The sequence below is a fragment of the Poecile atricapillus genome, chromosome 21, assembly GCF_030490865.1.
Source record: "Poecile atricapillus isolate bPoeAtr1 chromosome 21, bPoeAtr1.hap1, whole genome shotgun sequence".
Taxonomy (NCBI): Eukaryota; Metazoa; Chordata; class Aves; order Passeriformes; family Paridae; genus Poecile; species Poecile atricapillus.
In genome coordinates, this window is record NC_081269.1 from 6634531 (window position 1) to 6862437 (window position 227907).

General features: G+C 48.6%; 10 protein-coding genes, 1 long non-coding RNA gene and 1 other non-coding gene across 28 annotated transcripts; 6 read left to right on the top strand and 6 right to left on the bottom strand.

Annotated features, from left to right (window-relative positions):
• The first annotated feature begins 17556 nt into the window (after nucleotides 1-17556).
• On the top strand, nucleotides 17557-31882 carry LIG3 (DNA ligase 3). 3 transcript variants are annotated; one of them, XM_058854284.1, is made up of 20 exons: nucleotides 17557-17712; nucleotides 17999-18552; nucleotides 19027-19143; nucleotides 20003-20200; nucleotides 20575-20726; nucleotides 21606-21772; nucleotides 22401-22478; nucleotides 22582-22750; nucleotides 23965-24120; nucleotides 24550-24681; nucleotides 25444-25523; nucleotides 25935-26022; nucleotides 26860-26937; nucleotides 27177-27300; nucleotides 27627-27769; nucleotides 28534-28608; nucleotides 29174-29320; nucleotides 30331-30505; nucleotides 31143-31234; nucleotides 31350-31882. In XM_058854284.1, exons 2-20 carry the CDS (start codon nucleotides 18018-18020, stop codon nucleotides 31584-31586), a joined length of 2943 nt encoding a protein of 980 aa, XP_058710267.1. In that variant the 5' UTR covers nucleotides 17557-17712; nucleotides 17999-18017; the 3' UTR covers nucleotides 31587-31882. The 3 variants fall into 3 exon arrangements, with proteins under 3 accessions (XP_058710267.1, XP_058710268.1, XP_058710269.1); XM_058854285.1 differs by having other exon boundaries at nucleotides 31353-31882; XM_058854286.1 differs by having other exon boundaries at nucleotides 17564-17712; nucleotides 18099-18552.
• A 223-nt stretch (nucleotides 31883-32105) lies between these two features.
• On the bottom strand, nucleotides 32106-61178 carry RFFL (ring finger and FYVE like domain containing E3 ubiquitin protein ligase). Of its 3 annotated transcripts, XM_058854287.1 has the most exons (8): nucleotides 60990-61178; nucleotides 57559-57636; nucleotides 42861-43045; nucleotides 38374-38778; nucleotides 36811-36897; nucleotides 36260-36467; nucleotides 35094-35117; nucleotides 32106-34552 (listed from the first exon to the last, which is right to left on the bottom strand). In XM_058854287.1, exons 3-8 carry the CDS (start codon nucleotides 43038-43040, stop codon nucleotides 34371-34373), a joined length of 1086 nt encoding a protein of 361 aa, XP_058710270.1. In that variant the 5' UTR covers nucleotides 43041-43045; nucleotides 57559-57636; nucleotides 60990-61178; the 3' UTR covers nucleotides 32106-34370. The 3 variants fall into 3 exon arrangements, with proteins under 3 accessions (XP_058710270.1, XP_058710272.1, XP_058710271.1); XM_058854289.1 differs by lacking the exon at nucleotides 57559-57636; XM_058854288.1 differs by lacking the exons at nucleotides 57559-57636; nucleotides 60990-61178 and adding an exon at nucleotides 48519-49059.
• A 1752-nt stretch (nucleotides 61179-62930) lies between these two features.
• On the bottom strand, nucleotides 62931-69225 carry RAD51D (RAD51 paralog D). Of its 2 annotated transcripts, XM_058854665.1 has the most exons (11): nucleotides 69111-69175; nucleotides 68752-68861; nucleotides 68133-68194; nucleotides 67875-67993; nucleotides 67572-67653; nucleotides 67323-67457; nucleotides 66804-66899; nucleotides 66539-66629; nucleotides 65751-65821; nucleotides 64727-64894; nucleotides 62931-64057 (listed from the first exon to the last, which is right to left on the bottom strand). In XM_058854665.1, exons 2-11 carry the CDS (start codon nucleotides 68831-68833, stop codon nucleotides 63974-63976), a joined length of 990 nt encoding a protein of 329 aa, XP_058710648.1. In that variant the 5' UTR covers nucleotides 68834-68861; nucleotides 69111-69175; the 3' UTR covers nucleotides 62931-63973. The 2 variants fall into 2 exon arrangements, with proteins under 2 accessions (XP_058710648.1, XP_058710649.1); XM_058854666.1 differs by lacking the exon at nucleotides 68133-68194 and having other exon boundaries at nucleotides 68752-69225.
• A 1892-nt stretch (nucleotides 69226-71117) lies between these two features.
• Nucleotides 71118-81389, top strand: UNC45B (unc-45 myosin chaperone B). Its single transcript, XM_058854494.1, has 21 exons — nucleotides 71118-71233; nucleotides 71399-71482; nucleotides 71607-71776; nucleotides 72048-72084; nucleotides 72369-72544; nucleotides 73103-73192; nucleotides 73620-73787; nucleotides 74017-74185; nucleotides 74452-74622; nucleotides 75447-75618; nucleotides 75834-76134; nucleotides 76304-76398; nucleotides 77044-77185; nucleotides 77611-77751; nucleotides 77940-78067; nucleotides 78488-78554; nucleotides 78880-78993; nucleotides 79069-79184; nucleotides 79516-79633; nucleotides 79726-79881; nucleotides 80592-81389. The coding sequence occupies exons 3-21, from the start codon at nucleotides 71615-71617 to the stop codon at nucleotides 80856-80858; spliced, it is 2790 nt and encodes a 929-aa protein (XP_058710477.1). The 5' UTR covers nucleotides 71118-71233; nucleotides 71399-71482; nucleotides 71607-71614; the 3' UTR covers nucleotides 80859-81389.
• Nucleotides 81390-82623: 1234 nt separating this feature from the next.
• Nucleotides 82624-84988, top strand: LOC131587111 (uncharacterized). The gene is made up of 3 exons (XR_009279304.1): nucleotides 82624-82668; nucleotides 83514-83608; nucleotides 83817-84988. It is a non-coding gene; the product is annotated as an uncharacterized LOC131587111 (long non-coding RNA).
• Nucleotides 83262-83359, top strand: LOC131587202 (Z30 small nucleolar RNA). The gene has a single exon (XR_009279314.1). It is a non-coding gene; the product is annotated as a Z30 small nucleolar RNA (small nucleolar RNA).
• Nucleotides 84989-85073: 85 nt separating the features above from the next.
• PEX12 (peroxisomal biogenesis factor 12) lies at nucleotides 85074-88639 on the bottom strand. The gene is made up of 3 exons (XM_058854629.1): nucleotides 88477-88639; nucleotides 87550-88094; nucleotides 85074-86881 (listed from the first exon to the last, which is right to left on the bottom strand). The coding sequence occupies exons 1-3, from the start codon at nucleotides 88600-88602 to the stop codon at nucleotides 86482-86484; spliced, it is 1071 nt and encodes a 356-aa protein (XP_058710612.1). The 5' UTR covers nucleotides 88603-88639; the 3' UTR covers nucleotides 85074-86481.
• A 53-nt stretch (nucleotides 88640-88692) lies between these two features.
• On the top strand, nucleotides 88693-165603 carry AP2B1 (adaptor related protein complex 2 subunit beta 1). 3 transcript variants are annotated; one of them, XM_058854358.1, is made up of 22 exons: nucleotides 88693-88823; nucleotides 92986-93043; nucleotides 95006-95111; nucleotides 97046-97181; nucleotides 98713-98958; nucleotides 110806-110996; nucleotides 112953-113174; nucleotides 114173-114293; nucleotides 116379-116474; nucleotides 120813-120928; nucleotides 121979-122144; nucleotides 122627-122725; nucleotides 125525-125784; nucleotides 129687-129879; nucleotides 138942-138983; nucleotides 140716-140862; nucleotides 142099-142244; nucleotides 144745-144874; nucleotides 153000-153084; nucleotides 153805-153891; nucleotides 162190-162344; nucleotides 163371-165603. In XM_058854358.1, exons 2-22 carry the CDS (start codon nucleotides 93007-93009, stop codon nucleotides 163443-163445), a joined length of 2856 nt encoding a protein of 951 aa, XP_058710341.1. In that variant the 5' UTR covers nucleotides 88693-88823; nucleotides 92986-93006; the 3' UTR covers nucleotides 163446-165603. The 3 variants fall into 3 exon arrangements, with proteins under 3 accessions (XP_058710341.1, XP_058710343.1, XP_058710342.1); XM_058854359.1 differs by having other exon boundaries at nucleotides 88719-88832; XM_058854360.1 differs by lacking the exon at nucleotides 138942-138983.
• A 1652-nt stretch (nucleotides 165604-167255) lies between these two features.
• RASL10B (RAS like family 10 member B) lies at nucleotides 167256-176869 on the top strand. 7 transcript variants are annotated; one of them, XR_009279299.1, is made up of 5 exons: nucleotides 167256-167854; nucleotides 170655-170987; nucleotides 173517-173561; nucleotides 173932-174362; nucleotides 174396-176869. XR_009279299.1 is itself a non-coding variant. In XM_058854601.1 (4 exons), the coding sequence occupies exons 2-4, from the start codon at nucleotides 170772-170774 to the stop codon at nucleotides 174283-174285; spliced, it is 615 nt and encodes a 204-aa protein (XP_058710584.1). In that variant the 5' UTR covers nucleotides 167257-167854; nucleotides 170655-170771; the 3' UTR covers nucleotides 174286-176869. The 7 variants fall into 7 exon arrangements, 3 of the variants coding, with proteins under 3 accessions (XP_058710584.1, XP_058710586.1, XP_058710585.1); XR_009279298.1 differs by having other exon boundaries at nucleotides 173932-174342; nucleotides 174384-176869; XR_009279300.1 differs by having other exon boundaries at nucleotides 173932-174342.
• Nucleotides 176237-182339, bottom strand: GAS2L2 (growth arrest specific 2 like 2). 2 transcript variants are annotated; one of them, XM_058854599.1, is made up of 8 exons: nucleotides 182244-182339; nucleotides 181778-181952; nucleotides 181307-181676; nucleotides 180477-180715; nucleotides 180190-180297; nucleotides 179597-179693; nucleotides 179006-179270; nucleotides 176237-178854 (listed from the first exon to the last, which is right to left on the bottom strand). In XM_058854599.1, exons 3-8 carry the CDS (start codon nucleotides 181662-181664, stop codon nucleotides 177633-177635), a joined length of 2289 nt encoding a protein of 762 aa, XP_058710582.1. In that variant the 5' UTR covers nucleotides 181665-181676; nucleotides 181778-181952; nucleotides 182244-182339; the 3' UTR covers nucleotides 176237-177632. The 2 variants fall into 2 exon arrangements, with proteins under 2 accessions (XP_058710582.1, XP_058710583.1); XM_058854600.1 differs by lacking the exons at nucleotides 181778-181952; nucleotides 182244-182339 and having other exon boundaries at nucleotides 181307-181384; nucleotides 181539-181659.
• A 2756-nt stretch (nucleotides 182340-185095) lies between these two features.
• On the bottom strand, nucleotides 185096-200054 carry MMP28 (matrix metallopeptidase 28). Of its 2 annotated transcripts, none has more exons than XM_058854706.1 (8): nucleotides 199914-200054; nucleotides 192260-192336; nucleotides 190189-190334; nucleotides 188685-188906; nucleotides 188129-188374; nucleotides 187592-187741; nucleotides 186972-187139; nucleotides 185096-185707 (listed from the first exon to the last, which is right to left on the bottom strand). In XM_058854706.1, the coding sequence occupies exons 1-8, from the start codon at nucleotides 200004-200006 to the stop codon at nucleotides 185313-185315; spliced, it is 1497 nt and encodes a 498-aa protein (XP_058710689.1). In that variant the 5' UTR covers nucleotides 200007-200054; the 3' UTR covers nucleotides 185096-185312. The 2 variants fall into 2 exon arrangements, with proteins under 2 accessions (XP_058710689.1, XP_058710688.1); XM_058854705.1 differs by having other exon boundaries at nucleotides 188129-188458.
• A 5644-nt stretch (nucleotides 200055-205698) lies between these two features.
• On the bottom strand, nucleotides 205699-226194 carry TAF15 (TATA-box binding protein associated factor 15). 2 transcript variants are annotated; one of them, XM_058854396.1, is made up of 16 exons: nucleotides 226052-226194; nucleotides 222499-222535; nucleotides 221636-221684; nucleotides 221361-221451; nucleotides 221165-221282; nucleotides 218361-218644; nucleotides 217418-217532; nucleotides 211115-211149; nucleotides 210482-210514; nucleotides 209850-209959; nucleotides 209186-209315; nucleotides 207821-207910; nucleotides 206717-206801; nucleotides 206547-206632; nucleotides 206348-206450; nucleotides 205699-206062 (listed from the first exon to the last, which is right to left on the bottom strand). In XM_058854396.1, exons 1-16 carry the CDS (start codon nucleotides 226059-226061, stop codon nucleotides 206023-206025), a joined length of 1416 nt encoding a protein of 471 aa, XP_058710379.1. In that variant the 5' UTR covers nucleotides 226062-226194; the 3' UTR covers nucleotides 205699-206022. The 2 variants fall into 2 exon arrangements, with proteins under 2 accessions (XP_058710379.1, XP_058710380.1); XM_058854397.1 differs by lacking the exons at nucleotides 211115-211149; nucleotides 222499-222535; nucleotides 226052-226194 and having other exon boundaries at nucleotides 221165-221451; nucleotides 221636-221686.
• Nucleotides 226195-227907: the final 1713 nt, after the last annotated feature.

Sequence of the window (227907 nt, forward strand, 5' to 3'; positions counted from 1 at the left end):
CTGAGCTAACATCACTGGGATTGATGAGTGAGGACAGTTGCACACAAATTACACCTCACAGCCAGATAAGACCTATCTTCAGGAGACTGGAAGAAAGACAAGCAGCTCAGGGTAGCTGTTCACCTGTCCAAAGTGAAGAGGTTCTGAGTGCAGAACAATGGCTTTAGGAATTAAACACATTTCCCAAACAGACTCTTCAAGGATGAATGCTCATAAATTGAAGGGGAGGTTTGTCTACTGTTATTTTAAACATTCCAGTACTTGGCAAAAATTTGTCCAGACATGGGAGTTGGGGCCAACAAATGTCACTTATACCCAACTCAGTTTTCCCTGACATGTGAGGATGCCTGTGCTAAAGCCTTTGTGCCCAAATGTCCCAGAACCGTCCCAGCACAAGCATGTTCTCAGTTTTGTCCTGAAGCAGCAGTAGGGTCAGCCCCAGCCCAGCACTCTGACCCAAAACAGATGTAGCTTGGCCCTGGAACAGGAGAAATCTCTACAGGAAATTGGACAAAATCAGCACAGAAGGGAAGCCTCAGAGGCAGCAGACACATGGGCTGAGAGAGCAAGGAATGTACACTGGGTATGGCACAAAGTGGAGCCAGGGCTTTTGGAGGGAATGTGTCAAACTGGTGCAGAAAGAAGGGAAGAAAAGTCAGAGGCAAACCTATGGAAAGGGGAGGTTCTTCAATGAACACACACAACCAAAATCCCAGCTTCTCAGGTTAATAGGTGGGGTCTGATCCATCCACATCTGGACTGACTGGATTAAGGCTGTTCTGAATTCACTGTCACCACGTCTGTGAGATACCTTCAGTGAATACCCCCTCCCTGGCTGGCTGAAGGCCAGGGCTGGAGTTTGGGTTGCATGTCCCTCTTAGGATCCACCCTTTCCACTCACAGAGGCTCTCTGGGAGTTGTACAAGCTCTCAGAAGACACAGCAGGATCAGCACTTCACGTGACATCAGCCTCATCCCCCTGCACTCAGCACCCACAGCCCACACACAGCACATCCAGCAGGGCACCACAGGAACCTGTGAGGAGGGATTAGTCCCACGTGCCTCCCTCGGCATTAGCACAAACTGCAGCATGGAAAGCCCAGCAATTCCCAGGAACATTTTATTTATTGCAATCCAGGGTAAGAACAGCTCATCTGGAGCCAGGCTCCAGCCCAACTCTGATTGCCAACTATGGGGAGACAGCTGAAATTACAGTAATGCAATTTCAATATCCTCACGGAGGTAAATGCACTCAGTTGCCTTAAGGCCTCTGTAAACATTAATTATTAACTCAATGTCTGGCTTCCCCGAGGTATCCATTATCCTGTGTATTAATGGCCCTTCCAATAAGGCAAGGAGCAAACAGCTTGCAGATTACCTGATAGTATTAGTGAAAGTTTGCAAATTGATTTGGTTGCATTGGAAAGTGCTTGGCAGTTAACCAATCACAGAATTTGGAGAAAGAGCAGAGCACAATAAAAGATGTTTTCTTTCCTCACAGCTTTATCTGCTCAGAAAAGAAGAGGAGCCAAGCATGGCAGTGCTGGCTGTTCTTTTGGATGCTTCTTTCCTGTCTCCCATCCAAAGTGTAATGAAGGAAAGCCTCAGGCAGAGAACTCACTTGTAGCAAGAGGTAACACTAATGCTGGTCTAAATGCCTCTTTGCAAAAGGCAATCTTATTCCTAACACCTAGCTCTTCCATATTTCACTGTAAGGGGATTTTTCACACCTGTATGGGTCAGACTGACAAAAGGATTTCAGTGAAGAACCTCCAGTCCAACACTGGGATCCTCAGAGCTGTCTAATCCTGGAGGTACCCCCAGATCCACACACACGAGCGAGGTAAGGGCGACAGGCTGAGCATGCAGACATGTACCATTTGCACTTCCTTCTTTCATAAACCACTGCTCAGCTCATTTTCTCCTCCCAGAAAGCCGCTTTTACAACCCTCTGAAACACCTCATTTAACCGGAGAAGTATTTGTTCATTAGCGCTCCTTGCAGCAGGAAGCACATGTCAGCGTGGGAGTTCAATCCCCCAGGATATGGCAGGAGAATTCATTCCACAGCACAGGGATTCTGGAGATGCTCCTGTTCTGAGGCTGCAGCTCAGCTCTCATCCCACTTCCACCCTGCTCAAAGCATCACAGGCAATCCACAAGCAGGACAACCACACCCACGGATGATGCTGCTCAAGATAAAACCGACCATTATTAAAAGCCAGCATCTTCCCCTTGGAAAGATAAAGCAAACCTGGCAGATTCTCATCTCGAGTTTTCATCCAGAATGCCTCATTCTTTGAACAGGCACACGCAAAACAAGCGGCAGTCACGTTTCCAATGTGCCGTGTGCTTTGCTGGGCCCCTTGTGCTTGGAGAGAAATCTGTATTCTCTGATTCTATCTGGATGTCAGGGAATGATTTAAAGGGAGACCAAGTAACAGTCCTTGATAGATTTTTGGTTATGTTGCAGTTTGCTGTTTAGTCAGGTAACATCTGTTCCTCAGCAGAGAAACACAATACTGCTCTCTCATGTAAATTTATGGAAGAAGTTATGATTTTATCCTATATCCTAATAAGGATTCAGACTTAGCTTTTAAAAGGAGAACCTTGTTTGTGCTGGAGTTTTGTGCCTGTTATTTTATCATAATTTAAAATCAAACTAGTCAGACACTGAATTATTTCCTGCTGAGAAATGTGCAAAAACTCCCTTTATTCCTATATCCTCTTTACCGCTGGCATCTTGTATTTATAGAGTGTAGATGGAGAACTTAACATCCATGTTTTCTCCTTTTAAAGTCTCTCCTTTGATCTAGTTATCCATCCAGGAGATTGCTTTGATCCTTGCAGTTTTGCTAATTCCAAATACTCAATTATGCTTATCTAGTCCTGGAGGATCTGAGTATTTCAAGCTGTCCCTCATCCACCGCTGGTTTACCAACACATCCCAGCTTTAATCAAAAGGAACTTGTTCTTGCCCAGAGCACTGCGGGCTACAGAGTCATCTGTCAGCCTCAAAAACCCAGGAGAGCCTGTTTTTCCTTCCTGGCCACATCCCAGGGAAGCAGGAGAGAGAACAGGCTGTGAGAGAAGGGCATGTCGTGTGCTGAGGCTGGGGAGCAAGTGCAAGAGTCCAGGAAGGAATGGTCTCCCAGAGGAACCGAGCTCAGGGCTCTCACACAGCTCCTCGGGCTGGGAGCCTGGCAGGTCACCCAACCATGCTCTCTCCTCTCTCTTCCTCCACATTTCAGTCACTCAGAAGCCAGGGACCAAGGGGATGGGACAAACTGGATATCACAGGCATTGAGGGAGCTGAACTGAGTAGGGCAAGCTGCAGAAATGGGGAGCAGCTCTCCAAAAACAGAACCATCTTCCCCACCCATCAACCACAAGGAGAGAGAGCTGAGTCTGATCCCAGGCCTGTCTGCTGCTTGTTTTAAAAATCTTCTCCCTTACAATATCATTATGCCACGTGAATGAAGGTTATCTAAATCCTGCATGATCTCTCCCCCAGGGAGTAGGGAGGGAGGCAGAAGAGGAGAATGCCATTATTTCATGATGGGATCTGAAGTAGTAGGGGATTTCCTTTCAGCTTCCAGAGGATTGAAACAAATTGAGATGCATCATCCTAATGCTTCACTGCTCGGTATTTTGACACCACATTACTGCTTAGCACCTGAAACTCATCTGATGGAAGACGTGACCACAGCCCTGCTTTCCTCCCTGCTACCAACTCCTTCTGTGCCACCCCTCATTCTCAGACTAAGAAAGAAATTCAAATCTTCTCTAACACACTAAAGAGCGATAGGGAAAAATTACAAAAGGAAGAAGATAAAATCTGAAGAGGCAGCAAGCGGCCACTACTGAAATTTTTATCTTGTTATAAGAGCCCAGGCAAGGCTGCTGGAGGGGCAAATTTCTCACATCAGAAGGTGAGTGTAGGTTCGCTTCCCTCCTCATATAAAAGTTTTTATAAATCTTATATAAAAGTATTTCTGTTCTTGCAAATTGAAGGCTCAAGTGGCAGTTTCTTGCAAAAGCTTCTCCTGCCACCAGCACAAGGAAGAAATAATGTCTGAGAATAATGGTTTAGCACCACTCTGGCACTTCCAGCAGCTTTCCAAGAGGCAGGTTACACATGGAAAGCAGGAGACGAGCTGCTGAACTGTCCTTTTCTATCCTGCAGCCCCCCCAGCAGCAAGGCAAAGAACAATTTTTCATGTTTTGCTTCAAACAAGATTGACACCAGGGCAGCCAAACAACACGATAAACCAGCTGAGAGAGGATTTTATTTTGCCAGTCTGCCCTAAGGAGAACTTTGCAGGGGCTCTCAGTAGTTCAGACAGGTGGGTGACTGAGGTTCAGTGTCTGCCCTCACAGGGTGAGCCAGGATGCCAAAATGGGCTGCAAAAAAAACCCTGCAGTGGGAAAAGAGCCCTGTTAGTGCTGCTGTGTGCACAACCCTGTCACACTGCTCCCCTGGAAACCCTGCCAGGAAAGTTGTGGCTGTGGAAAGGGAGAGTAGGTGGCAGGTGGAGGAACTTTTCTGAAGCTGGCATTTCTTGCCACACTGCAAAGCTCTCGCAGGCAGAGTTTGCTCCCTGCAGAACTTCAGTGGCCACCAATAGGTGAAGTTTCAGGCAGGGTCACTGAAATCTGCCAGCAGAGCAGTGTTTGGCACACTGACTCACTGCTTCAAAGCTACAGCCTTCTGAACCAGCTTTTCCAAGCTGAATTACTCACCTGACATTTGAAAATTTAAATCTCAGTGAACTCCTGTTTGGTGTAAGGGAGATCCTGTAAAATCTTTGTATTACAGAAATTCCCACTGAGCTCTCCTCTGGAAAAGCTGAGCACTGTGTTTATGCTGCAAGAGGGCACCTTCCTGCCCTGACAGATTTTAGACCATCTCAGACTAAATCTGAGATCTGCCTGTTGCATGCTCCTCAGCTTTACCTATCAGTTTTTGCCTGAAAGAGATTAATCAAAAGATTGCTTGTAAACTCAGCATGGCACGAGTTTAAGCTCCCAATATCATTAAGCCTTTAGAAAAGGGTTTTTTGTAACATTTTAAATAATGGGCCAGACAACAAAGTAACATTTTTTGTCACTTTCATGACTGACTGGCAGTCACTGAACCGCTCCCACTATTATCTTAGCACTTCTGTTTCCAAAATCTGTTACTGTAACACCTGGCCCTGCTAGGCGAGCCAGATACATTCCAGATTGTTCACTAAAAGTTCATTTGACTCTGAGGAAAGACATCTCTGTAAGTGGTTCTCAGACAATGCACTGAATTCTATTTAAAATTGTGAATTACAGTACCTCACTGTTCTGTCCTTGAAACATTTGTCTGCACAGCTGGTGCACCTTTGGTGGAATGGGGTGAAAACAGAGGGAAAATGGAAGTGTATAGAGGTCATGCATCTTGGAAAGAAAAGAGGGAGGAAGAGAGGGAATTGGAAAGGTACCATGGAAATACAAATGGTTCAAATCTCATTTCTTAGCATACAATATAAGCATCGGACAGGTAACATATGTGGTCTGAAGCAAATGCAGACACCCAACATGCTCCATCTGCACAAGCAAACAATCCAAGCATATTTGGGATGATAGATGCAGGACTGGCAGGTATTTATCACATAACTGTCTGGAGATTTGACTAGCAGCTAAACAGGAACTCTGCTAAAAAGCACCTGCCTCACAGCACGGAAATTTAAAAGCTCATACTCAGGAAGCTGCCCAGATTTCAAAAGCTGCTTCATTTGATTTTCACGCCTGTTTTAGCATTACTTAAAAGACAGCCAGTTCCAAGCCACTTGACATTTGCTCTGAGAAGCCTGAGCAAACAGCCAAGGCTGGATGGGGGCATCTCAGTGGTGTGAGCTAACAAAGAAATGGACAAACACGTCAAGCCAAAAGCCAGAAGCTCTGGGAAGTGTGCTGGGAGAGGCTGCAGCTCTTCATAGGCACAGGGAGAGAGGCTGTGAGAGTTTCACGTGAAGCACAGCCCTGGCTGAGGGCTCCTCATGGTCCCAGCTGCTTGGGCTGTTGTTTAAGGCACCTCCCATGTGCGAAGGATGGCTCTGCAGGAAAAGGACATGGCAACAGGGGAAAATTGGAAATTTGGCTGCCCAAAGCATCTACCACTGCTATGAAGATGTGATGTGCACAGCTGCTAGGTGCACACTTAGCCTCCTCCCAAAGCAGCAGCTTCCCAGCTGGATTAGGCTGTGGAGATGGAGAGTGTGGGGTTTATATTCCAGAGCAGAGACTCCTCATAGCTCTGTTAGAAATGCAGCCTGACCTCTGTTCTAAAGCACTTTAGGGAATCTTTGTCCCAGAGCTTGAGGAAAAGGTAGAGCTATAAATTAAAATTGCATTAGTAGTTTCTTTGGTGGTCTGCAGAGCAGGCAGGAGAGGAGCTGGGAAATTTTATTCACATTTATAAGGAGTTGTATCCTCAAATTATATGCAGTGCTTTAGCATGGAAACACAAATCCACTAAAAAAATAAAAAATAATGTTTAAACACTGTATTGCTCAACAGAGAGGAAATGGCATTACTGAAAGACCTGGTGCATTAATTGCTGTTTCTAGCACTCTTGGAATCCTCTGTGTCTTTGATATCTACATAAAAGCATAAACCCCTCCTTCTTTCTGAAATAATTCTTTCAATGAAGTTTCAGATACATGAAATGCACAAAATTTGGGCACTTCTCCTTGTAGCTGCACTATTTCCAGGTGATTTCTTGTTCATGCTTAGAGAGCTTTGATCTACTTTTAGCTTAAAATCAAATTATATTCCACACATTGGTTTTATACTGAGTGGGTAGTAGGAATTAATCCACAGACACACTATTTTACTGCTTTTGCACTGTATTTCCAGTTTTAATGCTAGATTGTTTTGATGGAAGGTAGTGATCATTTAAACATTAAGAACAGTCATCTTGGGGACACAGTTGTCAGATTTAAGGATCAGAAATTATATAGGCAGCTGTAAAAGGATAGGAAGCGAATAGATCAATATTACGAGGTCCAGTAATTCTTTGAAGCATTAAAGTGAAATGGGGGAACAGTTTGCAAGAACAACTTGATGATTTAAGTTATGCAGCAGCTCCAGGGGCAGGTGAGAAGCAGGTAGCAACCTCTGTAGGGTCCTGAAAGGGTTAAGGACACCTTGAACAGAGAGGTTTTTGCCCTGAAGCAAGGACAGGCTGAGGAGGATTTGCAGAAGGATCCCATCCAGGGCTGGAAAATAGAACAGCCCTGGCAGCCACTCCATCAGCAGGAGAGTCACTGGGGGAGCAATTTGTAGGGAAAGATCCCTGATATTGCAGAACCCTTTGGAGGGTCCTGGCAGCACCCTCCACGTCTCTATTTACATGCAGGGAGTGAGCAATCCATCAGTGAATTAATCCTCCATTTCCATCACGCAGTTCAGCACGTTTATGAGCAAAGGCCTGAGCACACAGTGACATTCTGCTTGACACCAGTCCTGAGAGAATCTGACACTGTTTGGAAGCATTTGGTCAATGGCTTTTTGGAGCTTGTTCTGCATGCAGAGGAGGAAGGAGCATCCCAACACAGTCACTACAACACAGCCTCCTCGTTAGGGTGTGGATATCTGAAAGCAAGCCCAGGATGCTGCAACTCCACCAGTCCGGAGATCTACTGGGAGTTCAAATTAATTCAGAAGGAAGACAGCTCACAGAGAAATGCAGAGAGTCAGAGCAGACCAAAGCTCAGCTAAAAAACTTTCCTTTCTTCCTTTTCCAAAGTTTCCTATTCCTTTTTGAATTCCAAGCAGAGACACAAGAGTGTCATTTGTTGTGTGGGAAGACTGATCCAATCACGTCATTATTCATCCCAGCCAGCTCTAAACTCGCAGTACAGGTGAGTTAAATTCTTAATCTAAGCTGACTTTATGAATTTCACTGAGATTTCAAAATCCAGCCTGTAGACCTCAGCATTCCAAATGAGTCCAAAAAAAAGTTACTTGGTTTAGTGATTTTTCTAGTTTGCAGCATAAAAGTTTAAAACCTTTAATAATTTGAACACGACAAAGCAGCTCCCCCTTACTGTGAAAGTCCAAACCAGCAATCCAGATTTCTCTCCCAGTCCCACTTGAGGATAAACTTGGCTAGACACACTTTTTATCAGCCTTTGGAAAGTAACTTCTTATCAGCAAAAAAAAATCTAGTAAGCTTATTTAATGAATTAATAGAACAATTGCTTTTGGTTGATTTTCTTGGTTCTGTTATTTCCCATCCAAATCTTTGTGGACAGCTCATAGCAGGGTCTGTTAAAGCCCTGGATCCTGAACCCAAACAAAGTTTCAGTTCTGAACACTCCTAAAGGAGGTGGGGATGTCCCAGCCTGGTTGAATTATAGCAGGTAATGGAGAGGACACTGGGAGGTGGAGATCACTTGAAGGAACACGCTCCTAAGGAAACAGCCATGCTGCTTTATCCCAGAGCAGTACAAAGGCAGGATCATTCACCTCACGTGTTTAAGCACTGCATTCGGGTACTCCAGAGCCTTGGGCACATCTGAAATTCAAATGGGAAGCCTCCAATTTGAAAGGTTTGTCAAAGCCTTGGTCTGGTTCTCAGCAGTGCCTTAGTCCCGACCAGATTTAAGGTTGTATTTGCAATTCAAAACCTCTCAAGGCAACAGACATAATCCTCAGAGGGAGTGAAAACCTTCCTTTCCTACATTTCCTAGCAGAAAATGGTATCCTAAATCAGTAAAACCAAGACAAAGTGTGGAAGGTCCCCGTGGGAAAGAGGTTACCCCTCTTGTTTCAGATTTCAGCTGAGAGGTTTCAACACCAGGTAACCTCAGCTCTTGTACTTTCTGTCGAGTGAACACAGCAGCTCCACCTGAGCTGCTTCCAGCGATAACTCTCCTCACTTGGCATAATGAGGTCCCATCTATAGCCCCAGAAGTTGTTTAACCCCCAACAGTGACTTATTCCAGGCTACCAGCCAAGTGAATGCTTAAGTGGAATATATGTACAATGATCATCGCAGGCTGGCATTCATCTTGTCTCAGAAATTGTTTAGGGCAGAGAGGTTAAAAAGAATAGAGTGCAGGCTTAAAAAAGATTTGTTTCTCAGAGACATTTCACTAGATTCATCCAATTTAGTGAAGAAACTGAGGTTAGGGGAGTGCCTTTTAGGAACCATTGTTTCATGGTAATTTAACACATAGGTTCTCAAAAGAGGACAGCAGTTAAGCAAAGCTGCAGTTCAGTCAGATGAGAAACTCTCATTAGTATGGAATAGATCTAAGCACCTCAGAACAGCTGTCAGCCCCTTCACAAGGCAGATCCATCCCCCCTCCCTTCAGACTCTCCAAGCCAAGAGCTTTTCAGGGGTCCTGGCACAGCACTGATTTACCAACTAGTCTAAAAATACCCCTGGAAGAGAGGAGGGAAAGGGCCTGATCTATACACGGCAATTAGAGCTGGTTTAGAGAGAACTCGCGGATCAGACAGGTGTGGTTCTACAACAGCTCTAGCCTGCATTCCCCTCCTAAGGAACAGAACCCCCAGTTCTGACAGAGCACAGCCACACCCTCTCTGCCCAGGCAAAGAACCAGCAGAGCTGCTCACGGTGTTTGGAACAGCAGGAGGCCCTTAATTGGGTTAATTGGGTTTCACCTGCAGCAGGTGGGTGTTTGTGAGCACCTGCTCACACAGGAAATGTGACCCTGTGTGTGGAGGGGATGGGAGGAGTGGCTTTCCCCAAAACACCAACAGCAGGTGCTAAGCGAGGCACAAAAGCTCTTTAAAAAGGTGTTTTAAATGTATTTGTTTTAACGTGCTGCTCTTTTCATTCATGTGCATTTCAGTGAGATTCCAGGTTTGGATTAACGAAGGGGGACAGCTGGGAGGCAGGAAGGAAAGGAAAAGGAAAAGAAGCCTGGGCTTTGCAGTGGGGCCTCAATTCCCTGTAAAAAGGTGCCAGCAGGAACCTCCTGAGTTCAGCAAAGCCCCTCTACTTGGAACAGCTAATTTTGTCCATGCACTCCATGGACAGGAACGGGCTGGGCCCTGATTTTTCCCCCTGCAGGGAAGGACCTGGTGGTCCTGACAGCAACAGAGTGAATGTGGAGTTATTTGGCTGGAGACACACAGAAGCTGAGTGGCAGCTCCTCAATTCATGCACAAAACCCTTCAGAAAGAAAAAGGAGCTCCATTTCACTGGAAGGACAGGGATAAGATATCCCAGGCAGCAATAAACCGGCCTCCCCCAACGTACTCTGAGGAATTACAGAAACAAATAGCCCCAGAAGAAACATTTGCAGATAGGTCAGAGGTTCTGCATTCGCTTTGGCTTTGTTTATATCCCATTTCCCATGGCCCGGGGCGACAGGAGTGAGCCAGAGGCATTGTGACAGCCCCTGCACCCTCCAGAGAGGGAAAGGCAGCACTTTGCCATCATTAGGACTCGCTCCTGCTGCTCCCGCAGGAGCCCAAACCCCTGGATCCAGCACTGACATCTCGGTGCGGGGTCTTTGAGCAGAAGCAACAGCAAATCGCCCATCCCAGGGGAGCTATTCCCTGCATAAATAGCTGCATAAACAGCTCTGCAGTGGCACTCGAAGTCTGGCTCTGGAGACTTTTATGTCTCCACTTTCTAATGAGGACCGGTTTAATTTTTTTTTTAACATCCCATCTCCCCAATAAAAGTCATCTCCAATGTGGAATTGGCTCGGAGAATTGCAGTTCCTTGATCATAAGTGCTTTCAAGTGATGTGGCAGGGTGATCAACGTGAAGGTTGGATTAAGGTTTAGACTGCAGCTTTTGGGAGTCATACAAGTCACTAATTAAACATCCAGCCCTCAGCGCAGCAAAGGGGAACATCACAGAACTACTTCAGGGAAGATTCAAAGAGAAATAACACAGTTTAGCACTAAAGTAAGAAAGGTCCTGTGCATTACAAATCAGAACTTCCCTCCAAGCAGTTTGTCTGTGCCTCCTGAGCTCTGTTAAAACCCAGAGATGACAACTGAATGTGCTGAGGAGCCCGGGCCAAGAGCTGGGATCTGCAGAAGTCACCTTGTAGCTGAATTTCCATTCCCCTTCCAAAAAATGGTCTTGGGCTGTGGAAAGCCCAAGAAGTGCTAATATTTAATTTAGCTAATATTTAATTTAGCTAAAGAGATCCCTCAGCTTCCCTGGGCAGGAGCAAATGGAGCAGTGTCATTATTGCTCCTCAGGTATCAGGGTGAGATTAGATCTGCAATCAGACACAGCTCAGCCCCACACCGCAGGCAGCAGGGCACAACCGATATCAGATTTGTTGAGGAGCTTCTTTCATTTCACTTTGGATGTGTGACACCAGGCCAGAGCAGCTGTGGAGTGCAGATATGACAGATGTGGCTTGAAAGAACCCGGGGAAAGTGCACAGCAACCTGGGAGTGCTTTGTACTGAAGAACAGAGATTCTCTGGGACACAAAGAGAAGTTAAAGCTGATCAGCCCTGTCTGTTCTCCGGTCGTACCCAGCTGCCACTTAGAACAAGGAACAAACAGAGAAGAGAAATTGGGAATTTGAAGTCTGCAGGATTCCTGGCTGTTAAGAGAATAAACAATGATTTGCACCCCAAAACCAGCCCAGATCAGAGGAGACAATGCAAGGTAGGCACCAGTTAATTGCACCATTTTCTTCCCGGTCACTAGTGTTGCTTTGCAGGACTGAAAGTATTTTAATAAAATGCTGTTTGCATTCAAAAATAGCCTTTTAATCAGTAGCCTTGAATGCTTTCCAAAACTCAAAAAAACCCCCAAAACCTTTTATAGTCTGTCTTGAAAACGTTGACAATTTCCTGAAATTATTTTGGATGTCTCAAAGAATGGTATCACAATGATCTCTGGTTTTAGCAACAGTCATTGCCTGACAAGGTCAATTAAAAAAAAATCACCTGTGGTTTCAATTTCACTCTAAAGTATTCACAGCTAAAATTTTCAATTGAAATTTTGAAAAAGAGTCTTCTCCCAGCAAGCAGAAATGACAAATTAATTTGGGAAATTAATTGAAACAAACTCCCCCCAAAAAATACCTGCCAGGCTTTTATTTTAGATTTCCTTTGTTTTCCGATATTAGGTGTCATCTTTCAATCAGCACCACCCCAGAGGATGAGATTTGTGTTCACTACCCTGGCATGTGTAATGATGCCAGCATAATTCGCAGCAGATGTACATTTGGGGAGAAATTATTTTCCTCAGACTCTATTTGTGTGGGAGGATGAAGTGTGGGTATAATGAAGGTGCTGTGGGAGCTGATGACTTTGCATCTCAAGTACAGGTGCACTTGGGTGTAACTTAAACATAGTTTGCAATCTCTCTAAATGGAGCATTTATAGCCAATTACACTTGTCATTCACCTTGCAAATACCTCTATCTAATTTAACAGCATATGCAGCAAGCAGAAAAATAAAGGATATTCTCTTAGATGCTTAGAATAGAGGTGGAGGTACCAGCTCTGTGTCTGACACACGTTTGGCAGATTTCTGAACTGAAATAGAATGGATTCAGAGCGTGGCCTCCAATGCCCTTCTTCTCTCTGCATCAGAAGCCTCCTGTCAAATATAATTTTCTCCAGGAAGACATGTATCTAGCTGAGATATTCCAAAACCTGTCCAAGTGATTTGGACACTCACTTCTCATTAGTATTAATAGCAAATGAGCATGAGCATCTCCTCAGTGCCTTTGGAAATCTCTGACACATTTTTATTTTGGTGGCTGTTAAATGACTCTTTGGGCAATCTGCACTAGAAATGACAAATTTCCCATTTGTTTTCCTGCACTTCAATATTCCTAATGTCCACGTACCAAATGTCAAATTTTTCCCTCAAAAAGACAGCTGAGATGTGGTGAGAGGGAGTGCAGAGACAGACTTTTGCTGTGTTTGGATTAAAGGACAAAGTTCACATTCCAAAACTGTCTCCTCCACAGAGGGCTGCATAGAGCAATTTTAGGATAATACCACATTCATTGTCATCTTTTTGTCACTGCCCTAGGCAGGGATGTCACTGCAATGGGAGCAGGGATGCAGTGGGATGCAGAGTTCCGTGGCTCTGTGTCACAGGCGCTGAATCACAGGCAGTGCCCTGGAGAACGGAACAGGAGAGAAGGAAAGGTGAAGAACCTCTTTGGGAACACCTGGTCCATGCCCTGCAGCAGGGAACAGCTGCTCCTCTGAGATTTTCCTCAAATTTTCCCTGTTACACCTTAGATCACATCCAGTCCCTCTTACTGTTCCAGGAAACACTAAGAAGAAAACGGGAACTGAAGAACAGCAAATTACTTTTTAAACTGACAACAGATTATAATCTCCCCTTTCCCCACCAAACTGAGGGAGCAGAAAGAGGCTTTTAAGAGATTTTATTCCTGTTATACCCAGCTTCCACTTTTCATCCCCACACAAGGCAGAAGAAAGCCTTGCAAGCCATTTCTCCAACAAGAACACTGCAAATCCCTTCAGACTGGACCATGGAGCTTTTCCTTTCCAAGCCCTCCCTAAAGCCAGACTTACCAACAAACATAAATGCAAATATGAGTTCTACAAATCCATTTTAAGTGGCTTCATCATCTGTTATTTAACTGACATGCCTTCACTTTTTTGCCAAATGTATTTCATGTATATATGTCTGTTTCCTATAATCTTTTCCATTTCTCTTATCACTTGTATTTTAATAAACTACATGTACAGATTCAGTATCTTCTCTGGCAGCCAGAGAGGGAGATATAGTTGTTCATTGGGGTTATTAAAATTCTAAATATCTCCCTCCTTTTATTTGATTTTAGTGAGATTCCAGACATTTTCTCAATACCAAGAAGATTGGATTCATTGGAATATAACTCTGACAGAAGTCTTGCAAGGAAACTTATTTTAGTTCAAACTCCATTAATTTAAGATATCCCTAGAAGATGAGGACAAGGTGAACCCTTTTTTATGAACTATTTTCAACCCTAGTTTAAGATTAACCTATTTTTTTTTCTTAACACTGAGGAAAAAACTCTAAAAGCAAAACTTGAGACTATTATTTTACTTTCACATATATCTTAACTCCTGACAGAACTCCTGATGGCCATTTGGCTTAAGCAAGGACAGACTTAAACATTTAAATCTGACTTTTTGGGCATTATCTTCCTGGTATTAGTGGAATAAACTACTTAAGACAGAGTTCTGCTTTCCTGGGGGGCTCTCTACTGCCCTGTCACTGCTGCCTTTTACATAGAGAGCACATTATGTAAAGAGGCTCTGCTCAGAAATTCCAGTATTTGCTGCCAAGGGAGACTCCAGCAGCAATTTCTCCCTGATCCTTCACAAATCAGCAGGGATTTGTCTCCTGGTTTTCCCTCAGTGAACTCAGTGTCCTGTGGTTTTGTGGATATATTCACTGGATATACTGCTCTACTCACAGCTGTTTGAAGGTACATTCGGCCAAAGGGGGAGCTGGAGGAGTTTATTGCAATAAGATTCTAAAACCCAGAGTAATTTTAATTATTCCCCTTGCACACAAACCTTCCCACTCACAATAAGAACAGTGGATGCACATTGCAGTTTCAGGGGATGAAAGTGCTTGCAGGGAAATTTTAGGAGCAGTGACCAAACTCAGGGCCTGATGGGCCACTTGAAACTTTATCACTTCTTAATTCCATCTCAGAGCTGTTAGCCACAAAAAAGATGACAAGTTGAAACTGAAAGAGGGTAGATTTACATTAGATATTGGGAAGAAATTGTTCACTGTGAAGGTGAGGCCCTGGCACAGGGTGCCAGAGCAGCTGTGGCTGCCCCATCTCTGGAAGATTCCAGGCTGGGTTGGACAGGACTTGGAGCAACCTGGATAGTGGAAGGTGTCTCTGCCCATGGAGGGGGTGGAACTGGATGAGCTTTAAGGTCCTTTCCAACCCAAGCCATTCTGTGATTCTATGAAGAAGCAAGTTTCAACTTTCCACCAATTCCTTTGGAGCCACAGTAGAAAATCAGTAAAATTAATGCTCCAGGCTGAAAAGTCATCCACTGCTCAAGAGGAGGAGAGCTGGCATTAAGAGTGCACCAGCTTTGCTGCTGTTGTTCCCAGGCCTCTCCAAAACAACCAAGCAGCAGTTGTGTGTGTTTCTCAGAGAGGAAATTTATCTAAAATTCCCAGTTTCTCGTGGCAGCCTTCTGCCACCTGCCTGTGCTCGCTGCATCTCTCACTGCTGGGTCATCAATCTCCAGTCCCTGCACCACTCTGCAGTGTTTCCTACTCCCCTCACTCGTCCCTGCTGCCATCCAAACCCCCTCCAGGCTGAAAAGAGCCAGGAGCAATTCATCTCACCCTCACTGAGGCCTCTGAAACGTTTCTCTACTGACTGAAGACTTTGCCTAGTTTAGCTCATTAAGCTGACTGCTAGACAGAGTTAGGGAAGCAGATCCCACCACTTCCAGGTTACTCAGCTGCCTTATCTAAACCTGATAATGATGTGCTGCAGTGTCAGCCTTTGCCTTTCCATCTCTTTTAGCAGGCTCACAGTGAATGGAAGATCTCACCGTGGGGCCATGAACTCTGTGCTCTCAGCAAGCGCTCTGTGAACTCCGCACATCTTCACATCACAGCATCTGAACCATCTTTACCTGGATTTTGTTTCCTTCCTCTCTAAAATCCCAGTGTTCATACAAACTGTTGCACCCAGTCACTGCTGGTTCTGTAAATCATTCTTCAAAGCAATCTGAAAATCTAATATCAATACTATATACTAATATCAATACTAATTTTATACTAAAAATCAAATCACATTAAACTCACACATCAAGATTCTAACCGAAGTCTGCCAAAGGCATGGTCTTGGAGCTGAACGAACTCAGGCAAAACTCTGGAGCGTGGTGGTGGTGGTCTGGGTGCCTTCCACATAAAGTCTGTAGCAGAAAAGACCTCTCTGAATCCTTCTCCAATTCCTCTTCTGTGACTCAAAGCTCCCAGTTGGATTCGGTTGGGGGAGCTTGTTTGTCACTTTGATTTTGGGGTTTCCTCCACTTCTAGGCCATGAGGGATGGGAAGGTGCATTTCCATCCTGCATGAGATCGTGGATTAAATGCATTGTCTGAGAGTAAATATTGCAATGTAAAATATTGCAACTGTCTGTTCAGAGCCAGATCCCAGTGATCAGAAATGCCTGTGTCAGACTTCATCCCGGTTTTGTGACTGGGCACAGTTGTTACACTCACTCCCAGCTCTGAACAGTGGTTTGTTTGATGTGCTGGGAAGAGGAAGACTGCCTGCAGCTTGCTTTGCAACCAGCTGGAGGCCAGCAAAAAGACAGATATGTGGCTGGGGAAGCAAATTCTGTACTTTATGTCTCATGCCTTGCCTTAGAGGTACAGCAAAGCAGGTCAGAGGCTTGGCCATGTCAACCCACACAGCATTCTTTCCATGGATGAAGGCAGGAATCCAGCAGAGCTGTGTACTGCATCCATTCCAGCCTCCTCAGCAGCCTCCTGGCACAGCACAACAGCACTTCCATCAGAGGAACAGGGGTGGCTGGACTGCAGGTGTGTGTTCACCTGTACTGGGATGAAGGGCTGTTCTCTGGGGTGATACAGCAGCACCTCAGACCCACACAAACACAGCGTGAGGGACAATTTCAGAAGGTTATAAGGCAGCACTTCAGGCCTGTGCAGGTACTGAGGGCCCAGGTGACATGGCAGCATCTCAAACCTGCACCAACATGGCACAGCACTCCTGAAGGGACAACTTCATGAGGCTGGGGATAAGGCGGTGGCTCAGGGCACAAACACGGTGTTAGAATTCTTGGAGGGACCATTTCTGTGGCCAGCTGATCCAGCAGCACCTCGAAGCTGTGTTCAGCAGCACAGCACTCTTGGTGAGCGTAGGGCTCTGGAAAAGCCAGCTTTCTGAGGCCGGGAATACATCATCACCTCAGGGATGGACACACAGGGCACAGTGCTGCAGCGGTCACCCGTGTGGTGGGGACCAACACCCTCAGGGCACGGACCTGGTACCACCTGAGGGAAAAGACCTTCCATTGCCTCATGGCACAGACCAGGTGCAACCGCAGGGCACAAACCCTCCATGGCCGCGGGCGTGGTCCCGGTGCCGCCCTAGGGCACAGTCCCTCCGTCGCCTCATGGAGAGGGACGGGGACTCTCCCTCACCCAGGCGCGGTCCCAGTGCCGCCCTAGGCACGGATCCAGTGCCGCCTCAAGGCTCGGTCCCTCCCTGGCCCCGGGCGCGGTCCCGGTGCCGCCTCAAGGCTCGGTCCCTCCCTGGCCCCGGGCGCGGTCCCGGTGTCCCCTCAAGGCTCGGTCCCTCCCTGGCCCCGGGCGCGGTCCCGGTGTCCCCTCAAGGCTCGGTCCCTCCCTGGCCCCGGGCGCGGTCCCGGTGTCGCCTCAAGGCTCGGTCCCGGTGCCGCCCCAGCTGTGCCCGAGGCGGGAAAACGCTCCCGGCGCGTGCTGGGGGCGGGGCGAGCGGGGCCGAAGGGGCGTGGCCTGCGCGCGCCGGCCCCGTGGCCGCCGTTCGGGCCGAAAGGGGCGGGGCCCCGTGCGGCGCGCGCGCGCGCGGCTCTACGGAAGCCGGGCAGGGCCGCTCGTGTCCCGGCGGCGGCTGTAAGCGGCGGCCCCGGCCTGGGGGGCTAGGGGGGGTCCCGGGGGTCCGGACGGAGCGGGCGGCGAGATGGCGGCACCGTGAGGAGCTCGGTAAGCGGCGGAGGGGCGGCCTGGGGCCTGCGGCGGCGGCGGGAGCCGGTGGTTGGGCCGGGGCGGGCAGGGCGGGAAAGCGGCCTCGGGGCGAAGCTGGGGCGGGAGAGGGCCTGGGAGCGAGGAGGGGCTGTGAGGGGGCTGTGAGGGGTCGGGGTGTGGGGCAGCGGAGCGGGGGCGATGGAGGCCGCCGCGGAGCGGGTACCGGGCCGGGGGGTGAGGGCCGGGGCTGATGAGCGGGTCCCGGCGGGCAGAGGGTGCTCAGTGTCCCGTGTGTCGCTCGCAGCACCCTCAGCACGGACTGGATGCCCACGGGCGGCAGGACGCTGTCACACGCTGCCCGCGCTCTCGGCAGGGGCACAGCGCTGTTCTGCCTTCGCCCACAGCTCCCCTTGCCCCGACCGTTCTCCTCCTGTGGCGGAGTCAGCCCCGGTTGTCGGTGCCCGCTGCTGTTCCCCGGTGTCTCCGGGCCATCCCCGAAGCAGCGGCGCGCTTTTCCCCTCTCCCTGCTCTTGGGCAGCTGGCTGCGCTCGGCCTGCGCGGCTGCGGGGGACATGGCAGAGCAGCGCTACTGTGTGGACTATGCCAAGCGGGGCACCGCGGGCTGCAAGAAGTGCAAGGAGAAGATCGTGAAGGGGATGGTGCGCATTGGGAAGATCGTTCCCAATCCTTTCACCGAGTCCGGAGGGGACATGAAGGAGTGGTACCATGTCAAGTGCATCTTTGAGAAGCTGGACAAGGCCCGGGCCACCACCAAGAAAATCGAGGACATCACAGACTTGGAGGGGTGGGAAGAGCTACAGGATGAGGAGAAGGAAACAATCAACAAGTACATCTCAGGTGAGGCACGAGGCAGTGCCAGGGTCACTTCTTTCTTTCAAGTTATGCCAGGGGTTGTCACCCAGCTTTGCCTTTGCCATGAAATCCTCATGGATTTGTGTGGCTTAGGAACAAAGTGTGTGGTGCTGCTCCAATCCCTGTCTCAGCCCTGTGGGAAAGGAAAGAAATGGTCCCTTCTACAGTGACACTCCTTGATTCATTTGTCACAAGTGATTGTGGACAAGGCCTAGGTGATTTAATTCATGGGCAAATAAAACCCATGAGGAAGCATCCATTATTTTCCATTTCCACCTTTTTCTGTGATCTTTAATAAATTACATGTGTTTCTAACTTTTGTTATCTGAAAAACATCTGGGTTTTTTTCTTCTCCGGTTCCTATTTCTTTTAAGGCTTTTTGCTTTGTAAGCTGCATTATATGGTGAGGGATGTATGAGATTATTCCTGATTGCCTTTTTGAACCTTTCTGCTTTCCAGAAGCCAATTCCAAGACTGGAGGTACCCCGAAGAAAAAGGTGATAGTGCAGGCAAAACTCACTGCCACAGGACAGCTGACCACAAAAGATCCACCAAAGAAATTCTCTGGATTCACTGGTAAGAATTAAGAAACTGATTCTGGGAAATCAGTTTCTTTTAATCTCAACATCAAGAGGTGTTTCAGCTTGGTTCAGATCAGGAGGTTTTTATCTATAGATGATTTAGGGGGTTTTAATTCTGGTTTGTCAAAAACTGTCCGTGCTTTCTTAGGCTGTCAGTCTTGAAAGAACATCTTGAAAGATGTTTGAATTTCCAGTTTTCCCAAGGAAACAAAGGTTCTGCCGTGACCCACATTGTCAGGCTGACTCCATCTCCCTGCATCCACTGGCTCATTCCAGTCAAATTCCAGTTATCCCATGTGGAGCTCAAAATCTGGAGGAAACTACTGAGGAATTCTCAGTTGTGTTCATGGAAAGGAAAACCTGTCCTGAGGAGCAGCTGCCAGAATGACAGCCAGCCCATCTGTGAGCTCTGACTGACCTGACACCCAGCTGGAGCTCCAGACTGCCCAGAGCCACAGCACAGCCAAAGACATCACCTCCTCTAGGGGATTGGTGTTGGGAGACAAAAGGGGATGGGGACATAATCCCCCATTTTTGATTTTACCTTAGGGAAGCATCTTGCTCTGAAGGGCAAAAGCTTGTAAAGTAGAAAAAAAAAAAAATTAATAGAGGCATCTGGAAAGAGAAATTCATTTTCACCATGGTTGGGATCACTATCATATTTTTCTGATAGAATTAAGATCTAGGAAGTTCTGGTGTAATTTGAATAGTAAAAATAGTTTGAAGGTTTTTATAAAAGTCATAAATTTTAGCGCTGAAGCTTTTCCAGCACACTGGGATTGTTCCCAGGCATTGGTAACTTCAACATTTGCTCCATGTTGTTAAAAAAGCAACTTGTGATGTATTTGCTGCAGCCAAGCCAAAGAATTCAGAAGATGCCCCTGCAAACTCTGCCCACAAACCCAGCCTGTCTGCAGCCAGGTGTGATCCCAAGCACAAGGATTGCCTGCTGCGGGAATTCCGCAAGCTCTGTGCCATGGTGGCTGAGAAGCCAAGCTACAACGTGAAAACACAGATCATCCAGGACTTCCTCAGGAAGGGATCTGCAGGAGGTATGGCTCCACCTTGGAATTCTCAGCCCTTTCAGAATCAGCTTCAAAAAAGATCTGATCTCAAAAGGAAAGGTGAAATGAAATCTGACTGTTGTGTGGTCCCAGCCTTGTGCTGTGGTGATTTCGGAACTGTGGAGGTAATCTTTGAAAAGTGAACTCTTTAAATAGAAAATTCAGACAAAAATGTCTCACTCAGGTGTTGAAGGTGCCAAATTCAGTGCTGAGATCAGATTTAGAGGCAAATTATGGCTATTTCCCCTAAGAATTCCAAGCCCCAACTGTGGGTTTAATCCCCAGGGTTATGCAAATGGACACAATCAACCAAAGCCTGGACATGAAAATGAATCCTCATAGTTATAATTTTTTTTTTCCAGATGGTTTTCATGGTGATGTATACCTGACCATTAAGATGCTGTTACCAGGTGTCATTAAAATAGTTTACAACTTGAATGATAAGCAGATTGTAAAGCTGTTCAGCAGGATTTTTAACTGCAACCAGGAAGAAATGGTCCGGGACCTGGAGCAGGTGAGTACAGACAGCAGCTCTCTTAATTTCTGCTGTTCAGCCCTTTGCTTATGGAAATTCTGTAATGGTTTAGGTTTTTTACTCCTTAGCTTGACTGTTAGAATGGGAGCTAGTGATTTATTTTGGTTTTCCTTGGCTTTAGCAGTTTTTATAGCATTTTCTGCCATCTGGAACCTGTAGAAAATCATGTTTGAGCAGAAAGCAGGATAAGAATTCACCTGGCAAAGCTTTAGAAAGCAAGACTAAAATTATCTAGGCGAGGTGGGCTGCATCTGTTTGTCTAAACTCCTTTGTCTGGCACATTCCTACAGAACTGATTTATATTACTCTTTTTGTACCATCACATATCAAAACTTGGGATTCAATTAACAGACCTGTCACTGGCAGCTGCAGTTGGTTGATACAATTAAGCTGCTACAATTGCAAGTGCTCAGTTGTGCACTGAGTGCCTGTGCACCCTCTGATTCACTGCCAGGTGCAGAAAAGGGGTGAATTAGATAATAAAGGTGATTCTTTCACATCTGTTCGTTGCCTTGCTGTGTACTGCCTTCTAGTGACATCACTAGCCTGTCCCACATCCTTGGATTTACAAGTGGATTCATCCTGAGGAAATAAAGGGTCTGTGCTGCTGCAGCAGTGAAAAATAGAGCCATGAGATGATGCTGGTACTCTTAATTACCTTTCTTGGCAAATTAAACAGCTGAGCAGCTTTATGTGTCGTGGCAGCTTCCTTAAGTGTTTGATTCCATGCAATTCTTCATGCAATCCCAGAATCACTCCTGTCCTTTTTCCTCACTGGAACCATGCAGAATCCCCAGTGGCACCCCTGTTCTCTGGCCATGCCTCTCATCCACACTCTGGTTTTGTTTTTGGAGACAGGGAGATGTTTCCGAGACCATACGGATCTTCTTCGAGCAGAGCAAGACCTGTCCTCCAGCAGCCAAGAGCCTCCTGACCATCCAGGAGGTCGATGAATTCCTCATCCAACTGTCCAAGCTCACCAAGGAGGATGACCAGCAGAGTGTCCTGCAGCAGATCAGCCGTAGGTGAGGGAAGGAATCAGCCTCTGAAGGTTTGCCCAAACACTGGAGTGGTTCTCTACAAGCTGGAGTAGATGAAAAATTAATCATGAGCCACCATTTGAACTTTATTAGCATCTGTAAGCTGCTGTTAGTGGTGTGATTGAGACACCTTGACAGCAATGGAGAACATTTATGGCTCTTGTTCATACCAGAGAGTTTCATCCCTGCCTGTCAGGACACTTCAGTCAAACAAGTGATTTGCAATAATACCCTAATGGTGTTTAGCTGTTGATGAAGTTGCTGTTCTTAAGTATGTTGGGAAAAGCCTTCAAGTAATTTAGACAAAGATTCTTGGTCTGGCTCAGTGTGTGTTGTCCTGAGGCTGAGGATTTTCTGATCAGTTACTTTTGATTAATTAAGTAAATTTTGGAAGGTCCATCAACACTGAGGCAGAGTTAATGTTGGCATAAATATGCTGGAAAGCCTTTTGGCTATTCCCTTGTGTCTCTGAGGGGTCATTGTTAACGTGTCCTCAGTTTTGTTTAAACCCTCTGCAAAGGGAGGGCCTTTTTTAAAGAGACCTGGCTGAGTTTCTTCTTTCCAGCTGCACAGCTTTTCAGTTCACACCTTTGCTGAATCTTCTCTTCTTCAGGTGTACGGGCAATGACCTGAAGTGCATCATCAGGCTAATTAAACATGACTTGAAAATGAATGCTGGAGCAAAGCACGTGTAAGTGACACGAACCCAGAAATGCTCATTCCATTTCCTGAGGCAGCAGAAGCAGCAGCAGCCCTGAGGCTGATCAGTGTCCCCCTGTCTCCGTGTGTTGCAGGTTGGACGCTCTGGATCCCAACGCCTACGAGGCGTTCAAGGCCTCACGGAACCTGCAGGACGTGGTGGAACGGGTGCTGCAGAACCAGCAGGAGTCTGAGAAGGTGCCAGGGCTGAAGAGGACCCTGAGCGTGCAGGCCTCACTCATGACCCCAGTGCAGCCCATGCTGGTAGGTTGGGTCCCTTCCTGGCAGCCAGGCATGGAGCAGAGACCCCCAGCTGGGGGGTCAGGAGCCAGGGCAGTACCTGTGCAGGGCTCAGGGCAGTTTAACCCCCAGCTGGAAGGGTCAGGAGCCAGGGCAGTGCCTGTGCAGGGCTCAGGGCAGTTTAACCCCCAGCTGGGGGGGTCAGGAGCCAGGGCAGTGCCTGTGCAGGGCTCAGGGCAGTTTAACCCCCAGCTGGGGGGGTCAGGAGCCAGGGCAGTGCCTGTGCAGGGCTCAGGGCAGTTTAACCCCCAGCTGGGGGGGTCAGGAGCCAGGGCAGTGCCTGTGCAGGGCTCAGGGCAGTTTAACCCCCAGCTGGAAGGGACAGGAGCCAGGGCAGTGGCTGTGCAGGGCTCAGGGCAGTTTAACCCCCAGCTGGAAGGGTCAGGAGCCAGGGCAGTGGCTGTGCAGGGCTCAGGGCAGTTTAACCCCCAGCTGGAAGGGTCAGGAGCCAGGGCAGTGCCTGTGCAGGGCTCAGGGCAGTTTAACCCCCAGCTGGGGGGTCAGGAGCCAGGGCAGTGCCTGTGCAGGAGCCAGGGCAGTTTAACCCCCAGCTGGGGGGGTCAGGAGCCAGGGCAGTGGCTGTGCAGGGCTCAGGGCAGTTTAACCCCCAGCTGGAAGGGTCAGGAGCCATGGTGTGCAGTGTGGGCTGGCTGTCCAGGGCTCAGTGTTGTTTAATGCCAGTTTAGAAAGCATCTCCCTCCACCAGGTCAAGTGTTCAATACACTCAGTACCTGCACCTTGAGTGCCACTGCCAAGCTAAAACCTTGCCTTGTTCTTAGTCTTGCTCTCAGTCTTTTGTATTTGTTTGCTGTCATTGCAGAAGTTGATTCTTTGTCTGGAAATAGTGTAAGCTTTCCAGTGGATTAGAGATTCAAATAAGCCTGGCTTTTTGTGTGAACAAAGCAGAGTTAAATATTTACTTCTGGGCTGAGAACACTCTTACAGAAGGCACAGTGCACATTTTAAAGCATTTGGAGGGGATAAGCACTGAAAAGCTGTAATTATCTGGGCATATGCAGATGATTCTAAGTGAATAATTAAGAAAAACGTGGACTTGCTAACAGAGGTTCTGGACAAAAATCTCTACAGGGGAATTCAGTGTAGCTCATTCATGAACTTAGGTAAGAGTAGCTTTATTTTCCACGTGTCTCCTGAGCGTTTGCCCCTGTCTCCCCCAGGCTGAGGCCTGCAAGTCCATCGAGTACGCCATGAAGAAGTGTCCCAACGGGATGTACGCCGAGATCAAGTACGACGGCGAGCGCGTGCAGGTGCACAAGAACGGGGATCACTTCAGCTACTTCAGCAGGAGCCTCAAACCTGTGCTCCCCCACAAAGTAAGCACCTGAGCACTGCCCCTTGTGCCAGCTCCTCCACTGCATTCCCAATAGTTTCCTTCTACAGGCAAGGAGGAATCCTTCTCTTGCAGACTTATTCATAATTTATAGAGACGTGTAGAATGTGGAAAAGCAACACTTAAAGCTGTAATCATTTAATTCTGGTGCACATTAAGAGCTTGAAATTAAGTTTCATCTGTTGGCTGTAAAATCCTCTCTATGCACTGCATTTTGGGAACCTTGGTTGAGTGACTTGGTTCTGTTTCTTAAAGCCTCATTTTTCTGTTTGTAGACTGCTGTGGGTACCATAGAAGTGCAGATGTGCCACATGTGCCTCATATACTTGTGGAGAAAACACCTGCTTTGGAGTGAATCCCACTCTTCAGTTATTTTTCTTTTTTTCTTCTCTTTTTTTTTCCTTTTCCCAAGGTAGCCCATTTTAAGGATTTCATCCCCCAGGCTTTCCCTGGTGGGCAAAGTATGATCCTGGATTCAGAAGTTCTCCTGATTGACAATAAAACTGGCAAGCCACTTCCTTTTGGGACTCTTGGTGTGCACAAGGTAAAAAAATAAATAAAACTGTTTTTTCATGTTTGGTGGCTGTTAGTCTGCTGACTTAAACAATCTATTATCACAGGATAATTTCAGAGCCCTGGTGCTTGTTAGAGCATCTGGGGAAAAAAAAATAAGATTATTGAGAAGCTGATATGGAAAAGCTACTGCTCTAATACATTAGATTTGATATTAGCTTGATCACTGGCAGAACTCACCTCCAAGATATTAATATTAAAATACTACTTTTAAATTAATATTACAATAATATTTAAAAAATCTTTGGAAAATCTTGCAATTGTGTCGTTGTTTCTCATGGCTTGAGCAATGTATGGCAGCCTGGGAGAGCACAGGGATGCAGTGATTATTCCATGTAAGTGTTATGTAGTGCCTGTGTCTAGACTGAATGGGGGTGAGGAAGAGGACAGGAAAATGAAAATTAAACTATAAGTGCTTAAGTTAAAAAGTAGCCATTAATCTGCTGTCTGTAGAAATGTGGTGGGATTTTTGCAGCAGTAGTGACAGATGTTGCATTGCCCTGAGCCATTAATATTTTTAACATTATTTCCCATTCCTAGGAAATGAACATTTTTTATCTTCTTAGCTTGTGCTTGGACACATTCAGTGTAAATCTTAATTCTCAGAATGCTTCTTTTAGAAGAGGCATAAGCTTATCATAACTAAAATATTACAGAGATAAAAAACCCTTCCTTTTATTGCTTTGCTAAAACTGTTTGCTGTGACTGCAGAATTCTATTAATTGTATTTCAGAAAGCTGCTTTCCAGGATGCCAACGTTTGTCTGTTTGTGTTTGACTGCATCTACTTCAATGACATCAGCCTGATGGACAGGTGTGTGTGCCAGGGCAGAGTGGCTGGGCTGGTTTCCCAGGATGAACTGGCTGGAAAACCCCACTGATGCAGACAGACCAGTTCACCTGGGCTCTCAGACTGGTCACTCACTGGGAAACCAGGGCAGCATGGGAGGGACCTTGCTGTGTCAAGGAGTTTCCCTCTGGAGCTCCTCTTGCTCTCCAAAATACTGGGATTCAGGATTACTGGGGAATCTCAGCTGCTCATCTTATGTCTTCTAAACACACTGTTAACATTGGAATTTCCATTTTATCACTTTCTGGAGGAGCATAAGAACTAGTTGTCCTCTCTGGAACTCTCTAGGATGAATAATTTAATGACTTTAACAGCTGTTTTCAATGTTCCTGTTGGGATTGCTGCTTTTCCCTCATTCTCCATGTCCTGCTCTAGGCCCCTGTGTGAACGGCGCAAGTTCCTGCACGACAACATGGTGGAGATCCCCAACAGGATCCTGTTCTCAGAGATGAAACACGTCACAGTGAGTCCAGTGTGCCCTTACAGCCCCAACCCTGCTCCTCCAGCACTTGGCTTTACGATTACCTCTGCAAATTCACCCTGGCAAAATGGTTCTCCTTCTGCTCTGTGTGCAGGGCTTCTTGAGCCAACATTGTATTCCCATCTTTTCCTGGCCCCAACCCCTTCAGTGTAATCTTAACTTGCACACCTCAGGTCTTCTGGCTTGTTAATGATTTTGTAGCCATTGTCACTGTGATCCTGCTGGGAGGAGTTAAATGCTGTTGTCAGTCTGTGCTGAGCAGTGCTGAGCTGTGACTGCAGTGTGGTTGAAGGCAGCCAGACTGTGCCACTTCCCAAACTGGCAGCCCTGAGACATCCTGGCTGCTAAAGCCTGCACTTAGGCAGCAGAATGCTGGGGTTTTGATTATGCACAAGCCTGATGTCCCCTTATTTTCCCCATTGCTGCTGATTTCTGTGGCTCCTTGGCTTTGGTGGAGAATGCTTGGACATTTTGGGCAGAAGGAGGTTCAAGAGGTCCCAAGGCAGTTGGCTGGAGCAGGAGGCAGGCACTGCAGACTGAGCAAATCTGATATGGGACATACTGGGACACAGCCACATCTCTGTACTTTTTAACCAGACAGACCTTCTCTTCTGGGGACATAATCCCTGCTTGGTCACTGGATGTGCAGCAAGGAGAAAATGTACAGGATTCTCCTTGGAAAAGTATTATGAAATATTAAGAAAAAGTATTCCCTCTGCAGGTGCTTTGGGTTTAGTGCACCACTGCTCCAAACAAAAAGCCTCAAGACCTCAGGCCTTTTTCCAGTCCTGAGCTAACCACGATCTGTCTCCTTTGCAGAAAGCTTCAGATCTGGCAGACATGATCACCCGAGTCATCCGGGAGGGGCTGGAAGGGCTGGTGCTGAAGGATTTAAAGGCAAGTTCCCATTCACTCTGTGCTGGTGTAAGCTGGGAATTGGGGAATGGCAACGGACAGGGTCAGCTCTGAGACAGAATCACACACTGAACCTTCTAGAAACATCTCTGGATTCCTCTCAATGCTGACATCCAGTCCAAGCTGCTCCTCCTGCTGTGCTGGGTAAAGGCCAGGGCTGTGTGAGGAGCTGCTGCCCACCAGGAGATGTCTCTGAGGGGGCTCTGCCTTCCTTTGCACAGGGAAATTACGAACCAGGGAAACGCCACTGGCTGAAGGTGAAGAAGGATTATCTCAACGAGGGGGCAATGGCTGACACAGCTGACCTGGTGGTGCTGGGGGCTTTCTATGGACAGGGCAGTAAAGGTAGGAGTTGGCTTGAGTCTGAGATCTGTCTGTTCAAGGAGCTCCCAAGGTTTTCCTGTTTCTGGGCTCCAGAATGAGAGTGGCTGGAGCAGTGATGCTGCAGCCCATCACGTCCTTGCTGTGGGTTTGCTGTGGGTTGGTTGGCACAGAGCTGGAGGTGTTGGCTGAGCTGTTGCACAGTGCAGGGGCTCTGTTCAGCTCTGTGAGTGGCCCTGCAACCATCACAAGCCCAGGCCCCTTTGACTCCCAGAGATGGAAAAGGGTTTTGGCTCAGAAAAGCTGTGGCTTGTGCTGTGGAAGGTGTGAGCCCTGCTGTCCCTGTGCAGGTGGGATGATGTCCATCTTCCTCATGGGCTGCTACGACCCCAAGAGTGAGAAGTGGTGCACGGTGACCAAGTGCTCTGGTGGCCACGATGACGCCACGCTGGCCCGTCTGCAGACAGAGCTGGACATGGTGAAGATCAGCAAGGTGAGAGGGGGGAGCCAAGGGGTGCTCAGCAAAGGGTTCAGCTGCCCTTGAGGTGCTGCTTCACTGCAGGGTGGAGGTGTCCTGCCAGCAATGAGTCAGAGTTAAAGCACATCGACCACTTGGCACAAGAGAGGTGTCAGAGCAGGCAGCTCCTGGAGGAGGCACTGCCTGGGCTCTGTACCCAGACACTGAGTGGGAAGCCAGGCACCATCTGTTTCCTGCTAGGACAAGGTTTTGTTGGGAAGATACCAAATTTTTATCTGGATTTTTGGGCACGTTGTGATTGGCAGAGGCAGTCACTAGATGGGGCTGTGAAGTGCTCGGTCAGACTCTGGCCTGTGGCTCCATAACCTGGGGTTGGAGTTAAGATTTCTGTGAGTGATTTATCTTGCTTTTCAGGACTCTTTATTTCTCCAGAGAGCTGAATTTTAATATTACCATGACATCCTGAAGGTCATTTGCATCAAGGTTGTAGAATCTTTAAAAAACAATGGGTAGTTTTACATGAATCACAATTGGAGCAACTGTTCCTGTTTCACACACAGAATGACAGGAATTGAGGGCTGTGTTTCAGGCAATATTTGCGATTTTTTAGATGAGAGAAATGGCTGCAGATCAGTGCAAGCTTCATCCAGGCAAAGGCAATGTAAATCCTTCCATGCTGATCTACTTCTAGGTTGTGTTTCAGCAGCTTCTGTTATAGAATTAAGTGAATTATGATAAGTGTCACACAGTGATTTTAATTTTGTGCTTTTAATTAATAGGATCCTAGTAAAATTCCAAGGTGGCTAAAAATTAACAAAATCTACTACCCAGACTTCATTGTCCCAGATCCAAAGGTAAGTGCTCTCATAATCATTTAACATTTCCCAGCCCTTGTTCTGCAATCTTCTATAAATCCTTTAGAAGGGCAACTTAGAAGTTGTCTCTGTTACAAAATGAATCTTCATACTTGGAATGGGAAATTAAGCACAAGTTTTTATCTCTCAATCTTGCAGGTGCATTTGAGGCTAAGAGCTTCATGAAGAAATCACACCTGCAGCAGTTTTGGGAAATATTCTTGTGCATTAAATCCCTTCCAGAAGTGAGCTTACTTTAAATTTGAGCTATGAGAAGTTTTAAAGGGTTGAAACACAACTGCAACCCAAAAGTTGCTGTTGTTGCAGGGAATGTGTCAGTATGCTCTGTATGCCTGAAGGAGAAGGTGTTACTTAGAAATTGGCATTTTGTGTCAGAGAAGGATTTCTGGCTCAGTAAAAAGTAGCTTTTTGTAATGAAGGCGAGCAGGAAGGTCAGTCTGTGTCTATGGAACTGAGCTGGGGTGGAGATGAGTGGGGGTGAGACACTTGGAGCTGGCTCCTGAGAGAACACAGGGGTGTGATGTGGCTTTCTCGCTGTGTTTAGAAAGCCCCAGTGTGGGAGATCACCGGGGCCGAGTTCTCCAAGGCTGAGGCCCACACTGCGGACGGGATCTCCATCCGCTTCCCGCGCTGCACCCGCATCCGCGACGACAAGGACTGGCAGACAGCCACCAACCTGCAGCAGCTGAAGGTGGGGCAGCGTGGGGGGCAGCTCCTGGCACCAGTCTGTGCTTCACAGACAAATCACAGCGTGCACTGAGGGCTGCCTGTGATGGCACCTCCCGTTCTTCCTTTGTGCCAGGCTCAGGCTGGGTTGTTCTGCTGTGGAGGCTCAAGGTCCCCTGAGCTGTTGTGGCGGTGTGGCTGTCAGAGAATTCTCTGCTGGAATTGGTTCCATCAGCTCTTGTGACAGGCTGAGGAATTGCCTTCCTCAGAGGTGACCCCAGAATCACAGAGTTAGTTCAGTTGGAAAAGACCTTTTGAGATCAAGTCCAGCCTCTGACCTGACACCTCCTCATCAACAGTGCCACGGCACCGAGTGCCACCTCCAGGGACAGTGACTCCCCCAGCTCCTTGGGCAGATCTTTGTTCTCTCCAGGCTCACTCAGCTCCCCCTCGGTTGCTGAGACTGGGAGAGGCATTGGGAAGTGCCTGTGGGTGTCCTGGGGCACAGGGACCCCGTGGCACCGGTCAGGAGCCCAGGCTGCAGCCACCGCTCACCCTCCTGTGCTGAGGGGCAGGAGCCCAGTGCCAGCCCTGGCAGTGGGAGAGCTGGGGCTGCTCTGCTCGGGGGAGTTGCTGCAGTTTGGGGCTGGCAGCAGCTGCCAGGGCTGCTTGTGGAGCAGGAGTGATGCAGCCCCCCAGGGCCTGCCAGTGAGGAGGAGAGGGGAACAAACCCCTCTGCAGATGGGCCCTTCCCACAGTGAGCACTGGGCTCATCCTCAGGCTCTGGTGAATCAGGCTCTGGCTCTGTAGCAGATGATGTGGATGTGGATTTTTCTCCTCCCTGTGTGGCTTCCCTTAATGCCAGGAGAGGGTGGAATGCAGAGAGCTGGGACAGAGTTGAGAGGAAAATGAGTGGAGAGGTGCAGGAGGAAAAAGCTTTTGGGCAAACACTTCAGAGGGGAGAAAACCAGAGCAGTGTCTGCATCCCAGCTCATGTCAGTGTCAGACATGATCAGTGCTGTTTCTGCTGGGCAGGAGCTGTACCAGCTCTCCAAGGAGAAGGCTGATTTCAGTGTTACAACTGGGGAGGAAGACGAGTCCACAGCTGGCAGCAGTGGAGAGAATGATGGGAATTCCAGGTCTTCCACACCTCACAGCAGTATTAAGAGTCCCCCAAGCAAGTCACCTGCAAAAGCCCAGAAGGCAGAAGGTAAGATGATGGGGCTTTCAGGAAGGAGCCTGGGGCTGTGTCCTCTGTGCTTGGGGCAGGCTGGCTCTGGATCCTTGATGATCCCACTTTTCACATGGACCTCAGGGATAATGGGCAAAGCTGATCAGATCCTTGGTTTGGCCCAGTATAAATTGAGTAGCCATGGCTCTGAGGTGTCCTGGGATTGGGAAAGGGTGGATGGAAACAGCTCTAAAGATGCTGTTCAGGTGTTCAGTGCTCCCCTTTCTGCAGGTCACAGCCTTTGGTTAGAGATTGTTGGCCACGAGCCAGCATTTAATTTGATTTGGATGGAATTTGTGTGTATAGAGGGACACGTGGCTGGAGGTGATTTCCAGGTGAATTGAGCTGGAACATGGAGCAGATTGCTGAGCAGTTTCACAGAGGACAGAGTGGTGACAGCATGGAGGGCAGCTGGGAGCAGCAGCCTGGGAATGGGGCAGGAGGCTGCCCCACACCATTTGCAGTAGAAAATGTGTCTCACTAGTGGCAGCAATTCATGGATTTCCAGAAACAGGGGAGGAAACTTCTCTCTTCTGCTCTTTACTCTCCCCCCCAACGTTAACACACAACCAGTATCTCTACAGAGCACATGCACAAGCCAAATTTCTGTTTTTAGAGAGCAAAGGAGTGATTGGATCCCCTCAGAAATGCGAGGAGAAACGAGGGGAGAAGAGAAAAGCATCCGAGATGGAGGACAATGGAAAAAAGGTACAGGGGGGTCCAGGACAGCACCACGGCGGGGCAGGGGAGGCCGAGGCAATGCTCTGTTCACTTCCATTCCAAGGAATGTTTTGCCCAAGCTCTGCTTCTCCTTCCCCCCCAGCAGCCACTGCTGGACATTTTCACGGGGGTGAGGCTCTACCTGGCACCCTCCGTCAAGGACTTCGAGCGAATCCGCCGCTACTTCATCGCCTTCGACGGGGACCTGGTGGAGGAGTTCGACACGGCCTCGGCCACCCACGTGATTGGGGACATTGATGACAACCCCGGGGCACAGCGGGTGACTCCCAGGTGGATCTGGGAGTGCATCAGGAAGCGCAGGCTGGTGGCCCCGTGCTAGCAGAGGGGGCGGTGCTGGTACACAGAGCTGGGCATAGGGACAGGGAGACTCCTCCGTGGGGATGTGGATAGACAGGAACTGCCCTCAGGAGTAGCTACAAGGATCCAGAGCAACCCTATGGAATGAATTAAAAAAGTTCTCTGAAGAAATGTCACTGCTGAATCCCCTTTTCCTGCCTGTACTGTAGACCACTGCCCTCAGCCAGGTGCTGCTTTAGGCTCCTTGGGTTTTTAAAGTTTGGGTATTTTTATAGATAAAGAAATAAAACCGAAGCAGCTTTTCTCCTTTGCTGTCAGAACTCACTTTCCAAAGGTTCTTCTCTTCCTGTTCAGGAAAATGGACCAGCAGCCCATGGGACTCTTGGCTGTGGTGCAAAGGTCATTTGTGTTGTCAGGTAATCCTTTTCCACCTCTTCTGTACCCCCCACTAACAACACTTCAGCATCTGGGATCCCAGTTTCTGGCTGAGGCTCAGCAGTAGTTGTAGGATCTTTGCTTGTAACAGAGTCGGAAACAAAGCTAACTAAATCACATTTCAGCTTTATTATAAAATTATAAACCAAACTTCTGTACCAAAACTAGTAAGTTTAACTGTCATAGTACCAGAGGATTTAATAGTGAATAACATGCCCTTTCAAGTAGAATATTAACTTTTAAAATCTTTAAACAGTGTACATAAAGCACATAAATATTTCCATTTACTTATTAGTTCAGAACATTATATTCCTTTGGATCATTAATCAGTTTCCTCCAGGTTTTGATTTTCCTTTAAAAAACAACTCACTCATATCTATAAGTAGAGAAGCCATTTTTACAAGGGAAACAAGAAGAGTCCTCCCTTCACAAAGCACATTTTGGAGTCACAGGGTGGCTGGATCTTCTCATCCCTAAAATTTCAGGCATTGATCTGCAGCTTGATTTATCTGCTGTAGAAAATAAGCCTACCCTCAACAAGGAAAAGTACATCTATCCATAGGGGAATCATCTTCCTGCTAAATTCCCCCAGCCCTGAGTTTATTGAAAAATAATGACAACATGAATTTTCACAGTGAATTTCCTAAATGAGGCTGTTCAGCACTTTGTGTATTCCTGCAGCTCCTCGAGGTCCCTGTGCTCTCTCCAGAGCAGAGTCACTTCTTACCTGCCCTTTTTTCTGTGATGCACTGACTCGTTCAGTTTGTTCTCGTGCTGGATCTGCTAAACCTTAAGTCAAAGATTAAAGAACAGCCTGACCTTTCACAGAGCAGAACTCAGAATGCTGAGTTCAGGGAGCTGCAGTTTTGTGGAGTTTTGAGACCACCTCAGTGATGAGTCCATGGCTCTCTCCTGCTGCCTCCTGCTCCATGGATTTCTCACCTCAGGGGCTGTTTTGGCTGCAGCTCCCAGAGCCAAGACCCTGCGCTCCCTGCAGCTGAGCTGCTGCTCCTGGAACTGGCTCTGCTCAGAACACACGAGGGCAATGTGCTGCTGCCACCATTCCACTGCACAGGAGCTCTGGTGCTGCCCCTGCAGCTGCACTTCAGTGCCCCAGGAGCAGGGAGGGGACTCCCTGCAGCTCCCCTCTGGCTTTGTCATCCCCTGTGCCCAGAGCAGCCAGGAAAGCTGCCCTGCAGTGAGGGCACAGTGCCCTGCTGATGGACACTGAGGCCAGCAGGATGCTGAAGCTTGGCTGTGGAGCAGCACCAGTTACAGGCAGCTCCTGCAAGAACTGCCAGACTCCTCTAGCGAGTCTCTTCCAGCTGAACACACTGCCCAGGAGAGCTGTCAGGGATCAGGCCACAGCCTCTCTCCCCACTCACCAGCAGAAAGGAGAAAATTGCTTTTGGTAAGCAGTGGAAGGTAACAGAAGTGTAGACCTGGGCCCTGGAGAGGATGGGAGAAGCTGATTGGCAGTGGAGATTGCTCATAGATCCACAGGAGACAAATGATTCCCTTCTAAAAAAAGAAAAAGTCACCTGTACTTAAATATGATTGTGTAGCAGTGGAGTCCTCAGGACTCTGCAGTTCTCTGGTTTCCCCAGTAAACCCTGGGGAATACTCAAACCTTGGATTTGTAACTCCCTCAGCAAGGGCAGCTCAGTTTGAGCCCCATCTCTGGCACATGCTGTGAAGTCAAAGTCGACAAAATCAAACCAGAAACGTCCCTCTGGCACAGAAACAAAAATCCAGCACACAAGGCAAGGCTGAGCCTTCCCAGCCTCCCTCCCCAACAGTTTGCAATAATACAAAGATAACCTTGATATAAAATTACACATTTTTCCACAACTGCACTAGGCTAGAATTAGGGAAAGCAGGGACGGGCTGCCTGTCCTGCAAGCATAACAATTTTACATTAAATTAAAAGTAAAATTAACAAGCACAGTGACATTTTAATCTTTGAAAAATCAAGTTGTTGCTGAGCATAGCCTGAGCAGCAAAACAAAGGACACTTTTTGAGACCCCAGTTCACTTTTATTATTCAGAGGAAAATACAAAGCCTCTGGAGCCGATCTTCCTGGTGGAAAAGCTGGGCATCCTTCTGTCCTCAAATTATCCTAGGATGGAGGTGGTTAATGATTGCTGGCAATGAGCTCCAACGAGTCCAGGCACTGTGGTGTAAAGCACGACGGCGGGATGAGCAGAGTGGGGCATGGCTTGAGCAGAGCAGTTTTCCCCAGGCTTCCTCCTTCCCTCCCTTGCAGCGGGGTCTGTGCTAATCTCCAGGGTAACTATTGGCAGGGATGTTGGCCCTTTCCCTAAGAGCACTGAGGCTTTAAGGCACAGCAGCCCTGAGCCAGAGGCACCTTTAGGTCCTGAAGACGTGCACGGCCCTGATCACGTACTGGCGGCAGATGGGGCACTCGCTCATGCGCTTCCCGCACTTGGTGCACGTCACCATGTGCCCGCACTCCAGCAGCACGCAGTCGGTGGGAGCATCCATGCAGATCCTGCACAGGTTGTCCTCGCTGCTGGGGGGCCCAGCACCACCTGAGGGGACAGGAGAGCACGGGGGGGGGTCAGACAAAGGGAGGTGTGGTGGGTTTGTGCAATCCCAGCTGGCTCTGCTGTAGGGATTCCCTAAGGGACAAGGGCTGCAGAGGAATTCCCCTTGTGGCTGCTCCATCAGCTGGCAAGGAGCACAAGTTTTAGCTTTTACACTTATTATTCCATGTCTATTATTCTATTTCTGTGAGATGGAAACAAATACCACTGAGATTCTCAGTGATGAGGCAAATGAAGCAACATGGGTCTCTCTTCCCAAGTAACAGCACAAGAGGAAATGACCTCAAGTTATGCCAGGGAGGTTTAGGTAGAAATTTTTCCTGATATCCATTTTCAAAAGGGTTGTCAAGCTCTAGAACAGGCTGCTCAGGGCAGTGGTGACATAAACAACCCTGGGGGAGGGTTAAAAGCCATGTGGATGTGGCATTTGGGGACATGGCTTAGGGTTGGCCTTGGCAGTGCTGGTTGGACTGGATCTTGGAAAGCTTTTCCCAAAAAACAACTCCATGATTAAGGATTCACTCACCAGTTTGATCGTCAGTGTCCAAAACTGCAAAAGAAGAAGGGAGGGATTTGGTAAGAATTACCAGGCAGGGGCTGAAAACCTTGAAGGAGTTGTTAAATCAAACATGCTTTTTGCAGATCAGCATGGGAGGCTCAGGCTGGGCTCTGATCAGCGCAGCTTCAACAACTGACAAGAAACTTTCTCCTACACTGAGCTTACAGTTAATTACAGAACAGTTAAAGCTTCCCAGAGATAAGGGATCCAAAGGGATGTCTCAATTTTTAAGACAGCCTTGGAATGTGTGCAGTTTGGTTTCCCCGTGCTGTACCTGCAGCAGCCCCTTGTGCTGCTGTTACACAATCACCAAGTGACTGAACACAGACACACAGTGAATGAAAGAAAAAGACAAATTGCATCAAAAGCACAAGATAATGAAAGACTATAACCCCACAGCTGCTGCCTTAAATCTTGGATCATCCATATCAGGTGATCACCACAAAGCCTAGAGAGACTGGTTTAAGAAAACAACACTACTTTGGACAGCACTGAGAAACAAACGTATGAAATCAAAGTGTTAAAGTTTCTCTTGTAAGTAATTTACAAATACGTGTCTTTTTAAGAAATGCCCTTGTAGTGCAAACTGGCCCCTGGAGAATCAAGCCAGATATATTCTCTATGCACCTGTGTTCCCTCCCAGCCACCTGTGCAGCAGGAACACTCTGGTGGTGAGAGTGAAACCCAGCTACCCCCAGCTGGGCAGCCCTGGAGCCACTGCTCTGAGCACATGGCCCAGTCTCCCAGCTGCTCTTTGTGGCATTTTCCTGCCTGGGCAGGGCATTTCCCTGCTGGCTTTGCCAGGTGCCACGAGCCCAGAGATAAGAGCTCAGCATATCCAGTTGTGTCCAGCCAGCTGCTGTGAGGGTGAGGCAGTGCCCAGTGAGATCCATCAGGGCACACACAACACCAAGGGTGAAGGATGCACAGCCCTTGTGCTGCTGCAGACTCCCAGAACTCTCCCTAAACAAGGAGTGGTGAGCAGAGCTCTGCTCCTTTCACTCTGTACAAAACTCTCTCCTTCTCCTCACTTTGCTGCACCAGAAATGCAAATGTTAAGTACTATTTTCTTCTACAGCTGTCCATAAAACGGCTAAACCTGGAAAACAGGCAACGTTTGCTAAGTTTCTTACCTAGATGTTGAAGGTCCTTCTCTCTGTAGAGGCGAGTGACCCTCTCCAGCAGCTCCCACTTCTCACAGCAGCCTTTGTAGTTGACGAAGTTGCGGGCGAGGATTTCCTTCAGCTGCCGCACAGAGAGCGCGTTGATGTCCCCGATGCTCGTCAGGTCAGACAGGGACGCCTTCCTGCCCAGCACCAGGTTATCCTCGGAGTCACTGGACTGGGAGGGAGCAAAGAGGGAATCATTCTTGCCCCCACCACCTTGAACTATGACTTCAATGCACTTTCAGCATGTGCATTAGCAGGAATTCAGGTTTGGATGTACAGAGAAGTGGCTACTCTGAATTCATCTATCAGAAACACAAATCTTGAGATAGAACTAAATCATTTCTGCTATGGTGTCCAGAGCAGTGACACCATTTCTTTCTGCATGTGGAGGACAAGATGATGCCACACAAGAGGTTGATTTGGTTTGGTCAGTCTCAGTTACTATTCACCCCTGGCAGCAAATCCAGCCCAGGAAAGCTGGTGTTCCCTGCCATCCAATTCCAGGACACACAAACCTGTGTCTCGTCCTCTGCTGCTGCTTCTTCTGCTGCATTCTCAGCTGCTGTTCCACAGGCTGGGCTCGGAGGCACGTGGCCATTGGCCTGGAAGAGGAAATAAAGCTTTCACCAGCTGTGGGTTTCTGAAGGGAAATCAACTCCAGGGCAGTGTCCCTGCAGTCCCTGATCTCTGGAAGGACACGGGCAGGATGAGGCACAAGCCAGGCACACTCACACAAAGTAACATTGCAGAAGCTGAACCTTTAAAGGCCCTGTACAGAACTCCAGGTTGGATCAGGAGGAGACCAAATTTATGCACCAAAATTGTTGGTTGTGTATCTGCAGTCCTTCCCTGAGGGTCACTCTGTGCTGTGGTGTGATGGCAGAGCTCTCAGTGCAAGGCTCTGCAGAACCCTCCTCTAACAGCTCAGATCTGCAGTCACCTGGCAAACACCTCCTCAGCTGGGTCTGGACAGGGCAAACAGGACACACCGAGTGAGGGAGCAGCAGCCACGGAGCTGGAGAAGAAAAGCTGGGCAGTTGCTTTGAACACTCAATCAAATGAGCAGTGTAATTTCAGCTGACTCACCCCCAGCAGCCACTCTTCCCTCTGGTTTCCTACTGACAAAGAGACTGTAATGTTACCATCCCACTTATCCAAGTGGGGACTTGTTAATATTTACAGAGCTCAAGAATAACAATCAGGATCAAAGAGCCTGAACTGCAGCAGGATGTCATGCAAGTTGAGACAAGAAGCTGAAATGTATCACGGGGCAGTGAGGGAAGACAGCAGAGCTGGTAAAAACTGCAAAACCAGGGAATGAAAATGTCTTTTAATGATTTGTAAAAAACATTTTCCCAGGAGAACTCTTCTTTTGAACCAGATATATCTGCTGAGGAAGCAGAAGGCACACACATTTTCACAGCTCTGGCCCACAGGGAACTGAATACACCCATTAACTTTGTAATAGGACAAGGAGCAGATGTCGAACACTGAGTAAACTTTCCTTAGCAGAGAGCAGAAAGACAAACAAAGCAAGGTCAATAAAAAATAATTAAGCTCAAATGCCCCTGCCAAGGTTCATCAGAACTGCAGGTTCATCATAAACCAAGACTTGGCAACAGACTCAGGGTTTGCCTTCTATTGATCTGAGTGCAGGAGACACCAAAAACCTCACCCACCTCTGATCAGCTCCAGCTCCAAAACTGCTTTAGACTGTGCTTGTTATCTGGCACAGGAATTAAAGAACCATATCAACTATTTAATTACACCTACAAACACATGTCAGGAGCCATCAGTAAGTACCAAAGGAAGCAGGCACAGGAGCATAGTGTAACAATGGAAGTGTGGACCAGAGCACCAGAAGAAACACACCCCAGAGCAGTGATAATGTTGTGACAGTGAATGCTCAATATATTCAGCACTGCCCACCAAATTCAATTCCATAACGAAGGGCACATTGAAGTTAGAGACAGCAAGTCACAGCTTTACACAGCAAAACCACATGCAACATCCTAGTGGTAAATCCATAGATGGAGATGAATGAGTTTGCAAAAGATGGGTCTGGCCAGAGACTGTACCTGTTGGTGTTCCTGAGCTTCTGAACTTGAGATGGGATCTGCAGACACTGAGGACTCATCGTGTGAGGTAGGAGAGGCCAGGCTGGTTGGGGGGTGACTCACAAAGTCTTGCTGTCCAGGAGCACTGGTATTAAATGTGTTTGTTCTTATCTGATCTTCCTGGGTAATTGGAGGCTGCTGGCCAAGGATCAGGAATACCAGGTCCTCCTTTTCACGACAGAACTCTGTGGAGATCTCATGGAGTGCCAAGTAATCTCGCAGATCCTTCACCTTCATCTTGATCAGCTCCTCCCGCTGAAAAGCCGTGGCTCGGAAGCGCTGGCAGAGGTGGCAGAGCAGGGGCCCACCCTCGGGCTGGTTTGAGCAGGATGTGCAAAAGTTCTTCTTACAGTCCAAGCAGATGTGCTGGGAAAGAGAGGGGAAGGAATCAGAGCCAGCCCGTGCCCTGTGCCAGCAGCACAGGGCAGCGCTTCCCTCCCGGCCAGAGCCGAAGGAAGCAGCAGCAGCTGCTCTCAAAACACATCAAAACCTTCCAATCCATGCAAAAGTGCCAGGTGTGCTGGTGTGTTCCCATGTTCATGGGATTACCATGTTCTTACAAGAGAAAAAGGAGTCATCTCCGAGCAATCAGCAGGTTTCTCACTTCTCAGAGAAGCCCCATTCCCTCTCCATTTACCCACAATGAAATGGGATATCCTTACAAGATTCCCACACATGACAGGAATTTTCTGCACCTGCTCATGCAGTTTAAGCCAGAGGAAATCAGGAGATTGAAGCAGCAGACTTGTAAGTGAATTCCAGCTAGTTTGGCATATTGTTCTGTGTATTAAGAAGCTCCAGCATTGAAGGGAACTACTTAAAAACATTTTTTCTTTCATAAATACCTGCTACAAATGATGTTCCTCCCTCTTTTTTTTCCCTCCAATTTGCTGCAATCACAGAATGAATCTTTGTTTCACCATAAGAGGGACAGGGAACAGCAAGGTCTCACAGATATCAAAGAATCTGACATTTATTTATACAAAAATAGCTTATTTTGAAAAGAATATGCACACTTTATACCAGATAGTGCTAGACAGAAAGTGTTGGAAGTTTTGGAAATATTATGCCCCAGTGGAAAACATTACAGATTGAATTCCATTGTTAAATGTTTGTTTTTGATACTGTTCTGATATGTCAACTCAGGGCTTGATTTTCAGAAGTTCCAAACACTCACAGTCCTTGTTGACTTCTGCAGAAACTTGACTGTTCAACCCTTTGGAAAGGCAAATTCTACATTTTCCAATAGGAATAGCAGCAGAACAGCCACATTACGTGCCTGTGAAAAAGTCCTGAGGGAAAAAAGAAGTGGTTTCAGTGCTGGTTAAAAATGCTAATTCACAATCTCAGAGAAGCCAAGCACCTCTGTGAAATCCTGACATCCTGACATCAGAGCTGTGCAAGGAAAAACACACAGGTGGAGTTGGAGAAGCAATAAATACAAACTCAAAGGCAAAAAACTGGTTTAGGAACTGCTCTAGTGATTGAAGAACATCTCTAACTTCCCAGCAGGAAGAAAGCAGATGTTGCTTGTGTTTTATAGGGTGTAAATACACCACTTGCTTACCTGAAACCCTCCCTGCTCCCCAGCTAACACCTCCAGGCCTCTCGTTTAGAGCCTGTACTACACTCACAGTGACACTGGAAAGAATCCCAATTTCCTGCTCAAGCAATTTAAGACATGAAAATTTCTACCACAGAGAGAAACTCTTGAAACCTCATCTCAAAACTGCTGTTTGGGGGCCTGCCAAGGAAAAGTGACTTTCACCAATCACAAAGCAAGGCAGGAAGGGCAATTTCCACAGAACATCCAGTTTGGAGGAGATTTCCTTAACTTCATCACCATAAAAAAAAATTAATATGTAATTGACTTTTTGTGACCCTGTGATTGCAGGAGCAATCCTGTTCCTTGGGGAATTTTCAGGGCAGAGACAGGAACTGATGGCTATGTGTGCTTAGAGCAGGGAAACAAAACAAATCCACAAAAGCAGAGAAGTGGAAAACAACCCTGTTGGTAACACTTGGCCTCCTCTGAATCCCCCATCTCTGACATGGGAGCAATCAAAAGAATTGAGATTTAAAAACCCAGATTGCCAAACTGGCTCCAGAGGGAAGCCCTGTATTGCCAAGGACCTTCCACCAGCCAGAAAACCCCTACTTGAGCACTCCCATCGTGAGGTATCACAAAGCAAACACAGCACAAGGGCTGTTCTATCAAACACATTCTTGCAATTAACAGTAATCCTGCCTCAGTTATCAAAGGATACATTTGGGAAGTGAAAGTAAACCCAGGCATGTCTCTGGTTTAGCAACTCATCACTAGGATTTATCTTCAGAGAAAAACAACCTCCTCAGCCTGTGTCTGAGCACCAAGTGTTTAAACGTGGATATTTTGGCTACATCTCAGCATCAAGCAGCTTTTACAGCTTCACTGAACTCTGTCTGAAAGGGCAGGGATTCAAGGCACTGGTCTCTTCAGAAGGATCAGTTTCAAACGTTGTTGTACATTTAAACTTGCTCCTAAAAGGTCAGGCCACGTCTGAGTGCTGCTCCCTGACAGCACAGCATGGTCAGACAGCCCTGAAATGCTTCACATGGGGCTTTTTGTTGGCTTGGTGGGTTTGGGCTTTTTTAAAGCAATCTAGGCTATCTTTATGGTCAGCAGTGTAGAAGGAATTAATTTTTATCCACTGTATTTCAGAATAAACATTAACTGGACACAAGTTCAAAGGTGCTGCCTCTCCCAGGAGAGAATGCAGTTTTCCACACTGTCCTCACAGCACAGTGAGATTTCATACACTTCTCCCTCCTTAGCAACAGCACTGAGGAATTACCATGGCTCACAAACACACCAGTGTGTTCTCAGTGATGTTTTCACTCCCTCAGAGACCTGGTGGATGAGCTGTGGCAGCCCCTCCTGCAGCTGTCCCCGCATCCCCACCTGCAGCACCGGGCTCCAGTCACTCCCTGCGATCACTGCTCAGGAGCTGGGGCAGCAGGAGGGTGAGAGGAGGTCTGGGAACCCCCTTTGGAACACAGAATATAAACCTCAGTCTCAATTTCCCTCACAGCCTGGAGCAGGAACAGCTGGACATGATCACAGGTACAGCCACCAGCTCCCACAGGAAAAGGGGGAAGCTGCTGAGGACAGGAAAGTTCTCAACAGCTTTAGCAGATCCTCTACAATTTGTGCACCAGAGCCTTCCCTCTCCCCAGTCAGAGCTCACCTCTGTACAAGACACTGCTCCAGGGGCAGCTCATACAGAACAGGTATTTAGGAGGTACTGGGGAAATCAGGGCTGTGCTTCTGCTGTTGAGCTCACAACTGCCTGAAATGGTTTCATTTCAGAATTCTCTCCATCCACTATCTGCAACCATGCCCGACAGCAAGCGCTGGCTCCAGGGTAACTCTGCACAAGTGGTTGTGAGGACATGTGGTTTAATGAGGACAATGTCAAAGACAACATTACAGAGTCACGAGCAGGGACGGCCCCACTGCAGCTCAGCCAGCCCCAGGACAAGTCTCAGCATACTCACACACCCCAAAATCTATCACCAGAGTTTGATTCCTGAAGAACTACACTTCTCAGTGCAAAAATGTGTCCAAATCCCTGTTGTCCTGGGAGTAGAAAGCAGCAGCTCTGCCAAGACTCACCATTCCTCAGATGTGTGTCCTCATGCATAAATAAAAAAGTGCAAGGAAAACCAATTTATGAACTTTCCCACATAATCTAAAAAGACTGTCACCAGAATTCACCATTATTTTTAAGTTCTCACATACTTAAGTTCACTAACTAGGGATCTGAGACTTCTTAAGTCAGAGTGTGGACACAGAACAATCTTCCTCACTAGAACATTTTCAAGCAGCATTAAAGGACTCACCATATCCAAACAATGCCCCAGGCACAGTTTGCTGTTGAATTAAGTCTTGTGGTACCAATTATTTTGGCCTTTATATACCCACAAATCAAGTTTACAAGTAAGATAAAATAGATTTGGGTCTGGTCTGGGGCTATTTTTGCTCAGCAGTTCTACACACACCCTCAAAAAACTTCACTGGCTTTTAGTCTGAGCCACAATAGTTTGGAAAACAGGCAAAGCAGACCTTCCTTTACTGAAAGCACAAACATTATCCAATTTCTTGCCACAATATTTATTTTTAAAGGACATTAGTGTTTTTAAATAAGAAATTTAGTAACTCATATTCAAGTTAATGCTCCTTTAACTGATTATCAGCAGCTTGGCTTTCTCATTGAGGAAATCTGCTGAAGGATTTCCAGTCACATTAATGATGCCTGTTAATTGTGACAGAATGACGGAAGACCCAGAGCAAGGGGAGCTGTCCTCTCCCATATGGAATGTCCTCAGATCCAAGGATATGTGTATAAAAGGTGTGTCTGTAATTAAATGAAGGCAGCTGCCCCTGGCAGGGCAGGCTCTGGACTCACCTTGCTGGAGGAGCTGTCGAAGTGCAAGCCACAGGCTTTGCAGCTCTGTTCAGAAGCAGTGGGAGAGGGGAAGGAGCTGTAGCCGGGGTTGGAATAGGCCTGGGCTCGGGCTGCCTGCGGCGGCTGCATCTCCTCAGGGGAGCCATCCACACAGAACCAGTTACAGCAGCTCGCCCACATAGTACCTGCAAAACACGGGGCAGAGGTGCCAGGGACACGGGCTGCCAGCTGAGGTGACAGCAAAGCAGGACATGCAGGCCAACTGCCCAGCCATGGTTCATTTTTAACAGCACATTTGTCATTTTTGATCCTTCCTCTGACAAGTGCATGCAAACCCCACACACCCAGCCCAGCACGATGCAGCTTTGGTGAGAAAAGACAAATAAAGATTAAGAGAACTTCATTACTAAAACTTCATAGAGTTAAGAGACTACAGTGAAGATAAGATAAAATTTATTTTCCACTTGGCTAATATCAGATTCTGAGTTTGCTGTAAAAGGCTGTTTCTATTTCACATAAGCTGTAATACTTATCAGAATGTAATAATGCGTCAGGAAAAGAACACAAAAGCTCAAATTATATGGCACAGAACAGTTAAATAAAATCAGCAGCAGGATCATAGATGGCTATTCCTCAGCTTTATCCTAAATCCCTCTACAGATTTACAGCTACAAATCCAAAAAGATAAAATAAAAGCAAGGACAGCTGAGCCACTGATTTCACACACTGCAGTTCTCAGCTGAATTTACAGCATTACAAGGCTGAATCATCACGCAGTAGGTCAATGTCAGTAATGTAAGAAAATCAAGTACTGGCTTTAGTAACTTGCTTGGGAAAACAGTTGCAGCTGAGACACAAAATAACTTATTTTTTCAAATCAAATTTTATATGTGTACACACATATACACACTTACCAAAAATCATAACACAGTCCAGTGCAAAATGCTCAGTTCCAAAGCCTTCTCAGACTGCCTCTGCTGCAATATTCCAGAAATGCACTGCTACAAACTTGCTTTTGGGAGTTTACAAAGAAATCTGAATTCATCTGGGCATTCAGTTTGTGGAGCACACACCATGTGTCATCACTTATGGGTAAACTGAATACAAATTGCCTCCTCTGCATTTCTGCTCTCACATGGGAGCTCCTGAACTGTTTCTTTTATGTCTTAAAAATCAGCTCCCTCACTGGTAGTGTTCAGCAACTGCTTGATTTTATAAACTTCTGGAAATAAAACATCTTTCAGCTGCACAGCCAATTCACTGCTTTTTACTCAGCAAGTATTGCCACTGTGAAACTCTAGATTCCCAAGGGAGTGGGGCTGGTATGAATCCTAAAGGTTATTTGGTATAATATGTTCTTTTTTGAAGCTAAATCTTTGAGGCTGATGTACTTGAATTGAGAAGATTTTGCACTCTGGTGCTGTTCCAGTATCTGTTGCTTTAGTGGCATCTTTAATCCTTTCAAAACCTGAATTTGGCTGGTCAGAGTCCCTGCTGTCCTGGACAGATGCCTTTCAAACCCCACAGTGTGAGCTCAGCCAGGAGCCCTCCCTGCAGGCTCAGCACATTGCAGTGTTTAAGTGCAAATCTACACATTTGTGCCATGGATTCGTGGTGTAGCTGATGTGCTCATTGCTGCAGTGAAATAACACTTGGGCTGGCAACCAGATCTCAACAAATAGTGTGGATTGCACTTAGGCTGGCTATGAGATCCCAAAAAATACATGGAGGAAAGCACTGCATGAACAGAAATAATCTATCATCCATCTGAATTAGCTTTGCCCTGCAATCAAACACGCACTTTAGATGGCACAGATAAAAGAAATAATTACCCTTTTTCTCCCTGCACGTTAATTTCCAAGCTCTCTGTTGCACTCAGAAGTTAACAGATCCTTTCTTCTGCAAAAATACAGAATTTCTACTTGAAACCATGCTCTTTGGAGGTTTAACTTGTTCCCAGGACTCACAAATCTAAACAGCATGAAAGCTGCAGAGTCCAACAAGCATTCACAGCCTCCACAGCAGTGGAAAACTGTACCCAGAGTTCAGCTCCCTTCCTGTTTCAAGGACCCCTGCAAGCTGAAGGCCACCCACGATAACAGAATACACAAATGCTACTGCCTGCCCCCAAAAATTTTGTTTTCTTAAAAAAGACAGCCTACTAATTCACCCTGGAACATTGCAACATGTCAAAGATTGGGAGGAAAAACACAAGGCAGTGCACAAACTGGGATAAATTAAGACAGAGCTCAGCATTCAGCTGAGGTTGTAGCTCTGTGATTGCCAGGAATTAAAAGGCCAACAAAAAGCTTAGATGTTGCTTTAGAAGAACCTTAATCCTGCTCAACTACAAAAGTATAGAAGGGAAATGCCCACAAACAAACAGCTGAACAACCAGGACTGTCCTCTGGTCTGTTACATTTTTCCAGAGGTATCTCTTCTTGAATAGAAATGAGCACAGATGTAAAACACCTCTGTAGCTGCCCACAGCTGCACTAAGACAGCAGCAAGAAATACAAGCAACATTCAGCAGCTGCTTCAAGAGGGATTTTCCATTGTTCTGGACAGGATCAGCTTTACAGCCAAGGAAATGAGCACTGCCACTGGTAGAGGACACAAAGTTACAAGAAAAATGCCTCAGTGGAATTTCGGGATGACAATTTCCTTGATAACTCTACAATGTTTGCTACAGCAAAATTATTCCCTTATTTATTTTGTAACCCATCTGGAGGTACGAGGTCAGCACAGTCCAGGAGCTGCTCATTTCCCCGAGGGATGGAGGGATGTGGCAGTCTGAGAGTCAACCAGAGTCCTGCCCTGCACAAATCCTGTCAATCCCCTGCAAAGGAGCTGCTGTTCTGCACCCAAGCTGCTCCATAGCTACACCAAAGTGATAAACTAATACCTGACCAAAAAAACACCCAGCCAAAAGAGCTAATTCTGTGTTGTGCTCCGAGTCCAGGAAAATACTTACAGTAACTTGGCTAACAACAGTGTGACAGCTTGGAAAGCTTAATGACAGCATGGATTTCAGGAATGCTCAAGGAACATCTTGAATAAAAGATGTGGACTTACTGGCATAGCCAACATTACAGGCACTACTGATAGCAGCATTACCCTTGGACAAGGTGCCTGTACTGCCTCATGGAGCTACAGAAACAACTGCCTGAGCCACGCAGCTGAGCTGGCTTTGGCAAACTGGAAGCTCCATGGCAGGCAGCCAACAGTGACTGCTGGCAGCCAAAACCCACCTGCCCTAAATCCTAAATGCACCTTGTGCTTGGAGCATCTGCCAGGGCAAAGGGAGAGGGAGTTTCATCAAGGGTGGAGACACAAGATCAAACAGTCTATCCCGGACCTGCAAACACATCCACCCACACGGCAATCAGCACCTTGGGAAGAAGGGGTTTCATCTTCTTTCTTCAGCTGCTTTAAGAAAAGCCAGAAGAAATTCAATAAATGGCAGGGAGGTGCTTGCCATGGACAAAGTGGTGCCAGCACTCCACCATGCTCAGCTGGACTTTTTATTGATTTGACTATTTATTTTTCCAGTATGAAGCTGTGCATGCCATGACTCTCTTCAATGGATTTAACCAGCACAGTGAAATTCATTTCATCACCAGTTCATTAACGCGTTCTACACAACGCCACAAGTTCTGTATTAATTTAATTCTGAAAGAAATACCAGAGATGTCAAAGTTTTCCTCCCACACATAGTTGAAGACAGGATTCATAATACAGGATTGGATTCTTATACTTTCCATCTTCACTTTAAAAAGTGTTTGAACTCAGGTTCTCACTCTATATGCAATATCACTGCCATAACCTGGCAGTTGGAATAGCTGGAGTATCAGGGATCACAGCCTCCACAGAGGATTTATTACACATGCTGTTTGGATTTCATCAAAGGGTAGGCTGAGCCTGCAGAGGGAAACTGTGGTTTATGTTTGAATATAAAACCTGCCTTTATTTTCCTAAGGGTACAAACAACAAGGGACTAGAGCAAGCAAAGGAACATCTCGGAATCAATCAGCTTCCAGCTCTGTATAATAAAGCTCTCGAGGACTGGGTCTGGCTCCTTTTCGTGACTGCTCAGGAATTCAGCAGCTGGAATGCAGCAACACCAAGGAGACACTTGAACCAAGGGATCAAAAGGAACTGAGCTCCCAAAAGCAGCTGATTTTACTCCCACACAAGGAGAAACCACAGCAGCAAGTAGTTCTGCTCCTGAGAGGTCTTTAACCACTGGAACAGCAGGGCTGATGACCCTCGAGGCTACTGCACATGGAGCTGGGTGCCAAAAAGGGAGGGAGATGCAGGAGAGCAGCTTTGCCAGGGCCAGCTTCCCTGCAGTGCTGTTTGCTCATCAGCCCCAACAGCTGCCCTCACATCTCCTCTGGACATCACAACAAGCTGCTTTTCCATCAGCTCCCTGAACCACCCAGCTCCTCTCTGCGCCTCATCCATGGAGAGAAACCCTCCTTACCCCTTCAGGACCCTCTTAGGACCTTCAGAACCTGCAGCAAGCAGCTGCAGATGCTCTAAAACAACACAGGTCTGACCTGGACTCACACACTGTGTGTTCTCCACAACACTCTTAAGACAACTTTCATCACAGCACACCAACACTGCGATAATGCTGATCACAAAATCCTTAGTTCCAGCCACTTCTAGTAGCTTCAAGACCAAGGACATTGTTCAGGAGGCCAGAAAAAGGTAGTGTGGCTTTAAAATACTCATGTATTGATAGCTCACTTTTTAAATTACTGGTTTTGTTATTAATCCATGCTGTAAGCCCCTGCAAAATTAATCAGATCTCACTTTGATGAATGCTGTTTGAAATAGTTGAAGTATTTAATGAGTTAACCACCTTGGTGCCCCATTAATAGTGTTGCACAATTGCTCATTGTTACAATTTACTACTTTTTTTTTTTATTTCAACAAACCTGCACTGATAAGAAATGCCTTGCTAAAATTAGTTTCACTAATGACCTACCACTTACAAACTGAATTCAGAGTTAGGTCAAAAAAATAGTATTTGCTTGATAACACAGCTATAAAATAATCTGCTCGAATGTCACTTATGTACAAAGTATTATTTTTATCAGCCTTTGTCCCAGGCACAGACCTGAATTCTGATAAATGGGAGCAGCCATATGTTGGGACAGCTGGAAAAGTCAGCAAATGAGCCACTTGCAGAAGGGACAAGGGAAGGAAGCAGGTTTCCAGTCTGAGCATGACATTTGCAGACGTGGTGTCTCAACCAGTACAGAGCAGGAGAAAAGGAAGAGACAGGACACAAATCTGTCACAAGGAATGTACATCTAATTTACTGTATAAAATAACAGGACTGAGACTGTCAGATTTTTATGTAGGGATAGGAAAAAATATGTTTATGAGTAAAGGTACTAATTCACCTGTGCCCAAGGTGACAGCATGCACACCTTGAAAAAATGAGTAAATAAATACCAGCACTGGATCACAGCTAGAAACAGGAGTGTTCAGGTGGGGGAGACAAAAGAAATTGTATTAGGGAAGGAAGAAACAATTTTCCATTTTGTTCTGTGCCTTCCAAAAACCTGGAGACATTTCCCATTTCTAATGATCTACATATAAAACAGCAATAATCCTTATAAAGACAAATATTTAATTGCTCACCAGTCTGATCAGCAAGTTTGATGTCAGTTTAAAACTCTTCAGGTGAGACCCTGGTCAGCTACAAAGGCAGAGTGGTCAGGTCAGTCCACAGCGAGTGCTCAGAACGGGGTGTCCAGGATTTCTGTGTCCCCTTGCTTGTGATCCTGTGTATCCAGGAGTGCCTGTACTGCCAGGCACATCAGGGGATGCCCTTGAACAGCACCCACATCCTCAAGTCCTGCGGCTGGCCAGAGCAGGCTGGCACTGGCACCCCATTCCTAACGCTGCCTACACCTTCCCCATGGGATGCACGCGGTCCCTGGCCGGATGCGCAGCTTGCGCCCACCAGCAATAATCCATCTGCAGCCCCTCTTCAACACAGCTGCACCTGTGCTTCTCCACCCTGGAGATGCCTCCAAAAGCCTCTGTGTGTGGGCTCAGGAACCTCAGCAGGCTCAGCAGATCCCAACAATCCAGGCAGGAGCAGATCCCGGAGCGTGGCACACAGCTGGATTCGGCAGCGCTGCTGCTCCGAGCGCGCGAGCCCAAAGGAAGGGAACCTGGCCACACACCAGCATTTTAATGAAGGAAGTGACATCCATTTACCACAGAGCAGAGAGTAAACAGGGCAGCCCGCTGGGGCAGGGTGCGAGGCAGAGCAGGAAAAAGCTGGAATGGGGCCACAGGCATTCAGCACAGCCACACACAGCTCTGCTGAAACGCCAGTGCCTGCAATCGTTGCTGAGCCCAGAGAAGAACCAAAACTCACTTCCCACCTGTGTGGTAGAGAGGAAACCATGGTGCAGACAAAGCCCCCTTTATGCTGCTATAACCTGCTTTACATTGAGCAGACCATTTGCCAGGTAAACCCTTGGAAAATTGGCTTAACTGCAAGGAAAATTACGAGTTCTTATATACATGTCAGAAATCCAGCAGGTATTCCAGGAGCATTTTGCAGCTGCAGCAGTGCTTATCAGTACTCCCAGCAACACTTTATGCTGTTCAGGAGGTTTAGACAGATCTCCACCCAAAATCCCACCAGCACTGTTACAAGCACAAAGGATCTCAGCTTCAAGCACCTTTTTGAAACCAGAGAGCTGCAATTCCTATTTGAAATGGAGAATATAGATTTAGAAAGCTGTGGGATTTATAGAGCATTGCCCAGAAAGCTAATTCCAAAACAGACACCTTCTCAGTTGACTCCAAGCTTTGCACCTGGAATTGCAAACTCAACTCTTGTCCACCTTCCCTCTCCTCTGTAGCACAATGCCAAATTTCCCCTTTAACATGAGAATCTTGGAAATCCTGTTTTGTAAGGAACTGGATACTTGCGGTGATTATTATTTTAATATAAACTGTTTATTTTGACCCAAAGTTGCATTTTATATATAGAAAAACATTTAGACAAAAAGGTCTCAAGACATCTGCCAAGAGGCCTTTTTCCTTTGCAAGTCAGTGACATTCTTCTAGCAAGTTAACAGAAAACAAAACAAAGTGATTAATGAAATATGTGATTTTAGAAAATTATTTTTCTTACCTGTTCTATCTCAATTCCTTAGTCCCATACCTGCTCCCAAGGGACATACTGTGACCTCAGGCTTATCTCCCTGCCACTCTCCTGTTATGCTGAAAAACAATTCAAAAAGCTGCTATGCTCTTTCACACTGGTTTGATATTCATCAGCAAGGCTGAATTAAGTCAGTTGTAATTACAGCATGAACCAAGTCAGGAGGAGAAGAGACTCTGGAGAAGCCAGATTCCATGGTACTGTTTTGTTACCGTTCCCAGCATCCTGCATGGGTGGATGTGTCTCTATCCTTAGTCTCACACCTGAAAGCATCACTCAAAGTGGAAGTTCTCCACCAAAATGTCAGCAGGGAGCAGTCCAGGAATCCTAGACTATCCCCTCCCAAGTCAACCAGTCCTTTTCATTATGGAGAAAAAGATCCATGATGGATTTTTCTCTCCATTCCTTCCTATCCTCACAGGTTTTCTTGGATTCAGGTGCATGGGTCACTGCTAAAACTATAACTTTATATTGTAATTGCAGTAAGTATCAAATTCTCAGTGAAAACCTGAACATTTAAATAACTGTGCAGTTTCCCTTACCAGCCCTGCTCCAGGAAGGGTCCATCCTATCCAGATTTCATCTCAAAACCCACCTTGACCACTCTTCCATGATAGCCACATGGCAACAGCTGGGGGAGGTTTCCTGGATCTGTGTCCACCTGAAAGCCAAAAAGTGGCTCTAAAGACACAGCAAGAACTTTTCAGGGAGTCCTCCTCCTCCTCTCCACACTACAAACACGTCCCTCTCTCAGCAAATTTTACAATGCCCAGAATAGAACCTTGCTGAAAATAAGTTTCTGCTGTGCTGCAAAATACTGCTGTGGACTCAGTGACTTCAGTGTTTGGGTATTGCAAACAAACAGAAGCCAGATCCACAGCTGAACCAGGGAACAGCTTGGAATCCCCTCTGCTGGAAGGTGATTTCATCATGGAAGAAGGTAACCACTGTCAGATGGTTTAATGATACCCTTCTCCTAAATGGGGGAATTCAGGGAGCTGGAGAAAAAAGGGAAGGAGAAAGGATATAAAAATTTGTATTTTCATCACAGCTCAAGTTCCCTACTTCAGGAAAAAAGAGCTCAAGCTATTTCCATTGGAATCCCTGGCCCCAAAGGCCTATGGTTACAATTACATATCTTGTTTCATTATGACAACTAATTACAAACTAACCAATACTTCAGTTTTGGAATGAAAAGCACATGGGGGGAGTTGAAAGGCGAAGAAAGAGGTGCATTATCCCTGATACAGCTCCTCAAAGTCAGGATTGGATAAGACTAGCCAGAATGACATTAAGTTTCCCTGAACCTGGGATTGGAGTTGGCCCTAAAGCTCCACAGACTCCGAGCTATCACTGTGTCTCAGGCACCCAGAATTGAGAGTGTTTGCTGATAAATTACAACACCAGTTGGAAATCCTGGAAATTACTTGTCACGCCAAGCCATGGGTTTATTTTTAACCAGTCAACTTCTAAATTTCACCCCTCCAAAATCAAAATATAGACTCAAAATTCCTCACATGCCAAACCTACTCTTCTCCCCACCTTATTCCAGGAGCTGCTGGCAGAAAATGAACCTGAACCCCGTGGAATTTGTACAAGTGGAAAAGTGTACGTGCAGTGGGACTGGATGCACCGCAGCTCTGTGCAGACTGGCAGGCAACCTCTAACCCATTTAACTGGAGCCTGAAAAAAGATAATTTTTATTTGACTGGACTGAAACAGATCTGGATGTATATAACTGAGGCACATCATAACAAGTACAAGCACTGCAGACTCATTTCATAGCTATGCCTATTCCAAATTAATCTGAATTCAAATCCAAACTAGGTGCTGAAATAGAATAAAATGCAGCTGCAGATCTCCTCCTTTGGCACACATGTACAAAGACCAGCACAGACGTCACATCCAACACGGTGTGGGAAGCTCTGCCCTCCCAGGCTGCAGAAATACTTAGAAATTAGTCAGACATTAAAAAAAGGTCCAGGATGTTGAATACAAACCTGAGGACTGGTTTAGTTCTGAGATAACAAAAGATAGCACAGTAAAAAAGTGAGTTTATTTATGGTTTAGTCACCTTATCTGTGGACAAGGGAAAATACCCTACTCTCATGTGAAGGAAGTTAACACAGGTGGAACTTTGAGAGGGACTTTGAAGTTGTAGTCTCAAAGCATTTCCATAAATATTATTCTTGTGCCAATCTCCACTTAGCACGGAAGCATTTGAAATTCAGAATTGCTTACATGCAGTAACTCTTCCTGGAGAAGAGCCTGAAAACTGAGGGAAAGTTCAAGCCTTAGCACCCAGTGTGTGCCAGCAGGACGGGCATGAACTCTCTCCAGCATGTGTGGGACAACTGTTGTGGAAAAGTCCATTTCCAACCATCTGCAGTGCTTGTTTCTAGGGCTGGAAGGTTCTACGCTTCCTTCACCACCATCCTCGTTTGACTGCTGTGCCTTTCTCCCTCCAGCCTCAATCCCTGCAGATTAAGGACTGAGAAATCCAAAACCAAGCAGCCTGAAATCTGGGCTTTATTCAACCAGAAACATGAACAAACCCAACAGCCATCTGGTCCCATGTTTTTGGTTGCTGAGCTGAAGGGGCACATCCTGAGGAGATTCTGCAAGAGCTCACAGAGGCTGACAAACCATTCAAGTAAATATTTGTCTCTGGGAACTAAAGCCATGATCCAAAAAAAGGTATTTCTCCTTTATTGCCACATCTCTGTACATCAATTATGGCAGAACACTTGAGCTCTTTGTCAAGCCTTTTAATCACCTGGGTGATTAAAAGAGGCAGGACAGGCATCCTTTGATGGCAGAGCTCACCTGAAGCCGCCCAATTCATGGGATCAAACACAAAGTGCTGAACAAGGAGTCCCAGTGGGACCCAACCCAGAGAATGTATTTTTACACAAGACTGAGAGGAGAGGAGACAAGGAAAGCTTCAGCCAAAAGACCTGCATCTCCTGGATTCCCTACCTTTGTCACAGAGGGGAAATTTCCCATATATGGCCCAAGCCAGCAGGGTCACATTTCATCAGTGCAGGCTTCTGGCAAGCCCAGACATTCAGACATCATGAGTCAGTGCTCCAGAAATCACTGGGGTTTAGAAACCAATAAATCTACTTCATTTTGGTTGGGTTTTTTAATTCACCTTCTGCTGGGGATTTTTCCTCTCAACCTTTGCAGTACACAGGCACTGTCACATTTTCATTTTGCTTCTCTGTAATTGGCAGGAGCATTTCTTTCCATTCTGGAGGTTTTTTGCTTTGTAAAATGACAAGATTTTCACACTAGACTAAATCCTGACACTGGAGCATGAAGAATAAAACCAGAATTATCATGGAGGCTGGTAACATGCTAAGCTGTCTTGTATTTTCACACAGCCCTCTAACAACAAAAAATATATATATTTTAAATGAAACCTCAAAATATCTTCACTTCTGTCCTCAAATCCCAAACAAACTACTTATCTGGCATTTCAGCACAACCAGATAGGACTGCTGCCAGTAAGAAGCTCCCTATGACACAATCTTTTCCACCACTGACCTGATAACATCAGCATGACCTTTCTTCTCTTTTGAACTCTACTTTTCTCAGTTCAATAGTTCAGCAGAAACTGACCCATTTTGGATTACACAAACAAAATCAGACACTAGATATTCCTATTAAAAAAAGGTAAAATCCAAATTTCAAAATATATCATTGGGTAATTATTTTCAGATTAGTAATGGGATAATACGGGAAAATTCAGGGTGAGGATTTTTAGTTTCAGTTTCCAGCTCTGGGTCTGGGCCACTTCAGTTCTCTGTGCTTAAGTCTTCCATACATAAAACACAGATAATGCCCCATCAGGGAATGGAATCAATATTTCATTTCCTTAAAGCAGTTCTGTATTCATAATGGAATTAAATACTTTCAGAGAACTGCAGAGCTCAGAGAAGTGAGGCACTTAAGGGAACAAATGCTAAGAGTGAACAACCTCCTTGCAATTCTGCAGATCATCCTAACAATTTTACAACATGTAATATAAAAAAAAAAAACAGGACAAAACGACGATTTTGAGGACAAAGTCATGTTTGATACAAGTGCAAAAGACAATGCACTGTTCACTTTTTGTGGCTTTTTTTTCTAACTCCTTCCCAGTTCACAATGAAAATTAGGGTCAACATGCAGAATAAAATATTGCTCAAGAAGCTTGTTTTTACTTAAGCAGACATTTCAACTTAAAAATAAAAGTGTTACTGACAAATGTGGCCTTGAAAAAAAAACAACAAATCACTACAAAACAAACAAAAAAGACAAACATTCTTGGGACTTGAGGTGTGAAAGAGGCAGCATGCTGTCAAACTGCTGGCTAGGAAGACATCAAGGATTTTAGATTTCAAATCTTTTGTACATGTTGTAAAGAAACCCTTTTCCTTAGAAGTTTAGAAGGTTTGGTTAATACATTTAGACTGTTGCCTCCATAATCAAGGATTAAGGCTGATCAGTCAAGCACACAGTGGACAGTAACAGTTTATACCCTTTTCTTCACGTTTTCTTTCATTAGGGGAGTTTTTAGGAAATACCACCATGTATTAGATTTAATGTCAAGCCTGCATCTCTTATTCCTGCCAGAGCAATGAAAGCTTTAGCTCATCTTATTAACAGCCACATCCAGAAATAAAAAAGCAAGCTCAGGCCTCCAGAACAATGTCTTACCAAGTGAGTTTGGCTTTGGGCAGAGCAGCACTGAGTGAGACAGGCCTCATTCCAAGAACGATCATCTTACTTCCCTCAGACAAAGTAAAGCCTTTCATGACCCAGGCTGGGCTCTGGCCTACATTCTCTTGGATGAAAAGGCTTCATTATATGCAGTTGAACACATTGTTTAAAAACCTGATATGAACAGCCTTTACCGCAGCAAGAACTGAAGAAACTGAAATCATGCAATGTTAAGGGTTCCAAGGGACCAAAATGGCAAAACTGTATTAAATGTGTTGTGTGTTCTCTCTGAAACACACACAGTTTAAACCCTGAAATAGGTTTATCACCCATGGCAGAGTTCAGAGATGGTCTCAGGGTGATCAGATAAGGTTATTTGCAGATTTAAGGTGTCTCTGAAGTCAGATACAAAGAAATGCTGCAAGTGCTTTGCTCCCAAGTGTGTTATTTTGCCATACACAAGCAGTCATTTACGGGTGCTTTGAATTCTCCCTGCACACCCTATAGGCATTCCAAGTTGCTCCTGAAGCCTGGCAGCAAGCTGAACAACATATTTCAATTCTTTCCAGGAATTCCTTCACTCAGAATGACATTCCTGACTTAGGTATTTTCATTGCAAAAATCGGTCTGTGTTTTGTATTCGAGTCAGAGGAGCAAGTAACAAGTAACAGCAATAAAGCAACAGTGATAAATAACAGCAGGAATAGAAGGAAGTAGCTTGCCAAAAAGGAGGCTGATGATTTGGGCTTTATTTTATTGAATTCATGCTTCAACTCTTATTTCTCTTTTGCATAAGAGACTGAATCTTGCTCCTCCTACTCCAGAGCCCTCTGCACAAGAAGATGCACAGTGACAGACCAGGTCTGACTGAGCTGACAAGGAATTCCATGATCTCCTGCAACAACTGATCAGCCTTTCCATCTGAGAGACATAAGGCATGGATCATGCAGTATCAGCCTCTGCCTGACTGGCAGGAACCTGGGCTCTGAGCTCCAAGAGCATGAAACAGCCCCTTCATAAAAACCTGCTTCCATTTCTACTTTTTGGATTATACGGTCAAAGAGGACTTGGAAATCTATGCTTTACTTGGAATCTGAAAAATAAACTGTTTCCAAACTCTCCTGCAATGCTTGTGCAACGGCCTCAGGACAGGCAGGGATCTGGCCAGCTGTGCCACCAGCCACAGAAGCTGCATTTTAGAACTCGCCCTTCTCTGGAACAATTGGAACTTTCTCCAGGCTGAAGTCTGCACACAGAGCTCAGTGTTTCCCTGCAAGCACACAACAGCTCCATTATTGTTTAACTACCAAAAACCAGCTCCAACAATCTATCAAGCCTGACATTCTATCCGTCTCTGCTGCTAGCCCAGACTGCTGGGCATATATATAGGAAGAGGTTCATGGATTCAGTAAGAAAAAAGTTATTTTGTTAATCTAAACAGAGATTTCCCTTCTTTTAACCATTAACTTGCCACTTTAAAAACTGTTCAGGAACCCAGAGGCCTGTCTGTCCTCCAGATTATCAAATTCAAGTGTCTATAAAGAAATCTATTCCAGCAGATGAATAAAAGCTCCTTTTTAAGATACATATAAAACAAATTCAAAGGCAACCCCACAGAGAAGGAATTGCTCACTGCCTCAGAGCTGCAGCTTCCAGCCTGGCCATGATTATTTTAACACCAAACTACAGCAGAGCATGAAGCTGCTGCTTATCACCCTCGGTGTCCAGGGACAGCACTGCTAGGCAGTTTTCCAAGTACTCATGGCCCAGGTAAACTCCTGGGAAGCACCAACACTTCCATGGAAACAAATTTATTAATGCATGGCACAATCTTGTGGAGGATGACCTCAAACACAGGAATTGCTCATCTGAGTGATGCCAGCGAGCCGAGCCTCTGGGTGAAGGCCATCCTCTGGTGCCAGCAGCCATTTTGCTCTGAGCAAGGTATTTTGACATCAACAAAAAGCAACATCACCTCAGTTCCAGCCTGGAATTCTGTGGGATGCAGTTCCTGACTCATCTGGGGAAAGGCCAAAGCAATAAAAATTCAAGTGGTGTGGATTCAGTGATGCCACTTGTGACACTGCAATTTGAAATCATCCATGTGTATATATAGAATATATAATGTCCAAAGGAACCATCCTTCTTACAGCAGAGGTTACCACGCAACAAACTGCTCCCAAAAGAGAGTATTTTACATTTAAATTACATTTAATGAGTTTCAAATCTCACTTAACATCAGCCTAAACTAAAAGATTCAAAGCATATGCTCCTTAAGTATATTCTTATAAGCACATCCCACAACCTTCTGAATATAAATAAAAAGTGGCAGCATTAAAAAAAGCTGATGTTTAATGAATATTTTAGTCTCCACCAAAATAAAATGTGGGAAATCCTATTCCAAGACTATTTAGCAGAGGAACCAGAGGGTATTAGAGAAAGAAGCCTGATTAATATTTTTGAGTAAACTGAAAACCTCAACAGCAATTAATATGAAGAAGTTGTAGATTTTATAGGCACTGAGAAGAATTAACAGCATCTCAGAACAATTCTTTCTTAAGAAAGTCCCTTATGGGAACATAAACTTAGCAAGCCAAAAAGGCCTTTCAGAGGTTTGAATAAGCCATCTCAGTTCTGAGAAAACCAGCTGAGAAAGAAGAAAAAACCTAACACAAAATCTGAATTCTTGGTCTGACAGCTCTTCTCTTGGTTTCTTAATGAAGAGGGTAATTTTTCAACCTTGCAATGTTGTTTGAAGACTAAATAATCAACTTTAGAGGCACCTACCAGCAGGGGGTTAGATACCTTTGCATGCAGGTGAGTCCTGGTCCTGACATCAGCCCAGCAGTGACGGGATTGTCCCACCTGTGAAACAGAGATTCCACTTACTCATCCCTGCAAAGCATTCCCTGCTCCCTGGATGCCAGCTCAGGGAAGTTCACACTCCAAATCCCTGGCTTCTTTAAGGACAGTCCCTGGGCAGGGGGGGAAACAGGCTTGATGGGAGACCACAGAGAGGGATTGTGAAGGATAACGACTGGGATTACTCTGGGGAGCAGGAGCCAGAGTGGGGTTTCACAGCGGGCAATCAGGAGAGGGCTGGGGGAACATTTGCACCAGGTAAATACACGGAAGTGCAGTGCACAAAGCACAGGCAGTCAACAGCAGCAGCAGAGATCTCACCAGGGCTCTGGCTGAGCCACCAGACTGTCAGTAACACCCAGGTAAAGCTGGGTTATGTCTGCAGGCAGAGCTGGGACCAGAGAGAAGAACCAGTTTCTCTTAACTAGCAGGTACCCAGGGGTCCTCTCTCCCTGCTCAGCAGCAGATCACACACAGATGTGTCCAAAAAAGGGCCACGTGCACACACTGTTCTGCAGCTCACATTATCCTGCTGCCCACAGCCTCTTTCATTAAGCACAAGAACTTGCTTCGATGCATTTTGATTTCTTATCTTCAAATCAGGCTCTGTATCCCTCAGGACTGCTCAGAAGGTTTAGAGAAAAAATGGAGGCAGGGGATCTTTAATTAGGTGATCTTTAAGGTCCTTCCAACCCAGTCCACTCTGTGATTCCATATCCTATGAATAAACACTGTAAGGGACAGGAAAGTAGCCTAACCTTAATTAAACACCATTTTTCCAACAGTGAAACCAACACAGCCAACCAATAGGTGAGGAATATTTTACCCAGCCAGACCTGAGGACAGTGCTGGGTCAGCCACAGCCTGCCCAGCTCCACTGCCCCCTCCAAGCTGGACTAGGAGAGCCAGAGGACAGGCAGGCACACAGAGCAGACCATGGAAATCTGCTTCCACCCCTCCAGGCAAAAAACTGGTTCAAAGTCCAAGCTCCAGGTTTAATAACAACATTGGCTGCTCACCTCAGATCATGCTCCAGCCTAATTGAAGAGTTTACAACCTCAGTTGTTATTAACAACAAACCGTGGTGCAAAGTTGCACAAGAAGTGAAAATGACATCATTTAACAAACAAACAAAACAACATAAACCCACACTGAAGTCAACAACAATAAAGAGAAAACTGAAGATGTGAAGAAGGCAGATTTCAGTCATAAACTCAACTAGTGACCACTAACCTCCCAAAAACTCATACATATGATTCCTTTGTACTCTCAGTGCAGGGTATTGCATTCAGCTCCCATTTTAGGAGCCAAATCACACGGTACCTAACAACGAGAAAGTCTGAGTCTCACTGAAAGCCATCCTACTTTTTCTACCCTACAATTAAACACAACACTTAAATGATGACTTCAAAACTATTCCAATTCAGCAAAAACTTGAGCAATTAAGCATTAACCCATGAGCACCACTGTCAAGGCAATCAGCCTTTAATTAAAAGTTCAGTTGCTACAGCTGAGTGGATGTGCAGTCACAGAGTGCTGCAGCTGGATAACTCTGCTCCAGGATCCCCAGCTCCCAATGGGAAACACAGCAGCCAAAGGTGATTGTTTTGATTCATTAGGCCCAACTGTGCCACCAAAACTAATTGTGATTACACAAAACGACTACAAGATCCCCCCCTTCATCACTGTGGGCAGAAAGGTGCTAGGGAGATTCAGTTTTTGATGGGTGGAGGTAGGTAAAACCAAGGATCTGGAATTTGTAAGAAACATTTGAAGCTCATCACAGTTTTCTGCTTCACTCCTCAGCTCTGGAAAAATGAGGGAACAATGGGAAAACATAGGATTAAAACTCTTTTTGTTTATGCAATCATGTATATGCCTTAATGATAATCTATCTTAAAATGCACCTGTCTTCTACCATCCTAATGATATGGAGAGCTAAAAAAGCTTCTTGTAGAGCCACTAAGTTGTTCACCAATTCCACAGTGAGGTCAGGAAGAAGAGAAAACTGCCACGGGTCCCTGCACTGCCGTGGAACAGCAACATCCAAGGTTACATCCTGTGCTCCCCACAGAAGACACGCTGTGTGTCACAGAGGAGGAAGTGAGCTCAAATGAAACACACAAATAAACCCCTTCTGTCTCAGCCAATGAAACATTGCCCTGAGCACAGCTTAACCCAAGAAGCATAAAATTAAACTGTTCCTACGGTTTATCTACCTTTAATGCTACACTTGACTAAGCCTGCCTGGCCGTCCTTGCAGCGTTGGGAAACACCTGAGTTTTTTCTGGAGTGCAACTGGTTCTTTATCACAGGGTCAAACACTGAGCCTGTCCATCCTCAGCCTTTTAACCCGAGGAGACTCAGGCAGGACCCTGTTCTCACTCCACAGCTGACATTTAATAACCTGCAGACACCAAAATATTGCTAAGAAACCAGAGAATGAGTCAACACTTTCCCCACAGGAAACACCTTGACCTGCTTACAAGAACAAACTGTTTAGAAGGACACTCGAGGACTTTTATTTTCTGAACTTTTACTTTCTGCAGCAAAGGAAGCACCTTCTCAGCTTTCACTTTGCAGTACCCCCAGTTTGGAGCAGAGAAGGAAATAATTTATGTCCTTAACACCAAATTACACTTTGGACATGCTAAAATGCAAAGAGATAATAATTTAAGCAGAGAGCTCTACAGAAGGCTGGTGCTTATCCAGAATTCCTCAGCTCTCATAGCAATTTGAGCAGAATAACCTACTGAACCGCAGAGGCCCTTTGGGAGCAGAACTCAGAAAGGGAAGAGTTGCTCATCACCACTTTTAAACATGAAAAAAGAGGCTGTGCCAGAGTCCCACTCCCCCTCTTGAGGGAAGCCCTGTGACCCCATCTCCCCAAGGTGCTGCACCTGTCCCAACGCGAGCAGCCCCATCCCCCTGCCCTGTGACCCCAAGTCCTGGCAGCTCCTCCTGCCCTCTGTCCCCCTACATCTGCCAATACCCCAATCCAGAGCCATTCCCTCACCCCACAGCCCCTGGATAACCCTCAGTGACAGCCATAGGGCCTCACAGACCCCACATTTACCTGCTCCCCCTCCCCGACCCCATCCACCCTGCTCTGCCCTCCCATTGCCGCACGCCCCCAAACACCGGCAGCAGCCTCAAATCCTCTCACCCCCCGGCCCCAAACCCGGCAGCGTCCTCACTGCCCCACATCCCCAAACCCTCTTGGGCTGGCAGCTTCTCCACAAGCCTCACACACGCCCCCGAACCTGCCAGCTCCCCTCAGTGCTCCACTCCGTGAAATCCAGTCAGCCTGCCCAGACCCTCTCAGCCCCCCAGAGGCCTCGCAGCCCCACACACACCTCTCACGCCTGGCAGCTCTCTCAGCGCTCCGCAGTCCCCCGACGCCAGCAGCGCCTCAACAGCCTCACCTTCCCGCTAAGGAGCCGCGTTCCGTGTGGCGGCGGGGCCGGCGGGCCTGCAGCGGGCGGTCCCGTCCCGGTGCCGGGGCTCGGCGGCGGCGGCGCTATGGCAACTGGCCGCGGGGCCGGGCGGCCGGAGCGGCCCCAGGGCCGCCGGGCGGGGCAGCACCGCCCCCTGGCGGGCAGGAGGACTGCGCGCTGCCCTCAGCGGCCCGGCAGGGCAGCGCCGCCCGCCCGCGGCGGCCCCGAGAACCGCGGGTTCGAGACCCGGCCCGGGCAGGTGGGAGGCGGAGGGGACACTGCGGGGTCCCCTCTGTGCTGGGAGTGTCCTTTGCACGGGACGCGAGCACACACTGAGAGATCACAGAATGAATCCGGATGGAAAACAGCTCATCGGCCACAGCAGAGCGCTGAGTGCACATGCAGACTTTCCTTGACCCCACCACCGCCCTGGGCAGCCCAGTCCAATGTTTAATCACCCTTTCTTCCTCCTAATGTCCAACCTGAACCTCCCCAGGCACAGCTTGAGGCTCCTGTCCTCTCATCATGAGATACAGACACACATCCCTATACGTGTTTACACATACATACACACAATGAGTGTAAACACACACCTGTATGTGTATTTTATATGTACCAAGGGGAAATAAGCCCTTACCGCCTGCTGCTTGGAGTGAGAGGTGCCCTGCCTGCCCTGGCATGGGATTCACTGCCCTGCTCCAAGCCTTTCCAGAGGTTTTCCAGGTGTTTTGGGCCTGGGGAAGAGGCAGGGAAAAAGGACATCTCAAGCTCTGCATTACAGAGCTGCAGGAGTGCCCTTCTGAGCATGGTGTGGAAAGGCTAAATGAGGATATTTAGGTCAGAAACTCCTTTAAACCTGATTTTACTATATAAATTTAGGCCAAATGAGCCTGAGTAGTAAGTCAAGTTTTCCCAGATGGGGTAAGAGATTCCCATGAGCTGAACGCTCCTGCTGTCCCCACACTGTGCAACAGGCAGCACCCACAGTGACACCCTCCCTGCAGCAACACAGCCAGAAATTCAGGACACCCCCGTGACCCCAGAGAACACCCAGGAGCAGAAGAGCTGCTACACAAAACCCAGCCAGGCCCCAAATCACACCACCCTCCCCAACCTTCCCAGATGGATCCCAAAAGGGAAAATACTCCCACAGCTGCAATTAGCTGAATGCCAAGGAGAGAAAATCCCCCCCAGCCACGATTATGCCAAGGAAAGCTGGGATGGGAAGCTTTGAAGGAGCCCAGACTTCACACCATCACCTTTCCTGACAGACTGGCAGTGTCCCTGTTGAGTCACCACCCTGTGACTCCCTGGTGACTGAGTGCAAGGGTGGAATTTCTTCTGTCATTTCTCAGGGATCACAGGGAAGATGCACACATGGTTGATCTCATGCTGAGTCTAACAAGGGTTCAAAGCATGCTGTTCCTCTTCTTATCCTGCTGGTTAGGGGAAGAAAATATCTGGAAAGCCCTCTTGGTTCAAATATAACCCCAGAGGTTTCTATTTGGCTCTTCCCTGCTCCATACTCTCCCACAAGAGCTTTGCTTCCCCTACAGAACCTCAGGCAGGGAGATAAATTAGTAATTGAAATGTGTGTACACCACCCCTTTATCCACAGCTCCAAGACAGGGGCTAGCAAGGAATTAACTAACAAGAAATTAGCTAATAAGGTAAATTTCTTATTGAAAGTTCCAGCCATGTCAGCACAGATCTTAAGCAGACAAGAAAACCATCCTCTTCCTCCTCACCCTCTCCAGCCAGGCTAAACTCCCTGGAATCTCCCCTCCTGAACTTGGGGAGCCCAGAAATGCAAATAAATACACAACTTTAAAAAGTTTTCAGTAAAAAAATACATATTTAATGTGCCAAGCATGGCCTTAGAAGGCTCCAGGAGCTGTGGTGCTGTGTTATTAGTTTAATGATCATGCCCTAATTAGTCCCAGCCCCCAAACTCTCCATCAGCTGCCTTGAAGTGCAAGCCATGGCTCAGCTCACCTGCCAAGAAGGTCTCTTAAACTGAGGGTATCTGAGACATCTGGGATCAAGAGGAAACTCCACATCCAAGCCTGCCCTCTCCTCGGGAGGTTGCCAAGAGCAGGCAGGAGCAGCTGCAAAGCACTGGAGCACAGGATGATTATTTTAAACATCACCACATGCAATTGAATAGGTCCTTGAGCATCAAGCAGGACCAGTTGGTGCCAGCCAGGACCCATCTGCCTCAGCTAATCCAGATCAGAACCTCCATCAGTTATCAGCAAGCCTTTACACAGTCCAGCTGTTCCCCAAAAAACACCAGCAGGTCCCCACAGGGCTTGGTGTTACTCTGGGGAGGAGGGAAGATCAAGCATCTCATTATTTCTCTGCTCATCAGCAGCCTGTCCCACCCCAGTGCTGCTCAACATTTTAATTAAGTTCAGAGCAGCTGTCATTAATTGAATTGCAGCTCTCAACAACCACTGCAATGTGCAACAGCTTTCTTTTCCTTTTATTTCCGAACCAAGCCCACTGTGGGCCTGAGGATGATCAGAACTCCAGGACCAGAGGGCAGCGATCCGCGGGGGGAATAAAACCAGCACGGGGAGTTGTGGGGCTGTGCAGGAACAAGGCAGCTGATCCCACACAACACCTGAGGACAGGGCTGGCTCTGGGGGGTGAAGACAAGCCTGCAGCAGAGGGCAGGACCTGGCTGTCCTCACAGCCCAGCCACTGCAGACAGTATCTGTTGGCACAGAGGTCTCCAGGGAACCCCACACTCAGTTTTTCCTCAGGGCAGAAGAACAAGAGATTTTTCGTGTCTGTCCTTCCCAAGGCTGCAGGACTCTCAGTCAGTTTGTAAAACCTTCAATGCTTGCCTGCTTTTGTGCAGCTCTCTTGAACCTTGTGACATTTGTTTTTCCATGCCATCAGAGTCCCTGTGTGGGTGTCACCAGGCTCGGCTCCAACACGACACCATTTCCAATGTCCAGCTCCACCTGGATCCCTGCTGGCTGCAAGAAAGAACAGAGCAAAGTTTATCCTCACACTGTTGGATTCTACATCACTCCATCTCCTGTCTCAGAGCCAAAAATCCCAGTTACATCCCCCTGAGGGTTTCCTTCTGCTGGTGCCCCTGTTTTAACTGGGTCTGCTGAATGCAGAGATATAGAAAGACAATGTGATTTGGCAAAGAAAGAACATCTTGCTCTGAGACATCCCCAGATACACCATTATTTAGCACACCTAGATGCATTTTGCTGCCTAGCACACCACTATTCCCAAATTTGTTTGGATCAAGCAGCAGAGCAGGCTCAGAGCCAGGAGGCTCAGGCAATGCTGCCTGTGCACAGGTAGGCCTCAAGCTGAAGTCACCTTTGAAGGTGTCAGAGCCATTTCCACAGGACCTTCACTGCCCACACACCATCAGGAGAGTGAGACCAACACCAAGAACACATTGACCTGGATTAGAAGTGGTGCCACTCATTTATCCTGCCTGTAAATACCAGCCCACTCTGTTGGGAACAGATGCTCTTCTCTTCTGCTGCATCCAGCCAGGGTGCACCAGCTCCTCTCCCAGTGCCCACCCAGCGAGGCTGGGTCCTGCCCCACTCCCACAGGAGCCAAGGCCAAGTCCCACAGCTGCTCCTGCACTCCCAAGGGATGGATCCAGGGAGCCTCACCTGCCGGGGTGACTTTGCCAGGGAAGCAGCACGTTGTGTGGAGGCTCTCTCCCAGCTGGCTTCTCTGCTCTCCAGCAGCACCCGCGTGCTGGGCACGAAACTCCAGGAGCGGCCGAGGGCTGGCTTCAGCTGGCCAGTGCTGCTGTCCCTTGTCACCTGGTTGGTCACCTGCAGCACAAACAGACTCATCAGTGCCTGGGAAAAGCAGTGCCACACGGCGTGGTGAAACACTGGAGGTCACCAGGAGATCCTGGCCAGGCTGCTCCTTCTAGGAAGGTTTTCCCTTCTCCATCCTGAGCCCTCTTTCAGCTCCTCTGCCATCCCCTCTGGACACAGCCCAGGTAATTGTCCCAGAGCACCACCAGGGACTTCACTGATACCTGCAAGCTGCATTACTCCTGGTGCTGAAGTCACCACAAAGTTTAAACTGGGGCCTCCAAGTATCCTTCCAGACACACTGTCCTTGTCACTTTATCAGAATGAAGGGTAGGACTGGTGGCTCAGCAGACCACCACCTTCTGGTGCCGCCTTCCCTGTTCAGACACACTAATTGTGGTCCCACCCACCTGTCTGGTGCATTGGCAAATGTAATTGCTTGGCCAAGAGCTGGGGAAGGCCAGAGCAGGGCCCTTTCCAGCTCCTGTGGGATGATGCAATGCCCTGCAGTTCCTGCAAGGTGACCAAGAGGTTACCCAGGAAGCTGGCCAGCCCCTTAAATGAATGGTGTTATATCAAAAATAAACACAACCAGCCTTTCCATCTGCCTGGACTTGACTCTGCCTTGCTCAGCCACTGAATGGCTGAGGACAGCAAGAGCAGGAGGCAGCACATCAGCCCAGGTCTTGCCTCATGCTTGGAACAAGACATCAGCAGGCTGCAGAGATGTCAGGGACAATGGCACTGGGGGGTTCAGGCCTCTGGCTCCTGCTTAGCTGAGAGTGGGGTCCCCTCTCCCACAGACTCCTGAGCCTCCCCATGGCTCCTCCACAGCAGCACACGAAGGACAAAGCACAGCAACACTCACCACAACAGCAAGGCTGAACTCCCTGGCCAGGGTCTTCAGCTCTCTGGAGAGCTGCATCATCAGGGCCAAACCTGGAGCAGGACAAAGCATTTTGGTCTGGGGATCAGCCCCCAAAGCACATCCTGGGAGCAGCTGACATCTGGATTTGCATGAGCACTGGATTCAGCACCAGCGCTCATGTTCATGGACACCTTCACTGGACCATTCCGCATCCTTCCCTATCTTAGAAGGCCCAAGGTCAAAAAACACTACAAAAGCACCAGGAGCTCCTGACAAAGCTGGCCAGATTGATTTAGCAGGCACAGAACCCATCTCTCCAGCTCACAGCTTCATTTCCTACAGCCCACAGCTATCAGGGGACTCCTGTGATAGCACTGGCTGTCACCCAGCTGTGCAAGACCCTCTGGGAGGTGTTTGAGGGGTCTCCTTGGTATCCTCACTTCTGATCTATGGTCCTTTCTGGCAGAAAGAGCTCTGCAAAGTGTGTCAGCAATCGTGATGTATTTCTGACACTGTAAGAGAAGTTTTAATTTATGGCCAGAGTCCAGTGCCTCCCCTGGATGGGTTTCAGACCACTGCCATGAGCGTGCACAGGCACAGGCAGCTGGAGTGTTTACTGCTAGCACTGCAAACAGACTCCTGTTTTATCCAGTCCCAAAGGAAAAGCTGGGAGCAGTCACACCCACATCAGTCCTGCCCCAGCCCACGCTCCAAGCACAGCACACATGGCTGGGAGAGGTTCTCCAGGATGAGCAGAGCTCTGCAGCCTCCTGGCACACACAGCTCACCCTCTGCCTGCCTGCCACCCAGCACAGGGTAAATCACAGCCGACACCGAGTCCAGCAACACCACCTTGAGAGGTCCCACGGAGCTCACAGCCTGCAAGGAGGCAACGTGGAGTAACAAATCCAGCAGTTTTGGAGGCTGTGAGCTGCACAAGGGCTCCAGTGTCCACAGGGTGAGGAAATCTGGAGTCACTTATCAGGCACACAAGCCCTGCTGCCCTCCCTGCAGCTCTGGGGAAGGGAGAGGAGCCCAGAGGCTCACTCCTACCTGCTGGGAGAGGCGATCCCGCAGCTCCTGCAAGGCACCCAGCAGCTCATAGATGTTGAACACACGGACCACCTGCACCCGCTGCAGAGCCTCCAGCTGCAGCACAAAACACAGCCTCAGTTTCCCCAGGACTTGTCCTATTCCTCCTGCCCCAGCTGCCACCAGCTCTGTGCACTCACACCACGCCACAGAGCCAGGGACCCTTACTCTTCCACATCTGCCTCCACCCCATTAACACCACTGCCCCAACTGCACTGATGGGAAAAGCAACATGAATTGAGCTCAGGGAGCCAAGTCCTGCAAGTCCAGGAAGTCCCTCCCTTCTGCCAAGAAAAACAACAGAGTAGTGTCTGTCCTGAGCATGGCACCCACCAGGGCATGGGAGGAAGGGTTTGGACTCAAAAAAGCCCATGAAGACAAAGGCAGAACTGGAAAGACAAATCATCTCTGGGGCTTCTTGCAGGCAAGAGCAAAGTGAGTTTTAGAGCAAGCAGAGGGACCAGCTCCAGGGGACCTTGCCTGCTCTTCCTCATCCTCTGTCTGGGCTCGGAGTATCTGGTAGAGACGGGAGGCAGTGAAACCCCCCGTGGAGTCGAGAAACAGGACGTGCTGCTTGAGGCCCAGGGACACACTGGCTGCGATGCCCAGACACACCTGAGGGAACAGGGACAGGGTGTCAGCCAGCCCCCACATGTCCCTCTGCTTCACGGGCCTGATGGCACCACCTTCACCCTACCTGTGCTCTCCCCTGTCCTCCACCCCACTCACCTGTGTCTTCCCACTGCCCGGTGCTCCCATGAGCTCTGTCAGCTCCCCCGTGTACAGCCCCGAGTCCAGCAGCTGGTCCAGGCTACGGGATGGACACAAGTGGGATTATCAACACCCCTCCAGCCAGAATGTCAGGGGCACCGGGAGGCAGCAGACCCCAGAGATTTGTCCCTGGAGTCCCCAAATGCACACAAGTATCTGGGGATTGTTTGGAGAATGAAATCCAAAGCTTGTGCTGGCAACCACAGCCTTGTGCAGCAAAGCCAGCCCTGGGCAGAGCTGCTGGGTGGGTGAGGCACTCACCTTGGACTGCCAGTGGGCAGGATGGCAGTGGAGCTCTTGAGCTCCTCGTAGAGGTCTGCTCCATTGGCAGGGAAGGCAGAGAACTGGGCCAGGAGCACTCTTCTGACTGCAACCAGCGCCTGGGGACAGAGAGACGTCTGCAAATGGGACTGACCAACAGCCAGCAGCTGCTGCAGAAGGTCCCCCCAAAAATCCCATCCTTGTCCATGAGCCAAACGGCTCTGAGGTGTTAATGTAGTTAGGAGTAGTCCCTTCTACCTTGTAAGACAGGGAACACTTTTGGGCAACATCCTCCAGGTCTGAAGACACAAAGTCCACCACTGCAGACAACATGAGGGACGAGAGGTTGGAAACCAAGCATGGTCAGACCACAAACAACAGAAGACAACCAGCTTAGATAAAACCTGCACCAACAAGCAAAGTGCCTGCGCTCTCTGTCAACACTGTGAGTGGAGGAGTTTTTCCTCTGAGATGGCCCCACCACTCATCACAGAACAAATAATTTCTTGTAAAACAGAGCAGGGAGAGAAGCTGGTAAAAATTTTCCCTGTTTTGCTCCAGAGTTGCCCAGCACCTTTTCCTTCCCCTCTAAGGGCAGGAGGTGCCCAGGGAGTTGGGCATTTTTCAGAGGGAAAACTGCACAAACCCTCCTGAAATACCATAAAAAAAAACAGAATTGATTAATCCTCAATGAGCCTCTGCAGGGATCTCTTACTCTGCAGGGAGTCCTTACACTCCTGCTCCTTTGGAGAAGCCTTTACTCATTGTACCCACCCAGGAGGTCCCAGAAGACACCCAGCAAGGAGGACACAGAAGGATATTCCACCACCACCATCCTCCCAGGATGTGGGATGATACAGGGGATGATGTTTGTTACCTGTCCTGATGCCATTAGCCCTGAGAAGCTGCAGCATCTCTTCAGTGAGACCAGGGCAGAGCCCAGCCTGCAGGACCACCATCTCCACAGGGAGGGAGAAGAGCAAAGACCTGCGGAGGAGATGGGAGGGCGGAATTCACAGAATCATCAGGGATGGAAAAGACATCCGAGATCATCAACCCTCAACCCTGCACTGCCAGCTCCAACACAGGATGGCGCCTGCCCCTGAAGCCGGGGAGAAGCCACCCAAGCTGCGTTTGGGATGGCTGGATCCGATGGGCAATTAATTCCTCTTTGGGGCCAAAAAACCCAAAATCCTGCAGGGGGCCATGGCTGCGGCTCCCCCCGATGCCGAGCACCTGCAGCAGAGCCCGCGATGGTTCGCAGCGCCCGGGGCTCCCTTCCTGCTTCCTGCGGCCGGCGGAAGGAGCGCGGCCGCTCCCCTCCCCGGGATCCGCCGGGATCCGCTGGGATCAGCCGGGCACTGGGTCCCTTCCCAACCGAGCCATCCCGGGATCCGCAGGGATCAGGGTCCCTTCCCCGCCGAGCCATCCCGGGATCCACCGGGATCAGCCGGGCACTGGGTTCCTTCCCAACCGAGCCATCCCGGGATCAGCCGGGCACTGGGTCCCTTCCCCGCCGAGCCATCCCGGGATCAGCCGGGCACTGGGTCCCTTCCCAACCGAGCCATCCCGGGATCAGCCGGGCACTGGGTCCCTTCCCCGCCGAGCCATCCCGGGATCAGCCGGGCACTGGGTCCCTTCCCAACCGAGCCATCCCGGGATCAGCCGGGATCAGCCGGGCCCTGGGTCCCTTTCCAGTCGAGCCATCCCGGGATCCGCAGGAATCAGGGTCCCTTCCTCGCCGAGCCATCCCGGGATCCGCAGGGATCAGCCGGGCCCTGGGTCCCTTCCCAACCGAGCCATCCCGAGATCGGGGACACTCCCGGGCTGGCTTTGTCCAGACTCAGCAGCCGCTGCTGCCCGGGGGGAGATGAAGGTGCACGAAGGGCTGCCGGGCTTTGCTGCCCTACAGCCCTCCCGGGCTGCCTCGGAGGCTTGAAGTTCTCCTGGGAAAAGCTGCGTTTGGGGGTATTTATTATTATTATCTTTCCAGCCGAGGCCTGAAGAGGGCTCTCGGCACTCGCTGCTGAGCCTGCCCTGCCCTCTCAGCTCTGCCTGGAGCAGCAGCAGCAGCACCCGACACGCTTTGGTTTTTGTAGCTCAGTTTACCTGCAGTGGCAATGAACCTTTATTCTGGCTGGCTGCTGTATCCCACGAGTATTTCAGCCAGCTGAGCCCTGCCCAGCACCTAAATGTTGGAGTTTCTGGTGGGTTAATCCAGGTGAATGCTGGAAAAGCCGCTGCGCTGAGTCTACCCAAGGCAGGGATGGCATCTTGCACTTTCCATAGCTATTGTCCCTGTGCCTTGGACCTATTCCCAGACAGGTAAAGATGTGGGAGCTGCTCTTGATGAAGCTGCCTGCAGCTGTGGTGTTGATGATTTGCTGTGAAGGGATTTACAAATGGAATCGCTGCCTGCCAGGAATACCAGGGACTGGACAGTGCTGCTGGTGGTGGGTGAATAAAACAGGAGCCCTGCACAGGGAAGTTCTCTGCTAATTCTTGCTGTATAAGAGCCACAAGCCACAACACAGATCACACAATTAAAGACAATGATATTTTTGCTCCTGGCGGTGTCTTGGTCAGCCCATGCTCTCCTCAGTCATTTCTCCATCCTGCCAGTCCCTGCTTTGCTTTATAGCTGGGGTGCTGGTAGGTATTTGGGGGAAGGCAAGGCCTGCATTTGGGGGAAGATAAATCAAAAAGCAGAATTCCTGAGTGTGACTGCTGGGGAACAGAGTGGGTTGAAAAGCTCAGCTCTCTTGGAGCTCAGCGCTGCTCTGTCTCCTGGTGTCACTCAAATTGAGCCGCTCATCACAGCACTTCCAGTGTGTTCCAGTCCAGACCTCTGTGCCAGCCCATGAATGACCAGGTGTGGGGCTGGTGGAAGCTCCAGGCAGGGGTGGGATTTCCAGCGGGATGGGCTCCCAAAGGCTCTGCAAGGAGGAGGAGGAGGAGGCAGCGCTGGGTGTCAGTCAGCTTTCCATCCCAGGGAATTCTGGAAGGTGCTGGGCACTGCTGCAGCTGCTGGCCTGGGGCCACTTGTCCCCAAGGCTCAGCTGTCTCATGCTTCCTTAAATAGAAAGGGAAAGGGGTCTGAGCACTGTGATAAGGGTCAGACATCCCAGCCGTGGGCTTTTCTGGCACGAACCTCCCTTTTCCTGCTCCGCACACCCTTTGCCACTCTGCAGGCAGAGAGGAGCTGGGATTTGCCCTGGCAGGTGGGAGAGGATTCCCTCCTGCTGCAGAGGGCTGCTGCCTGCTTACAGCCAGCTGCCCCCCGAGCTGGCCCTGGCTCCCAGCCCTCCCCAGGCGTATAAAGCACGAGGGGACGAGGAGGGGACAGGCTGTGGTGACAGGTGACGCTGACAGGCAGCAGGAGCTGCCAGGTCCTGCCCAAACTTGGAGTGGGAAGTGAGCTCTTTCTTGAGCCACAGACTCTCCATAGTGCTGGCAGATTGCTTTAATTCCGTTTTTTGTTGTTGTTTTCTTTTTCTTTTTTCTTTTTTTAATTGACTCCGAAGGACCTATATTGGTGGGAAAAGCTTCTGAGAAGTCACAGCCTTGAAGAGCCATTTAGGTCTTTATTTTCAAAACTTTTCGGCCTGGTAAGCTGCTTTTATTAATGTGTGTTAATTATATGTGAGTCTCATGGTGGAACTCAGCTTGGGGGAGTAGGCAGGCGACCCAGGCAGTTGAAAAGGGGACACAAATTAATGTTTTTCCTTCAAGCTCTCCAGATGGAGGATCCCATCCAGCTGAAAGAGGAGGGCAATAAATATTTTCAGGCCAGTGACTATGAGAAAGCCCTTGAAAGCTACACTCAAGCCATAAAGCTGAACAAGGACAAGGCGCTGCAGGCGGTGCTGTACAGGAACAGGGCAGCCTGCTTCCTCAAAAAGGTGAGAAAAACTCCCCTAACCTGGGCAGTGCTCAAGGGGAGAAGAGCAGGAGGGCAGCCAAGGGCACTCACTGGCTGTGGACTGGGTGGTTTGTCCATTTATTGAATAGGGTATTTCCAGCTGGTCTGAAATGAAATGTTCTGGGCTTGTGCTGGAGCTTTACTGGGAAGTCCCACTGGCAAATGGGAACAGAGAGGTCCCAATGTCCATCAGCAATGGGGACATGCCCTGCTGTTCCATGCTAACAAATCTCTCCTTTCTGGTTTCACAGGAGGAATATGCCAAGGCAGCCTCGGATGCATCTAGAGGTGAGGAGGGGGCTGTTATGAGGAGAGCTGGATGCACTTGCTCAGCCTGCTCTCACATCTGCTTTTGGGACACTGTGGCCTTATTCCTTGATGTCCACTAACACCCAAGTGCTGAGGCCACAAGAGAATTTCTGGAAGTTCAAGTGATGTTCCAGTTCAGTGTGCTGGTGCAATCAGTGCTAATCAGGCACTGATTGATGCTAATAACAAAGCAAATCACAGTTTGCATAAGCCTCTTCCAAGCAGCAAGCTCTGATGCCTGGTGTTTTGGATTCCTTTTCCAGCTATTGACATCAATGCTTCAGATATCAAAGCTTTGTACCGGCGCAGCCAAGCCCTGGAAAAACTGGGGAAGTTAGACCAAGCATTCAAAGACGCTCAGAAATGTGCCACCCTTGAACCTCGCAATAAAAACTTCCAGGAGACCCTGAGGAGACTGGGTGCCAACATCCAGGAGAAGGTAAATGCCAGGGGAACAGACCTGGATTCACAGACCAGGGGTGGGAAATCCTCGCTCTGGGTTTCATCAATGGATTTTTGGTCATACTGGAAACTTGTGGCAGTATAGGGGGATAAATAGGCTCCATTGACTGGATGTTCATACCTCATGTGTGTAAATCTGAGGATTGGGTTGAATGGTGAAATTAAAAAGTGTGGAGGTTCCCTCCTGAGGCTGGCCTGGTCCTGAGTGTCTTGGAAAGGTCTTGGCAAGGGACTGGAGCAGCTTTGGGTTGGGTCTGGCGGTTCCACATTGCTATGGTTACCTTTACAGGGGTGCTGTGAAGAAATCTTTGCACTACTATGTACTGTGAAGTCTCAGAGATTAAGGTTTAGGTCTGGCTCTGCCTGAGCCCATGAGATGGGTAATGGATGCTGATTGCTGAGAAATTGTATCTCCTGTTATTCAGCTTCAATTGCCTGTGGTTTGAGGGGAGGGAGTATTCTTGAAGGGAAAAAGGAAAGTTGCTCCTCGGTTTTTCTCCTCCTGATGATCTGTGCTCTCTCTCTCTTGGCACAGCTGCGCATTCAGTTTTCCACGGACTCGAGGGTGCAGAAGATGTTTGAGATCCTGCTGGATGAGAACAGTGACAAAGAAAAGCGAGAAAAGGTGAGAACTGCCCTGGACTTGGCAAAATGGCTGTTTGATGGCAGAGGCTGCACCAGGGAGCAGAACCCTGCGTTCCCTTCCCCACCTCCCCTGGATGGAGGATGAGGGAAGGAGCTGGGAGGTGAACTGCACTCTGAGAGAGCAGGTGGTCCAACCTCCCAAAATCCCAAAGGTGGGATCAGCCTGGACTTCTGCTCACGTCCATCTTTGCCACTTTCCAGATGTTTTCTTCAAGCAGTGACCCACTCTTCTCGGGCAGAGCAGAGCTGATCCCTAAATTCACCTGGATAAACTGTCTGGTGGGGTTTGGGCTGATCTGCTGCATCTGTAAGGAGATGGCTCCCACCAGGATCTCCCAGAGCTGCATGGAGATGTTCTGGAGGCTGAGCTGTGCCACTGATCCCTGGTTCTTCTGCCTCCCACCTAGGCTGCAAACAACCTCATAGTCCTGGGGCGGGAGGAAGCAGGTGCCGAGAGGATTTTCCAGAATAATGGGGTCAACTTGCTGCTGCAGCTGATAGAAACCAAAAATCCTGAGCTGATCCTGGCAGCCGTGAGGACACTTTCAGGAATGTGCACAGGACATAAGGCTCGGGTAAGGACAGGCTGCTTGGACCTCCACTGCTATTGCCTTTTGCACCTGGGGAGGGGGAAATTGAAATAGTTTGTGTTGTTTGTGAGCAGCGGGAGAAGATTAAAACTTTGACTTGTGCTGATTCAGGATTCGCTGAGGAAAATAGTTTCTTTGTCCCAGCTGAGCCTAGAGGACACGGGGAGGAAGGGCCTTTGCTAACACCATCCTGCTCTCTCCTTCATGGGGCCAGGCCACTGCCATTCTCCATTACCTGGGCATCGACAGCATTTGCATGTGGATGTCGGTGGACAACGAAGAAATCTCCCTGGCTGTCTGCAACCTCCTGCAGACCATCACTGACTGCCTGCTGGACCAGGGGAAGGAGGAGCACCACGGCAAGGAGGAGGCTCTAGTGCTAGGTAACAGCACATCACCTGCTCTCCATTCCTTCTGCCTGCAGGAGGAGTGGGGCTCTGCTCCTGGGATTCCACCTTATTCCTTCTTCTTTGCTGGACTTCACCCTTCAGCTGTACAGGAGGACAACCTGCACACAGCTCTTGTCCTCATGGATAGCTTAAATACTTCTGTTCCAGCCACACAATGGCTTTGAATGGGTTTGATTGAGCTCATCTGCTTTCAGAGGTAAGTTCTTGTAACTGGCTGCTGCTGTTTTGCTTCTGTGTAGACACTAAGAAGGATTTGAGGATGATCACGATGCGTTTGCTGGATATGCTGGTCAGTAAGAAAGTGTCTGGGCAAGGGCGAGACCGAGCCCTCAACCTTCTCAACAAGAACATACCAAGGAAGGACCTGAAAGACCATGACAACAGCAGGAGCATCTTTGTCATCGACAATGGTCAGTCCTTGCCCGCCATCCTGTTCTGATGTGGGAGATGTGGAGCTGTGTGTTCTTGCCTGAATACCTGTAGAACTGGTCCTTCTTATAAAATAAATCCTCTCTGGCTTTTTTTGGTGCATGCAAGCCCAGAGCAAAGTTAGACTTACTAGCTGGAAATAGTACTAAGAGAAAATCAACTGTGTATGAGAGCAAGAATTTTTGAGTTTCTAAAGGAATCTAATATCTCAGGTTTGTTTTCTCCAATGTATTTGCTAATGTTAGGAGGATTTGGCTTGGATAAATTGTCTGGGTTAGACAGGATGAGATGAGCACCCTCCTGGGCTTGGTGGACCCATAAACTGATCAATTCTAACACTGGACAAGGATGAGGAATATGTGTTTTTATAGTAATTCCAATGCATGTGTGTGTTGCTATTTTGATGGAAGTCATTTAACAATAATTCAGCAAAAGGAGAGTTAAGTCATCCAGAATCACTTGAAAGTGGCTGAGTTTTCCTCAATCAGAGCCTCCAGCCTTGGAGGTCAGTAGGTTTAATGTCTCCTGACAGAAATAACAGATCCAGCCAGGGGTTCAGTTTTGCTTATCTCACTTAGAGAACTGGAAAAAAGCCTGATGCTGTAAACCTGTAATCTCACCAGCAGAAGCTCCTCCCCAGCAAATATGTGAGTGTCTTTTTTGCTTAAAACTTATGTGATAAGGCTGCAAAATAACTGAAAACCATCCAAGCTGGCTATTCCACAGCAAGAAAGTAACAAATGGTATCCTGAGTTTTACACGGACCCTCTCCCCTCTGACAGCCATATCACTCCATCATTTCCAGGCTTAAAAAAGATTCTGAAAGTGGTGGGCCAGATTCCTGAGATGCCTGACTGCCTGCCACTGACAGAGAACACCCAGCTGACTGCCTCTGTCCTCCTAAATAAGCTCTACGATGACCTGCGCTGCGACCCGGAGCGGGACAACTACCGGCTGATCTGTGAGGAGTACATCAAGTGAGTCAGGGGTGAGCTGGCCCAGAGGGCAGGAGCAGGGGCTCTTGAGGGTGAGATCAGGTACTTAAAGTCCACTTGTGTTCAGAACTGGAGCTCTGGGAGATTCTGACTTGCTTGAGAACACAGCTTGGCAGGAATTTGCATTCCCAAATGCCCAATGTGATTCATTCCCTCCCCACTGCTGTTCTATACCCTACTCCCTCTATCCCATGCAGGAGCAAAATCGACCCACAAGACATGGATAAGACGCTCCATGCTGTCCAGATTGTGTCTGGTGTTCTGCAAGGGCCCTTTGACTTGGGCAACAAGCTGCTTGGCATGAAGGGAGTGATGGAGATGATGGTTGCCCTGTGTGGCTCTGAGAGGGAGATTGACCAGCTGGTGGCTGTGGAAGCCCTCATCCATGCTTCCACCAAACTGAGCCGAGCCACCTTCATCATCACCAACGGGGTGACGCTCCTGAAGGAGATCTACAAGAAGACCAAGAATGAGAAGATCAAAATCCGAGCTCTGGTGGTAAGGATGCAGCCCCACCTCTGTTGCCTGCCACACTCAGCAGCTTAATCGCAGACTTGGGAGAGGAGGGAGGTTCTGGGAATGAGAGATGGGCTTGGGCTGTTTTGGGGCAGCAACACAAGAGGATTAATGAGCCTTTCTCACTGGTATGTCCTTTTTGTCCTTTCAGGGTCTCTGCAAGCTGGGCTCAGCAGGAGGCACAGACTATGGCCTGCGGCAGTTTGCTGAGGGCTCCACGGAGAAGTTAGCCAAGCAGTGCCGAAAGTGAGCAGCTTCACTTCTTCCTTCAGTTATTCCAACCTTTGCAAAGTACAATATGTTCCTCTCCCACGAGACCCTGCCCACACGTTGCCTTCCTTTCCTGTGCTGCCTGCCAGCTGACAGTGCCCCCAGAGCCATTGCTTCACCGGGACGTGAAGCAGCCATGTGTTCCTCCTGCCTCAATATCCAGAGGAGCCTTCTCCCTCCCTCACTGCCCATGGGAGACACCTGACCCGCTGTCTCCCTCCTTGCCAGAGTGGCACAGCCTGATTAACCCTTACCCTGAATAAACACAAGTCCCCACTGAAGGTAAATTTGCCAGGTGGAGTAACCAAGGCAGTGGGATCAGGGAATGACTGGGTGGTCATTCCTGCAGGCATCTCGTGTTTCATGGGATGGAAAAGGCAAAGCAATGCTGAGTAGCTGTCCTGGTCTGTCATTGTCTGCAGCATTTAGATCCCACTAGTTGGGCCATGAGAGGAAGGTCACATCTCAAAGGGAAGCATCCCCAGTCTGAGGAGCTGCAGCAGACCCTGAGGACATACTTGGGCCTGAATCAGCCTGAATATCTGTTTTTCCTCCCTCTTATTCCAGATGAGTTAGTTCTGGCTCCTGAGATAGAAATGTGAGTGTTTTTCTCTCTTCCAGGTGGTTGTGCAACACCAGCATTGATGCTCGCACCAGGAAATGGGCTGTGGAAGGGCTCTCGTACCTCACCCTCGATGCAGATGTGAAAGATGACTTCGTTGAAGATGAGCCAGCCCTGAAGGCTATGTTTGATTTAGCCAAGGTCTATCTCCTTTCCTTGTTCCCTTATTCCTTTGGTAGCATCAAGTTCTCCCACTCTCCTCTGTGCCTCAGTCAGAAGGAGCTGTGACCCCAACCCCCAGCTCTGGTTCAGGAGAACTTCAGTTTTGCCTGTGCCCCAGAGACATCTCAGGGCTGCTCTTCTCCCTAGGCTGAGGGAGGTTGCATGTACCTTCATTGTCAGCAGCTGCAAGGAAACCAAAGGCACCAAGGTGTTGACAGGACCTGATGATGTCCAACACCTTGTCTGACCTTGAAAACTTTTGGTTTTCCCTGCCGTGGGCTATGAAGTTGGGGATTAAGCTAAGAACATTTCCACTGGTGCAAAACACCATCATGGCAGTCCAACCTGTGTCCAACATGCTATGCTCCCCTCACCCTCACACAAGCTTTTATTTTCCTGTGCAGGCAAGTGACAAGACAATCTTGTATTCCGTGGCTTCTGCACTGGTGAACTGTACCAACAGCTATGACACCAAGGAGCTGGTCCCAGAGCTGGTGCAGCTGGCAAAATTCTCCAAGCAGCACGTGCCTGAGGAGCATCCAAAGGTGGGTTGTGTCCAGCTGGAGATGCTGTTCAGAAAGACTTTCTTGGGTGCATCCATTGTCACAGACTTCAGGTCTCCAGTCTGCAGACTGAAATTGCTTTGCTCTCCAACCAGGCTGGGCTGTTAGGTGGCTGGATGGCAGAATGGCAGCTGCTAAGGGCTAATCCTTTCCCAATGTTTCCTCCTCAGGACAAGAAGGATTTTGTGGTGAAGCGGGTGAAGCGGTTGCTGAAGGCTGGGGTTGTCTCTGCCTTGGCCTGCATGGTGAAGGCTGACAGTGCCATTTTGACAGACCAGAGCAAGGAGCTCATTGCCAGGTGCCTTCACTGTAGTCCTGGGAGCTGGGAGTGCTGGGCAGCCCCTGTGCCGTGGGGATGGACACCTGGGGTGGGGCATTCTGCCCGTGGGGAAGTGTGTGAAGCAAAGATTTAAAACCAAAGATTCGTTCAGCAGCATCATAAAAATCCATGTTCTGACCTTCAAGCTGCCTTGCTGGAATGCATTTTTGAGTTCTCTGTATTGGTTCTGGCTGGAATAGAGTTCATTTTACAGACCTGGAAACTTCTTACTCTGACATTTGCTGCTTCCTCATAGAGTGCTGTGCACACAGGCTTAAGCACCTGGAATTTACCTGGTGGCTCTGGCACTCCTGCACAACCTCAACCCCTGTTCCATGAGGGCTGTTGGCTGCTGTTGTCCTGCCTGGCTGTTTCACTGAGTGTTCTGTGCCCCTGCAGGGTGTTTCTTGCCTTGTGTGAAGACCCCAAGGACCGTGGGACCATTGTGGCTCAAGGTGGTGGGAAGGTGATTACTTTTCAGAGTTGCTGCTGTGCTGTTAATGTCTGCTGGGAGCCTGGGGTGTATCTCTGGGGAGGGACAGTGACAGAAGAGCACAAGCTGACCCCCCCCAGGCCACACTGACACTGCAGTCCCATGTCTGCAAGGCTCCAAAGAAATGGTGTTCTTGGAGTGACTGTGTGAGCTACAAGCTCTGGCGTGGTGCCTATTCGGGAACAAAAGCAAGACATCACAGAGGGCTATGAGATAGTTTTAACTTGTTTTAGTCTGTTAAGGCAATCCTGTAAATGTTTTAAGAACACTGAATGCTTTTTCCTGTGTGTGTGTCCAGGCCCTGATACCTCTGGCTGTGGAAGGCACAGACATTGGCAAGATAAAGGCTTCTCATGCTCTGGCAAAAATCGCTGCTATCTCCAATCCAGACATTGCATTCCCAGGGGAGAGGGTAAGCTTAAAAAAAAAAATAAAAAAAACCCAAAACCATTGATACTTTCTTGCTAATACTGGCCTTCTCTTCCAGGTGTATGAGGTGGTGAGGCCCCTCGTCAGCCTGCTGAACACAGAGAGAGATGGCCTCCAGAACTATGAGGCTCTGTTAGGTCTCACAAACTTTTCAGGGAGAAGTGATAAACTCAGGTGAGCTTTACTGCTTTTTAATCTTCCTTCTTCCCCAGGAGTGAATGTGAGTTACTTGTTGAAGAGTGGTCAGTTTGAGCTACCTTTGGCAGAGCTACAAAGCTCTCAGAGCTAAAAGATTAATGAAATAGGAATAAAAGAGTGGCATATTTTCCTCTAGAAACAGCAAAGACCTTAAGAACTTCATCTGCATTAGACAGGGAATGAGCCATGTCATGAGTTCCAGGGCTGCAGACACTGATTTGTTTCAAGGCCTTCCCTGCAGTTAATATTTGATAAGTTGGTTACTGCTTGACCTCCAGTGTGGGGTTTTTACTGCTCTTTGACACAGGTTGAAGATAATCAAAGAGAAGGCCCTGCCAGATATCGAAAACTACATGTTTGAGAACCACGACCAACTTCGACAGGCAGCCACTGAGTGCATGTGCAACTTGGTGGTCAACAAGGAGGTAACCCCTGGGCATGTCCAACCTGACTGTGTGCACCTGCCCCTGTGAGGAGCAGTCCCTAATTGTGTTAGGCATCTCTGGGGTTTTTTTAGGTTCAGGAGCGGTTTGTGGCTGATGGCAATGACCGGCTGAAGTTGGTGGTGTTGCTGTGTGGTGAGGATGATGAGAAGGTTCAGGTTGCAGCAGCAGGAGCCCTGGCCATGCTTACGGCAGCCCAAAAGAAACTCTGCTCGAAGATGACTCAAGTGGTAAGACCATCACTGATTGTGGGCAGTGTGGATGTACCCTGCAAGGGTCCTGGCTCAGACATGAAAAAGTCTCTCCAAAGGAATATGCAATTTACTAGTTCAGTGTAGAGAAGCTGGGACCTGGGTGTGCATGCTTTTAGTCCATTTTAATGAATAACCTGAAATCCAAACCTTGTTCCACCCAGAAATGAGAAGAGCTTGATCAATAACCTACTGAGCTTTAGAGATCCCAAGGGATGTCCCTTCCCTGCACAGATCTGTAGACCCTGAGAACCCAGATCCATGGCTGAGTGTCTGAAGAGCTGTGGTTGAGAGCTCCTGAACCCTATTTTGCTGCACACAATTGGATACTGGAGCTTGTTAAGACAAAAATGATTAATCATATCAAAAGAGAAGCTCAGAATATTGGGGTGGGGGAGTGTCCTGGTCATCTCAGCTGTGTCAAGACTCTGGTCAGATTCTTTTTACAGAGATTATGCAGCACCCTGAATATGAAATATATTCCGTGTTGTCTCAGTGCCGTGAAAGATTCTGACTTAAGCGTAAGAAAAATTAGGTTCAAACGTTTGGAGTCAGGTTTCCTTAGTTAAAAAATGAAATAACCATAAGTGATGTAAGTACTGCTCTTCCTACTGCTGAAGGAAGCAGAAGTCATGCTCTGGGTTGAGGTATTCTTCAATCAGTACTAATGATCTCTCTTTCCCTTCCAGACCACCCAGTGGCTTGAAATCCTGCAGAGGCTCTGCTTGCATGACAACATGGAGGTCCAGCACCGAGGACTGGTCATTGCTTTCAACCTAATCAGCGCTGACAAAGAGCTGGCAAAGAAGCTGGTGGGATCAGAGCTCCTGGAGATCCTGACCTACATCGGGAAGCAGGAGGATCACCCCAAGAAGCAGCACATCATTAGTGTGGCACGGGATTGCCTCACCAAGTGCATGGATTATGAGCTGATCAAACCTCTCTCTCAGGCGTGAGGGAATGAAAAGCACCAAAAGAGGCTGAGTGTGGGGGGAAGAAATGGAGAAATATGGAAAAGTGAGAGCCATGAGGAGAAATCTAGTGCCACTTTCAAGGCACTGAATAGTTTGGGGACAGCTTTGGAGGATCATAAGCTGTATGAGGAAAAGGAGGGAATTTGCTTGGGAAATTTGGGAAGTGTCCATCTGAGTAATTCCCAGATGGTGTAAATCCTTTCTCTGCCCCCATTCAGCTGAAAATGATGAAAGCTTCAAGGCCCAGCTGTAAAAGAGTTGGTTTTGTTGGAGATGTGTCAGGAGGCTGTTGGAAGGAAGCTGAACAAAGCTGAAATCGCTTCTGCATCCATCTCCAGCTCCTGGTACTTCTGGAATTGCCAGCAATGGTGGAACAGGGAGGGTTAAGTGCCTTCTATCCTGTAGTCAGAAAATAGGATTTTAGCTGTGTGCTTTTTTCTTCATTTATTGGAAATTGTGTGGTAAAGTGTGAGGATGGTGGATGAACTCTTAATAAATTTGTTCCATGTGGAATTCCTGTTCTGATTTTATTAAGCAAAAGGAAAATTTAAGGGAAGTTTCACTTGCAGGCTTGCATCACACCTGGAAAAATGGAGTAATTGGTAGCACAGGCTGAATTTTCACTCCTTACAAACCATCCAGTGCTCCCAAATGCAGCAGTCACCACAAAGCTGTCACACCAAGGCACAGGGAATGTTGAAAATATCCCATTTATGAAAAAAAAAAACAGAATGAGAAGCAACCCACCAGTGGGCCATCATGTTAAACTTCATTACATAAATATTTTCATTCAAGCACAGATTCTTAATGCAGGCTTTGGACAACACAAAAATCACAGACTTCCTTTAGTTCTTGGGGGAAAGTCCATAAGTCCCTAAGCATGTAATAAATATAATTTTACTAAATAATAATTTAAATATTAATTCAAACACATTAAAATATTGCTGATCATACTAAATATTAGTAATATTCACAATAGGCATAGCATGATGAAATGTCGAGGTTTGGGGTTATGAAAGGAACTATGAGGATAGTCTTTTCTTGCATGTTAAGGGAAAAAAAACACTGAAAATGCCTCTAGTGTCCTGAACTTGGAAAAGATTAAAAATTTTAAGCTAATAGGTTTAGTAATCTAAAGGCTATTTTATTAGGATGGTGATTCTAGTTGTACTCAATGAATGTAATCACATTCAGTTAAATCACTAGTGCTTTATAATCACAGCAGGGTAAAATATCAGGCTGTTCTTCTAAACTGAGAGAGCCACATTCCGTGCTGGGAAATACGGTTTGTTTTCTACCAGCCTTCAATTTTTGATACCCATTTTTAGGGATTTTGAAACTGGCTTTCGAAAGTACTTTACATAAACTCTCTACGTGTTTACCTAACCAGCATCTCTGACATCAAGACAAAATGCCATTGGTATTGAAGGACACTTTCTCCCACTAAAGCTTCTCTTTCGAGCAACTGGGTTCTACTGACTGTTGCTGAAGCTGAGAGGGGAAATAACTTCTGTAAAAGACATTTATGGGCATTTCTTTTAGCTAGACGTGGGCAGAACACCCATTTTATACTAACAGGGACCGTCCCCTCCCTCAGCCCCCCTCAGGCTTCCTCAGGGCGGGAAACGCTCGCACCGCCCCCAGTTCCTCTAACGCGCCTTCCTATTGGCTCCTGCGGGCCCCACCGGCAGAGCCGCGCGCTGTGATTGGTTGTTACCAGCGGATGGGTGGAGCGAAGCGGGCGGCTCCGGCCCGGCACGGCCGGGCCTGCGGGAGCGGAGCGGCGTGAGGGGTACGGGACATGGGGCACCGGGGCTGGGCAGCGCGGTCCAGGGGATGCGGGACCGCGGTGGGGCAGCGGAGGGCTCGGAGTGTGAGGGGACGCGGAGGGGGCTGGATGAGGAGGGTGAACCCGTCCGAGGTGTAGGGCATGTGGTGTTTACTGAGATGCGGGGAGGATATCTGTGAGCTCGGGGGATGTGTGGCTGGGGTAGGGCAGCTACGGGCAGAGGAACTGGGGACTGAGGAGCTGCAGGGACCTGATGGGGAGGATACAGGGAAGGAGGTGGGAAAAGAGGACAGATTTGTGGCATGACGGGAGGGATCCAAACAGGCCTCTGGAGCCTTGGGGAGACACTGACTGCAGCAGCATTTATAGGTGTGACACGCTTTTCTCCTCTTGGGTTTGCCTCGTCCTGGCTCTCCTGACCTTGGAATGCCAGTTTGTGAGCTGTGTTCCGCAGCTCCTGCTCGGCTGTAGAAGGGATGTCACCTCCGCCCCTGTGCTGCCCTGCTCCACGTGCTTCATCCTCCGAGGGAGGAGGAAACCTCCCAGCCCCTGGCTTGGGAGCAGGCTCCTTACTGAAGGCAAATAGATTTACCCAGAAGCAATGATGAGCGAAGTATAGTCTGAACTGGTATTGCAGAGACTCTGTGTCTCTGCTCTGACCAGGGCATGATCACCTAATCTTCTCTCTGAGCTACTCTAGGCTAAGCTCGTCTCTAGGGAACAGCTTTGCTGTTTTTGAAACTTGGATGTACCCTAAGAAAAAAATACTAAGATTTTTTAGCAATTTATTTTAATGGCAGATAAACAATTATTGATTTGAAAAGTAACCCAAATACTTGTTGCTGCAGCTTTACTGTGAGCTTGCAGTGGGGGGGATTTGGGTTTTCTCCTGCGTGCTCCATGGATCACCACACTCCAGATACTCTGCCACTGTGTCTCCTGTGTAAGTGCATTGCAGACTCTGAGCTGTCTGTCCTGTAGAAGCTCATTAGCAGTTTATTCAGCTGTATTCTCATTTAGTGATTGCCAGCAGCGAACCAGGAGTCTTTCTGGAATATTTTTTATGAAGTGCAACCCCTTTGGGGTTGAGGGAAGGGCCCAAGAAAAGAGATGGGGCTATTCTCTCATTCAGTTTTTTTGTTCTTTTCCAGGTCCTGATGACATCTTCATATTGATTTCTCTTTCTGTGGAGAAGGAAGCATCTATGGGGAATATATACCTAGGAATATGTTAGAGTGGTTTTCCCTTAACAGGAGAAGCCACTTTGTTTCTGTTAAGGAAGTAGCAAAACCTCATTTGCTTCATGCTCTAATTTTTGAAGACTGCCTAAATGAGCTGTGAATGTGGCTTAGGTTCACTAAAGAATTTTTGAAAGACTGGCGAAGTCTTGGCAGCAGGATACAGAACAACTCCAGTGCTGCTGTTAATGTTGATGAAATTGTACTGAGCAACACCAAAGCACCCTGAGGGCATGTGATGTACATGACTCTATAGAAATCACAAATTAGTATGTAAGTCCAAAGGTTGGTTTAATAAAGTTGGTGCTCCCTGAAAAACTTCTCTTGTCAATCTTTACCCCATTGTGGTTTTAAGAACATGGTTAAAAAGCAGATAAATGGGAATTTTTCTATAACCCAAATTGGGTTTGTAGTTTGTTTTAGAGCAAGAAACTTGACAAATTAGCGTTTATTTGGCTGCTAAGGACAGGAGGTTTCAAAGGAGTCAGATCCAAGTTGGCATCCTGCAGCCGTCCCCAGGAACACACCAAATGTGCCAGGTAATTGCTGAGCCTGTCACTGTGCTGGGTTTGGTGCTTGTTACTCAGCTAAGCTTTAAAGGGCAGTTTATTGTGTAAAAGTCATTACAGCTGCTCAGAACTGGGAGGCTTTGATGTGGGTGGTTCTCTGCAGGTCTTGGAGCTGGCCAAATCCAAGTTTGGCAGGGACAGGGTGTTGTGCAGGAGTGGAAAGCAGCCAGGGCCTGGCAGGCAGACATCTGGTGGGCATTTTGGGGAGAAAAGAGGGATTAATCCTGGAAGAAGGAACTGTAGAGGCCCTGGAGCAGTGTGGGATAAGGTAACTTGTGTAATCCTGCATTGAGGGATGAACCTCCCCAAGAGCCCTGCAGTGCTGGGGGTGAGTGTCCCACGCCTGCCCAGCTTCTCCCTGAGCAGCAGACAAATAGCATAGGAAGGATAACAGGAAAATAAACTTATCCTGAGAAGGAATCATCAGTCAAATGCTTATTTATGAGTTGGTGCACCAAAGTCACCAGGATATTAACAAAAAGTAAAAATGGTTTGGAACCTCAGAAAATCTCGGACCTCAATGTGATCTGTCTTCCAGTAAGATGTGTGTGTTCTTACTGGCTCTCTGAAGGAAGAGAAGTATCTTCATGGATCCCATAGCTACTGGAGAAGAGAAAAATGAGACAGTTTCTATTATTCCATAGTGGCAAAGTAGAAGGGTCAGGGATACAGAGATAATAAAGCATCAGGAACAAATCTCATTTATTAGGTGTTTTGGGGAGATTCAAATGACTGCATTTCCCCACATTATTCAATAACCTTGCTCTCTTGCTTACAGGTGAAGGAGGATATTGGAGATTCTTATCTTCTGAAACAGAGCTAAAGTGGAGGGAAAATGAGACACCTGGCTCAGTGGATTAAATGTTAGAAGGTGTCTCTTAATCTGGAAAGAGCAGAGTGGGGTCCTGTACTTTGTGCAGCAAACTTTGCTCTTGTGCTCTCCAAGCACTGTCACCGTGATATCTGGAGCACTGCTGCTCCCTAGAGTCAGAAAAACAACCTTCCATCCTGAAAAATCAGGTGTCAAGCAAGAGCCAACCATGTCACACAGGTTTTCTTTCCTCCTGTGCTCAGTGGAAGGAAGTTTTGTTCTGATATGAATGTTCTACATGGCTGGGGCTGGAATAATTGCAATGTAATGCTTGGACATTAAAGATCCTCAGCCTACAAAGTGCTAATCTTACATCTACTATCATCATGTGGAAAGGTGAAAGCAGCCTTAGTGTTGTCTCTCTTATGTAATTAGAACCCCCAGAGGAGGAAACTGTTTTTCCAATAACCAGAAAAGGATTAAATTAGGTTCTCAATCAGAACTTTGCTTTATAAAAGCAGATAATAATGAATGCAAAGACTTATTTACCAATAAACCAGTCTCATCAGCTGGCAGTTTTTTAATCTGTTTTGTCATTTTCTCTCTTGCGCAGAAAATGTCACATTCCTCTTTCCATGATTGACTTTAAAGAGTCAAAAGTCTTAATTTAGAACCGTTGATGGGAATTAGGAGGGTGATGTTCTCAATTCTGAGGTGAAGAGCCTAAAAATGCAGGAGACTGAAGAGCAGAGGTTTAAGCCTATCTCCACTTTTGACAAAGCCAGAACTCACCCTGAGCAGCACAAGGACCTGGGAAGATGCCCAGGGAGGAAAAATCTGCCTGGAGAATTTCCCTACCTCTTTAATTTGCTGGCTCATGCCCTCATGCAGGACCAGTGCTGGTTTTTGATCCTCACATCTGCATTCCTCTTATCCAAATCAATGTTTCCTCCCTTTCAGCTGGTCTTTTAAGGCATTTCTGTACTGGCTGTCAGGCTGGGGCTGTGTGATCCCTCTGCAACTGCCACGATGTTTGAACAGCTTATCAACAAAGGGCAGAGCCTTGCCAGAATGTGCAAAGGCAGCAAAGCTGATGAACCACCGAGTTCAAAGGCGCTGTGGAGCTCACCGATGAGCACGGCGGTCTGAAGCCTTCCATGGGATGCAGAAAGAAGTGCTGGATGCTCCTGGGAGCCTTTCAGCTCTCAGGGGAGTAGAGTTTGACCAGGTGCTGCAGCTCTGTGGCATAGCCTGTGACCGGGCAGCGCTGGTGAGCCTTCACGTAGCCGTAGGCGCAGCGGTAGCAGAACACGAAGCCGGACGTGGCCAGGGCCGTGGCGTTCACGCGGACCTTGCGGCACAGAGGGCACACGGTCTTCAGGCTGGGCAGGAGAGCTGAGCTGGGCTCCTGCTCCAGGTGCACGGGGGGTGGGGGCATGGGGAGCGCTGTCAGGGACTTGATGGTCTCCTGGTTTTCCGAGGAGTACCACCAGTCCAGGAACTGGAGGAAGAACACGCTGACGGACAGGCCGGTGGACAGGGAGAAGGCAATGCCACCCAGGGCTCTCCTCAGGGCTGACTGCACTCGTGAGGTAAAGCTGGAGCAGAGAGAAGCAGGGAGAGATGGTTACTACTGCACATTTATCCACCTAGAAACCACGGGGAAAAGCCCTCAGAGAGTGACTGCTTCACACAGCTCCTACATGCTAAGTTAGTTGGTCAGCGTGCCCCATGTTTACACTTATTAGGATGTTTCAGATTCTTTTTTTATTTTAAGGAAGATCCAAATCCTGCTTTTTTCAAAAGTCTTAATCAGAAGAATTTGGATTAGAGGATCCTGGACCACAGAGTGTTTCACTCCTGGATCACCATTTCACAGGGTATTCAGTGTGGCCATGACTAGCTGCTGCTTAGGAAAATCAAATAAATATGTTTCAATCCTTTCAGAAATGTTGCTGCAACTGCTGCCTCTCCTTTGCTGGAAAAGTGCAGGGTAAAGGCTTGATGAACAGGAAAAAGGCTTGCATGCCCAAAAACACCCCCAAATTCTGAAATTTTTATTACCACAAAATCATTTCAAGCTAATCCCTGCTACTGGTTTCCTTATTTTCACTCACAAGGCACCCTTTTGGAGCACATGTTCTCAGAGTGAACTTTCATCTTGAACTTTTGGGGAACAAGGCGCTTTTACTTGCAGCATCACCTCTAAATTTACACACCCACGGAACCCCCTGGAGAGCAACAGCTAAGCCAGGTTCTGCCATACCTGTGTGTTTCACTTGAGGTGGTTTCAGCCCATTTCTTCTCCAGGGCCTGGATATCCTCTGCAGTCAGTCTGACCAGGCGGACACCAGCCAGCTTCAGCATGGGGGAATGATGCTCAGCCTTGCCCAGGATGTAGCCCAGTTGCTGGATAAGAAACCAGCCCTCCCAGGTCATGTTTACGTAGGGGTAGGCAGCTAGAAAGGCTCTGTAGAAGCGCTTCCAGGATGATGAGGGAGGGTGGATGGAGTACTCATCCTCTTCCCTCAGGCTGGACACCAGCTTCTCCAGCTTTCCCTTCAGGTAAGGAACCAGAACCAGCAGGAGCAGAGACTTCCAGTGCTGCCTCTTTGGCAGGCCAAGTGTGGCCAGAGATTGCTGTCTGCCATCTCCCATGGGGATCCTCTTCAAGCTATAGAAGTTCTCAGAGAAGGATGCGCTGCACCTGGCCAGGTAGTGCTGCTGGAGCAGCAGATCCAGAAGGACGTAGATCTCATCAAACCAATGCCAGAGGAAACCATATCGGGCAGGATTAGACTCAGCAAGCACCTGTTGCGAAAGGGACATGAAACGGGAGGAATCAGAGTGGTTTGGGTTGGAAAGAGCAGAAAAGATCATCTGGATTCAGCCCCTGCCATGAGCAGGGACACCTTTTATTATGCCAGGCTGCTCCAAGCCCCATCCAGCCTGGATTTTAACACTCTCAGGGCTTCTCTTGGGCAACCTGTGCCAGGGCCTCCTCACCCTCACAGGGAAGGACCTGAAAGCGGAGTAAAGAACTAAATTATAAATTACAGCAGCTATAAACGACGCCTCTAATCCTCAACGCAAGCCAGGCGGCTCACAACTGTCTCGCTGCCTGGGAGTGCGGCCGGAGTTACAGGCCAGCCGCCTCTCCTCTCCCTTCACCCGCGGCCCGCCTCGCCCTCACCTTGACCAGGTGCTGCAGGGCGGGTTTCACGGCGGCCATCAAGCTGTCCTGGGCCACGGCCTCGAACACGGACGGCCGGTCCCCGCCGGCCGGGGCGGCCGTGAGGTGCGCGCCCACCTCCGCCATGACACCGCCGCTCCGTCCCGCCGCCAGGGGGCGCCTCCTCCCCGTCCCGCCGGGTGCCGCTCCGCCCCGCCCCCCGGAAGCGCGGGCCGCCGGCGCTCCGCCCTCTGCCGCCGCTCTATGGTGCCGGGGCGCGGCCGCTCTGGGCGGGGGAGGTTTCGATCTCGCTGCTCGCGAGTCCGCCCGGCCCCTCCGCTTCCGGTTCCGCCGCCGCCCCCGCAGCGGTGAGTCCGGTCCGTGAGTGGGGCCGGGGCTGAGGGCACCGGGGGAGGTGGGGGGGGCTCTGGGGGGGGATACGGGGAGCGGGTGAGGGGCACTGGTGGGGTACGGGGAGGGGAGACTGCGATAGGGCGGGTAGGGGCACTGGTGGAGAATTGGGAGGGGCTGGGGGGGTGCCTGGAGGGGATATTGGGAGCGGTGAGGGCAGTGGTGGGGGGCTGGCAGAGCGTGGGGAGGGGGGCTGGGAGGAGGTGTGAGGTACTGGGGGGGTACTGGGATAGGGCGGGGAGAGATGCTGGTTAGGGAGGGGCTGGAGGGTGATGGGAGGGCCCTGGGAGGGGATGGTGGGGGGATTGGCATAGGGTGGGAAGGGACACCTGGGTTAGGGTGGGAAGGGGCACTGGGGGTGGGTACTGGGAGGAGGTGAGTGATCCTGGGAGAGGGAATTGGAATGAGGTGGGAGAGTGGCTGGTGAGGCTCTGGGAGTGGCTCTGGTGATGTACTGGAAGAGGATGGGGAGGCACTGGAAGGATTGGGCAGGTGGTTGCAGGGCAGCTGGAGGGGCAGGAGTGAGGAGTGGGGTCAGTGGGCCCTGGGGTGAGGTGGGGCTGCTGGGATGGGGCTTGGTGGGATGGGAATGAGCACAGTGAGCTACTGGGATCCTGGTGGGAGCAGGCAGGGATGAGGACTGGGTGCTGGCAGAGGGACTGGCGGGCACTGCTGGGACTGGGAGTGCTGGGGAGGGGAGCTGGGATTTGTGGGGGGCACTCCTGTGACTGGGGGTGCTGGGAGAGATCTGGGGAATGGTGCTGAGGGGGAAGGGCTGGTGGGCAGGGGGCTTGGGGGGAGGTACTGGGATGCCAGTCTGGGATGTGGGTGGGTGCTGGGAGTCCTGCTGGAGATGTGGGAGGGGCTGGCCACAAAGCTGGGATGGGGCTTCCACAGAGTGGGGAGGTGATAGGAGGAGCAGGTGGAATGGGGACCACCAAGGGGGTGTTTGGTCCCCAGGATGGAAACAAAATCCCTATGCCAGCACGAGTTTGGGGCTGCAGGCATAGCTCTCCCTCTGCCATCCCCATTCCACTGTTGTGTTTATCTTCCTGGTTCTCCAGTGGCCCTGGGCCACACCTGGATTGTCATGCAGCTCCTTGAAAGGCTTTCCAGGAAGAATGGGTGGCACCACTTACACTGGAGTTAAACCAGGGATCACTTGAGAGATTTAGGGATTGATGGTTTCAATGTCCCGGAGCTTAGGTCAATCCCAAAGCCCTTAAACCTGCCACCCTCCTGTGTGGGGTCAGTGCTGGGGACCGGGTCAGGCTGACTGGAGTCATGTGTAGGGTCAAGCAGGTGTTGGTCAGACCCAGGGTCAAGCTTTCTGTGTGGTTTTGGGCTGAGGAGGCTTATCTTGCTTTGGTTCAGTCTACATTGAAAGGTTAAGCCACTGTTTGTAGCGTTTAGCATTGCTGGAGCTTTCTGGAGCAATTCTTCTTTTTCATCTCTTCTTGTCTGCTGGGGTTGGATCAGGAGGAGCCTTTTGCTGTCAGCTTTGTGCACCTCTTACCTGTTTCCATCTCAGCAACTGCTGGGCACAGAAAAGAGTGAGGAAGGGGCAGTCTAAAGTAGATTTTTCTTCAAAAAATACAAGACTGTTTGTGATGTTCTAATTTACCTTGGCTCTCCTCGGTTTAGATTTGTGTACAAGGAGCTGGCATTTTCTGCAGTCACACAAACAGCAGTGTTTTAAATATCTGTTCTGGTTCCATTTGCTGTAAAGCATGCTGAGATGGTTAGTGATGAGATAATACCCAGTGCTGCTGGCAGGCTGTCTCTGAACAGTGTGCAAAGCAAGCTCTGACACACATGAAGCAGCAGTCTGTGTGCTTGTGAGAAAAGGAGCTTTATCCTGTGCTGCACTTGGAATAGGGCAGTTTGGTTATTGACCTAAGTCAGCTCTCATTTACATCTGTCAAAGGAGGCTGGAAAGGCATGAGCTGTGCTTGGCCCTGTCTGAGTGTTTCTAGGATTCTTCATGTTTCCAAGTATATGAAAGGAGAAAGCAAAATCTGAAAGGAAAACAACAAAATGTCCTGCACTTAGGGTTTAATGACCATCTCTGGAATTCAGCAGGGTGCTTTCCTCTCTGTGTGTAGCTTTGTGCAGCTGTGCTGTTGTTTATGGTGTTTGGGTAGGGTTTTTTTTCCCCACCCTCGATTTTCTCTCTAATCTGCTGCTCTGGCCCCAGTTAAAGCTGTATTAGAGCAGCTCAGCTGAGATGTGACCCTGGATGACAAATCCCCACATAATGCAAACAAAGAACATCGAGGCCACATTCAGTGCTTTTTGCATGGCACTGTGCCAAATACTCTGGAAGAGAAAAACATTTTAAGTCCTCCTTTTAAGCTGAGCTCAAACCCGAAGGACTCTGTCAGCAGTAACATTGCAGCTGAACACAGACTCTGATTTTAATTACAAAACAAGCTCCACAGCAGCCTCTGCTTTTGGGGGGTGGGGGCTGTGAGATTTTTGCTGGTAAAATTGCACTCATTGTGGCTCATGTGGCTTTCCCAACCCAGCCTCTGTTTTGGAAGGAGGTTAAACCTCATCTGCATGAGGAATGTGTTTCCAGAGTTGTCTCCAGGCTTGGCAGGAGCAGAAAGGGAGAGAAATCAAACCAAACCCAGTAATTCAGTCTAATTGGATGAGGTGGAAACCAGACAGGCACAGGGCAGGCAGCAGCTCCAGGAAACTGGGAAAAGCAACAGGTTGATCCTCATCCAGATGTTTGGCAATTGGACAGGATGACCCCAGGAGAAAGGGGTGGAAATTGGGGCATTACCCCTCAGCAGCTGCTGGGAATTCAACTGCTGGGGTGTTAAACTGATCCAGGTGGATGGGGGAAAAGGGAATGGTGATGGTGATTGGGGTTGGTGAAGGGATGAAGAAGGCAGGGGTTAAAGAACAGTGATGTGATTGCACAGTCCTGGAGTTCAAAGCTGTGCTGGTCCTTTTGTTGCTGAGCCAGCAAGACCTGCAGGGCTTAGAGGCAAGACAGGCAGCATTTAGGGAACAGATGATTTACTGCTTTGCTGGCAGCCCTTAAGGTCATGGAAGGATGTGTAAGAAAAGGGGAATTGGGGCAAAAAAAAAAATAGAAAAAGGAGGAAAGAAATGATAAAATCCTTTTTGAGATGGTTTTAAGGTCATAGTTCCTAGCAGTGATACAGATTTTCATTAAAAGCAGCAAAACTGCCCATTCCTCTGCTTGTTTTGAAAATTGTTTCATATTTGTCACAGAGCTAGCAATTGTAAGAATAAAATGATGGATATCCACATATGTTTAGGCAATCCCTGTATTCCGAGGCATTAATTTAGTTCTGTGGAGCAAGAGAAGTGCTGGTGAGACCACTCTCGTGGCTCTGCTGAGCACTTGATGCTCCAACAGCATTTTTCCATCCTGTCCATAAAATAAAATTAAAAAAAAAAAAGCAAAGCAGCACTGAAATAATGAGCTTTGTGTATGTGTCTCAGAGGTGGGATGTCAGATCTTGGCAGAGAAATATTTCAATTTCAAGCTTGAGAGAACTGAAAAGTAATGGTTTTTCTTTTCATAAAAAAAACACTGTTTTGCATCTGCTGGGAACAAAAGGAGGGAAAGGAATGAAAGGCCTGGGGGTGGGTGTTGCAAGTGGGGTTAATTGTGCCTTCCATCAAGATGCAGCACAGGCAGATATCGTTAGGGGGAGATGACAGTTTCCTTTGTCTGAAACATGGACTTCTCACTGCCAGGCGAGACACTGGATGTGCTTTTCCTTGGAAAATGAATCTGTGTACCCAGGAAAGCCAGCTGCAGAGCATACCAGCATCTGCTGGTTATAAGGAGTTCCAAAAATGCCTTTTGCCTGCTGAGAAGGAGAATTTAGGAAGCTGGGCTGAGCACCACTGCTGTGTTTTTACCAAGCCTTTTAAATCCCTGGCTTTGCCAAGTAATGCCAGCAGCAGGTGCAGGATGAAGATTGGGGAACTTGTGCCTCTGGATGTGAAGCTTTTGCTTCCTCCTTCACTCACCAGCCATCCTTGCTCCGAGTTTCTGCCTCACAAACTGGCTGTTGCCACCAAACAGCATTTGGAGCTGACTTGTTCTTTTTTTATTCTTCATATTCTCAGGTGTTTTAAGGAGCTGGAACCATGACGGACTCCAAATACTTCACGACCAATAAAAAAGGTTGGTGTTGAGCTGGTGCAGTGGATTGGAGGTGGTGGGTGGCTATTTTTACCCAGCTGTTTTAACTGCATGCAGGAGAACTTGTGCTTTCCTGGTAGCTCTGTCCTTGTTTCTCTCTTCTTAATCATCCAGGGAGAAACTTTCAAAGTAGGTCACATGGTGACAAAAGACAAAACTGCGATATTATACGTTTTTATGATGCACAAAATGACCCAAATTGCTCCTCTCTCAAGTATCTGAAAGCAAAACATTGGGATTTGAGTGCAGATCTGGCCAGAGACAAAGTTTTGGTTATGGGCTAACGAGTGCCAGACTAAGGATGGTTGTCAATTTGGGCATCACAGGATTAAGTTGATGTGAAGAATTTAATATTTTGGATATATACATCGAGCAAACATAATGGGTTTTCCTGCTGCCATTTTCTCCAAAGCTGCAGGTGCTCTGTTTGACTTTCCTCTGCCTTTTCTGCAGGTGTGGTGGTTACCTCGCCTCAGGACAAACTGCTGCCCTTAAAAACGGGATGCCTGGAAAGGCTCTTTGGGATTATTTTACTCATTCAGCTGTTTCAGAGCAGGGCTTGTTCTGCTGAGACTGTCCCAGGCAGATTTTCTGACCTGTTCTTGAACACATTGTTGCTGAGTGCAATTTAAGCCTGATCATTCTCCAGCAGATGTGGAAACTGGTTTGCATTAACCTCCCCTTTGCAGAATGGCTGAGTGCTCCCTCTGAATGCCTGCCAGTGAAAAAACCCACATTGTTGATCTATTTATGTGTCATTAAGCTTCACAATGAGCTCATAAACGAAGCTAATGCAGTTGGCATCTTTGGAAGGAGCAGCTCTGAAAGTTGAGAGCTAAAGGCAGCTTTTTGTGGGCTGGCTGCAGGGAGCCAGTCTGGGCTGGGTGAGAGCTGGAGCCGGCTCAGCTCCGCTCCAGGGCACGAGCTGTGGGTGAGTAATGCCAGGCTCTTCCTCAGGCAGGAGGGATGACGAGTGGTCTCTGCACTGCAGCAGCTTCCCTTCTTTTTTGGAGTTCCTGGCAGTCTCTCTGTGTCAGATTTTAATTAGTGCTGCTGCTCTGAGCAAGAGTAGGAATGGAAAGTTGGTGCTAGAATTTTGTCGGGGATATTTTGGTATTTGTAACGTGTGCTCAGGCTGTGGCTCCCAGGGGGAACGCTGCTGGCTGTCCTTCCTGAGGAAAGCTTTCTGTCTGTTGGGAGCATTATCCTTCTCATACCACTGGCTCTGTCTGGAACAGGCCTGATAAACAGCCTTTTGCACATGTTGCTTTATTTTATAAACTTGATTGCCACTTTGGTGACCCAGCCTGAACTGGCTTTCTACACAATCATATCTGGAAAAATTAATGCTGTGGAAAAGGCTGCTTTGGGAGCCTTGAAATCCAGGCAGGCTGTATTACATGCAGGTTTTGTTAATGGTAGCTCTGTCTTTTTAGCTTTTTTCCACTGGACTAAACACATGCTGTCCTGTTTCAGGAACCAGAGCATTTGGGCTCCACTCCAACTTTCTCAGGAAGAAGGCAACGATGAGCAAAACTTAAAAGTCTGGGCAGAATTCCTAGCTTGGTTTGTTTCTTGCAGGCACGAATCTGGCATCTCCAAGCAGCTTTTCGTGCTGGTTATGTAATGGTTGCCTCAGAGAAACAGACACTCCAGGGATGTGATTTGGTGTCCTGGAGGTGGGAGAGCTGCCACACGCAGCATGGTTCTTGTTTGTGGCATTTTCCTCTGCAAGGTGTAGTCATATCAGTCCCTTGAGTGTTGCAGCTTTGTTTCTCAGTTAACCATGTTCTCCACAAGGTCTGACAGCTTCCAAGCGCTGCTGAACCAGTTTTATGGCAATAACAGGCCAAGAAAGCAAAAATTCACTCTTGAATTATCCCTAAAACAAGACCCTTTTCTTCTCCTGAGAGGTTCAATCTGTTCTTTTTTGTCTCATCCCAGGAGAGATTTTTGAACTGAAGGCTGAACTCAACAATGAAAAGAAAGAGAAGAGGAAAGAAGCTGTAAAGAAAGTTATTGCAGCCATGACCGTGGGGAAGGATGTCAGGTAAAAGCAGCTTGTGCCTGTGGCAGCTCAAGTTTTCCTGGGACTCAGTGTGGTGACAGATGTCCATGGAACAGCTCCTTGGCACCTTGGTGAGGATGGCTGTGTCCTTGCCTGTGCTGTGCCTGAGTCACAGGTTTCTCAAACTCCTTGCTGTCACTGAAAGCAAGAGAAACAACTGTTTTCAGTGTGGGTTTAGCTCAGTGCCAAGAGCCCTTTTTATTTAAAACATACCCAGAATTCAGCCATTTTGTATGTCACTTCAGGTGATATTTTTCTTGCTGCTTGCTGTCCTGGATTTTAGTGTTACAAAGGTAATTGCAAGTTTTTCTTATCTGGCACAGCATAAATTTAAGCTACGTTTTAAAATGGGTGATTTAAAAACTGAACCTGTGTCTTACTGCAGCTAAAGGACACTGGCATTTATGTCCCCAATACTATTTTCTGAGAGAACCAGAAAAACCTGTTTGAGTGAATGCTTTCTCCCTCCCAGCTTCTGTTCCTGGAGCCTAGAGAGTCAGTAATTCTGGATTCACTGCAGCATGGTCTGTTGCCACGGAAATCAATATAAGGTTGCAAATTCAGCGTCGTGACTTCATCACAGAATGAAGGAACATATAAACTGAAAGGGAAAAAAACCCTAATCTTTTAGCAGCATATACCCTTCACCTTTAAGATCCACACAGCAAACCTAGATGCTCCAGAATCTTTGTGTAACTTCCTGTGTTATTCTGCAGTGGTGCTTACAGATGGCTGTTTGACATTTGAGTGAAACCCAGCTTGTCAGTGTTTAAGCTTCTAATCACTCTGGACTTTGCTAGTCTGAAATTTGGCAGCTTCTTCATAAATGTCCTGCATGACCAAAATACTTTAAAGCAATTTCTTTCTTCTTGTGGGTTCATTTCCAGGCCTGGCACGGTAGAATTTTCTTGCTTGGTGAGCTCCCCAGTTAAAACACATTTAGGAAATGGCATTAGTTTTCACTTCCTCCTATGTTAAAGCCATAGAAGAGGTTAAATTATTATTATAAAAGCCATTGCAAACTGCTTTAAAAGGGAAGGTTTCATTAAACCACAGGGTGCTTAAAGTGGAACTGCAGTTTTTCTGGCTTCCTTGTTATTGTTACTGTCCCCTTTGCATGCCATGCAACCTCTGTTTTTTATTTTTCGGATGGGAGTGTGGATCTGGTGGAGGGCAGGAGTGCTCTGCAGAGGGATCTGGACAGGCTGAGCCCATGGGCTGAGGCCAGTGGTGTGAGGCTCAGTGATACGAGGTCCTGCACTTGGGTCACAGCAACCCATGGAACACTCCAGGCATGGGGAAGAGCAGCTGGAAAGATGGAAAAGGACCTAGGGGTGCTGGTCAGCTGTGGCTGAACATGAGCTGCTGTGTGCCCAGGTGGCCAAGAGAGCCAATGGCACCTGGCCTGCATCAGGTAGGTCCTGTAGCGGGACCAGGGCAGTGATTGTCCCTCTGTGCTGAGCACTGGTGAGGCCACACCTCAGATCCTGGGGTCACTTTGGAGCCCCTCATGACAAGGAGGACATTGAGGGGCTGGAGCGTGTCCAGAGGAGGGAATGGGCTGGAGCACAGGTCTGATGAGGAGCAGCTGGGGGGGCTCAGTCTGGAGAAAAGGAGGTTCAGGGGGACCTTTTCCCTCTGAACTCCCTGACGGGAGGGTGTAGCTGGGGCTCAGTCCCTTCTCCCAGCTGACAAGTTACAGGATGAGAGGAAATAACCTCAAGTTGTGCCTGGGAGCTTCAGATGGGATTGCAGCAGGTTACCCTGGGCAGTGGTACCATCCCTGGAAGAATTTTAGGTGTTTAACTGTGGCACTTGGGGACATGGTTGTGGCAGTGCTGTGGGAACTGCTGCCATTTCCTAACCTAAACAATTCTCTGATTCCATCCTTGCTTATCCTTGTGTTGTGTATCCAGCTCTCTGTTCCCTGATGTTGTCAACTGCATGCAGACTGACAACCTGGAGCTGAAGAAGCTGGTCTACCTGTACCTGATGAACTATGCCAAAAGCCAGCCAGACATGGCCATCATGGCTGTCAACAGCTTTGTGAAGGTAACCTGCTCCCCTGGCACATCAGGAAAGGCTCCAGCACAGTGGCTGCCAGCACATCTCTTTGTCCATCAGCTTTTGGGAGCTTTATCTCTGCTTTGGGGCTGGGCTCGTAGAGGAGGGTGCAGAATCCACTAGATCTAGGTCCTTTCTCCCAATTGTTCCTCCTGGTTATTGCAGAGATGACTTCAGCAGCCCTCTAAGTGGCTGTGAGCCACTTACAGAGCTCCAGGGAAAGCTGCTTCTGTTGTTTTACCAACTTCTGGTATTGGAAAGCAGATTTTATCTGTTTCATCTTTCAGCCTTTGTGGTATCTGAGACAAGGATATCAAACTTCCTGTCTGAATGTTCCAGCTGTGCTCTGTGTGGAAAACCTTTATCTCTGGTGAAACTGAGAGACAGTTCACTGGAAAAACAGCAGCCTGATTGCTGGGTTGCCTCTCCTTATCTGGGAAATGTTATTTCAGTCCCATGTTGTGCAAGATAAAACCCAGTGCTTAGAAGAAGTTTGAGACTCCTTTCAGAGCGTTATAAAATTGGAGACACCGGGGAATAGGATTGAGTTTCAAGTTTCTGTTGTGATTCTTGAGGCAGAAAGAGGTGAGAAGACCTAAGCTGAGAGGTCTTCTCCTTCTGGCCAGAGAAGATGTCCCTGTTTTCCTCTCTGGAAAGAATATTCTCTATCTTTAAAGTGCAGTTCTGTTAGAATGGACTAGCAAGATGATACTTTCCATCTCACACCCTGCAGAGGAAAGCCTGGTGTCCCTTTTGGCAAGCTGAGGGACAGGTGTTAGTGAAGAGCAGGTGTTGATGCTGGTTTGCACAAACTCAGCACTTCCCAGTTCAAGGTGTGGAATGGTAGGATGTGTCACTTCTCTTGCAGGCTTTAAAAGTAGTTTTTCAGCTGCAGGAAATTTGAACAGTGAGAGGTAAATGCTTTTGTGGGTCATTCTGTAGCCATCCTTTTACAGGCTGGTTTTGGAGGAGCTCAGAGATGTAGATGGATTGGATGCATGGAAAATTATGTAGGCTTGGAGTAGGAAATGTTGTATTCCTGTCTGCCTTTTCTTTTTAGAAAAGCACCTCTAGATTAGCCTTTGCTTAGTACTTCATGTGTTGTAACTTAAGGGGTGTTTGTGCTTGGCTTTTAAGAAATAGGCCTTGATGACTGTTGTGTTGTGTTAATTGTTGATTTTTTCCCGTTTTATTTCTTGCTCCTTTAAACCAGGAAGGTTGGAAATCAGTAAATTACTTTGTCTGTGGTGAGATTATGGGTGCTGAGAGCTGCCTCTCCAGCTTAGCTGTTGGATCACGTTGAAAGCAGCTTTGCTGGGAGAATAAAGGGACACCTAGATGACAATTTTATAAGATGGAAGCATCTTGAGACAGTGTAAAATGTTTCTGTGAAGCAGCAGTGCCCTTTTATCCCTGATTTGAAATAATTACCCGGCTCTTAGCACGTAATCAGGGAGATGCTGCTTAAGAGCAGCCTGGTTCTGGCTGCAGGTGCAGATCTGTTTATGTTCTGGTGCAGGACTGTGAGGACCCAAACCCCCTGATCCGCGCCCTGGCCGTGCGCACCATGGGCTGCATCCGCGTGGATAAAATCACAGAGTACCTGTGCGAGCCCCTGCGCAAGTGTCTGAAGGATGAGGACCCCTACGTGAGGAAAACCGCAGCTGTCTGCGTGGCCAAGCTGCACGACATCAATGCCCAGATGGTGGAGGACCAAGGATTCCTGGATTCCCTGCGTGACCTGATTGCAGACTCCAATCCCATGGTAACGTATTCCCGGCACGTTGCTTGAGTTTGTGCTGTTCATCAATCACAAATGTGAAAGGTTCTCCACTGCAGCTGCTGCACTGGGGTGGTTTTGTTGGTTAGAGAACACTTGTTGGCTCAGAAAACAGTAAATATCTTCTGTTATTTGATCTGTTTGGGCTTTTGCCTGTCTTGAATGCTGCAAAAGCGAAACTTCCTGGCCAGGTGAGTCAGAAGAGCAAGAAATATGTGATGCTGCTGCCTTGGTGACAGCTTGTAGCTCTTATTTTCCTGCAGGCTTTGGCTCTTCTTGGAATAAGAGTTTGGATGAGTTCATTTGCTAGTGCAGATAAATCCACTGGCTCGTAATGAGTGGAGAAAATCAATGCTAATGTTTTTAATAAAGTTAAATGAGTCGTCAGAGGAGAGGTGGAGATCATGACCAAGAATTTCACAGGAGTAAATTACCTACTAAATCAGCATTTAATTATGCTTGATGAAGGGTCCACTTCCAAGCCAGGTGTCTCCTGCTATTATTTTGTGACTAAAAGGTAATGGCCAAGGAATCGAAGTGCCTCACTGCATCATCCTTTCATTTAATACTGTTTCCTGCTGGAATCCAGGGAGCATACCAACATCATCCTGACCCTTACCAAGGAAGAAAGCTCAGTTTAAATCAGAGTTTAGGAATGTGCTACTATTTTAGCTCTTTTAGGGAATGGACTCTGGTTAAAGAAATAATCTCACATTATTAGGGCAGGTTTAACAGCTCTTTCTGTGGTGCATGAGTCAAACCACACAATTTCTGTCTTGCTGTAGTCTTTGGGCACCTGGACTAAACCAAGTACAGGTGATAAGGTGCTGTCCCCTTTAGCAGGAGAGTGAAGGCTGCTGAGTGCTCTTTGTAAGACTTTCTAGAGACAGTAAAACTTGAGGTGTGTGACTGTCACAGGCAGCAGTCTGAGTGGTGGTGTCTCTCAGGAGATACAGACACCTCTTTTCTCTGATACCCAGCTCTTTTACAAGTTGCTCTTTTTATCTGCCTCCCTGATTTTTTTTTTTTTTTTCTTATGCCAGGCTTCTGTGTGAATATTGATGACTACTTGAAGATGCTTTCTTTGTCTAGGCAGCTCTGAGGCCTGTAGAGGAGCACCTGCTGTTCCAATTCAATGTGGAGGGTGTGCCTTGCAGCCTCTGAAGGGACTTGCTTGGGTTTCTTTAGTTCCACTTCAGTGCTGACCCTGGTGTTCAGCAGCTCCCAGGCAGCAGTGGAGGGCAGGGACAGAACCTCCTCTTCTCCCAGCCTGGATTCCAACTCTGTTCTGATGAGGTGAAGAGCTCTGGCTGAAAAGATGTGATACTTCAGGAGAAAGAACAAGGTCTTGCTTGCCTTCTGTGCTTGTTATCTCTGTGGAGCTCAGTGGTTTGGTAAATGAACCACTGGCTGACAGGAGAGCACAGATATGTATTTAAAAAGTGCATTAACTTAATATAGATTTAAATGAATGGAGAGAAGAGTAAAAAAAACCAAAGGGCAATGTATGCTCCATTTGCTAAATAAACCTCCAAAAGTAGCACAGGGCTTCCTAAAAAAACATCAGGAAAACTCATGAGCTCCTTGGTGATAATGAGGGTGGGCTGGGACAGCTCTCCTGAAGCTGTGCAGGGTCAGAGTACCTACTTCATGTTGTACTCACCTGCTCCTTCCAAAACTGAGGAGTCACAGCAGGAAAATGTAGTTTGGAGGAGCGGTGCTGATGAAGGAGAGGCCTGGAGTGTGTTTTCAGATCTGCAGGCTTTGAGAGGATTCTGTAGCTGGTGTTCTACGTACTGGTTTGCCAGGTTGTACTGTAGATGGGGTATAATACTGTTGCTTTTTAAGGGTGTATGGGGAGAGATTTTATCAAAGGTGTGAGGCTTTTAGAGCTGATTTAATACAATATCTATTATTGTTACAATTTTAGTAGAAAAGGACATTCCCTCTAGGTAAGTTGATCCTCTTTGAAATTTGAGCCTTTGTGGCACAGTGGTTCCCTCAAAAGTACAGGAATTATCCACCCCTAATTAAGGTTCATCTTCCTGGTCAAACCATCCACCTCAATGCTGCTTTCTCCATGTGAAACTTCCTGATGACCTTGAATTGTGTTTGCCAGATAAGTTATATTTGTGTGCAAATTGGTATTTATTAAGGCATTTTTCCTTGGAATGCAGTCCTGCCTGGAAGGTCTCTTTAAGTAAAATGTGTGTATCAGTATTGGCTATCAAAAGAGAGATTGCTGGAAGGAATGGTACAGATGGATCTATTCTGATGGCCTGTTCCTCTGTAAATGGTGCATCTCAATCATTACAACCTGTTAGCCAAGCTCATTCATATTTATATTATAAATGTTTCTCCTCTTTTGATGGCTTGTGGAAATGGGCAACATTAGATACTTAATGAAGCAGAATTTTTGAGATGGGAAATCCACACTTGTTCTCTCTTCTGAGAAATGAGGATTTTGAGCAGAAGCTAAAAAAGGCTGCAGCTGAAAAATTGTCTTCAAGAAGGGTTTTATTATGACTTTGTAATTGGTTGCCTCTAGCACATGAGCAAACTAAGCATTTTAGCTGGGTGTTGGTAGAGGAACATCTCCTTCTTGTGGCTCACTAATTGCCTCATAATTGTGCAGAGATCAGGGTGCATATTTCTCTGGGCTCAGATCACCTTCATCATAAGGATGTCTGATTAAGTTGGAGGTGACCTTGTCAGAAACATTTTGAGTTTGTTCTTTTTTTTTTTTTTTTCCTTATATTTTTGGATTAATGGCATTATTCTGTGTTAATTAACCAGCAGCCTTTGGGGATGTTCAGGGCATTGAAGTCCTGTTGAGGTGCTGTAGGTGCACAGCCAAGCTTCTTTCCCTTTATCTGTATTTTTTTTGTTGTCAGGACGTGGCCTTAGTTCACATGAAGGGATCTTTTGTGCAGATGCATCCCCTGGGTGAATTAATTCAAACTTCTCATTGCAGATATATTGATATGGGTGTATCTGGTGAGGCACCAGGTGGGCTGGTGGCTTTTGATAGCAGAGTTATCTGAGATGTCTTGTGCAGGCCATGGCCCAAAACCCCTCACAAGGGCACGGTTCAGTTGCCCTGCAGAAGTTTGATTGTGAAGGAGTCTTTAATCTCATTTTACAGAAAGGTCTGAAGTGCCTGTGGCTGCCCTTTGTCAGTTGGGATCCTACTGAAGAGGATCCTTCCATAGAGGGAGCCCTCATTTCTTCCCAGAGCTGTCTCAAGGCAAATCCTTCTTTTTTCACCCTGCATTTCTGCATGTGAAGCTCAGCAGAAGCAGGACTGGAGGAATATAAAGCTGGGGCCTGGCTGCCTTGGGCTGCTGCCCTTGCTCAGTCCTCAGCACCTGTTTTGCTGTTAACCTGGGTATAATGCAGCTCAGAAGCCTGTTCTCCCACATGTTCTAACAAAAACATGGTTCCAAAATGAGATTTCTGTGCACTCAGTTACTGCAGAGCATTGTTCACACCCAGCAGTAGGAAATAGTGAGGGGAGAGAGGAGTGGCCAGAGGTTCTCTGAGGTTGTGGAAAACCTTCTTTTATTATTTTTTTCCTGCTGCTGTCTTGTTCTGGCCTTTGTGAATCACATATAATGACTGCTCCTCCTTGGAGCATTGGGAGTGCTGTGCCCAGGAGAGGGAGAGCAGACCACGAGATGGCAGCAGCTGAATGCAGAATGAAAGCTGACTATCTTTAGACACTTTATTTTGTAACTACTTCCCTCCTGGTTTTTATCCCTCCACTTGGTTTTCTTCAGGAATGTAAATATTAGCAGAAAAACATAAGAGGAAATCCATCTAAAGCCTTACTGTCTTTTAATATTTGAATGGAACAACCTTTCTCTCCAAATATTTTCCATCCTTGACCTTCTAAGGTAACTTTTAACCCATGGAATAGATTCCTTGCCAATCTTTCTGTTATCCACATGGCTTAAGTTAACTGATGTCACCTTCTCCCTGTTATTTTCTAGGTTCTGTTTTTAATTCCTTCCTGTAGCATTTCTCCTTCCTCATGCTGGATCCAAGGTTTTTCAGGTGTGGCTGTTCTGCTATGTGTTTTTGTGGGCTGCACAGACTTTTTGTGCTGTGTTTTATACCCTCTGCATCACAATTTATTGGGAGAAATACTGTTGTGACTCAGCACAGAGTAACCTGAGATCACATAACTGATTAGTAAATGCACCAAGTGTGTGGAGTATAATTAAACTCTCTTGTACCTGGGGGTTTTTTGCCTGTAGCATTAACACTAAGAAGGGAATCTGAGATCTGACAGCTGGAGGTGGTGAGGTCCAGCTCGATCTAATCCAAATTCCCTCCAGCAGTATTGAGTTTCCACAGATCACAGATGAGACTGAAAACCTGTAGAGATAAATCAGAGTGTTCTCCAGTCTCCCCTGCAGTGCCTGCAAGGGATGTGGCAGTTCCTCTTCTGCCAGAACTTCAGAGTGGGTGTGTGGGAGCTTCCTGGATGACCCTATGGAGGAAGATGATATTCCTTTTATTTTTCTACTAGCTGGCAAGCAGAGTGTCTATGAGATGAATGTCCTGAGGAATGAGCCTGTTTAGAAACAAAAGGAACTTTTGTTCCCTGGGCCTGTCCTCTGCAGGAATTTTATCCTTCTCTGTGTAGTAAAGCTGAGAAAAGAACCCCTTTCTAAGAAACTGTTGCTCCCCTAAGTCCCAAAAGGACTTTGTGGAAGGCAGTCAGGGATGTGGGAATTGTCTTATCCAACAGGGAGTGGAGCAGCACCTTCTCCCTGGGCACAGGAGATCACTTGTTCCTCATGGGGACTCTCCCAGCCCTGTGTTTTCCCTCTGCAGCTGGTGTTTTTTCTGGTGGGAGGAGTGAGCTGTCACTGCTGGCTGAATTCATGATTCCTGCTCATGAAGGTTGTAAGGACTTGAAAATCCACATCCCAGTATGGAGCTGAATATTGCTGGGCTCTGCAGCATCTCATCAGCCTGGGGCTGCTCCAGGACACCCTTTCTGTCCTGTGGGCAAAAAATATCCCTCTCCTTTTCAATCTGAGTACTGCAGATGCAGGCTGGATCTTGAAGTCATCCAACCATGTCTGAATTGGTCTTGTGTGTGGTTTGGGGTTTTTTATAATGTTTGTGCTGCAAGTAGAGATAATGTTTCCTTCTGGGAGACACTTGATGGCATTTGTGGGCGGAATTTCTCTTACCCAGTGATGGATATGTTGCAGTGAATGAGGATGTTGCTTGGGGCTGTCGAAGAGTGGTGGTGGCACTTTGGAGCTCTCTAATGGATGCCTCTGCTGTTTACATGAGGCTGCCCAGGAGAAAGAGCAACACTTTTGGTAAACTGTGCAGCCAAAAGCAGCAATGAGCTGGGAAAGAGGTGGGGAGAAGCTATGGAGGACCTGTCTGAGCAGTGGCTGTGTTCATGTGTGGTGGGATGCTAGAGAGAGAAAATGTGGGAGATTGCCTGGCAGTGCAGAATCCAGCTGTGTGTGTTGCAGGAGGCAGCAGCAAAGACTTAAAGTAGGGAAAAAGGGAGAGCTGCCACCTGTGATTGGTGGCACAACTTCTGGTTTCCCACTCTGACCCCCTTGTTCTGCTGGTGAAACCAGCTTTGGCTTTGGAATGAGCTCCTGCAGAGGAATCTCACTTTCTGAGTAGGTATTTACTACAGGTTGTCATCCTAAAGAGGTCTGAGGGAGTTTCAAGCATGCATGTGGGACTTGGGTTTTTATTTGGTTGGTTTTGGCATGAAGGATACAGGTCTTGAGCATCTTCCCTCAAAGCTGTGCTTTTTCCCTGTTTTCAGTACTGGCAGAGAGGCAAGGAGTTTGATAATTTGTGAATTTCCATGGCTCCAGAGTTTGTCTTCCCAGACCCCTCATTTATAAAGCTTAATTGACAAATTCATCCATCAGAGAATTGTCTCCTTCCAATTACAGCCACCAGTATGTGCCTAATTTCCAAAGCATTAGTCTTGCTGAACAGATCATTCCAGGATCTCTAACATCAATCAGTGTGCTGGGTATCTTGTTGACATGTGTCTACGTGTTATTTTCCATTGGAACAGACAATTCTAGCTATTGACAAGCACCATTTGTCAGATAATGTTGTGGTTGTGATGTTTTGTAACTCTGCACCCCCCTTTTTAAGGCTCTGTAAGGAATTTGGTGCTTAGCTGGTGCTTTTTGCTCAGATCAGAGACAGCCCATTTGCCACTGGATGGTGCCAGCGAGAACCTCTGCAAGGAAAATTGCAAAAAATGAAGCAAAACGTTTCTGATGTGTGTGGTAGGTACCACACACGTCACTGATCCAGACTGGGATCACAGCACAGTGATTTCTGGAAGGAGAATAAAGAGTTGTAGACCCTCTGTGTCTTCCTGTGGAGTTTAATTTCCTGCTCTGAGGGCTGTTCTATGCCAAGGAGAAGCCCCTTGTGATGGAGCCATCCCTGAGCAGCTTCTTGCACACCTTCCACAAGAGTTTCAACAGTTGGGGGAAGCTTGTTTTCCTGCCTTACAGCTCACACATCCTGATTTTTGCAAGGATATGAGAGCAGGAGTGATGTTCCAGTCTGCCACAAAGTGCCATTTTTCTGCAGGGAAGTGCAAAACCCAGTTAGGGCAAGCACACCGTGGGAAGTGTAACACTTCACTTTCCTTCCATTGACACCTCCATAAAAATTCAGCCCACTTCCAAAAAGCAAGCCAGGAGGTCTTCCCCACCCAGGCAGTTTTTGGGATGTGACCAGGAGCTGGGAATGTGTGAGTCTCCCAGAGCTTTAATTTGTATCTATACATATAAACAAGCATTAACAGTGTGAGAGGCTCTCTGACTTGCATGGCTGAGGCATTTCATAGAATCATGGAATGACAGAAGGGTTTGGGTTGGAAGGGACCTTAATGTTCAATTTGTTCCATTTCCTGCCATGGTCAGGGACACCTTCCATTATCCCATGTTGCTCCAAGCCCCTTTCAACACTTCCAGGCACAGGAAAGCCACAGCCTCTCTGGGCAACCTAAGCCAGGGTCTCCCCACCCTCACAGGAAATCATTACTTTTGTAAAGTAAGAAATTTTAATGGTTTCTGGGCTGTTTTTAGAGAAGCAGAGTAAGGAGGGCTTGGAGATAGGATGTAAACAGGATGAGGGGTTGTGTTCTCTGGGGAGCACCTGTTATAGGGGCACACAGCGTGGTCATAAAAATGAGCAGCCCTGTGAAACCCTTCCATGGATGCTCTGAATCTCCCGTCTGGGAGTCTGTGCTTAATGACACATGTACCCTGCAAGTACAGAGTGCTCTTTGAAATGTCAGCACCTCTGCATTCTCAGAAGCATCTCCTGGAGCCTGGCTCCCTGGAGGAGAGCTCCCTGGAGTGCAGGAGTCTCCAGCTGGGGAGGGAACGTTCCCTCAGCATCTTCTCCGAGCCACTTCATTTTTCCTCCTCTTCTTCATTTTCACTTCACTTCAACAGCATGGCAAGCCAGAGGTTCCTGTTTCAAGCAGCAGAACGTTGTATTTCATTAACTCCATTACACACTTGGTTTAATTTCCAATTAGCTTGGGATGCTAGGGAAATAATCTGATTGCTTCGACTGGTTGGCGTTCTGGATGTGCCGAGCTTCCCTCCTGTCCCCCCAGCCCCTGCAAAGCTTTTCCGTGTGGGCTGCCAGGCAGACACACAGGTTTTCACCCACCCCCTTCCCTCCCTGGTGCTGTTTTATACCATTTGCTGTGAGCTGAAGGTTTGAGCTGCCAGAAGGAATCACTTGGAAATCGCAGTGCTCCTACCTCTGCAGCTTCCCGCGAGGTTGGGTCTGGTCTCTCTGGCTGCACAGGGAGTTTGTCTGGAGGTGGATTTAAAACTGTTGGGCTCTTGTTAAAGCTGTGAGGTAGCTCTAAGCATAGAGATTGGGCTTGTTGGTTTGGTTTTTGTTTTTTTTTAATAAGAGCCTGGGAGATTTTGGTTATCCTCATCCCTGTGACTCTTCTCCAAGAGCCTAAACTTATTGGGAAATTCCAGCCAAAAGGAGGTTTATTGTCATTCGGCTCATCTGTGCTCCAAAGGGATGTTGCTGTGGCTGCATTTGAATAATGTCATCGTGTACCCAGGGTGAACTGATTTACATCAGCAAGCCAGGGACCTGTTACTGTTATTAATTATTATTAATTCCTCAATCTGCTCTGCATTTTTATTTTCTGGGGGATTTTTTAAGCAGATCACCATTTGGTAGCTCTTAGCTTAAAGTTTGTATTCTTAATTGTGAGTCAAATGAGGCATTTTGCTGTGGATTTAACTTGGAATTTCAAACTTTAAAAGATTTTCCTGTTCATTAGCTTTTTAGACTCACATATCTGTGGCTACTGGGTTGACTTCTGTTTTTTTTCATTATTTTTGAGAACTCAAGACTACACCAGTTGCTAGTTCTATGTACTTTAAGTCTGCTTCTTCCAATCTATGGGATAAATTATACAACTGGTTGTTTTTTTATCAAAATAAAAGTGGGGCATGTTTTGAAAAGCAGAGAATACTTTGTTTTGTAAAGAAACTTGGGGATTTTTCTTCCATCAGCCTGTGAAACGTGTCTAGTTCCTTAGTCCTATACCATTTGTAATGCTTTAGCTTACTTTTATGTCACTTTTGATTGCCCAGCAATTCCATCATTTTTTATTTTAAAGAGAAAATAACTTCTTGTAACTTACCACTTTGTTCTTGCTGTTTAATGTAGTTGGACTTCATGATTTTGTGTTGGTGTGTTAAGGAAGAAATGTCAGTTAAGTGAAGACTTAAGGTTCAGCTTTGATATTGCAGATTAATTTTTTTTCTTTTGGCCAAAACCCATCTTTCTAAATATTTCCAGTGGCACTTCCATGAGTGCCAAAACACACACTGGATTAGCAGGTGATGTAATCCAGGAATTGGTATTGAATGGTTCTTTATGGACTTTTTGCCATACCTGAGTGCTAACTCTTGGTGGGGGATGCTCCAGTCCTTGAGCTGACCTGTCCCTTGGTGGGAGCAGTTGGCAGAGCAGGAGTTGTGTGCTGGAATTGTGAGTGCTGGCTTGTGCTGCTCCACGTTCCTGTTCCTGCCTGTGGCAGTGCCAGGGAAGAGGTGAGTGTGTGTGCTCCAGCCAGTGTTTGTGTTGGACTGTTTCCTGGGAGCTGTTTGCCTTTCAGCTCTGCTGGGGCTGTGTGAAAAGCCTTGAAGATGCTGATTCTTGTTGGCATAGCACAACACCATAACACATCAATATGTTCAGTGCAAATCGCCAGCAAGTCCCTTTTTTTTAATAAATATTGCTTAAAGTTTGAATTTATTCCCCACCCTTTCACTTATCCCCTTTTGCTTCATTTATGTCCTTGTCACTGTGGTGCTGAGGTGGGGACCAGCTTTAATTGTGGACTGTGGATTGTAGATCTAAGCTCCTCTGGCAGGACTGAGCTGCTCCAGATGTTTGACAACCTCTCCCAGTCCTTTTTCTAACACTCAAGGAGACCACAGCCCATGTTCCTAAGTCCATCTGGCCTTCTGCCACTTCCTCATGGATGATTTAAATGGAATTATGAGTGGATTGCCACATGGTGTCCCATCCTCACCTTTGAACTGGACATTTGCATTTTTGCTGACATGGGCCCAAAAAGATCCTGAGAGCAACAGCTCATTCACAGTTTGGTCTCTGGGTTGGAGCTGCTGTTCTCCACCCGTGGGAACAGCATCTCTGTCCATCCTTTTCCCGTGGCAAACACAGGGATAGACTCCATGGACCCTGCAAGGAAGGAAATGTGACCACAGCTGCTTGGACTTGTACTTGCCCCAGGGTTTAGGGTATCCTGGAAGTGCCCAAAAACATCTGAATATAGAACCTGGGGACATGATTTAGTGGTGGGCTTGGCAGGACTGGGTTAATGGTTGGACTCAATGATTTTGAAGTTCTTCTGCAGTCTCAGTTCTATTCTGAAATTCTCTATTAGTTGCTAATTTATCAGTTACTACAACAAGGTGCCTGAGAGTGTGAGTGCATTTGCCAGAGCTCCTGTCCCTCAGTACAGCTGACAGATCCCTTTCTCTGATGCTTTGGCTCTGTAAATTTTTTTGTCAATTCAGATTTTTTTTTCCCCAAAGTAGTTTCATTTTATAAGTGCTTTTTCATAAAGATTTTGAACTTTTCAGTGGCTTTTGTGCTTTGTCTTCACTAGTAAACTTTAAAAATACAATGATATTAAAAATCTTTCACTTCAGTTTTATGCTGTGTCACATTAACCATTCAGGAATTAGGCAAATTAAATAATGAGGAGAATAAGTAGCCTATCTTAATAAGTTCCTCATTAAAACAGTACAAGAAGACAGCAGCACTGATTGCTAATGGTTTTGGTGACAGAAGGCTCATTCAACTAATGAAATTCATAAAATCTTGGATCAAAATCCTATCTCTGACCTCTAGGTGTGAAATGCAGAACAATCAACATTACTGGGCCTGTGCAATGACTTTGGAATATATTGGTTTAATGACGAGCAGGGATGGGAACAAGGCAGGGAAAGTTCTGCTTGTGCTGTTCTTGTTTCCATTGTACTGCATCAAAAGCATCTTTAGCCATCCAAACAATCAGATGATTTTAGATAAGATTGTTTTTTTGCCTTAATCTCATAGAAAATAACACTGTAAATCTTCATCTGAGCAGGTATTTACTGGGGGGAGTTGGGCTGGACATGATGTACATTGTAAAATGTCCTGAAAATGCCTTTTCATAGGGGATTTCAGATTTGTGTGTCAAACTCAGCTTAAATCCCTTTTCCTGTTAGTTAAACAAACAAGGCTTTAGTCTCATCTTCAGATTTTCTATTTTGTCTCTATATTCTGCAACTCTTCTATTTAAAAAAAAAACCTTCATGTTTTTTGGAGTCTGTTGGAATAACTGTTGAATTTGAGTATGGAACTAAGAATTAGAAATTTATGCTGCACTCCCACTTCTGTTTGAGTCAAGCTGAACCCTGGACCTCTCTGTGTTTCCTTTCATCTGTGCTTAGAAAAGAGAAGACCTTATATAGTCCTAAATGCAGCAAGAATATTATCAGGGATGTTGTGCTGGACTCTTTGCTTTACCATGGCTCCACGAAGCCAAAGGATGTTCTGGAGACTAAAATTGAAATACAGGTTATTAACAATTTAGCAGGGGTTGCCCATTTTAAGGAAATTGTTTGTTTGTCCTCAAACTGTGTGACCTGCCAGTGCTACTGCAGAGCTGGAGGCTGCCAGGCACCTGCCAGCTCATTTCTGGGTCACTGTTAAGCCTTGTGCCATGGGGAAATTGGCAGGAGGCACACATTCCTGAATAAATAGGGTAACTGGTGGTTTGGGCACCTTGACTGTAAAGCTGAGCATCCCCTGGGCCTGGATGTGGAGGCTGTAGGGGGAGGCAGGGTGGTGGTGGTGGATGCCATCTCCAGCTCCTTCCACAGCAAAGTCTCTTGTGATGTCCTTGTCCTGGTTCCCCGTTCCTCCCAGTGAAGCTGTGGGCTCTGCAGGCTGGTTGTGAGGTTGTGAGGCTGCATCCCAGAAGGCTCAGATAACTGATGTGGCAGCTGAAACAGCTCCAGTTTGCTCCAGCACCGGATCAATCCCTGCCAACCACAGCTGCTTGGACTTGTACTTGCCCCAGAGTTTAGGACATCCTGAAAGTGCCCAAAAACATCTGAATGTGGTACCTGGGGACATGATTTAGTGGTGGGTTTGGCAGGATTGGGCTAATGGTTGAACTCAATGATTTTGTGGAGTTCTTCTCCAGTCTCAGTTCCATCTGCTGACAGGGAACTCTTCTTCCCACAGGTGGTAGCGAACGCCGTGGCCGCCCTGTCGGAGATCAGCGAGTCCCACCCCAACAGCAACCTGCTGGATCTGAACCCTCAGAACATCAACAAGCTGCTGACAGCTTTAAATGAGTGCACAGAGTGGGGGCAGATCTTCATCCTGGACTGTCTGTCCAACTACAACCCCAAGGATGACCGGGAAGCTCAGAGGTGTGGTGGCTTTTTGGTGGCATTTGGGGCCTGCTGGGGGTGTTACAGCTCTGAGAGGACTTCTGGTAACAGGACACTGTGGCAGCACAAATAAGACTTGATAAACTAGATTTAAAAACAAAGCTACTTTTGGTAGTTGGGGCTGATGCTGGAAACCTGTCCCTTCACTCTGCAGAACCATTTTTCTGTTTATCTTTTTTAGCTTTCTTAAAATTCTATTTAAAAGGCTGGTTCTTGTGGGAACTGGCACTACTAAGAAGGGATCAGCCCAAGACCAAACCTGTAACAGAGGAAACACTGTTCGGAGGATTTTCTGGTTTAAAGCAGAACTTTCCTATTTGGTTTTGCTGCTTTGAGAGGCAAGAAGCCTTTATAGGTTTGTGGGTTTCCAAAGTACTACAGGTCTGGGACTTAAATATTTTCCTAACTGAAAACTAGTCTGTGATATGATAGAAGTGAAAACAAAGGTAAGAAAATATTTTTCTTATTGCTCCAAATTCACCTTTGTGCTTTTACCTTTAGCTGCAATGACTGAACCCAAATAGAAAGACTTTAGGGTTTGGGTAGTGGGCTGCTAGTTTGTGCACTTCAAGCTTCTTCCTCATCTGTCTCCAGAATCACAAAAAGCCAGATTGTGTTCCCAAGAAAACAAGGATTCAGCCAGAAAAGTAACTTGGAACAGGGAGACTCTGAGATGATGTATTTAATGCAGCTGATGTGGGGATGGAGGGGGAGGAAGCATCACAAGCCCACATGCAAAATCCTGGCCAGGCCATTTGGAATTTGATGGGTTTCTTCATTGACTCTGTTTTTGAGGCACAAAATGCACTGTTTCTAAGAAACCTGCCAGTAGTCTTGCTGGTTTTGGTTTTTTTTTTTTTCCCTTGTGATCTGTCTGTTTCTGTGCTAGAAACCTGCAGAGATCTCCAGGGTGTGAGGCTCATGTTTTCCCAGCTGAGAGGGAGCGCTGGTGTGAACACCTGTGGGCATGTCCCAGGTTCCTCAGCTGCAATTCCTCTGAAAAGCTGTTTATCCAACCGAAGGGGCAGGAACTCCTTTTGCTCCTTTGTGTAGAGTTTATCTCCTGGAGTCTGCCTTCCTTCAGACAGCACTGGGAAAGCCACTCCTCCTTTCCAGCAAGGCTGCAGTGTCACTCCCCTGTGCATGGGGAAACTGAGGCACAGAGCTGGGACATGCAGGTGACCTTGGGCAGAGGCAGCTGGGGGTGCCCCAGCCGTTACCTGGATTTCTCTGCTCTTCACTGAGTTGTGCTGCTTCCCTTCCAGCATGGCTGAAAGCAAATCCTGCAGGGAAGGAAACTTCAGGAGGCACAGATGGGAATAAGATTGTTCTGGGTTAGCAATACGCAGGAGGGAGTGGGAAGAAACTTGACAGATGCTGTAAGAAAGACCATATGAACCCGAACTTCCTTTCTTTTTGGGATAGGCTGTTTAGGATGCTGTTTGATTACAGGATCCATTATGGTGAAGCTGAGCTTTGGGAGGCTATTTAGGTCACTCTTTCCTTGTGTATTCAGAGGAACAGAAATCTTTTTCTGTTGAAATGACAGCAATCCCCCAAGCGAGCCAGAAGCGTGTATCACCTCTGAATGGCTATATGGAGGCTAAAGTGTTTTTCCAGTAGCTGTTTTTTGTTAAAGTTATGTTTGTAAGTGACAGACAAGACCACACAAATGGAGAATACCACCAGGAAAAAGCAGGAAGTGTGGAATAGCTCCTGAGCTGACTGTGGCAGGAGAGAAGCTGTGAGAGAAGTCCCTGTTTGCTTCCTGCTGCGTTCAGGAAAGCAGGGCTTTGCTCGTTCATTGTGAACAAAACCAAATCCAAACAGTGTCTGAGAAACTGTCTTCAGCTATGTGCTGTGTCCTAAATTTAAATTTGAAGTATTTGGCACCCTGCAATCCATTTGAACCCTTTCTTGTGCCTGTGTCCCCAGCATCTGTGAGCGAGTGACCCCCCGGCTGTCTCACGCCAACTCAGCAGTGGTGCTGTCAGCAGTGAAGGTCCTGATGAAGTTCCTGGAGCTCCTTCCCAAGGACTCTGACTATTACAACATGCTGCTGAAGAAACTTGCCCCTCCTCTGGTGACCTTGCTGTCTGGAGAGCCTGAAGTTCAGTATGTTGCCCTGAGGAACATCAACTTGATAGTGCAGAAGAGGTAAAGGCTCAGGGGGTGTTACTCCTGTGTTGTCAAGAGCCATTTGGTTGTCTCAGACCTTCAGATGATTGCCACATGCACAGAATTTGTTTTAATCCAGGCTCAATCCCCTGAGAGCCAGGTTAAACAGTCTCATGACTCTGGTAGCCTGAACTGATTTCCTTTACAGCATACTTGTGATACCAGTTTCATGCAGTATTTCTTTATCTGCCTCTCTTCACCTTCTCTTTATTAGTAGTCAGAATTGCCCTGTATAAATCAAAATGGCAAATAGGAACAGTTCATAGTGACCTGCAGGATCTCACTGTGCCTGTGTTACTCTGTTCAGCACAGAAGCACCAGGCTGGTGACAGTGGCTTGGGGTTTTTCTCACCTGTTTGCTCCAACATTCCTGTTTCATTGCTGCTGATCCTTGCTGGAAAGGTGACATAGCTTGGATAGCACTTTGTGATTATATTAGGGCAGAGTTACTGTGCACTGGCATCTTGCAAGTGAAAGTGGAAATGAATTTGTAGGTTTTGCATTGAGATAAGGATGTTATTCTTTCACTGAAAATACTGTTGTTCACTGCCTGTCGTGGTTGGTTCAGCAGCTCAAGTAGAGGAAGTGGAGATGTGGCCATAGAAAGACTTGAATTATGCATTTTTGTATCTAAATAATCTTTTTATCCAGACTTCTTTCTTCAAATTGGTGTTTTCACATCCTAGGCATAAAATCAGAGTCAGAGAATGGTTGGGGTTGAAAGGGACCTTAAAGATCATCCAGTTCCAACCTCCTCTGTAGGTTTCACCTTCCAAATTACTGAGAGCCCTCTCCAGCCTGGTCTTGAACACTTTCAGGGATGGGAGTCCATGACCTCCCTGGTCTACCAGGGCAAAATGACACCATTCTGTTTCTCAGTGGATATTTGGACAGATTTTTAATGAAAAGATGCCTTTTGTTACAATAATTTGGGTTTTTTACCACCTTTGAGTGACACAACATTATGTTTCCTGCAGGCCTGAGATCCTGAAGCAGGAGATTAAGGTGTTCTTTGTGAAGTACAACGACCCCATCTATGTCAAACTGGAGAAACTGGACATCATGATCCGCCTGGCCTCCCAAGCAAACATTGCCCAGGTCAGCTGGGGCACTCCTGCTGTGCTCTGGGAGGGGAAAACCCTCCCCTGGTCCTTGTGTGAGCGTGCTTGCAGCTACTCCTGGAGTTATCCTGGCTTTTAGGCATCACTGTGCCTGGTAGAGTGCTGTGTACAGTTCTTTAATGGGAGGTGGTGGAGTTTCCCCCATAATTTAAATGTTAATAGCGTGGCATGGATGCATCGTGACCGTGAGGTGGATCTTGTTTCACAGATGACAATTCCAGGAGGAGAACTCGTGGCTCCTGTCAAATGAGTCACTGCCAGAGCTCAGGTTGGAATGAGAGGCTTGTTTCAAATGAGAGGGGTGTGCCTGTAAGGGAGGCATTCAGAAAGGCCAAACATTATTGAAGTGTGAATTTCAAGTTAGTAAAATTGTTAAAATGCTTGCACAGGCACTCTTCAGAGCTAAAAAAATCCTGCTTTTGCTTAACTTGCTTCCAGAGTGGAAATAGCACAGAGCTGAAGCTGAACTGAACTGAGATTTGCTTTACAGTGTAGATTCTTCTTGTATTTGATGTTGGTTTAATGCAGATCCTTTCCTTGGAGGAGGTGTTCTCAAGTGCATCCCTGGTCATGAGGCCTAACACTAATGCAGAATGATTAATGCCTCTGGTTAGTGCTATTATTGTCCTATCCTAATTGTCACAGAGCAATTTCATTTAATGTGACATTTTGAAGCAGCTCCTTCAGCTCTTTCCTGATGGTTTTTGGAACTGAGCAAGGTAATTCTTGCCCTTTTTGTGCTGGGGGCATGGAAAATATTTTAAAAATCAGTTTCTGTGAGAACATATTCAGAATTTTCTCTTTACTCTTGGTAGGCTCCACACCAATTTGAATTTATAATGTTCCAATAATATGTGCTGTTTGCATGAAAGGCAGTGGTGTCTGGAGGGCAGTTTGAGATCTGTAGACTAATGAATGAATCTCTCCTGCTTCTGAGGAGACATTCATAAAACAACACAAGCTTTAGCAGGAATATGTCCTGGAATGAGACCTGAGAGCAGCTTCCACCCACATCCTCCCGTGCTGCTGCTGGAGATTCTCCATCCCCGTGCCCATCCTGGACCAAGGCACCAGGATGGTTCCAGCCCAGTCCTCGGGCAGTGTTTGGGAAGCATCAGCTGCTCCAAGTGCTGAGCAACGAAGATCATCCAAGGAAATAATAAAACTTCAAAACACAGATGTCCTGTCTCCTCCTTGCAGATTTATCTGTCTGCAGTCTGGCCCTTCATGGCCTCTTTATCTTGTCATTCTTCTGAGCAATTTGCTTGGATGAGAGATTTTTCAAAGGGCTGTCTGGCTTTGTGCTGCTCCTCTCTCCCTCACCATCCATTTGTGACATCACGATTAAATCCCTGATATCATGTTTGGCATGAGAAACTGAAATAAATAGAGCTTCTGAGGGAATATAAATTACATATGGTCTTTTCTTGAAATAATTTTTTGTAAGCTAAGTGATTTAAGACAAAGCTTTTTGGTTAAAGGTCTGTAAGATCCCGGCTGATCCCGGGCTTAGCCCTTCATCGGTTTCAATTAGCAAAAACACTGAGACAAAATAATAAATCTTAGTTTTTCAAGGGGAAGTATCTTCATGCTGTTATTAATCTGTGTATAGATGTTCCAGAGTGTCCTCAAATCTCCTCTGCATCTTCTGTTTGGATTCACCAGGGATCCAAAGGTTCATCTCAGCACAGAAAAGGAGAGATCAGAAATGGTTGTCGAGAGCTTTGCATGCAGCAAATGTCTTTTCAGTGTAGGAAGGAGTAGAAACCTTTAAATTTGGCAGGGCTGATTTTTCCCCAGCTCTTGTTCAGAGGGATTGAAAATAATCAAGACCAGGCCACCTTCTGACTCTGTCCAGCCTACACCAGTTTGGATTGCACACCAGTGTAAGCAGACCAGTGGGCTTCGGAGGGTGAGGCTGATGGCAGAGTTTGGCTGGGTGTGTGTGGTAGCTGTGAAAGAGTATCCTGCTCGTCTCCTGGTGTCCAGGCAGCATCAGCTGTGAGGGTGGGCTGGTCTCTGAGTATCCCCAGGGGCTGACAGTGGTGTGGTGTCCCCACAGGTCCTGGCAGAGCTGAAGGAATACGCCACTGAGGTGGACGTCGACTTCGTGCGCAAGGCCGTGCGAGCCATCGGCCGCTGTGCCATCAAGGTGGAGGCAAGTATCTCATCCTGGAGGTTCTCTGTGGTTCCCTGTCTCCAGAAACATTGATGGGCTTTGCCAGCTCGTTTCCATGTTGCTGGAATTTCAGTGGTGGCCCTCAAGTGGCCTGGTTATGGGCAGAGCACCACGGAGCAGGGCGTGAGCTGTGAGGACATCACGGGAGGGTGGGGTGCTCCTCTCATCTTGCAGGCAGAGCAAGGCACATCATTCATCCTTGATGGAATATTTTACTCCATTTGCTTTAGTGGAATAATGACCACTTGTCCATCCAACTCCTTTAATAGCTGTGGCCTGACCTTTTGAAGGGGGAAGAAGGAGAGATTGTACAGAGAAACCCAGTATTATGAAGCATTTTGTGTCATCCCTCCCCTCCATTTCAGCAGAACAGAACACAGAGGCAGAGAATTGCAGAGATTTGAGGCACTTAAATGCAATTTATACAAACAGAGTGACTCTACTTACGTAAATCCATATAACTTGTGGCTTCATTTGGAGTGTGCTCTCTTTTTCCTCAATGCTTATGCAAACAAGTTCCCAGGAACCTTTGCAGCTATCCAAAACAAATCTGAAATGTCCTCTGCCATCCACCTTAAGTGCTCATAATAGAATATTGTTTTTTTAGTGATATCTCTGTTAATTTCCCTGTAAGTGAATCTGAAACGCCTGTCAGGAGCTCAGAAATCCTGTGAAGAGAGGGAAGATTTATGCTGTGGTGTTGGTACTTTTCAGTAAACTGATGACTGAGTGCAAAATGTCACGTAAAGTGCTCTAATTTCAGCTGAGCTCATTTAGCTTTTGCTCAAGTGTGTTCCCATGAGCATTGCCTGACAGCAGATTTAAATAATAACCTAATCATGCCTAGCTTAGTGTGGTGTCAGTGCACAGGATTCTCTTGTTTCAGCTAAACTACTGCAAGCCTGTGCACAGAGGACACCAACTTCTGTCCTCTGGAGAGAATCAACTGCCCTTTTGTGCAGCTCTCCCTTCCTTCCTTCAGCTCTCAAAGGTTTGTCACTGCTGGGGGCTGTATTTGAAGTGTGGTGCCATGGAGCAAGGGCTGCTGCTTCTATTTCATGTCTGCAGCTCAGAACACCAGAGCACTCTTTCCATGCTGCATCCAGGCAGGAGCCTGTGTGGATGGAGCCACAGCAGTGACATTAGGAAACCCTCCTGAGCATGGAAAAGGGCCACAGAGATGTTTAAAAGGAGCTGGTGACAGCCCTTTCTGCAGCAGTGCTGTGCTGGAGGGTGGGAATTCCTTTCAGTTTTCAGCAGGGACTTTCCCACTAGGATTTGTCCCTGTGTCTGTCCTAGTTGCACATGGAGGGTGGTGTGTTCCTGCAACATCAGGGTGTTTTTAGAAGTTTTTACCCTTTTCTGCCCTCTTCCCCTGCATTTTTCACCATCCCTGATACCACAACAGTCAAATTTGATAAGCAAAGGATTAGAAATAATGCCCCAGTGACCCTCTAATTGTAATTGTGCCTCTCCATTAGTCATTTCAACCTTCATTTTAGCACTGCTCCATTGGAGATGCTGCTGAGCAAGTTTCCTGCTCTGACAAGACCCAGATTTAAAGAGGGGAAATATTGAACAAGTCATCACAGTGTCCTCATCCCTAGGTTAATCCCTGTCCCCAGTGCATCTGTGTTTACTAGAGGCTGTTTACACTGTGAGTTGTGACTGATGGGAGGGCATCCTCACAGCCATCACTGTCCAACTTCCCAAAGCTCAGAAATCTGCTTTTTGACACAGGACACAGCCAGTGGGAGCTGTTGATGAATGAGGATTCACAGAGCACCTCAGCTCTGCCTTCAGGGATCCTATCTTTTGTCTAATTGTCACTCCTGGGAGAGTGAGACAGAAATACATTTGTCTTCTGAGAGGTGCACCACAAAGCAAATGTGGTTTTCCCTTTGCTCCTACTGCTGGTTTGGGATATGGGACCAACACCCACACTTAGTAGCAAGATTTTGCCCAGGCTTGAGCAGTCACATTGTTTTGGGGGATGTCAAAACATCATTTCTCATGGATAGGGCTGGATTATTGATAGCTGGGCTGAGAGTTAAATTTGGTTTATCTACAGCAAACTCTGGTGTAGCTACACTTATCTGCCTTGTGAATTGGTTTGCTCCAGTGGCAACATCACAAGAAACCATCATGTCATGCTTTGATTGTAAGGAAAACAAGCACCACTCCTGTGGGAAAAGGAAATGAAGTGGATGCAGTAAAGACAGGAATTCCTCTGGAGCAAAGGAGAAGCAGAAGGAGCCATCTTACAGGGATATTTGTCTCGTTTCCAAGAGACTCTGCCAGCAGCCTGGTTCTTAGAAATCATTGAGGCTTATGGCTGAGTGTGATATGTGCTACTTCAGTAATCTTGTGGGCTTTCATTTGGTTTCTGCAGAAAAACAAAGCAATTTTGACTTTGGTTGCTTGTCCTTCCTCACTCCAACTTGAAAGCTGTTAGAGTTGCAGCACACTTTCATCAGTTTGCAGTGTTCTGCTGTCCCCAAGGATGTCCACCTTCAAAAGGCAGTGTTTACAAAGGATGGGGTGAGCTGAGATCAGTTTTGTTAGAGGGACTGCTCTTCTGGGCATGTGCCCACCACTGCTCACTTTCCAAGGGACTCTTTGGCTAAAAATCATTACTGTGTATTTCAAAGTGGATGTTGTGCTTTTCCTGGAAAAAAAAAATCATGCTTCAAAGTGTCTAAAGAGAAGAAAACTAAACTTTAATTTGCTTTTCTTTGAATTGTACAGCTCTTAAAGCTCTGTTAGTTGTAGGCTCTGACAGGGCTGCACTGCTTGTTGCCAGCAGTGACTGGTGCTGTCGATTCTGTAGAATGGGTGTGGGACAGATTTACCCCCATCATGTCACTTGTTAAAATATCAGAGGAAAGTTATTGAGATGGAGAGGTGAAATTTGAAGCTCTGAAGCATCTCTCTTGCAAGGACTTCTGGAGCAGAAGGGATCAGAGCAGGACCTGGTCAGGTTGCCATTCACTGCCCCTGTAGTGCCACAGTAGCCATAAAGCTGAGCTAAGGAGCGAGAGGCATCATAAAAAAAAATATTACACCAATCACCTGCTTTTATGTGATGCCTCTCTTCACTCTGACACCAATTATATTGGATTTTTTTTCTGTTTAGTGTGAATTTCAAGGGAGAGTCTTATGACTTACTGCCAGTTTGCAAAGACAGAGCAAGTGCTGGTTTGTGGTGTCTCCTCCCTTGGCTGATCCTCATGTCAGCCTGTTTGTGCTGACAGGCCCTGTGTGAGCTACCCACGAGGGCAGGAAATTGCCAGAAGGTTTTAGTCTCTGACCCAAATTCTTGAGGTTTGTCCTTGAGATTTTTTGCCCATTGTCAAAGAACCGATTCCTGTGACTAAAATGCCATTTCACTCCTCCTCCTCCTGCCCAGCCTTTAAGTGCTCTGTAAGTTGAGGGAGCTGTTAACTCACTGAAATTGAAAAATCCACCTACATTGCTGTTGTTTGTGCCCTACAGTGTTGTCTCCAGCCTGAATCCTTTATGAGTGCTCCGAAGGCAGCGTCAGGAGCAGTCTGCTTCCCACATTAATCACCAGCTGTGTAATGAGGCTTCATGTGTGCTCTGCTAATAACCAAATCACTGCCTTTATTTGCGACTCTCTGCTGCTGAAGTTGGTTGCTCCTGTGATGTCCTGCCTCACTGTGCTGTTTGGGAATAGACCTCCCTGAATTATCTGCCTCTAACTCCTGGTTCCTGGAACATCACAGTGTCCAGTCCTTGTTATCTTGCAGTGCCTGTAAATTGAACTAATTAATGTGAAAGCTGCATTAGGAGCAGCTGAGTTTCTATTTTTAGCTGTACATTTCACGTGTTGTTAGTGACCTCACTCCAAAAATACTGAACCTGTTGCTGCTGGGAGCAAAGTTGCTGTTTCCTCCTGCCTTCTGGCTTTGCTAGAAACTTTCCTGCAGTTTCCCAGCTCTGATTACCTGGCATGGGAAGCCCCAGAGAGCTCATTCAGTGGCCTGTTCACCCCCAGGGTGGTTCAAATAGCAATGTAGGTGATGTTCTCAAGGTCTTTCATGTGGTGACCCAACTTTCTACTGGCACAGCTGCTTCTCTTACTTTCTACAGGAGCTGGAGCCAGCTGGTGTCCCCACTGTAACAAACAACCTGTTGTTACCCTGTAGTTCATTTCTGGACAGAGTTCTTAGCTCTTGTCCTCGTGTTGTCCCTCTTGGGGCCTTTTCTCATGCACATGCCGTGTTCCTCAGTGTGTGCTGCGGGAGCAGGGGTGTTTCTTCAGCTTTTTAAACGGTGTTTTTCTGCTCTCTCTAGCAATCTGCAGAGCGCTGTGTGAGCACACTGCTGGACCTCATCCAGACCAAGGTCAACTACGTGGTGCAGGAGGCCATCGTGGTCATCAGGGACATCTTCCGCAAGTACCCCAACAAGTGAGTGGAAGTAGCCTCAGGTGGTTTTGGAAGCACTTGGCTGCCATCATCAGAATAGAGCAGAACTCAGCTCACCAGGGCTCTGAAGCAAAGGTGGAAGCAGTGATCCCACTCCTAGTTTGGAAGGATTCAGTTCTTGGCTCTAGATGAGGTGTCAGCCTGGCTTGTTATTAGTTTGAATTGAAAGGTTTTCCTTCCCCACCACTCTGTATTGAAGCCCGGATCAAAAGCCAGTAAAGCTCTTGCAAGGGATGCCAGAAAGAAAATTTGGCCAAGTTTATAGCATCAGGCTATTCTGGTTTTGCTAATCTCCTCTAGAAATCCATGAAGTGTGCAAGTCCCCTCATACAGGGCTGTGAAAGTTCATGGCTCCTGTGGTCTGAGTTCCTGTCAGGTTGTGCAGAACAAAGCACTGCTGGCTTTTCCCACCGAATATTCCCTCTGGCTTGGGCAGAACTCAGCTCCTTTTGGTTCTGCAATAAGGTTTTGTCTCTCAGGCACATAACTACAGCAATGTTATTCAGCAGAGACTTCATGATCACCTAAAAAATAATATGGGACATGCCAGGCCTCCCTGGCAAATTCTGCTGTCAGTGTCAGAAATTCTGTGCTTGTGGGGATACCCACACATAGGGGTAGCTAAATTACTGTGGGATATTGTGTGGTGGACAGTAAAGACTTGGGGGGAGTGTAACACCCAGTTTAGAGTTACCAGACTGAAGCCTTCAGCAAGGCTGCAGGATCTGATTCAGACTCATAATTTGAACTGTTTAATCAAATATTCCCATTAGCAAACAGAAAAGGAGGCAGCTTTATCTTGAACTCCACATCTGTGTGGTCTTGCTGATGGATTAAACTGCAAAGACCCTGTGAGATCTCAGTCCTCAGCTAAGGGAATTAAAAAAAAATAGTTGAATGAAAATGCTGTTTGTTGTGTAGAAATACAAGACATGAATTCAGTGCAGGATTTTCTGCAGAATGATGTGGGCAGAAATGGAGTAAAACAAATCCAGTTCACCCCAGTAATCCACCTGTACTCTGACAAACCAGGTATGAGAGCATCATTGCCACTCTGTGTGAGAACCTGGATTCCCTGGATGAGCCAGATGCCAGAGCTGCCATGATTTGGATAGTGGGTGAATATGCTGAAAGAATTGACAATGCAGATGAGCTGCTGGAGAGTTTCCTGGAGGGTTTCCATGATGAAAGTACTCAGGTAGAGCTGCAGTGTACATTTTATCTGTAGTGTTTTGTGCAGTGTGTGGTGGACAGTAAATGTTTCTGCAGTGGTCAGACAATACTTGTCACTAAAAGCTTCAATATTGGTCTAAAGTAAAACTCTTGGGAATCTGCAGTTTTGCTTTGTTATTTGTGTCTCCAGAAATTCTCTTCTTTGGAGGACAAGACAGAACTGGAGGGCATTGCAGAGGTTGCATATTTCTTAGGGGAATGGCTGTACTGGGGACCAGAACTTAGATGGGGTTCATCACACACAAACCTCAGCCTGCTGCTCAGGGACTTGTCTGTGAAAGCAGCAGGCAAGAGTCTGAGTCTCATTATTCTGGGTTTCACTGGCAAAGAATAGTGTACTGCTGTGAGGAAACTGAAATATTGTATTTTATATCAGCAGAGGATGTGGAGACTTGTGAGACACTGAGTGGATGAATTTCTAATCTCTCCTGTGCCCCCCTCTCTTAGGTGCAGCTCACCCTCCTGACTGCAATAGTGAAGCTGTTCTTGAAAAAGCCTTCTGAGACACAGGAGCTGGTCCAGCAGGTCCTCAGCCTGGCCACACAGGTAAGCCAAGGTATCCAGAGCCCTGCAGACACTCTGCTGGCCTGCTGTGTGGTGTCTCCCATCTGCCAGGCCAGGCAGCTTTGCAGTAGATTGGATTCAAGAGTGTTCCCTTCTCTCCCAGAGAGAGACTATTTAAAAGCTGCTTTATGCCTGTTGCCATCTGGAATCTGCTTTCTCCTTCTTAGCTCTTGCTTTATCTGAATTCCTTCCCCATTCACTCACTAAATGGAAAGTTAGGGACAGTGTAGAATTAACAAGAAACCAAAATTCTTTCTCCTTGAAGGTGGCTTGCAGTTAAACATCTGGAGCTGTAACAGAGGCAAAGAGCCCAGCAAAGACTTTGTTCTGTGAACAGCAAAGTTTAAGCAGCGATATGAAAAGGAAAGAACTGAAGTTTGGGGTTTTTCCTTTATACTTGGATGCTGTCAACCAATGTGGCATCTTTGCTGGAGGCTGTAGCAGTGGGTTAAGATCATGGATTCATTATGCATGAGGTGCTGAGTTATGAGCTCAGATCACTGCAGGCAAGGCTGGGCTTAAGCTGGCAGACACAACTGCTGTAGCTCTAGAGGACAGAAGTGGAGATGTCCTGGTGGCAGGGGTGGGTAAGAGCTCAGCTGATCTTCTTACACTCCTTGGCTGCAATGACTGGGGTAAAGTACCCAAAAAGAGCAGCTCCTCTCCAGACCTGCTGTGTCAAGTGATAAAAATAGTCTGCCAGCTGAATGGGCTGTGATTGTTTCTGAGCAGAAAACCTGGAGTCAATCATCAGTTGGCCTTTTTCATCCTCTTTGCTGCAAGAAATCACAGCTGTGGACTTACTGCACTTAAACATTTTATTCATTCCTTTGGGGAGCTGCACTGGTCAGCAGCAACAAACCCATGACCTGCTTTTCTTGCTTCAAAACCTGCTATTAGGTAGAATATCTGAGCTGCTCTTCAGAGAGGAGTGGGCCAAGGGCACGCTGTATCATTTGCCTGAGCCAACAGAAGAAAGGTACTAAGTGCTAAAACCCACTGTGCTGAGTCACAAAACATTTAATGGCACCCTTGGAATATAGCAGGCGTCTAGTTTTTTTTTCTCTGTTTGTCACAAATGTTGATTCAGTCTGGCTTTTTGTATTTTATGTGAATAATAAGTCAATGTAGGATAACTGGCTGTAAAACACTGAAAAACCTTGTGCTTCAGGATCTGATTTCTAGGTAGAGATGGTGTTTTTCACTTGAGTGGGAGAATAATTACATGTGTGTTTCTTTCCCCAGCTTAGGTATTGTTGCACTTTGAGTGTCTCTGGGCTTGTCTGCACAGCTGCACAGACTGCAGGTGTGGTTGTAGCAGGTGCCAGCTTCATCCACTGAATAAAAATATGGTAAAAATAGCAGTGGAGCAGCTGGGGCTGGAAGAAACACAGAAATTGAGGTCTCAGACCTCTGCATCCCCATTGCTGTTGCATGGGTGGGGAGCTGAGCTAGCCAGGGTTCATTGGTGTTGCATGCAGACCCTGGAAAGGGAAGAATTGGGAGAGAAATTGGAAGGGATTTGAGCCTCTTGTTTCAGTAGATTTACCCATTTCCAGTGATTTTTTTTTGGCTGTGAGAAGAAACAGCCTTGAATCTGGAGATGCCTGCAAGTAGGAGAGTGTGGCCTTTCATGTGTGCCCTTACAGAAACCCTGCCTGATCCTGAGTGCAGAGTCTGGGAGGGATTGTTAAGGGTGTAAAGAGTCCACAATTCTACCATCAAACAGAGCCAGCTCTGCAGAGATAATGTGTGAGACAACAGAGAGATTAATTTAGGACCTTACAAGCAAAATGAGCTGAGCTCAGTCTCATTCCAAGAAGAGGTTTGAGAATGTCTTGAGGCAGATGGCAGATGCAGGTTCTAACAGGGCAGCAGCAATGAGAGCACAGAGTAGAAAAATAAATGCCAAGAGAAAGGCTGGTGAGGTGTACAATATTTTGCTGGAATTATATCAGGGGGGGAAAAAAACCTCAAACATTTATCCTGTTATTCTGCTGATGTGAGGATTAAAAATCCAAGCTCTTGTTTCCATGAACAGTTCACTACAACATAAAACCACAACACCTCCCTCTCCCTAGAACATTATTCAGCAAACCATTCCCACTCACTTTGCTTCTCTGGGCAGAGCTGCTCAAAGATGAGAGAAATAATTAGCACTTCATGCAGAGGCAAAAGTATCTGCAGTAAAACAAGGGTATTATTGACAGCTGGAGAAGTGCTGAAGTACCCTAAGAGTGTGTATCATTAGCATCTCTCCATACTTCATTAGATAACTAAAAGGCAGGATAAATAAGATCTCCTTTGCAATGAAGAATATGGCTTATTAAGATGTGGCTCTGCAGCATCTTTTTTGTCCAGCAGTGCCCTTGGCTAAGTCATATTTCCAGGAATCTTGGATCATTATGCAGTATTGCGTGTCTGCTCTTAGTGTGTAACAGTCATTGCCATTCATTTTCTTTTCTCTGGACTTCTCCTAGCACTTAGTGGCAGGAAAGTTTGGAAAGCAGTTGGCAGTTCAGTGGTTTGGGGCAATTGTGGGGTGTAAATGCTGGGCTTTTTCCTTCCTAAACATCTGAGCAGGAAGCCAGACTTGTTCTCGGCTCTTATTTTTAATTTTAAGATGTTCATCTCAACAAGCAGCTTGTAACATCATTTTGAAATTAGTGGCTGCTGGTTGGTTGGGGGTTTTTAATCCAGCAGAATCACTGCTGGAAGAATAAAGTGATTACAGGCATTGGTTCACCTCAGACCCGTGAGTGATGCATTGCTTTGTCTCAGGATTCTGACAACCCAGACCTGCGGGATCGTGGCTACATCTACTGGCGCCTTCTTTCCACGGATCCAGTGACTGCCAAGGAAGTGGTGCTCTCAGAAAAGCCACTGATTTCTGAGGAGACTGATCTGATTGAGCCAACCCTGCTGGATGAGCTGATCTGCCACATTGGGTCTCTGGCTTCCGTGTACCACAAACCACCCAACGCTTTTGTGGAGGGGAGCCACGGCATCCACCGCAAGCACCTGCCAATCCACCACGGGAGGTGAGCTCAGGCAGCCCTGGGGATCACGGGCAGGGCTGGTTGTTTCTTTCTAGAAAACAGTCCAAAAGATGCCAAGATCTTTTAGAACATCCTAGTGGGATTTTATTGATAGTTTGCAGATCATTCATGGAGCCATTACAAGCAGAATGTAATTCTGGGTGTGGAGTGTCCAAATTCCTGGGTCAGAAGACACAGGAAGTGTCAAAGTTCCTGTGTGAGGAGAAGCTGTGATGTTTTTTGAGAAGACATTGGTTATAAGTGCTCTTGACATGAATTTGAGTAGAAAAGCAGAAGCTTTGGTTGACTGGTGCAAGGAGGACTAGAGTTGAGAACAGGCATCTTTCAGAAGATGATTTTGCAGGAGCTTTGCTTCAGCAGCAGCTCTGCTTTATGAGCCTGTCCCCTGGCTTGCAGTATCACTTTCCTGGAACAGGCAAGCACAGGGATCTTTCACTGCTGGAACACGAAAAGGAGAAGGATTGGTAAAACTCCCTTTCTCACTTGGTGCCTGTCAAGCAAGGGAAGTGCAAAAGCCATCAAAGCCCCATCACTGTTAGGGCTCAAAAGAAGATGGGCAGGCTGGCATGGTCTGTGTGACCTCTGTGAGGTTGGGGGGATGCTTTGGCTCACTGCCTGGTGCTTCAGTGCCTCCCTGGGATGACAGTTCTGGCAGCTCTGCAAGAGCAGGCAGTGCCTCAGCCCCAGCTGGGGCTGTGTTGCTGTTGGGCCTGTTCCCATGGCCCCTCCTTCAGGTGAACAGTTTGCTATTTGAACTAGTGGTATTAATTACAAAAATGAGTGTATTTTGCAGCAAGAGGCAGAGTAGCCAGGCTTACCTCTTAATAATATTCCCAAAGTGACATTTGGAGTGCTATTTTTTGCTGTTGCACTGATAAATCAGTGTGCGATGCTGCTTCTTTTCTATTTTCTGACACCACTTCTCTGCTATTCTTAGCAGCTAAAGCTATTTCTGTGGTGGCTGGCTTTGGGAAGCTGAGTTGTTTTCTCCCTGCCTATGAAATCGAGTCTGGCTGCGCTGACCCAGAATCAGCAAGTACAAATGTACCAGTTAGGAAAAGCGGTGGCCAGTTTCCTACCTCTCCTAATTAAAGATTTGTCTCAAAATGAGCTGGTTTTTGGTGTTACCAGCCTTCCCATACACTGTTGTTCCAGGTCACTACAGCAAATAGCATTTTAGGGGATTTAACTCAGAAAATTCAGCTTTTTGAAGGAGCAGTTGATTATCTTCTTGCCCATGCTCAGTCTGATGACCTTAAGTATTTTCTGATTTTGGCAGAACCATTGCTTGAAAAAAACCCCAAAAACAAACCTCCAGGCCTCAGTCAGCAGTGCAAGCTGGGCTCTGAGGGATGCTCAGCAGAGTGTGCTGCACACTGATCACACTGCTGCAGGGATAAGTTTTAAAATGGGTGGGCTTAGTTTAATGGCACAGCAGGGTTCTCTGATGGGAGCTCACCTCAAGAAGCCTCATTATGGAGGTTTTCTGCATCAGTTTAAGGCAAATTAAGGGTGTCCAGTGAAAGATAAGTCCAAGCAGTGAGGTGAAGTGATTTTCTGTATAGCTCCTGCACTCCAGTGACCATTCTGGTGGCTGATCCTTGTGGTGGAGACTGATGGCACTGTGAGATGGGAACGGAGAGATGTCCACAGTGAACGTGGTTTAAGAGGATCAGGCAGCACTGCCTTGAGTGATGCTTCCCTGGGTATAAACCCAGGAGGAGTTCTGGCTGGCAGAACTACATGATGGCATTTTGATTCATTTCTTTTCCATTCAGAGCACTGTAGGCCAGGTTTCTTGCAGCTCTCAGCTGATGGGAAGACCCATTGAACAGCTCACAGATGGTGAAATGTTCCTGCCTCTTCAATGAGCCCAAGTGTCACAGAGCTGCAGATGTATCCTGAGGGTGGGGGAGAAATCTGATGGCTTGGCAGTGTTTCCTCATGTGGTGGCTCCTACCACCCCTGCTCATCCATAAATCAGCTGGGAAATTTGGGAAGATATTAACAGGGCTTCTGGGAGAAGCAAGTCTGGGTGGACTTGGGCAGGAGTCTCTATTTCCCTGTTTCACAAGTGGCTGCAGGAGATTTTTTATTCTGGCTCGGGCTGTGCATCCCTTGTGACTCCAACATCTGGGAACTGCTGGAGACTGAACTCACAGGGCCAAATCTCCAGTTCCCAAGGCCAAACCCAAGACTGTAAGGGGGAAAGCTTGTGTCAAGGCTTTTTTTTTGCCCTTTTTAACCCACATATTCTTTAGGAATCTGTTTTCTTTCAAAGAAAATGCAAAGTTGTTTCTAGGAATCTCTTTAAAGAAATTTTATACAAATGGAAGTCTGGGGTTTTGCTTTTTTCAAACAAACCAACTGAGCTTTGTCTTTTCCTGATTTCTTCTTGGGCTTTGGGGCAGCAGCAGTTACACAAGACACAGAGGGATTTCTGTGTCTCCATCAGGAGAAGGATGAGTAAGTGTTGAAGGGGTGGAGTGTTAGAGGGATTATATCCTGGGAAGGAACCGAGTGGTTTGTGATGTGCCTCTCTCAGAGAGGCTGTTCCTGTTCCCAGGCTGGGGGTGGGAGTGGATCACAGTCACCACCTCTCCTCAGGAATGCTTCAGTGAGCACTTCAGCACACTCAGCACTCTCCCTGCTGAAGGCAGCAGCAGAAAGGACAGCTAATATTAGTGCTATTGGGGCTCTAAAGCTTTTAATGCAAAGAAGCTTTCAAGCCTTTCTGCTGCTGCCTGGTAACTTATTCATTCTGCACTCCTCGTGCTCCATCTTTTCCTCCTGGCACTGGGATTGGGAGCAGCTTATTCTCTGTCACCGAATCTTTCCTCTCAATAGCTGAATAAGGATAAGAGAATTTTGGCTACTCAAAATCAGAAGCTGCAGTGCTTGCAGAACAGCCCCAGGGTTAAACACCTTGTCAGGACACTAATTCCCACAGCAATTGTGTGCACTTACCTGCTGGCTGCAGTAACGTTAGCTAGAAATCATTTTATCAGTTACTGCTGGAAACAGGATATAAAATGGATTTTAATTTTCTAAAATATGAGCATTTCTGGATTTAAAGAATAAATGCATTGTAGTGACTTTTTCAGGAGCTGCAGTTATTTTTTCACCCTGTCCTTGTTATCAAATTCAGTGACAAGTGAATATAAAAGATATAAAAAGTAGCCAGACTGCATATGATGATAAATTTTGGAAGCTGTACAATGAGTGTTTCTAGACTAGTAATTAGCATGCCTGCTAACTCAGAGGAAAGGAAATTATTGATAGAAGGGAGGAATCAATTTTAGATTGAGTTTTTCAATTAGGAAAGACTGATGGACCTTGTTGCTGGTCAGGAGAAGGTGATTAATCTAGATCTGAGGGAAGTGGTGGAGTTTGCACTGGTCAGAGTAAGGGCACAAGTGTTTTATCGGTGTTAGATCTCTGAGAAGATCTGGATTATTTATTTTTCCCTGTGTTTTCATGTAATTCTCAGGGCAAATGGGCTGAAAATCATCTCTGTTGGTTTATGCTGAGGTAGGAAATGCTTATTTTCAGTTCTGTAGCCCATGTGATACCCATGGCTCTCTGTTTTAGAGGGGGTCTCTGATCCTCGGGGTGGGTAGGATTCACCCCTTGCAAGATTCCCTTTGCTGGGCTGAAAACCACATACAATGAAGGGAAAATCTTCGTGCTCAAAGTGGTGAAGAGCCACATGCCATAACCCTTCCTGCTGCAGAGCAGTGGCCACAGCACCTGCTGGGACCACCTTTTGCCTGGCTTCTGCTGCTGAGCCACCTCTTGCTGTGTTTCCCCATGCTGGCAACCTGGAACTGGACACCAGAGGTGACTGATATTTGTCTTTTCTGCTTCTTGTTCTCCCCACACAGCCCTGATGCTGGTGACAGCCCCGTGGGCACCACGACCACCACAAACCTGGAGCAGACACAGGTCATCCCTTTCCAGGGTGACCTCCTGGGGGACCTCCTCAACCTGGACCTGGGGCCCACCGTGAATGTGCCCCAAGTGTCCCCCATGCAGATTGGTGCTGTGGACCTCCTGGGAGGAGGGCTGGACAGCTTGGTAAGCAGTATATCCTCTTGAGCTGATGGGAGATAATTGGAGCTGTGCTTATCTCTGCAAAGCCTTGATCGTTTGTGCTTTTAATGCTCAGTGAGCCGAGCTCCCGGTGCTGAGTCCTGAAACTCCAGGAGGATTTAACCAGAGTTATTGTACCAACTTTCAGCAGGCTTTTCCTGCTCTGCAATGAATGCATGCTGTAGAATCCCCATGGTCAGTGGATATATTTGTTCTGTGCTTTTTCTGTCTGTAGAAGAAAACCAAAAAGTTGCTTTAAGGATGTTAAAGTGTTTCGCTGCTTTCTGTTTGAATCAGGCTCCCTTTCAAGAAGGCATTTATTCCACCCAGTTCCCAGCCCTCCTGAATTTCAGTGCTCTCAGGCTGTAACCCTGTGTCATCCCATTTGTGTATTCTCCAGAGCGTGCCATGGTTTAATATCGGTGACATTTTAATTGCAGTGAGGTCAAGAGGGAGCTCCCTGTGCAGTCATCCCTGTGCCAGAGCTGCTCACAAGGTACCTGCCCTGGCACTAACAGGGTCAGGCTCCAGTGGGAGCAATCACACCTCCCCTCTGCTCAGGGGAGGGAGCTGGGCATGAGCTGCAATGAGAAAATCACTTAGCAGGGAGGCAGCAGCAGGGAAGAGGTCAGTTCTGTGGATTCTGTGAGGATTGCTGACTGTAAGGGTCAGCCTGGGAACTGTGCCCAAGGCAGGGAGCACAACACACAGACACCCAGCTCCCTGCTGGCTTCCCCACAGGGGGAAGAAGCTCTCCTAAGTTTATCTGCACCATGTAAATCAAGTAAGACTTGTCCAGGGGACACAGCTGGGTGTTTTTCAGACTTGGAGTGGGTTTGTCTTGCTTGAGGTTTGGCTTGCGATGAGTTGGGCTGGATTATCTCTGCCTGGTTCAGGTGCACTTTCAGTTGAGTCAAGCTCTGAATAACAGAGGTAGGAGGCAGCTGGATGAACCCCAATTCAACAAATCCTTATTAGTCAAATATATATATATATTTTTAAGCTTACTAAAGCAAATGTCAAACACATTTCTAGCTCCAGTGCTTCATGGCCTAATGAGCTGGAAACAATCTGGCCCTTAATGGCACTGGCACTCCCAGAGGGCAGAGGTGCTGTATGCTCTGCACTCTCTAACCAGAGGTGTTTGGTTGGTTAGCAGGGACACTGCTCTTGCTGGGGATTAGCAAAATGGTCAAGCTGGACTTGCTGGGAAAGCAGGCAGCGAGCCCAGAGCAGTGACCTGTGCAGCCTTTCCCTGCCCTGCAAGTTGTGCCTCTAAAACTGGCAATTAAGGCATTGCAGAAGGTGGTGCTGCCTGTGATGCCACAGGATGGTTTGCACTTAAATTCCTCTCCGCTGCCTTCCAGGCCTCTCACAGTAACCCTTTGTTCTTTGTTAGTGTCACACAAATAAATGGACACAGTAGAACTAAAACTTGGTTTTGGGAGAAGAGCTGGCTCACAGCTGGCATTAATGGGCTTAATGTAGTGACCTGCTCTGCTGGTGCAGCTGTTAGTTGAAATGGTAGCAGGCTTTTACTTAATATTTTTCTCAAGCCTTAAGTACATCAGTGGGGTTATGGAGTGTGATCTGACAAAATGATCTGTCTGGATGGGGAGTAGCTGTGCCTGGGGCTGCATGGCCAGCTCTCTCTCAGCTGAGTAGATGAGGAAGCACTAAAAAAAAAAAATCTGAATCCTGGTGTGGTTTTTGAAGGTGGATATTTTCTGTTGGAGGGCTGTTCTATCAAAACTCCAGCTTTTCCTTCCCTTGGTCAGTCTTATTTCTCAGGTAACAAGTGACAGGATAAGAGGGAATGGCCTCTGCTTGTGCCAAGGGAGGTTTAAACTGAATATTGGGAAATCTGTCTTCAACAAAAGGATTTTCAAGCAGTGGAATGGGCACTAGGGCAGTGGTGGGCTCACTTAAAAATGATGCAGATGTGGCACTTGGGGACAGGGTTTAGTGGTGGCCTTGGCAGTGCTGGTGGAATGCTGTGGAGGTCTTTTCCAACCTAAATGAGTCTAGGATAAAAAGCTTAAGTAGTGAGTGAATGTGATCTGTGTGTTTGTTGCTGTGGGCATGTGTTTCACCAGTCTCAAGCTGGGTTAACCCTAACCTGGTATTACCCAAATTGCTGGGAGGTGTTCTGGGCTGCAGAACTTGCCAAGAGGATTGGTATTTGGTTCTCAGGCTGACGTTAAACCACATTTGTGCTGTGCCAAAATCAGTCTCAAACTGCAGATCCCACAGGCCTGATTTCTGTGTGTGGGAAGGAGGTGAGACACATCCCAGTGTGCCCCTTGAAGAAGGGCTGAGCTTTTCACCCTTGGCCAGGGATAAAAAACACCTGGGGGCCAGCAATGCCTGAATTGTTCTGCTTTGAAATTTCCCTTTCTGTTACTCTTTAAGTGTTGTTTTTAAAGCATTTTTTCCCCTGCTTTGTTGGGCAGACTGAGGCTGCACACTCTGTGAGTGCCTCAAAGGCAGCTGGAGGTCTGCAAGAGGCTGCTGGCAGGGTCTCAGCCAGTTTGTCACACCCACTCAGTGACATCTGTTGACCCCCTCTTCTGGGTCTTGGAGGGGGTGTCTCATCACAGGGATGTTCTTATAGTGAAAGTCCCAGTGGGACTAACCCAGAAAGACCAACAGCAGCGTTAACTTCCATGGAAAATGCCATTCTGCCATTTCCATTTCTTAAACTGTGGGGTTTTATTTTTCTTCCAGGCATTTAAATAAAGACTGAGTGGTTTAAAACTGCACAAACACCAAATCAATATTGTTGGTTTGAATTGTCCTTAGCATTGCCAGATATTTTAGCTCATGACCAGCAAGGCTCCAGCTGCTTGCGAGGTTAATTTCTTTAGTGAGTAAATTTTATTTTATCTCCACAGCGAGTTCTGTAATTGGTTTTAAATGTAACATGCATACACAGATGCTGAGCATGTGTTAACAATTAAAGAGAGGAGGAAAAGGATCTTTGGTACAAGAGCATTGCTTGTAAGCAGAGCAGAATTGCTGTAGGACTTTTGGAGAGCTGTTTTCTAGGGAACGGATTGTGGCACTGTTTGCCACCATGGGCAGATCTTGTTCTTCTCTGCTCAATTTTCTTTTTCTATAAAAGTGTAAAGCGACTAAGCCCACTTTACAAAACTATTTGGGATCTCCAGCTCCACAGTGTAAAGTCACTAATGTGGGAGAAGCAAAACCTGTGTGAGAGCAGATTGCTGCTGCAGCTCTGACAGAGCTGTTCATCCCAAGAGCTGGAGCTTGATGCTTTTTTCCCCTCAACCAGCTGAATTTCATGCAGGTTACAGTCACTCTCCCAGCTCCTGTGCAATGGTGTAGTGCTTTGCAGGATATCTGTCTGTACTGACATGCTATTTTTGCCTTGAAACCTTTTTGTGTGTTCATTTGTTCTGCAAATGCATGGAGCATCAGAGCAGTGTGGGCACACAGAGCTCCCTGGGAGCCCCTGCATTTAATGGGAGCAGGGCACTATGGCCAGGAGCCAGCTAGGCTGGCTTGAAACCCGGGGGCAGAGCAGTAAATCTGCAGGAATGGACAGGCTTGGATTGTCTGTTATGTAAGGATTTTATTTAATACTCTAGCCACTCATCTACAAGAATATTATTGATTCGAGACTGGCAGCTGGTCAGGTTGATTTATGTCCTGAACTGAAAAGCTGTTTGATAAACACTGAATATCCCCAGTTTTCTGTAATGCCTGGACTGCTTTGGGCTGTTCCAGGTGGGGCTGTGCCCTTCTGTGTAATCTGGCTGGATTTAGGGGAGTCTGATCCCAAGACCCCAAGGGTCTGTTCCACACGATTCAGGGCAGTGTCCCATTGCTGCAGTGGGATGGAGGGTGGGAGCTCACCCTGAGCTCCAGGCACCACAGGCTCAGCTTTCCTGGGAGGAAACCCCTATTCCAGCAGGCTGAAGTGCCTGCCTCATCCACAAGGCTGTGAGCAGGGGCTGCTGGTGTTCCTGCCTCCCTCTCTGGCTGCTTTCAAGTGGAGAATTCAAAGTCTGGCCTCAGTGGGCAACACCCTGGAGTGTTGGGCTTGATTAGGGACTCGCCAATGTTCTATAAAAAAGCCCCAAAGTGATCTTCAGTCTGCCCTGGGGTGCCACATTCCTCTCCTGGCTCTGCAAGTGATTTGCTGTGTATAATCTTAGGAAAGTTACTTCATTTACCTTTTCCTGGAGCTACAGTGTGAGAGTGGCTGTGCCAGGTCAGCCCCAACATCCATTTTATGCAGTGGCTGTGATGCTTTCCCTGAGTGCTCCTCCAGCCTTTGACAAGGAGCTGGGTGACTTCTTTCATCTGGGCTGTGGAGGTTTGATGTGCTACAAAGGAATCTGTTAAGATTTTTGACAAAAGACACAAATCCATTGCTGGGGCAGGGCTGGTGTGGAAAAGGAGCTATTTTGGTGGGTCACTCATTCATATCTGATTCCAAGCTGTTGCAGCAGTCATAGGACTGCCAGATCTTTGGGAACTGCTCGTTTTTTTACATTTTGGAGGATGAAAATGGTTAGGACTCAGTTTTGCTTGCTGGTGGAGATGGCTCAGCAGGGCAAAGCATTAGCAGCAAGTGCAGTGCCCGTGGTCCTGGCAGTGTGACCTGTCCTGCAGCAGCTTTGGCACAGCTGTCCCTGGTTTGGAGAGCAGCCCTTGTGCTCTGCAATCCTGGCTTGGTGTGCAGACACAAAATAGGCAGCAAACAAGGCACTGAAACACCTCTGTATGAGCCACAGTGGTGTCTGCAGTGACATCCCTGCAGGCCACGCATGGTTTGTCCTGCAGCATCAAGGGGGCTGCCAGCAGCCCTGCTCTCAGCATCTCACCCTGTTCCTGAGTGCACTTACACCTCCTGCTCTGTGGTGTGAGGGAGCAAGAAGGCAATTGTCCCCTGCTAAGCCATAAATTGTGGTCCACAAGATGCACAGCTGCCCTGGAAGCCTTGATTATGCTGTGGGAACAAGGCAAGGCAGTTGCTGAGCAGTGGTTGTTGAAGCTTCTGTCCCTGGCTCCACCCTCCCTGTTATTTTTTGGTGCTCCAAAAGCCTCACGTCATTTTGCAGAAGTGATTGTAGCCCCTCAGGATCACATGAACACTTCAGCAGTCACTTCATTACAAGCTGCTGTTAAGATGCAAATAAACCCTCCTAATGCAGTAACTCCAGCACTGCTACACTTCATAAGTCAGCAGAACTGCTTCCACTGGGCTGGAATTGCAGGGCAAAGGCTCTCCAACTGCAGAGCAGCTGCGGCACCGTCCAAGCCAACCTGTGCAAAGTCAAGGTGCTGATGCAGTTTGGGAAAAGGTGCTGGCACTGGTTTTATAGATACAGTGTTGAGCCCAGCCTCTTCTTTAAACCCATGTGGCTGCTTGGGTTATGGCAGGATAGGTTTGGAGGGAATAAAGAGAATTGCTGTTTAAAGAATTTTATGCCTCAGGGGTTTGCAGTGCCATGAACTCCCTTGGGACCATCAGGAGCCCGCCCGTGTCCACCCCACCTTCACAGCAAGTCTTTCAGCCTGAGTGGGGCTGACACTGTATTAACGTGGGGCTTCTCCTGACTCTCCTGTAAGGCAGATCCAGATTGTCCTTCTGGCAGGAGTGTCTGTCTGCCCATGAGACAAATGGAAATGGTTAACCAGAGCTGCTAGTCCTGGGGAATTGCTTCAGCAGCACTTCACGCCTGACTAATATCTGTTTCTTTCCTTCTGCACTCTGCCTGTCACTCCAGATGGGAGAGGACACTCCGTGGGTAATTGGTTCCTGTTCCCTCTGTCTTCCTCCTTCCCTCTTACTCACACACATCACTGTTACCGTCTCTTCCATCACTCAGAGTTTGGAATAAAGTTATGATTTGGGCATCTCGCAGGAGGGAAAACAGACCTGCAGTTCCTGAACGGGGAAAGCGTCAGTGCCATGGGAGGGTGACAGGCAAGAAAAACAGAAAAAGAGACTTTGTGCTGCTGCAATGGGAAGTGCAGCCCAGATCTGATGTGGAACTGAACAGTTCTTTATTAACTTCCTCCCTGGAACTTTTGGTGCAGTAGAAATGCTGTCTCTTCTCTTTTCGGTCTGGGCAGAGCCAGCTCTGCCCGTAGGGACCTGGAGGAGCTGCAGCTCCTTGGCGCTGGCTCTGCAGCTCTGGAGCACATCTGCAGTGCTTGGGCCCGAGCACAGGAACCAGGAGGGGCTCAGGCTGTGCTCTGCAGAGCCCTCCAGCCGCTAAAGAGGGGCTGTACCAGCTCAGAGATTCCTGGCATGGAAAAGAGATGTTGGGTCCAATCTGAAAACACACAGAGTAAATTCTCTGAAGCAGTCAGGGTTTTTTTCTCCTTTTTTTTTGAGAGCTAGAGTCTTAACTAAAGCAATAAATCCACATTCTACTTTCCCCCCCACCAAGGCCTGACATTTAGGGAAAATGGAAGACTTATGGATAGCTCAAGGAACCCCAATATGTCATTCCCTGTCCCTTGCAGTCAACATCAGTGTACGAGCTGCTTCGAGGTTGGGTTCCTACCCTGCAGCTCCTTCTGATGAGTGTAGTAGGAAATGGTAGAATAGTTAACATCTGGCTTGATTATGCAGAATTATTCAGTCATTTCCATAATACCCTTTGTAAAATGCTTGCTGCTTGATAAACCAGCCTTTCTGCTGCTGCAGACGACAGTACCAGAAATCCTCCATGCATACAATAATATCTGGAAATGAACTGGATTCTTCCTTTTCCCCCAGACTTCGCTGCCTGTCAATATAAAGCTTGAAGTTCATCTGCATGCAAGACTATGAATAAGGATGAGGTGTAATAGTTGCATTTATTACTCCTCAGTGAGCCAGTAACAAGATGTAAATGATCTGATATATTAATCTAAACCGTGGCTTGGCTTAGAGAGCAGTCAATAGAACAAAACTCTGTCAGGCTGTTTCTGTGGGGGAGACTTGACAGTGTAATAAGCCTTATTTTATAAGCTCAATATTAATTGGATTTGCATCCTCTGACTTGCTTCCTTTGGTCTCTGACTGATCCTTCTTTTGACTTTGGAATCACTCACTTTTATCTGTTATTTCTTAAGTCAGCTAAGCAAAACTGGACAGCCAAAGCCTGGGTTGCTGTATGGAGAGGTGGCTGTTGAAAAAGATGAGGAATCTCCTCAGCTTCCACCACGGTCTCAAGTAGGGATAAACTGAGTCCCACACAGGAAAAAAAGCTCTTAGGGCCTCTTAACAAAAAGCAAATAGTGTGTGATTTGTTCTTTCCTAACACCTACATAGAGTGGTTAATGTTGCTCCTGCGAGGACTAGGGGAAGGAGAGGTGCCTGGGAATAGAAGAGAGATGCAGGGAAGTGCAGGGATTTGTCACATTTTACAGGTTTTATGGAGGCTAGTTATCATCTGGTAAGTCACTGTCTTACACCTTTGCTGCTCTTCTCAGGGCAATTTATCCTTTTTATCTGTGCTCTGATGGAGAGAGGTATGAAGCTTTATGGTATCTCTTGACCAGCATAAAACACATTTGCTGTGAGATCTCTCAGGGAACAGGCTGGAAGGGATTAGAGCAAAGTTAATTTCCAAGTTTTTTGTGCAGAGGGAAAAGGTCAGAGTCTTTTTGGCTCTAAGCATAGGCACTCCTGGAAGTTTTGCTTCAGCTATATGGTGCATTTGTTCAATATTCTGACACACCAGCATTTATTTGAGCTGGAGCCTTTGTTGACCCAGTTTGTCACATGCTTTTTTAAAAGCAAACTAACTCCCCTAACCTTAATCAAATGGAAGAGGAAAACCATCTACCAGGTGAGCTGTGATGTTCTGGTCTGCCAGTCCAGACTTTTCCTAATGGAGCTGGCTCTTACCTCACCCCTGCATCATCCTCTGTGCTTGTTGTCAGGTCATGTTCCTTGTCTGAATGTGACCCCAAAAAACCCCTGTTCTAGGCAAAAAAATTACCCTGGTCCTCAGAAGAAAAGCCTGGGACAGAGATAAGCCTGGAGACGTCTCTGCAGTAAATAACCACTGCAGATCTGTGCTTGTTTCCTCCTGGTTATCAGTCATCTGTTACGTGCATTTTAAATAGTCACAGGAGTGATGTTGTACTTGCAAACAGCGCTTGTAGCCAAGCCTTGGAGCCTGTCCTGATCTCTGAATTCTCCTCAGCGTGAAGAGGGATGTGGAGGTTTGAAAAATGGCCTTTGTCACTGGGCATGTGGTGTGGGTGCTTTGTAAAGGGAATTTGTGGGGAGAGAGCTTCTAGGTGGGCTGCAGAAGAGCCCCAGAGAGGATTTAGTGTTTATGGAGGGCTGTTTCAGTCACTTCAGATGTGACTGCGTAGCTTGGCAGAAATCGGTACTGAAATAGCCTGGTGCACCATGAGGTCTCTTTGCTGTTGGAGTGCCTATTAGATGATGAAGCTGTTTTTTCCCTGTCTGAGGGAGGGGGGAGCATCTTCAAAGCCCCCTTCTCGGAGTTGTTGTCAGAGCCAGCACGGATCCCATTCTCTTTCTTCCTTGTTGTCGAAAGGAGCCGCGTGTCGGAGGAGCACAGCCAAGATGCACTGTGTTTGCCCCTGGTTGGTAGTTGTTCCCTAGAAAACTAAAGCTTTCAGGAAGCGAGCCTTCCTGTCAGTTTTATTTTTATGCCATTTCACAGTTACCCCACTGGGTTTTGTGGAGCTGCTTGGGGCCTGCTGGCAGCAGCAGGGCTGAGGGGAAAGCACCAGCGCGTGAAACGCGAAGAAAGGAGGTTTTGGTGCAGACAACAGGCACAAGAAGGGATGGATTTTTGTTCTTACTAACATACAAAACGCTCCTGTCCACAGTGAAGGCGTGGGGTAGTTCTGCAGGTAGCTCTGCTCACCCAGCAGCAAGCAGCCCCTCTGTTCCCTGTGCTTTCCCAGCACTGCATTTCCGTCTGTCCTGTACGTGGGAGCGATCCGTGCTCGCGGGCGCCCGGGCTCCGCTCCGGCCGTCTGACACTTGGCTGAAATGATCTCGGTCTTCCTCTCCTCTCTCTCCTTCTCTCTTTCAGCTTGGCAGTGACCTTGGCGGGGGCATTGGAGGAAGCCCGGCAGTAAGTGCCATTCCATTTTTTTCCCCAATTTCCACAGCTGCTCAAAGCTCATTGTTTTTCAGTGTAACTTAACCCGTTACGTGCTGGAAGGGGCTTCTTGAAGCCCTGGAAGATGTTTGTAAATGGATAAATGCAACTGAAACACACAGGTCCCCACCTATGTTGATTTGAGTCCAGCTGTCACCTGGGCTTTCCTAAGAGCAGCCAGGGCCAGAGCTGTTCACTGTCTCTGCTTAGCTCCTCTTCCTCAGAGCTTTTAGTTGGAGCACCAGTGTCAACCCTGGCAGTGCCTCATCCTTGTGCAACTCCTTTAGCAGCTGAAAGGCCAAGGATGCTTATCCCTACTCACAAAGCCTGGTCTGTAACCCTGACCCACTGTCACCACAGACTTGCCTGAACTGAGTGCTTTCTCCTCCCAAACCCCAGTTAAGGTTTTTTGCCTGGACATCAGGGTCAGGTGCTCTGAGCTTTCCTACTGTGTGTGGTCAGTGCTGCCACCGGCCTCTTCCTCTGTGCCTGTGCTTTGGGAGTGTCCTCTTGCCTACAGTGCTTGGCAGGACATGGGACAGTTTCAGCCTGCTTTCAGAGCAGCCTTGGCTTCAAGCTTGTAGCAGCTTCTTCCAGAAAAGCGTGGAAAGGCAATGAAACATGGCTTGGAGATGCAGTGGGTAGGAGAGAGCGTGCTTCCAACCCATAGCCAGAAGTTGTGTCCCCTAGAAAGCTCCAGTCCCTCTTCCCAGGACTCTGTATTCAGTAATTCAGTGAGGAAAGCGTAGGCAGTTCTGGAGGGAGGGCTTTTCAGAGACCCATGTTATGGCTGCAGTCATTCTCTCTCCTCCTTTCCCTGCAAATCTGCAATTCCTTCCTTCCTTCAGCACGAGGGCAGAGGAGAGCTGATGGCACAGAACACCTGTACACGCAGGCAACCCACTGCAGGACATGGGAGATGGTTCCCTGTGGTGGTCATACCTACAAAGCCAGGCCTCTGCCCTCCTGGGCCAGCAAAAACCCACCAGGCAGTTGTGTCCTGGTGACTCTGCCTGTTTCTGGGCTGCTGGCTGGGGAGTCCTGTGCTCAAGCACAGCATTCATCCTGCTAGGAGCAGAACTTGGGAGTGTAACTTGAGTGTGACTGTCCCATCTGAAGCTGGGCAGCTAAAGGTTAATATTCCAGCTTTGGTGCCCTCATTTAAGTGCTGGGAGGGAATGATTGCCCTTCTTGAAGGAAGGTTGTCCTCTGGCAGACTCTGCTTCATGTAATGAACCTTTTGGGCCTGAGTGCTGAGAATGCAGAGCTCTGGCTTTGGGTGGGAGTACACAACACGGTCATGACTCCCTTGCTATCTCTGGATATGCAAAATCTTGCAGATTCCTGAAGGCTGACGTAGTTGGGGGAAGGTTTGAAGCATTTGCTCTTTTCCCTGGGTTTATATAGGGAAGCATATTGTCTTATGAGAAGGAGATATGGAGAAGAAGGATTCCTCTACAGTGGGAATAGATAACTGGAGCTATAAAAAATGATGTGGAAGTTTGGTTGAGGTGACAGCCGAGTGTAGGGATTAGCTGCCAAGAGCTTTGGAATTCAAATGCATAATTTAGCACTATTGATAAATCAGTGGGGAAGCTGCAAATGGCTTTAAAATATTTAGGATATTGCCCGAGTTCATGGTTTATTTAATAAGCAGTGCTCACACGTGATGTTAATGAGTACCTGTTCTTTCTGACTCCTCCAGGTGGGACAGACCTACATTCCCACCTGTGTGCCAGCTGCCTTTGCCCCTTCTCCCACCCCAGCAGTGGTCACCTGTGGACTCAACGATCTCTTCGAGCTCTCGTCTGGCATAGGGATGGCTCCTGGAGGATATGTGGCTCCCAAGTCTGTACGTAAGGAAAAGTGATCATCCCCAGTTTCTTGTCTTCCCTTGAGTTTCAAATCTGACATTGCTCACCTGTCCCATTTATTGTGGGCTTCTGGTGCTAAAACTTCAGCTCAGTCCCATTAGGGGTGCCCTGGGCTTTTCCCAAATAGAGTAACCACATGTTGGAGACCATGTTAGTTATTAGTTACACATTCCTGGCATTTTAGCAGTTCCCTCATTTTACTTGTGACAGTATTTCTCCAAAGAATGGCTTAGATAAGATCCAAGACTTTCAGCTGTGTCAGAGCAGCTTTCCTGCAGACCTACTTCTAAACAAGCTTCCCCAGGAAACTTGAGGGCCAGACAGAATTTGCAACAACTTTCCTAGCAGGTTTGTTTATTTGGAGGAATCCATCGTGACAGTGGAGATAAAATCATGTGGTTGGGATGATGGTGCTGCAGTGGAATGCAGAGAAGTGTTCTGTCAGCTACAGAGATCACAGAGGCTTTGGCTGAAGCATGGAGTTGGGATCATGAGACACAGAACATGGTTCTGGGAACAGCCTGTGGAGCAGCCACAGGGAACTCAGGCTCCTGAAAGGGAATAAACAAAAGTTAGCACTCAATTAGCACTCCATGGATGGATAATTTTAAACCATCCTCTGAAATTAAAGATCTCAAGGTACTGCAGACCATACTCAAAAGATTTTGGTCCTTCCAGTTATTGCACCTTATATAAAATCACCCACGGTAATTTTGAGCTAAGTACTGCCTCATTTTGCACCACTCAGAACTGGGTCTGGGTTTTTCCCACAGAGGTGATTTGGGAATCCAGAACCCAACAGATAATATCAGCCCTTTGATTTTATTTGTTCAAACTTTAGTATTGTCCTGCCTCTAATAGCCCAACCAGCTCTTGGAGAAGTCCAGCAGCAGACTGGGTGAGTCTGTTTGGTGTGATGGACACAAGCTGTCCCTGCTCTTGTGCTCACTGGTGCTGTAGTAATTTGATTTCTTCCATGAGTGCTGTGAACAAATATGGATTAGGAGCAGCAAGCTTATTCCTGAGTGGTGAGCTCCATCCTTTCAACACCCCATGTCCCATCCTCCCCGTAATGTTCCTTTTGCCTTTGTGGGCTCAGTGCTGATGGAGGTGGATTTCTGAGCTCAGGACTTCTGTTTATTGGAAAACTCTGCTTGTTTGTCGTTATCTTCAGGCCAGGCTGCTCACACTGAATGACATCTCTTGTGTTCAAGGTTTGGCTGCCTGCAGTGAAGGCTAAAGGATTGGAGATCTCAGGCACATTCAGCCACAGACAGGGACACATCTACATGGAGATGAACTTTACCAATAAGGCTTTGCAGCACATGACTGACTTTGCCATTCAGTTCAATAAGAACAGGTAAGAAATAATTAGCAATGCACTGTGTTCAGCAGATTGAATGCTCCTGGGAAAGGAATTTGTGCCTACACTGCTAAATTTAAGGAGGGCTTGTGCTTAGGTATTTAATGCAGTCACGGAAATAGCTTGGATGATATAGCCTGACCTCTCCATCACACCAAAATTGTGTGAAAGGGCTGAAAACACAGACTGATAAATCTGAGAGGAAACAGACATCAGACAGTGCCGTCCTTCTCCCAGCTCTGAAACCATTTAACCAAGCATCTGCCCCATTTAACCTCGGTGGAGTTTTTCAGCAGCCTCATGAGTTGTTAGGAAGGTTGGTGGGTTTAAAGCCAGTCAGTGCCCTGGGCAAAACAAAGAGCACAGAGAGGCAGGATCTGAGCTGCACAAGTATCAACCCATGGTGCCTCTGCCTCCTGATTTAATTGCTGTGCTGCCCCTCAGACTGTCTGGAAGCTCAGGGCTCCTTAATAAAGCTGCTTGTCACTGAAGGAGCTGCAAGTTGGGAGCCTGTGGCACATGTTCTCCCTGTAACAGGCAGCAGAACAATTCTGTCAGAAGCAGGAGCCACTTGAAAGTTTAGAGCTTGGATGATACAATTCAGATTGTTCCTGGAAACCCATCTCAGCCAAAGGACGTGCCATGGCAGCACAGCCATGGTGTCTTCCCACAAATACCCTTTCCAGAGAGCTTATCCTGTGGTTTGCTGTGTGTTATCTTCAGCAAGGACCAGGCTAATTCTTATCAAGACTGCAAGGAGTATTTTGTGACTGACATCTTCTCTATATTCCTTGATATCACTTGACTGGAAAAGGGTTCTCTTACTGAAGATCCACTGAACCCATCTCTTTAATCTCACTGTTAGCTTTGCAAATTCAGGATTTCTTGGGACGAATAAGATTTACTTAGAAAAGTCATTATGCTAAATAAGTCTTAGTAAATGTTCTCCCTGGACTGTCATATTTTCTGGAGAGTTTTGCTAAGCTGCTATGTGCAAATGTTTCATGCTAATTATCTTGGAAGAAAAGGCATTTTGTTTGTGATTTTTTTTTTTCCCCTATACATCAAGCTATGTTTTAGCCAAACCTACATGGTACTTTGAGGATGTAGAAAGTTTAAATACTCTACAGTAAACCAGCAGTTTTTCATCTTGCAGCATAAGCTCCATATACAACCTACTGCTATTTACTCTTTTACAATTGCTGTTCTCCTGTCAATGCTTTCCACTGTGCCTGGTGCATTAGAAAGAGCTGCAGAGAGCTGATTCTTTAAGTGTAAATATTAAGGTTTGTGATTGGGAAGTTTCTATTGCTTTTCCCTCCTTTCCTGCTGCTGCTGATGGTATTCACTGCAGTCTTGGGATAAAGCATTAAAAAAAAAAAATAAAAGAAAGCTGAAGCTCTGGTGTGCTGTAATATCACAGCCCCTTAGTAACAAACTGCAAGTTTGGTTTCCCTCTGAGTCCTAGGGAAAACATGAGGGTTTGTGTCCCAAAATGGCTGCAGAAGGTAAATCATGTGGCTATGCCCTTGCTAGGAGTATTCCTATTTCAGCTCCCTAGAGCTGAAAACTAAGGAGAACCAAGAATAGGGCATTTATTGGTTTCTGAAAGAGTGACAAACCTGATGAATGTGGCTGATGCTGCAGAGACAGCATCAGGCTTTTAGTAAATAAAATAAAAGTACACAACTATCCATCCTGCAAACGCCCTGAGAGCTCTAATGTGAATTCTGCTACAGAGAAATGCATTTCTGAGTGGACACCAAAACATCTGGGCTTCCATCTGCTTTTGGAAAGCAGCTGGTCCGTAGTACAGAAGTGCTGTGTTAAACGTGAGATGCTCTCCCTCTTCTCCCTGCTAAGCAGAGATGCCTGTTGAATTAAATGTTCCTTAGACTGAACAGGCAAGTAAACATTGCTGGGACACATCCCCAGTGAAGGAGCCTCCAACCAGGCAGCTGTGCCAGGTGCTGTCATTCGGGACCAGGCAGCTGGATGTGTTGATTCATTTGTTCTGCAGTTCTGTTCCAAGGCACATGTTCCTCCTTGGCTGGCTCTTTGTTCTGTGCTGGCTCCAGGTCCCTCTGCCACAGCTCCCAGGGGTGCAGCAGCCATGCAGTGTGTGCTGCACCTCACCTGCAGTGTTCTGGAGCTCAGGAGCAGGGAAACAGCACCTGGCTCTGAGTCCAGGTCATTCCTTGCTGGGCAGGCTGGTGCTTGGCACACAGACCAGTGGGTAATGGGAGAGTTCCCAGGAGCTGGGCCCTGGGGCAGGGTGGTGAATTTGTCAGCAAGATACCCCTGAGTGAGTTTCCCGTGCCTTGTCCTGCTTTGCTTTGCTTTTGAACTGTGTTCCCTCCCTGGAGTAGCAGCAGGGGCAGCTCAGGAGTAGTGGGAAGATGAGGCAGGTGGTGCTTGACAAAAGGAACATTACACTTTGGTCATATTTTGGACAATGCAGGGCTGCTTTCATCACTTCTGTTTTTCTCTTGCCCAGCTTTGGGGTCATCCCAAGCACCCCCCTGGCCATTCACACACCTCTGATGCCAAACCAAAGTATTGATGTCTCCCTGCCCCTCAACACTCTGGGACCAGTCATGAAAATGGAGCCTCTGAACAACCTCCAGGTAAGGATTGGCTCGTTCTGGGCAGGGGGGAGCTCAGCAGGTGCTCAGCACAGTTTGTTTAGCCCAACACAAATGTGGTAAGGCTCTAATCACAAAATACCAGGTGTAAACAGTCGAGTCTGCCCAAAGCTTAGTCCTCTTCCTTTTCCAAGCTTCTCCCGGAAAAACTGAAATGGAAACTTCTTGAATTTTGTGACTTTTCAAACACCTCAAACCAACTGCTTGCATCTGTGTAGATGAAGGGCTTTGTTGCAGTACCACTGTTCTGTAAACTGGGCATGAGGTTTGGCTGGACTTAAGAACTGGAGCAGTTCTGAACAGAGAAAGTACCCGTAGTGTAGCAGGCAGAGAGAGCTGTCAGTAAGAATTGAGGCAATTAAAGGAATTGCAGGAATGATGGCAACTGCTGAGTGATTAATATTTCTCTAGTGCTTTTAAATTCCAGGGTGCTTCACAAAGGCACATCTCTGCCCCAGATAGCTTAATCCAAGGCAAGCTGTGTGTTTCAGAGGAGAAATGACGTGAGCAGCTAATGTTTCATTAATGAGGGTGTTGGTGCATGGCAGGGACAGCACTCCCTGGAGGAGCCTCTTTATCAGATTGGGCTGTCAATCTGATAAAGACAGGACAGATCCAGGGAGATGTTCCCCTCTGCTTTGGACCAGAGACTGTCTCCAGTGATCTGGAAATCATCAGGCAGACAATTCTCCCTAGAAGGAGGCTCTTCCCCTCTGCTGCCATGTGCAGCCACGCTGTGGAGTGGAGGTCAGCGACTCCTGCTTCTGCTCTGGGTCCTCCAGGGTGATTTTCCCAGTATCCCAAGTATCCCAGTATCCCAAAATATGCAGTTGACTTGCACTGCAGCTATCCCTCTCACCTCAGGTCTCCAGGAGGTGGAACTGGGTTGGGTTCCTGCAGCGTATCAGCCCATAGAGGGAAATATTTTGAGGCAGCTCATTCTCTTTTTAGTTTAAGAGAATGCAATGGAAGTTACTATTTATTCTGCCTGAGCAACTGTTTTTTCCCCTTCTTTTGACTTCCATTCTGGGGCTTATGACTTATTGATGAGTCTTTGGGCTAACAGCTTGAAATAGCTTCTCTGGCACTCAAAGGAGCAGTCCCACACTCGGGCTCCGAGCGCAGTCATGCGACGGGGGAGCAGAGCACAGACAGTGAATGAATTCCATGGCCTGTCTTCCACAGCTGGCCCTTCCAGCCTCTGGAAGAGCTGAGTTCCCTCTGCAACCAGGTCATGAAGGTGAGGTGGTATTTGGGTCAGCTGTGGTGAAATCTGGCTCCTGCTCCGAAGGGAACGTGGAGGTGACAGTTCCAGTCAGCCTCCACAGCACTGGGGACTCTCAACCAGGCACTCTCAAGTCTCTGCTTCCTTTGATCAAGAGGGAAGTGAAGTATTTGGGTTATTAAATCTCTGAAGAGCTTGGAACACAGTTTGTTTCTTGTAGCATCTCCTGCTAGAACAAAGCTAAGAGAAAACATGTGAGGAAACCTCCAGCTACCTTCTATTGAGACAGTGGAGCATTCATTAGTGCCAGACTCAGTTGTTAATTTGCTAACGCTCTCATTGCCATAGAAGTTGGCTGCCCTTTTACAATTGGGGAAGCTGCCATATGGAGTAATAGTATATTTCTCTGCAAAGAGTTGACTCATGATAGCAGATGCCAAGTTAAAAAGAGCACTCCCCTTTTTTGACAGCAGTGGGCTTGATGGAGATCTATCAATGCCCTGACAGCCAAGGCTCTGGTTTTGTTTTCTGGGTTCATGTGGAAAGGATTTGTCTTGAAACGTTCAGAAATCGCCTTGGTGACCTACTTAGGGAACAATTTATAGCATAATATAGGAGTAGAGAATACAAATGTTCCTGTATTCATTGAAGAACCAAAACGCTCATCAGGTTGAATTTACTTAATGTGTTTTTTTCCTCAGCTAGAGAACACTGAAGCAGATGCAGGGCTGGTTTGAACCTGAGGACCTTATGTTCATCTCCTATTCTGGTGGGAGTTTTTTGGTTTTAGTATCAAGAAAAATAAGTCCTGAAGTAACCAAACTGATAGCTTTCAACTTTTTGTCATGTTAATTATACACTTCAAAGACTAGTTGTACATTCCTTAGGCAACTATTTCAGAAGTAACGAATTCATGTCTTGTTCGGGTTATTTTTATTACCATTTCTAATCTTTCACCCAATACAGCTCACTTATTCTTGACATTTGTAATCGTGGAGAGAAACTAAAATATTTGACAAGGTAACGAAAAAGACGTTTTTGCAAGAAGATGAAGAAGACTGAAATATTTTCAGAGGCTTGCTTAGGTAAAATATAGCTGAAGAGTCTTGTGTTTGCTAGTCACCTTGCATCTTGTGATACCGAATGCCAGGCTTCTCCCTTGCATCCCAAAATAATCATGATCATTTTCATGACTTGTTGACTCAGCTTTAACCCCCAGTCAAGCAGAGATTTATCCAAAGGGCAAAGCTAGACCAGACACAGCACTGTAGTGCTGAATAAACCTCAATCCCTGCTCTCTGGTTCATCTTTCTCACTTCTGTCAGATTAAAAAGATGCCTTTGGAGTGTACTTGTTGCTAAAGAAAATCTGCCTTGGTTATTTGTGTGCCTCTAATTTCTGGTGGGAGACACCCTTGCAGTGCCACATCAGCATTTTGGGGGCTGCCTGGTGCTTGTGGGTGCTCTGGTCAGAACATCAATAAATTGCAACAAGGCCTTTCCCAAAGCTCTGTGAGAGGTGTGTTGACCTTGCTGGGTGTTTGATAGCCATGGAGACATCTCTGGGAGTTGTGCAGCTCTCCCTGGCTCCTGCAGCGTTGCATTTTCACAGTCAAAGCAGTGGTGGCACTGCTGGTGACGTGTGGGCTGCTAGAGGTGGGGTGGGTGAGGTATCTTTGCTGCCACGTGTGGGAGACCTTCGGCTCTCAAAGGGAAAGGTGCCTTCTGAAACAGGGACTTGCACTGGTGAGGAATATTAAGTCTTTCCAGATAGTCCTTCAAGTCAAATTTGGATTTAGAAAATGCCTGGGCTGAAAGCCTTTCTATGCTAAAGAGAACCGCTGTTCCTAATAATTAGCATTTTATGAAATGCTGGAAAATTGGAATACCCATTGGAGCACAGGAGAATTTCTCCCCTAATCCTGGAAATGGGTGAAGTGGAGCCAACCTGAGGCCAGAGTGTCAGAGCTCAGGCCTGGTCTGTCATGGCACATATAGGACAATCTCTTCTGTGAGATTGTAACCCCTTGGAGGAGACAATGCAGAGCTGTAGGCACTCCTGGAGCAGCAGCAAGTCCACTCTCTTGGGATCCACATTCAGAAGGCACCATCAGTGTGTCACATCCTGCTGTCAGCTGCCAGCCCTGTCTGCTGCAGCTACAGAGCATGCAGCTGAAAAAAAGCTTGTATTTTTCAAACTGTTTTTTTATTTAATTCAGTAAAATTATCTGAGTATGGAAAGGGAAGGATCTGCCCAGTTGCATTTCTCCCTGAGGAGAGGCACTTGGAAACACAGACTGACTGCTGGGCACCGTGAGGTGCAGGATGCTTTTGTTTCTTGAAATGAGTTTGGCAGAATGTTTTTGTAGAGACAGAGGAGGAAGGTGCAGCTTCTTCACTGAGGAAATATCTGTGTTGCTAATGCAGTAGATGATGCTTATCCTTCCAGTCTCAGCTCTGCTGTAACTCATCACCTGTGCTCCTCCACGCTCCAGCGTCTCGCAGTGCAGAACCGCTGGAGCTCTCATTCATCAGAGCTGTTAATGTATCTCAGGTCACAAACACAGCACTCAGAACCTGGAGACAGATTTCACACATCCAGCTCTCTGTGGGAATCGTTGTGAGCAGCAATTCCAGCCAGCAGATGTTCACCCTCCAGAGCCTGCTTGATAAATGACACAATATCTGGCCGTGTGTGAGCGGGGTCAGAATCCCTGACCAGCCACCACAGAACACCTGTGGGTAGCTAGATGGGGAAGATGCTGCTTGGGTTTGTTGCCTGGGTTATTCTTTAACAGTCTCTGCTCGTGAGAGTCTAATTTCAGCAAGGAACCCTCCTGGGAAGGCTCTGAATTAAGGATTTGGACCGTGGCTCGGCATCTGTGGCCAGTTCCTCACTCAGCTGTGGAGAGCTGTTGGTTTGGGGGTTAAGAGCACGTCTGCCACATGGTACAGCACATTTATAAATTGTACATTTTGAACTTGAAGTGCAGCAAGGCACAGGAGAGCACAACTCCCAGTAACTCTCTGTTCCCTGACCACTGACGTAGCCCAGCCTCGCTGTGCCCCGGCTCCAGGCTCATCCCTGTGGGAAGAGCACACGGCTGGCAGAGGCTGCAGGCACCCCTGGGACCCTGAGAGCCCTACCTGTCACACAAGATGAAGTGGAGGAGCAGCATTCCCTGGGGGCAGAGCAGCAGACTGTCAGAGAACAAGCCATGACCTTGTGAGGTAAAAAAGGCTCTGCAGAGGAGAGTTGTTCTTGCCTTAACAGTCTGTTACCAGGCTCTAAAGCAAAACCCAACTTAAGTAAATCCTTAATTTAGTGTAGGTGCTAATGGGATTCCAAGTGGGTATGTTGTGTACTTGCTGCTGATGGAAAGCATCTGTGTTGCTTTCAGACTTGACTTTGAAAGTCAGTTCTGTTGCTCAAGTCTGAGATTTAAAGCATCAGAAACCTACACTGTCGAAGAAAATAACTTGACATTGTTCTTATGAGGTTCTTCTTCCCCAAAATACCATGTTTGGGCTGTCAGAGGCCTGGACTGACTGCAAGAAAGCTCTTCAGAAGGGTGCTCATGCTGTATGGTGAGCAAATATATTCCAGGGGTTATTTCTAGGGGTGCTGCTTCCTCTAGTCAGATCATGAACAAGACATCAGTGATTTGAAACCCTGAGCCAATTTTTAGTGGGCTCACACCTTTTCAACAGTCAGGCATCACAGGAAAATCTGACACCTTTTGACTTCTATCCCTCAGAGCTTTGTAGGCTGCTCAACTAAATTCACAAGGCACTAATATTTTTTTTTTTCTCTCTCTAAAAGATCATAGGTGGAAAGCCATTTTTATTAAAAATGCTTCTGTTTCAACTCTGAAATGTCTGAAGCTAAAGGTCTAGCTAAAGATTTAATAGTTCATGTCCAGGTCAGCAGGTTAAAACAGAGCCATGAGCAAAGTTAGTCTGGACTGGAGGATTTGTTGAATGCAAGCAGAGTTTCCTTTCAAGCACGTCAAACCTGATCTCAGCTCCTGCTATCATATCAAATGCCATTGCCTGTCTCAGGACAATGTTCCCACCTGAGGAGCACTGGATTTTTTTTGGAAAGTCACTGTTATTACCTGCTCAGCTTCTTGCAGATGCTGCTGTGGATCTGCTCTCTGCCTGTGGCTGATTTTATAGCCTGTCAGATGGCACTGGATGCTCCTGACATGGAGCATGACCTTGGGAAGCCGTTACCAACTCAGGGGGCCTCTTCTTGGTGTGAGTTTCCCCATCCAGGTGTCTGCAGGTGCCTTTTTATGGACCAGATCTTGTGGTGCACAGTCTGGAGGAAGTGTGTGGTGGTGAAGGATGGAAGCTCATTTTGAGGAGTCATGTCCCAGTGCTGTAGGTTAAGGAGCTCTTTTTCCATCCTGTGTGCAAAAGTTATCTGTTACAGCTGATTCCTGCATGATTACAGCTGCTTGCAAGGTGTCATTCCTGAACCCAGTGATGCAGTCTGGGAGGAAGGCTGGCATGTGGCTTGATTTTTCTTTACTGGGAAGAAACTGCACTTCAGAGCATCTTAATTGGGTAGCTCTCCAGAGATAGCCAAAGCAGCTTACTCAGTGTGTTTGTGCAGAGTTGAGAAGCAGGTCAGCAGATACCTTTTTATAGCATCCTTATAACTGCAGGGACAGGGCTCGCATATTAATTTGGAATGTGCCTCTAGAACCGTGACTGGAGAGAAGGAGCTGCTTTCCAGCCCCTCTTGTAAGAAACTGCTGTTGTATGGCAACAACAATTAGCTACAAAAGCTAAGTAATCTCTGTTGTTCTAAGGCAAGGCAATTAATCATTAAATCAGACTTGGAAAAGATCTTGGGTCGTGCGGTGTAGTCCCTGCCATGCTTTGTTGTTTTCCTACAGTTCCTCTTATCAAGAGCATTGTCAAGGCTGATTTTAAATAGTCCAAGCACTGAAGCTTCTCTGTTCCTCAGAGGAATTTAGTGCCGCTTAATAATTCTCACTGTCGGTTTTCCCAGACATTTAGCCTAAATTTTCCCTTTTCTGGCTCATCTCCATGACTTATATCCAAGCACAGCATCTGGAATGGCTACAGTGCTGTCCCTCCCCCAGCTCTCCCCTCCCAGACTCCGAGGTGCATTTTTGGCTCCTCACCCAACGTGTTCCATCATATTTTGCAGTGGTGAATCACTTAAGTCCACCCACCAATCTGCTTTTACCCCTCTGGTGCCTCTGGTTCAAACACTGAGCACTCCAACTCGTGAGCATGACGCCAGCAATCAGAGCATGTAACAACTCCCTGTTACAGAGAACAAATCCCAATTTTTTCCTCAGTTGCACCATCATTTATGTGGTTTTAGTGGGCTTTAGACTAATCCCTTCTTAAGCTGGTTTGCACTGTGGGAGTCAAATATAAGCTGCTAACTTTAGTGATGGCTGAAAAGTAAGAACACCACAGATTGTCACATTTACCTTTCTGCAGTTCTTTGCACTTCTGGGACCTTCCAAATGCCAGAAGAGTTTCTTTGGGAGCTTGATCTCCTTCCATTTGTCTCTGTGTTGCATGCATGTCTGATTAGCTGACTGCTTTATTACCCTTCCTGGTCTATCCACAGCTGGTTTTTACCAACATTTGTGGGTGTCCTTCTAAACCTGCCCCTGTGGGACAGTAGATTTTTCCCAGTAGGACATCAATATATGTAATTATTAATGTCAATGAAGTTTGTCTTGCCATAAATCTCAGTAGCAGCAAATTTATTCCTTTGGCTCAGCGTTTAGCACGGTCTGGTTTGGGTTTCAGGGTGACAAATTGGAGAACTCCCTCTGAGGTTTTGCAAACCAAGTAGGAGCTCAAATGCCTCCTGAAATTCCCCACACAACCTCAATTCTGGGTCTTTCTTACAAGGTTTAAGATTCCCTGGTTGCAGCAATGGCAGGTGTCTGCTGAGCTGTGCTCCCATGACAGGCTCTCACTGTGTGGGCTGACGTGGGGAGAGCATGAGAGGCATGGAAATAAAGCCCAGAGCTGCCTTTTCCTGTGCTGTGTTGTGACATGGCACCTCTCACACCTCCTGCTTGTCCCAGCAGCTCTCAGCCTGGGGAAAACTGTTAGCAGAGATTAGTGGGGAACATGGCAAACGTGTGTGATAAAGGCAAACCAGATAAAGGCAAACTCCCAGGCTGGTGGAGTTTAATGACACTGAGAATTAAGTCTTTTGTGAAGTGATCTTTTGTTACCTGATTGCTCTGTAGCAGGGCTTTCTTCTTCCAGGAATCAACACCCTGCACATATTCCCTATTTAGATTTTACTGAGGGAAAGGCAGGAGGCTCGGGAGATGCTGCAAGGAAGATGCAGGCAATGGACCCACTTGAGGCTTTCTAGAAAGTGTCTGGACTGAGACAGGACTAATTAAGGAGGTGAAGAAAAATAAAGAAATGAAGGTGAAAATGAAGAATACACAGGGGTTTGGAGCTGGGGCATTACAAGAGTGACTGGCAAGGAGAGGTGATGAAGAAGCTGATGTGCAGTGTGACAGATGTGATAGCAGGTGTGTGCTAGAGGTTGGGTTGTACCTGTAAGAAGAGAGGAGAGGGAGAGACTGGACAGGAGCAGGAAGGAGCCAGGATGCTGCTGTGAGCCCCTGAGTGGAACTGGCTCTGAAGCAGCACAATGAAAGGTTCACAGGAGAAAATTGGGCAGTTTTTAGTGAAAATGGTCCTTGTCTGCAGCTGCCCATGAGCTCTGTACCATCCCATTCAGAGCTGGCCCCTGCTCAGAGAAAGCACTCCAGGGTGATGAGACTCTGGGGAATCTTGTGATCCCTTTGGATTTCCAGCTGAGAGAGACTCTTTAACCTCCCTGTTTTTTCTGTAACAGGTGGCTGTGAAAAACAACATTGATGTATTTTACTTCAGCTGCCTAATCCCTCTCAACGTGCTTTTCGTCGAGGATGGCAAAATGGGTGAGTGCTTGGAGGTGTGTGGTGAGGCCAGGCTGTGCTCCCAGGGCCCAGCTGGGTGCAGGTGTCTCCTGGCTGAGTTTCTGTGCCCTGACCTTCAAACCATTCCATCTCAGCAGGTTTGGTCTGCTGGCTGGTCCCTGCTGTCCTCCAGCTCCAATACTTGCCAGAACCCTCCTCTCATGCTCTCTGCCAGACAAGGAGTGAATCTGGTTTATTTGAAGCTGATTTTTTTTTTTTTTTGGTATTTGTTTGGATTGGGGTTGTTGTAGTTTTGGGGTTTTTTGACGGTTTGATTCACTTGAATGGGTCTAGGATTTGTTCCCATACCATTTTCACTGGAATTTGTGTATTCTTAGTCACCTATATTAAATTTTTGTTTGAATTGGCTGGAAGTTGCTAGAAAAGCAGCTTTCATTAACGTAATCCTAAATGTGTGGATCTCCTTCCTCCTTGTCAAATCCTGCATGTTCTTGGCTTGTAAACAGCTCATATGGCAAAGACTATCTCTCTTTTGGGGAAGGCGAAAATCCATCAGAGCTTTGCTGCTTTTACAAAGAGACTGGGGTTGTTATAGAAGTAAATTCTTTATCTGTCCCCAGCAGGGCAAAAAATTACCAAAAGCCCTTTTGTGTGTCTACCTTGAAACATTCTGTGGTGTGTTAATTAATGCTGGGGTCCTGTGAGGATCCCACAGTGCTGATGGGGTTTTTTTGTTTCTAGAGCGCCAGGTCTTCCTTGCAACATGGAAGGATATTCCAAATGAAAATGAGCTTCAGTTCCAGATTAAAGACTGTCACCTGAATGCTGGTGAGTAACTTCATTCTGCCATGCTGAGAGCACTTTTGATGTATTGCCATTAAACATCACCTTATTAATATCACCCTAGTAAAATAAGCTGATGGCTAATGAAGAGGTAAGTATTGCACTTTTGAATAGAACAGCCTGGGATCCTAGGGCTTGTTTCAGTCAAAAACTTTACCTGAGTCCCCATAAAAGCACACCTCAAATACCAAGTCTTTGATTTGACCCATCTGTTTCTTCCTTTCATTCTGGACCTTGTATTCTTGTTTTCCCTTTTATACTTTGCTTCCCTGCAAAGCTGCTCTTTAAATGGAGCTGAATGTGGTGTTGGGGCTGTTCAGCAGCCCTGTCCTGCTGCTGTGAGTTTTGAACAATGTGTTCCAGCCCTACTGCATCACCCTGGGCCACTCACTTCACCTTTTGGCAGCTTCCTTCTTCTGTCTGTTCTGAAATATTAACCCTACAGATGCTACAGGGTGTTGGGTGTTTGTGGAGGACAGGCAATATGGGAAGGGTCTGCTGTTGTTAGCTGGGATATTGATGCATTTTTTGGTTGTGTTTGGTCCTGTTCAGCTTGTTTGGCCGTAAAGTTTCCTCTGTGAGCATCTTGTACGTGTGACCTTACTACTGCTGAAGGATAAGGGAGTGTAAAAGAGCGGAATGGGGCCAGCTCTGCTCCTGCTCAGGAGGTTCTGGACAGGAGCCAAGTGATTCTACCAAAAGCTGCTCTGTTTCACAGATGAAAGAAGTGTCCCTATTGATTACCAACCCTGTAACCTTTTTATTCTCTCATGCCTGCTATTACACAATGAACACCCTCGTGCTTCAATAGCAGACAGAAACCATGGGTCTCTTTGTACTCATAATTATTACTATTTTGGAATATAAAAGATGGAGCACACAAGAGGAGGGGAAAAATAGCAGCTGTTGGACCTTATGACTTGATTTCACTGTGGGGTTTCAAATGAGAACAACCTCTGTGCCTCCCCCAGTCCTCCCTCTGCTCCTGACCGAGCTTGGCATTGCCTCTCCCCCTGCACTGCAGAGCTGCTGCTGCTGGTGCCTTCTGCCCTGGCCATGCCCTGGCTGCATCCAGGGCTCTTTATCTCCAGTCAGAAACCCTGGAAGCTGCTGCTCATTTTGGTGTTGAAGTGCTGCCTAGCAGGGGATGTGTTTGGGGTGAGAGAGGGGGCGGGTTGGGAAGATTGGCGGTCCTGCAGCCTGGCCTCCCCCTGCTCCCTCTGGAAGATGTTATGAAACGTGGAGTGGCAGAATGCTCCCCATTCCAAAAGGGTTTGCCAGCTCAGGGCCAGACTGCTCACCCAGGCCTGGGATGCTCAGAGGAGAACAAGTTAGCAGCTCTCAGAGGGAGCAGGGAACACTGGGCAGTTCCTCTGCAGTGGGATCTGCAGCCTTTTCCAGGGAGGAACGTGGCCACAGAGCCTTTCCAGAGCACAGCCCATCCCTTGGGATGCTCAGGGGAGTGCAGGAGCTGCCAGGAGCTGCCAGCCTCTTTGGCTTGTGCACAGCAGAAAGTGGGTCTCACCTCATAGACAGATTCCAAACACTTCCATCCGCTGAGGTTTCTGTTTCTGTGTTTCCTCTGCCAGCACCTCCTCCCTCTTGAAACTCTTTGACCACCTGGCTTGGGCACAGAGCTTGCAGGAGAGAAAACCAGGGAAATGTTGTGTGCTTGCCTCAGTCCCTTGTATTTTTTCTACCAGTGCAACCCTGACTCAGCCTGCTCACCTCAGTTTCCTACAGGCAGTAACCTCCTCTAGCTCAGACTGTCCTAAGAGCATCAAGCTTTGCTTGCACAAGGATCAGCCAAATCCAAAACCCATGGAGTGCTGGGTTTCCAGCATCCTTGGGGGCACAGACTTCTCACAGCATGGCAAGTGAGACACACCAGGGCAGAGGCAGAACAGGCTGGGTGAAATCTGGCAGGAGCTGAATCCACCTTCTAGTTTACACCAGAGCAAGGGTGTGTGCCTCAGGAGGGTGATAATTTTTCAAGATTCACAATCTTGATTGTTTAAATCCAGTGAAAATAGGCTTAAGACACCTCCATTCTTCCAAGAAGAACAAAAGTCTGCATATAAAATCTTTAGGAACTTGATCCTTGTGGAGGAAGGGCTGGTTCCTGTTCCAAAGACTCTCTGTAGGAAATGAGTAACCACAATAAAGCTCTTGATTTGGGCTGTCAGTGGATGTGGTGTTCTTTGCAGGTTTGCAATGCACTCGTGGCAGAGCTGCACAAAACTCTGCAGATTCCAGCAGCTCCTCACCAAACCTGAGGAGAGGTTGGGTTTGTGCAGCCCTCCAGCACAGGGAACAGCTCCAGAGCACCGCTGGCTCCTCGGAGTGACTCCTTATCCCTGAGTTGTTATCCCTGCTGGGATCAGTCATTCATTCCTAGCCTGAGCCCACCCACCAGGTGGTGAGTGCTCAGAGACACCATTCATGCCTCAGCCTCACTGATCCCAGCCCAGTGACGCGAGTGGAGCTGGAGCTAAAAATACTCTGCTCCCAGTGCTGTGCCCTAACACAGCTCCAGCAGCCACTTGGAGCCGTGTGGAGCAGCTGTGCTGGGAGAGGCTGCTCAGGAGTGTGATCCCTGCACCCTCAGAGCCTGGCTTTCCTTCTCCAGCTTTCCTTCTCCCAGCTTTCCTTCTCCAGCTTTCCTTGTCCCAGCTTTCCTTGTCCCAGCTTTCCTTGTCCCAGCTTTCCTTCTTCCAGCTTTCCTTCTCTCAGTTCTCCTTCTCCAGCTTTCCTTCTCCCAGCTTTCCTTCTCCCAGCTTTCCTTCTCCCAGCTTTCCTTCTCCCAGCTTTCCTTCTCCCAGCTTTCCTTCTCCCAGCTTTCCTTCTCCAGCTTTCCTTGTCCCAGCTTTCCTTCTCCCAGCTTTCCTTCTCCCAGCTTTTCCTTCTCCCAGCTTTCCTTCTCCCAGCTTTCCTTCTCCCAGCTTTCCTTCTCCCAGCTTTCCTTCTTCAGCTTTCCTTCTCCAGCTTTCCTTCTCCCAGCTGCAAACAGCCTTTGCTTTCCCGAGTTCTCACATCTGTGTGAGGAGCAGGGCTGAAGTTCTGCTCTGCAGAGCAGCCAAGCAGGGGGTGCTGCTCTTCCTCAGTGGAGAAACTGAAATTTGAATTTCTTTCTCTCCCCCACCCAGCACATATTCCCTATTTAGCTTTTACCAAGGGAAAGGCAGGAATCTTGGGAGATGCTGCAAGGAAGATGCAGGCAGATGGACCCACTTGAGGCTTTCTAGAAAATGTCTGGAGTGAGACAGGACTAATCAAGGAGGTGAAAAATAAGGAAATTAAGGTGAAAATGAAGAATACACAGGGGTTTGGAGCTGGGGAATTACAAGAGTGACTGGCAAGGAGAGGTGATGAAGAAGCTGATGTGCAGTGTGATGTAGCTGTGTGCAGCCAAGAGGTTGGGATGTGGCTGGGAGATGTTCAGAAATGGTGAGAGGGAAAGGCTGGACAAGAGCAGGAAAGAGCCAGGATGCTGCTGTGAGCCCCTGAGTGGAACTGGCTCTGAAGTGAGTTGGCTTGGAACAGGGATTTGTTGGGGGCTGGGATTTTATCTGTCATAAAAGCAGCGTGTGAGTTTCTTGTACATCCAGAGCTGTCTGTCACAGTGTAACAGTCACCTTACAGCACCTCCTGTGCAAACTGCAGATTTTTCTCCAGGTTATTGCTTTTCTTCCTTCAAACAAAAAGGAGATAAACACAGGCAGACAGCAGAGAAGCGTCTGTGGGAGTCTGTGCTCCCAGGCCTTTGTAGGTAAAAGATCCATCCTGTGCTGCCCACAAGGCAAGCCAAATAGGATTGGTTTGAGCTTTGGTGGCTTGCAACAGGGATGGCAAAAAAAAGCTCCTGTTCCTGGCAGCTCATCCCAAAGCACTGAGCCACCAGAAAATCTTGGCTGCTGATAGCCCAGAGCACGGCAAGTGAAGCCAGGGCTAAGGTGCCAGGCTGTGGGATGAGGAGCAGGCACCTTTAAGTGAGAAGTGGGGTCTGATCTGTGTCTCCACCGTCTTTGTTTCCAAAAAAAAACAAATCCCAGACTTTTGAAGGTATTCCCACCGCTCCCAGTGACTCAGGGAGAGACGAGTGCTTAATTCAGGATTTGGGGCTCAGGTTCCCAGTGGTGAGAGATGAACCAGGCCTGTGGCTGTTCCTGGGGGCTGCAGCTCTCTGGCTGTGGAGGAACAGGTCCCTCTGGAGCTGTGTCGTGGGACCAAGGTGTGCTTAGGATGCCCTGCACATCTTGAATTCATTAGAGCTGTTCCATGCATCAGCCTCTTAGGAAGAGGTTGGGAAAGTTCCCTGGAGAAAGTCTCATTCAGAAATAATGAAAACATAAGGTCATGGTTATATCCCAGCATTCTCATCTCTTATTAATCCAGTGCTAAATTAATTGATTTGGGTTTTTTTTTTAATGAAAATACACGAATCTAGTGCATGAAAATAGATTCCTTAACTGTTATAGCTCAAATATTCTGGGTGCTGTTGGTGCAACTGAGGTTTCCCCCGTAACTGAGCGTGCACTGAAGCTCAGTTTGCCTTGTTTACACTGTTTTTTTTTCAACATGTCAAGTTTGAAAATTCTAAATTCTAAAGGATCACTACATTAGGATATGCAAATCAAATGAGCTAAATGTTTTTCTTTTTCCAAACACTGCTTACCCAAACCCACAGAGTGAAAAAGGATGAGCTGACTTGCACATGGAGATTGCCTTCCATTTAATGGCACTCAATCTGTTGCTGTGCTGTTCAGCACAGGAATTTTAGGTTTACTTGCTTATTACTGGTCTACACTTTAGTGTGAAACTGCAGCTTTCATGTGTGGAGTTGCACATGCCTTTATTGGTATGCAGTGGTCACTTTGTTTTTCTCCCTTAAGTAATTTGCTAATGCCAGAACAGAGAAATTGGATTTTATTTTGATGAAACAACCTGGGGGACAATCATACACAAGCTTGCATTGTTTGTTTCTTTCCTGTATGTGCAAATCTTGTAGCTGATAGTTTAATAAATTACAGAACTGATGCATATTACATGTAATGGAAATGAATGTACTGTCACAACATTGCCCCAAGTGCCTCCCCACTGCATCAGTCTGTGCTTGGTATTTGAATGCAGTTCTTGGCTGGATGCTCAGAGCCATTCAGGTGCTGCTAGAAATGGCACAGGGATGTTCTATGCTGGTATTTTATGCTACCACAGCATAAAATACAACTATTAAATTCTACTTTCTGATACAGAGCGCTTATTGCAGATTGCCACAAAGTTCAGAAAAGGTCAGTGTTGGCTCCGAGTTGTGCCTGTCCTTCGTGCAAACCCCGTGGTTCTCAGGTGCTCATCTTGGCTCTCTGAGTTCAGATGTGAAGTTCTTAGGTTGGTGGGTAGAAGATTTCAGCTCATTCTTTGCTTCACCCAGGAGAAAAGTGCTGTTAAAAGAGTTTTGGGTCACTTCAGTGCAAAGGAGGAGACCTTGTGCAGCTGCTCCTCCCTGTGTTTCCGTGTGCACTGCTTGGCTGTGTGGCACTGAGGTGAAGAATTCTGTTCAGAAAGGAAAATACAAAGGAAAACAAACCAGCCCTGAAAGCTGGGCTGATGTCAGAGGCTTCCCTGGCCTCGTTGATGGCCAAACCTCCCTTTGTCCTTCCCTTGTGCTTTGGGAGGGTTGTGAGAATAAACCTTGAGACAAAAGAAAGTTGCTGTGCAAGGCCAGGTGCTGCTTTGCTGAAGGACTTGTGTGCTCTGCAGAGTCCCCAGAGTCACCCAGCCCTGCTCCTGCCTCCCTGGGCTCTGGGGGCCCAGGCTCAGCTCCCTGCTCCCAGCAAGATCTGCCTGGCTTTATTTTATTTATTTCTTTTTTAAGGGCTGTGCTGTCACATGGCATTAGCGGTCCTGCCTTCAGCCAGCCACAGCCTGCCACTGTTGCTTAGCAACTCTGATCATCTCCAAAATCCAAATTGCTGATCCTCCAGAGCACAGGAGGGATGGGAGCTGCTACCTGGGGGGGAGAGAGGGGGTCAGCTCTCACCAGGCCACAAATCTGTGCTCAGAGAGAGCTTAGGCAAGCCAGGCATCAGCTCCAGCCTGCTCACCACCTCTGGCTGAGGCAGGGCATCTTTGGTGGGGCTTTTTGTGCTCTTTGGAGGGTAACTGAGGTCAGGGGAGCAGAAAATATGCTAACTAGGGTTTGTCCTGCCTCACTTTCCCTCCCTGCATCCCCCTACAAGCACATTCCTGTTCAGAAATCCGCCCCTCAGCAGAGGCTGAGATGTTTCCATTGCAAGAGGAGCCAGCACATGAAGATTTTGGTGTAAGAGCAGCTGCTCTGTGGCCGTGTCTCACCTGCTGAGCTCCTCAAGCACAGCTCCCCTGCTCTGCCATCATACCCTGTGGTGGAGTAGCAGCCAAAATTGCAGCTCCTCATTCCAGTCCTGCATCCTTGCTCCCCAGGGAGTGCCTTTACTCCGACAGCATCTCCCAGCAGAGGGGAGGCTGCTGTGGCAGGTGTCAGGATTGCTGGAGAAAGTCCTTGCCAGAAGTTCCACCTTCAGGAGACACATCCAGAGGGGTGAGGTTTAACCACAGCCTGTCAAAATGGGGCAAACAAAATCCCATTTAACACCAACATCTCTCTCACACAAGGATTTCCTCTCTGAGCCAGTGCTTGTGTTGGACCTTCCCAAAGGCCTGGAGGCTCCTGTAGATTGCTTGGGAGCATGAGAATATGGGAATTTGGGCTTCATTCCTGGTGGGTGATGTCCTTGCAGCACTGATTAATCCCAGCCACGCTCCCTGCAAGGAGGGGACTGCTCTGCACTGCCCAGTGCTCAAGTCTGGCTGAGTTTATTGTGGAGAGGAGGAGTATGGGTGGGAGGAGGAGACAGGCAATGAGGGGTTTTAAGTAAAAGATCTCATTAGTTACATATATCTGCCAGTTTCCATAGTAACTGGGGAAGAGAGGAAGCCTAAATCTGAGTGTGTCTGGGTAGCTGGATGCCTGAACCATCCTCGACCTGCGGGGAGCTGCTCTGGAGCCTGGGGAGAAAAGGGGTGCAGCAAAGGCTCCAGGCTGCTCTGGGAAGTGTCTGCATCAGGCTGCAGATTTGTAGGACCCTTTACTTCCTCCTCCCACCATTCCCTGGTGCATGAACAGGCTCTGCTGTCCTCTGTAGTCCCTCAGCACACACTGGTGTCCATTCTCAAATCTGGCACCCTGTGGAGCTGTGTGTCTGTGGGTGCAGGGATGGATTAGAGCTGCACAATCATTTTTTGCTGCTTCTCTGCTGCTGTCCTGCTCCCTGTGCTCCTTCAGGTGGATCCCACATTTCCAGTCTCTGGGCTTTCAGTGCCAGTTGGTTTAAGGCTGTTTCTCTCTCTCATTTTTTGTCAGTGGTGCCCAACCTGCTCTGCGTGACCCAGCATAGATAAAGTATAATTTTAATAGGGAGTTAAATTTCTCCTGCTGGGCACCAGGAATGGGAATTTGCCAATGATGCTTATGAGGTGTGGGATCTTCCACCCCAAGTGTGACTGTGCCCCTTTTCAGGCCTGATGTTTGCTCTGCTCTGTGCTGAGGAACCCCTCAGCATCCAGGGGCTCTGGTTTGAGTCCTGGTGTTCCGTGTGTTTGCCTGTTCTGGTCTCCTCAAAAAGTCCCTTAGAAACAATGTGTGTGACAATGACACCCATCCAGGTGTTCAGGTGAAATCACACCTCATTGGCAAGGGTACCACAGCCCTGTGATGTCTAGAGACAGTGTCTGGGGGGGTTACCCTTTCAATTAATTGCTTTTTAAAAAAGGGAAAGCATTTTTATTTCCTTGTAGGACATTGATTTGGCCAGAAGCATCTGTGTGTGAGGGAAGTAGGAGGGACCTCAGAATGTGAGCAAGCCTCAGGCTGTGATCTTTGTTCTTTTCCACCTTCATGTTCTGACTTTTTGGCTGTCTGTAGCTGGTTGGGGGGTGTAGATAAAGCAGAGTCCTCTTCCCCTCTGAGCAGCCTTGAAAGTCTCAAGTCCTGAGTGACCCAGGGCAGGGAGAGCCCTGTAAAATGGGCAAGTTCTTACCAAGAGATCACAGCCTGAAGGGAATGAGGTGGGTCCATGGTGAGAACTGGGTATTTTTTCTCCTTGTGTCATGCGTGCTCCTGTCCCCAGGGAAGGAGCCAGCATTCCCTGTGCCCTTGCATCCTGGGAATGCTCCTCAGGGCTCTCCCGTCTCTGCAGATGATGGATCTCAACTAACAGATGTGCTTTTTCTCTCTTCCCTCCAAAGACACTGTCTCCAGCAAACTGCAGAACAACAATGTCTACACCATTGCCAAGAGGAACGTGGAGGGGCAGGACATGCTCTACCAGTCCCTCAAACTCACCAACGGCATCTGGATCCTGGCGGAGCTGCGCATCCAGCCCGGGAACCCCAACTACACGGTGAGGGCTCAGAACAGAGGGCATGGCACAGCCTGGGCTCCTGCTGCCTCACCCACACACTCAGCTCTTCCTCCCTGCTCTTCCTCCCTCCCTGCTCTCTCTGTTTTGAGGGAGATGCTGTTAATTTGGCTGGGGGGGTGAGGAGTGCCGAAGGGGAAAGTGAGGAGCGACAGAATTGCCCTGCTCTGTCACCAGTGAGCTGGGACAGTGCCCGCTCAGCAACGAGCAGTGACTTGCCAAGGTGACCCAGAGATAAAGCCAAGAGATATTAGCAAGAAAGCATTGCCAGGGTGCCCTTCCCCCTCTTACAGACAAGGGGAAATTTATGCCCCGCCGTGTTCCCGGCTGGCTGTGGCCCTGTGCTGGCAGCAGCCTGTGGCTGGTGGGGAGGCGCTCTCTGTCCTGCCTCATGCACCCCTGTGACTCTTTGACTTCACTGCCCTTCCGAGGGACCTGTGTGTCTCTGGTATTAGAGAATTTATCTCCTGTTGGAAGCTGTGCCAGGAGTTTCAAGAGGAATCTGTGGTCTGGGGAGCCACGGGGTGAGTGTGAGCGTTGGAAGGTGATTTAAAGTGTTTGCACAAGGTTTGATGCTGCAAGCCTGGTCTCAGCCTGATCTTTGCTTTAGAGAGGAGTGACAGCCAAGTTTGTGTCCATCAGGACTGAGCAGCAGATCCTTAGAAGCCCTTGGGTTTAGTGCTGTGATTTGCAGCCCGAGGACAAGCACAGGTCCCTTGCCTCAGTTTGGGACCGTGTCCCCTTTCCTCCTGCCTGTGGGGCCACCTACATTTGCTGAGAATTTGGGAAGCCCACAGTGGGAGTCTGCTTTTGTTTTCCTCCTGCTTGCAGCAAGCTCTGAAAGGGCAGTTTGGAGTTGGTGATGAAGAAAGCAGGAGAAATGCCCTGTGTGTTTGTCAGCAGCCATGTCCAACCCATTCCCAGCCACCTTTGTGGACATGGCAGGGAGCTCCTGCCCCTCTTTTCCCCAGCACTAACCTCTCCTCTCCTCTCCTCTCCTCTCCACAGCTCTCCCTGAAATGCCGAGCTCCAGAAGTGTCCCAGTACATCTACCAGGCCTACGATGCCATCTTGAAAAACTAACAGGAGACGGAGCCTGTGCCTCACCCTGCAGAAGGAGGGGGGAAAAAGGGGTCCCCAGAGCCTCCTTCACCGCCAGCGTGAGGGAAAGCACTCGTAACTGGAAGCAGCTGTATTCATGTGTAGGATTTCAGTCAAAGGCACTGATTAAACAAGGTAGCAATTAGTATCCACGTGCTAACGATGATAGGGAACAAACCCCTTTGGTATTTTTAGCGTCCATGGAGTTTGTAACCACTGCTTCAGACTACTCCCATCTCCCCCTCGCCCCTCACTCATCCGTTCTCGTGGGCTTCTCTCCATTTTGTGCCAATGTTCAGTGTTTTCTAAATGGCTTTAGGTGTAGTTTGGATTTTGTAAAATAACTGCTCATTGGAAAAACAAACACCGAGCAAGAACCACACATCCGCTCATTAAAACAAGGCAGAAGTGTCGAAAACATAACACTGCACTTTATTTTATATTTTTATACTTTTTTTTTCGAGTTTTTCTATTGTAATTGGCTTAAAGGTGATTGCAAGGAAGTCTTGGGAGCCCTGCAGGGACAGTGGGCTCTAGCAGGGTGAGCACGGCCTCGGGGAATTAGGAACAGAGCCATCAGTTGGGTCTGAGGAGGGGGATGGAGCCCTAAAAAGGGATTTTTATTGCTCTTGTGCTGGCAGACAGCGCTGCTTCAATGGTGTTTTCACTCCAGCCATCTCCCTGCCTCATGAGCTGGTGATTTGAGGAGTGAGGCTGCTTTTGTGTGGGGAGGAGCTGCGGGCCTGGATGGGTGACAGGGCAGCAGTGGATGAAATGTTGGAAATGAGCCTGTTCTTAGAGCAAAAGGCTCATGCCAGAGTTCCAGGTGTGGTCTCTGCACCCTCACCCGTGTGCAGCTCCTCTTCCTCCCATTCTTTCCGTGCCTGTTGAGGCCAAGCTGCCGTCTCAGCCATCCCTGAGCTGTGCCCCCTCTCCCAGCGCTGGCCCTGGCAGTTCCCAGGCTCGTGGTGGCACATCCAGATGTGGCAGTGCCACTTCCCCAGCGGGGCTGCAGGTGTCAGCCAGGCCCCTTCAGCGAGGGGCCACTGCTGGCAGTGCCCAGGATGCCAGGGGAGCAGAGTGGCTGTGTCCTGCTGTCCCCAAAACCCAGGTTTGGGGCGTGGTGGGAGATGGTTTGGGCTTGGCAGCGTTTGCTCCCTGCCTGCCTGGGGCACTCAGCTTGCAGCTGGGCCGAGTGGGGCAGGTGATGGAAGCGTTTCTCCCGTTGCAGCTCCACTCTTGGTGCCCAGAGACACACGGTGGCCAGAGCCAGCCAGGTTCCTCCTCTGAGTCCCTGTCCCAAGCAGCCCCATGCCCTGGCCCCTCTTTTCCAACCTGTCCCTTAGAGCCAGGATTGTTTCCCTTTCAGTCCACAGCTGTGGGCTCCTCATTGCAACCCCTCAGTGCTGCAGCAACAGCAGTGAAAGCAAAGCCTCTTGCATGTCCCTGCTCCATCCAGAGCTTGTCCTGCTTAATCCAAGCCCAAATCCAGAACGGCCTCCCCCTCCCCAGCATGCTTGGACATCTCCTCCCCAGCTAACAAAGCTCTTGCGTGTAGCAACCCCCCTGTTGTCCTTTTCGATGCCACTTTGAAAGGCAGTAAATGTTTCACGGTGGGAGATCGTTCATCAGGGCTTTGGCACTGACTGCAGCCAAGAGAAACCAGTGCTGGGAAAAGGTCGCAGTGTCCTGGGAGAGGCTCCAGCAGCACCCAGGAGCTGCAGGACCCTGAGGAAGGTGGTGTCCCCGTGTAGGAACCCCTGTGCTCTGGAAGAAAGTGGGGCAGAGCCGGAGCAACCCGGCCCTTGAGCCCTGCCCACGCGTGCTGGGAGGTGATGTGCTCCAAGCCCTGCGGGTGTAGTGTAAAAGTCATTAACAGAGTAATTAAGAAAGCACCGGTGGCACTGAGTGCGGTGCTGTGTCGGGGCAGGGAGGAGAGCTCAGCTTCGATGTGGGGAGGGGGTTCCTGAGCGCCTCCTTCTCTTGCCAAATTCCTTCCCAGCTTTTTGGGGTGGGTGTCTGAGCAGAGCCGGGGCTGCTTGGTGGCGTTCCCTCCGCCCCTGCTCGTTCGAGTGTTCGCCGTTCGTGTTGCTCCTCAGGCTTTACCTGCCCTCCGTGTCAATAAACTCATTTCCACGAGGCTCTGGCTGCGTGTGGCTCTGTGGGGATGGGGAGAGGAGGAGCCATTCCCCTGACACTGCCTCTGCCCGGGGGAGCAGCAGGGCTGAAGGCTGGATTTGGTGGGAAGGAGGCTGCTCACCTACCAGGCTTCTCTTTCCACCACTCACTTCTACAGCACAGAACCCCCAAATCTGGGGCTTGCAGGGGGAGGAGGCAGCAAGTTTCCCTGGTCCTCCAACAGCTGCTTCTCCTCATCTCAAAGGGCAGCAGGGACAGATTCAGATGAGGAGCAGAAGATGGATGTACCCTTTTATGTACCCTTTTTAGTGATTTAGCCCTTTTGGGGCCCCAGGTGGGTTTAGTGTGACCTGTTTTTCCTGGGATGAAATAATAAAATCCTGGGAGTCAGTGATGGGTTTGGATTGCTTTGCAGTGGTGCTGTTTTTCAGAGGGCTTTGCCACCTCTGGTCCCATCTCAAGCAAGATGGGTTGGGCTGCAAAACCTCTGTGCCAGGCCAGAGCCAAGCTTGGGCAGCCCCAAACTCAGTACCTGAAGTGGCAGAAATCCAGCAGAACAAGCAGCACGTTTGGGAGGTGTTGCTTTAGAGCAGAGTGACCTTTTCCCTCACCCTGCCCAGCCTTGGCTTAGCAGCACCTGGATTTTTGGGAACTCCCACCCTCTGTGGAGGGCAGGTGCCCTATCAACCAGTGTTGGCCTGCACTGGGATTTGTGTTGGAAGCAGTTGCACATGTCAACAACAGTGACAGCCTGCTCTGGGGTCCCTGATCTTGCTGTTGTGTCCCTTCCTGCATCCCTGGTGTGCCTGGGATGGATCATCATTCCCTGCTGGAGCAGCATTTGGCCCAACAGGAGCAAAAGCTGCTGTGGGTTTCTCAGAGCCGTGCCCTGTCAGCTGCTGTCCCCTCATGTCCTGTGGCAAAGGGAAAGGTTTCTTCCTCCCTCCCTGTTCTGCCAGAGGCTCCTCAAGAAAAAACTGTTTTTTGCTGCTGCCATGGATTTGCAGACACTGTGCCCTGTCAGCAGGGACACACCAACCCTGGGAGCTGGATTTGTCACCCATGGGGCTCAGGGGACACAGGTGATGCTCCCTGAGCTGGGAACTGCCAGGTCCCCACAGCCTTCCCTGTTCCTGAGGCCCATGATGTGGGACAGGGACCTCCTGGGTTGTTCCTTGCTGCTCTGGCTGGAGCTGGGGCAAATCCTGCTGTGCTGAGTGGGCTCCCCAAAATCCCTGCTGCTCCCACTGGCCTCACCTGCTCCGTGCCAGTGACAGCAGGTCCCTGAGCCCCTGATGGGTGTGGGGAGAGGCAGGGACTCAGGTGAGGATTTTGGATCTGGCAGGATCTGACCACAGCTCCCCGAGCCGCCAGCTCTGCCTGTCCCCTGCTGCCACCTGCACATCAGAGCACAGGAGCTCGTGGATGGATGATTTGAGGTTTGCCTTGGACTCGTGTCGCTGAGACTGGGATAAACCTCCCAGCCAGCAGGGACGTGCCAGGATCCAGCCCCACTCCCCTCCCCCCCATCCTCGTATATTAAATTTCACACATAAAACTGCAACTGAAGAGCATCTCGGAGGGAACTGCTAAAAATAGCCCCGAGGCTGGAGCCTGAATTGTGCAGGAGAGTTCATGTGCAGCCCGATCCCTGCGCTCTCCCTGAAACATTCCAGGGCTCGGCGCTGCTTTATGGCGATGCGGGGAAGCGGAGCAGCAGCTCGGGCTGGAAATAACCCCCGGGACACAGAAATATCCTGTTCTTTGCAGGGAAATAACGCCCAGGTCTCTGCCAGCCCGGCTGTAACGCGGGGCACGGCGAAGGGGCTGTGACCCGCTTTGCCCGGTGCTGCTGCCGGGGTGGCACAAAGGCTGCACCCCCCGGCCGTGGGGCTGTGTCTGCCGTCCCCTTGTCCCCCAGGAGGGACGCGGCGTTGTGTTTCCACCTGCACCCCCTCCTGACCCTGGAGAGGAGCCCCCGGAGATGATTTTTCCCAGCCGAAGGTGCTGACGAGGCTGGGGGGAGCCCGGCCGAGCTGTCGCCGGTGCTCGGGTTCAGGCGAGCCCGTGCGATCGCAGCCGGAGCTGTGCAGACACCTCGGTGCTCGCTGGTGTCACGGGGGGCCGGAGAGGGCTCTGGGGTCTGTTTCGAGGAGCAGAGAGGTGCAGGGAGTCCATCAGCAGCGTGTCCCGGGGGCCTGGACCATGTTCCTGGAGGTGCAGCCAGCATCTTCCCTCTGTCCAGCACGCAGGTAAATGCTCCGTGCGGGGTGACCCAAAAATGCAGCCTCTGCCACAGAAATGTCCCTCCTTTGGTGGGGCCTGCAACCAGCCTGGGCTCAGGGTCCCCCTCGGGCACGGAGAGACCCCCAGCCCTGCCCGCGGGAGGAGGTGAAGCCTCCTCTGTGCCCGAGAGCACGGCGAGCAGCAGGGTCGGAGGAGGGAAAGGCTCCCCGGAAGGGGTCCTGCCCACCTCCCCCGAAGGAATCTGGCCCGAGGGGCTGCTCCGGGGTGGGCATCAGAGCCCAGATGCCGGGGGCGCCGGGGAGGGAAGGGGTGACGGCGCTGCACCCAGCACACTGCAGGGGGGACATGGGAGGGTCTTTTCCCATCGGCGCCTCCCCAGAGCCCCGGGAGAAGCCGGTGTCTCTGCTGGATTCCTGCGGCTCGCTCTGGGCATTCCCTGCCTCCTTTCCCGGGTGCTGCCTCCTTCCCTGCCGGGCACTGCCCGCATCCTTCCTCGGGCATCCTCTGCATCCCTGCCTGGGCAGAGCCTCCTTCCCTCCCCGGGCGCTGCCTGCATCCCTGCCTGAGCTCTGCCTGCTTCCCTCCCTCCATCCCTCCCTCCATCCCTCCCCGGGCGCTGCCCGCCTCCCTCCTGGGCATCCCCGCCATCCCACCGGGCTCTGCCTCCATCCCTGCCCGGACCCCGCCGTGCCCCGGCCGGGCTCCCCGCTCCCCGCCGCCGCCCCCCGGTGTCGCCGCGCCGGGCGGGGGCCGGGCCGGGCCGGGGCTCTGCAGCGGGGCCGCCCGCCCCGAGCCGGGCTCGCCGCATGGCTCCGCCGCCCGCCGGGGCTCCGCGGGCCCGGGCCGCCGCTGCCAGGTACGGGGATCCGCTGGGAAGGGCAGGACGGGGAGGGCAAAGTTACCGCTGGGCAGGGCCGGGGGTGGCCGGCATGAGGGGACGAGGGGGTCCCCAGCGAAAGTTGAGCTCCGGTGCTCTCCGCTCCCCTTCTCCCGCCGGCGCGGCGGCTGCGGGTGATGTCTCCCCTCGGCATCCCCCGATCACCTCCAGCCACCCCGCGGGCCGGGGGTGCCGCGCTGCCCACCGCGAGCGGAGCATCCCCGGCAGGGTCTGGGTGCGGGGGGTGCGGGGGATGTGGGGGGCGGGATGTGGGGTGAGGGATGTGGGGTGAGGGACGCTGCCGCCGCCCCCGCCCTACGGGGCTCTGGTGTTGCCCCTTCCAGTGCCCCAGGCGTGGCAGGATGGCCAAGGTCGCAGCGGGGGCCGGCGCCACCTTTCCCTGGAGCCCCCTGCGAGCCCCCGCCCGGCCCTGCAGCCCGCGGAGCCCGGCCTGGCGCGCCCGAGGACCCGCGGCTGGTCCCGGCTCCACCACCCCACCGTGGGGCGCCCCGAAGGGTCCCCCCGCCGTGCCTCAGTTTCCCACAGTAGCTGCTCGTAGGGCCGGGGACCGTCAGGTCGGCCTCTGATGTTTTTGGGGTGCCCCTTGTGCCAGCACAGAGGGCGAGGCGGTTCTGGCGGAGGCGCAGCGGGGCTCAGCCCGTGCCCCAGTTCCAGGGAGCCCTGCGGGCGCTGGGTTTGGTCCAGTTGTGCCGCTCCATCACCCTCCGGCCCCGCAGCGGAGCTGGGGACGCTGCCGTGAGGAGGAAGGGTTTGTGGGGACGGGGTTGTCCCTGCAGCAGAGTGGCCCCCGGGACCTGCAGTGACAATGCTGTCTGCTGGCCGAGAAAGGCCCTGGCAGGGTCGGGCCCGGGGGCTCCCGCACCTCCCATTTCCCTGCATCTGGCACAGAAACATTCCCGCTGCCGGGACTGGGGACAGCCAGTACCCCGGGGGACAGCGCCAGCAGCACGGGGGGACAAGGTCCCCAGCGCTGGAGTGAGGAAGGTGAGGATGGTGTGAGCCATGGCCCAGCTGAAGGGATCCCGGGGAGCTTGGCCACTCCAGCACCCAGCAGTGCCAGCCTCTGTGCCCAGGCTCCCCCTGGGGTAAATAATCTCCACCAAACAGGCACAACAGGGTTTGAACCTGACACTTTCAGCTGCTGCCCTGCACTTCGGAGATGGCTTTTTTAGGGAAAATGAACCAGAGAATCAGAAATTGGTCAAAGCATCCACGCCTTGGGATAAAGCACAAGCTGCTTCCTAGGGAAGAGAGCGAGTGGGAGCGGGACCCATCTCCTCACCCTTGCCATCCCCATCACAGCTCCCGGTCCTGGAATCTCCTCAGCTCCCCCATTCCTGTGTGTGGGTTACCCCCCCGTGTCCCCCCACGCGTGGGCCCTGCCCCGGGGTGGCTCCGGGCTCACCCTGGCAGCTGGCTGGCAAATGATTCCCCATCAGGTTAATTGCCCGAGTGCTCAGAGCCTGAAACGAAACGTTCAAGCTGTCGCTCGCAGGCACAGAGCGATCTCCCCCCGCCCGGCAAAAGGCAATTCCGGCTGTCCAAGCGAAGGGAAGATGGATTCCCCGGCTCGGGGCAGCACCGGGAAGGAGCAGCTGGTAACAGCGGCCAAGGGTTGAGTCCCCAGCACAGCCTGGGACCCTGCTGAGCAAACCCTGAGCCACAGACAGCCCCTTCCCTTGCTCTGGTGCTCAAAGGGCTGAATGTGCCTGTGAGAACCCTCCTGGAATAAAGTTCACTCAAATCCTGGCTTTCCTTGGCTGCTGGACTGAGAGGCTCCAAGGGGGACCCTGAGGTCCTGCAGCGCCAAGGGCGCAGCTCCTGCTTGAGGAAACATCCCCTGAAGCGACACCGCCCTAACTCCGGGGTGTCTCCCAGACCTGACCAGCTTCTCCTTGGCCTTGCAGTGACGTGGAGTCCCGGAGGGGAAATGCATCCTGAATGGGGCTGAGGCCCCCTGCTCGGGAATATGCGGCCTCGGCACCGCGGAGGCAGCACCAGGGCAGCGGCCGGCGTGCGGCGGGATGGTGGCAACCTTCAAGATCGCCGTGCTGGGAGCCCAGGGCGTGGGCAAGAGTGCCATAGTCCGGCAGTTCCTGTACAACGAGTTCAGCGAGGTGTGCGTGCCCACCACGGCCCGCCGCGTCTACCTGCCCGCCGTGGTCATGAACGGCCACGTCCACGACCTGCAGATCATGGACTTTCCCCCCATCACCGCCTTCCCTGTCAACACCCTGCAGGTAGGGGGGCACCCGAGGGGGCCTCCACCTCTGGGGGGTCTCCGGTGACCTCCGTGGGGTTTTGCTGTTAAATTTTGTGGGGTTCCAGTTCTGCATCGCTTTTTTGGGGGATGCTTCTCCCTCCACATCAGGGTTTGGTTGCTTAATGAGGGATTGTGTCCTCGTGGCTGAGCAGGTCCAGGATAAAATGTGCTTTAAAGTTTGGTGACAATGAGCACAAGAGAGATGGCATCCTGCTCCAAGGAGCGTGGCTCTGGCAGTGCCCACAGCCACCTCCAGCTGGGATCCTGGAGCACTGGGATCCTGGAGTGCTGGGATGGATCCTGGAGTGCTGGGATGGATCCTGGAGCACAGGGATTCTGGAGCACTGGGATCCTGGAGCACTGGGATCCAGTCCTGTGCCTGTCAGAGACAACAGCAGAGCATTCAGGTGAAAACCTGGAGAGCCAGAGCCCAGATGCACCCACTGCTCAAGCCAGGCAGAGCTTGTCCCCTCCTGGGAGTGGCCATCACCCCCTCCAGCATGGCCTGGACTTGTTCCTGGAGCTCTGAACCCACCAGCTCCTCCTCTACCCTCAGGTGCTTCCAAAGCACCCCCACAAGGCAGTGTGGGGTTGGAAAATGTTGCCACCAGTGCCAACCAGGATGGAGTTAACGGGGGAAAAGAGGATTTTAAGCTCATGCCATAGCCCCAGTCCCAGGGGCACAAGTTGTGTCACCACTGTGGGGAAAGGAGCTGGAGGTTCCCAGCTGTGGCTGCAGCCACGCTGGAGGGCAGTGCCACCAGTGGGGCCACCTCAATTTGTCACAGTGTCCCTGTCCCCAGCAGGAATGGGGTCATGTAGTGCTCCAAGAGTCCCTGTGCCATCGGGCAGGAGGTGAAGTGAGCATTCCAGGGGAGAGGAGAAGGTTTAAAAATTAATGGGTGAGTGCAGGGAACAAAAGGTCAGCGTGAGAAACAGCCCAAAATAGCAAAAGGTAATTTATTGACATGGCAGCCGATGTTTACACACTCCATTAACTCCTTGCCTTGCTGCACTCCAGAGGAGGCGGCCGGTGGGAGCAGATGGAGGTTTCCAGGGAAGAGAGGGTGATCAGAGGGATGGCTCTGAGGGGAAAGGAGAGGGCCATGGTGAGGGATATGGCTCTGTCTGCTGGGAAACATCGCTGGACTCAGCTCTGTGCCAGGAGAAGCATCCCTGCAGTGCTGTCCTGGAAGAGGAGCAGGAGCCAGTGGCTCTCTGTGATCCTGCTCCCGCAGTGCAACACTTCTGCAGCTCCAGCATCCCGGGAAACCTGCACTGCGTGAGGAAAACCATCCTGGCATCGCTGAGCTGCCCCCCAGCACGGTGAAATAGCTGCAGTTTGTTGTCTCCCAGATGTGTCAGGACCCAGAGTAACCCAGAGGCTGCTGCTCCATCCTCCTGCGTCTCTGAGCCTGAGGATCTCCCCACATCTCCCCTGGGTGCACAGGGAGAGGCTGTGTCACTCTTCCCCCTCCCAGCTCCTTCCCGTGCTGCCCTCAGTGACGGAGACCAACGCACATCCCCAAACTCCCCTTTCCCCATCTCATTCTGATGATAAACCCGGCAAGGGCTGATTCATGGCTCTGAAGGGGTTTGCTCAGGGAGAAGTGATGCTTTTCCTCCCTGGGGAATCTTTCTCCTTTCCAGAGGCACTCGGGAGGGTTTTGCAGTGCTGCCTGCAGGGTCCCACTGCTGGGGTGGGAAAGTGCCTAAAGTCAGGCAGATTTTCACTCTTATAGCATGGGGAAAAAATTATTCCCGTTGTTCCCAGAAACACAGGAGTTTCCTAACAGCATGAATTTCTTACAGCTTCAGATTTTGGCTGTAGAGAGGCCACTCCTGCCTGCCTCTGCCCTGGATCCACATCTTGCTCTCACAGACTCAATTCCTGAGAAGTCTCTGCTTCTCTTCTGTCCCCATGTCCCCTCCAGACAGACCTGCTGCCACCTTCCCCCCCCGACCCACAGAGCTGCTGGTGCCTCTCCCTCAGACCTCAGATGGGGCTCAGCATCCTCCTCACCTGCCCTGCCCCAAAAACCAGGGTGCATCACTAATTAACACAGCTCATTAGCAGCTCTGGAGGATGAAACTTTTACACACAAGGCAGGGGGCATTCAGCCCCACTCCCAGCTCAGCACTGGAGCTGTAATTAGGCTGCAATCCTCACTCAGGAGCGGGATTGGTGTTGAAAAATCCTGTTACCTGTCCCCTGGATTGAAAAGGGGGATAAGGGATCTCTGGAGCTGTGGGGGCAGACACAGATGGGGCAGAGCAGAGCAGACGTGGGTGCTGAGGTCAGGGCTGGGGAATGTGTGGCCCCCCTGCTGCCACAGCAGCCTCCTTGGGGTGCCCATCCCCAGAACAGGGCAGGGCAGGGCATCCCCCAGGCTGAGCCAGGATTGATCCCTCTCTGCACCTTGCAGGAGTGGGCGGACGTGTGTTGCAGGGGGCTCCGGAGCGTCCATGCCTACATCCTGGTCTATGACATCTGTTGCTTTGACAGCTTCGAGTACATCAAAACCATCCGCCAGCAGATCCTGGAAACAAGGTAGGGATGGCTTTTGGATGGTGTGTGCCCATGGTGGTGGAGCCCTGTGGCTCCTGGAGAGGGAGAAGGGCATCAGGGGGGCACATCCTGGCATTAGACTGGCACCAAGCCCCTTTGCAGGGATGGGAGCCCAAAAACCAAACCAGCAGAAGCCCAGGCAGGTATCCCGTGTGGGTGAGCCCTGAGTGAGCAGCTGGAGATGCCATCGAGGGGTGGCTGGCCGTGGAGAGGGACAAGGGGACAGGGCACGCTCTGCCTGGCAAGCCTCGGCCAGGAGCCCGTTTGGGATGGGATGAGCTCTGCGGGCCGGCGGGGCTGTCCCGCTGTGCCCCGTCCCCTTCCATCCTCTCCCACCGCCCGCCCTCCCCAGGGTCATCGGCACCTCGGAGACGCCCATCATCATCGTGGGCAACAAGCGGGACCTGCAGCGGGGCCGGGTCATCCCGCGCTGGAACGTCTCCAACCTGGTGAAGAAGACGTGGAAGTGCGGCTACATCGAGTGCTCGGCCAAGTACAACTGGCACATCCTGCTGCTCTTCAGCGAGCTCCTCAAGAGCGTGGGCTGTGCCCGCTGCAAGCACGTCCACACCACCATCCGCTTCCAGGGCGCGCTGCGCAGGAACCGCTGCACCATCATGTGAGATGTGAGCCCCCCCTGCCCCCGGGAACCCCCGGCTCCGCTCCCCGAGCGGCGCTGGAGGCACCTCCGTGTCCCCTGCCGTGACATTTGGGGACGGGGAGCCCTGGGCAGGGCGGTGCAGTGGCCAGGCTGGACAGGGAGGTGGCCAGGATGGACAGGGGGTGGCCAGGCTGGACAGGGAGGTGGCCAGGGAGGTGGCCAGGCTGGACAGGGGGGTGGCCAGGATGGATAGGGAGGTGGCCAGGCTGCCTGGGCATGGTGAAGGGTGTGGGTGATCCTTGGTTAAACCCCTGAGCTCTCTCCGGTGCTTGGGGCCGAAGCCATCCCGGGGGGTTGTGCCCGGCGCTGGAGGGTGGAGCAGGAGCCTCGGAGGGTGCCCAGATTTTGGCTGTCGGTTCATCCTTGCCCGTCCCTGCCCTGGCAGCGCAGGGGCAGCGCTGCTGCTGCCATCAGCTGCTCCTGGAAGGGAATTACCCAGCGCCTGTACCCCGCTGTTCTGGCCGTGCTTCTGTCTCTGGGGCATAGGGAAACAGGAATCCTGCTTTTCCCCTTGTGGAGCTGGGATTTCTCCCTACGGAGGGCAGAACAGCCAGGTTACATGGGCTGTCTTTGAGCTCGGTCGGGTCAAATTTCCAAGTGGAATTTCTGGATAAAAGCGAGAAAGGGGGGAAAAAAGTAAGTCAGAATCCTGTTCCTGATATCCCCAGGATGCTGGATTCTGCTTTCCCAGGGCTCGCAGCTCCCCTCTGCCCCAGCACAGCCCCGGAAGGCTTCTCCTCCCCCCAGCCTGTGAACACCAAATAATCTGGGAACGCTCCTTGCCGGTCAGGTCACCCCTCCGCTACCTCTCGTCCCGGGCTCAGCAGGGACCGGCTTTGTTCCACCCCAGCCCCGCGGTGTCCCGGGCAGGGGGGCAGGGCTCCACTGTCCCTGTGCCATGGCAGCCACCGGCAGGGCCACCAGCTCCCACCCCGCCGGCTTTTCCCGCAGGGATGTCACCTCCATCCCGGTGAGACCCTCGGCAGCAGCCGGGAGCTGGAGCAGCACTTCCAGTTGTGTTCTTGGGGTTTTTTTTCTCTCTGCATATCCCTTACAGGAAAGTGAGTCCCCCCGCTTTTTTTTTTTTATTTCATTTTTTTTTTTTTAATCTTCTGGTTTATTTTTCGCACCAGAGTTGCAGCCTGCCCTGCAGGGTGGGTTGGCAAAGGGCAGCCCCTGTCAGGAGATGATGATGATGATGGGGCAGTGAAGGGCGAGCAAGAGGCCAAAGGGGTCGTGGTTTGTCCATGGCTGGTCCCTGTGTGACACAGGGAAACACCATCCTCACCTCCTGAGGCAGGATCTGTGTCTGATCCATCCTCCAGCAAAACCATCTCTGTAATTCCTGCTGTAGCAAGGAGCTGGAGGGGCTCAGCGCTGCTCTGGGCAGCAAAAGAGGACACCCAGCCCTGTCTCCCACCACAGCCAGGTGTCCACGGCCCAGCAGCTCCGCTGTGCCCTCGAAATGCTTCCCATTAAAGGCAGCTCCAGCCGAGCTCCAGTGCCTCTCAGCGCCCCATCCCTGCCCCAGGGCTGGGGGTACACACACCCTGCTGCTCCCTCCCTGCTTGGGGAATCAAACCCCTTGCTCCAAAATTAACAGAAAAAGGGAAAAAATGAGGAAAGGCAATGGGAGGGGACACGGGGCCATCTCAGCTGGGAAGGGCAGTGGCACTTGTCACCATCCCTCGCCTTCACGGCAAGCCCGGCTCCCCCAGCCAAGCTCATCCTGTCAGGATTTATTAACACATGTAAGTCCACTTATCGATCTCTGGCTAGAGCTTTATCCCTCTAAATCGTCTGAGAAGGAAATTCCTCGGTAAATGCTAATAATAAAGCATTTATGAAGTGCTCTGACGTACACATATCAACGACTAAGCCAATACATTGTTTGTTATAACCCTGTAGCCTGCAGTTTATAGCACAATTAGTTACAGGTTTTTATAGCATCTATTTAGTATTTTGAAGAAAAAAAAAACCAAAAAAAAAAAAAAGGTTCTAAATATAATTGTTATATTCTATTGTACTTTATAGACAGAGGAAGTTATATTAGTAATAATAACAACTCTCACTGCTTCGACAGCATTTCCCAGCTCCCGGGAAAACGAGGGCTACAAAGAGTTACTTTCCCAAGAGCCCAGGAAGGGGTAGGTGGTGGTGGTGGTGGCACCCTGGGTGCAGGCAGGGAATCCCAGGCAGGAAGATCCGAGGTTTCCAGGCGCAGGGATCGGAGCTCACGGGAGCACAGCAGCAGCCACGAGCACCCCGCAGCCCTACTCACACCTTACTACAGATTTACCACTCACCCAACGCCAGCCTGGTCCTGCTGAGAGCAGCCTGGGCCTGGCACAGGCTGGGATGGCCCCACTGCTGTGCCCAGGGCAGTGCCAGGTTTCTGCCCCCGTGCTCGTGGAGGTGATGCCTGGGTTTGGTTCGGCCCCACCAAGGATGCTTCCCTCTCCCTCCCTCCTCCTCCTGCCCCACTGAACATCCCAGTTGCCTGGACTTGGCTTTCCTTTCCCCCCTGGACTCCTTGTCAGAGATTCCCGAGGTGTCTACACCGCCTGTGACGCCCTGCACCTCCTTCTTTGAAATTGAATTAAAAATCAGGTCTGTCCCCCTTGTTCCACACCAGCCTCAGGAGTGTTTTTGCCGGCAGGTTTTGAATTCCCAGAGTCCCAGCGCTCACATTTGCTGCTCCTCTGCAGGGAAGTGGGGCTGACTTCATCCTCTCGTGGAAAATGGGGCTCTCCTGGGCCTTGTGGGGTTCTCAGAGGGACGGGGATGGGATAATCTCAGGATTATCCTCTCTCCCTCCCCACCCACACAGAAAAGATGTGGAAACAGAAGAGTTTTGGTACATCTCTATTGCACAACCAGCATTGCTGGGTCCGTGGCTGCGGGCTCGGGGTGCAGCAGTGTCTGCTGTGACCCTCGGTGACATCCATCACCCCAGAAGGGACCACGGGGGTCAGCCAGGGACCCCTCCTGTGACCCCCTGACCTGAGTGACCCAAGCACCCTGGAGCTGTCACACACGAGGCTCACTGTCCCGTGGTGCTGATGTGGAATATCGAGGAACATTGACATTTTTACAGATGTCAAGGGTGGGTTGTCCACACTTCAGGGGGGGCTCAACCCTTCCTCCTGCAGCAAGCATCCCATTCTCTCAATTTGGGGCTGGATTTTTCCACCCAAACCAGTACAAAACGCCTGCTTAGCAGGATTACCAGTACAGAAAAAATTCATGGGGAAGGAGGGGGCGCAGCCCTCGGAGTGAGGTGGGGCCCCTCGCTTGGAATCCTCGGGCACCGCAGCTCCAGTTTCAGCTTCAGCATCGCTCCCACCTTTAGAGGGAGGGGTCCGTCCGTCTGTCCGACTCTCGGGGTGGGCTCAGACCCAGGACTCCTCATCATCCTCGGTCAGCCAGGTGCCGCTGTCAGCCAGGGGCGGCTCGGCCGTGGGGCGGGTGCTGCGGGACTGGGGGGCTCGGGGGGTCCCCGGGGGGCGGTGCTGGGTGCGGGGGGCAGGGGGGCGATGCCCCAGCGGGGTGGGGATGCGCGAGGGGCGCTTGCCCGGCCTGTGGTCCCGCCGGGGACGCACCTTGGGCCGCAGCTTCAGCTTGTAGATGGAGGGGACACGCTCGGGCTTCTTCAGGCACCGCCGGGGCTTGGCGGCGTTGTTGGCCCTGGGTCCCCGCGGGGTCTGGACCCCCAGTCCCGGCCGCTCCTCCTCCCCCGGGCCCAGGAGCTGCGGGACAGCTCTTGCGGGGGTTTTGGGGACCTGGCTCCACATCCCCACAGGGCGCAGGGGCTGCGGCCCCCGGGAGAGCTCCTCCACCACCCTGTCATAGCCGGGGGGCTGCGAGTTCCCACAGCACCCCCGGAGCCCCCCAGCCCCATCGCCAGGGCCGCAGCCTCCCCCGGCTTCATCCTCTGGCACCCGAGGTCCCTCGGCAGCCGCAGCCCTTGGGCTCGGGGCTGGCTGGCACTGCCGTGTCCCCTGGGGACCCTCCCAGAGCTTGCACCCCTCTGCAGAGCGGCCCGGAGGGGTGAGGGGCCGGGAGGCGGCCGGGCTGCCTTTCCTGGGGGGTTTAACGCCGCTGTCCAGTTTCGGGGGTCGGCTGGAGGAATTCCGGGGTGAGGGCTGTCGGCCCCGGCCAAGAGCTCCCTGCCTCCCTTCCCGTGGGCTCTTCAGGCTCTGTGAGTCCCCCGGGACATCCCGGTGCGAGGAGGGGGAGAGGACCTTTCGGGGACTGGAGGCACGGACCTTTAAGGGACTGGGGGCTCGGGGTGTCACTGTGGTGGGTGCCTCCGTTCCCTGTGGCCTGGCAGCCACCACAGACGGTTTTCCTCCTTGCTGGCTGCTTCTCGGAGGTGCTGGGACCGTCCGTGGGCTGGGTGCTGCGGACCTGCCCCGTGCCGGTGCCGCAGGGGTGGCTTTCCCTGGGCTGGTCCCTTGCGGTGCCCCGGGGACCCCCGAGCAGTTCGGGAAGCTCAGCCGGGAAGGGGTGGGTGCCCGGCCCCTCGCCCCGTGCCCGGGGGAGCCGGACCGAGCCGGGGACCGGGATGGTGGCGGCTGCTTCCCCAGAGGGACAGCGGGTGGCTCCCGCATCCTGCAGGGAGAGACAGCGGAGCAAGGAGCTGCTGCATCCCCCCCGATCCCGCCTGGAGCTGGGCACCTCCAGAAGGGAGCGGGGGAAAAAATTCCAAGGATGTGAGAAAACTGAAGCAGTTGGAGGCACGAAGCATCTCTGCGCCACTCACCTGCCCGAAGGGACCCTCCGGGGCTGCTCTCGGTGGGGGCTGGCACCCGGCCGGCGACCCGAGCCCTCCGGCGAGGGGGTGGCAGGGGAGCCGGGGCCAGGGGGGACACGGGACCCCCAAGGGACAGGGGGCAGGGGGCTCTGGGAGCGGCTGACCAGCAGCGCGGGCTGGGGGCTGCGGGCGGCCGCCCTCGGGGTCGGGCACAGCCGCACCTCGTGCTGCACTTGCTGCTGCGGGCTCCGGGCTTTCCAGGCTTGTTTGTGAGCTGTGGGGACAACGCTCAGCAGCCCTGTCCCCCCCTGCATCACCCCCCGGTGCAGCCCACCCAGCATCCAGCCCGCCGCAGAGAGATGCGCTCCCTGCAAAGAGGCTTTTGGGGTCCGGCTCCATTCAAAAGTCTTCCATGACCTCTAGTGGCCACCAAAGCCAAAGAAAGTCCCCAAACCCCATCATTCCCGGGTAAAACAACGAGGTATGGCTGTACCAAAGCCTCCCGCTCTTGAAAATACCCCCGAAAAGCAGCGAGACCAAGCACAGATTCCTCCCCCCCCGGCCCATCCAGCCGCGGGGTTTGGGGACGCGGGGACTCACAGAGCGAGCTGCAGCGACACGGGTCGTGCTTGTCCAGGTAATGCTCCAGCGTGTCCCAGCCGCCCCCGACCCGCACCATGACGTGTTCCCGCAGGATCTGCACGGGAATGTCCGTGCCGTGGGACACCGCCAGCCGGGGGGTGACACGCTCGGCCGGGCTGCGGGAGCTGTGGGCTTGCCCGAAGTGCCACCAGGTGTCCCAAAGGACGGCTGAGACCCTGGCTCAGCTCCTGCGGCCCTCCCGACAGGTTTATTTCGTCACCACAAATCCTTTTGGAAAATCCCTGTTCTCCGACACGTGCTGAGTTCTTTGGTCAGGCTTAGGGATGGATTTAGAACACCCCGGTGCTCCCATTGCTGGGTGAGACCAGGCTTTGGCTCTGTGGGATGTCAGGTTTGGTCCCACACACGCGGATGGTTCAATCCCTACCAACACCTATCGCAGGGCTGAGCTCCCCTGCTGCCCTGCTTTGGGAAACGCGGCCAAAATTCCCACACGGGCCCTTTTTGGGGGATTATGGAAAAGGGGCCACGGCAGCAGAGCAGAACTCCTGATGCTTTTCCCCCAAAGGCACAGGGTGGAGCAGACTCACCCGCACAAAGATGAGGGTGTCAGAGTCCCCCACACGGTATTTCCCTTCGGAGAGCTTGATCATGGGGAACTGGACAGGGCAGGTACAGCGGCTCACCAGGTGCTGGACCTGTGGGCAGCAGGGATGGGTCCTCACCAGGGCTGCTGGGAAAGCTCCCGTGGTGCCCATGCCCATCCCATCCATCTCCATCTCCATCCCACCCATCTCCATGCCCATCCCATCCATCTCCATCCCCATCCCCATCCATCTCCATGCCCATCTCCATGCCACCCCACTCCCCTCTGTACCATCTGGTCGAGGTTGTTGAGGTCCCGTGGTTTCCTGGGGCCCCGGGGCAGGGCGGTGTCCATGGGAGGCAGGTCCAGCTCCTGCCGAAGCTCCTCCTCGATCTCCTCCTCCATCTGCACCAGGGTCGGGGCGCGCATTCCGAGGCGGGAAGCGTGGCGTGCCAGCTCCAGCAGGCACAGCACGAAGTTCTTCTCGTTCTTCCTCAGCACCAGGTCCTCTGTCTCGAACATCAGGACGTCTGGGCAGGGCAGGGCTGGGCTGAGCCAGGGGATGTGGGGACGGGGGCAGAGGGGATGGGGGGCACGGATGGAGTCAGAACCCACCCAGAAGGGTGCTCTTCACTGGAGCCATCCCACCAGGAATAGGGTTGGGTTCAACAAGAGTTGGGATAAATAACAAAGGAGGAAGAGCCTTTCCTTTTGGGCATCTACAGCTGTTTCATGGCTTCCAAAGCCACAAAACTCAGGGTCTGAGTGCCCTGAGGACGTCTTGCTCTGTGCCACTCTCCTTCCTGGGCATCCACGGTGGTAGGACAGGGTGAGAGAGGCTTTGCTCAGAGCCAGGACTTCTCCTGCTGTCCTTAGGGCTGGGATCGTGCCGTGCCTGGCAGGGACACACTGTGCCATCCACCCTTTCCTTTTCCATTCCTCCTGTGCATATTTGCACCCAAGCAAACACTGCAGGACCTCGTAGGAGGAATTCCAGCTCAGGGATGCAGGCACATGGTGCTGTCCCATGCCGGGGCGGCGCTGGGCTTGGGGGACACGTGGAGGGGGTGGAGGGGGACTGGAACATGGAGACATGGGACAGCTGGAGCCTGGCATCCTACCTTTGATACCCATTTCCTTCCTGCACCACTGGATGAAGTTGGAGACGTTGTCCCTGGCCTGGAAGGTGCCTGGCTGTGCTGTGAGGTTGCAGGTGACACCGGCGGTGGGCAGGTGGAGGTGCCGGGCCACGTCGGGGCAGGCACGGGCAAACTCCCCGGCCACCTGGGTGACGTGGTTGGCGTGGGAGCAAAGCACAGCCCCCGTCTCCAGCACCTCCAAGAAGGTGCCCACCTCGATGTCAAGGTCATAGAGCTCCTTCAGCCACTCTGCCAGGTCCTCCTTCATGGCGTACAGGTACTGCTCGCTGGACTGGTAGGGACGGATGCTCCGCACCCCCGTGCCCGGTGCCCCCCACATTCTGCCATAAGCCTGGGAGGAGGGTGAGGGAAAAGGATGAAAGGGACATGGAGAGGTGCCCCAGCCCTGTCCCCAGCCCTGTCCCCAGCCCTGTCCCCAGCAGCCACGCTCACCTGGTGCCACTTGCTCCCTGCCACAGGGGGTGGTGACGCTGTGCTGGTGTCCAGAGCCCCCCCGGGGTCCCAGGGCTGTAGTGCTGCTCGGGGAGAGGAAATCACCCTCCTGGGCAGTGGGTGTTTTGTTTCCTTCCCAAGTGCTGATCCCTTCTCCTTGGTGACAAGGGACTGGCTGCAAACACTCCTTGTTAACCCTTCAACACCTGCTCCTCTGTCACAGCCCTGCTCCTCCCCAGCCATGCCAGGGGTGGATTTCCACCCCCTCAAGAGCCCTGGCTCTGGGGCAGGAAGGCGTTAGAGAGCAGCTCATCAGCCCCCAGTTTGTTCCCAACCCCACAAGGAGGGATTTTCCCCCTCCCCAAAACCCCTACAGCCACCTCCACCACAGGTGAGGTGACCTGAGGGCCACAAGGTGCACCTTCAGGGCAACCTCAAGGTGAGAAGGGTTTATTTTCACACCCACCTTTGAGCTTTCTCTGTTCTGTGCTCCTCTGCTCCCTCATTGCCACAACAGCGAGGTCTTTGGCAAAATGGAGTGACTCCAGGAGTTGGGGCTTTAAGGAAATAACTGCACATGAGTGGGCACCCCTGGGAATGTGGGATACTCCCTCCCTAAGCCAAGCCTGGCAGAGCTGCCACAGCAGTCAGGTACTCCTGCAAAAAACAAATCTGCCAGGGAAGTGTTCATGCCTTGGGACCAAAACAGAGCCTCTCCTGGGCTTTGTGGGACTCCTTGCTGTGTTGGGGGACCCCTCCTCTCCCTGGAGCCAGCTGCTGATGTCACTGCAGATCAGTGCCCAGCTGGGGTCATTTTGGGGGAGGGAATGCAAGAATCCCAGCTATTCTGTCTGGGGAATGTGTGGCAGGCCGGAGGAGTCTGTGCCTGATGTGCCCAGCCAGGGAGTCCAGCAGGAGAAAAGAACCCTTGAGAAGCTGGATTTCCATCCAGGGCACCCAGTGGGGTGGATTGAAAGGCTCAGGGCTTGAGTTCACCTCTTCCAGACCCCCCCAAACTGATGGGGTGACAATCTAGAGTGACCCTTGCTGAGCTCAGCCCCAGCCCTGGCAGCATCACAGGGCCCCAGGGCACCCCACAGGACACAGCCCCAAGAAACCCAGGGCAGCAAGCCAGGGGAGAGATGGAAAACACAAAAAGGGGAGAGGATTTGAGGTAGCCCCATCCTCAGCCTCCAGTCACACAGCAGATGGGCTGCCTGGTTTTCTCCTAAGGGAACAGGAAAAGGGATAATGAATGAATTCAGCCTGGGGAAAAAAACTATTAGCACATCCCAAAGTGTGGAAAAATCCTCAGTGGTTTGGGGATGAAGTAGGAAAGAGAATTTCCGTGTTTTCATCATCATCAGTGAGTTTTCAATGGGATCCATCTCCCCTCTTTGATCCTGCAAGCATGAAAGCTGAGGCCAAATTCAACAATCCCCACTCCAACCCCAAACACCCAAAGGCATCTTAAACACAACCCTGTCAGGAAATTGGAGATTTGCTTTAAAAAAAACCCCAAACCCAAAGTGTGACATGAAAACCAGCACAAATCCCAATGCCACATATCCAGAGGTTGGTTTTTATTTGCTGTCAGGTCTCCAAGCCCTTGGGATTCCCTGCAGGCAACGTCACCTTATTATCATTTAATTCCAATGAAAATGCTGTGGGGGCGTTTCTTTGGCAAAGTGGAAAATCCCCTGAGGTTTTAGGCAGATGAGGACCCTGTGTCTGCACATGAAGGGCTCGCTCACAAGTGTTGTGAGAAAGAGAAGAGTGCTGGCTCCCCATCCTGCCAAACCCAGAGCTCAGCTGGCGTCCGGCACTGAGAGCCCTCGGGAAGTACCAGCCCTGGCACCCTGCTTAGGGCAAGCCCTGCGCTGCAGGGAAGGTCTAGAACAGGCAAAAATGAGTAAAAGAGGAATAACTGAAGCTGCTGGAATCAGAAGGGCGCCCTGACATGGCAGGACAGCACAACACCCTGACATGGCACAGCAGGACCCAGTGGGCCTGAGCCCTGGGAGAACCACTGCAAAAAATGTTTCAATAAATCATTTCATAAAGCTGAGACCTGACTTGCTCAGCACCAGTGCCTTGGAATTCCAGCCCTGGGGAGCTGAGCTCCATCCCCAGCCCTGGGGAGCTGAGCTCCATCCCCAGCCCTGGGGAGCTGAGCTCCATCCCCAGCCCTGGGGAGCTGAGCTCCATCCCCAGCCCTGGGGAGCTGAGCTCCATCCCCAGCCCTGGGGAGCTGAGCTCCATCCCCAGCCCTGGGGAGCTGAGCTCCATCCCCAGCCCTGGGGAGCTGAGCTCCATCCCCAGCCCTGGGGAGCTGAGCTCCATCCCCAGCCCTGGGGAGCTGAGCTCCATCCCCAGCCCTGGGGAGCTGAGTTCCATCCCCAGCCCTCGGGAGCTGAGCTCCATCCCCAGCCCTGGGGAGCTGAGCTCCATCCCCAGCCCTCTGCAGACAGGACGTGCCCAGGAGCCAGCAGCGTTTCCAGGTGGGGAGTCTGCCTTGGGAAAGGAATGAGGAATATGCAGCCACACTGTCCCTGTGAGCCTGCATGCACAGACATGTCCTGCTCACCCTCTCCTCTTCCCCTCCTCCCCTGTTATTTGTCACCCCTGTTCGTCCAGGTGGGGCTCAGGGACTCAGGAATTCGCTGATCCCGTCCCTTGCAGAGCCAGCAGAGCACAGGCACTTTCTCTGCACACAGTGAGGGCTGCCAGGTGAGCACCACCCTTGTTGGACCCGGCAGAACCCACCCAGGCACCCCAAACCCATCCAAAAGCCAATGCTCCTGCTCCTGAGCTGCACAGTGACAGGGCCAGCAGCTCAGCTGAGCCTCCCCTTTCTCTCCACCCCAAAGAGGATCCTACACCAAACCCCTCTGCTTTCATCCCCCAAATCCCACTGTGGTGGTGTCTCCAGTGAGCACCAGGACGTGAGCACAGCCCAGCAAAGCATCTCATACCCCAGGGTCTGAACAAACTGCAGGGGCAAAGCTCCACATGGACCCAAATTTTTGTCCAAATGTCTCTTTTTGTTTTAAGCAGGAGACGTTCTCAGTCTGCCATTTAAAACCATCCAAACCCCAAAGCAAGCAGCAGCGAGACACTTCTCTGCCATAGGAAAATATCAAAAAGTATCAACAAAGATATCAAAAAGCATCACCAAACCCCACTCTTGGTTTAAAAAACACGTGTAACAATATCCTGAAAGTTAACAGGAATGGGTGTGTTTGCAGTCTCCATGGCTGATACTTCTTTTTTTGGGGTTTTTTTGGTGGATTTTTTTTTTTTTCCCAAAAAAATCCCGTGTCCCAAAGCCTCCAGGCCACCTGGCTGTGGCACATCTGTCCCAGCTGCACTCTGTGACTCTGCTGGGTCACTGCTCCACCTGGCACGGCTCCATCCATCCACGGGCAGCCAGTCCCTGCCCAGCCACGCTCAGACAGGAGCCAGAGCCGCACAAAGGGGGATCCGGGCAGCAGGGAGCGAGGTGAGGTCCTGACCCCCCCGTTCCATCCCCTGCTCAGAACAGGAGCTGCTCACTGTTGGCATCCCAGCAGCCCATCCAGGCCAGCTGTGCCGCCCATTTGCCGCTGGCTACCACTCGCAGCTTGTTCTGGTCGAATTTCCAGTACTGCTCATCCCGAAAGAAGTAGAGGGAGCCGTCTCGGTGTGTGAGAGCCCCGGCCGTGCCCGGGGGCAGCCCTGCCCAGTCCCGCAGGCTGCGGGGGTAGTAGGGCTCCACGCCCAGCGGCTCCTCGCCCAGCACGAAGTACTTGGGGCCTTTGAAGAGGACGAGCCGGCGGAGCTGCTGGAAGTAGAGAGCGGTGTCCGGGTGCCGAGGGAGCCCCAGGGCGCTGCATTTTCGGGGGAATCCTGCCTCCAGCTTGGAGCCGGCGTAGCGCCAGCATCGGCCGCCTGCGGGGAACGGGGAGGGGTCAGAGCACACCCTGGTAGGGTCTGTGGCAGGAGGAGATCCAGATGTGGACAGACTCTGCCACAGGACCAGCCTTGTGAAGTGCCAGTGACATCCATCCCACCGGTGACCCAACAGGAACCACTGCGGGGCTGCCCCGAGGACCAGGCTGGGGGGAAACTGAGGCACGGCAGCTCAGGGGCTTGAAGGAATGGAAAAGGACCACCAGGGACAGAGCGAGGCCACCACCATGCTGGCAAACCTCCCCCTGATCCTGCACAGCGAATGGGGAGTCACAAACAGATCCAGCTGAGGCTGGGACATCCCAGACCAGCACGGAATTGAGATGGGGAGCGGTGGCTTGGATGTCCCCACAGCGCCCTGTCCCCACAACAGGGCAGACAAAAGCCCCTTTCTGCTCACAAGGCACAGCCTGACGCAGCCCTGGGGAGGATGGAGGGAGTGGTGAGGGCTGGGGGGGCAGAGGGGCTTTGGCTCTGCCCCAGCTGCAGCACAAAGCCCCTTTTCTGAACAGCCAGTGACTGCTTTCCCCTAAAAGCTGGGGCTGACCCTGGCAGCCAGGCTGCCTGGTTTGACCTTCCTCTCCCCATCTGGCTGCCAGGCAGCTCAGGGATGGTATTCCAGACATTGGGGCAGTTTATGGATGGTATCCCAGCTCCTGGGGCAGTTTATGGATGGTATCCCAGCTCCTGGGGCAGTTTATGGATGATATCCCAGCTCCTGGGGCAGTTTATGGATGGTATCCCAGCTCCTGGGGCAGTTTATGGATGATATCCCAGCTCCTGGGGCAGTTTATGGATGGTATCCCAGCTCCTGGGGCAGTTTATGGATGGTATCCCAGATCTTGGGGCAGTTTATGGATGGTATCCCAGCTCCCAGAGCAGCTCAGCCTCCAGGCACAACACAGGGATCCACATGCACCATTAACCCCCCACACACCCCTGCACCTCGTGGTTTGGGGAGCATTTTCTCCCCAAGACCCACCACAGCACCTGGATTTGCTTTGGCACTCCAGTGAGCGCTGATGGGGAAACTGAGGCACAAGGAGGTGATGTGGCTGCCAGGGCCATGTGGCTCATGCATGGCAGAGCACCAAGCCCAGGGTTTTGCACAGCCAGGACGCAGCAATGCCCCAGCTCTGCTCAGGGACACAAACAGGAGCTGTGTGGCTCCAGCCAGACCCAGACAACCACACCACAGGCAGGGGCAGCCCCGAGGGGAGCCCCCTGGCCGGGCCTCACCCACCTTTGAAGAAGTAGAACTTCCCAGTGAGCTGGGACCAGGTGCAGGCGTCGATGCTGGCGGGGAGGCCGGGCCAGCGTGGCTGCAGTGGCCGTGGCTCGCTGGCGTTGCCGCTCGCCGACACCACCCAGTAGTGGCTGCCCTTGAAGATGTAGAGGTTGTGATCCCCGTCTGTGAGGCAGAGGGAGGGTGCCCCAGGTGAGAAATTTTATTGAACCACCCCTGCCCAGCTCCTCTCTCCTCCCCGTGGTGATTTGGGGATCCTCAGGGTTTGGATGTTTCCTCCTGCCTTTCCAGCCACCCCCTCAGCTTCCATAATTCATTGCCTCCCCTCCAGCCGTGAGAGGATAAATGCTGATCACAGTTCAAGGCTTATCTTGCACAGCTCAGCTCCTGCAGTGATTAATCCTTGCCGTGGCCCAAGTTTTAGGATGTTTTCCCTGCTCCTGACACATCTCTGTGGCCTCAAGGTGCACTGTTTCACTGTGCATCAGTGATGCCACCAGTGCCAGGAGCTGTGGAGCAGCCAAACCCCCCTGTCCCACCACGGGGAGCTGCAGCAGCACTGGGACAAGGGCTAGGGGTGCACGTTTTGGGAGAGGCTCACGCTGGCCAACACCCACCAGCGGTTATGGCGTCGAAGAAGGAGTGGCAGTAATAGGTGCTGAGGCTCCTCTGCTCTCGGTCCCTGCTGTACAGGTCCGTGTTCCAATCCTGGAAGTGAGTGAAGACTTTTCCTGGGAGCTGGATGGCCGAGCCCTTGGAGGGCTTTCCTGGGATGGAACAAGGGGTGATGAGTCCAGAATAGGGGCAGAGAAACAACTTTTCCCAAAGCACAGGGACTCCCAGGACTCCCAAGACTCCTTGTCCCACTGTCTGGTTCCTATCCCACTCTGTAAGACAGTGGCAAAAATCCCTTGGTACCCCAAAAAACACACACCAGCTGACAAGTGGGCAGCAAACCCAACCTTCCCTGCCCTGGAGGCGCTGGTACCTGTCCCACCTCCTGCCTTTTCCTCCCCAGCCACACACAGGGATGGGCCCCAAGTGACTGCATCCCTCTCCCCTTTCAGGGACCTGCTCCCATCCCTACTGCTCGCTCTCCATCCCAGAGAACAGCCCTGGAGGAACCGAGGGATGCTCAGGGAAGCCGGGCTCACCGTACAAGTTCTGGACGGCCAAGATGTCATCCCAGCTGAGGACAAAATCCTTGCTGAGCTTCTTGTAGTAGGGAGACATCAGGGCGCTCTTGACGGGCGAGTGCTGCAGCCCCAGCGTGTGCCCGACCTCGTGGGCCACCACGATGAAGAGGTTGCGCCCTTTGCCGCTGTGCAGGGACCAGCGCTCAGCACTGTCAAAGTGGGCTTCTCCTCGCAGGGGGAAGAAGGCGTGAGCCAGGGCACCTCCTGGGGACACCAGAGCCATCAGGGACCGCGGCACAGCCGGCACACGCCGCTCTGCTTTGCCTAAATGTGCCTCGGCTTTGGGTCCTGTCGGAGGAGCCCGTGTTCGGAGGGTGTTGTCAGATGGGGAGGGACTATCAGGAACACCTCAGCAGCCTCGCAGGGTTGGGAGGGGGGACCCCAAATCAGGCAGCAAACTGGTGCAAACTGGGCTAGAGACACTGCAGAGCCTCCATCACCCCCAGCCCTCCTCCCTGCCGGGGAAGAGCCCACGTTGTAAAAGAGAAGCTTACGAGGGGGAAGCGACCAGCACCTGGCCCATCGAAGGCGTTGTTGAGTCCATCGTTGTGGTCCCCGTGGAAGAAGGTGAGGCGGATGTCGGCGGGGCCGTCCTGGGCCTCCCAGAACAGCAGGGAGGACACGTTGCTCCAGAGCTCGAAGGCGGCTCTCACGGCCAGGCGCACCTCGTGCTGGGGCAGGTAGGACGGCCAGTTCACCACCCGGTACCGCAGGTGCCGCTTGTACCAGCGCCCACCTGCAACGGGACGAGCTCAGCGAGGCTGGCCCTGGGCTTGTCCTGCCACCCAGGGGCTGCCTGAGAGGGAGGAAACTCCATGGCAATGTCGTGGTTTTCCCGAGCTGAAGTGGAAGTTGAGACAGCTGCGTCACAACGATTAAATCTTTCTGAAGGTGCCACCGCTAGAGCCCAGCCAAGGCTGAAAGCCTGAAACCTCTCTGAGGAGATGAGAAGCTTTGAAGTCAGCTTTTGGCTCATCATCCTCTCCAGAGCCAAATCCAACATGGGACCCTGCTAGGAGCTCCCTGCTGCCTGGTGCCAGCTTCAAGCCCAGAAGATGCAGCCCAAGGACTGGATTTCTGGGAGAGGAGCCAAAGCCACCTCTGGAAAGGTGGGACAAAGGCAAAGGAGTGGGAAGGGCTCAGCAGCACAGCTCAGTGCCCAAGGCTTCCCTAAAAGATTTCAGGGGAGACAGAGCCCTGATACCACCAGGACAGCTGGGGACGAAGATGAAAGGGACAAGACTCGTGACTCCCCCTAAGCTCCCCGGAATCCCCCACCACACAGGAGGGCAAAGATGAGAGTTCACAGAGTCACTGAACAGCATCACAGCCTCCTCCTCCTCCTCCTCCTCCTCCTCCTGCTGCAGGAGGATGACAGGGCTCTCCTGGGGCCGTCCATCGCCAGCCCTGCCAGATGCACAGACAGCCTGACACGGCTCAGAGCCTTTTCTTAATCTCGCCTTCATTTTTCCCATGTCCTAAGCACAGCTGGCCCCGGCCCTCCTGCTCTCTAGGAATCCAGTTACTCATCTGTGAGCCCAGAGAGAGCTCACAAGGGACAAGAGGCCCAGTGCTGGACACACAGGAGCACAGAAGGATGCTTGGAGCAGAGTTAAACCCCTTAACATGGGTGAAATGACTCCCAGGTCAGGCAGCCAAGTGCTGGCAGGTATTTGGTTACTGCTGTGTCCCTAATATGCATTATTAGTGCCAAAGGTCAGCAAAACCCGGAGATAATTTCACTGAGTGCTGGCCCCTGCCCTCCCAGCACTGAATGTGGGGCCATGGTGACCTGGGAGATGCCCAGGAGCAGTGAAACCACCCCAGAGAGCTGAATTCCCCCACAGGTGGGAGTCACCTCTCAAATCACTGCTGACATCAAGTGAAAATAAAGAGCTTTAAAACCTCCAAGTGTGTCCTGGGCTGCATGGGAAGCACCCACAGCAGCCTCCCCATGAGTCCAGGATGGGAGAGCAGAGCATTCCAGACCCCAAGGCCCCCTCGGTGCCGGTGCTCACCGTGCTGTGCCGTGCGCCGTGCCCGGCGTGTCCCGGCAGCGCGGCTGTCGCCGTCATCGGTGCCACACCTGGGCAGGGACATCTGATGGAGCGTGGGGGCATCCAGCAGCCCGCTGGGAGGGAGGTGGGACACCCGCTGGAAATCCCTGCAGAAGTGTTATAAATACATAAAATTTACAGAAATATTTATTTATTTATTTATTTATTTATTTATTTTTTATTTATTTTTTATTTTTTATTTTTTATTTTTTATTTATTTATTTAAATATTATACTATTGGCTTTTCGCAAGTATTAAGATGAATGCTATATGTATAATTTATCAATAGATGTATGTCTGAACTGTCTGCTTAGTTAGGATAATATTCAATGAACAGATGATGGGGACCCTGCTGATTATCAGCACTCACTGACTGTGGAAAGAAAGAGCCAAGGCCCAAATTAAAAGATGATAAGAGAAGAATTAAAACCACAAGCCAAGAAACACACAAGGTGGACCCAAGGAGTGGCCATGCTAAACAGTTCCTGGAAAATGTAAACTAGTTAATAGAAAAGTTTGAACATGCATAAAGTCTATGAATATGCATCAAGTAGATGCAGTAGAAATGGCATATAAAGGGTGTTTCCAAAATACCAGGTGTGCTCTTGGCAGAGAGACAAGCACTCGGCTGTTTTAACCCTTTGCTTTATTGTTTTTGTCTCCTATTGTCTTGTTTTGTTTTGTTTTGTTTTGTTTTGTTTTTTTTATTAAACCTCTTAAAATTTACCAAAAGAGTGAATGTCGTTTTTCACAAAAGGAAGAGAAATATCAGCACCCACATCCAGCCCCCCACACTCTGGTTTTTGGTTGTGTTTGTGGCCGGGGTTTGACCTGATCCAGGGTTTTCACCCCAAAAAACTTCACACCCCAACATCGGAACTTCATCCAGCTGGTAAAACAAGAAGGATTTGGCTCTGCAACCACAGCTGTAAATCACCTCCTAGCAGGGCAAAAACAAACAGGGGAGCCTAAAAATGCCTTTTCCAGTTTATAACCCCGGTTATTCGACTTCGCATTTAATTCTGCATTTGGCTTTGCGCAAGGTCAAGCCCGGGATGCTCCCAGAGCCGAGGTGATGTCTTTAGGAGAAATCCAGGCAGGAGCTGGCAGCTCTTCCCCTCTGACATCTCCCAGCCATCCCCAGGCTCGGCCTCCCCGTGGATTTTATTGCGAGGCGAGCTCGGGGCCATAAAAGGCCAATAAAGCAGCGAGAGGCGGGTGGCAGCAGCCGGCACCCAGCTGCAGGAGCCGGGCACGGAGCCGCCTCTCCAAAAAGGACTGGCTGTGCTTCAGCATCAGACCGTGAGACAGAGAACCTCCAGCTGCAAAAAAAAACCCCTCTGGCTGCAAAAAAAAATCCCCTCAGAGTGCTGGCAGCATCCCTGGAGCTGGAGCTGCTGAGTTCTGACCATGGAGTTGAATAAAAGTGTTATAAGTGCATAATATATTATTGGCTTTTCACAAATATTATAATGAATGTTGTATGTATAAGGTTAGAAAACTTTGTTGTGCTAATATGGTTTCATTTCTGTTATTGATGAAACTTTAAAATAGTGGTATAATACATATATATATATATATATATATATATATGTTAGGTTATAACATGATATTAAAGCACAAATTATTTTTTGTCTGTATAACCCAGAGACTGAAAAGACAGTCAGAGACCCCTCCCTGCATTCTTAGATTATCTTGTCCTCCAAGCCCTCCAGGTGAAGGATTTATTGCACCCATTATTGGAGGATATAAAACCCAGTGGCACCAAGAAGATTGATCTATTGGGAAGGGGGCAAGGTAAAAACTAAACACAGGAACATCAAAAAACTGAAGAAGAATGTATGAATATGTATGAGAATTTATGGATATGTAGTAGGGTTCTGTTTAGGGGACAATCCTTTTTTAGTGAGGTGAATGCAGAGACACCCGGCCATATCTGTATAGTTTATTTTTATCTCCTAATTGTCTTTCTATTAAACTTTTAATTTCTATCAGAAATATGTGAACCTGGTTTTTCTCAGAAGGTTCCTACCTCAGCGCCTCGGTGAACTCGGCGGGGCTGTGCGCGCTCCCCGGCTCCCTGAAGTAGCCGTACTTCTCCAGGAATAGCTGCAAGGAAAAACGGGAAAGGGGCAGCTCAGAGCACGCCTTGGCTTGGGAAAGAGGGGGGAAAAGGAGATGAGATGTCAAACAGTGCTGCAAACCCCAAATGCCCGCTTGTTTTGCTCCTGAGAGCTCTGCGCCTCCTGTGCCTCCTGCGCGTCTCCTCCCCATCCTTTTGGGTGGCTCTTGGGGTTTTTGGCCACCGCACTATGGAGGCGTAGGAGGAAAGGAGAGAGAGATGAAAACCCTCTGCAGCCAGAGGCGACCAAAGGCACAGCTCTAATCGCCCCTGCTCAACTCAGCGATTCCAACAAAGGCCCGAGTGGGGCGGGGTGAGATGGGGTCAGGCTCAGCCTCCCCCCGTTCCCATTCAGGATGTGCTGCTGCAAAAGTGGGGACGCTCCGGGCGCAATTTGCTTTGCCAAACCATTCTTCTTCTTATCGGCCCTTGACACGGACGGAGATTGCCTCTCTGAACTTGCTCCAGCGCTTAAATTGTATGTTAAAGAAAATAAACTGCTCGGGCTGCTCCTCCCCAGCTTTTGGAGGAGTTAATAGCCGGGGTTACAGGAATGCTCCACGCCCGCCTGCCCCACGGCCAGGGATGTCTGCAGGAGACAAACAAGCTGCCCAGCATCCTGTTAGTGCAGCAGAGCCGCGGTTACAGCCATGAATAATAATCAGAATAAAAAGTGAAAGTGGCGGCTTCCCTTCCTCACATCCCAAAGGAGAGAAGTGCTGAGCACCAGGAATGCCACGGGCTGACCCACACAGCAGGGCTGGTGTCCTCTGGGAAAATGGGGGTTTTTAAAGCTGTTTCCCTCCTGGTTGGAGTGTTGACCTCCACTCAGTGCTGCTCCTGACTGTGGGTCACCCACTTCTCCCTTCTGTCCCTGAAGAGGAGGCAGCAGCCCTTCCTGGGCCTTGTCACCCGGCAAGGAGAGGGAATGGTTTATGGATGTGGCAGTCCCGAGCTGTGCCAGGGCCTCTCCCCCTCCTCCTCCTGCCCAAACCTTCTGCCTGCCATGAGCAGTCATCTTCATGTCATCCCCAAAGCCATCCCCGCCCTGCTGCCACCTCCCCGCGGGCAGGGCAGGCACATCCACGAGTGCTCTGCAGACCTCATCTCCTCCACTTTCATCTCCTCCACTTTCATCTCCTCCACTTTCATCTCCTCCTCTGTGTCCCTTCTACCTGGAGCATCCCCCTCCGGCAGAGGACCAGCACAGATTCCTGCCTGGACACGCTCTTTACCCAGCCCCACACAAAGAATTTGGTTGGTTTTCCCACCAAAGCCGCCTGTCGCAGCTGGAGGCTCCAGCAGCTCGTCCCAGCAGTGCCAAGAGCCTGAGCATGGCCAGAGTGACCCGGGCACCTCACACTGGCCAGTGAGTCAGGATAAATCGGGCAAGTGCCACACTGGCAGGGAGAGCATTGGCTTGTTTGTCAGGAAAAGCCACAACACCTCTGCCCAGGGATGGATCATCCAGCCTGGACTTTCCATTCCTCAGGCACACCGGGATAACCCCACCCTTACGGGGGCACCAGGAGGCAAAACCCAGCAGCAGCAGCTCGGGATGAGCATGCAGGGATGGAGGATGTGGGGATGGAGGAGCATCCTGGGGATGGGGTGGCTTGGAATCCTCTGAGTAGTAGTAGAATCTCCTCAGAGAAGGCATCTGGCCCTTTTCCTCTGTGCTTGTATTTTTATGTTGTTCTCCTGCAGAAGCACGAGATCACCAGTTACATATAAGGGTGCAGGGTGAAGATCCCAGTGGTGACATCACTGCAGATAAATGTGAGCTGAGAACACCCAGGATGGAAAGTCCTGGCTCTCACACCACGGTCTGAACCTTTCCTAACACAATTTTGCATTCACTCAGCACAACCTGAAGATCTTTCCTCGCCTGGAACCCAACACTACCCCATCATTAAAGCATGAAAATGCTTTTTCCTCACCATGATCTCATGAAGGCTTGAAAGCCCATCTGGACACGTCAGGGTACACAGTGAAAAAAGCAACTCCTGTCCCAGCAGCTGCTCTTGAGCAGCACCAGAAGGTACAGAGGCCACTGGCTTTATCATTCCTGCCCAGAGCTCCTTGAACTTTGCTACTCCAAGCAAAGCAGCATTTTCTCTGTGGTTTCTGACCTGTGTCACATTGAGGTTCTCACACACAGGCATCAACTCTCCGGCTGCAAAACCATCAGGAGAAATTCTGTTACATTTTCTAGACACATCTACTGAGGGTGATGGTGATCCTGGAAACACAGAGCTGCAGGAGAGGGATGTGCTGATCCCCCATGCCGTCAGGTATTTATCCGAGCACAGAGCACACATATCCAAGGAGTTTTGGGGGTCCAGGGGAAGCCAAGAGCTCCATGGCACAGTGTCCTGTGCCCAAAGCAGTGCTCGAGGCTCCTCCAGCACTGCACAGCCCCCCAGAGCCCAGCCAGGCTCTGGCAGGGCTGGCTGGAATCTGGCACCAGCCCATTAAACATCTCCTGAGACTGCCATGCAAAGTCTGGCCGTGCTGGGAAAACCCCCTCCCTCCTGCCCCAGACGGGGAAATGCTCTTTTCCGTACAATGGGAAAAGAAAAACAGCAGGAAACCAAGAGAAACATTAATATGAAATATGCCCAGTTTCCCCTCGAAGGAAGGAGGACGGATCTGGCTCCTGGGAGCCGGTGCTGGGGCAGAGAAGCCCCTGGGGCTGCAGCAGGGACAGCAGGAGGAGTCTGGGGGAGACAGAGGGACCCTTCCCATCTCAGGGCTCTGATGTGGAGCCTGTTGCAACCCTGGAAATCATCCCTGCCTTGGCTAAAGCCAAGGAAACACCTTGCCCTCGACCACAGGCATCCCGGGTGGAAGGCAGCCAGCAGCAAACACAATTATCCCTCCCTGCCTGGAAGCTGGGATAACGAGAGTGCCGAGACATCAGGCTCCACTCCTGCCTGCTCTCCCCTCCAGACACGCCGGCTCTGGCTCCTTTCCAGCAGCTGAGTACCAGAGAAGCCTCACACTGAGCTCCTGCTGACCGTGCTCCCTCTGCTCTCTGGGTACAAACCCAGTGCAGGGTGGTCAAGCGCTTTGGGTCGTGATTGCAGGCGCTGCCACCACAAGCTGCACCTTCAAAGTCTTCTGTTTTAAATCATGACACAGCCCAGGTGGATCCTAAACCCTGGTTCCAGCATCCCCAGGCTCATTCCACATCATCTCATCACCAGAATGAGCACAGCAGCTCCTGCTTTTCATCCTCAGTTTCCCCCAGCGCACACACACGAGGAGAGCTGGCCCGGGCCGTGTTTTGGCGTGGTCACAGAAGGAGAAGCGGCTCCTCCTGCCCACGGGGTCCCTGCTGCCTGTGAGCTGCCTCCAGAAGATGTCACATCAATTAAAAACGCTCATTTGCTTCCGCTCATCCCTGCAAAGCCTCAGGCAGAGTCCGCACGCCGCTTTTGTTTAAGTGTGTGTATAAATATCTCTGTAAATATTATATCCACAGACACTGGGAGACACACGAGAAGGGGCATTAGCAAGCACAGAGCCTGGTCATCCTCCCACTGCAAAGGCAGAGAAACCTCAGCTGATTCTCACACTTAAAGCCCCAAGCTCTGCCTGGCTGCTGGATGTTCCCCTGCTGTGCCTAACCCAGTCCTGAAGGAATCTCCTGTCCCGCCTACCACTCCTAAAAATCTACTTTAGCAGCAAATAATGCACTTGTCACTAAAAATGGGGAGCTGGGGGTCTTCTAAACTCCTTTTATTTAACAATTGTGTTGTTTATAGTATAAATAAATAATGAGATAGAGTATTTCTCTCGATCTTCTAAAGCTGAGAAGCAGTAAGCCAGGTCTAACTAAAACCCCTCCTGGTTTCACTGTTTGGATGTAGCTTGGAACAACTTGGTCTGGTGGAAAGTGTCCCTGCCCATGGCTGGGGGTGGGATGAGATGAGCTTTAAGATCCCTTCTGACCCACACCAATCCATGATTCTCTGATAACTCCTTGGGAAGCAGCCGGCAGCTTTGTCCCGGTACTGCCAGCACCCCACACCCCGATGGGCTGCAGCACCAAAACTCCCAAATGCGACCCAAAACACTTGGGGAAAACAGGGGAAAACACTGGGCTTGGCCAAACCTTCCCCTGCGAATACCAGAGCAGCTGACAAACCAGTTTGGTCATGCAGACTGCTTGTGTTTTCGTGTCTAAGGACAGAAAGGAAGCGAGCCTTGCCCTCCAGCGGGGTGGGAGCCGGGGGAAGGCGCCGCAGCCCCCAGCCCGGCGGGCGATGTTTGCCCTGACAAGTGGGGATTGTTTGGGGGAGAAGCAGGAAGAAAGCCGGGCTGTTTGTGCTGCGGTGACTCACGGGGTGTAAATCACACCGGGACACTCGCTCACCACATCCGCAGCAGCGGCAGCGGCTCAGGGATGCGATCTCACGGGTGTTACAGAGCCCAGAGATGCCTCAGAGGGGCGATTCCTCCTCCTCTCCTCCTCTCCTTCCATCGCCGTGCTGAGGCTGAACAGCAGGGTGGTTTTGTACAGGGAGGAGGATTTCTCTGCCTTGTTTCAGAAGGAAGATGTGGGATGCTCTGTGCCCCAGCTGACCCCCGAGCCCCACCGTCCCTGTGTGGTACCCGGGACCCTCCCTCCATCCAGCTGTGCTCAGCATCCTGCATCCCAACTGGCTGCCTGCTCCCTAAAGCTGCTCAGCTGGACACTGGAGCATTTCCCAGCATAAACACAGCCCAGAGCCCAAAAAGTGAGGCCTTGGTTCGATAAGTGGGAGAAGTCGGTGTGCACCAGATATTGCAAGATGGAAAGGAGAAAGGCAGGACAGGGCAGGGAGAAAAAATTGGAAAAAAAATCTAAAATGAGAATTATTCGGTTCATTAGTCCTGTTTCCATTCCCTGCTTTTCTCAAATTTCTCCCCAGTTTTTATTTCCATCAAAACAGACCTGGAGCTTCTCACACAAATCTCTGCAGGGACTTCATTGTCCTTTGTCCTTGGCTCCACAGAACCTCACCGTGCTCCTCAGTCCCACCACGGGCTGAGATCTCACGTGTCCCGTGTATTTTACACAATTCCCCCAGGATCAGGGAATCTCGGGCATTCCCACCCCCCCAGCTGCTGTCTGAGCACAGCCCAGCCAGGCACCAGCTCTGCCAAACAATCTGCTCTCTTACATTGGGCCCTCTCCTATCTGTAGCTGATAAGATGATTTTGCATACGAATGTTTCAAATTAAATTTTCGAATTTTTCCTTATTTTTTTAATTTATTTTTTTTAGCTGCAATTGATACGGGTTCAGTGAAAACGTGGGCACCAGCCAGGAAAAGCACACAACTGGACATTTTCACAGTATTATGCAGCTAAGTTTACACAACCTATTGTTGCTAACTGTGGCTTTTTAAAAAGAATTTAAAAAAAAATAATAAAATTTTAGAAGCAAAGCCTGGAAGTGCTCTGAAAGCCACAAGCCACCAGAACTATTTGATGTTATGGGAGAATTTCAGCTTCCTCCTAAAAGAAAATGAACTGCTTAGTTTATTTAGACGAGTTCCACACCCCAGCCTCTGCATTTCCATTGTGTGTGTTGTCCCAAAGTCCCTGGCCAGCACAGTACGTCCCCTTGGGGAAACTGAGGCAGGGAGACAGGAAAGTCACTTGCCCAGAAACTCCTCACAAGGGATCTGCCACAATCCTGGGATCTGTTCTGAAGCTTCAAGGGAGAAGAACTCAGAAGTCACCAATGAGGAGTGGAAAGGCAAGTTTGGATTGTTAAAGCAGTTGTTCCCAATCAGTTGTTTTTCTTTTAAAGTGAATTTTAAATTATTGGTTTTCTGAGCATTAAAATCTTTACAGATTTATTTTCTCCAGGTGGCATGAGGGGCTGAGGTTTGTGCACAGTGGGAAAAGCACAACTATTAATGACCTCTCTGAAGCTGCATCTCCCAGCAGAAGAAACCTGGCATCAAAACAAGCCTCTGAGCATTCCTGAGCACTTTTCCTCTCAGAGCATGTGCTCAAAATCCCAATTAATTCACCAGGGCTTGCTGGCTGAGGTTGAAAATTAAGCATTTGTGCAAATGTACATTGGATCGAGGCCTAAACAAGAAAAAATCCCCAATATGAGCCTTTGTTCACCGGCCAAATCTCACACCTTTGTCCTCCCAAGACAAACAGGAATGGATGGTGGCACGGGGTGACAATGACAGCAGGACAAACAGAATAAATCCAAACAGAGGTGATGGGAACAATCCTGGGGAGAGGCAGGCAGGGGAAGGACTGGCTTTTGTCCCCTCCTGATACAGGGAGATGGGAAGGTTTGCAGGTGTACATCACCTGTGGGGACACCTGGACACAGGTTGAGAGAGCTGGGTTGTTCATCCTGGACAAGAGAAGGCTCCAGGGACACACAGAGCCCCATCCGGTGCCTAAAGGGGCTCCAGGAGAGCTCAAAAAAGATTTTGGACAAAGGCAAGGAGAGAAAGGACAAGGAGGAACGGCTTAAGATGAAATAGGGCAGACTTGGATTAGATATTGGGAAGGAATTGTTCCCTGTGAAGGTGAGGCCCTGGCACAGGGTGCCCAGAGCAGCTGTGGCTGCCCCATCCCTGGAAGATTCCAGGTTGGGTTGGACAGGGCTTGGAGCAACCTGGGATAGTGGAAATGTCCCTGCCCATGGCAGGGGGTGAAATGGGATGAGTTCTAGGTCCAGTCTAACCCAAACCATTCTGTGATTCTCTGTGGCCACAGCCCCAGGCATTCCAACACAGCCCAATGGCACAGCCCCATCTCCAGCTGGCACAGCCACTCACCTGTGCCACACTCACTGCGTGTACCCAGGGCACACGGGGGTGCACAGGAACCAGGGGCTCGTGGGCACTCACCTGGGGTGGGGATGTGCTCTGGGGACACATTCATACCTATGGCACGGGCACACCAGGGACATGGGCACACCTGGGACATGGGCACACCAGGGACATGGGCACACCAGGGACATAGTGACACCAGGGACATGGGCACAGGGACATGGGCACACCTGGGACATGGGCACACCAGGGACATGGGCACACCTGGGACATGGGCACACCTGGGACATAGTGACACCAGGGACATGGGCACAGGGACATGGGCACACCTGGGACATGGGCACACCAGGGACATGGGCACACCAGGGACATGGGCACACCTGGGACATAGTGACACCAGGGTCATGGGCACACCTGGGACATGGGCACACCAGGGACATAGTGACACCAGGGACATGGGCACACCTGGGACATGGGCACACCAGGGACATGGGCACACCTGGGACATAGTGACACCAGGGACATGGGCACACCTATGGCACGGACTCAGTGGGGACACGCACAGCCGGGGCTGGGGGACATGGGCACATCAGGGACACGGGCACAGGGACATGGGCACATCAGGGACACGGTTGCCACGGCCACAAGCGAACACGGAGGGGACGCACACCCAGGACCCGCTCCCGCCCCTTCCCTCCCCGCCGGTGCCGGTGCCGGTGCCGGTGCCGGTGCCGGTGCCGGTGCCGGTGCCGGTGCCGCTCCTACCTCCGCCTGCCGCCGCTGCCCCATTGCGGTGGCTGCGGGCCGAGCAGCCGCCAGCAGCCCCATGGCCAGGGCTGCCCGCAGCGCCGCTGCCATCCCCGCTCCGCTCCGCTCCGCTCCGCTCGCCGCCCGCCGCCGCCGCCCCTCCCCGCCCCGGCCCCGGGGGCGGCCCCAGCTCCAGCCCTCCAGCCCCGGCCGAGGGCCGGGCTCCGGCAGCAGCACCGAGCCGAGGGGCTGTCCCTGCTCGGGGCTCCCCCCCTGTGCTACCCAGCCCGGGGGAATGACCCCGTGCGTGCCCTGTCCCCTGTCCCCTGTCCCCCGGGAGCATCCCGCTGCCGGCGCGTCTCTCCTGCCAGCTGGGACAGTGCTCTGCGCGCTTTGAAAAGTGGAAAAGAGAAAGCAATTCCAGCTTTTCCTAAACCTGTGTTCATGGCCCAGCACACGCGGAGGCAGGGTCGTGCTGTGGGCCAGCACTTGCCATGAGCTCAGCGGCACAGAAGCTGGGCCAGCGGTGCAACCCCTCCTCAGGCAAAATCTACACTTTAGAGCAGTGCTCCCTCAAGCTTTACATGATAACCACACTCTCAGGGCTGTGGTTTATACTCCTTCTGCTTAAATTTCCCTCCCAGCTGTTTGCTGCACCGTGTCAGTGTCACAGCTCTCCTGCAGCTCACACACAGCTGATGATCTTGAGGGTTGCAGTGACAAGTCAACAGCTCTGTTTACTCACAGCAGTATTTTGTTCCACTATTTTGTTTTAATTTGACTAAAGCAAAAGGATGTTTTGATTCAGCTTTGGTTCAAGGGGAAAATGAATAGGATGTGACTTGTCTGCTTTTGTTTTCATGCCAGCTTCAACCCCACACCTATTTTAAAGCTCCCAGGCTCCTTCCTCCACTTTTTAATCATAACCAAAACCTAAAGTTACAGAAGCCTCTGTTGAGTGCAGCTTGAAGAGAGCTGCAGAGGGCCTGTGACACTTTGCTTTAGAGCTGGACAGGGATATAGGGAAGGGAAGCAGCATTTGAAGGAGAGAATCCACAAATGATCCACAAATGATCCACATAACATGGAAAAATAGGGAAGTCACGGAGCTAAAAGATAATAAATAAGGGAGAAATGAATGTTTTGTGGCTGGGCCAGTAAGAACTGACTGAGGAGCTGCTGGAGAGCACGGTGGGCAGCTGGCACAGCCTGAGGGATGGTGTGAGGGGAATACTCAGCCCTGGCAGCAGGGAGAGCCAAGGGATGGCCTCTCCTCACACAGGTCAGCCTCACGCTTCCTTTCAAAACAAGAGCAGCTCTGTCTGCAAATGTATCCGTGTTTGTGTCGTATCTAGGAAGCAACTGATCCATCTGCTCTTCCACTTAAGAATATGGATGATGAGAAAGTGACTGGCTGGGCTCCAGGCAGAGGCAGGAAACTCCCTCCTCTGCTCATTGTAATGTGGGGAAGCGTCTGGGAGGGCACCTGCAGCCTCCGGAGCCGCCAGCTTTCCGACCGGGCATTTCCCGGGGCTGCTGCCTTAGTCCTCAGGGGTTTTGGCATTCAGATGGAGAAGAATTCATCCCAGCCTTGGGGATGCCAAATCATATTTCTCTGCAGACTTTTGGCTGGGAGTATAAAGATGTTTATCCAGCTGCTGTAATCAGAGCGGTATCAGGAACAGAAATACTATCTCATGGAAAGGTGAACAGATTTCCGGCTTCTTCAGTTCTTCAGTAGGTGAAAACTCAGAAATGAGGCAAAAAAAAAAAGTTTCAGTCCTTGTAATTTCTACCCCAAAACTGAAACCTAACCAGTCATGCCTGTGGCAGAGAACCAATGAATGCTTTTGTAAAGCATTCACAAAGAGTATGATAAATAGATCCCTACAAGCCCTGGTTGCCTAATCATTCCTGATTTCTTGTGTTTCTAGAGAAAGCCCCTCCTCTCCCTTGAGTTTAACTCAGAAGATCTCAGTGCACTCACTGAGCTCAATTTCCAAACCCTTTCCTAAAGACACCTCCCAGCTCAGAGAACCGGAGTGTTCCTAATTTAATATCATTTGCATATTGACCTGTAAACATCACAGAGAACTAAATGTGATCACCACAGGTGTGGAGTCCAGCATGGGGGAGGCTGGATTGTCCACAGGGGCACATCAAGAGCAGCTGAGCACTGCAGAGAGAAGTGCTGAAGCACCAGTGGATCCTTGTCTGGGGTGAAATCCAAGAGTTCATAAACCAACATTATGAAACAGCTCTTGTGAGCTTTCTCAGAGCAGCTCTGAGTGTTTATTGTGACTGATAAGCAAATAGCAACCCTGTTACTCCTCTGTGGCAGTTCCTAACCGAGATGGATGTGATGCACAAGAACCTACCATCAAAAACCTTTAAAGCTCTGCACTGAAAACGGGTTCAAGTTGTTCCTTTTCATCCTTTTCAGAACAGCAGTTCTTCAGATGTTTGCTGCTGTACAGCAGCAGGATGGCTCAGTGGGTGCTGTGCCAGGCAATGTCCAAAATCCTCATCCTGCTGCTGGAAAGTGGCCAGAGCTGGGACTTTGGATCAGGTCAGATGGGCCCAGTCACTGCTTTCCCTCCCAACCCCAGCCTGCAAGAGCCAAATTCTTTACCAAGGCACAAGCAGCTTAACGCTCCTTGGGCTGCCACAAGAGTGAAGCTTTTCTGCTCAGTTTTCTGGGTACTTCATTTGTGCACACTAAGTTCTCACAGGTCAAAGGACCTTCCTGTGTCCTTAAAATGTGTTAGAAAGTCTGTCTTGCCCAGTATCCTGTCTCAAACAGAGCCAGGAACAGACACCACAAGGGTGTTACAGAGAAAATGCTAAGTCTGCAGACTTCCTTTGGCTTTACCTTTTGTGTGTAGAGTTCCTGGAAGTCAGTGAGGTCAAGAAGCTACATCCAGCTGATGAGGCCTCCCACGAAAACACTGATTTTCTGGAGCAGTTTGAATCTCATTGGTATTTGCTCGGCAAACAGCCAAATCCATGCATCTCTTTCTAGGATCAGGGAGGCACCTGAGTTCCAGCAAACATCACCACCTTGGTATGTGGAGTTTTAAGCAGTTTTGAGTGCATTCTGACAGCTGTATTTTATTACAACAGCTTTACAAGCAGCTGCTACAGCAGCATTAGCAACATCATTGACTGGGACATCATCACACAGGCTCAGTTACCCTGGAAATGGGAATTATCAGTTCTAGATTAGGCAAAACCAGCACTGGCTGGATCCTGGCCTCAAACTCCTGAGAGACTGGCTTCACTCACTGGCCCCCTATCTCTCTTTAGGACTGTGGTATTTGAGCAACTTTAAAGTTGCATTTCTTCTCAGGGTGAGGTAGGTTTGGCTGCAGAGGCCCAGCATGGAAACTATGCGTGTGTCTCTGAAAATGTTTAGCTATTATTTTATACTGGAGTGGCATTTCAGCTCTGTAAGGATCACATGCCACTCCTGCATTGGCATCCCTCTTTTCTCCATCAAGTCCTTGTTGAACTTGGCAAGTGCTAGACCTGTTTTTATAAATACACCACCAGCATTCCCCACAGACTGATTTCCAAAGCAAAACCCTCGCCACAAAGAATATGTATTATTGGAAGATGGAGAATAAATAGAGATGAAGGCAGCAGAGCAGAGCTGCTCCCAGCTATGCTGAGAACAAACTGCTCCTTTCTGCTGAGATAGATTCTCCTGGTTTTCCACCTCTGTCAGGACAGATCTACTGTCCTATCCCTCCTCAGTCTGGAATTTTATTATAGGAAGTCCTAACAATTCCTCACACAGCACTGGGAAGAACTACAATTAATTCAATCCTTAATATACTACATTTTTAAAGTTTTTTACTTTCCTTTTAACCTCAATTAAAGCTTGTCCTAGCAAATTTTAGCCAGCTGTGGAGAAAACCTGCAGGACCAAAGGACTTAGCAGAAGCAGTTGGAGGGCAATGACATAGTTAAACCATCATCTGGGTTTATATTTTTTTACAGAACATCTTCCCAGGCCTCTCTGAGCTAATTTAACTCTCACTGCACCAAAGGCAAGTAAAACAACCCACCAAGCCAGTACAGTTTCTCTGCCCTGCTGATTTTCTGAAAGACCAAGCAGCTTCTGAAGGTCTCTTAAAAAACATGCAAGAACTCAGGCTGTTCTGCCCCAGTGCAGCACAGAACATAAACAAGTGCTCAGCATCACTGCCAGGTTGGAACAGCTGAGAAGGTGGTGACAGCTCCAGTTTTGTGGCTCACTTGAAGACTCATCTACTTGGTAATCTGGGCAGTGACTGAAGAAGAAAGAGCTCTTAGCCTGGGGGAGAAAGCAGGGTTGGAAGCTGAGCTGGCACTAAAGGCACCTACAACTGTTGCTCCCAGTACTGGAAGCACTGCTTGAACCACCAAGCCCTTCTCCAGGAGGGAAAAAGCCAGAGCCCCACCAGGGAACTGCAGAGAGCAGAAGGGGGATGCTGCACCAGCCCTGGCTTGCTCAGCTCAGCCATTCCCAATTCTGTGCTCCCCTCTGAAGGCTCCAGCTGCACCCTCAGGAGTTGTTTGTGCAGTGCAAGGTGTCAGCTCTGCTGGAGAACAAACCTCAGCAGGGATACTGAGGCTGCTCTCAGCGGCTGATTCCTGCTTTCCTTCCATCCCATCCAGCTGGCACCATTCCTGCATCTGCCAGCACAGCAGTGGGCAAGAGCACCCTCTAGCCTCTTCCCTCCAAACACTAACTCCAGCTTCAAAACCATCAGCATCCAACTTTTCTAGGCCAGCAAATCAACAGATGCTGAATTCATCAACTTTCTGAACCCTCATACACCACACACCGGATTTGATACTGCCACTAGTACATATATACCTCAAATTCTATTCTTTTTAAAAGGAACAAGCTGTCCATAATCTGTTACAAATGTTTTTTCTAATAGAGCAGATGCTTTACAGGAGAAACCTGAAAAAGGTCCAGCAGTCACCACATTTACAACCCTGGGTAATGTTGATTTGAACTCCGTTATAACCATCAATACACACCAAGCTGAGGAGGTGGCTCATAACCCTTAACAAAAGCTGTTTCTGTTCATTTCTCAGTGAGATATGCCCCAGCTCTGTGCCCAGTTGTAACCACAGACCCCAATAACTTGTACTGATAGTGCTGCCCACTGGAATATTGGACAGCCAGAGGTTCTTTCTCAAAGGCCTGTGATGCCATGACCTGACAGGGGCAGTGCCCCTTCTCACCTCTGCAGTGACCTATCTGAGCAGGAGGGATAATTAACCTCCCTCCTTTCCTCTCCCTTGGCTGCAGAGCTGAATCACAAATGCTCACACTGCACCTACTGAACCTCACCTGCATCTGACCTCCAGCATGAAGCAGCTGCACACAACACTTGTTTCCATCACCCACATTCCAAAAGCAGCAAGTACAGCAAGTTGTAGCAAATCACTTTTTTTTAAAGCCATTCCACCTTGGATTTTGAGCTGTTCTGCCCCCTGGCAGCAGCAGAACACACACTGCTGGCTGCCTGCTCCCCTCACGGTGAAGGGCAACCAAAGCAGGTGTGCAGGCATCACAGGAGGGAAAAAGGGAAGGAGCAGGGGACAAGTCTGCAAATCCAGGATAGAGGATATGGATAGTAAGGAGGCTCATCACTGACCTGACTGAAGATTCTGTGCATACACTTGGGTCAGAGCTGCAGTGCCATTCCAAACAAGTGCCTATTTACTGCTTAAGCCATACCACAGGAACGCTGGGAATATGTAAGCAAATGCATGCAACTCAAGTAATTGTGAAACAATAAGATTTCACAAATAAAACAATCAGCATTTATTGTTGTATTACAAAACACTTCATATTTTGGCAATATTTTACAGTTCATCCTTTTCCTTCTTAGGGCCTGTTGAAAAGGTATGGGGGAAGGGAAGAAAAGAGGAGAATGTGGAAATTAGGATTAAATTTCAATGTCTTGCTTAAAAAAAAAATCCTCCCAAACCACCCCAGTCCCTCCCACCAAAATAAAAATCTAGTTTCACTCAATTCCACTATCGAAAGAGGCCATGGGTGAAGCTGCAGGCAATTTCACTATCAAACGCATCAAGAAGACAAACAAAACATTCACAGTGGTCTTCAGTATGGTCTGTTGCGTTGATCATTTCTGAAATCATTTCTGGAAGAGAAAGAAAAGGTTCTAAGCAAGTAACAAATGAAGCAAATAACAAACAGTCCCTTCAGTCAAACATTTCTACAATGACGTCTGTGTGCTGCTCTGTGTTTACAGAGAGCCTCATCCAGAAACATTCACAAAACTCAACAGCCACACTGAGTGATTCTCTCTGGAAGCTCCTATCTGTAGTTAATATTTTCATGGCAGTTGTACTTGCACACATAAACAATCCTTTTCCCACAGCCTCTATCAATCCCACAGCCAAGCAAGGGCAAAGGCTCCTCTTACCTTCCTCCCATTTTGCCCCCATATCCACCTCCCCGGTCCCCGCCTCGGCCGCCGCGCCCTCGATAGCCCCGCTCTCCTCCGTAGCCGCCTCTCCCACGGAAATCTGGGGAAAACCACAGAAAATACATCAGCTTTTTCAGAAAGATGCAGATGATATGGGCAATTGAAACATTTAAGAGGTGTAGCTGTTTTTGCACACCTCCTGATGGACGTGAATCTTCTGGTCTGGGCTCCCCGCACTGGTTGCAGGAATTCCTGCGAGCGAAGTTCATGTTGCCACAGGACCTGCAACAGACAAGGATTCCCCAGACTGAGCTGTGAAGATGAAGCACACATGAAACACCCCATCCCAATTAAAATGACACTTACGGGTTAGGACAAACCCAATCACCATTTTTGGGTTCCCCACTTCTACCCTGGAAGCCCCCACCTCTTCCATAGCCACCTCGTGAACCTGCAGACAAAATTATAATCATTATAAAATCCTATGAACTGCACATGACAAACAGTTATCAAAGATTGCCACTGCCTTCAGACCCCAAGTGACAGGCAGACTTTTCAGGCAGCAGGAGTGTTTAATGCAAATATATTCTCACTATTTATAATAAATTCTTTTTCAGCAGTAAAGGAAAACCTGATCTGACTGAATTGCCACTGGCTAAATATAAACCCACTACATGCATTAATAAAATTTCAGAAAGATTTAACAAGGTATAAGATCAGTCACTTATGGCCAGACCTAGCCACAGAACAAAAATTTAACAATAAAAGAAGTCTGTCTCAATTAATCCCAGGATGCCTCTGACACAGGCACAGGGACAACATTATTGCTTTCTGCATCACAAAATTAAGAACTTTTATAGCAGCTGAAGTTGTTGAAGAATCCTTTTCCATCAGCCTACAGAACTGCCTGATTTCAGAACTAGAATTTGTTGACAGCCACTGCTCAAAGCAAGATTCCTGGAAAATGGTAATGAATACCCAGTGGATTACTGACAAAACTGTATATGCAGAGAATCAGGGAGATTGATATGACCTCGATCAAAAGAATCAGAAATCTAACTGCTGCTCCAATTCATCAGCATCTGAATTACCTACCCTGCTTAATCCCAGCTGGAAACAGAGTATCTCAAGGCTTTGCTGTAACAAGCAAATACTCACAGGGAATTTCCCTCTATATATGTGGGGCTAGTACAGCTCAACATCCCTGTTACACTTTCTCTTTAAAAGCAAGGCTGACACAAGATCTGGAGACCTTCCAGTTCTAAAGGAAAGCATAAATTCTGCTCAGAAGAGATTACAGATTTCAGTTTACTTAACTGGGTTCAATCCTTATTACTCCCTTTCCTGGCAGAATCCCAAAGGCTCATATAGTTGATGAATCACTGCTTCAAAGTCAACTTTAATAAATCAATCATAGTGAAAAAGCATTTAACTGTGCAAAAACAAGGATTCTACAGACTTTAGACCCACCTCGACGCCCGCCACCTCCGCCTCCTCTCATGAATTCAGGTCTTCTGGTTGCAAAAGAAACTTTGATAACGTTGCCATTGAATTCTTTTCCTGTGGGAGGAGAGAAGGGATCAATACAGCTCCCAACAACACAGCAGCAAGCCCAGCAGAGCAGGAGTGATTTGCACACCCAGACTGAACACAAAACTTTTAAGACACAGGGAAGCTGCAATAAATCTCCTGGTTTTGAAAGCTCTGGTCCAAAGGTGAGATGGAAACATTGATATATACTTGCTAAACTCTACAAACACACAACTATTTCAGTTTAAATGAGGTCTCTAAGTTGCAATTTAAAGACATAAGAATGTCTAAAAGATTTTTGGCCATGCTCATGGGTGAAGTAGTTTGGATGTTCGAACTGTCTGTAATTCCACCAAGGTAACAAGGCTTTTGTACCACTCAATAGCCAGCCCAAAACTTAACTCCCAAGTGTATTTAAATGAAGTTCATGGCTTTTCAGAGTGGGTTCTTCATAGATTCAATGTTATCACAGACAAACAGCACTGCACATGCGCCTTATACAGTCATATTTGCCTTACCCTCTTAAACAAAAGTCAATTTGCATTTTATTAGCAAACACAAACATCAGACAAGCATGCTATGCCAGTTTTTTAAGTATTATAATTTCCCACCACATGCCAAGTATGATCTTTTTTTTCTAGCTAGTATCACTAAAATTCTGTGAACACACAAGTTGACAGGAGAAGGCATTTTTCCCTCATCCCCTTGAGTTTATTACTACAGGACTGTCACTGTATTTCCTGCAGTCTGAGGAGCTTTACACCAATATATTTCTGGGATAAATCCCTAATTTTAAAACCTTGTTCTTCATTGTGTATATACAGAGCACTCAGCACAAGATTACCATAACCATTCCCAAACCCTAAAAATGTTCCCACAACACTAAAAATATCAATGCAACACTGCAGGGAATCCCTCCAGCTGCTAACACAGATTACAGCTCTGTTGGTCTAAACAAGAAGTGACACAAACACCACCTCTTGCATGTTGTGCATGGGTGACTGAGGTACAGCAGCAAACCCTCATTTTCAGTGCATATTTTTGGTCTAAATCACTATCTGCTGTTTAATGAAACATAACTCCAACACACATAAGAAACCATGAAATACAGGTCTTTGTTTAAGGAAAAAAAAACAACTATAACCCTAACCAAAATCCAAAAAACAGAACCAAAAAACACAAGCCAAAAGCTACATAAACAGCAGCACTGAGCCTCCAAAAAGGTAATAAAAAGATAATTGATTTGCTTTTTCCACTGCCTGTTAGATTCATAAATAGCCAAAGGCACAGGTAACTCTCACCCACCATCAAACCAGTCGATTGCTGCTTTAGCAGAAGGAGGGTCATCAAAAGATACCGTGGCTTCTCCCTTTGGCTTGCCAGTATCTTTGTCTGTGTACAGATTTATCATGGGTTTGCCAGTCTTTTTGTTGGTCTGAAAAAAAAAGGTGGTACACTTGGAATAGCAGAAACACTGTGAAATCAGCTCAGAGCATAAACTATAACACTGAATATGTTTAGTGAGAATATTCTCCTGGAGCTGGCCTGCAGAAACAACGGATTTGACCAAAGGATACTGACTGGCTCTTCTCCATGAAGAAATGATGGGCCCAGTTTTAACAAAAAAATGAGGTCAAGTGCACAAAATCCTAATTTAGAATAGCAGAACCAGAAGCAGCAGCCACAGAACAGAGGCAGACATGCTGCAGTACAAGGATGGCACAATGGATAGAGTGTCAGGGCTATAAAGACTAAAGAAGAGACACAAAGCAATCTAAATGTCACTAGGAGAAATGTGCTAGTGCTGCCAGCTTACAAATGAGCTGTCAGCTGGGAACCCAGATAAAATATTATCTACAACTGCTGGGGAGTCAGAGAGAACTCTGCCTTGAATGATACCAGTACATTTCCAGTACCTTGGCTCCACTAGTTCCCTTCCTTCTGACCCATGATTTCTCATTTCACATACCTTTATGATACCAATCTGTTTGAAATAGTCTGCCACTTGATCCGTTGAAACATCCTCTCCGAGTCCTTGCACAAAGATGGTGTTGTTATCAGAGTTGTCAGACTCTGAATCTGTGGAAAATTAAGCTACATTTACCATGTGTTTTTGTGGGAGAAACTGCAGCAATATTTTAAGCTCAGCTCTGTGCTGCCCAGTAGCAGACCCTTAAATCCCAGAGACATTTTGTGTGAAATAAAAGAGGAGCAGGGAGCTTAATTTTGAGTCTAACACCATCAGCTGAGTACACTGGACAGCTGACCTGCCTCACACCCAACATTCATGCAAGCTGGGCATCCCAACCCACCAGAACAGTGTGTTTTAAATAACACAAGCTTAGCAGAAGTGCTGGCAGTGAAGGCAGCTGCTTGGCTCAAGCACATTCAGAATTCATCAGGAAATTCTTACTTGCTGCATTAACATCCAAAAATTCAAATGCACTTCAATTAAATACATTTCTTTCACAGAAGGCATGCTTTAGCTAGGTTTCTTTTGAGCCATGGGAATTGCAGCCACATCCATCCTTCTAGACAAACATTTTAAAAGCAGTGACCTAAGAGCTATTATCCACTCCCACTCACTGCTTGTTTCCTTACCAGCATCTGATCTCGGTCCATAATCCCTTTGACCTATGATATGGATTTGACAAAAAAAAAAATAAAAAAACAAAAAGAAAGAAAAAAGACTATTTTTAGCACAACACATTCAAGTGACTTTTTTTAGCAACAAGAAAATATACAAAGAATGTATGCAATGCATCTAAGAGCTAAGACATTAACCAGAGATTTAGAGAATATTTAGATTTAAACGTTCAACAGAAGGTGTCTGTAGGACGTTAACGTGTTCTTTAACTTGCAGCATGTGGCAGTTGCCACACTGATGCTGTGCTGGTGTTTGCTTGCAAATGCTGGTTGTCACATCACCAAGCAGTTTCCCATTTTTTTATTCTTTTTCTACCTCTATTACCTTTCTAAGAAGCATTTGTAACAAAAATTAAAAAAAGAAAAGAAAAAAAAATCCGGTGAACGTCACTGTCTCCACAAATTCTTTCATGCAATTTGACAAAGTAGAAATCCAGTTTATTGCTACAAGTTTGGCTATTAAAACTCATGAACACACCAGCCTCACCAAAACTCTATAATGCTTCTACTAGATAGTAACAAGATATTGGTGGCTTTTAGATTTATAAAGAATTTCCACTGAAACATTTTTGGATACTCGGCACTTACCACCGTAATTTTTGAAGCCACCACGGTCACCACCACTGCAGAGGAAAAATTGAAGAAATGATTTCTTCCTTAAGTCTCTACGTGCTGAGCCCAAGGCTCAATCTACAGTTAACTGATGACAAGTTGAAAATTACTGTCTGGCAGCTAAAGTACCATGTCTATGTTCTCCTTGCTACCCATTCATGTTCAAAGATTAAATTATTAAGAAAAAAAATCTCTCAGGGTGCTGCACTGGAGAAGAGAAGCCCTAAGGAGTATTTTAAACAAACCCATACACATGTGGTTGGCTCAATACTTTCTCCCATCCCATCAACCAAAATAACAGCTATTCAAAACTGGGGTTTAAAGCAAAAACATTATTTTCATGAAGATTAATGTGGGCTTTAATTGTAGATGTAACTGCTACTTTGGAATAATTAGTACTTTAGTATTTTCCTAGAAGTCAAAAGAGCTAAAATTAATCTCTATTGTTATGCATTCATAATAGAGGGGATAAATTAGCAGAATGAGCCATTCTCTGAGCAAGGGTCTGTGGGGACCTACTGTACTACAGCACTTGGCATTACAGAGAAGGTGTGTGTGTATGTGAGCTTCAAAAGCAGAGGCCGTGAAGTTTTATTTCATTCATTCTGAAACCTGTGGCACAAAATGTAGACCAAGTTAAGAGAATACACACATCAATTTTCAAAGGTTAGAAGGGGATTTAAAACAGGTTGTTATGCCTCCAATTATGTGCATGAAAATAAATCCTCACTCTTTTTTTTCACTGGAAAGGTGTATACTGGAAGGATTTTTCCCAACAGCATTTTTGATTGCATCCATGTTAAGAACAAGAGATAATCAATACTCAGAGCCTTCAGGAAAAATAAAACCACTGGATTTTTTTAGAAAGTCAATAACCAAATGTCAGAAGGACTATCTCATACTTCCATGTACAAGTGCCTGCTTGTCCTCCTCATCCTGAGGGACACAGCTGCCACCTCAAAATCAGGCAGGATCACCTAATCCCAAGAGCTTTCCCACCATGATAAAGGCAGTGTGAGCTCAAACCCTGCTGCAGAGAAATATCTCCAGCCTCTGGAGCTGTTGTGCCTCTTCACCAAAGCACTTTGTGACTAGAAATCACTGCAGGTGTTAATTCCATCTGTCTGCTCACACATCAGTCCAAAAAGGGCACACAAGCACCCATCAAAAGGCAATGAAGTAAAATTAGGGAGTCATTTCTTTGGCACTCTGTCCATCTGTTACAGCAAATGGAAAGTCATAAATGGAAGTTGCTTGATACTTAACATTTATGAGAGAAATCTGCCCAAAGTGAGGACCAAATATGGTTTCAACAGGTTATTATCAAACCTGGATTAAGAGACACTCTTTGGAGGGTGACTGACATTCTGGGACAGATTCACACAACAGATAACATCACTTTTACTGGGACTTTTCTTAAAATAAATTTTTGCTGCAGATTTTATTGCTGTTCCACAGAAGAAATCCAAATGCTAAAGTGCAGTGTCATTTATTCATTAATTCACTCATTAAAGATTTTACATGCAGCATCAGTGCTGGTCTTTACTCAAGGCTGTCTGTTTTCAAGGACTGATGATTAAAAACACAATGGTGATGATAAAATTTACTGTAAATACCTTTCTGCCACCTCCAATTCACTTCAGCTAAAAAAAAAAAACTTCATTATGACACAACAATTTTTAGTAAGATGCCTGTTTTTCTGGGATTTTAACTCAGAAACAACAACAGTGAATAATATCAAGCATCTAAATGTTATGAAAATTTTCCAACCCCAGATTATGGTCCCAGCTCATCAGGACAGCAATATCCAGAACAAATACATTTTCTGATGTGGAAGTGTATGGCAGTTAGAAAACCCCAAAAATATAAAAACTTACACAAAGTATGTTTACACATCCAGGATTTTGCTGGAAGTGAGGGTTTGGTAGGATGCTGGAGTGAAAATGTGTGCACCATAATCCCGAGAAATGGGAGTTGAATATACAAAATGTAAGGAAGTCACAGTCCAATACCTTAATTCTGTGATACAACAGTTCTGCATCCTGCACTAATGAGTGCAATCAATAATTTTAACTAGTTTTTTATTAATGTTTACAGAAATATGTTTTTCCCCAAGTATGCCTCAGTATGTTGTCTTCTGCTTAGTCTCACACAACCAACAAGAATCTGGAAAATTCTACTGATAGATACCTGGGATCATGAAGCTATCCTGCAGCAAGTCAAACACAGTAATTGCAAGCAGTTGATGCCACAGTCTCAGATTTACCCCCCACTGGGACCCAAAATCCAACCTCAGCAACTGCATTAGTTCCCATATTATTGCAATAAAACATGTGGAGAATACAAGTGCAGCATTTCACAGCTCACTGCTTTACCAGGCCTGCACACAGACCTCAGAGATGAGTGACCAGATGGATTCTGGAGTCTTAATATCCTATGCTAGAAACATGAGCAGGCAGTTAAAATTCAGCAGTGCCACTGACTAAGATAATAAATAAGAGGCTGAACTGCAGGCAGCCAGAATGTGACAATGCACCACTCGGTGTGTGAACTTGCTGCTATGAAAGAGAAGTCCTCAGCTGTTCTTTTCTCCCATATTCAATCATAGATTTATCATCCCCTACTAGACTGTAACTGGATTTCATCTGGGTATTGCTTAATCCAGCTGGGAACAGCTCTTTAAATTAAAGTACAGGTAATATGGAGAGCTCAACATACAAGAAAAGCAGTTTTATAAATATCAGATAATGGCAGAAGCAGCACTAAGAATTCAGGGACCAAATTTCAGCCTCCAACGTGTCTCTGTCTCACCAAGTGTGTCCCTAACACCTAAGAGTGTATTTTACAAACAAAAAAGGAATATTTAGTGCACCAACAGTCACTGACAGATGGGGCTTTTTCCCTTGCTTATATTTATTGCCTCTGTTCACATTTTTCCAAAGTCTCCATAAGGCAAAGCTTATATCTGTTACAAATCAAAATATTAATTCTGAACACAAACCACACTTGTAAAATACATCTGCACTACATTGTAGCTTCTTTATATCACACTAACTCCCACTCCTAATAGCTGACACAAACATTAAGCTGCATAGGTAGCTTTTGTTTATAGTAGATCACCATAAATCTGCACAAGAGAGAAAAAATAATCTATGCTGAACAAAGTCAGGATTTCTATGACAAATCCTAACACAATGACAAATCCTTTCTAAACTGCATCTCTGTGGTTCCCCCAGCACAGTTTGTGTGAGCAGAGTCAAAAGCAAAGCTTCTCTCATGTGTTTTGTTTGCTCCTGTGTTCCCCACTTACAGCCTTTACCAAAACAATCCAGTCCCCCACACACAGTAACCATTAATTCTTTGTTTTTCAGACCAGGACTCTTAAAAAGCTTGGGTGAATATCTTAAACTCTGCATTCTCAAGACCTGCTGTTCCTCCTTTCTAACAAAAAGATGACACTCTTCTACTATGAAGGGAAATATTTTACCTCTTAGCCAGAATGAAAATTAGTCAGATCATTCAAAATAATAGGGTGGGGAAATTCTACTAAAATCCAAAAAAATGTAATTCAAGACCATTAAAAAAAAAATCTCAAGGATAATTCTGACACCCTAAGGTAGTAAAACTAAAATGTGAACTTCTGACACATGACAAAATGTGTGTTCTCTACTGGACTTATATCAGCTAAGGAATCTGAACAGGAATTTCTCAAAACATATTTTCTTCTCAGTGCTGGGTGACTTTGCACAGGCACAAAAGAAAAATGAGTGCTGAAAGCATTCAGTACAGGACATGTCCAAGTCCTTTTGGTTATCAGAATAAAACTACACCTCTAAGGCTGCATCAAGTTCTCCCTGTGTCTAAATGTCAGTCAAGAAAGAATTATTATTAGCTAAGAACAAGAGACTAATTCATTGTGGTCTCACATTTGATGTGAATTTGTTTGTAAAGTCAAGGAGCAATTTTTACATGTTATTTTCTAAGCACTATAAAAGTCAAAGCCTCCGTTATTACTCCATCCCTAAAGTGTTCAAGACCAGGCTGGATGGAGCTCTGAGCACCCTGGGATAGTGGAAAGTGTCCCTGCCCATGGCAGAGGGTAGAACAAGATGATTTTTGAGGTCCCTTCCAACCCAAAAGCATTTTGGAGTCCTGTGATTACACCATTAAAGTATCTGTGCAGACAAGATTTTTAGATGATCTCCTGATGGCTATGGAATTTTCAAGGTTTAGCATTAAAAGGGGACCAGAACAACTGAAAATGGTAGCTACTGAAGATCAACCTGATATTCCTTCATGTATTTTTCCCCAAGAAATTAATAAATAAATAAGAGAAACTGATTTATAGAAACCCTCCCCAAAGAACCCCTACCCTTAAACCCCACATTTTTGCAGGACTAAACATGATTTCTTACCTTATTACAAGTTATTTTCCCCTTCATTATAGAGTTTGTTATTTAATTTAACCTTTTAGACTTTTCTAATAAGCATGTCTGGTAAAATACATATGTCAGAAGAAGAATCCTCTGCACAATTATGTAAAAACACTGAATAAAGATATGTAACACTGTAGCTCCAGAAAATTTCCACAAAAAATACTATTAAAGCCAATATCACTTAACAGAAGCAGACAGAATTTCTAATATATGCCTTCCCACTTCCCTGAATTTTCCTCCACTTCTTCATTTATGTCCCCTCTTTCCCTTCTTTTGGCTTCCCAGTTCAATGAAGCTCCATAATCTATGTGGATGTGTGAGCAAAAGTTTCCTTATTTTAGAAAAACTTGGCAAGAGGCTTTATTTTCACAGACATTAATACATCTGACTTCATTTTGCAAAGACACAAGTTTATTTCAAAGTGACAAAATCTACCAGCAGTGTGTTTTTTGAAGCTCACATTCATTGCTTTTATTGGAAAGGGCTCAGCTCTAAAGTTTTTTAATAAAGGAGTTTTTATCACAGGAATATGGAAAATCCTCATCCACAAAGAAAATCTAATTTAAAAAAATTTTAACTAAAATTCAAAACTAAAACTAAAATTTACTTTGAAATTATTTTGCTTGTTATTTTTGTTTTATGTGAGGTACTATATATTATAGAATTGTTATATATATTTATGTTTATTTATAGCATATAAATTTGTGTTTATTATTAAAATATTACAGAAAAATATGCATTAAGTTTATATTATATAAACCCCCAGTAAACATGACACTTTTATGATTTTCTAATTGTGCTACCACACCTAATTAGAAGAGGTAAAATCCCCCTACATCATTATAAACAAGCCATTAAATACAATTTAGGAGCATCTCAGAAGTAGACAGATTTTAAATGTGACTTAAAAATAAAACCAAGTAGTGGATTATTTTATTTAAATTAGAGCAGTTCCAACAGAAAACACTATAATTATAGAGTTTTTCATCTGGAGTTTAGGAATAACCCAGAGCTGGGCAGCCTTTTGAAGGGTAAGTGGTGCTGACATGCAACACCTCAAAGCTCTCTGGAAGCTTCAGCATTCTTGCCCTGCATCACTGAGCCCTCTGCACCTCCAACCACTCAGAGGGACACAAAGGGGAGCCAGTTGTGTGAGTTATTAATAAATAATATGTCATATGTTTAATTCAGCAGGCTGTAAAGCCAAGGTGCCAATTGCAGACCTCTGCATGAAATCATCTGCAAGCACAGAATTAAATATGTGCATAAATCTTCTTGACAGTACAGGCCTAAGGCAATGGGGAAAGGGGTGGCAGCATTGTTAGTATTTCAGAGCTACCCAAAATAAACGTGATTAGACTGACAAATAAATCAATAATAAAAGATGTGTATTTTAATAGAAGTTTAAAACTGAAGAAAAGCAACAAAGAACATGTAATGTTACTACTAAATTATTCAAGGCCAAAATATTTCCCTGATAAAATGTGAGCTACCTTAGGTGTGAATTTTATAAATTTTTCTCAATCACTGGCTGTTGGTTTTCTCATCACTGAAAACAAGTGATGGGCTGGGGCAGTTTTTGCATTGCAACTCATGCAAATAAAATGCAGCAGTGTGTCAAAACAATCAAATGCTTGGTCTCAATCTATGTGAATCTAAAAGCTGTTCCCCTAGGCAAAACCCATTTCTGAGCAGTGCAGAAAGGTTTAATCTTAGAAATCTGTTTTGGAAACCTAAACCTGAACCACCTTAGGAACAGACATATAATAAACAAAAATTAAAACCAGCTAAATAATAGGAAACAAGGGTAAGGAGCTGCAGGCACTGGAATGAGATCACTTACCTATATCCAGACATATGACCTCTTCCATCCATGTCATATCCCCCTCTACCTCCTCCCTGTGACCCGCCATATCCTCTATTATCTTCTCCATACCTGCTCTTTTCACGGCGATCATCTGGGAGAATGAGTCAAACCAAATAGGAGTCAATTGTAGTGCAAACTGCAGCACAGTGAAAATTCCCACCCCGGAATTCCCACCTCCTCGTCATTAACTCTGCCATCTATATCTCACATGTATCAATTCCTAAATCTCTCTGACATTCTCTGTGCCAAAAAGGAAAAAAAAACAAAAACAAATCAAACTTGGCTCCATTATCTCCCTTGACTTCCAGGGTCACTGAGTATATCAGAATGTAAAAATCACTCTGTAATTACACTCCATTTTCCAAACATTAAACACATTTTGTCTAAAATACATTTTCCATTGGACTTCCATGCAGCCCTCCCAGTTTGCAAAAGACATCACTGAAGACAGAACAAGGATAAATAGAGTGGGTTGTGCTGCTGGTGTGAAGTTAATGCAAAAAAAAGGCTTCATCTTAAACTTCTCATTCTATCTCACAATTCACCTACACAGCATAAAAGCTGGAATGTGAAGTGCAAAAGCTCTACATGACTGATCAAGACATGTCATCCTCGTGCAGGAAGAGGTTCAAAATAGCTTGGGGAAAAAAATCCCATCTAGAATTTGCAGAACTCAGGGACAGAAACTCTGCAAGGCTGTTCTAACACACCTAAATGCAACCATTTTGGGGCCCAAGAGATTTTAATCTCACTACAATGTTTTGAAAGTCTTAACAAATAAAACATCCCCCAAGAACATCAACAGAAAAAAAAATGAACTGTTCATCAAATCAACTGCTTGCAGAAGGAAATCCAACCATTTCACAGAGCTTCTGCTCAATGTTATTAGCCAATACTGAATCCAAGCCGTGAATTTTACCTTGGCTGTTGTGGCTATAGCTTCCCTTCTGAGACTGGTAGGATTGCTGGGAGTGGCCATATGAGCTTTGGTGCTGGTTATAGCCTGACTTTTGGTCGTAAGAGCTCTGGTGGCCATAGCCCGACTGCTGGTCATATGAGCCCTGGTGGCCATAGCCCGACTGCTGGTCATAGGAGCTTGACTGCTGGTCATAAGAGTCTTGGTTTTGTCCATAGCTTGACTGCTGGTCATAAGAGCTTTGGTGCTGACCATAGTTTGACTTTTGTTCATAAGAGCCTCTTCCACTTAAAACAAACAGAATTTGAATTAATAGCTAAATGTTCACAGAACAGAGAGCAAAATAATGGCTGAAAATTCATGACACTGCTAAAATTTCCTAATGGCAGTTCCCTCATTACATAACTTAGGAGCATCACTCCTCTCATATGTCAAGTCCAAGACTTGCTTTCCCTCCTCTCCACAGCACCATCAATGGCTGATGGAGAGCCTGTGACCTGTTGAACACCAAATCCTTCCCTCTGGACCTGCAGGGCAGAGCCTCAGTGCTCACGTAGAGCAGCTGAGACTTGCTGCCTTAAAAAATCCCAACATTTTGCTTTCACTGAATTGCAACCTCTCTTCTGGGCATTCCACAATTATCAAGAATTTTTTTAAGTGTTCTGGTGGCCTCTGAACCTGTGGTTCTTCTCACCTCAGTGCCATCTACACTATCCCAGCAACCCTCATCACAAACACCAAGCAGTATCACATCCAGGATACTCCAACACAATGCAGCTCTACATTCCAAGAGAGAGTCATAAATCTTTTCTAAGATTAAGATTAATAACTTTAGAGCAATCACAAGGGAATCTCACCTACACATTTTCCTAAGCTACTTCAGCATCTGAAGCAGAAACTGAAGTATTTTGAAAATCTAGATATATGAGAGAATAGTTCTCTCAGCCTTTCATGGCAAGGCATAATATAGATTTATGAGGAATAAATTGCATCCAGGGAACACTGGCTGTTACTCATTCCTTTGTTTCCCCCAGGTACTTAGTTGTGCCTTAGCTGTCTTATTTTTTCAGTAACTGAAAATAATCTCTGGCCTCTGCCACCCTTTCTTCTCTTCCCCCTCCCTGCTTCCACTCTTTTTTGAAAGATGAGGCACTAGATCTGACACTCTCCAGTCTTTGGCAATCTTACTTGCTAGTGAAAGTATCTCAGAAAAAGGGAAAAAAATGCAAGAGCCTTCAGGAAGTTTCCACCAGCTTTTAAAGGCACTTTCAGACCCAGTGTGTTGGGTCTAACCGACCCCAAAATATCCCTTCTGTGTAAATACCATTTAATCTGCTCTCTCCCACTTCTAGCCTAGATCTCAGCTTTAACCTTGCTAATCCCAGCGGTAAACAGCTTGTGAAGATTTTCGTTATTATCTTCACTTGAAAAAAGTCAGCTCTGCTTTTGCCTTTGCACCTTTACCAACAAAGGAAGCATTGCTGAAAGCACCCACTGTTTGCTCCCTTCCCTCCCCTAGGATGTGACAACTACACAGTTTTGTGGCCACCCTCTTCAAGGCTGCTTCCATTTTATTTCTCATTACCTCCTTATTTGTTACAACCCTACATTGAGAAGCTTCCCTTCAAGATCTTCTCTTCATTTTCTTGATCACAAACAATTTATTGGAGAACCTATGTGCTGTATTTTTATTCTACTGGACATCTACAGAATTAAAAACTACATTATTACCTTTGTACAGCTCTAATAAATACTCAGAAAACAAAGCAAAACAAAACTTAACTCTGTACCTGCCTTTCTTATGGAAGCAAAAATGACATCTGAGTAAAAGCACCTATTGCTGGCAGATTAAGATAATTTTTTTAATATTAAAAATGTTTTAAAATAAGAAATAAAAAAGCAGACATCAAGCAGAGGTTTGCTCAAGTCCAGATTTTTTTTTATCACCTTGCAAAAAGTACAAAACCATTTGGACCTTGGACACAAGAATGAGGGTTAGTACTCAACAGAGTATTTAAAAGGGGTCACATGATCCTCAGTAAAGCTCTAACACAAGCAGTAACCTCGGGGTGGAGGCACAAAGCCTGGAAAGTAGACAGTGAAGGTATTCTAACATTAAGTGGCCTTTTAAGTCATTCTGGGAAGTTAGGTTGTATTTTCCAACATATTTTCAAAGTGGTATCATTAATCCTCCTGAAACTGAATCGAATACAACATCACAAGTAAAATACATTTGGAATAGAACAAAGGGCAGCATGCAAGAGCACATTTAATTTCCTGATGAGGATATAAACCCACGATGTTCTGAGAGCTCTACTTAGTTGGAAAACCAAAAAATGACATTTTTGAATCCTTTCTCTCTCATGAAAAGGCATTCTGAGCTAGATAAGCAGCCTGCAATCTGAGAGCAGCTACAAGTTCCCTTGCTAAGAGCTTATTTGAAGTTAATAAAAGAGCACTGTAAGTTTATACAAAAGAATGTGATTGGAGAGGGATTTGATAGGTCTTTCTCCTAATCAAAACACTCTGCCAAGTCTATTCTTCATTGTAGCCACAATCCAAAAACTTTCTAAAGTGTATGTACCCATACAGCTTGATTTCAAAACAACTACACCCATCCTTCTTACATAAAGAAATATTCTTCCTGTACCTCCTGTCATTCCAGACATTAAAAATGTTTTGAGGATGTGGATCCTCAAATATTTGTCTTTTTCTCAGCAATATTAGCAAGAAATATAGCTCTAGTTAAGAATATACAACTACTAGACAATACTTAAAATAGATACTGGTAAACTTGGCTTCCTTACCCTCTGGATGACCCTTTCTGCTGCCCCTGGCTGCCATAGGACTGCTGGTTGTATGAGCTCTGATTCTGATTTTCATAACTGGATTCATCATCATATCCTTGGGAATCTTGCCCATAACCTGGAAATCGAGGAAGAAAATTTTTAGTCAATATTCACCTTTTAAATCCTGCCAATGAATGTAACAAGCTAGCCAAACCTGATTGATTTTGTCCATAGTTCCCATGATAGCTTCCATAGTTCTGTCCATAGGAGGAATTGTCTCCACTCTGCCCATAACCAGAATATCCCTGTAATTTCAAGAATGTACTCAAATAAGTGTAACTTCCACAGCAGTAAATTACAGTTTTCCTTGGCTAGACACAACTGCAAACATCAAGAACAGCTGAGACTGGAATTCTTCCTGGCCCAGGAACAATTATTTTTACTCAAGGAACATCTGCTTTGAAAGACACAATGTTTTTTTCAACATACCTGTCCTTGTCCATAATTCTGACTGCTCTGATTGCCATAGGATGAGTAGCTGGAAGAGAAAAATGCATTTAGGAAACACTTAAGAGTGCCCTCCCCACAGGCTGGAAAGTAAAGGTATTTTTGGTGTCTCTAAGTTTCTCTCCATTCCAAAACAGGTGTTTAATCTGCAGTCCCAGGCATACTAAAACTGCATCAATGAATTAATGGTTGACTGTCAGAAGCCAGAAGAGCTTATTTTAATATCTGCTGTGTTTCAAATATAAATTTTAAGCAAAATAAACCTGGGTTTGCTGTAATTTTATATTATACTGACTCATGATTCTGCCACTTTCAGCCTTCATGAACTGACAAAAGAAGCAGAAGTGCTGAAACTCATCATACGTAGATACAAACCCAAACTCAGGCAGTACTACATGCACAAAACCTCAAGATCTTCATTGGCACAGGCAGCATTAGCCATGATTTTTATACTTCCATAAAAACTCTCACTGATTAAAACATGTCCTGCAGCCTTGGGCCATATAACAAATATCATAACCTTTGGCTAAAATCTTAAGGCAGTCACATGAAAAGCATTTCTCTATATTAATGTAATTTCAAAAGTTCTTACTATTACAAGATGTCATTCCAATTTACATCCACTTACATTACATGATTATTGTCTTCTATTCAGGAATACAGACCGATTTCTCTTGTTTTATAAGACATCTTGAGAAAGGCTCAAGCGCAAGCTTTCTGCATCCTTAATTCCAAAAACCTATCCATACTCTATCCTGAACAATCACTCATCATGCTGGGAATACTAAATGGTCTTTAAGTTTGCAGATGTAATTGCTAACAGCAAAACAAAAATCCTCACATACCTCTGCTGGCCCCCAGACTGACTGTAACTTCCGGAATCTAGAAAGAAAGAAGTCATATTGAGAACCTCCAATTAACATTTTAGAGGAGAAAATTTAGGGAGGGAGAAAGGTTCAAGTACACTGGATATTGCAACTACTATCCCTGCAGAATGAAGCTTTCTCTTTGTTAACAGAAGAGAAAATGTTAAGACTGGAATGACAACAGCACAGGATGTGGAACACACTTGGAAATGCCCCTTTTGAAGGATCCAAATTCTGTTTTCAAGGAGTCTTTTCCAACAACCAGAACTGTACAACCCTTCTAATGGCTATCAAGTACAGTCCCATCATCAATGAGCAGAATGCAGCAGCTTAATTAATCAAGCAAAGCTAAGTAGGTCAGTGCAGCTGAACCCCTTTCTGGGATGCTCTAAGAAAGCTCTGCTGAGCTAAAAGGCACAAACACAAGCAGGATGGGAGATAAAAAATCAGGGATGGAGGAGCCACCACACTTCCCTTTGCTCACACTGCAAGAGGAAGAACCCAGCTGAGAGCTCACCAGCACGTGACAGATGCAGCACACAGAACACAAACACACACACACTGCTTCATCAGCCTCACATCCATCCCAATCCCAGCTCTGCAGAGGTTCCTCACATCCCACTCTGCTCTGTGCCCTTCCAGCCCCTGCACTGCTCAGGTTCCATCCATCTCACTTCCTAGGCAGGAGCCTCAATCTGCTTGAAATTGCCACCTTCTTGTCAACACACAAACACACTCTTCCAATCACTTCAAGAATTTGTGTAAATCATCTTGTGCCATGGTCTAATAAAATCTATCAGGAACTTTGCATCCCAAATTTCACCCTTTCCCCCACATTCTCTCTCCAGCCTCTATCTACAGAAGCGCCTAAAATGCTGACACTGAGGATTAATTACAAGGCAGGGTAAATGTCATAAACGACTGCAACCATTTTCCAATCAAAACACTCATCAGATTGCTGAATCTGCTCATTATACCTCCCTCAGCAGGTTATAAATCCAATCCTGCCAGTGGCTGCACAGACACTTAACCAGAGCTTTGATGAGGGCATCACCTGAGGTGATGGATGTGAGATGGGGGGGTATCATCGGAGATATTCAGACACAAAGCAGCATTTTTAATGCTAAAGTATCTCCTCAAAGCAACACAAAGTATCAAATTTCATATTCTGTAACAGAAACATTTACCAAATGCTAGCATGAGATGAAAGGAGGTCAAATTGTTTCACTTAGATGTGGATTTCTCCCCCTTTTGCACTGCTACACAAATATTTCATTGCTTTTTCATACTGAAAAGCAATTAAAAACCCAAGGTAGAGGTGCAATTCAAGTTTGCTTTTAAAGGGTAAAGTGAAATTTTTACAGTTTCCATTTAAATGATCACAAAAATTACTATTAAATAGGTAATCACATTGTGAAACATGGTTGTGGTTTAACTCTAACATTTATGTGCCATTAATGTTGCTAATTAAAGCATATTAATGGTTGTATCAGAAAATTCTTGAATAAGGATGTAACTAGCTATAAATTTAAGAACTGCATTTAATCTCCTTAGCTTCTCCTTAACAAACTTCCACCAAACCACAACATTTTGGAAAAAACTTGAAAGCAACCAGATAAGGAGTCTGTAAAATATGAAAACATGCAATCAGAGGAATTTCCTTTATTTATACATTTTTTTACATCCTCTGGACCTCTTACAGACTTCTGATCGATTTATCTTTGTGGGCTCAAGGGGGACAAGAGTCTGTAAGGATTTTTGGAAATAACAGTTTATTCTGGAAATTCCTACACTGACCTTTTTTTTTTTTTTTCTTAATGTTTAAAAAGTTTATGGAAAGATTTCCTGTTGATGAAGTGAGACATAGCAGCCTGATCACCTTGCACTACTCAGGGGGTTTATTCCTCTCAAGATAGAACAATCTGCTGTGTACATTTGAAAGCCGAGGTTCTCTTATGAAGTAATTCACATAAGGAAGCAGCATTGCCTCTCAGTATCCTCCAGAGAAAAAGAATCTCGTGTTTGAACATTGCTAAAAACAGAGGAGGCACTCAGGTGCTTGACTGGAAGCACCTGACAGATGGGGGGAAAGTGGATTTAGTTTGCTACAAAGCTTTACTCATTTATTAGAAAAATTCCTGATTTGGGCTCATTTTAGTACCTTTGGACACATTTGCTTTTCCTGGTTCATAACTGCTCCTTGAACGAAAGGATTCCTTTAGCACCCCTTGCTTTGTTTGTATTGTCTATCACTCACACACGCAGCACGAGACAACGCCAAAATGGCTCGACCACAACAAAACATGGCTCGCTCCACAAAGCACGGCCAGCCTTGGAATTCCTCCTCCCACTTGGGGATACGTGAGAACCCACACCTATCCAAGGCTCCACAGGGGCAGCACTGCCGGAGACCCAACCATCCACACCTCAAAGGGGATGAAGAAACAGCACATTGTGCTGGGAGAGGCCCCAGGAGAAGCTGGGCTGTGTCAGGTCACCCGGGAGAGCAGATTCTGCTTCCGTGCTCAACTACAGCCCCCGCTGGAAAACAATTCCAGCCAGGGTGTTTTTAAGCTCACAGCAGGGGGTGTGAAGCCCCCTGACCTCACCCTGTGTGAAAAGCACACAGAGTGCAGAGCAGAGGCAGCACAGACCAGGACACAAAGGTGGCTCCCCTGCTGCGGGGTGGGGAGGGCATTTCCCATGCTAAAGACGGCCAAGACCCAAAGGAGGGGGCGCCTGCATTCCATGCGGGGTGCTGATCCAAAGGGGGAGTGCACAAACCATGTTATGGAGAGGGGCACGACCCAAAGGTGATCCACATCTCACACCGGGATGGGGTGTGCGGGGGGGGAACCACAGCTCAAAAATCGGGGTCCACACAGGGGAAAGTGTTGTGACCCAAAAGAAAGGAGCTTCCATATCACACCGGGGAGAAAAGTACACAACCCAAAAGGAACCAAAATGGGGCCCACGACCCACACACGACCCAAGACGGGAGGGCCTACACTGGGAAATATCAACCAAAATGGGGTTCACACCTCACGGGGAGGGGTTGTGGCACAGTCCAAAGCTGGGGGCTTACACATGCCGTGGGGGGGGCCTAGATCCCAAAAGGGGGGACCGGACCCCACGCATCATCCGAGCACAAGACCCCAAAGGGACCCTGCCCCCACGGCCCCCCCAACTGTGATCGAGGCCAGGCCACGCCCCCGCGCCTAAAGGGGCGTGACCCGAGCGGCTCGCGCAGGGGGCTCCCCGGGGAGGGGGCGTGGCCTCCGCCGAAGGGGGCGTGCCCACGGGGGCCACCGGCGGGGGCGTGGCTCCCCTCCCCCGCACCGAGCGCAGCGGGTGGGGGGGGGCGTGAGGGGAAAAAGCGGGCGCGTCCCCCGCAACATGGCCGCGGCCTTGCCCACATGCGCCACATGGCGCTCGCTCCGCCCGCCCTCCCGCGCCCCACCGCGCCCGCGCTCGGCGGCGGGAAGCGGAGCCGCCGCTGCCCGCTGAGCCCGGCGGGGCTGGCGGCACCTACCCGAAGCCATGGCGGCGGCGCTGAGGGGCGGAGGGAGCGAAGGAAGCGCAGGGACCAACCCGCCCGCCGCGCCGGCCGCGCGCACACTGAAGCACCCGCAGCTCGCGCGGACTGCGGGGCCGGGCGGCCAATCAGCGCGCGCGGCGCCTACCACTCGCTGGGGAAGCGGGGAGGTACGGGAGGTGAGCAGGGCTGTGCCAAGGTACAGCGGGCGGGGGGGGGTGGGTTGTACCGAGGGGAGGGGGTGCGAGGCTGTGGATCGCATCAAAGGATTAATTTAATTTAATTAATAAACGGGCAGGGCATGGTCAGGGTGCGTAGAAGGAAATGGGGGGGTTGCACACCCGGCTTTCCGCACCAACAGCCCCCATTTCCCTCAGTACCCCACTTGTGCATCACCATTTGTAGCAGATGCCAAATGGAGTTAGAGAAAACATCCAAAATCTGGGTCCTAAAGAAAAAATAAGAAAGGTTTGCCAGCGTTTATGAGTATGCTAAAAAGCCAAATATCAACTTGGAGAATGGTTTTCCAAAGAAAGGGAAGGGGTCATGGTCTTGGGAGCCACTTCTGTGAAACGTGAGGGTTTGCTTCGGAGAGGAAGAGTGATGAACTGAGAAGACAGCAAAAGCTGATTATTTAATCTGATTCTTTTTAGAAGTTGTATTTCTTGTTTCACATCAAACTACCTTCTTGTGAGAGTTTGGAAGTTAACAGTTGCACCTTCCTGTCTAGGGACAGTCTGCACATGCAGTCAGAGAACAGTGAGGTTCTACCCCATTTTTAATTTATTTTAATAATTAATTATTAATTAATTAATTTAAAAAATAAAGGCAGTGAGGAGCTTTCTCTGACTTTAGCTGAATGGCTTGAGCAGATTTTCAGAGAAGTTGGGCTGTTTCTTTCCCCCCTGGGTGTAGCAGCAGGAGGCAAATCCCACTGCCACAGCCAAAAATAAGTTTCTGCAAAACAAGTAGTGACTGGAATGATTAATTAAAGAAAAAAAAAAAAAAAAAAGCTTGAGCTCTCTGCCTTTCGGTTTCTCCTGGAGAAACTTCATCTCCTCAGCCACGATGTCTTCTACTGCTCTGTGAGCCTTCCTGTGACAGCCTGGGAGCTCACAAAAGCAATGTTGGGATTAGGACAGATCCCAAACAATGCTCCCTAGCCAGGGAATGTGGGGGGTCTTTTGCTCTGAGTAGAGCCTCTCGGTGTTTGTGCATTCCTCAGGGACTGAAGGCTTCTCATATGTGGAAAATAGAATTAATTCAGACAGAGTTTCAGGCTTATGTGTCTGATCTGCCTGCTGATAGAGCTGTGCTATGGTCCCAACCAAAAACTTTGAAGCTGAGATGTGGAAGACACATCAGCCCTTCAACCCTCTGCTCTTTCCCCTTGGCTGGAAATTATCCCAGCTGCTTCAAATCCTTATCCAGGTTGCAAAATCAGAGGTGGTGTGGAAAGGTGGGTTTCTTCTGATCCTTCCTGTGTAAATGAGACCTCACAGGGTCTCGCCCAAATCCTCTCCTTCCAATCCAAACCCTTCTGGGATTCTATGAGCCAGCAGCCAGGCTGTGTGGGCATACAGCAGAGTTCACAGGATCACTTGGGGTATAGAAATGACCTCTGCAGATCATCCAGTCCAACCCCCCTGCCAAGGCAGGGCCACCTAGAGCAGGTAACACAAGAACACATCCAGGTGTGATGTACAATTTTCTCCTTTTGTGCAAATATACTCTTTTCCTACTACAATATCCACAGCTACACCCCCAACTACAAGCTCAAGAACAGGTGCAATTGTGATTAGTCCTGTGTGTATAAAGCTAGCCAATGGTAATGATTGCAGGGAAGCTTTACC

Bases quoted from the DNA above. Each gene is read 5' to 3' on its own strand.
- UNC45B (XM_058854494.1), top strand. From the start codon at position 71,615: ATGGAGGATCCCATCCAGCTGAAAGAGGAGGGCAATAAATATTTTCAG. The intron at 76,135-76,303 runs GTAAGGATGCAG...TTGTCCTTTCAG, and splicing joins TCAAAATCCGAGCTCTGGTG to GGTCTCTGCAAGCTGGGCTC. The intron at 79,882-80,591 runs GTAAGACCATCA...TTTCCCTTCCAG, and splicing joins GCTCGAAGATGACTCAAGTG to ACCACCCAGTGGCTTGAAAT.
- MMP28 (XM_058854705.1), bottom strand. From the start codon at position 200,006: ATGGCAGCGGCGCTGCGGGCAGCCCTGGCCATGGGGCTGCTGGCGGCT. The intron at 192,337-199,913 runs GTAGGAGCGGCA...TTTTCCTTGCAG, and splicing joins GGCAGCGGCGGCAGGCGGAG to CTATTCCTGGAGAAGTACGG. The intron at 187,140-187,591 runs GTGGGTGTTGGC...TCTGCCTCACAG, and splicing joins CTTCGACGCCATAACCGCTG to ACGGGGATCACAACCTCTAC.
- RAD51D (XM_058854665.1), bottom strand. From the start codon at position 68,833: ATGGTGGTCCTGCAGGCTGGGCTCTGCCCTGGTCTCACTGAAGAGATG. The intron at 65,822-66,538 runs GTGAGCTGTGTG...GTCCTGCTCCAG, and splicing joins GGGTGGCAGGCAGGCAGAGG to GTTTGGCCCTGATGATGCAG. The intron at 64,058-64,726 runs GTGAGGCTCCCT...TCTTTCTTGCAG, and splicing joins TGGCAAAGTCACCCCGGCAG to CCAGCAGGGATCCAGGTGGA.
- AP2B1 (XM_058854358.1), top strand. From the start codon at position 93,007: ATGACGGACTCCAAATACTTCACGACCAATAAAAAAG. The intron at 122,726-125,524 runs GTAAGCCAAGGT...GCTTTGTCTCAG, and splicing joins TCCTCAGCCTGGCCACACAG to GATTCTGACAACCCAGACCT. The intron at 153,085-153,804 runs GTGAGTGCTTGG...TTTTGTTTCTAG, and splicing joins CGTCGAGGATGGCAAAATGG to AGCGCCAGGTCTTCCTTGCA.
- TAF15 (XM_058854396.1), bottom strand. The intron at 221,685-222,498 runs GTATGTGAGGAT...TTTCTCTTCCAG, and splicing joins CAGTCTGGGGGCCAGCAGAG to CTACTCATCCTATGGCAATC. The intron at 206,633-206,716 runs GTAAGTGTCATT...TGTCTGTTGCAG, and splicing joins GATTGGGTTTGTCCTAACCC to GTCCTGTGGCAACATGAACT.
- RASL10B (XM_058854601.1), top strand. From the start codon at position 170,772: ATGGTGGCAACCTTCAAGATCGCCGTGCTGGGAGCCCAGGGCGTGGGC. The intron at 170,988-173,516 runs GTAGGGGGGCAC...TTGCTTTGACAG, and splicing joins TCCCTGTCAACACCCTGCAG to CTTCGAGTACATCAAAACCA. The intron at 173,562-173,931 runs GTAGGGATGGCT...CGCCCTCCCCAG, and splicing joins CAGCAGATCCTGGAAACAAG to GGTCATCGGCACCTCGGAGA.
- RFFL (XM_058854289.1), bottom strand. From the start codon at position 43,040: ATGTGGGCGAGCTGCTGTAACTGGTTCTGTGTGGATGGCTCCCCTGAG. The intron at 36,898-38,373 runs GTACAGTCTCTG...TTCCTCTTCCAG, and splicing joins AAGCTCAGGAACACCAACAG to GCCAATGGCCACGTGCCTCC. The intron at 34,553-35,093 runs GTGAGTGAATCC...CTGTCCCCTCAG, and splicing joins GGACACTGACGATCAAACTG to GTGGTGCTGGGCCCCCCAGC.
- PEX12 (XM_058854629.1), bottom strand. From the start codon at position 88,602: ATGGCGGAGGTGGGCGCGCACCTCACGGCCGCCCCGGCCGGCGGGGAC. The intron at 88,095-88,476 runs GTGAGGGCGAGG...CTTTCGCAACAG, and splicing joins CCCTGCAGCACCTGGTCAAG to GTGCTTGCTGAGTCTAATCC. The intron at 86,882-87,549 runs GTATGGCAGAAC...TCTCTGCTCCAG, and splicing joins ACCTCAAGTGAAACACACAG to CTTTACCTCACGAGTGCAGT.
- LIG3 (XM_058854284.1), top strand. From the start codon at position 18,018: ATGCCCACGGGCGGCAGGACGCTGTCACACGCTGCCCGCGCTCTCGGC. The intron at 18,553-19,026 runs GTGAGGCACGAG...TCTGCTTTCCAG, and splicing joins AATCAACAAGTACATCTCAG to AAGCCAATTCCAAGACTGGA. The intron at 26,023-26,859 runs GTGAGTCCAGTG...TCTCCTTTGCAG, and splicing joins CAGAGATGAAACACGTCACA to AAAGCTTCAGATCTGGCAGA.
- GAS2L2 (XM_058854599.1), bottom strand. From the start codon at position 181,664: ATGTGGGGGGCACCGGGCACGGGGGTGCGGAGCATCCGTCCCTACCAG. The intron at 180,716-181,306 runs GTAGGATGCCAG...TGCCCTGCCCAG, and splicing joins GAAGGAAATGGGTATCAAAG to ACGTCCTGATGTTCGAGACA. The intron at 179,271-179,596 runs GTGAGTCCCCGC...TTGTCCCCACAG, and splicing joins GTGTCGCTGCAGCTCGCTCT to CTCACAAACAAGCCTGGAAA.